The sequence below is a fragment of the Dendropsophus ebraccatus genome, chromosome 2, assembly GCF_027789765.1.
Source record: "Dendropsophus ebraccatus isolate aDenEbr1 chromosome 2, aDenEbr1.pat, whole genome shotgun sequence".
In the NCBI taxonomy this organism is placed as follows: Eukaryota; Metazoa; Chordata; class Amphibia; order Anura; family Hylidae; genus Dendropsophus; species Dendropsophus ebraccatus.
Genome location: NC_091455.1, coordinates 71,336,868 through 71,565,510, shown reverse-complemented (window position 1 = coordinate 71,565,510; position 228,643 = coordinate 71,336,868). Strand labels below are relative to the sequence as shown.

Genomic DNA, 228,643 nt, shown 5'->3' with positions numbered 1-228,643 from the left:
GCCAATTAATACAGAAAATTTATCAAGGGGTTCTCGCTCATAGCCAAACCTCTTACTGATCTGACTAAGAAGGGGGTGGACCTGGTAAACTGGTCCCCTGAAGCCATCATGGCATTTGACAAGCTGTGGCATTGTTTCTCAGAGGCTCCAGTGCTGGCTCAACCAGATTTTGAGCGTCCTTTTATTGTAAAGGTGGATGCATCTGGGGTAAGGGTAGGAGCGGTCTTATCTCAAGGGTCAGCCACTCTTGCCAACCTCCGTCCTGTGGCATTCTTTTCTAGGAAGTTTTTCAAAGCAGAGAATAACTATGATATCGGTAATAGAGAGTTACTAGCTATAAAAATGGCTTTTGATGAATGGAGACACTTCCTAAAGGAAGCAAAACATAAGGTAGTTGTACTTACTGATCATACGAATCTTGTATATATAGACAGCGCTAAACGTCTCACTCCACGTCACGCTAGATGGGCCTTGTTTTTTACTAGGTTCAATTTCGAAATCACCTACCGGCCTGGTTCTAAGAATGTCAAGGCTGATGGCCTGTCTCGCAGTTTTGACATTGAGACCACGCCCAGGGTACAACCCGATACTAACCTGTCCCCTGGTGTGGTAGTGGCCATTTTGCAGCCGGATCTGGTGACTTAAATCGCAGAGTCTCAGTCCCTGGCACCACGGAACATTCCAGAGTCGCTGCTGTTTGTGCCTCCTAACCTCCGTCTCAGAGTCTTGGAAGAGGTTCACAGCTCTGTTTTAGCTGGGCACCCAGGGGTGGCAGGAACAAAATAGTTGCTCTTGTGCCACTACTGGTGGCCTTCCTGGGCCTGTGACGTCAAATCCTTTGTTGAAGCTTGTGAGACATGTGCACGGTCAAAGGTCCCTCATAGGCCACCTGAGCGTCTCTTACATCCTCTGCCACTGCCTACGAGACCTTGGACACATATTTCTATGGATTTTATTACAGACTTGCCACTCTCTAAGGGAAAAACTGTGATATGGGTGGTTGTGGATAGATTTTCTAAGTTGTGCCATCTTATCCTTCTGTGTAAGCTCCCTAATGCCTGCACTCTAGCCACGCTGTTTATTAACCACATTCTGCTCTTGCATGGTGTCCATGAAAACATTGTCTCCGACAGAGGTGTTCAGTTTGTAGCTAAATTCTGGAGAGAATTCTGTGGCAGGTTGGGTATCTCTTTATCCTTCTCATCTGCCTTCCATCCACAGACGAATGGGCAGACTGAGAGGATCAATCAGTCACTAGAACAGTTTCTGAGGTGTTTCGTGGCTGATGCCCAGGACAAATTTAGGGACTTTATTTCACTAGCAGAGTTTGCTCTAAACAATTATGAGCAACGTTCAATTAAGATGTTGCTGTTCTTTTGTAATTTTGGTTTTAACCTTAGGTATTCATCTACTCACTCTGCCGAATCTGTGAACCCCTCAGCTGAAGCACAGTTTGGGCCCAAGCTTATCAGAGCTCGGTTAAAGCCCATCAGAGCTTGGTTAAAGCCCAAGAAATATACCAAAAACACGCTAATAAAAGACGCATACCTGGCCATCAATACGTACTAGGTGAAAAGGTCTGGCTCTCTACCAAAAACCTAAGGTTAAAGGTGCAGTCCGGTAAACTGGCACCCAAAAATATTGGTCCATATACGATTGTGGAGATCATTAACCCTGTTACTTTCAGATTAAAACTGCCTGCATCTCTCCGTATTCATAGTGTGTTTCATAAGGCTCTTTTAAAAAGGTATGTTTCTCCAGTGTCTCAGTCACCTCCCCCTGCTCCGCTCATCATCCAGGGTGAATTGGAGTATGAGGTGGAGAAGATTCTGAACTCTCGTTGGGTACAGGGCTCATTGCAGTATCTTGTCCACTGGAAGGGCTTCGGGCGAGAGGAACGTACGTGGGTTTCTGCCAAGGACATGCACGCTCCTCGCCTGGTACGGCGATATCATGTACTAAATCCTTCTAAGCCTGGTTCATTGGCTAAGGGTCCTAAGGCTCCTCATAAGAAGGGGAGTACTGTCAGGAATGTGCAGAAGCCTGGTGTGAACTAGGCCTGGTTTGTTGTGACACACCCGATTGCTTTTCATCCAGCAATGCAGGAGTTAACCAGAGCTCTGCAGGATTATTTTATTTCAGTGTTAATCATTTTATGACATTGCAAATCTGTCTTTTATATTTCATTAAAATGTGGCCAATTTGTTTTATGTTGTGGTTTGTGCTACAATTGGATATAATTCATTTACAAACTAATAACCTAAACCTGAAGAAGCAACGAAACAGGTGTTGGGACAGTGTGTGTGTGTGTGTGTGTGTGTGTGTGTGTGTGGTGACCTATACAAATGAGCGCTGAGCGGGATGAGGACTGGTCTGATGTTTATAAACAATTATAGTTTGGACTGCTTATTTGTGAGTGAAAAGGACTAGCTAAGAGAGTACCTTGATGAAGTCTGGTCTGATGGTTACATAAAATTGTGATCTAAACTGTTTACATATGTCAGGAATATGCAGTAGCCTAGTGTGAACTGGGCCTGGTTTGTTGTGACACACCCGATTGCTTTTCATCCAGCAATGCAGGAGTTAACCAGAGCTCTGCAGGATTTGAATGTTTTAGCTGAACTTGGTGCTGGGATCAGGGCTGGTCCAATCAGCTGCTGGACTTAAGTCTCTGATCCTGGATAAATAACAGCTAGCTGCTCACTTCTCTGCTGGCTATTTCGGTTCATACCTGGATCCCAGCTTCCCTGTGTTTTATTCCCTTTCTAATTCCCTCTGATTGCTCGACTTGTTTTTTGACCTTCCGCCTGACTTTTGCCTATCCAATTTGGTTGCTGTATTGCGTTGCTCGTTTGGTTCTGACTTGGCTTGCTCACTTATCTATATTGTGTTTGTCTGTCTGTCCTGTTTTGTGTTCCGCATATACAGCGTAGGGAACGCCTTCATGGTTGTCCGCGGCTGCCTAGGGTCGACTGAGGCAAGTAGGTAGGGACAGTGGGTGGGTTCAGACCTAGGGCCCACTGTCTTGTCTTGTCCATGCCTCCCTGTCCTGACAACATATTTACCAGTTAAGGGGACTAGTTAAGGGAAATACTTTGAACCCCATTCTCTATAGCACCTTTTTGTGAAGTAATAACACCCAGAATTTTGATATGCACACAATCTTTTACTTATTTGGTTGTCTTTTGAATACTTTTGTTTTTTATGTAAACATTTTTGTAATATTTTCGATCTCATTCTCTACAATGTGTGATTTCAGTATGCTGATCAGGAGCTGAATGGCGGGATGATGGCGTACTCCTGTATACACAGTATACTGAAGGTGGCAGTGTAACATGGCAGGGAGGTGGTTTGCAGCTGATTGGCCGGCTGCAAGGGATTATTGATAATCCCTTGCACCCGCACTTTTTCATGTAATGTACTATGTGTGGCCACCATTTTTAGGAACCTTTGTACTAACTTTCAAAAAATTAGTTTAGTTCTTGAATCAAATTTTTTGCAAACTTCATAACGAATCTTGGTTCGGGATGTTCTCCCACTCACCTCTGGTAATACTATAAATCTCCTGTGGCTCCTGTGCCATTGATAAAGCTTAGTGAACTCTGAGCATGCTCAAGTTCGTCTGAACCCGCGCATACAGCATTTGATTAGGGTGGCTGCTGAAGTGGAATGCAGCCCTAACACTGCCTGGAATACATGGATACAGCCATAGGCTTCTGTAAAGGCCCTACTACACAGAATGATAATCTGACAAATCAGACACATATATCCTTGTGCAACACAGACAGCGATCAGCCAGGAACATCTGTTCACATACTTTAAACATATAAAGAAAAAATCCACTGTCAGGCGCGCATCTCTCCATTTAATAGGGGATGTGCAGCCGATGGCTTAATAAAGGGGTTATCCGGGTTACAAAAACAATATTCTAAACAATATGCATGTCTAATATACATGTATAACCTATTTTGCACCCTTTCCCTGTTTTTTTTCTCATGCTTACTCGCTCAGGATGTCTTCTCTGTATCCTCTGATGATGAGCTGCTCCCTCTTCCCCCCTCCCTTTGTAGACAGAGGACATGTAATCTCCACTCTGGGGGCTGGGTTAGCTATCTATTGACTTGGAGACATCATCTGCAGCATATCCATGCACATGATCACTGCTAGTGAAAGTGCTGTGTTCATACACTTACATGTGTCCATGAGCCTAGGTTTCTGTAATATGAAAAGTATAGTTCTATCTCTGCTTGCTGTCAGTGAATGCAGGCATATGTACCTGTCCTTGTGTCACAGCTCTGTATATTGTAAGTGTTATGGATGTTCTTAGAGTCTTGATAGAACTAGAATGTTTTCATTCACAGTCAGCAAGCAGAGATCTAAACCTACTCTACACCTCCCCCCCCCCACGCCCTGTAAACAGATGCCCGTTATGCAGCACATAGCTACACCTTGCATGCGTCAGCTCTGCTACACCATTAACTAGTATGGAATACATATTGGGGGAATGTGATGCAAAATCTGTGAAAAAACTTGTCTTGTGTTTACTGTGCAATAGTAATGACAGCTGTGGGCAGGAAATCTAATGAGGCGAGTATGCAAATGGACCAATCAGGGAGATGCATGATGGCAGGGGCGTAGCTAGGATTTATGGGGCCTCATAGCAAAAAACTATATGGGGCCCCCCTCCTCTACACACAATCTATCTATCTATCTATCTATCTATCTTGAGGTATAATCAGCAGCACAGTTACAAGTGGCGGGTGCCAGTGCACAAATCCTCCAACCACAGGTTTCTCAGTAATATGCAACTTGGTTATGCTTGCTGTGCTGATTTATTTGGAATAAATACACTTCTTTTGCTACACCTCATTTGGAGTGCCGTGACAACTGCTTTGCATATCTATCTATCTATCTATCTAAATCCAAGACCCAATGTTGTCTTACATGCTGCAACACAAAAAAGGATTAAAAAGGAAGACAAGGAGATCTCTGCTTCACTGCTCATGCACTGATAAACCCTGACCTCTGGGACATTTTCCTACTTGATTGCAGCAGCTGAAAAACAGAGGTCAGGGGTTATCAGAGCAGTGAAGCAGAGATCTCCTTGTCCTCTGCATATTAACCCTTTTTTTGTGTTGCAGCATGTAAGCGAACACTGGGTCACTTACACACTGCAGAACATAAGGGGTTAAGCAGAAGCACACAGGAGACTCTTATCTTCCCTATGCATCCCTGGGTCCCATAGCAGCTGCCTACCCTGCCTCTATGGTAGCTACGCCACTGCATGATATAAAATGTAGTATCTTGGATATAGATCGTTTTTCTCAATAACTTGTAACTCAGGAATATCAGCAGCTGGAAAGACAGGAGGCAGCTCAAAATACTCAGGGGGACTTGGTGAGTAAAGCTATATTCACACATCTGTGGTTTTGTCCGCAATTACGTGTCCGCAATTGCGGACAGAACATAAAACCATTGTTATTCAATGGCCCCATTCACACATCCGTACGTGTATATGGGGCCGCGATCCGTGCTGCAAAAAAAAAGAACATGTTGTAATGCGGACGTTTTTTTGTGTGCACAGATCACTAGGGTAATGTTATGTGAATGTAGTGCTCTGTGAAGCATGGAGCACTACAGATGCACACTCATAGTGTGGGCCGTGGCCTGAAATTAAGACATAGCACATCTTTGGGAGCAAAAATTAATGTAAGACACTGTCCTATTTTTGGGAAAACATGGTCGGTGGACAACCCCTTTAAACAAAAGGGCTGCACAATTTAGTGATGTTTGTGCAGCCCCAGCAAAGCCTGTTCTTACACCATGGGTCAGCCCGTGTAATACAGCCTTAACTCTTTATAAAAAATTAATGAAAAGAGCCACTCAGATCTGCTATCAGTATTCCATGAATATTCTATAAATGTTCACAGGAGAACCATTAGCAGATGCAAACATAATAAAAAGAACATTGATTAGTGGAATATTAATGCATTTATGTCTGAGCTTTACATAAGACCTCTTAAATGGAGAAATGTAAAATGTAAAACTCCACAGCAGACATAAAAGATAAATGCAGTGGCATCTTGCCCAGATTATTTTATAGGGCTATCATCCACTTAGGGACTGTAGCACAATAATATCTTCATTGCAAAGAGAAAATTAAAGTACAAGTGCCATGAAAAACTTTTTCCCAGTAATTGAAGCACATTACAAAGTTATATAACTCTGTAATGTGCTTCAATCACCTGTCTGCCTCCCTTCCCTGTCTTTTCCCCCCTCCACCCCCCACCAGGAAGTGTCCTAACTCACACAGACCTAATTACTGTCTTCACCGTCACCAAGCTCTTCTCTTATCTCCTTCTCCTGTTACAGCAGCCCCCCCTCCCCTGCCTTGTCAGGTGACTCAGCTTGCTCAGCTCCCATTGGCTGAACAACTGCAAGCCATCACTTGGACTGGGGAGGGGGGCTGCTGTAACAGGACCTAGAGCAGCCCTCCTGCTGATGACTCATCCTCACAAGAAGGAGCTGCCTGGTGACGGTGACGGCAGTAATTAGGTCTGTGTAAGTTAGGACACTTCCTGGTGGGGGGTGGAGGGGGGAAAAGACAGGGAAGGGAGGCAGATAGGTGATTGAAGCACATTACAGAGTTATATAACTTTGTAATGTGCTTCAATTACTGGGAAAAAGGTTTTCATGGCACTTGTCCTTTAACATTCAGCCTTATCCACTGGATTATAATAGTTACTTCAGGCAAACTTTAGACTATGAGTAGAAACAACCACACAACCATTGGTTCATATTACTGCTGACATGTTTTATTTCTCATTCATAAAATCCATGAACATGCTTTTACAGTACATAAGACTACAATCATACTTCGTATGAGAACTCACATATATACAATCATGATGTGTCTCATTTAGAGAATTTTAGGAGGCATACATAATGTGATTAATTTATACCGATTATATCCATCTATTCCCTAACACTTTAGTGTGTACAAGCCCTGGCAAAATTTTTGGCATCACCTGCTAAGAAATATTCAAACATACGGGAATTACTGTAGATTTTCCATTTGATTCAATATCCATTTCCATTGATCAATATCCACAGTACTGTATGTTTTCTGTTGAATTTGTTGCAATTTTTTGTATATTTTCCTTATCAATTAACTGTAACCCATGACTACTGTTCCCTGGTCCTCAGCTCCTGGGCCTCCAGCCATGTTAAGTCATCTCAGCACTTGACCGCTAGATGTCATTGTCACTGCTAAAGCCAGAAGAACAGAGATTAGTGGGGGAAAGAATACACTTCAGCATTGGAGTGTTTGGGTATTGGTAAGATGAGTAAGTTTCTTTTTTTTTTTATTTTACACAACCAACAGGATTATAAAACTCATTCATATAGGAAATCATTCATATAGGAAATCCAGCACAGAGTGTAGCAAAAGATGTTTGTTGTTCCTAGTCAGCTCTGTGTACAACGAGATGCAACAAACAAAATAGGAAGGTTGTAAAAGGTAGACATACAAGTAGACCTGAGAAGTGGCAGGATTAAAAACTTAAATAAAAAACAAATGGATGGAAAGATCAGTCAATGTTTGTGACAGAACAATAAGACATCGGCTGAATGAAATGAGATTACCATAGAAAACCAAATGAAACCCAGCACTAATACTTATACAGAAGAAAACAAGTAATTTATGATATGAGGTTGCATGTTGGGTAAGGGACAAAGGGAATTGGCATCTTAACCTCAACAGTCAATGCTCGGGTATACATAGAGGTTTTGTCCTTTTCTCATCAATGACATTGCTAGTGAATTGTCCAGATCTGAATGCAACTGAAAATTATAGTAAAAATTTTAACAAATGGTCAAAGACAAGACTTCATCCACAAGAATTTATCTGTCAATTGAACTTTTAGAAAGTTGGAACCAGCTTGATGTAAAATATTGTTTATCTTTGTAAAGTCCAAACCTCAGGCCATTGGAAAACCCTAGAAGGGGCAACAAAATACTCATTATGATTTTTTTGACTGATTTAATATTTTTTCATTTAATTAGGAAATACATATGATGTAAAAAAAAATGTTTAATTTGGTTTAGAGATGCTTATGAAGTCAGGATGTTTGGCTATTAAACACTGTTTTTTTTTATCATAGCTGTGATTTGCTCTGAAGCAGAAAATATGATTATACATGCCATATGTGTGATGATTCCATCATTTTTGCCAGGGATTGTATTAGAGCATGTAGGGATCATAGAGGAGGTCTTATGCTCAGGATCCTTCTGTCAGCCAGTTAACAAAGAGAAGTTTAAAAGTCTGCTTACGATGGGTTTGGCCATCAATCCATGTATGAGGCTCTCCCAAATGACCACCTGCAGATGATGTCGATGGTAATAAGGGTCGGATGTGATAAAAAAATCACTGCCAGACCCCTATGTTTAGGGAAAGATAAGCCACAACCAGAGGTCTCTGGCTGTGGCTTACTCCTCCCCTCCCTATAAAGAATAGAGGAACTCTGGTTCGTTGAGCTGTCAATTATCAATGGAAAACATCACTAACTTGCTAATGTTTGGCATAGCAATGAGAAAAAAATTAATTAAGTGCTATTGTACATATATATATATATATAAAATACATATGTAGTACATTACAGATGACTATGTACATGCAGGCAGATCGGCACAGAAATACTGCTGAGGGCAAAGATACATAACAGTCCAACAGTAAAATAATACAAAACTAAAATACTTCCTTATCTATGAGATACAAAGAGAAATCAATTCTACTGAGCATTTTCCATGGCTTCAGAGAGGTGATTGTGATACAGTCAGTATGTCTTCCCTATCTTTTCAAAACAAGATAGTTTCTCTAGCTCTACATTAACTTAAGCTTCACTTGGATAATCTTTAGTATTTGAAAGCTAAAAGGAAAGTTCATTAAATTTGGGACATCAAAGGCTTTTCAGCTACATGACATAGATAACATGGATTTACTTAAAACAATCCGCAGAATATTGATTGCAACAATTCCTAAGGCTATATCCAACTACAGAGGGAGAGACAGGTGGACTTCATCCCACTAGCTGAAGTAGCAGACTAGTAATGCTTTCATATCTTTCATATCACTTCAGCTTACAAATAAATACATATACATCAATGTGATAATAACACAAACCAATGTTTAAACTTACAATAGATTTTATTATCTTGACACACTCATCTGGCACCATTCACAGATTGGATTTTGTTTAACCTTTGAAGATCTCAGCTAATGCAGCTATGTGATAGTAGTCCAATCTAATCCTTTCTACGAGCCTGCATTTTGTATTACTGCATATCTGTAGCTAAAGTACATATTTTGCATTGACTGTTTTGGAATACACAATAAATAAGAATAACTGATCATTTCCATCTAAAAATTGACATGTCCATTCTTCAGAGCGGAGAGAGGAGGCACGCGAGCCTGTTTACAATGGTGAATTTTACTATTGTCCATTAGGGCATGTGAAGTACAGGGAACCAGAAGTTTCCAAACAGTTATTCTTATTTATTGTGTTTTAGAATACACAATAAATAAGAATAACTGATCATTTCCATCTAAAAATTGACATGTCCATTCTTCAGAGCGGAGAGAGGAGGCACGCGAGCCTGTTTACAATGGTGAATTTTACTATTGTCCATTAGGGCATGTGAAGTACAGGGAACCAGAAGTTTCCAAACAGAAACGCTTGCTATAACACGTGGTTGCATGGTTCTTTCATTAGAAGTGGTTGTATGAGATTAGATAAGCATTACTGCTTTCTTTTAGAAACAACACAACTCCTTTCCTAGAGGCTGTGTCTGGTACAGCAGTCAACGTCAATATCTCCAAAGGTAAGCCTAACTTATGGTGTAACCATCAGAAACTTTTGACATATTACTGGGACATTCAAAAAACTGAAAGTGCAACAGCACCCTACAGGTGCAAGTGCTTACTGTATATACTCCCCCTGGTGTACACACAATTAAAAACCTGCTCTAAAGAGATTTAAAAATAAGGATCTTAGCAAACTATTTGATCAAACAGAGTGTACCATGTCACCATGGTAAAGTGTCCTGAGACATGGTCCTACTCTAGCATTCTCACACTAGCAATGGCCTCTCCTGGGCTACATAAGCATACAACTGGGCAGATAGGAGCCAAATATAGCACTTACAAGACATGAGTGGAGTGCAAGCCAACAGGAGCTACCCCCCCCCCCCCCACATACAACAGAAAAAAGGCAAACAATTGGCAGCACCTCTATGCCTCTGTTAACACTGCAGGTTGCACGCTGCATGTGACTTAAGTACAAACAAAAAAACAAAGTGCAACAGCAACCTACAGATGCAAGTGTTTACACCTATAGGTTGCTGTTGCACTTTCTGTTTTATTTGTCTGTACTTAAGCAACATGTAGCATGCAGCCTGCAGTGTAAACAGTTTGATCAAATAGTTTGCTAAGATCCTTTTTTAATATCTACAGAGCAGGTTTTTATTGTGTGTTAGCTGGGGGGAGTATATACGGTAAGCACTTGCACCTGTAGGTTGCTGTTGCACTTTCTGTTTTTTTTTTTTGGTCTGTACTTAAGCCACATGCAATGTGCAACCTGCAGTGTTAACAGAGGCATAGAGGTACTGCCAATGTTTTTCTTTTTTTTTTTTTTCCTTATATAACTGAGACATGTCAAAAGTTTTGATCAGTGGGGGAGACCTCCTGTGACCTCCACTTACTAAAAGAATCATTGGGTATCAATGCACCATCAGTCATCTCCATGCAGACAGAGAGACCCATAGGCTTATATTGCCTAGACCGAGATCACTGCAAGTTAGGAAGTAAAATGCACTGAAGTACATTTCCTCTGCCTTGTTTTTCTGATCAGTGGGAGACTAAACAGTGAGACCTGTGCTCCAAAAACATACCGATAGGTTAATGTGGAATTTAGATTGTGAGTCCAAATAGTGACAGGGACTAATATGGGAAATGACAAGCTCTGTACAGTGTTGTGGAATATGTTGGCACTGTATTAAGGACCTATTATTCCATGGGAGGATGTCTAATGATGGTGAGATATTTAGGATACATGTCAACCAAACACTTGTTCAGCCAATAGGAAACCATCTGCCTCCTCATGCACATTGCAATACTATACAACATACTGCCTCAAAGAACATCTAAACACTGCAATATAAAATATTAAGCCTGCTAAAAATTAACTACTGATTAGCAACTAATGTGTTTAAACAGAGATTTGTCTGACAGATCTTTGAAACCAAAGCCAGGCATGGATCACAGAAGAGGAGACATATTAGTCTTTCCTTCATGATCTGTTCTCTGTTTATATTCTACTCCTGGCTTTGGCTTAAAAAATCTGTAAAACAAATCTCTCTGTCTATACACACCATAGGGCGGGGTTCACATGTGCTTTGTGTTCATTGGTTTATGTTTTAGTATTCATTTTTTTTCTGTATAATATAGCATAGTAGCTATTGTGTTAAGCAAAAATTGTATATGTTGCAGTGCATTTTTATCTTTTTATAACGTAAAGCAAAAAGCAGAATCCATTTTAGCAATTGTTTACCATATTATTTTTTATATTTTTTAGTATGAAATGTATATACAGAGCAGAAGAAGTTTTCTATGGTAATTTGCTCCTGTTCTGGACAGTTCCTTACATGGACGGAGATGGCAGCGGAGAACACTATTGTAAAGAATCCATTACTCCTTGCAGGACATACAGCAGCTGATAAGTACTGGAAGGCTTACCATTTTTTATTAGAAATAATTCACAAATCCGTAGATAATAATAATAATAATAATAATAATAATAATATTAATTTGTATAGTGCAAACAGATTCAGCAGCGCTATACAAATAAATATAAGAGTACCCCTTTAAAGTCTGTGGACACCTTTGAAAATCATTTTTTTAATCTTGCTTTGTTCTTATTAGGCTAGGTCCACACAACATCTTTTCTTGGCCGTTTGACCGCCGTCATAATGGATGTCCATCATTTTGAGGTCAAATAACGTCCCTAAAGTCGAACGGCCAAGAAAAGACATTGTGTCTTATAGTGCAAAAAGAGTTTTATTCAAAATGTTACATTTTTTTATAGCTTGATGTATAAGCTCTGCTGTCTTTCTACACATTTAGACAGCTCATGTCATTCTTCCCTTTAGACTGTCTTGTATCTGTTTTCCTTCTTATCTACAGTCTTTGTGAGCTACCCTCCAAGGATCCTCTCCCACTGTCCACAGTCTGAGCTCTGGAAGAAATGAGCAATAATAGTGTCTATAGTCTTTAACAAAGAAAAGAGGTCGACATTTCTGTAACACTAGTCAATAATACCTAATTAACATCAATAATACCAAAACAACTATCGTGGTTTAACGTGTTTCAGTGGCCGCCATTGCAGTAACAGCAGTTACAACATTATTTTAGCTCGAAGTCAAAGATGGCACTTTTAGGTGTGTCTTTAGGTGAAGAGGTCCAGAGGTCACAAAGGATGGGAAAAGGACAGTGAAAAAGTACTATATGTGAACAGCTTAAGGTAACGGACTCTGTTTGCACAATGATTGCCGATAATGTCAATAATGGCACAATAACGTCAAATTAATGACATGAACAATAATTTGATGTTATTTTATACATTGTGTGAACCAATGGTAGTTGACTCCATAGACTTAAATGGAAACCATTAAAGAATTAAAACAACAGCTGTTATTTTAAATTTAAATGGCGGCCATTATTTTACAGTATGTGAACATAGCCTACAGGTGTCATTTCCACCTTAAATTTGGAAAAATTTGTCCGAGCCACATGAGGGTGCAAAATATATGTTATGGTGTATACAGAATCTGCTGATCAATAGAAAATGTAAAAGGGTATCTGAGTGAATGTGTTCCCTATCTAGGCGTCTGATTGCAGAGGGGTGCAAGCTTTGTGACTCCCAGGATCTCAAGGATGGGTATCTGACTGCTACTGCTAAATTTTACTGTGGGGTCAGCACACACACACACACACACACATACACACACACACACACACACAGCTGCTCGATTCATTCTCCATAGAGCGAGGAGATAGCTAAGCAGTGTACTCTCTTCAACAGCTCTACAGAGAATAAATGGAGCATGTACCAACCCCTCATTCCATTTAGCATGAAGAGTCAGATCCCCCCATTCTTTTATTGTCTTGCAGTAGGTCACAGAAATTCCCCTATGATCAGGCACTTATCTCTTATAGGGATAGTTTTTACTACGAGAATATCCCTTTAAAGCAACTCTGTACCGACAATCTGACCCCCCCCCCCCCCCAAAAAAAAAAAAAAAACGCTTGTACCTTCAGATAGCTGATTTTAATCCAAGATCTGTCCTGGGGTCCGTTTGGCAGGTGATGCAGTTTTTGTCCTAAAAAACAACTTTTAAACTGGCAGCCCCATGCCCAACAGCCGTGGCCTAGATTGTGTATGAATTAGGCTGGCACACCCTCTCTGTCCCTCCTCCCCGCCCTCCTCATCATTAGGAATGCTCCAGGCAGATTGTCTCCTATTCCTCACCTGTGTGAATACTGAACATGGGCTGGATTGTTAAGGCACCTGTGCAATGTTCAGACAAGAGAAAATGTTCCAGTGGCATTCCTAATGATAAAGAGGGTGGGGAGAAGGGACAGAGGGGTAGTGCAAAGTTAGGTTACAGATACTTTAAGCCCTGGCCATTGGGCACGGGCCTGCAAGTTTAAAAGTAGTTTTTTAGGACAATAACTGCATCCCCTGCCTAACGGACCCCTGGACAGATCTTGGATTAAAAGCAGCTATCTGAAGGTACAAGTTGTTTTCGGGGGTCAGATTGTGGGTACAGAGTCGCTTTAAATATAAAATGCATTTACTACCATGATCCAGCCTGTACAAAACCTCCAATAAAACTGTAATAGGAACTTGTCAAACCATGTAATGACACCATTTTGTTTTTCTATGTAAAAACCCAGTACACATAGGATAAAGTAGGGTCCAAAAGCGGATCACAGGCTCTTTATAACAGATCTCTCTTAAATCCTAACAGTCCCTGATGGCATCTCACGTTTTCTGTATGAAGAGTATAAGCCCTTTTGATACGGCCCATACATTTCTGAGATTACATGAGCAGACAATTATTGATATTCACAGACCGTTACTTAAAATCTGATGTCAATTTTCCACTAATAGAAGTCTCTTAACAGTGCTGAAATGTCTAATCTCTCTTTAGAGCCCTATTGTTCTGGAAATCAGCAGTGACATTGAGTTCACAGACCTCATCAATATGTTTTCTTATAGGTTTCCATGACATCTCAGAAGACCCTATTGATTTTCTCAGTAAGTCCTTTTAATATGTCAAATGTAAAATGATTTGAATGGAGAAAGAAAGAAAAAAAAAATCCATTTTGTGAATGGTGACGTTTTTTCCCCTATGATTTATAAGTGCTTCTCAGTATATTATGACAAAATGCAGAAAGATTCTATTGAACACTTGATTTATATATAAGTTACGCCTCTACATGCAAATTCATTTTCATAGAAACTTTCAATAATCGTGCGTTCCACAATCAAAATAAACAAGTCACGCAAGAATCGTCTCAACACCAAAGTCTAAAACATACATGCCAGTTGGCTACATGCCTGGATATTTCCATTTATAACATATCCCCTGGCAGAAACACTCACCGCCTATGGAAAAGGCATCCACTATTGTGAATGTTAAAAACATATGACTAAATGTGAATACTGACATAATGACAGATGGTTTACAAATGTTAAATATGCGCACAGAGGAAATGTTTAAAAAAAAATAGAAAACCATTATATAATATCTACATATAGATATAAAAATGTAACTGTACAGACTTAGTGGTTCCCATACAAAAGGACGTACAACAGTTACGGTCAAGAGTTCTTATGAGATGCTGAGTAAAGCATTCCTGTCACACTATAAAGAGCTTCTAAAGGCATCAAAGGGTTCATCGATGTCTGTCCAGCAGTCAGAAGGGCCAACATTACAGCTGTGCCAGCAATAATACTTGTAGGAGGAACCGTCAGCAAGGAGTGAGGATCTGACACTGTCCCAACTTTCTGGTAGTGTTTTATTTAAAAAAAAAAAATTGCATAAATTATATTCTACCAAGAGCAAAAATAATATGCTCATTCAAGGTCCACAGGTTTTCTCCATACGTTAGTGTTCACTTTTTAAGTACCCATGTCTTCATAGTCCATCATCTTAAGCGATGTCAGTCCTGGTACATAGCAGCTATACTGCACATAGTCCAATACATTCCATCAGTGCGTCTTGAAGATTAAGGGAAAACTGCACAATCCATCGTTCTCAGCTGTTTTTGGGTTTTAATATCCACTCAGCATGAGGGTTAACATGATAGACGTCCAGCATATATGTATCGGGGTCTAAGCAGTGTTCTCCTAGAGAAGAAGTGGTGGAATTAGTGACAAATGCAATAACAATGTACAACAAGAATGGGTCAAATACTATTTATAAAACGTTCGTCTTTAAAATTTTACTGGAGAGAGACTTAATGAGAGAATTAAAATGGAACACACCAAACGTAAGATGGAGCTTTGAAATCTCATTTGTTAAATGGAAGCAATTATTAGGTTAGAATCTGACCTGCTGATATCTCCCTATAGCGCACGGGAGCTGACGAGGAAAATATGTTTCTTACCTTAATCCTCAGCGCTGTTTTCATGTACTTTGTAGTATTATTTTCATGTTAATGAGGCGTTTTAGTGCACTGGGGGTGGGACAACCACCATGGCCCACACCTTGTAATGAATATTTATTAAAGGGGTAGTGCGGCGCTCAGCAATTATTCACAGAATAACACACATTACAAAGTTATACAACTTTGTAATATATGTTATGTCTGTGAATCGCCCTCTTCCCGTGTCCCCCCACCCCCGCACTTGTACCCGGAAGTGCAATGCGCTATACATACCTGATCCGTGTCGACCGACCCCGTCCGCCATCTTCTTCAAAGACGTCATCTTCGGGAGGCCGGCGGACCTGCTCCTGCCGGCCCCCCTCTGCCGCGTCATTACTGTGCTCAGCCGCGATGGGCTTGGAACAGTTATGCTCAGCCAATTGTGGCTGAGCAGCTGATGACGTGACACGTGCCATCAGCTGCTCAGCCACGATTGGCTGAGCACGGTTATGCTCAGCCAATCGCAGCTGAGCAGCTGATGACGCTGCAGAGGGGGGACGGCTGCAGCGAGTCGGCCGGCCTCCCGAAGATTGCAGCGACAGAAGACGGGGGTCGTCACGTGTCAGGTATGTATAGCGCACCACACTTCCAGGTACGTGCGGGGGTGGGGGGAAACGGGAAGGGGGCGATTCACAGACATAACATACATTACAAAGTTGTATAACTTTGTAATGTGTGTTATTCTGTGAATAATTGCTGAGCGCCGCACTACACCTTTAAGTAATGAGTGATCAGCGGCAAAGCACCAATTTTAATTAGAAGAGGCAGGCCGGGGCAGATCAGTGCACTGGGTGTGCAGTGTCCCAGAACACGCTGTCTGTTTCTTACTGTCAGTTTATTTTTGCTATTACAGCCATGCCTGTTCTGGAAACTATTTGCACTGCAACTGTGACTATGTAGTCCCTATTATTCTCAGGTTCCTGTATATTGTACATGTGTTTAACTCTGTGCAGTGGTATGCAAAGGCTGAGGATCACGTGACCAAGCCCTGTAACCATGGTTCCTCCAATGGCCGTCGAGCTTTGGCCAGGGGTTACCATGTGACTTCCCCTTGCTAAGTAGTTCCGTCCTCTACCTCAGAGAGGAAAGGAGAGTCTGCTCCCTGCTCCCAAGCAAGGAGGTTGTGTTCCTGTGTGTCCCTCTTCACCTTCAGAAGAGTGGACTTGGTGTTCTGCTGTACAGATCCTGGCTGCTCAACTGCTCAAGTGCCTGGAGTATCTCCTCCTCATCTGGGTGACGTTCCTGTTATTCCTCTTCTGAACAAGTCAAGATATTCACAGCAAGTATTCTAAACCACCCAGCATCTCTATTCTTCTTTCACTACTACTCCCATCATCTGGCACGTTTCACCTCAGCCTATGCAGCACCACCTTAGCTCTGTCTATGTAAGTCTTCTATATACCCGGTTGCATCCGGAAGAGACTGTTGCTACCAGTTACCTCAGTTACAATAAAAGTGTAACCACCGCTGTTACTGAACCCTGGCATTGGTGTCCGTTTACTGGTGCCCTGACTAGGTACAGCAAAGAATCGCATGCCCAGTAGCAATTCTACCGCAGTATCTGCAGACCGGTCCCCCAGCTGTGCCATCCTCAGGCCCTGTACTGTGACAATCCTATACCCTGCAGATGCCCCGGTTCCTGCCCGCTCACAACATCTGCACTGCGAAGTCAGGGCATCGCAATTTTGGCATCACAAACAGGATCTACACCACGCGGTGCCGACTATCCTGCTGTCCTCCAGGTACACTATAACCCCCCAGAGACTTTGCACTTGCAGCGCTGCGGCTTAAAACGAGCCTAAATAGTTTACGGAAAGTGGACTGTTTCTTCTGCCATCATGGGGTTTATGGAAGCACCCCTTCTTCCTGCTGATGTGTGGAATATCTATCCTTTCCTATTGTGGCCTACTGGGGCCGAATTTCCATGCCCTGGAAAAGGGGGGGGGGTTAACCACCTTGCTGTCAAAGTGCGGGAATCACCCGGCGCTATAGACTTTACAGTGACTGTTCCTGATTGGCTGCCCGGACCGGATGACATCACTGTTGCCGGGCAGACTGTGGGACCGGAACTTCAGCCCCTGCGCTCCGCCTCCTCCCAGGTCTTCAAGATCACGCCAGGGCTCAGCAAGATGGCGTCCTGCAGGGAGTGCGTACCTGCCTCTGCTGTACCAGTGCCACCGAAACCTCCCGCATCTTACACCAGCATCTCACCAGGACCTGGCCGTTCCCGCTCCTCTGATTCTGCCTCCTCCGCAGGAGGGTCCACATCACCGGAGGCCGCCGCGATCGTAAGTGGACCGACTCCATTGTTTTCTGTCCCCGGCCCTAATGGAAAGAACCCGGCCAAAGCCACCGTATCTCCGGGCTTGTGGCGGCCTCCCGGGCGTGAGTCGCCGCCCCTTCCACAACGGATGTTCGGGTTGAGCCAAAGATCCTGCTGCTGATAGAGGAGATTCAGCAGGCCCTCTCAGCCCTGCTGCTTGCCGTTAGAGCTGCAACCGCCATGCCCACCGCTGTTCCCGCAGCTTCCACTACAGCGGGGCAGACCACAGCAGCTAACACTGCCTCTTCTACAACCTTGGCTAAAGCTGCTGTTTCGACCACCACAGCCACCTACCATGTGGCGCCCATTATCTCCCCTGTCACCACAGTAACGCCGAGCATCGTGGTCACTACTGGCCCCAGCGACTCTTCTGCTCCGGGCCCTCCACGCTTCTATTACCCCTGGGAGAAGAAGAAGCAGAAGAAAGAGAAGGGGCCTAATGAGGTTCCTCCTGCCTCTTCCCAATAATTGCTTAAACTGTTTTTTGTTGTTTGACTGTTGATGTTTTAAGTTTCTTTACTATGCAACGTTTAAGGTTCATGCCTGGTCCTCCTGACCAAGTTTCCTGTACTAACCAGCCATGAGCTGATGGACACTTACCATTACAAACTGTACTCTAGTGCCTGTCCCAGAGCCTTTTACATGGACGATGGTTCTAATTGCCTAAAAGAGACTCTACCTAACAGAGACACTTAACCCATTCCTTCCTAAAGCACTTTTGTCCAATTATGTGGTATCAACAGGTTGTCATTGCACTTATGTCAGTATTGCACTTATCTCTAGTATCATATCTCAGTAGTATCAAGGTTATTCGTGTATGTTCCTCCTCTGAGTAAGCACAAGGTCACAGAGATAGCCTCAAAGTAGAGTGCCTCTTTTGAAAAAGGAAACAGTATCTATCTATATTTTTGTGTCAGAGTCAGATAGCTCCTCCTCTGAGTAAGAGAAGTCAGTTTATATACCTCTCAGAGAAAGTATAGTTTTGCAGGAGTGTATTTTCTTAACAAGTCTTGTATTTCTCATTACAGTATTATATCTACAGCTGGAAAGATTATTTGAGCCAGTTTTCTTCAGATGTCTTCAGAGTTATGTGAGCCAATCCTCCTCCAGACCTCGCAGTGTTTGTTGTCTTTTGTATTTCCCTTCCTTTTGTTTCCAGTGTCTGTTCACCTCTGTCTTGTCCCTACACACCGTAGTTGCTACACATAGTCCTACTTAACATTCACACTGGTTCATACATATTGCACCTTGGATACCTTTTCGTGTGTTTGGCCTATTGAGTAATTGTGTTGTATGATTGACTGGTATGAAAGGGAGCTCCCCATGTATGTTTGCTTTTGTTATTTTATTCTTTCTCTTCCAGGTGTCCAAGTCACTTCACACAGACACCCAAGGCAGTACACAGGTCTTCACAGTTCTCTTCTTCCAGTAGGGTAACACTTTATATTGAAAACCTACTGTCTAACTGGTCACCCGCCAGCAGTTAAGTTGTCCTGGCTTCCATGTCAGATGGTTCACGCACTAACTACCTGTAACCAGAGTACGTTAGGCACCCCTAGGTGAAGTCCTGCCACCAGGGTTTTCTCTCTTCTTAGTTTCACTTTGTCACCTGTGCCTTGAGCGTGGGAAACACACACTTCAGCATTCACAATCATCATTCAGTCCTGTTGTCTAATTGTCCAGTCTATTCATGTTTGCTACCCCTCGAGATTCGCCGAGGTCGGCTCAAAAATTGCTAGGGAGGTATGCAGTGTCCCAGAACACGCTGTCTGTATATTGTACATGTGTTTTACTCTGTGCAGTGGTATGCAAAGGCTGAGAATCACATGACCAAGCCCTGTAACCATGGTTCCTCCAATGGCCGTCGAGCTTTGGCCAGGGGTTACCATGTGACTTCCCCTTGCTAAGTAGTTCCGTCCTCTACCTCAGAGAGGAAAGCAGAGTCTGCTCCCTGCTCCCAAGCAAGGAGGTTGTGTTCCTGTGTGTCCCTCTTCACCTTCAGAAGAGTGGACTTGGTGCTCTGCTGTACAGATCCTGGCTGCTCAACTGCTCAAGTGCCTGGAGTATCTCCTCCTCATCTGGGTGACATTCCTGTTATTCCTCTTCTCAACAAGTCAAGATATTCACAGCAAGTATTCTAAACCACCCAGTATCTCTATTCTTCACTCACTACTACTCCCATCATCCGGCACGTTTCACCTCAGCCTATGCAGCACCACCTTAGCTCTGTCTATATAAGTCTGCTATATACCCGGTTGCATCCAGAAGAGACTGTTGCTACCAGTTACCTCAGTTACAATAAAAGTGTAACCACCGCTGTTACTGAACCCTGGCATTGGTGTCCGTTTACTGGTGCCCTGACTAGGTACAGCGAAGAATCGCATGCCCAGTAGCAAGTATACCGCAGTATCTGCAGACCGGTCCCTCAGCTGTGCCATCCTCAGGCCCTGTACTGTGACAATCCTATACCCTGCAGCTGCCCCGGTTCCTGCCCGCTCACAACATCTGCACTGCGAAGTGACCCACACGGGTCAGGGCATCGCAGGTGCACCAAACTTCTCATTAACATATGGCTTCAACTAGTTCACTTTAGACAATTATTTAGCAAGAAAGGAGGCGCATGCTTCTTAACAAATGTGTTGAATCTGTTACTGTGCGCCAGAGAGGTTCACTACAAGTTACACCAGTTTCTAGAATAAATTTATAGTAAATTTGTAGTGCCATGGGAGGCCACACCCCCTTGACAATAAGCCTCATTTTCTCAAAAGATGCGAGTGCAATATAAATGGGTAAAATGTCACAAATTTGCGTACAAAACCAAATTTGATTCATTCCAAAAATCTGGCAGACGCTGTTGTTTATTCTCCATATTGTACTGCTAGATCACTGCAGATCTTTATAATACAATAATAGCAATATTTTTCCTTTATTTATATAGCTTCAACCTATTCTGCAGTTCTGTACAGAGAATGTACTCACATCAGTCCCTGCCTCCAGTGGGGCTCACAATGTTTTGGAGAATGTGATAAAATCCATGCAAACATGGGGAGAAATACATGCAGCTGTTTTCCCAGGACCCCAACACTACAAAGCAACATGGCTAACCTCTGTGTCCCCCACAACATGGCTAACTTCTGTCCCCCCCACAACATGGCTAACTTCTGTGTCCCCCACAACATGGCTAACCCCTGTTTCCCCCACAACACGGCTTACCTCTGTGCCCCCACATAACTATAGATTCTGGTCTCCTCCATGTGATGCTGCCCTTATTGCTGCAGTTTCTACTGGGCTCAGATGCATAACCCCCACACTGGCAGGAACAGGAAACAGAAAGGGAACGTGATTGTCAGGAATGTGCAGTAACCTGGTGTGAACTGGGCTTGTTTTTACTTTTGTGTGACACACCCGCTTGCTTTTCAGCTTCCTGGCAGTGCATAAGTTATGCTGATCACTGCGGGACTTGATTTATGCAGCTGAGTAGGTCTTTAGACTGACTGGTTTCTCTGCCTATCTGGAATCTGGAAGATCAGAGCTCCGGTCCAATGAGTATTAGGACTGGGCTCTTGGTCAGCATAAAAGAAAGCTGAGACAGTCTCCCAGCGCGGGCTATTAGGTTTCATACCCTGGTTCCAGCTCCCCTTGTCTATTCCTGCGATCCCCGTCCTAACTTCCTCTGCTTGCTCGACTTTGTTACCTGACCTCTTGCTTGACTTTATGACTATCCGATTGTTACTTGATTCTGTACTGCGCTGCCAGTTTGGTTCTGACCTTGCTTGTTTGACTATCCGCTATTGTGTTTGTTTGTCTGTCTTGTTCTGTGTGCACGTATCTAGTACAGGGAATGTCTTTGTGGTTGTCCACGGCTGCCTTGGGCCATTTGAGGCAAATAGGTAGGGACAGTTGGTGGGTTCAGCATCAGGGTTCACTGTTGTGTCTTGTCCCTGCCTCCCCGTCCCTGACAGTGATATCACAGGAAGTAAAGAAAACACAGGCAGAGTGGTCTTGTTACTGAGCCTGAGAACACAATAAGTGCACTAAATAAGAAAATAGAAGTGTATGTAAAACATACAGCACCCACAAAAGTCAATGCAATACTAGTTAATTTAAAAAAAATCAGCGACAACCCCTTTAAGGTTCAGTTCACACCACTTTAGTATCACACCATTAACATAGATGCAGACATGCTCAGAAACTATAAATAACAAACATATGCCACAGTGTGGCCTGACTACAGTACATGTATCATAGAGAGCCATGTTTATGTATGTCATTGAGCTGGCAATCCTATAGTCTGATGTATGAAACCCCAAGTCAGTTAGCAGATGCAGATGTTAGCAGAAGAAATGCTGAGGTTGCAGTAAAGTTAAACAAAGGTTGTAAAATGAACTGGACAATTACAGAACCATTTATCATCTCTGATTTACAGGGACCCTGAGCTCTGGAAAATTGTAGCTCACTGCGCTTTGTTTGGTTACAATCCAAAAGTCCGGCTATTATAAAACCACAAAACAGGAAAAATGGCATCAGATCGAAAAATAACCAAAAAGTCCTGGACAAAGCTATAGATGATCTCAAAATAATTTCTAACATAGTAATGAGTTTGAAACTTGAGGGGACACTGTATAAATGTCCTCCGGTAGGAATATTTCAAACTCACAATGGCCTTTCCTTGGCAATTGCAATTTGAAACCACATTGAAGTTAATAATGTCAGATAGAACTCCTGTGAATCAGGGCATTAATCTGGGGACAAGCATGACAATGGCCGCTGTATTACTGAGGTACATGTGCTGATTTGCTGTGGAGTAGCACTTTTCTTTGGTACAGTGCAATGCTACATGTTCTAAAATCTATTTTTACTGCCAAAGTTTATCACCAACAACTTTTTCTAAATGTGTTATAAAGTTTTAAGGACTAACTTATACTGTATGTATTAGTTATCTTCTTATTTTAGTTTAAAAGGTACCATTTTGTGTGCGTGGCTGGATCCATGTTCAAAACTCTCACAGCTCTGCTGCGAGTATAGTACAGTCCAAATGCGAGTATAGTACAGACCTGCTGGAAACTTTATTGGCTGCATTGTAAGTGTATCACAATGCAGCCTATGGAGCATCCAGCAGGTCCATACTACACTTGCTTTAGGACAGTGCAGAACCAGAGTTCTGAACAGGGATGCTGCCAAACACACAAAGTGGTAGGTATCTTTTAAAGTCTAACGATAAAGTTAGATGAAAAATTATTATAGTGCAGCAGTATGCACAATAATCATTTTTCCAAGTTACTTCCATCTTCAATTTGGCTCGCACTCCCAGACAGTCATAACTATAACATAGGAAACTCAATCAACCCCGTGCCAATAGACAGTTGTGTATAAGTTTACATACAGGAAGAGCTGTATATCACTAAGTAAGACTACCCACATGACTATTTATTCAAGAATAAGCAGAGATTTTCATAAATATATGACGTCTTCTGGAATTTTTCCCACCAAACTTTATATATATCTGCTCAGCTACTTCTACTCTATCCCATGATGACTGCAGAAACAATTGCATTTTTTAATGCATCCAGTTGCCTTTAAATCATTACTAATATATCACTATTAGAGATGAGTAAACCTTGAGCACACTTTTGATTACTGGTGGCTGAAAAAGTTGGATGCAGCCCTAAGGCTGCCTTGAAAACATGGGTACAGCCATAGGCTCATAAAGCCCTAAAGCTCACATTGACTTCTTTTCTGTTTGCTTTCCTGCCTCCCATTGAAGTCAACAGGAGCAGGGTTTCGAATGTTATGATTGAGTGTTTTGTGCAGCAAAAACTACAGAATTTTTAGCCATGTGAGCAGAGTCTAGTATACTGTACAGTAACATGTAACATATTATGCTTACCTATGTTTCCTCCTATTTCATATAAGCTTTGGTTGAGTGATTTATCAGACGTCCCATGGCTGAAAGCAAAACAGAACATGTTAGGCCTTTGAATGGAAACATGTCTATGTAGTTTCTTTCATACGGAAAATGTAAAACCCGCCTATTGTTTGCAGTGTCTTAATCCCAGCTGTCATTGCTGGCATCTCTAAGTTGTATTCTCTGGAGTCTACTACTAATTAGATTCTGAAATGTAACCAGACATTCTGGTGCAGAATTGTTTGGTTTCTTTATTTTTACTATAATGAATATGGATTCAACAAAGATCCTCAGTTAATTAAATAACTAGAGAAAGCCAGATGTCACCAACAATATTTGTATCACATCGATGGGCAAATGGACAAGAAAATTGGTCTCTAGTAGAATGGTACCAAATGTAGAATGGTACCAAATGTACAGTAATAGCACCAGCTGCAATGCAAATGTCATTTGATCACTTAGTATGGTATACTAGATTAATGAGACCTCAGAGGGACTGCCATTAAATATGCTCAACCTTCCACATACAGTAGTACTGTAGTATATGAACAAGGTCTACTGTATTCTGGTAAGAAGTAACACTTAGCTCTGCCACTTGTTCCACTTTATCCAATGCAGTATGATGTAAAGCTTTACACTGTTTTATGTCTACAGTTTTTGTGTAGGCCAATGAGTCTATGTGGATGCAAGCTCCATCTTGTTTGCTTTACATCTTTAGGCCATATTCACACATGGCATAAACATCGGCTACATTGTCTCAGATGTACTGCAGTATCGGGCGGGTTAACATCACTTGATTTTAATTGAAATGTGGGCACATTAGGGTGTGCCCCCCCTCAAATTAGTCATAGAGCACAATGTAAAGTATGGCCAGGAGCCGTACTTACATTGTGTGTGCAGGCTATTTTGTACGCCCGCTGTTCACTGAATAGCACCGCACAAAATAGAAATGTAAATTCTGTGTGACCGCATAGAGCACTGTCCGTAGTGTATACAGAGTGTATACACTGCGGCCGGTGTTCTATACACTACAATGTAATCGCACTCTGTCAAAAAACAGTGGTCATTGTAGCAACTTGCAATAATGGCTGTTGTTTATTATAAAAATACACTATGTAAAAACAATGGCCACTATCGTGGAAACAACGACCGTTCCGTTATTTCTCACATTTTTACATAGTGTGAACCTAGCCTTAATATGCCTGTAAATCTTAATTTTCCAGATGTATGGAAGAAATGCCATTCAATCATTTAATTTTAAAATGTGTGGACCGTTCAAAACAGCCGCACTAAATCTAATCCACACATAGAGTCTTTAGATTACAGGATTGCAGGATTATATTCTTATAGGCATTTGAAGTGACTCTGTACCCACAGTCTGACCCCCCGAAACCACTTGTACCTTCGGATAGCTGCTTTTAATCCAAGATCTGTCCTGGGGTCTGTTCAGCAGGTGATGCGGTTATTGTCCTAAAAAAACAACTTTTAAACTTGCAGATCCGTGCCCAAAGGTGGGGCTTAGATGTGTATGCATTAGGCTGGCACAACCTCTCTGTCCCTCCTCCCCGCCCTCCTCATCATTAGAAATGCTCAAGGCAGATTGTCTCCTATTACTCAGTTGTGTGAATACTGAACATGGGCTGGATCGTTAAGGCACCTGTGCAATGTTCAGACAGGAGAAAATGTTCCAGTGGCATTCCTAATGATGAAGAGGGTGGGGAGAAGGGACAGAGGGGTGGCGTGAAGTTAGGGCACAGATACTCCCCTTGGGCACGGGGCTGCCAGTTAAAAAGTTGTTTTTTAGGACAATAACTGCATCCCCTGCCGAACGGACCCCAGGACAGATCTTGGATTAAAAGCAGCTATCCGAAGGTAAAAGTGGTTTGGGGGGGTCAGATTGTGGGTACAGAGTCACTTTAAAGTGTCCATGTGACTGTTCTGATTCTGATGAAAGAGTACCTGTCAGGAAAAATAACTTTTGACAAGTCTCAGACTTCCATTGACAGATGGAGATACAGCCGGGCAGTGCATGGCGGTCACTCCTTGGCTGTATCTCCTGATCATGGCGAGTGTCACTGCTGTGATCAATAATATTTCACATGTCTGAAGACGTGTGAGAAGTTATTTTTCTTGACAGGTACTCTTTAAATGGAAATCTGTTTGAAGTTAGCCAAAGCTTTTAATTAATTGCATTTCTGTAAGAAAATAGAGGTAGGACAACAGATCTTCCAGTCATATGGCATAAGAATTATGGAACTATTATGTTGCATAAGAAGAATATAAAGGGAAGGAAGCACAAGGACAGATCACCACAGCACCTGTTTTCACACTGAAATCGCGCCAGGATGTCTTTGGCTTTTGTCCGACTGTTCAGCTGGATTGCCATGGAAACCTTTGAGTGCAATGGAGCATAGACTCTTATCACTCCTTCAGGTACATCAGAGTGCTGAAATATAAAAGCAGAATAGAGCTGTAATAACCAGAACACAGGACAGCTGTTCTTTTTTTGGGCTTAGAGGTGATGATGGATGTAGTACAAATTAAATCCAGCAAAAAAATCTTGTAACCTTTAAAGCCTGTCATTCTTGGATCTTTAGTTTATGTTATGTAACAAATATTTGGTGGAACTTGAGTGGAAATCCTAACACAATAAAAATGAAGGACAGGTAAAGGTGGAAATATGCAAGAAATATAAGCAATTAATCACATGGTTCTTTAAATTGTCTTCACTAAATACAAACTTAGGCTGGGTTCACACTACGTATATTTCAGTCACTATTGTGGTCCTCATATTCCAACCAAAACCAGGAGTGGATTAAAAACACAAAAAAATATATATATTTGCCATTAAATGACGGCCATCCACTCAATTTCAACATTGTGTGAACAGAGCCTTTCTGTGTATTCAATCCACTCCTGGTTTTGGTTGCAATATGAGGACCACAATACTGACTGAAATATACGTAGTGTGAACCCAGCCTTAGAATGGAGGAATAATTAAGGGGTTATCCAGGGTTATAAAACATGGAGGAATGATTAAGGGGTTATCCAGGGTTATAAAACATGGCTGCTTTCTTTCAAAAACAGCCACCTGCCACTTTTAAAGTCAGTTTGGCTGTGGCATTGCAGCTCAGTTTTATTAAAGTGCATGGAGCCGAATGGTAATACCATGCATAACCTGAGAACGGGTGTGGTGCTGTTTTAGCAAGAAATTAGCTGCATTTTTTTTTTAATCCTGAATAACTCCTTTAGGCTATATTTACACATAGTATTTCTGTCAGTCTTTTGGTCAGTCTTTTTTTTTAACCAGAACCAGGAGTAGAGCTGATAGGTTTGAAAGATTTTAAAAGTGTCTTTGTTTTCAACCCGCTCCTGGTTTTGGTTCTAAAAAGAATGAGGTAAATACAATGTGGGAACATATTTTTAATGAAAAAAAAATTAGTCAGGAAGAAAACCCTTTCTACTAGGTCTTAAAACTTCAAATACCACAAAGACATTATCTCAAAATAAAGTATTCTAGTCTTTGTGAAAATAAAAATTCCAATATCCATTAATAAGATAGCAATGGATTATAGAGAAGTGTTTAATGGACTATAAATCTAAAACTAAACATTGTTATTATGGACTCTGAAACACAAACTAGAAGCAAATACAAGCCTACATGGTAAACTACCAAACTACCATATATTTAGAGAAACTACCAAGGCTTGTGAAACCAAGCAGTTACCTATCACAGCACCCTATATGCAGACCTACCACCCTCTGGCAATGTTCACACAGAGTATTCCAGTCAGTATTTTGGTCAGTAATTTGTAAACCAAACCAGGAGTGGGTTGGAAACACAGAAACTGCGCAAATCTTCCCATTATAAGTTTTCTCTGATGGTTCCACTCCTGAGTTTGGCTACAATTACTGACCAAAATACTGATGGAAATACTGTGTATGAACACAGTGTTTTACCTCATTACCCATAGTGTAGCAGTAGGGGTGGCAGAGGTTATAGCTGGGCCTCCTTTGCCACACTAAATTACGTCTTCCATATTCTACTGAATGCAATACCATTGTTCATGAATGTCCTAGATCTTTTACTGTCAACTCAGGTCACTTTTACATATTAGTATTAGGCTAATAGGCTATGTTTTCACAACGCCGAATGGTAATGATGGCTGCAAATAATGTTCACGATCATTCCTGATAGATGGCCGTCTTTTATCGCTAAAATGACTGCCATCCCAAAAGATCGCCACCATATTAATGTTGGATCCAAAATTGCAGACAGTATTTTACCGATTGATTTCTATGGCTCCATGCACATTACTGACTGATGTCTGCAAGCATTTGCAATTTGCAATAGGACAATTACATTGCTGCTGTCAGAATGGTGTCCCTATACCACTATGCGAAGGAGGAGATCAGCCATTGGAAATCCTTACCAGTTTGGGACTAGCTTCAGAGTTACAAAGGTTTTCTACTGCACCCTTACCCCTGTCTAGTCAGTCTAGAGCTCTGTAATCAATGTGCTTCTAGCTCCCCACAAATTACCCCCCCCCCCTTTAGTTGGTAAGGGGCACCTATTAAGGTAAGGAGCTCAACTCATCACATACATAGTGTGGCCCTCCCTGGCGTCTTCAGGCAGCCCTCGCACAGCCAGCAGGGAGAAGACCCATCTGAGCTACTGGGCTACTGTATGGGGGCTAACTACTTTGTTAAGGACAAAAAGGAGCTAAACTACTGTGTATGGGGGGGGCTAACTATTATGTGGAGTGCACAAATTGGGATAACTATTGTGCATTGAGCACAAAGGGGCTAGATTGCGTGTTTTATTCATCTGACATTTCCATGCATCTCATAGCTGATGTGGCTCATATGACATCTCAATACATTTCACAGCTCATTTTTCTCTTTGGAACTAATAATTACATGTATGAGACTTATTATTGTAAAATGGGAAAGTATCCAAATACCCCATTGCACGCACTAAGTATCAGATTAAATAAAAGTGCTTTAAGGAAACACCATCCAATCTAGATGTCTTGCCGCCAAATTAGTTCCAGTTCAATACATAATAACTGACTTCTTAAAAAACACTTCCTGCTAAATTGTCTATCTTATTTATTTTAGATAAATTCTTTTGCCTAGTCTGGCATTTACTCTTCAATAGATAGAATACGATCAAAGTCAGTACTGAACAGATTTCCCTGAAAAGTTAATAGAGTCCTTTTAAACCCAACCATACCACTAGCGGGCTGACACCCTACAGTCCATCTTTGTAACAACCATAGCATGCAATCTACTCTTTCAGTCTCCTATGGGCATTTTTACAAATTTCAAGAAAAATTTAAACTTTTGGATAATGCTGCCCGAACTACAAGTCATTGGGACGACCCACATTATCTTCTCTGTACTCCACCTGTCTTGATTAATAGATCCCTTCCTATACCCAAACAGAGAGGTCTATTAATCAAGGGTGATTGGGTAAAGAGGAGCTTCCAGTGAACACTTGGATGACTTGTGGTTCAGACAGCATGAAAGTGATGACAAGTGGCCTTTCCTTCATTCAGATGTTACAGAAACATGCTACTTTGTCTGCAACTAGATTTACACACAGTAAAAAAAAATAGGTGTAATTATCTTATATGGAAAAAAAATAAATAGGTACAAAAGACTTGAATTGATGTAGCCTTATTAACCAGATCCTGAAGCTATGAGTATGCGGTGAGGAAGAGGTTAATGTAAACTGTAGAGTATAAAATAACATCCAGAGTTCCCATAGTGATAAGTACTTAATTTGGTTACCCGTTTTCCAGCTGGATAATTCTTGCAGTCATGCAATCTGCTGCACTTTATCCAGCCACTCCTCAACCATTGGGGAGGTTGCTGACCTCTAACGTAGAGGTATGAGTAATTTGGGGCAATTATACCTACTATGGGTGAATTGTGGAGCAGGTGCTCAGAGGAGAATTAATTCAGCAACAGCGGTAGGTTAACAGAGAGCATTGATATAGGAGAGAACACCAGACCGCTGAGTCTTAAAGAGTCTTAATCTGTCACTGCTAAGTAGATGTTAGGTCTAAGAGATACCTGGTACCTTCCTGCATCTGTCTATGCTTCCATAATGTAGGAAAATGCTTTTAATATCTGGTACAAAGAATCAAATAGGCTCTAGATTCTAAAACATACCTCTCTCCTTTCAGGCCTTTCACGCTCCATAGTCTTTCGCCTTAATAATTTTCTTACGCTCTTATCGAAAATAAGCTGCTTCTTGTTATTGTTCTGTGCTGCCTCATTCATTTTCCGCACTTGGGAAATCAGAAAGGCTGGAACCTATATTAACAGGAAGCAAACATTAAGACATCTATAAAATAGATTTTGCTGTATTGTTTCTCATATTATCACTCTCCAGCCTTGTTGTGATCATTAAAAATAACATGTTGCAGACTTGTTTGTCTAACTTGGTAAAAAGATGTCCTGTGAGCGGCACCTGAAATATTTTACTTTTACAGCAGAAACTCAAGGACAGGCTTGGTTCTTTCAGGTTAAATGCTTTTCTTTATATTCAGTTGTTGCAAATAAAAAAAAATAAAAAAAAAAATAATAAGATGCAAAGAATAGGTATATATGATAAATACTATAGATATGCCATAAAGGGCTAACTTAAGAATACCTTTTAAGCAAAATAAATGCCATTTAGAGATCCACAGTGCCTATAACTGGCCAATAAACAATGCTGTTGAGCAATGAAATATTATGTATAGCATTTGGCTTTAATATGCTTTTGTTATAATACAAAAACCTCTTTAAATTCTTAACATGGAAATGTTTTTCTCACCGTCCATAAAATGTCCTGGTACCTAATTAAAAGTCGAACAATGTGTGCCGTAGATGCCGCAGCCTTCATCTCTTCCTGGTTGGCACTTTTGCCCTTGTGAATAAACAAGTTTGGTGCAAGGATCATAGATACGTTCCACAAACTCATTTTGTTTTTTTCTTCATTAGACACAATTTTTTTTAGGAAGTACAGTAAAGCCTAAAGTATAAAGGGACAAAAGAAAAATATTTTTTTCCTTTTTAATACAACACATATCAAAATATAAAACATATCTGCGATACTTTATACTTAAATATTTTGTGCTAACTCTTTCTAAGCTATGGAACAGTCATTTTATATGAAGTTTATATCACTCAAACCTATCCCAGACCAATTTACTAAAAATAAAACAGATTTTTTTCGGTTCCTTTAAGAAACTGTATCTTCTACACTTTTAATAACTAAAGTTACAGAAACATGCTTTATTATTTGTATTGTTATTTCATTTATTCTGTATTTATTTCTTGATTGTTGTATGTTTATTTTCTGTACATGAGTATTTGGGCAGCCATCTTACTTAGTTTGGTGCCTGGCAATAAGATATGCAGCAATATGATTTACAGCAGTTACATAGATATAACAAATTGATGGAAGTTCTAGCACTTATTAAAAAGTATATTGTAAACCTTGTGTATTTTTCCCTCTTTGTGCACATATAGTGGTCCCTGTGAGATGCCTTGTGAAGGTTTTGAAAGATGGCACAACCTTCCATATGAGCCTTATAGTAGTCTTGCTGTTCCTCTACAGTAAGTATACCCTTAGTATAAGGCTATATTCAAACAACGTAAATGTTCTATTAATCACGGCCGTTGTTGCAAATTTGCAGCAAAGGCCAAGAATAATAGAAAATTTATGTTGCAATGGAATCCCAGCCAGAGTTTATACACATAGTATACACTCTGGCCGGAATTCCTAGCAGCTGCACGAAAACTGACATGTCAGTGTTTTTGCATCCGCTATTCATTGAATTGGGCTACACAACTCTGATGGCTCACACAATGGAAAAGGTGGCTCTGGCCATACTTTCCATTGTGTGCTATGGTGAATTGGGATGCAGGCACACGCGGATGAGCCCGCATCCCAATTAAGCACAAATAAAGTTCATCCGCCCGGTACTGCAGGATGATCTTCACCGACACCGATTCTGACACCATTCTATGACATCACCGAGTCACAGCAGGCTGGTGTCATACAGCATGTGAACCCGGCCTAAAGCTGACTCACTAGTAATTTTGGAAAATTAGTGCTTAAAACCCTATCAGTATCACCACTGCTGAACTAGCACAGGACAAAGCAGTGATAGAGGCTTTGTCCACAAGCCTAGGGCCAAGCCAAGACCCCAGTAGACCCTTGAACCTGTCCTGACCTCTTGGTATGAGACAATTTTCAGTAAAGGAGTCTACAGTTTTTAAATGACAATTCAAGCTATATTCCCTCATCGTAAATTACCAATAACAAATCCTCCTAGTCAGAGGTCGGAGTCCAATATGACCATTTCTACCAATCCAATGGGCAAAGCCTGGGGAATAAAGCCCCTTGAAGGGGCTATATTTTTATTTTTAACTCCTGATGCTCACATGCTATATATATATCATAAGCAGAAGTGAAATCAACTGTAGGGCTACAAGAATCATATGCAGTTTGCATGAGCATAAGGACACAGGAGTATGTGCATTTCATACTCTTTTAGTTATACTTACCACAAGATTGTAAATAAGTAAACGTGAAGTTTTAAGTCAGGTCCCTAAGGGGGCTCTATTCCCCGGGCTTTGCCTGTGGGATTGGTACAAGTGCTCATTGTAAATTAATGCTAAAATGCAGCCATAATTTTGGGGTCAAAATACGGACATATTTTTAATATATTAATGTGCTCCATTGAAGTAAATGGGAAACTGGCAGCAGTGCACACCTCATATGACCGTCCAAATAATGATCATGCTCATTATTTATGACCTACAGTACTTTTTCAAAATACAGTTGTTTTTTGTTTTTTCTTTTCATCTGTTCACGTATTATTTTATTGTTACTCAATATTAAAGTCGTATTTAACTTTTATTTTATGGGATGTGAACCAAGCCTCAGGATGCGCTGTTGTACTCTACAGTATAACAGATTTTTTTGTCCTGTCACTATAATAGAATTATGTCGGAAAATTGAGTACGTAATCCATTGTATGGGTGCCTACATTGCTTCTACAACTGTACAAGCAGGGCCGGTGTCAGCACCCGGCTTACTCGGGCAAGTGCCGGGGCCCACAGCCGCTCAAGGGGCCCCCGACACTTGCCCGAGCAGTGAGCTGGGTGCTGACGCCGGCCCTGCACATTGATAATGACAGCTACAGGGTAAAGGACCTGCCTGTCTGCTGCCGAGCCATGGGAAAGGACCTGTGGTGACATCATAAGGGGGCGGGGCTGAGAACGGGAGAGGATGCTGGTGGATGAAGGACCTGTGATCATTGTCATGTGACATGAGCGGCCGGGGCTCATTTATACCTCCCCTCTGTATGCTGGGAGTTCTCCTCTTATATCTCCTATAATGTCCTCTGATCTCTCATAACAGGCTGGACATGCTGGGAGTTGTAGTCCTCCTAGATTAGGTGAGTATGATTTTATTTTTTTAAATTTTCTTGTGTTGAGGGAGAGCAGGGGGCATCTATTTTGGGGCATTACTATGGGACAGCAGGGGACATTACTATGGGGGCAGGGGGCATTTACTATGGGGCAGAGCAGGGGGCATTACTATGGGGGCAGAGCAGGAGACATTACTATGGGGGCAGTGGACATTACTATGGGGGCAGGCAGAGCAGGGGGCATTACTATGGGGCAGAGCAGGGGGCATTACTAGGGGGGCAGTGGACATTACTATGGGGACAGGCAGAGCAGGGGGCATTACTAGGGGGGCAGAGCAGGGGCATTACTATGGGAGCAGTGGACATTACTATGGGGGCAGAGCAGAAGACATTACTATGGGGCAGGGGACATTACTATGGGGGCAGACAGAGCAGGGGGCATTACTATAGGGGCATGGCAGGGGGCATTACTATGGGGACAGAGGGCCTTTTTTACTATATGGAGGGCACAGCATTGGGACATTATTACTATATGGGGGGCACAGTACAGGACCCACAAACCTCCTTACTTTACTGCACATGACACCAAGCAGCAGAATTACTACTGTATGGGAGCCTATTGGTGGGGAAAAGGGAAGGAAGTTGCTGAAAATGTGCGGAGCCTAAGATGTTTGTCTCACAGGTTCTGAAGAGATTAATTGTAGCTTGAAGAAATCATCATGTAGTCTAGGCCAGATGGAGAGGAAACGGAGAGCGATCGCCTCAGATCAAAGAAGACCTCACCTGTGAGTCACTGAATTACATTTTTTTTCTGTATTTTACTTTATTTGGTAGGTGTGCCCCGAGGTGTGCTATACAAAGGGGCCCCCTGAGTCTCTCGCAACCAAGGGCCCACAAAAACCTGGAGCCGGCCCTGTGTACAAGACTGGGTTTACATTACGAGACAGTATTTGAATTACGTGCATTATGTTGCAGGTACTGTATACCTCACTAGACGTCAATATGAGATGCCGACAAAAGGCCACGTTCACATGCTGTAAGACAGCGGCTGTTCTGTGACAAGGCTGTGTCACAGAACGGCTGCTGTCTGTGAAGTTCAACCAGGCCGGTACTACAGTACCGGCCTGATGAACTTCATTTCTTTTGAATGCGGGCACATTCTGGTGTTCCCGCATTACAATTAACCATTGCAGACAATGCAAAGTGTAGACACAGGGCCTATTTTAACAGGTTGCCAAGGCATACGTGCAATTTATTACACAAGTGTAATGTGAATCCGACCTAACAAGAAACATAAGCTTTAATTGTAATAGTTTCCCTACAAAGTTTCTTAACTTTATTGTGGTCAGTCACTAATAGGATACATATCATTTACTTTCCTCCTAGAGCTCCCTTTGCCATGACTCATTGAGTAACTGGAAGTATTCCCCAACCTGCTCCTATCACATTGTTATTATTATTATTATTATCATCATCGTCTAGCCGGGGCCTCGCCATCCCCCGGTCGAGAGGCATCAGGTATACCCTTGATGGTGACTGACAGCAGGCCTAGCCAGTTAACTGTCAGCACCTAGGTTCATGTCCACTAAATATCCCAGCCCCTGGACTCACTCCAATTTTTGGGTGGGCTCACTTGCTTCCTCACTCACCTTAAATGTTTCTCTGTGTGCTCAATGCCATGCAGTGTCTGGCCTAATTTTTGGGAGGCTCACTTGTTTCCTCACTCACTTTTAATGGTTCTCTGTGTGCTCAATGCCATGCTGTATCTGGCATAATTTTTGGGAGGCCCACTTGCTTCCTCACTCACTTTTAATGGTTCTCTGTGTGCTCACTGGCATGCTGTGTCTGGTATAATTTTTGGAAGGCTCACTGGCTACCGCTTCTACCTTGATCACTCTGTCCTCACCGCAATGTTGTGTCAGGCTAAATTTTGGGGTGTTTCATCATATGCTACCTCTGTTTTAATGGTTCCCTGTGTTCTCACTGCCATGCTGTGTCAGGCTGAGTTTTTGGGTGGTCCCTATGCCTACCTCTGTTTTAACCAGGCTGTTGCACAGAATTAGGCATAATGGTGTCATTAGGCAGCCTCAGAGGCATGCATACATGCTGCCACTGCTGTTTCCTGTCCATTTTAGTTGTGTTTCCATCAATTTCTGAGGTTGACAGGTTTTCACACGACCTTCCCTCTACCGAACTTGAGTCTCCTGCAAAAATGCTCGAGTCTCCCATTGACTTCAATGGGGTTCGTTACTTGAAACGAGCACTCGAGTATCGGGAAATACTCGTCTCGAGTAACGAGCACCCGAGCATTTTAGTAATTAATTATTATCAAACTAATAATTGTTGGAAGGATTTAGATTTTTCTGTTCATTTTTTATGTGAAGATGATTAAGCAATCTGATTAGACGCTAGCTTCCATGTACCAAAGATTTATTGTCATAAGCTGCCAAGGCCAATATCTGGATTTTCTTTCTGGATAAACAATGCAACATTAGCATGTGAAATGATTGCAGGGAACTAATGCCTTACTCCTGGAAGGAAATGCATAGAAATATTTTGTGATACTGTTTCTAATTTAATTTACCTTGGCAGTATCTCTGTTGGCATCTGGCAGGAGCATGATTAATAGATGAAGAGCTTGCAGCTGCAATTTGATCTTGGAGATTTCTAAAGAAATGAAAATAACTAAAATAAGAATTCTTATATGAAAGTCTGAAATTTGATTAGTTACTCAGAAAAGGCTTGCTGTGTTCTCGTGAGGATTTGTTTTATAAAACCGCTAAGAGTTGAAAGATTGCCCTGTCATAATCCTGTCTTTGACATCATTCCATGACATAAATTACGCATTATCTACAAAAAAAAGGATTGGCACAATGAGCGTATTTATTATATGATAGGCCTACAAAAGGATCTACAGTGCCACAGCTGCAACAATATCTGCAAACAATCACTCACATGGAAAAGCACTGAAACAAGTTCGCCCAGGTTGCATTCTTCAAAGTTAAAAACTACCTATTGTTCAGGGTCTGGTACATTATAAGGAGATTTTCATTTCAACAGGATCTAATTCAGTGGTGGCCAATGTGAAAGAATATGTTGGAACACAGTGTCGCAAAATTCGGGTGCATTTGGAATAGTAAATATGGGCCATTGTTTTAAATCCTCCAAGATAATAAGGACAGCATGACCTGTTGGTCGCTGTATTATGGAGGTACCACGGGCATAGCTAGGATTCATTGCGCCCCATACCAAAAAAAAACTGTATGGCCCCCCCCACCTCCCTTATACACATATATAAAATAATAATGAAAAAATTCAAATCTCTTGTGGCCAGAGGCAGAGGCAGGCCCACAAAAGTGACTGGCAGAGCAGAAGGTCAATGGCTGCTTGTTCTGTCAGTAAACTGTATTCAGCTATAAGGGCCCATTAGAAGCCATTATGGTTAAATACATAGGTGCAGGAGCAGACTACCTTCTGTTTAACCCCTTATTTACTGCAGTGCAGTGTGTGACACAAACCTCACTTAGGTGCGGCATCACAAAAAAGGGTTAAAAATAGAAGACAAGGAGATATCTGCTTCACTGCTCCTGCACTGATAATCCCTGACCTCTGCCGGAGCTCAGGAGAGCAGAGGTCAGGGGTTATCAGAGCAGTGAAGCCGAGCTCTCATTGTCTTCTGTTTTTACCCTTTTTTTGTGTTGCAGGATGTAAATAAACTTTGGGTCACTTACACACAGCAGTACATAAGGAGTTAAGCACAAGGACACAGGACAGCTCTTATCTTCCCTGTGTATCCTTGGTCCCCCCTCCTGCCCGGGCACCATAGCAGCTGCCTGGCCTGCCTCTATGGTAGCTACTACACTGGGAGTAACTGTCTCCCAAAAAGCATTGCTTCCAGGATAGAATACTGTCCCTGTTGTGCAAAGACACCATACAACAACACACAGAAAGTATAGTCCCTCACTAAATATTTGTGCCAAAGTACAAACACCAGGGGGGAGATTTATCAAACTGGTGTAAAGTAGAATTGACTCAGTTGTCCCTAGCAACCAATCAGATTCCACCTTTCATTTTTTAAAGAATCTGTGAGGAATGAAAAGTGGAATATGATTGGTTGCTAGGGGAAACTAAGATAATTCTACATTACACCAGTTTAATAAATTTCCCCCATGCTGTTGCTATGTGCATGGTCCTGTATACTGAAAAGGTCTAATAACAAAACTGTGACTAATAATAAAATATGCTTCCTGAGCTGAGGACTTTAAAAACATCCTTTTTTTATTGCTTTTATTACACTGCTCCTTATAGGTCTACAATTGAGCATTGTTTCCTGTGCCAATGCTAAGTGCTATTTATTAACACCAGAATGTGTTGTCTTCAACAATATGTAGTGTTGCTTTTCTAAATGTTCTCACAAAGGACATGTTTTTATGGAGATGTGCCACTTTTGATCAATTTGGAACAAAAGCTGTAATTACGAAATTATTGTCCTTTGGGAAATAAGAAAGGGACAAATCCTAGAAAAAAACTGAATTGAATATAAAAAAAACATTGGTACATAAACGGATCTATATATCTATATCTATATATATCTATACAAATCTATATATCTACCTGAATAGAAAAAACAGTCTAGCAAGGTTAATTCAGGTCTAACCCGCAGTTTAAGCCAGATGGAACATGAGTGGCAAGGAGGAATATCCATTTTGCCTCTTTAATAAGGAGCTGGCATCAGTGATCTGCACCAGGAGAATTAACCCTCACTATGCCCTGTACTTTGAAAGTTGTAGTGTTGCCACAAAAGGGGGACATTACAACTTTAAAAGTACAAGGCAGTTGGAGGGTTAATCCTCCTCCTTGAATTGGGGATTACCGACACAAGCGCCTTTAACAAACTTGATTGAAATGACAGTAACCATTTAACCACAAGGCATTTGTTTTTGGCATGCTCCCTCTTCTGATACCATGTAGTATTTTAATTTGCCTCTCTCGATGGTCATATGTTTCCACTATGTATCAGCAGAAACTAGCATTTCTATGGATTTTAGAGTAAAATCCTAAAACCTGAAAATCTTCGCTTTATGCCATGCTGGATCTCTCTCCTTCTTCATGTTTTCTGTATCAGTGTAGCTCTACTTCTTCTTTGCTTTGGGTCTATCACAGCGTTTCTCAACTTCAGTCCCACCAACAGGTCATGTTTTGAGGATTTCACAGGTGATAATTATAGTCAGTGCACCAGTAACTGCCACAGTTGTTCATTGTATGGGATAGCTGCAAAACATGACTTGTTGGTGGGTCTTGAGGACTGGAGTTGAGAAACACTGGTCTATCAGGTAGAGGTGAGCTGAACTTATTTCACAATAAGGGTGCGCTCACACGTATAGGATCCGCTGCGGACTCCCCTGCGGATCCCTGCACTGTACACTTATGGTCAGACAAACTGTCCGCAGCCCGCCCCGTTATCCCCCCGGCCGCCGGAGCGTATACTTCACCTGCTCTCTGCTCCGGCTTGCTTCGGGGCTGAGTGGGACGTGAAGACGCCGGGAGCCCGAAGCAAGCCGGAGCGGGGAGAAGGTGATGTATACACTCCGGCGGCCGGGGGTTAGCGGGGCGGGCTGTAAACATACTCACAGCCGGATGTCCATCCCGCTGCGAGTTTGTCTGCCCATAATGTACAGGGCACGGATCTGCAGTGGATCTCACTGCGGATCCGTTACATGTGAACGCACATTTAATAAGTTTAATTTTAGCTAAAAGTAAAAATCATGCAACATCGCTGTTCCTTACTTTCCACTAAAGCAGTGAAGGCAGGGAGGTACTCCATTGTAAACAGAGGTGTAGGCAGTTCTCTTATGAACATCTTTAAAAGACCGGCAGCGTCATTGTTTCGAACTTTTTTCCAGTCAAAAGAGTTATCATAAAATTTGAATTCCAATTCCTCCCGGAGACTCTGTAAGAACGAAAAATCTTCTAATTCAACAGAATCCATTTTTCAAATTAGAAAAAAGGGTCACTTTTATAGGAAGGAGGAGAAAGTAGTTATATATTCAATTGTATTGGAGAACATTTAATATTGATATAATGGGGGAGATTTATCAAACGTGGTATAAAGTGAAACTGGCTCAGTTGCCCCTAGCAACCAATCAGATTCCACCTTTAATTTTCCAAAGAGTCTGTGAGGAATAGAAGGTGGAATCTGATTGGTTGCTAGGGGCAACTTAGCCATTTTCACTTTAGACCATGTTTAATAAATCTCCCCCATTGTGTTTAAAAAGCAGATAGATAAGCTAAGCTGGGCTTGAGGAGCATGTCTAGTCTCCAATACCTAAACATAGAAAAAGCCTTTTAGCCAGCTCTCATTCATTAAGCCAGACTTTCCTTTTTATTTAATAATCCTTAAAGAGAATTTACCACTGGTACATCGCATATCCATGTAAATGTTTTAAAGATTAATAGATAAAGGGAATGTTATATTGTAGAGCACTCTAAAGGATCTTTTCTACATTCATTGATTTGTATTTTTAGGGAATATTAGGGAATGTTTTTCATTTTTCCAAATAAATAAAAAAAACAATCTGTTCCTATTTATATGGTATGATATAAGGCTATGTTCACACTACGTTAGAGACCGGCCGTTCCGGTCTCTGGCCGGATCATCTCGGCCGGTACTTAATGATCTTTCCGGCCGCAGAGCTCTGATGACCAGCGCGCGCCCGCATCAGAGCTTCCCATAACACACAGTGAAGCGAGCGTCCAGAGCCACTTGTTTCACTGTGTGAACTGACAGGGCTTTCTGCAGCCGGAATTCACTAAATTCCGGCCGCAGAAAACTGACATGCCAGTTTTTTCCGGCGCCGACATGGGACCCCAGCTGGAGCGCATACCATGTGTGTACGCTCCGTCCGGGATTCCATTCAAAATAAGGCTATGTTCCACCCCTGAAAACTACGAACGTAGTTCTGCGGCGAGAACTACGGCCGTAGTTTTACGTACTGTGAACATAGCCTTAATATGTATAAAATACATTTCACTTTGTGTTGAAATCAGAACAGTGACCTGAATCTCCATTGTTCTATAGAAAATAATGTAAAGCCACAGAGTCAATAAACAGCGGCCGTTGTTGCACTCTGCAACAGCGTCCGTTAGTTATTGAAAAAATACATAGTGTGAACATGGCCTTACAGAGTATAATTTATATTAACTTAGTAACCTTTATCAACATAAGGAACCTGATCTTTTACATACCCACTAAGGAAGACAACATGACCTGTCTAATATACAACAAGCAGTAAATATGTCACACAACAGATCTTTTATATCAAAGACCAATACCTTAACTCGAGAAGCCGAGCCTGGAACTCGCAGTATTCCTTCTGTCTCCAGACCTGTTTCTTCGAGTCGCTGTAATAACTAATAAAAAAACATTTATTTATCAGTCACAATAGTAATTAACATTAAACACAAGATTAAAGGATGTCAGTATGACATCTCTGGAATAAATACCATGGAACCTATAGATTATATTAATAAAAGGAAGCAAGGGAAAGACATTGATTATCTTGTTTCTGTGATGCCTGTCAAGCAGGATAATATATAAGGCAGTAGGCAAATAGTTCTTGTGGTTGATTTTGTGGAAGCTGGAAAAGAGAGCAAGCGCAAAGATCTGAGCTTTTATCACAAGGAAAATTATGATGGCTAGATAAATGGGTTCAGATCTCCAAAATGACAGGTCTGGTCAGAATGCCTACAGAGGTCTTAGAGTCCACACCACAAGTTATTTCATATATATGAAAATGTGTCAATAAACTGTTTCGTACTGACACATTTCCAAAAGGGAAAAACGAAATATTTCTACTAAGCGTAAAATTGTATTCTACACTACTGTGTTTACTGTACACTGTATACTTACTTTTTGAAAGATCAAGGGGACCTTTGTGCCAGGCACTTTCTTTTGATCATTTTCCAATAATGTTGTCAAAGGAACTCCAAAAAGGCCATTTTCTAGATAAAAAGCACAAAGTAAAATTAACTACCTGAAATGTTTCAGTTACTACAGTAAACCCATGAAATCATATTTTACCTCTTCCTTTAACACGTAGAACTCGATTCCTCTTTAATTCAATTCCCAAAGCATCATAAAAAGCTGTTAATTCGATTAGGGAGAGATACCGTATCTTCTTCATGTCTTCTAGAGATAAATCTTCAACTTCAGTAAGCCCAAATCTGCTTTTCCAAACAATGAATTTCTGAAAGATAATGGCAGGAACTTTCTGAGTGGTTGACTTTCAAGGGAAAATTGAGTATCCAGTAAATGGAAGCAGTTATTGTATGATTTCATGCATGGATACAATTGAACAGATACAGCTGAACCTTCAATTTCAATGGAATAGGGCCTGAAATAATAATGTCTCTGGGGCTATATTCATACATGTAAAAATAAAGGCAAATAACATCCTTTGTTGCAAAACAACGACCATTATTAACAATCATGATCATTAATAACAGTTGTTGTTTTTGCAACAAGGGATGTTATTTGCCCTTATTTTTACATTGTAGGAACATAGCCTCTTTGGAGGTAAACCTGGCTATTCCCATGTTTTGAGACTAGCAACTGAGGCTCCACCGACCCCTTTTTTGCATATTTATAGGAGGCAATGTATCAATGGAGGCTCTTGAGTGAGTACTTCATTTTTTTCACTGATCTCCCTGAGCTCAACGATTACTGTGTTTTGTTGGTCTACTTTTCATTGCCCCCATTAGCCAGAATCCAGCTCCACACTAACGAGGGGCAAATACCCTGAAACAGCTGTCTTTGGATGGATGCCTGGATTTGGTAAACCTTTGTCATTGCGCAATATTCACAACTGAGTTGGACTTTGACGCAAAAGGGGCCACCCTGGTATTTCCCTATTTATGTTCCAATACTCACAACTGAGTGGGACTTAAGGGGCTACGTATCAGGGTGGTTTGGTGATCCCCCCACTGTGAGGCACTCCTTGGCAACAGGTTTTCCTTCCTTGGAGGAATATCTGGCTATTCCCGTGTTTTGAGACTGAGGCTCCACGGACCCCTTTATTGAACATAGCCCTAGTCAGGGGAATTATATAAAGAAAAGCTCAGAGCATTCTTTGATTACTCAGTGTTTGCAGTGATTTATTTCGAGAGTTGTATTTTGGCACAGGTCATTTTTGCTTTAGGGTATGTTCACACAATATTATCAAAATTATCAAAATTCAGCCTTATTTCACCTCAAAAAAACATTGTGTGAACATACCCTTAGGCAAGGTGGATAGAAAGTTATATCACAGATGTGTTACATTGCATTCTGGAGCACAGCTTTGTTAATATTAACCCTTTCAAATCAGCAATACGTACATATACGTTCCTACTGCACATGCCCCGTGCAGCAGGAACGTGTATGTATGTTGCTGACTGTGATCCTGTCATTAACCCCTTAAACTCTGCAATCTATATTGATTACGGAGTTTAAGGTACTCAGGTTCCGATCGCTTGTCCTAACAGGCGGGGATATAGCATAGATCAGTATATGCAATCTATTGATTGCAAGTATATGCAATCTATTAAGTGCATGTTTTAAAGTGTTTAAAAAAAAGTTAAATAAAAAAGTTCTTAAAAGTATTAAAAAAAACCCTAAGAAAGCCCCCCAATAAAAGTTTAATATACCCCCATGCCCATTATAAAAATATTTAAAAATAAATAACTGAACATATATATCGTAGGGTGCGGAATTTTCCGATCTATTAAAATATTACATTATTGCTCCAGCATTGTGAGTGGCATAAATAAAAAAACAACAACAACAAAAACAGGATTGCCGATTTTTTTTTAATTATATATCAGAAAAAAAATTATAAAAAGCAATCATTTTTTTTTACACCAATATGATATTAAAAAAAACTAGAGATCATTGCGCAAAAAATTACACCCCAACCAGCCCTGTAGGTGGAAAAATAAAACCGCTATGTCTCTTAGAAGGCGGGGAGGAATTTGACCTGGACACCCCTGCATCAATGGGCTCGGTCTTGAAGGGGTTAACGTCACAATTCACCAATACAAGCAGTGACATCTCAACTCTGCACATACATATATTACGTTCAGCTGGTTATACGTACAATACCCAGCATTGGCCTTACATGTGGCAAACATTACTTAGGGCTAATTCTGCAGACACTTACAGGTAAGATACAGTCATCCTTTTTAATTCTTTGGTTTGTCTGTTTCTCTTTATCATCTGTAACAATGGTCTCTGAAAAAGACACTTCAAAAGACAGCTCTTCTGCTACCGAGGGGTTAATTTTTTCTAAAGTGCAGGTGTTAGCTGAAATGCAAAGGGACAATTTGGAAATTATGCAAAATTACCATCCAATTACATAGGCTTTCTTTGATGATAGAACTGACAGTCATGACAAAGTAACTAATATCTATATATAAATCTCCTACTAGGAAGCTTCAAAGTAGAGCGATTTAATGTAAGACTGACTGCAAAAGCAAACTTACAAGTGACAGGTTTCCATATGGGTTTTTTCATTGGGATCTGAACCCCATTTGTTGCAAGAGGAGATACTGGTATGGTCTCAAAGGTGGGCTGAAAAATGAATACATAAATAATAAAATTATTCCTAGTATTAAAACACTGTGAAACATTGTAGGATTTCTTGACTTACATAAAGAATACCCTATGGCTTTTCCTATGAATTTGTAGGAATTTCTTCCATGGCTACCATTCCCATCATTCTGCTCTACTATAGGGAAAGGTGACAGCGTAAGGCGAAGCCTGGATCCGCAGTCTAGAAAATCATCAGCATTGTTACAAATTTACATCTAGGCTAAGTTCACTCAACGAATAAACAACGGCCATTATTTGGTACTCAAAACAATGGCTGTTTTATAGAGTGCACAAAAATTGCACAACAGCTAGAAATATATGGCATGCTCATTATTTTAATGACCGTATTAAACATTGGCCGTTGTTCAATACATTGTGGTTGTTTGCATTGACTTCAACGCAAGCCATTTCACTATGAAAAGAACGGCCATTATTTTAATTGAAAACAACAGCCGTTCTTGTCATATTTTGGTTGAACATTAGCCTTATAATGAATATGAACATCAGGGGTAAGATTTAAGTTTTAAGAACATTTTCATATACATAAAAATTAATTAAATTAAAAATGTATTTTATATTCAGTATCCTTTTTGTATTACTTTCTCTCTTCCTTCATGAAAACTTTGCTTATTAAAACGTCAGATAAAAATGTGTTCCCCATGATGTGATGACCACACACAACTTGAACAATTGAGGAATCTGACCACTATACTGCTTAGTTAGAATTACATGACCAGGACAGATTTGCATATCATTTTCATTACACAATAAGGCAACATTATTATCAACATTATTATTAGAGATGAGTGAAGCAAATTAACAGTGATTTGTTTACAAATTTGCTAAATATGGTGGCCAAGGTGGTAGATGCACATGTTAGCTTACAGTATTGTCAATTGGCGGGAGCAAGGAATTATCCATAATCCCTTGAGCCTGTCCAATCACCTGCAAGCAACTTTGTGATGTCAGCAACCCCCCCCCCCCCCTCACCCTCTATATAAGGTGATTGGCTTCCTGGAGGCGGACAGTCGGCAATGTGTGTAGTGGAGAGCAGGATTGGGTGCTGGTTTTGTTCCTTATAGCAAGTCAGTGGACGCTGGCTGGGCATTATACCAAGTCACTGGGTGCTGGCTGGGCATTATACCAAGTCACTGGGAGCTGGTTCTGTGAATTATACCAAGTCACTGGGTGTGCATTATACCAAGTCACTGGGTGTGCATTATACTAAGTCACTGGGTGTGCATTATACTAAGTCACTGGGTGTGCATTATACCAAGTCACTGGGTGTGCATTATACCAAGTCACTGGGTGTGCATTATGCCAAGTCACTGGGTGTGCATTATACCAAGTCACTGGGTGTGCATTATACCAAGTCACTGGGTGTGCATTATACCAAGTCACTGGGTGTGCATTATACCAAGTCACTGGGTGTGCATTATGCCAAGTCACTGGGTGTGCATTATGCCAAGTCACTGGGTGCTGGCTGGGCATTATACCATTTCACTGGGAGCTGGTTCTGTGCATTATACCAAGTCACTGGGTGTGCATTATACCAAGTCACTGGGTGCTGGCTGGGCATTATACCAAATCACTGGGAGCTGGTTCTGTGCATTATACCAAGTCACGGGGTGTGCATTATACCAAGTCACGGGGTGCTGGCTGGGCATTATAACAATTCACTGCGTGCTTTCTGGGCATTATACTAAGTCATTGGGTGCTAGCTGGACATTATAATAAGGCACTCAGTGTGCATCATACCAAGTCACTGAGTGCTGGTGTGGCATTATACCAATTCTCTGGGTGTGCATTATAACAAGTCACTGGGTGCTGGTTGGGCATTATACCAAGTCCCTAAATTTTTAATATCTAAATTTCTATTTAACAAGTTTATTTTAAAACTTGCAACTTAAATATGATAAAACCGCAATAAAAACAGTGTACAGTTCTCTGATGGTATGGCTTTCTGCCCGTGAATAAGATACATCATAGTTTATACTTGTAGGATGTTGACCACACAAAGAAAATTACAGAACTCATGGTCATATTTCATTTTAAAATTTCCTTTTCTGTCTGTTCTTCCACTACTGAGAGGAAAGTTTCCTTCTTGAGTGTCATTCTTTGAACTTCCTTTGCTTTATCAAGGTTTCCTGTTGCATTCACCAATATTCTTTTGTTTTATTTACGGAATTCCTGGGTTTTAGCGCCCAAGTTAAAGCTGGGTAAATTCTGGGTATTGACATAGCAGTGCAGATAAATGTGACATACAGTAGGCCCAATATTCACACTTCCTCCAGTATGCAGACATTCACAGACCTAGGCGCCTACAGGCCAGCAGGATGCGGGGACATGAGTCAGGATCTTTATTCATCATTTACATACAAAATGTTCTACATGTCATACATTAAATAAAGCAATTAAAAGTTGTACGGAATAGTCGTCAGAATCTGCCTTTAGCCATATAAGATGTTATTATTTAAATTTTATTTTATCAGTATTATTTTACAAACTTATTATTATTGTTATTATTATTATTGTTATTATTATTATTATTATTATTATTATTATTATTATTATTATTACTACTACTACTACTACTACTACTAATAATAATAATAGTAATAATAATAATAATTAATTTCATTCTTTCAATTCTACACTCAGTGTCATAGAAGAAAGTGGAACCTTGCAAAATACCTTTGTATATCTACTTGCAAGTCAATCATATCAAAGAGAAGAATCTCAGATATTTGACCCTGTAACCAGGGGTATGTCTTTGACTTTTGCTGTACATGCCAGTATATGAAGTGGCCACTTCTCAGCTATTTACAGAAATGTAAACATTATAGCAATGTACTGCATCTTTCAAATGCCATAAAATATTGTAATATTATTAATGTATGGATATCTTTATATGAAACCCTTTCATCAAGTGTTTATTCTACATTTACCTACTATGTGTCCTGAGATGACTACAGAAAGTCAATGCAATGACGGTTGTTGGTACATTATTGTAGCTCAGGTGGTCTGATTGCCCTTTGGGTGCATCTTTATTTTAAAAGTCCATTGAGTTTAGTGGTAAAAACGGTGAAAGAACGGTGAAAAAAGAAAAACTGTAAAGAACAACTAAAGAAGAACAAAAAAAAAATCTGTTGTTTGCAAAATATGTCCAAGTAATTGTCATGATCATTATTTTGACGTTCGTGCAGACAACGTCTGTGATTTAATACACTGTGTGCATTGGGCGGCCGTCGTTCCATTGACTTCAATGCATTCCATTGAGGCCAATTAAAATGCGTCCATAACGGACATCTTTTTAATAAGAAAAAGAGGACGCCTTTTCTCTTTTTTCACTTAGTGTAAAGATAGCCTAGATCCCTTTTTGACAAACATGATGTAAAGCTACCTTTAGCACAATGATAGGCTAGATGATTAATCAATATGGCATCTCCGTATACTTACTGTAGATTCATTAATTCCAAAGATATCTCGCACATCCCTTACTGAATGTTTGTTCTTTTTCCTCATAGTCTGAGTGTAAGAATTATATCTTTTTTGGACAGCAGCCGCCTGGGTACGAGTAAGTGTGGATAGCAAAGCCTGCCCATCATGTTCCTGAGTACCAGAGATGAGGGTGGACAGGCCTGCCTCCTGTAGCCATTCTGCCTCCAGCTCCCCATCTAGAAAAACAAAAATGTAGAACAGACTTACTGTAGTTTGTGTGTAAATTCTCTGCTATCTATCATTATGTAAGTTATGACACTACAATTATGTAGCTATATGCCTATTGCTTCAGATGTGTATATGAATTCAAATGTCAAATGAGGTATTTATAAGTAGGAGACAAAAGACTGTCCAAGTTTGTACGACATGCTTCTGGAACGAATTCTGTATCTAGTGTTATTGCTCTAAAATCACTATAATTTCCTTGGGATATGTTCCCACTTCAGGAAAATATCGGGGAAGGCAGCCATGTCGTAATATAGATTAGCAGTCATCTATTTAACAAGATGGCTGCCTTTACTGGATATGTTCCCGAAGCTGTCTTTACCATGTAGGTGAAAAAAAAAACATAAAAATGAAAAGCAGAAAAAATAAAAAAAAATATGAAAAGTCTTATTTTAATAGGGGAGAAATTACACAATTTCTACACTAGGAACAAGTCAAATACCCGTCCGTTCTTAGAACTGATGGACTTCAGACAAGCAACCGGACCTTTATCGGTCAATATTTTATGACCTGCCCTATCTATGGGATATAAACCTTTAGGGTATGATCACACAATGTTTTTTGAGGTGAAAATGCGCCCATATTTTGAAAATTACGGCCATAAGCAATTATCATGACCGTTATTTACGGCAGTAATTATCAAAATACAGCTTGTAAAAAAGATAAATGAATGCCAATTTTTCAACAGAGTATGTACAGTATTTAGTAAAAATTAAGAAAAGTGAGAAAGATTTTAAAAAAGTAGTACCAAACAAAACTTTACAATTGAAAATGTTACTAGGGTCTAAGTGTATTGACACTATAAGATTTGTCACAATGTTGTAGATCTGTTGTAGAAAGTCCCCACCCTTACCATCCACAGGCTTTACATCCACCAGCAGACTGTCATCGGACCCATTTTCGCTGTTCTCTTTGATGTTCTTGAGTTCACACCAGAAATCTTCCATTGATGAGTTGTCCATGGAAGTTTCAGAAATGGATCGATTGAAAATAGGGGTGTGGGCAGATTCATCAGAAAGCATCCTGTTGATTCGCCGAGAATTGCTTTTTCTAGAAGACAAAATTAAAGACGAGGAATGTAGTAGTTCTGCTAGAATGACTTAATGATATCCATTCATTTCCTTTGAATCATGAGAAGGAAGAAAAGGACATCAACACTGCTCTTACATTGCATTTATATGCAGAGCTTGGGTTCTGGGTACATTTTATTTGTTAAAGCTGTACATGGCTGCCTTTGTTGTCTACATGACTTAAAGAAAACCTGTCTGTCCGTTTATGCTTCCTAACATAAAGCAGCGTCAGACATGTTGATTCCAGCAGTTTATCTCCTACATGTAAATATCCAGTGGTTTTTCAGAAACTCACAGCTCTCTAGTTCATCCTGAAATATTCATAAGGTGCAGGCTCCTATACCTGACTGCTGCAGACTGAGCCTTGAGCTAGAGAGCGTTGACTTGCGACGGGCAGGGAGCCGCCAAGGTGACTACCTCCCCGTCTCTGCCTATTACACGCCCGGGTTATTAAATCTTTTTTTCTGGGGTATACAGCTCCTGCTGCAGCCGTGGCTGGTACGTGCCGCAGACTGCTCAGGAGATGTATACAGCGGTTCTGGGAACCATATCAGCCAGGTTAACATATGTCTGGCCATCTGGAACCATCCTGGATGCAACAAGCTGAATCATTGCACCCAATGTTCCACCTGGTCGCTGAAATGAGAAACTCTGGACCAGTGGCATAGTTGCCCTCTGGTGAGGTACTGCTGGATAGAAAAATACTGTATAGAACATATTTGATCCCACAAAACTATGATGAATGTTCCAATGGACACATAAGAATCCGGTCTATACTTTCATAGGGAATTTATCTGAGGCGATATTATAGGACATTTGAAGGGATTGTCTTGGGAATCTCATTGTCTGGAAACAATTACTTGAGATCTCACTGATTTGTGTGTCTTTCATTAAGCTGTTTTCTGTGGAGGAATTGCAAGGCTAATGATCCATATCCCTATCCACAGTCCCCTTTTTATATAGCCTGTCCTTGTAGTACTCCTCCTGAAGTCTTATACCACTCATGCATCTTATACCGTGTACAGCTAGAAGATAACTCGGAATGGCAGAACATATAGAAAAAAAATATTATAAGAGAAGTTGTATGTTATACAAATGGAATAGTTTAGGATATATTAAGCCATAAAATAAATGTGACACGTGAAATCTGGTCGATTTATTGTAAAATCCATTCCATCACAGTATCATCCATATCCCTGTCCGGATAACCACATCTACATGAAGGAATGGCTCCGACTCTCATTTCCTTATCCACGTTCTTATTTCCTTGCATAATCAGACAGGAATGTAACCTCCAGAGCTTTTAAATACTAGGTAACGCTGTTCAGACATCTGCTTCCCATTAGCTTTATGTCGACATTAAGAAAACTGAAAACATTGGCTTGAACAGCCATAGAGGTATTTCGGCTACATGTAATTTAGGACAGGCATTATTTATAGGCATGGATGATAATTTGCCACATAACTAAACTTGAGCTAGTTTTATTGGGACTAAACTGAACAGCATCAAAGTACCAAAACTCACTATATTAACCCACAGTTTAAACCAATATCTAATAGGGAACAGGCTATGTTCCCATAATGGGATTTTATCAGGAAAAGGCGACCGGTCCATTAATAATGACAGCCGCAAATAATGATCAAAATCATGACCGTTTAAAAATAAATGCCAGCCTGTTCCCGTAGTATGAAAATAGACTGTATGCATATCCCGCCACATCACATTTACGTTGTGATGATAACTAGCAATACACAGGCCAGTATTTGGTCTGATATGATGACTGGACAGATAACTGAACCCTGTAGAACCAGTTACTGACCACTGTTAATGAACACAATGATTACTCATCTCTTTCTAGTCATGAAACACAGTAAATCAGTGTTAGGAACTAGAACTCATACATGCACAAAAATGCCAAAAAGAAGATAGTGTCAAATCCAAAGGGAAACCATGGTTTGACTGTTCATCACCCTACTCACATGATGAGGCTAGCTACAATATCAAATATAAAACATAAACAAAAGTAGTCCTGTTTTCTAATCTGGAATCAATAATTTTAAGTTTTTTTTTATTGAAATTATAATTTACAATCCTATAATTAACAATGGTGAACTGAACTGTATTTATTTGCTGATATTCATATGAAATAAATACAAAGAGATTTATCAAACATGGTGTAAAGTAAAACTGGCTCAGTTGCCCCTAGCAACCAATCAGATTCCACTTTTCTTTTCACACAGACTCCTTGGAAAATGAAAGGTGAAATCTGATTAGTTGGTAGGGGCAACTGAGCCAGTTTGATAAATCTCCCCCATAGATTTTGCTCATGAAATATTATGAAAAATTTCTACTAAGTGGCTGTGAGTTTAATGTCCAGCTTATAAATGAAATTCATCCACCAGTAAAATACAATTTTCTCAACAAACCCAACCCAACTTGGAGCAAATTTCATTGAAACCGTTTGACTTAAAGGGGAACTCCAGGTAGAGGTTAAAAAAATGAAACTTCTGCAGAAGCATACAGCATTACTTATCTATCTACTCCAGTTTTGAAACTACCAAAAAATCCATTTGTTTTGTGGGGTTTTGTTCTGTTTTGTGTTTCTGTACTTCCTGGTTTATCAGTTGTACACAGTACTACAGGTTCCAGAATGCAATGCTTTCCCTCAGCTGTTCATCACAGTCCCCCACCCTGCCTATTCCCCGCCCAAAGCTGTTGCAGAACATCTAGGCTGTGTTCACACATTGCAGTTTCATTGTGTTATTGAATTATTTGCAGAAATTTATGATTTCATTGTGGTCCCACCCACCCACACACACAGCACGCTGTATTCTCTACCTGTAACACCACACAGCACGCTGTATTCTCTACCTGTAACACCACACAGCACACTGTATTCTCTACCTGTAACACCACACAGCACGCTGTATTCTCTACCTGTAACACCACACAGCACGCTGTATTCTCTACCTGTAACACCACACAGCACGCTGTATTCTCTACCTGTAACACCACACAGCACGCTGTATTCTCTACCTGTAACACAACACAGCACACTGTATTCTCTACCTGTAACACCACACAGCACACTGTATTCTCTACCTGTAACACCACACAGCACGCTGTATTCTCTACCCGTAACACCACACAGCACGCTGGATTCTCTACCTGTAACACCACACAGCACACTGTATTCTCTACCTGTAACACCACACAGCACACTGTATTCTCTACCTGTAACACCACACAGCACACTGCATTCTCGACCTGTAACACTGAAAAAAGTAAAGAACTTTTTGATTTTTTTTTTCTTTTCATTTCCACGCACATATTATGATCAAGCATCTGTTATCTTTGAAGTTGAGCCCTACAATAAGGCTCTGATCCTCTCTGCCGTTTAGCATCATTTACTTGTGTAACCGCATCATTTTTGTGAATACACTGCAGTACTGCAATGACACTCCAACATGTAAAAACACAGCCCTAATTTCACTGCACACTTCTGCACAATTAGCTTCTGCACAATTAGCTTCTGGACGGTCAGAGATGGTGAATTATCAGGGGATTGGGGGATCCAGCCACGCCTCCTGTGAGATCCAGCCCTGCCCCCTGTCTGCATCATCAGCCTGATCTCAGCAAACACACACAATGTGAGACAGAGGCATGGAAGATTTGTCTCCTAAGGGGGGAGAGCAGTGGGAGCAGGAGACAATGTGGATTTGCACAGGGATCATTTTTTTCACTTCCTAGATTTCTATCAGCTACCAGTGTGGCAGAACTGCACAGATACGGTAATACATTGTATAGACACATATATTTAGATTTTGGTGTACTTTTAATAGAAAACAAGTTTTTCTTATCCGGAGTTCCCCTTTAATTCATTATAGTTAATAAAGTAAGTTTTCAATAGAGACTTCTCATTTTTCATTAAGTGTAACTGTTAGAGATGAGTGAACCGAAGCTTACTAACCAAAATTTGTTCCGAATATACTGTACCTGAATGGAACTATTTACAAAGTTCGGAACGAGTTTGTAAAGATGGCTTCCACACAATTTAATATGCATAAAAATAATTATAAGGCTGGGTTCACACTATGTATATTTGAGGCTGTATTTGGTCCTCATGTCAGGTCCTCATAGCAACCAAAACCAGGAGTGGATTGAAAACACAGAAAGGATCTGTTCACACAATGTTGAAATTGAGTGGATGGCCGCCATATAACAGTAAATAACGGCCATTATTTCAATACCACAGCCGTTGTTTTAAAATAACAGCAAATATTTGCCATTAAATGATGGCCATCCACTCAATTACAACATTATGTGAACAGAGCCTTTCTGTGTTTTCAATCCACTCCTGGTTTTGGTTGCTATACAGCCTCACAAATACAGCCTCAAATATACATAGTGTGAACCCAGCCTAAAAGAGTATTCTCATCTGTCTGCTCTCCCACAGAGTCCTCCTCCGGGTCTCTGGTGTCCCCTGCTGATTCTAGCCGCCTCCTGGACACTCAACCAATCACTGAGACACTGAGACATCGCCATGGCCAGTGATTGGCTGAGCGGGCTATCACACTTGTCTCGAAAGTAGCAACATTCTTAGCCAATCGCTGGTCACTGCTCTGTCCCGTCTAAGTCAGTGATAGGCTGAGCATGCTTTAAGCAGCTGTGGGGGACACAAGAGACCAGAGAAATAGAGCACCAGGGAGCGCGCATTGATGAGCGAACTCAAAACTTTACTTCAAAGTTTGTCGAACCTGCTGAACCAAACTTTTGGGAAGTTCACTCATCTCTAGTAATGATTTTATTTATCACTGATTTGTAAAAAAGGGAAATAATCACATTTTTTACAAAATATATTCCCACTATGTTCCCACTATATTTAAACAACAGATGTTATTTGGCACTCAAAACAAGGGCCGTTGTTTTAAATGAAAAATTGCATTTAAGTCTATGGACAAGGGCCAGAAATAAATGACATAAACATTATTTTAAGGGCCGTAGCCAAACAATGGCCGTTGTTCCATACATTGTGTGATACAATGGCTTTCTTTCTTTCTTTGTTACTGTTTACTCTTTTATGATTGTCTGTCACTATGGTTAAATTTTCATCTAATCCACTGAAAGGTGAAGTAAGAAAGACCAGAATTAGGAATGCTACAAATGTAATGAACTGTTCAGCTACACATCATCCCCAAGAGAAGGAGCAGTGGGTGGCCCAGAACATTAACCGCCTGCAGATCCTGACTCGAGTCATGACATTAGACCCTTTTTATGTATTTTGTTTCCCCTGTTGATGTTAAAGAGAAATTAGGAACATACAATAATGCAAGCCGCGCAATGTGCATTTCATTATTTTATAACCCTCTTATGGAAAAAATAGCTCAATACTTTCAGAGCATCAAAGCAAAATATCCTCAGACCAGTAACTTGATTTGCTGAATCATCAAATTTGTATTTTTAGAAAATGAAATTTCACTTTTATTTCTATATTTTTTTTTTTAAACAAAATCAATATTTTTGTCAATATTTGTACACATGGTTATACATACAAGTCAATGGTCTGAGTTTTGTTAGAATCTTGAACAATGTTTGAGAAAACACATCAACATTTTATAGGGTGTTGCCAATGAGATCGATGATATGAATGCGTAAATAAAATGGGCTTAATGGACAGGCAAATTCAGCATGTGTCTTCTTGCTCTTGAGCTCAGTTTTTTTACGAAAAACACTTCCCTCCAGAACTTTATTTAGTCCTTTAACATACTTAAAGGTTTCGATCATACCTTTCCCTTCTTTCCTCCAGACTATACAGATTCAAATCCTAAAGTCTTTCCTGATATGTTTTATGTCTGACACCCTCCACCATTTTTGTAGCCCGTCTTTTGACCCGTTCTATCTTATCAACATCCTTTTTTAGGTGAGGTCTCCAGAACTGGACACAGTATTCCAGATGTGGTCTCACTACAGCTCTATACAGCGGGATCACAATCTCCCTCTTCCTACTGGTTATATCTCTAGCTATTCACCCCAGCATACGATTTGCTTTCCCCACCGCCTGGTTGCACTGGTGACTCATTTTAAGGCTGTCAGATATCACTACCCCTAAATCCTTCTCTTCTGAAGTCTTTTCCAAACAGTACTGCTGATGTGATACTGGGATAGAGGATTCCTCCTATCAATGTGCATTATTTTACATTTGGAAACGTTGAACTTCAATTTCCAATGTTTGGACCACTTATCTAGCAAAGATAAATCATTTTCCATATTACTGACACCTCCAGGAATATCAACTCTATTGCTTATTGCTTATTTGTGAGCTTTAGCATAGAGATAATACACTATATAATGTACAGAAAACAAGTAATGTCATGGCTATGATTGTGAAGAGCTAGGGAATCAGGAAGGCATTTTCTGGAACTAATGAAGAAATGAATCATCAGTTTAATTTGTATACCTGCATATAATCCCTACCCGCAAAGCAAATATTAACATTCCCATATCACATAGGCATGAGAATCCCTGCAAATAATCATTAGATCACAGTTATTGTGTGTATTGCTGACATAGGAAATACTGTATACATTCTAATCACATCAAGCAACTAAAGGTAACATGTCATGTGGTTTGTACTGTCTGCTAGCCTGTTGTAGGACAGAAGTTGAATAAAAAAAAAAATATTTAAATAAAATATATATATATATATATATATATATATATACATAACACCGGCACAAAAAAGAAAAACCCACAATCACAGTGTTTATACTTACCATCCCTCCTGATTCAGTTTCTGTTCAAATTTCCCACCATTTTTGGACCCTCAGAGCTTTGGTCAGCATCTTAATTTCTCCTTTACTTTCTAGTTCTTCGGTTGGAAATGTTAGATGACTGACAGCTTGCTCAGCCAATCGAAGTTGAGCATGCTGTGAGTCATCTGACAACAAAGTAGAAGGAGGCTGGATGGGGGCGTCTTGTCTTTTAAGTCTACATGTAACAGTTGCACGTGCTTGAGAAGACGTCTGCCAGCCGCCTCCCTACCTCTGGGCCTATCACAGCCCTGTAAAAGTCTCCCTCCAGTTCGATCCCATGAGGTGCCAACATACCTCAGAGCCTACTCCACCAATAGGAAACAAGCCCTAGCTTATAAGTCAGAGGTGGAGAGGGCCATGTGTGCTTTGTCCAGCTAGTGTGGAGAGGAGAGCAGTTAGCTAGTGTACAATGGTTTGTTATTCCTACAAGTTCCTGAAAGCCAGACTATGGCCTGATAAAGCCTAAAAGGATTTACTACCATGGACGAAGGGATCACAGCTGTCCACGTTGGAGAGGATTGTTACACTCAAAGTCATACCAGTATGAACAAGGCCTTATTCAAAGCAGTTTGCCCTGCTGTTTCCTGCTCAGCTTCCTCGGTTAATATTGATAGGCTAGCTCTGCCCAGATGATCATACCTGGGGCTTGTGTTCCTGGACTTAACACTCTGCGTACTGGGCCAGCATGTAAGGATCAGTCATAGCCGTACAATATAGATGACTACTCAATGTTAATGCTGAAATATCTGTGGAGTTAGCCCTTGGGTCTGTCCAATATTTTTCAATGTATAAAGTGTTTTACCAGAATAGGCTAATTTTAAATTACTTTTAGTCTATGTTCACACAATGTATTGAAAACGGACATTGTTTGACACGTCTGTTGATAGCAGTGTCAAACAACGGCCACTGTCTTGCATGTTCACCCAGCTGATGCTGCAGTATCGGCCAGATAAATATTATTTTATTTCTATTTGGATTGTGGGCACCTTTGAGTGTGCCCATAATCCAATTAAGCATTACACACAATGTAAAGTATGGCAGCCGTACTTTTCAATGGCCCAATGGCAGTAGTGTACATTGTGAGGGAGATTTATCAAACATGGTGTAAAGTGAAACTGGCTCATTTGCCCCTAGCAACCAATCAGATTCCACCTTTCATTTTCCTAAGAGTCTGTGAGAAATGAAAAGTGGAATCTGATTGGTTGCTAGGGGCAATTGAGCCAGTTTTATTTTACACCATGTTTGATAAATCACCCCCTGTATGTCTACTCTATGCTCATTGTTCCACTGAAATCAATGCAAATGTATTGATTTAATTACCAACAGCCTTTTTTTTTTCAGAGAGAAGAAGGGCCATTGTTAACGAAATTAACACATTGTGTGAACATTGTCTTGTATTTTGTATTGTATTTGTGTTTGGTCTTGGTATAACCATTTTAGGTATGATGAGTAGTTGAGCCGAAGGAACTAGAAAAATACAATTACTAACACACAATTCATAGCCAGCTATACATGTCAACACTGCTATGCAGCTAAATCTATCGTGTATGCAGTATGTACTATATACGAACAAGATGGAACATTACTGCAATGATAAATTTATCAGCCTGGGTGGGCACTGTTGTGTTACATAAAACAGATTCCTAGTACATGATCTATTATAGACAATAGGAACCAGTTATACAAGTCTAGAAGCCAGTTTGATTTGATTTAGAGACTAGATTATAATGCATGGAAAAGAACCCAAAAAGTTAGGTCCCAAAAGCAAATGTATGTATATCCAACCTGGTGCTGAGGATTGTGTTAATTTACACCCAAAACATCGACACATTTCCTTCATCAGATAAAGCTTATAATGTATTCTGCTGTACAGTGTGGCAAGACATTTGTCTATTTACCTGATCTGAATTGTAATAAAAAAAAATTCTATGTAAATTGTGAGGATTGCAGACCCTATACACAGATGTCATTTGTTAATAATATCCCACAAACAAATGCCACAAATATCCCATAAAATGCAATATGTGTTCACAAGTGCAACAATTATATATACACAGTAACATCATCCCAATGAATGGGTTGACTCTTGGACAGGATCCACAAGTTATATTTTGACCTTATAAAGTTCAGATTTTCTACCCACTTTCTGCCAATACACCAGTGTTCACAGTAGCCAAAGATACTTGTTTATTGTAAACACATTACATTCTATGCATCTCCTTTACATTCACACTATAGACAAAGGCATGATGCTAATGACACTACTTAAGTAAAAGAGGAATGTTGTAATGTCTTACTAGACCAGCTTGTTACAAATCTGCAATGCTGCACACAAGGTCAAGTAGCGAAAGGGTTACATGTCCTTCTTTTAATAATTTTTTTGTTCCCAAGCTTTAGATGTCCAAAAAGCTGGCCTAGATTTCTCTCCTTGTTCTAAACTCATCAGAATTACAAGCTTTCATCAGTTTTCACTTACTGTTGCTTAACGCAAGTCTTGGAGATCTAACGCTACTTTGACATATTTCTGCTATTAAGAATTTCATTGCTGAGTGATAAGATAAAATTCTGATCTGAAAATGTACAAGGGTTTGTACAACCTACAAAAAGATCCCCACACACACACACACACACACACACACACACACTATATGGCTATGTTCACACAGCATAAAAGTACAGTGTGTAACACTGCCTATTCTTGTATGGGATCCCGGCCGGAGCATACACACATCGTATACGCTCTGACCGGGATCCCATGCGGCACTGCAAAGAACTGACTGTCAGTTTTCTGCGGTCGCAATTCAGTGAATTGCAGCCGCAGAAAGACCTGTCAGTTCACACAATGAAGCGAGCGGCTCCTGACGCTTGCTTCATTGTGTGCTATGAGAGTTCTGATGCGGGAGCTCGCTGATGTGCCCGCATCAGAACACTGCGGCCGGTAAGATCATCCGGCCGGTACTGCAGTACCGTCCGGGATGATCTTTGAAAAGACCGGCCGTTCCGTGACCCGGCCAGGTCACGGAATGGCCGGTCTCTTACTTAATGTGAACATACCCTATGTGTGTGTATCAGAGTATTCGTCCCATAACAATACCAAAACAGATTATCAAGCTTGGGGTCATCTTAGGGATTATATTATATTAATGGACAGTACAAGTTTTGCAAAGCAATTAGATCACAGACAAAAAAGACTGACTACAATATATGACTGCTAAAATTATCAAATCTTCTCAACTACTTTCGGTTTCTAGATGGATAGATAAAAAAAAAAAACAGCTGGTAAAATGACATAAGCCTATACGTCCTGTTAATTTTTACAGCTCAGTTTTTATTTTAATGGGAATTACCTAAAAAATACCATACCAACTGGGCTTCCTTTTTCTTGAGATTAATGGAAGTTTTACAACTTTTTATCACTGTTCATATTTAAAAAAAATTGTGGTTTGTGTTTTCTTTTTAGACTGTTGTTAGATTGTTTAGGTTATTGTGATTTTAAAGGGTTTAACCAGGCTTAAAGGACAAGTCCGGCTAAAAAATTTTTTGGCTTATTTAACACACATTACAAAGTTATATAACTTTGTAATGTGGTTAAATACCCGGTCTGGCCCCCTTCCCCCACTTTCCGACCCCCGACCCCCCACCCCGGAAGTTAAAGAATATATACATTACCTATTACGGTCGTCACGGTCCTCTTCTCTGGTGTCGAGTGACGTCAGAGCTGGGGGGCGGTCCGGGTCTTCTTCCTCTTCGGCGTCTTCATTGAGAGTGAATGGGAGAGAAAAGGCTGCTGGTGCACATGCGCACCAGCAGCCTTTTCATTGGCTGGAGCGTATCACATGGCTTCCAGCTTGCTCAGCCCTGATTGGCTGAGCTTGCTGGAAGCCATGTGATGCGCTCCAGCCAATGAAAAGGCTGCCGGTGCGCAAGCGCGCTGGCAGCCTTTTCTCTCTCATGGACCCGGAAGCAGGAGACATCGCTGGACAGCGGACGCAGGTGACGGTTAGGCGGACGGCGGGCGAATGGAGTGGCGATCGTCACCGGAGGGATGGTGAGTATGGTGTCTGTGTGTGTCTGTGTTTTTTTTTTTGGGGGGGGGTCCCGCCGGAGTTGTCCTTTAAGAAAAAGAGCACCTCTCCTGCCCTTTGTTTGGTTTTGCAGCTCAGCTCCACTGAAATGAATAAAGCTAAATTGCAATACTACACACAACCTGTGGGCAGTGGTGGTGCTGTTTTTGAAAGAAAGTAGCTCCCCCCCCCTTTTTCCCTTTTTTTTTTTTTCTTTTTTTCCAAACCTGGATAACTCTTTTAATTGTCATCATTTTACAGGTTTTAGTAAATGCTGCTAATGCAGGAAAGCGTGTCCAAAATAAAAGAAAAAAATGTGTTTGCCAAACATGGCCCCATATGCTGGGATGGTGCTGATCAGTAATTTTTTTTGCTTTATAATAATCGATCATTCCTGAGTGTAAAAATCAACTACATTTACTTGAGGGAACACAGAAGCAATTATGCAAGAAGTAACACATTTTGCTTAGTTACTTCATTAACCAACTAGGTACATAAAAACATGGGAATCCCGGTATAAATCTGACTCTTAGTTATCTACATAAATAACAAAGGCTCTGGCCAATGTGCTACAGAATTGTAATGAAACAAATATATACATTTTCCTGTAACACAGTGACAAGCAAGCATTGTTTTCTAAATGTCATGGGTGGGTAACGAAACTTTTCCAAGATTAACTGTTGATAACCTTTAAATGAAGAGCTAAACACTCCTCTTCCAAGCAATAACAATAACTGAATACAATTAAACAAAGCCTCTTTTACACAGGCTCTCACACAAAACCGACAAGGTGTATTCATTGTATATTTGTTATATTCATCCATAATAGTCTCTTTATTGGGATTTACTTACTATAGTCTTATATCTTAAGCCCCTATTACATGGACGACATAGAGGAGCAAAAGAGCGCTGTCAATGCCCGTTTGCTTCTGGCTCCCCGCTTGCTGTCGCTGCTATTACATGCGTCGGCAGCGAGCGAGTGAGTACAGGGGGCAGTGGGGAGCTGCAGGGGGGCTACTCAGGTGATCTGTAGATCGTCCGGGCAGCTCATAGAGGATAGCGGCGGTCTGCTGCCGCCACTCCTATTCCACGAAGCAACGGCAGCAGATTGCTGCTATCATTCAACATGTTGAAAGACAAACGACAGCAATGATCAGCCAACATCGTTCATGTTGGTTGATCGTTGCCTTCTATTACACGGAACGATTATCAGCCGTAATGGCCTATATCGTCCCGAATACGGCCGATAATCGATCCGTGTAATAGGGCCTTAATGTAAGCGAGCGCCAATCTCTTAGATCATTACTCGCTTACTGAACCCACTGATTCCCCGATTATCGCACCATGTAATAGGGCCCTAACAGATGGGAACACAAGAGATTTTTTATGATTACTTCTGCCTAATTGCTTTTCAGAATTACTATTTTATGGGGAATTCTAGTATTTATTACATTAGGAATGGTGAGGAGAGGTAACAGCTTAGATAAAGGTTTTCCTGGCCCATAGAAACAACTTTAAAGGGGAACTCCACATAAGGAAAACTGTTTTTCTATTAAAATTACATTAAAAGTTATATAGATGTGTCTATATAATGTATTACCATATCTGTGCGGTTCTGCCACACTGGTAGCTGATAGAAATCCAGGAAGTAAGGAAAACTGGCACCTGTGCTAATTCACATTGTCTCCTGCTCCCACTGTTCTCCCCCCTTAGGAGACAAATATTCCATGCTTCTGGCTCACATTGTGTGTGTTTGCTGGGCACAGGCTGATGATGCAGAGAGGGGGCAGAGCGTGATGTCCCAGGAGGCTTGGCTGGATCCCCCAATCCCCTGAATGATTTACCATCTCTGACCGGCCTCTTTAGCCTCTAGTCTAAATCTGAGCAGGCAAGGAGTGATAGAAGCAGCTGCTGCAACTTCACTGTGCAAAGTCTGCAGTGAAATTAGGTCTGTGTTCACACATGTTGGAGTTCCATTGCAGTACTACAGCGTCTTCACAAAATGATGCAGTAAAACAATTAAATGATGCTAAACAGCAGAGAGGATCAGAACTGGCACTGCCAATCCCACCCGGAGAAAAACCAAGGCATAAACAGTATATCCCATGTAAGATTATATCAGAAAATGTCCTTATTGTGGGCTCAACCTTAAAGATAAAAGATGCTTGATCATAATATGTGCATTTAGGTGAAAAGAAAAACAATTAAATTTAAAAATTTCTTTACTTTATTCCAATATCAGCATTACAGGTAGTGTTACAGGTAGAAAATACAGTGAGCTGTGTGGTATTACAGGTAGAAGATACAGTATGCTGTGTGGTGTTACAGGTAGAGAATACAGTGTGCTGTGTGGTGTTACAGAGAGAGAATACAGCATGCTGTGTGGTGTTACAGGTACAGAATACAGCGTGTTGTGTGGTGTTAAAGGTAGATAATACAGTGTGCTGTGTGGTGTTACAGGTAGAGAAAACAGTGGGCTGTGTGGTGTTACAGGTAGAGAATACAGTGTGCTATGTGGTGTTACAGGTAGACAATACAGTAAGCTGTGTGGTGTTACAGGTAGAGAATACAGTCTGCTGTGTGGTGTTACAGGCAGAGAATACAGCGTGCTGTGTGGTGTTACAGGTAGAGAATACAGCGTGCTGTGTGGTGTTACAGGTACACAATACAGTAAGCTGTGTGGTGTTACAGGTAGAGAAACCAGTGTGCTGTGTGGTGTTACAGGTACAGAATACAGAGTGCTGTGTGGTGTTACAGGTAGAGAATACAGTGTGCTATGTGGTGTTACAGGTAGAGAATACAGCGTGCTGTGTGGTGTTACAGGTAGAGAATACAGCGTGTTGAGTGGTGTTAAAGGTAGAGAATACAGTGTGCTGTGTGGTGTTACAGGTAGAGAATACAGCCTGCTGTGTGGTGTTACACGTAGAGAATACAGTGTGCTGTGTGGTGTTACAGGTAGAGAATACAGTAAGCTGTGTGGTGTTACAGGTAGAAAATTCAGCATGCTGTGTGGTGTTAAAGGTAGAGAATACAGTGTGCTGTGTGGTGTTACAGGTAAAGAATACAGTGTGCTGTGTGGTGTTACAGGTAGAGAATACAGCATGCTGTGTGGTTTTACAGGTAGAGAATACAGTGTACTGTGTGGTGTTACAGGTAGAGAATACAGCATGCTGTGTGGTTTTACAGGTAGAGAATACAGTGCTGTGTGGTGTTACAGGTAGAGCTGTGTGGTGTTACAGGTAGAGAATACAATGTGCTGTGTGGTGTTACAGGTAGAGAATACAGCATGCTGTGTGATGTTACAGGTAGAGAATACAGTGTACTGTGTGGTGTTACAGGTAGAGAATACAGCGTGCTGTGTGGTGTTACAGTTAGAGAATACAGCGTGCTGTGTGGTGTTACAGATAGAGAATACAGTGTGCTGTGTGGTGTTACAGGTAGAGAATACAATGTGCTGTGTTGTGTTACAGGTAGAGAATACAATGCTGTGTGGTGTTACAGGTAGAGAATACAGCATACTGCGTGGTGTTACAGTTAGAGAATACAGCACGCTGTGTTGTGTTACAGGTAGAGAATACAGCGTGCTGTGTGGTGTTACAGGTAGAGAATACAGCATACTGCGTGGTTTTACAGTTAGAGAATACAGCACGCTGTGTTGTGTTACAGGTAGAGAATACAGCATGCTGTGTGGTGTTACAGTTAGAGAATACTGTCTTCTGTGTGGTGTTACAGGTAGTAACAGTGTGCTGTGTGGGTGGGACCACAATGGAATGATAAAGTACTGCAAATAATTCAGCAACTAAATGAAACTGCAATATGTGAACACAGCCTAGATGTTCTGCAACAGCTTTGGGCGTGGAATGGGCAGGGTGGGGGACTGTGATGAACAGCTGAGGGAAAACATTGCATTCTGGAACCTGAAGTACTGTGTACAACTGATCAATCAGGAAGTACAGGCACACAATACAGAACAAAACCCCTTAAAAACAAATGGATTTTTGGTAGTTTCAAAACTGGGTTAGAGAGGTAAGTAATGCTATATGCTTCTGCAGCAGGTTTTTTTTTTGTAACCTCTACCTAGAGTACTCCTTTAATACTGCAAGACATTAATTGTAGTTAGCTTTAGTAAGGCTAGGTTCCCACTATGGCTGTGGTTTCAAAGACCTGTATACATTGGCAACCTGTCAAAATGGGGTTTATGGATTGCATATATTGATGTGCTTTTGCGACTCCAAACACGTATACAGTACATTCTGGAAATGACCCTAATGTAGTCACTAGATGACTACATTTGGGCCACTGAAGTCAATGGGGCCCATGCCGGCTCTTACACATATAATATTATATATATATATATATATATATATATATATATATATATATATATATATAGTTGGCATCCCATTTTGACAAGTTGCTGACACATACATTCCCCAGAAGGCACAATTGTGAATAAGCGTGTGTTCTGTGAATGAGCCTTGAACAAGTATTGTAAATATGTGAAAACAAAACCTTGCACTTTTTCTACAATTGTTACAAGGTCAGCATTTTACAGTTGCAACCTTTCATCTGGCCACTCTACTATGTGACTTTCTTCAATAACGGTAAAGATATATACATGTGGTAGTTGCAACCTGAGCTTTTATTTTTAGGTGCATCTCAGTCTCTGGGTCAGACTTTTAGCCACAAACATTATTATTTATATATATTTTTTTAGAAAGTTATACTTGGATAAAAAATTGCATAAAAGGTGCACATAAGGCCGGACAGCATTATCACAATGTTTCTACCTTCAGAAAATATATGTGTTTGGAGTATATTCTATGATTTTTTTTTAATTATTATTATTTAGATTCTATTTGTAAATCTCTAGTGTAAAAAATTACTTCATCTTATTTTGTCAAACAGTTCCCTATTTTATCAACACATGAGTCTATCAATTCAAACAATTCCAAGAATTATATACATGTGTATATTACACAGTGTACGTTCCTCACATTGCACACTAAATGGAAATACAGTACAAGCTTTATATCAAAGTTGCCTTCCGAGTTGACAGATCCTGATGAATTAGTCCTAAAAAATGTAGACAATCAAGAATCAGGAGATAAAGAATGTAAACACAGAGGTGAAACTAATCTCATGTGTTAAAAATAGGTATGTCAGACAACAGGTTTGCTGGGGAGTTTTTGTAAAATTGTGTCAAAAAGCAAAAAAAAAAATGGTTCAGAAAATGTCACAAGATAAAATTACTTAGATGTCTTGTCATTATCTGCTGTACTTATTTATATTAGTCCCCTCACAAGTACATGATGTACATGATAAAGAATCTTCTACATTTCTTGTGCAACTGCATGCTTTACGTGATAGACAGAGTGGGTGGACAAGGGGCTTAGAGGAATGGGTTTGGCTTGCACCAATGTTTTTGGAAAGTGCACCAAAATGGTGTACAGTATACCAATAAAAAGGGGGCATAGGGTAGAGAAGAACACCAAATGTATCATATAGCTTGAGCCAATGTGATGAATTTGGTGAACTTTCATCCAGCTTGGCCTCTTCTTTTCTTTTCCCTTAGTCTTCATAAATCTTCCCTTGTCCCTATTACACTACACTTTTTATTACAAGCTTGATATCTTGTAAATTATATCCTGTGCACAGGTTTCGTATTTCCATTGTACAAACACTATAAAACGTATATTCAAAATACACTGTTCTGAACATTACAATGGGCCTTTTTAGTCCGTACACAGACAACTATCCAAATTGGAAGCCCCATATATCACGTGTGAGTGAAATGCACTTCTGACCCATTAACTGCAAGGATGCCCAGATTTCCCACAACATAAGCACACCCATCTTCCACAATTTCCTGCTGCTAATGCCAGATTATATAATTCCAGCTGTTATGAAAAAGAAGTGAAGATTCCATCAAAGACCATCATTATCACCAACATAAAAATATTTCCAATACTGCTACTTTTATGGCTGTATTCAAAGTGTGTAAAAATGTTGAAACTGAAAACCTGCTGTGGTTTGTATGGCCATATTTTGGTATGATGGGAATACTTTTCCTGTTTTCATTTCAAAGGGGTTGTTCAGCAAAAAAAAAAAAAAAAAAAATCTTTCAAATCAACTGGTGCCAGAAAGTGCCAAAGGTAATTTGCTTCTATAGAAAGTACTTATCAGCTGCTTTATGTCCTGCAGGAAGTGGTGTATTCTTTCCAGCCTGACACAGTGCTCTGCTGCCACCTCTGTCCATGTCAGGAACTGTCCAGAGCAGTAGCAAATCCCTATAGAAAACCTCTCCTGTTCTCCAGACTGTGAAATAATACTACTTTCTGCAGGACATACAGCAACTGATAAGTACTGGAAGACTTGAGATGTTTTAATAGAAGAAAATAAAAAAATCTTTGGGACTGTCTGGCACCAGTTTATTTGAAAGATTTATTTTTTATTTTTTCTGCTGAACTACTCCTTTGAATAATGTTAGTGTAAAAATAACTAGAGATGATTAAACAGGGCCGAAGTTCAGGTTCGTACGAACCCAAACCATCAGCATTGGACTCCCGCTGCCTTCCCGTTCCGTGGGCTGTCTCCACCTTCCCCACGGAACGGGAAGTCAGCGGGAGTCAAATGCCGATGCTTGGAGTTCGTACGAGCCTGAACCTCGGCCCTGTTCCATCATCTCTACAAATAACCAGATATGTTCTAGCACTTTGTGTATGCAATAAAATACCTATAACAGTTCATTCACTTCAGCAGTAACCCTCCATCCAAGAGGAGATATTTTACTAACATGGTTTCTGGTTGTAGGCAAAGCTATGGCTAGGCATTTGTTCCTGAACAACACTACAACATGGTAAATTAACGTCACAGAATTTGTACTAATTAATTTTAAGGTAACATACATACCACTACATGGAACTAATATATCAGGGACAAATATTTATATATATATATATGGGAACACAGCATGTGGCACTATTTTGTCCTTGGGACACAGGGTGTGGCACTATTATGTCCAGCGAACATTATGTGTGGCACTATTTTGTTCTAGGGGCAGTGTGTGGCACCACTATGTCGTGGGGACACAGCATATAGCACTATAATGTCCTAGAGGCACAGTGTGTGGCACTATTATGTCCTGGGTATATACTGTGTAGCAGTTCTGAGAAAGTAGGAGTCCTGGGAAACTTTGCCCAGGACTGCATCCAGCTTTTCCAGGCACCCAGAGCAGAGCTCAAAAGCAGCAGCCTAAAAGCCGACAGCCGAGCGTAACAATGCAATACTACTCTAGATTCTTGTTACTACTGTTACTACTTGTTACTACTGTAGATTAGCTCATCTCTAAAAATGTATCCAGCACTTCCAGTACTTATCAGCTGCTGTATGTCCTGCAGGAAGTGTTGTATTCTTTTCAGTCTGGCACAGTGTTCTCTGCTGCCACCTCTGTATGTATCAGGAACTGTGCAGAGAAGTAGCAAATCCCCATAGTAAACCACATTTGCTTTGGACAGTTCCGGACTTGAACAGAACATGTAACAAATGATCAGAAAATATCATTCTTCTATGAAAAGAATTCTGTATAAACACTTTAGAGAAATCTGTTTCAGTTGTTTTGCTAAAAGTACGACTCAGTAAGAATTTCCCTCAAAGATTCCACTGGAATTACAAATATCCTGTGAAAGAGGAAGGCAGGTCAGGCCGACATACTATAAAGTATAACAACTTGAGGAAGTGATAAGCATGTCAATCAGATAGCTGCACAAGTGTAAGTATTTACACTTATCTCTAGACATTTTTTGTCTTTTATAAATATACAGTATATTTTAGTTAAAAAATAATGGCTCTACAGGTCTTATAGAAATATTTTGACCCCCAAAGAGTATCTTTTGCCAGGAAAATTTTTGCAGCAAACTTTTCAAGTCTCAGATTTCCAAACCTACGTGAATAACAGAGATAGAGAATTCTCAAGTTTTTAGTAAAATTAAGTCTAAGTAAATGCCGTCATTTTAGATGCACAATAAACATTAGAGAACTGTTTAAACAACAATTTCCTAATATAAAGGAGTTGCGTTGGGAAACTCTTACATGTAGCCCTACTGGCAATGACTGCTGGGTACATTCTGTAATTGCATACAGCACCTGCATATGCCACTTTAAGCAGTGACAAGTCCAGGATCAGTCAATTTTCTGGTGAATAGCTAGTCACTGCCACTAGTACTTGTAATTCCCAACCTTAACCAGCCATTAAGGACCCCTTAAAGACAAGGCCATTTTTAATTTTTGCATTTAAACTATTTGCCTTTTTAGAGACTTAACCTGTTTATTTTTCCATCTACAGAGCAATTTGGGGGCTTATTTTTTGTGGGACCAACTGTACTTTGTAATAACATTTATTTTGTTTTTATGGCGTTCACTGTACGGTAAAATTGACAAGCTGTCTTTATTAGTTTTCTTTAAGTCAGAAAGATTACAACGATACATAATAGTAAAAAAAAAAAATATTAAATTACCACCATGCTGTATAACTAATGTGATATTTTAATAGTTTAGACAATAAGAATTTTTATTATGGTAGGGATTCCCATACTAATTGCTCACACTGATCAATTTATTGCTATAATATTACATTGATTAACACAATCTGTGATCTGCTAGTATTTTGCATATGGCAGACTGTACAAGCAAATCAGGGATGGCAGCCATGGACGCCTAGTAACAACAGCTTTGCTCACTGCTATCATGTCATGGTGAGCCCATTTGTCCCCCTATACTACCAACAGTGCACATTTTTACTGTTTAAATGCCACAGTGAACTTTGACATCAGCATTTAAACAGTAAATAGCCAGCAAAAGAAATTGCCTGCTATTAGTGGTGGCTGCCTACTGCTAAATGCAGCTGGAGCTTCAGACTATGGTGCACAGAAACCAGATCCAAACATACTTGTACATCATGATGTCTTAAAGGGTTAAATATGTCATTTATTATCCCCAGGACAGGTAACTACTAACTGGTCATGGGGTTTGACTGCTGGGACCCCTATGATCTCCATAATGGGGACCTGACTCTCCTTGATGAATGGAGTGGCAGCACATCCATATAAATGCCACACCATTCATTCTCTTAGTGAGTTGCAGCTCAGCTATCTCAAGCAACTCATAGAGAATAAATTGAGTGACTGTTGCTCCCTTTAGCCTAAAGAATTAGATCTTAGATCTGGAGGGTAGTGGACAACTTCTATATGTGGAACAACTCCTATAAAGTTTTAAGTCCATGCATAGCCTGCAGGAACAGCTGGGAGAAACCTAATTACAAATAGTGAGAGGTAGAAGTATAGCGTCCAGGCAAAGCAAAAAAGGAAATAGCTGCTTTTATTTTCTAAACAGAGTGGAATTCCGAATGTGATCAGAAAATACAACAGAGCCGATCAGGGGCAAGTAAGTACCCCAAATCTGCCCCAAACCGGTAACGGAAAAGATTTAAGAGCTTGAGCTGCAAATACTTTTCCTCACTTTCTTCCTTGTCTATTTCAGATTATTATCAGTAATATGAACTTGAACTCTATTTTATGTAAATAACCCAGAACAACAAATTAATGTGAGTTTCTGTCTCCCCCCACTACTATTCACTTAACTAAGTAGTATAAATATGAAACAAAATAAAATAAAATTTTTACTTCTCTACTAAAATGGAACAATTTGTAATCTCCTCCTGAGTAGAATGCTTTTAAAAGAGAGATAGTCTTTGTTTATTTACTTGGCTTCCATGTGCAAACATTTGGGATCTTCCAGATCTGCACTTAAGTTATTTTCGGGAGAAGGGACTTCCTGGTTTCCAAGACAATAAACAGTGCAGGTAGTGACGTGTGTGTAGTGTCTTAATGAGAAATTAGATAAAGCTGGCATGTCCTAAAAGCCAAAGGAAATTCACAATGTACTTGTCGAAAGATTCTCTTCGGATAGTTTACTGTGTTAGGATTAGAGATGAGTGAACCTCGAGCATGCTCGAGTCGATCCGAACCCGAGTGTTCGGCATTTGATTAGCGGTGGCTGCTGAACTTGGATAAAACCCTAAGGATATGTGGAAAACATGGATATAGTCATTGGCTGTACCAATGTTTTCCAGACAACCTTAGAGCTTTATCCAAGTTCAGCAGCCACCGCTAATCAAATACCGAACGTTCGGGTTCGGAACGACTCGAACCCGAACCCGGTTCGCTCATCTCTAGTTAGGATGTACATGTTTACGATGAACATATCTACAGTCCTATAAAGAACAACTTAATGTTTAAAATAAAATCTATAACAATAAACAACAGCGTTCTACTAAAAAATAAACAATACCTGTACCTAAAAGAGTGGTGTATCTAACTGGTGGTGCAAGAAAAAATGTTGGTATATACTGTAGGCCCATGTGTATCTGTTTTAGGGGTTTAGTGATGCATAAGGGCTTTATTTGCATAAGCAAATTGAAGTATGCATGCCCTAAGCAGGTACAACTTACCTATCCTTAGACAAACATGTTGTTTACCTTTAGAAATGTGGAGGGTTCAGGTAAGGTGAATACCCACCCCAAATTAATTGACTTTTTTTTATAAATTACCAAAAATGGTAAAACAAACAATGGTAAAACAAACAAGTACAGTAATCGAAAACAGCCATATAAAACATTACTGTTGATCTAATTAGTTAATTTTTGTTTGCCTTTTATTCAATGCTAAAACATACTCTCCCCAATCAATGTGATAACAACCATTTAGTAATACTGCACAAAAAACTACACATTACATAGTAGACTCTATTCTCTATAGGCAAGCTAATGTTATAGAACAATGAAAGTCTATGAGGACACATCCAACTGAACATACCTTAACATGTTAAGTTGTTCTGAAATCTCAGCCAAAATCAGTTCATATTGAGTTTTTAGAGTCCTGGTGGTAAAATTATCCATATTAAAATCCAAGGGAACTTTTGCAGGGAGTGAAGGTTATGTGCGGCATTGCTTCAGCCCTTCAGAACAATGAGAACTAAGCTGCCTGTGAAACAATACTGAACCTGCTCCGTTACTATTTAAGGAGTTCCAGAGGATAACTCCGCTGTTTGTAGTATTTTCCTGTTTGTGACAAGGCTACAGCTGTAATCTCCTTCCTACATACTGGATTAAAGCCTAATTAGCCAGTAACAGCCCTCGTCTATTGTAGCAGTGTCAAAAGAATCAAAAACATTCATATAGGTTCAGTCCTTGAGGACACAAGAAAGGAACATGTCACTACCTTCATATGGAGCAAAGTGTCCTAGCCTGCACTTCTGTCTCGAAGTCACAGTCACTTAAGTGAAGGAGAATCTTTTCTCTCTACTATTCTGCACAGGGGCGATCCTGTTCTGGCTGCAAAGTAAGAGAGAGCAGCATCTATGTACTGTACTTTTTCTTTTTGCTTCAGGGGAGTTTACGTGGATGGCAGCCAACAAAAAAGACATTTACAAAATTACTTTACTCCAAAGTAAATCTGAGTATGTAATAAAACACCACAGCAATGAGAAACACCACACTATGTATTTCATTGGCTGTCAGAAACAAATGGCATGTGTGTTGCATACCAATTGTTAAAAGCATTATAATGTCTAAATTTTAGTAGTCTAAACATAATAAAACACAATAAAAGATAATACAATACCAGGAATACTAGTAAAAGGGTAAACATACCCTTACCCAATACCAATCCCATGCAGAAAATGACTGAACAAACCAAAAAAAGAAAAAGTGTTGTTTGGGATAAAACATACATACTGTATGTTTTATCCCAAACAACACTTTTTCTTTTTTTAGTTAAGAAAATTGCAACAAAACCCACAATACATGTGACAATATTAACTCCCTGTGGAATGACCTCTTCAAAGGTCACAGATATGCTCAGTAATGTTTTACATTCATCTCAAGGGGACAGACTTTGCCTATTGTCGACTTTGCCAATAAGTCTTGCTGTAAAGCATTGGCTCACTGTCTGTCTAGTTGCTATCTGAGAAGCAAGGGTGTAAGGGCCCTATTCCACCGGACGATTATCGTTGGCATAATCATTAACGATTAACGATCTCAAATGACTGCTATTGCGAAAGACCTGAAAACGTTCACTCATTTCCATGAAACGATAATCGCTACTTATGATCGTAATTGCGATCGTTTTTCTTTGCTATTTATTCGCTATTGCGTTCATATCTATTGCGAACGTTTTACAAACGAGCAACGATAAAAATAGGTCCAGGTCTTATAAAGCCATCAACGATTTCTCGTTCGGTCGTTAATCGTTAACTGCATTTCAACCGAACGATTATCGTTTAGATTCGAACAATTTAACAATAAACTGAATGATAATCGTCCAGTGGAATAGGGCCCTTACTCTGGATATTAGCTGGTGGTCATAATAATGTGGCTGGACTGTATAAACACTTTAGGGGAGATTTATCAAACATGGTGTAAAGTAAAACTGGCTCAGTTGCCCCTAGCAACTAATCAGATTCCACCTTTCATTTTCCAAAGAGTCTGTGAGAAATGAAAAGTGGACTCTGATTGGTTGCTAGGGGCAACTGAGCCAGCACTACTCTACACCATGTTTGATAAATCTCCCCCTTTGTCTAAATGAAACCTTCCTAAACATACTCCAGTTTTCAGAAAAAGAATGGATTTACCCAAGAGACCAATGTAAGTTATACGAATAGATAACAGTAACAACACTGGTGACATGAAAGACTTTTACTATAAGTATAAAGGCCATATTACACTGGCCGATGCTGAGGAGCACCGACCTGTCAGGTCAGCGCTCTCTTGCTCCTCGTTCCCTCCTCACTGGTGCCATTATACACACCGAAAGCGAGCGGGTAAGATCAGTGGGGCTGCGGAAAGCTGCTGAAGGGGCTCCATAGGAGATAGCGGCTGTCTGACGCTGTCGCTCCTGTTACAAAGAGCAACGGCCAGCAGACCGTCATTAGTGGCATGTCGACTGATCATTGCCTTCTAACATTACACCAAGCAATTAGCAGCCGTTATGGCCGATAATTTGCCAAATACGGACGATAATCTCTTGGTGTAATAGGTCTGTAAGTGAATAGTATGCTAAAATTTGAACACTGGGTAACACACAAACATCAATCTATACCACAAAGTTAGCCTTGTCCTAAATGAAATATTGAATAAACCTAGTATCAAACATTTCAATCTTTCTTTAAATGGTCCCTTAAAGTCTAATTATGAATAAACAACATTGGGCTTGTTTATAGCATCACACAGAAAATACAATAGCTATATTGTTGCAGAACACCATTATTGTGGTGTTTATTCAGTGATTTGTGTTTATTATACACAGGATGATAAGACTTTAATTACTAAAGAATCAGTTGGGTTTACGAGCAGTGCAGAGAACATGCCAGTGAAGCTACATTTATGAAAACAATGGCATTTACAGTCATTAAAATTACTGTAATTGTGAAATCTGCCATATCACAATAAACAGGTTAAAGAGAAAACACTATACCAAAGGCCATGCCTGGTGAAGGTCACAAAGCGCCAAAAGTAAAAAAAATCTCATGGAAAACAGTGTGTACAGGTATCTCATGGGATGAATCACCACATGAAGTGTTTCAGCTTTTTAGCATACAATCATTTTGGAAAACACACCTGCTGAGGGACCATAGGTAAACACTACATAAGAAATAAAGAAATGTGAACAGCCAGGCATGATGGGAAGTTTAGTTTTATGACAGCTGGAGTGCCAAAACTTCCCTTGGCCTAGTCAGTATACATATACAAAGTCGCTAGTAGTCAGCTCACCGGAAACACTCCTCCAGCCCATGTGTTCAGACGAGCCCAAGGTTCAGACCACAAGTAATGTGAAAATTGTGTCCAGCACCACAGAGCGACGCAAAGCTTTTTATCCAAAAGTGTAATTGAAAATCCATTAAATCATCAGTAAAAAAAGACAGCTGACACATTTCAGCGTAGCCATACGCCTTATTCACAACAATTACAGTATACATAATGCTATATAACAGAGTGGCTCTAGCTGATAAATATGGTGAATTCTCGAAATTAATGTCACCAGAACTTTTGACAATCTAGGTAAGTAAATGCTGCTGCTGGAAAAAGATGCTAAAGATTTTCTGATTTGTACAGTTTTGATGCTAAAAAAACACTGAAACTTTAATTTATTAACTGTTTTGGAAATGAGTGAAACCAATGTACAAAAAAGATTGGCACTTTTCTTTTTTGGCCTCACTCCTGCTTTTGGTAAAATACTGACCAAAATAAATTCCAAACACTGACCAAATACTGTGTGTGAACCCAGCCTTACTGGTTTCACAGCTTCAAATTCCACTGAAAACTCAGTGTACATGAATACCAGTGGGGTATGTGTCACACTTGACACTTAGGGTATAAACCCACACACCGTATATGCAGCATATATGCAACAAATACGCAGCAGATTTGTTGGTACAGATTTGATGCTGTGTTCAGTTATTTAGATCTAATCTGCTGCGATTTTGCTGCGATTTTGCTGCGAGTTTGCTGCGTATCGCAGCAGTAAATACGCTGCATATACGGTGTGTGGGTTTATACCCTTAAGAAGATTTCTGGTTGATGACACTGGTTGGACTCTTCTAGGAAACTGGCTTGCAATACTACATGGGATGTGCCTATTTAATAGATACAGTTTCATTTTCAGATTAATCCAGTGTTTAGCACACACGTTGCATTAGTATTGTTTTCCCATTAAAACTTCAGAATACATTCACTGTCATGGAAACCTGCTCAGTAGTTACCAGCAATTCAAGGGGATTTTATCAAAGTTTCCATCCTTGTAACACAATGTATTGATAAAATATAAAAAGGGAAGAAGCTATCAGTGATTTCCTTTTCTTACATATATAGAATAAATATATACAGTATAGACTAAACATTTCTCTAATTTTTAGAGACAATACAAATCTGTAAGAAGTAAGAGTAATGGTAATTACAATATAATAATACTATATAAAACAAACATTTTAAATAAGAAATAAAATAATTATTCTTGTGTATTATAAAAAGTAAAGCTGTGCAAAACATGAAATATACTCTACTGGGGAACTGTTTATTAGGGTATTACCCACAATGGTGTATACCTGCATGAAGGCGGGGTGTCAACAGAGGATTTAGGTGCAGGGGTAATGCCTACAAGGGGATTACCTGCATGGGGGACTGTCTACAGAAGGATTACTTACATGGTGGATATACGCTTTACTGTGTGTGTGTTAGGGGGGAGGGGTAACTACTATGGGGATATTAACTAGAGGGTTATGGGGACTTTCTTTGCTACATGAGTGATATTATCTACCAGGGCCTACCAGCACAAAGGGGCCTAACTACTATATGGGAGCACAGAAAGGGTCTAACTACTATATGGGAACACAGAGGGGCCTTAATACTATGTGGGTGCACAGAGGGGACCTAACTACTATATGTTCTGGGCAAGGAGCCTAAAATGTTTCTCTGGCAGATTCATGGCTCAGAGTGGATGGAAAAGAGAAAGAAAAGTGAGTGACTGCGATTAGGGAAAATGGCTATATGTCACTGTTTCAAGTACTAGACTATATTGACATCTGTTAAAGAAAAGGACAAGCATATAAATGTACACACAAACACGGATCCTAAATTGGAAAGCTTAGCTTATATATATGACCCGCCTAACAAAAGTTCATAATACTGATCATAATACCATGGATTAAATATAAAGTAACACTGTATTCTTGCTGCTTGATCCTGGACCCTTGGGAGTAGTGAATTCGGGTGGATCCAGCACTGTTTCACTATATAAATATGTTCGCCCAACAATTCCCATATAGTATTATTATTTCATGCTTGTAATATGCTGATCAACCTACGCCCTCTTTGTTTTGCGTAAAACCTAATGCTTAAAAATGAACTGCTCTCTTATTTAGTGTCTTTTTCATAAAGGAAACAAATATGTAATTTTGCATGAATTACCTACTTTTTTAGGATAGCCACAAAACCTATTTTGCTTAATGTAAAAGTAATATAAAGGATTTTTTAAGTTCAGTAGAAAATGTTGCTGAATTAAAGGAAAGGCACCATAGTGGAAATATTTACTGATTGCAGACTTTATCAACTCACAATGCCAGTCAGCTGCTTGTAAAGCCAGCAAGATAGTGTTGCATAAAAAAGTAATTGTTCCCTTTATAGAAGAATTTTTTTTACAGTAGGAGCCTTACGAAACACAAAAAGTCTTCTCTTAAGTTTAAAAAAAAAGCGAGTTCTTGTTGAGCAACGAATGAGCCTTTTTACAATAGGTGCTTGTATGACCAGACAGGCAAGATCAAGCCATTTGTCATGTTGAAGCAACAGGTAGATTTTCACAACCGGTCAGGTAAAATGCACGTTGAATTGTCCCCTCTCCTGGAGACTAACAGCTCATTCTAGACATATCATTTTTTCAGTTTCTCCCCCCCAGTTCTGAGCTGCTGCTTTCTGCTGAAGACACGGAAAACTGTGATGCCAGGAGGGGAAGATAAGGGTGTAATAAGAATAGAGCGGTCAGTTGTAAACATAATGCATTCATAAAATCTGTGAGAATTAGCATACTTATTTAGAAAAACAGAGTAGGTTTAGCTTTTAACTAGAGATGAGCAAATCACTCAGAAATTTGCTTGGCAAAGTTCATGAATATTCGTGCAAATTTGTGAATATTCATCAAACACGTACAAATAATTTTTTATTAAAACAGGCATATTATAGTAGCTACAATAGTGGGACTATTACAAAGTAGTGACTTTTTCAACAGCTGTTGCTGTGACAGTGTAAAAATTGGAAAATGTCAATTTTAAAAAAATGTCAATCATTCATTTTCCGTCATGGACAGTAGTAGACATTGGTGGATCAGTGGCATATCAATTTTCTCCAAGGACAGCCGTGGACAATTGTAAATGAGCACCCAGTGAGTTATTAAGATGGACAATGTGTTCACTGTGACTTCCTATAATGTACACCCAACAGTCAGCACCTTCCTATAATGCACACCCAGCACCCAGTGACCTGGTATACTGGACAATGGCTTCACTGCTCCCACAGAAAAACACCCTCAATCCACCCTCTTCACCTCTCCTCTATGTTCCTAAGTCTCTGTATTTCTCTCCCTGCTCTAATTGCCTGCTACAACCTACTCTCCACTATGCACAGCCAAATGGCCGCCTCCAGGAAGCCAATCCCCCTATATAGAGTGAGGTGCTGACATCACAGTGGGGTTTGCAGCTGATTGGATGGGTGCTAGGCATCATGGATAATCCCTTGCTCTGACCAAAAGACAGTTCTGTAAGCTAACATGTGTGGCCACCCTGCGGCTGTCATGTTTAGTGAATTCGCTTTGCTCATCTCTACTTTTAACCATTCTTAGCTGCATTTTAGTATTAAATTTGTCTTTATTGCAGATTTTAATTCCTCAACTGAAGTTAATAGGAAAAATCCACAACAAATCTGCTGAGTTTCTGACATCAAAACTAACATGCTGTGGATTTAAAATCTGTATTGCAGGTCGATTTCTGCTTAAATTTTTTAAATATTTGCTGAGATTTTTCACTATGTAGGACACTACACATATGATTTCCTATAAAGCTTAATCACTATATAAATAAAAAGTGTACTACTTTCTAATACACCTAATAGGAAACCATTTAAACCATGTATTCCTCTGGCATATGTCAGTATATATCAGTTTACTTTTCATAACTATAAACAACTCTTATTTAGGGACAACAAGCAAATATTGTAAAAATAAGATAATATGTCTTTATAAAACTCTCAATTTGTATAATTTTAGCTTCAATAACTTAAGATTTATCAATCTTTGCGAAAGAAAAACTGGTATAATTTTTCTATTACAACCAATCACTGCTCAGGTTTCATATCTTAATGAGCTCTAGTAAGATGAAACCTGAGCTGTGATTGGTTGTCTATAACTTTGGGCCATAGATCTATCTATTATCTCAGACCTCACTTATACTCCCTGGCTGTAGGCAGGCAAGTGCTCTAACATATTCTGCACTCTAACAAACATTATGGTGGATTCCTAGATACTTTATCAGTTAACATAGTATTGGCCATTTTCATTTTTAAGGCATCGTCTGACATACACCTTATATTAATGGATAAACCCGACAGCTGAAGCAGCCAACTTTACTATTAAGTGTATAGGGGCCTTCAGTGGGGGAAGTGAAAGTGAGCTCACCCATATTGATAACAACTTTTAAATGTATGTTTCTTCCTCTGTCAACACATCATAGCAGGCTAGTGGCAATATTTGATTGTGACAGCATCCAGCCATTACATGTGCAGATCCGGAAAAAATGCAATTTGCTCAGATTGGCATAAAAACAAAAAGGAAATCCTATTCACCTGTACCAATCCCTCACAGCTGCCATTCCAATGCCCCTAGTCCCTGCTGCTTACTGCTGTTTTATGGTTCTTGTGATACCACAGTGGAGACCAACATCTAAATAAGCAGTTCCTGTGGGGTTGACAAATTATAGGAAGCAGTGGTTAGCGGTGGGGACTAGGAGAACCAGAAAGGTGGGGGATCAGGAAAGGGGAGTGAATTCTATTTTATTTCTGGGGCCAGACAACATCTTTGAAAATCGATGGGTTATCCTCAAGGTCCAGCCCTGTTTAGAATTGCAAACAGTGGCACGGTATTGTATTGTATTGTAGTGCTGTTCACACTGAACAGAGACAAAGCACTAATACCTTTTATAGATAGTATGGGATTTATAGTATAGTGGCTTACAGGCAAGGTAACACAAAAGGGAAAATTAAAGCAGCACAGGATACTATATACTCCTGTCTGAAATTTCCACGACTAAGTTCAACTTGGGCCAATCCCATGTCATTGTGACGTTACTGCTGACTACTGACTAAACTGAACTGTCTACAACAGCAGTAAATCTCTTATCCAATAGTTTTACAGCACTCTTATATATACAAACGGTAATGGTTCTCCAAACCTTTGATGTGGTACAATGAGGATAGGTTGGTTTCACACAGAAGGCATTAACACTTCCTTATTCTCCCTTACGTAGAACTGATGCACCCACTGAAACTGTGACATAGTATAATATGCAATGTGTAGACTCCATAATTCTTCTATAAATCACTGAAAGAAAGCCCTGTTCAATGCTTCATGCTTTCAAACATTTAAATGATATAAAAGAAATGAATAAGACTGAGGAGATAGACTACTGTACCAATACGATATAAATCCCCTACAGATCACTAACAATACTGTATGTCCACCATCAATCCCAGACTGCCTCATATATCAGGACTTTATTTGTCTTATCCTCTTTTGTTTTTCCCTGGAATGACCAAGGAGTCTTACAGTCACTCATCCCTCCTCTTTCACTGAGATATAAGATGATCCAATGATTTTCCTAAAGAATCAGCACTAATACCTGACCAGTCATTTAACGTGTATGGCTGATTTAAGATTATCAATGTGCAGTTAGATGATACAATTTTCTCAGTTTTCCAATGTCAATGTCAATGTCAATTCAGTCAGAGGATTGCATGTATAAGGCAATTAACTTACTAGAGTAGCAGGGGTAGCTGGTTAAAAAATATGTTACCTAAGTGTGTCTATATCTATCTATCTATCTATCTGTCTGTCTGTCTGTCTCTCTATCTATCTATCTATCTATCTATCTATTGGCTGATGATGGGTGCTGGCGGTCACACCTGGAGCCTAGGTGTGAATAGGATACAGTGTTCAAAAATCAGCAGCACTCGCAGGTTCTCAAGGTGAATTCAGTGCTTTATTTTCCCATGTGCAACGTTTCTGTCTGCACACAGCTTGAAAACGGTGTGCATTTTTCAGACAGAAATGTTTCTATTGCACATGGGAAAATAAAGCACTGAATTTTCCTTGAGAACTTGCGAGTGCTGTGGATTTTTACCACTGTATCTATCTATCTATGTAGAAGATAATCCACGGCACTCCAATGCCAGGTTGAAACAGCCAAACTCTATTTTATTAAAACATGGAGCATAACATCAAACACAACGTTTCAGTGGCTTCACACCACCATTTTCAAGCTTGAAAATAGTGGTATGAAGCCCCCGAAACGTCACATTTGCACCATGTTTAAATAAAACACAGTTTGGCTGTTTGAACCTGACGTTGGAGTGCCTTGGATTATCTGCTACATATCCAAATTCGGCCACTGGTCCAGGCCAAAGCAGTGCTGCTTTATCTCTGTTATCTATCTATCTATCTATCTATCTATCTCCTATCTATCTATCTATCTATCTATCTACCTCCTATTTATCGATCTATCTATCTATCTATCTATCTATCTATCTATCTATCTATCAATGTATCGAAAAGAAAGTCGTGCAGCTCTCCTCTAATGAAAAATAATTCGGTGCCGAGTGGTCAGCACAATGGACCAATAGTGCCAAGTATATACAGTATATAAAATGAGAAAACTGCAGCACTCCAGATACGCTTAAAAGAATATGGTGTTTATTTCACCCAAAAACTTGCGACATTTTGCTCTCACACTTGAAAAAGTGTGAGAGCAAAATGTTGCAAGTTTTTAGGTGAAATAAACACCATATTCTTTTAAGCGTATCTGGAGTGCTGCAGTTTTCTCTCTCTCTCTCTATATATATATATATATATATATATATATATATATATACACTCACCGACCACTTTATTAGGTATACCCTGCTAGTAACGGGTTGGACCCCCTTTTGCCTTCAGAACTGCCTCAATTCTTCGTGGCATAGATACAACAAGATGCTGGAAGCATTCCTCAGAGATTTTGGTCCATATTGACATGATGGCATCACACAGTTGCCGCAGATTTGTCGGCTGCACATCCATGATGCGAATCTCCCGTTCCAACACATCCCAAAGATGCTCTATTGGATTGAGATCTGGTGACTGTGGAGGTCATTGGAGTACAGTGAACTCATTGTCATGTACAAGAAAATAGTCTGAGATGATTCTAGCTTTATGACATGGCGCATTATCCTGCTGAAAGTAGCCATCAGATGTTGGGTACATTGTGGTCATAAAGGGATGGACATGGTCAGCAACAAAACTCAGGTAGGCTGTGGCGTTGCAACGATGCTCAATTGGTACCAAGGGGCCCAAAGAGTGCCAAGAAAATATTCCCAACACCATGACACCACCACCACCAGCCTGAACCGTTGATACAAGGCAGGATGGATCCATGCTTTCATGTTGTTGAGGCCAAATTCTGACCCTACCATCCGAATGTCGCAGCAGAAATCGAGACTCATCAGACCAGGCAACGTTTTTCCAATCTTCTACTGTCCAATTTCGATGAGCTTGTGCAAATTGTAGCCTCAGTTTCCTGTTCTTAGCTGAAAGGAGTGGCACCCGGTGTGGTCTTCTGCTGCTGTAGCCCATCTGCCTCAAAGTTGGAGGTACTGTGCGTTCAGAGATGCTCTTCTGCCTACCTTGGTTGTAACGGTTGGCTATTTGAGTCACTGTTGCCTTTCTATCAGCTCGAACCAGTCTGCCCATTCTCCTCTGACCTCTGGCATCAATAAGGCATTTCCGCCCACAGAACTGCCGCTCACTGGATGTTTTTTTCTTTTTCGGACCATTCTCTGTAAACCCTAGAGATGGTTGTGCGTGAAAATCCCAGTAGATCAGCAGTTTCTGAAATACTCAGACCAGCCCTTCTGGCACCAACAACCATGCCACGTTCAAAGGCACCCAAATCACCTTTCTTCCCCATACTGATGCTCGGTTTGAACTGCAGGAGATTGTCTTGACCATGTCTACATGCCTAAAGCCTAAATGCACTGAGTTGCCGCCATGTGATTGGCTGATTAGAAATTAAGTGGTAACGTGCAGTTCGACAGGTGTACCTAATAAAGTGGCCGGTGAGTGTGTATATATATATATATATATATATATATATATATATATATATAATAACACAGTATACAGGCAGCACTATACCAGTTTGTGGAGTCCAAGTGCCAGCAGGGACGGCTCTGACCAGGAACCAGGAATTCCTTGATCTATCTATCTATCTATCTATCTATCTATCTATCTATCTATCTATCTATATCCTATTATCTATCTATCTATCTATCTATCTATCTATCTATCTATTTACAAATCAGAAGAAGTAACTGCAGCACTCCAAAATAAAGTTCAAATGGTGAAGTTTATTTCTCCCACAAAGTGCATTAGCAACGTTTCAGCTCAATCCATATAAGCTTTTCTCAAGCTATACCCACGGTCCTCAAGGGTATATACCACTGGCACCAACCACATAGGACATTCGGAGTGCTGTGTCCATTACTATCTATCTATCTATCTATCTATCTATCTATCTATCTATCTATCTATCTATCTATCAGTCTGTATATCATCTATTTATCTCTCTCTCTCTCTCACTGGCTCTTTTTTGCATTGATAACAATCTTTTCATATAGATCTGCTAAATAACTGCAAAAATTATCGGCTATTATATTAATAATTATTCATCCTTTAAAAATGGCACTGACAAAAACACAGTAGTAAATCAACTAACCTACAAAAAGGAACCATGATGCAAAATATATAAACAAAGTAGTAGAAAAGATTAAAAATGCTATATTTTAAAAATATTTCTGGTTATGCAGAGGAGCCTTTGATAATTATATCAAACATGGCAATAATATACCATATACTAAGATAATAATGCCTACAAAAAAAGTATAGCCTTCAAAAGCATAATGGCTTTAATGGATAGCCACTGCTATGGTCATTTCACCTCAGTACATGTCACCTAAATATGTTTATACTATCCAACTCTCCAGAGGGCTCTTATACCTTTTTGGTAACAAGCCACTTTCAAATACAACAGATGGTGCTGAGCCATACTGTGTATTAAAAGAGTAAAAGCCTATTAAAGGTTTGATGGATTAATATGGCTTGACTGTAATTTTAAAGGATACCTGTAATTTTAAAAGATTTAGATTAACCCATCTGAGTAGTGACAAGGTGATTTCTGGGTGCTTCATGCTGTTATTCTTGCCCTGGTCCCTTCAATGGTGCAATTACTCATTCTCTTTATTTGACTTGCTTGATATATATGGTCTTGCTTTCCCTTTGTTTTCTGGCCAATTGCAATATACTATTTAATACTTTCTAATATGCTATGATGTATTACTAGAAAAAGTTCCATGGAACTAGGGGGTGATTTACTATAGCTCCATACAGTACTTAGGCATAGTGGTTGCCTTGATGAATTGGAGTCTTGTGTTAAAATCTGACCCAGAACAACATCTGAAGAGAGTTTGTATGTTTTCACCATATGTTTGCCTAGATTCCTTTGGGTTTGAGTTTCCTCCCACATTTAAAAAACAAATTCTTTTTTTTTTGGCTATGAAAATTGGCAAAAGTTTATGTCTAATAGGGGAGTTAGAATGTGAGTCCCAATGGGAAAAGGGGTCAATGTGAATGATGACGATATATGTACAGAAATAAAAATTGATACAAAGAACCACACTGTTATTTGCATGTCATACTGATCCCAGAATTAAAGGAAAAGTCTGGTCAAAATGAAAATTGCGTGGCAGACAGGGAACTGCAGTAATATAATAAATAATCTATACATACCAGTCCCCGTGCCCTTACCGCGCTGCCTTACCGCCTCCAGACGCCACCAGCCTTCTGGATTTCCTGGTTCTGCAACATCACGATCCAACTCAGGAATGCCTGCTTGGCCAGTCAGTGACTGAGACAGGACATGGCTGCAGTAACTGACTGGCTGATCGGGGCCTTCCCAATCAGTGAGCTTGTGATGTGGCGCTGCAGGGCATGGGGAGCGGTTGGTATAAAATCTTCATTATGTTCTTGCACACCCTGCTTGCAGTGGATTATTCATTGTGGCCAGACTTCTCCTTTACTCTGAATTTATAGAATATCCAACTTCTTGTATTAGAGATAAAAAATTATAAAACTGCATTTATAAATATTTTTTAGATATTTGACATAGTAATATTTCCTTGATAAATTGAATCTGATGGGTAGAGATTGACTTTCTATTCCTACAGTAAACATTCAAATTTCCAGCGTCAATCTGAATTTGCTACAATCTGAATCATGAACGTAGAATCCAACAACATGATCATTACAGGTTCCATCACATACTAACTAGTATTAAACTAAAAATAGGAATACTAAAATAATAGAAATACTAAAATAGGAATATGGTCTTATAAGATAGCTATGCAGAAGCTAATTATATGCAATCCCTTGTTCTTTTTTATAGTAAAATACACTAGCTTGTAAATTCTTCTTCTCTGAGTTTCTGAGCACAGTGGCAGTGTCACTTCCTTACTAACCTCTCTATCTAGTTCCTGCTGTGATTGCTGGGTTGTGGTTAGTGTGTGAATGAATGAGAGACTGGCACATGACTCACCACCACATAGGGAGAGACAGAGGTAGTATCACACTAGGTTTACATCACATTTAGTGAGTACATGTAATGGGACTATTCGAGATGTTCAGCTAAATATTACTAAATACGTTGACCACACACTTTTCAACACTCCAGGCTATTATATCTGGGCGTATAACAAATTGACACACTTTAGCAAAAAGTCTGAGTAATAAATACAAATGTGGTGTAAGACTTATTTTCTAACTTTTTCTAACTTATTTTCTAACTATTTCCTGATTGTAGGTTATTCTATTAGCTGTACTCTTAAGGTCATCGCTCACTTGCCCCTCGTTCCACGATCACTGCCTGTGCAATTTCACACACAGACAGAGCGAGAGCAGCAGGAGAGGCTGATATTAGATTGTCTGGGTGGCCCATTGAAGTCAGTGGTGGTCTGCTGCCGCCTCTCCTATTACGGATCGATGAGCAGCAGACCTTCTCTGACATGATTGGGCTGTTTCAACATACTGAAAGACCACGATCAGCCAATCAGCCGATAATCATTTGGTGAAGCAGAACCTTTGCTCTTTTATAGGTCAGCTATCTAGTGTAAACTGTTGTTAACAGTATTAAGAGATATGCTTTAGAACAGCCACATAGACACACAGCCTGTAAATAGGAAGTTAATTGACTTCTCTGTGAGAGTTTTGTGGGCATGCTTTGTAACCTGTGCAGACAGGGGGTAAGCTGTGGCCATCAATTATTGTAAATGGTGGATCCTGAGTTATCTCATCTTTTATTCATCAATGACAGTTTTTCTTTAGGAATTCTGGAAATGCAGTTTTTGAGCCAAAACTAAGAGTAGATTAAAAAGGAACCGCAAATACAAAGAAAGGATTTATATTTCAGCTTTCTCCTGGATCCACTTCTGTCTTTGACTCAAAAACTGCAGGGGCAGATTCAAATAAAAAAATGCTGTGTGTGACACCAGCCTATTCCTGCCTCAGATGATAAGATGCTGCTGAGAAGTAATCTCTAAATGACAAATGTTAGCCTATTATCTGGCTTACTAGTCGGTGTGACAACTGCAAGATTTGAGGTTTTATTTTAGAATAAACATATCAACCTCAAATATTTAAAAATAACAATGAAAAATAGATGAAAATATCTTAGCGTAAAAACGTGATTTAACAATATTCATTTTCTAATGTTATCTTCAATGTAACATGGTTGTCTACTAGAGTTTAGCAAATACATATGTACAGTCTATATGGATTACGAGTGTGAAAGAATCCTGTGCTCAGAGATACTATAACTGGATAAACGTTGTACTAATAAATCCTGGGTGCTGGATTCTTTCAGATTAGCTTCTCCAGACTGCTCATGTATCATGGAGGTTTCACAATTTGATTTTTAACTTATGAGACTGTCACACATGAATCCCTTTAGGCTGGATTCACACATTTTTTGGAGCTCATTTTATTTTTTCAGGCAGTCACTTCAACACTTTGTCATCCAGAGTCCACACCAAATTAATACAAATAAGTAAAACCAGCTCCTTGTCGGCATAGATAACATTCAGCTAATGCACAATATTTCACGTAAACCCAAGCCCATTTTGTGTAGCTAAAAGAAGACCTTTGAAAACACCAGATGTAAAGAAATTGGTGCATGTTGCCAGGATGAGATCACTGAAGTTAAGGTGAATCATGAAACAAGGGCTTGTGATCTACATTTATTTTAAAAGCTTATGTATTGTATAAGGCAAATCTATACAATTATATTGACAAAGGAGCAAGAAGAAATCACTGAGATAGTACGCAGATCACAAAAAAAAGAGTTGAAGTGTATTTATAGCATCCACAGACAGGGCACTGAAAGGAGTCAGTCAGCAGGGAGTATTCCAGAAGAATAGTATAGCCACTATAATAAATCACAGTAAAACACAAAACATTGATCAACAACATTAAAGAATACCATCAGATCATGGAGGAAAAATCGGAGCCAGACCAAATACTGACATTGTGACAACCTAGGCTCCTTTCTATGTAACATTAGTATTAATATTTAATATTAATTAATTAATATTGGTATTTTAGATTTTTTTTTCAATTGCCTTTCTATTTTTGTGTCCCTTCTTTTTTCTTTCCATTCTTCCTCCCTTCCTTCCTTTGTCCCTTCCTTCCTTCCCTCCTTTACTCCTTTCCTCCCTTCCTCCCTTCCTTCCTTCCTTTGTCCCTTCCTTCCTTCCTCCCTCCCTCCCCTCCTTCCTTCTTTTCCCTTCCTTCCTTCCCTCCTTTCCTCCCTTCCTACCTTCCCTCCTTCCTCCCTCCCTCCCCTCCTTCCTTTCTTTGTCCCTTCCTTCCTTCCTTCCTTCCTTCCTCCCTCTCTCTTCCTTCCTTTCTTCCTCCCTCCCTCCCTCCCTCCCTTCCTGCCTTCTTTCCTTCCTTCCCCCTCCCTTGCTTTCTCCCTCCCTCTCTTGCTTCCTACCCCCTCCCTTGCTTTCTTCCTCCTTCTCTTCCTTCCTTCCTTCCTTCCTTCCTCCCTTCCTTTCTCCATTCCTCCCTTTCTTCCTTCCTTCCTTCCTTCCTTCCTCCCCTTCCCCTCCCTCCCTTCCCTGTCCATTACATCTGGGCTCTGACTTAAGCTTTTAGTTTAATGGATACATGTGAACCATGTCCTTGTCACTACATCACAGTGTTAAATCCTGTTGCCCACTTCTAGCTTGTTTTAGGATTAACTTGGGCAGGTTATTGGATTGTGACCGAGGCCTACAAAATATTGACAATCCCATTAATGCTGTTAAGTATATTCCCCCATGGTGCAGTAGATAGCAAGACACAATTTAGTTGATGTAGACAGAACAAACACAGTATAATGCACACATTACCCCAGGGATCCTAAATGCTTCCTCAATCAATAAACTCTAATTGGATGCACATAATTTAGTATTTTGTAGAGTAAACAGCCTTGCTGCAGCAGGTTAGAAAAGGAAGAGGAATTGGGAAACCAGAGCCAGAGATCAGCCTTAAGTTATTTATAAAGCAGAATACAGATGCTTCCTTATCACTCACTTCCTTGTTATTCTCCTTCCTTTGAATTAGTCTTTTGTGACATAGACAAACATTACCACGGCAAGCACAGTTATTTGTATAGTTATTGCAGTAAATGTTATTAACATGAAGCACAGGATCAGAATGTGCAGAACACACCATAAACTAGTCATTCTGCTCACCTAGTATGTTACCACAGATCAGGCTAGCTTCATGGTGTGTGTGTGTGTTTGTGTGTCTGTGAGTTGCGATGTGATCATGATTCATTGGTTTCTGTTTTATTGTGGGGTTTTATGTGTATACAATAGTGTATTCTGTGCTATTTTGTCCAGTAAAATTAACATGTATGTTGCAATGTTTTTTTTTTTTTTAATTAGGGAAGGTCGGTGGGAAACATGTTCTGTAGAATCCGTTTTTAGCATCTGCTTAACGTAAACATTTTTATTCTTTTCAACAATATAAAACATATAATTCAATGTAGTGGTGAGCAAATTTACAGTAATAATGAAGCGTAGCTTTAATCCGCTCATCAGCCTGTTGCCTTCTAACTCATTGCAGCTTCATGCCCATCCCTACCGGGTGCTGGGAAAAGCTGGATCCAGTCCTGGGAAACTTCTCCCAGCTTCACTTTGTTCTTAATGTAAATTCAGCCATCTCTAATTAAATGCAAAAAAAAAATGTATATGACAGCAAAAAAAATGATATTGCTAATTTCTATATCGATTTTTCCTATATCACACAAGTAGATTTTCAAAACTAACCATCCATATAGTCCAGACAATGATGTTCTGTCTGAACAGTATGACATGGTATCACATCCCCCCATTGTACCCATTTCCATGGGAATGTGGAAAGTGTTGTGGTGATGGGAGAATGGTTTATGGAGATAAGGTCAAGTTTAACTTTTTCCTTGCTTTTCACATTGTAGTCAGAAAGACTGTCGACTTTGGAGTTTAATTATTTCCACCTTTAGCAGTGGATGTTAACATCAGTGTGGGACAGTAAGCTAGTTGTCTGGCTGACAGGAAGACAATGCTGAACTTAGGACATGTACAATGCAAAATAGAATTAGAAGCAAAAAAAAGTAGAAAAAAAATATATAATATTTTACACCATTTTAGCCTGTATTTGCCCATACCATGGTCAATCACCTATACACGAACTATCCAGTAGCCTGAAGGATGAACTGTGATTTGAGAGAATGCTACGTAACATAATGCATTATGCCTACTGTAAACTTCAGTACTGTTTTAAAGGGTTTAGGCTAGGCTCCTTATTTTTAGTAAAGGCATCTATCAAATGACCGTATTGAATTTTGGATTTCAAAACCATAAATGCATTGTCCTATATTTTTAGATCACCCTAAAAAAGAGGAAGGTTCTTAAGAAGGTAAGATGTTAACTGGAAACATTCACAATTTGTGGATGCTTGCAGATGGCAGTCTGTATGGTGTCCACAATTTTATGGACTTCTACTGGCGTCTCCGTGCTGAAAATACAGACTGTATAATGTCAGATCCTATTCTTTTGTGGTATGGATTGCCACCCCAACACGGATCTCTGACCAATATAGTCAAGTGTATGGGCCATAGAAATCAATGGGACCTCCGGATCCAAGATTGCAGTCGGTATGCAGACCTGAAAATATGGTTTTGTGAAGGAGGCCATACAAAAGCATTTTAGATAATGGTGGCTATAGTTTACAGAAGGTCCTTTAATTTTCCAGAATGATTGAGCCTCTGTGTACAAGAGGCTATGGCATCCGAAGAGACAAGGTTTGCCAACTTTGGTTTATATGAAATCAAGTGGTCTCCACAGAACCTTTCTGCAATATAAGAGGCCTTCTATCAGGAAAGCATCTGATTGGCTCTGAGTTTTTTCTGCAACAGGACAACCCCAAACATACAGCTGATGTCATTAAAGGGAACCAATCAGCACCAATCATGATTGGGCTCCCAAAACAGCTGCACACAACTGGCAGCCGGCTGTCCAGCGGTGTCGGGGGATCTGGGCTCTGTGGGCTTCATGTGCGGTAAAATGCATTTTAAGGGTGCGTTCACACCTACAGGATCTGCAGCAGATCTGCAGCAGATTTGATGCTGTGTTCAGTTATTTAAATGAAATCTGCTGCAGAAAATCAGCTGCAGATCCTGTAGGTGTGAATGCACCATAATACAGCATGCGAGGCAGAGGGAGATACAGGAACTAGTCATCTGGGCTGTGACTACTCGCAACTCTCTGTCCTGTCAGCGTGCTCTGTGGGGTGATTGACAGGCAAGAAGGCCCGTTAGCGGCCACCAATCACCATGCAGAGCATGCTGACAGGACAGAGAGCCGTGACTAGTCACGGCCCAGATGACTAGTTCCCAGCTCTTCCCCTGCCTTCTTTAGCAAAAAGAAGAAAATGAGTTCTGAAAGTGATACTATGCCCCCCGCAGAGCCGCCATCATGGAGTCAGTCTAGGATTACATGAAGAGACAAAAGGACTTGAGCAGCAACATCCACAAAAGATCTGTGCTTAATTCTCCAAGATACCTGGAGCAACCTCCCTGCCAAGTCCCTTCAAAACCTGTGTGCATGTACTCTAGAAACACTGATGCTGTTGTAAGAGTGAAGGGTGGTCACACCAAATGCTGATTTATATTTCTCTTGTGTTCACTTTGCAAGTCATTCACACTTCTATTTAGAAATAGCAATCTTACTATATATATATATATACACACACACACATATTTGCAGTTGCAGCAACTTGCAGAGTTGTTATCGGCAGAGAAAAAGCGATCTCGTGTTACTCTTAGGAATGGGTCCTCTTAACTAAAGTACATTGAAGAGTGAAAAGTGCCTTACAGAGGGTATACATAGTTAACTGCACTTCTCATATCATATGAACACTTCACTTCTATTAAAACGTGACCTGAAACTTTGAGAAAAGTGTCTCGGCCTGAGAATCCATTGTCACAGCTTCTATGTGATGTTTTCACATGAAATGTGAGTGTAAGTGCAAACATCCCTTAAGTTCCGGAAGTATTTTTATGGTTGGAACAAAAAACAATATATAGGGGGAAAGTTATCAAACTAAAAAGTTGTATTTTTTGGCATAAAATTGCCAGAGGAGAATTAATTTATTTGCAAATGGCCGTTTTGCGAATAAATGTTCGCATCTGGCCATTTTACACCACCTTCGCCAGTGGGGCGGAGAAGGAGTGTGGGTGGGGTGGAACGGGGGGCATGGACTCAGGGTCCGCTTCATTTATCATTTTTCGCAACGTAAAATGATAAGCAAATCTCAGAGCTGGCGTACGTTCCCTTGTGCACACACTGGTGCACACGGGATTTATGTAGAGGCAATGCGCTCTACATAAATCTCCATAGTGTCGGATCTGCAGGGACATTTTTACGCCTGGTGCAAAAACTTAATAAATGTCCCCCATATCACCTATTTGACTATTGCACCAGACGAAGACTGTTTTATTTGCAAATGCTTCTATTCTGAAAGAAATATCCCCATACTACACAGCTTAAAGGACAACTCCGCATTTTTTCCTTCCTTAATTAACACACATTACAAAGTTGTATAACTGTCCATCAGCTGTTCGAAGTTGTTACGCTTCTTCCCTCTTTTTGTTAGCACCGGAGTTATCCTTTAAGGAGAACTGGCAGCACAGGCTTGTTGGAACTTTTGTGGTGTAAACATACCGTGTTTCCCCGAAAATAAGACCTATATTGCCTTATATAATTTTTTCCTCCCAAAGAGGCACTATGTCATATTTTCGGGGGATGTCTTATTTCTGTCCCCCTTGGCTCGCTCCCCCCAGAACCCCCACCCTGGCATACCCACTAACGTCCTATAGGACCAGGAGAGTGCGCCAGGATGTCAGGACTTGCGGCAGTGTGGCGGGATGTGGGGGCCATGGAACAGTGTGCCTGTCAAGGTACACAAGGAGATTAGGTGAGTGGGGGGGGTGGGGCTGTTTTGGGTGGGTGAGTGTAAGGGTGGTTAGCGGCCTTACTTTTGGGGGGGGGGGGGGGGGGGGTCTTATTTTAGGCTAGTTGGCAGGATAGTGTGTGTGGGGGGTTATTTTACGAGGACGTATTATTTTCAGGAAAACACAGTAGAGGATTATGCACGTGTTTCATATTATTTCCCATTCAGCTAGGTTCACCATCATTTAAGCTGCAGTGCCACCTTGTGTTAATAGAAACTGGCAAGAAACCATAAAGAGCATTGTGCTTCTTAAAATGACCATAACCTAACTGGCGAAACCATAAAGAGCATTGTGCTTCTTAAAATGACCATAACCTAAATTTACTCTGCAACTGTCTTCTTTTAAATCGGAACCGCTCAAGAAACCATACCATATAAGCCAATGGCTAAGGATGAGGTTTACAATGTAGTTTTAATGATATTAGCACATGTGCCCTAGAGGTCCCTGCTGAATAACATAACTGTAAATGCCAAAGTTTGACACATCTTAATAAATGACTACACATTACAGTAATTGGGGACAACTTACAAACTGCAGAGTATGTTTCTACAGCATGACATATGGTTGCACTTAAATGTTTTCCTTTGACTTCCTCTCTATGAAATACTAATTACATAAAAACATTCCCTGATAAACTCCATCGCGCTTTCCAGATTCATGATCAAATTGCTTGTCTTGTAATCATTCGTCTTGCTGGCAGCACAAGAGTTTAATCTGATCCATATTGAAAGCATGGGGCCAGCTCTTCCCCCTTTCTCTGAAGTGTAGCAGAAAGGCGTAGAGAGCTGGAAGACTGCCAGCTATGCTGTTATGGTTAAACCTGTGTCAGGGCTCTTGCTTTTGTTCCAGTTGACTATTTTATCTGGAAAAAGCCATGCAAACAAAAAAAGAAGATATCTAATAGTTGCATAGATTACATACTGTACATATTGGTTTTCAATGACTCACACATTCTTCAGCTCCTCATACTTATTATTGTGCTTCTATATCAATAGCCTCAGCTTAGTCCAAAGGATTAATAATATCAGTGGTGGCAACTGGCCACCTATAATAACAATAATACCGAAGGTTAAATCAGAACATGTGTGGTCTGTTTACATTTCATAAGGTTTCTGGTGAACATGAATGAAACCTATTGTGTTTTTCTTTCTATAAATAACATGAATACCTTTTTTGAGTAGAAAGAAGCCCATTAAAAAAGCTCTTGTTCCCTTTTGTTGCCTTCCTGTTGAGCTGTTACTATTATTACTACTTTTAGGTTAAAAAAAGTGCCAAAATATTTTGATTCAGTAACTGACAATGTAAACAAAGTTTAATAAGAAGGCAGCACTGCGTAAGTTCCGTATTAATCACGGACATTGATACAATGGCCGTGATTACTACGGAACCTATGTAGTGGGAACATGGCCTCATTGTGCATGCTTGTGTACAGCACATCTATGCACCCATTATGCATTGAAGTACACAGCATGTTCTTACAGTCATAGGCTATGTTCATACGTAGTATTTTGCTCAGTATTTTTTCAACCAAAACCAAAAGTGGGTTAAAAACACAGAAAGGCTATGTTCACGCATCGTAATATAGACGGCCGCTGATACTGATCATGATCAATTTTAGAGGCCGACTATATTACGAGAGGGACGCCTTTCCCAGATATCTTCCCAAAGTGGGAACATAGCTTTTCTCTGTTGGTTCCACTACTTGTATTGCCTAAAAATACAGACAAAAATACCAGCCTAAATACTTACCAAAATACTATGTGTGAACATAGCCTAAACCTCCATGTAGCTATTTTTCATCTATAATTAGTCATAGGGATGGTCCGAACCGAGTAATTAGTTATTAGGGATGGTCCGAAACTGCCGAGGTACGGGTTTGTACAAACCCGAACTCTCGGCAATGATTCCCGCTGTCTGGCAGCTCCGTGCAGCGGGTGGACTGCCTGGAAAACGGGGATACAGCCATAGCCATAGGCTGTATCCCAGTTTTCCAGGCCGTCCTCCTGCTGCATTCACCCGCTGCACGGAGCGGGCAGACAGCGGGAATCTGATGCCGAGCGTTCGGGTTCATACGAACCCGAACCTCGGCAGTTTCGGACCATCCCTAATTAGTTACATTGAAAAGCCTTAGTCAATGCAAACATTATATAAAAATCTCGTTCTCTGGGGTCCGTTTGTATCTGTTATTTATTATATTATCTCTAATTGTATGGATCAGTACAGAAGCAGTAACTAAATGCTACAACACAAAAGCATATTCAAGGTCATGCATTGGGTTTGTTGTGTTGGCGGTATTGCTGGAAAAAACATAACTGGAACTGCAGCCACAATGAGGGTCAATAGGTGAATCTGTCAGTAGAATACACAGATGGAAACATGCAAGTAATTTTAGCATAAAAAGAAGTCATTCTACTTGCCATGTAAACAGACAGGGACAAACCCACATACATAAAAATCCAAAACATATTTTAGATGTACAGATAAAAATAACACAACAATATATTACGATTCCTAACAATTTTCTATATTTCTGTTTGCTGTAAGCACCAGTACTCCTTTCCTTCTTTCCCGTTTAGTTTGGAAAAAAATCTACTCCTTTTTCCAAATGTACGGTGGGCACACATTTAATACATTTTTCTCTATATACATGTACACTGCTTTCAGAAAGTTTTAGATTCTTAACTTTTTTTTTCTTTTTGCCTTGTGCTATTTTTTTTTTAAATCAAACTTTGCCCTATCATTCTGGGCTCAAAATCCCATAAAGGAAGCAGAATTTTTAGTAATTTTTGCAGATATTGAAAAATAAAAACTCAAATTCTCTATGGAAATTAGTATTCACAGACACTTTATTATAGCATTCGAAATTTAGCTCTGGGGGCCTCCCATTTCTTTTGATAATCTTTGGGATCTTTCTACTTCTTGATTGGAGGTAGTGGTAAATGCAGTTGAGAACACATGATTTGGGAAGACACAGCCCTGTCTATAGGATCTCACAGCTAACAATGCATATCAGAACAACAACCAAGCTATGAAGTCGAAAAAATGGCTTGTGGAGCTCATAAATCTGGAGGAAGGAGGCACAGATGTGGTGAAACACGCCGGCATGCGATGCCCCATAGCTGCATAGTGTTTCTGCAATATCGGAGACACTGGCAGCAATTTGGTATCATGCAGGTGCAGATGATCGCGACCCCACTGGAATCCAGGTACATCACATACCCAATTTTTCCAGCTGTAACATCATGGCCCGGCTGATTTGCATTTATAACTAAACTTATATCTCTAATGTACGTGTAACCTGCTTAAACCTGCCTACTTAGTCCATTTACAACATATATTCTAGGACATAGAATTTGTACTTTAGATTCCATCCAAATTAGGGTATTTTCATTACATTGTGAATTGCTGGGATTATTTCAAGAAGGGCAGAGGCCTCTTTTCTTCATGTGTGCATTTTTGCGGGTAACTCCAACCTTCATTTAATCAAAGATAGCTGAGTCTGTTATGATAGCCTAGGCAGCTGGCCAATGATTCATTGAGTGAAAGTTTAAAGAATATACTGACATTTTCCATCATCTCTACATGTATCATGCAGATCAGGAGAGCAATGGGGGACCCCCCACTTCTGGTTTCTATGAAAACACAGACGACTACACGCTCAACTTCTGGAAAATTCCCAATAGGGATGCCATGTGTGCACCAGTACTGTGGAGAAACGATAACATACAAATGTAGTTTAAAAAGATCAGTAAAAATTTGTAGCAATACCGATTTGTATTGTTCTATAGAGTATTAACACATATATGTGGGAATCACACAACAGAAAAGAAAAGAAAAGTATGACTAATTTTAAGTGCTCCATTGAAGCCAATGGGAAATTGGACGGCAGTGCACACACCATATAGAATAACAGCCATAATTGATTACAACCGTTAAAATAGAGAACATGTGCATTATTTTCCCCTATTTGCAAAATACAGCATTTTTTTCCCATCTGCTCACACATTTTGACAGCTTGCTCAGCCAATCACTGACTCCAGCGCTGTCCAATCTCAGTCAGTGGTTGGCTCAACAGGATTTTGGTGGCTGCGGGGGACACCAGAAAAAGGACATTGGGACCAGCGCGGACAGGTAAGTATTGCCTGCAATTGTTTAGCTATTGAACTGAACTTTTGCAAAGACTTTCATCTCTAATAATGACCAAGCGTGGTTGTACCTGCATACTGAGCGGTCTGTCTAGGAAGAGCTGCATTTCTTTTGTATATCTGTCCCCTCTCTACACTTTGTGTGTATAGAACAGTCTACTTTTAAATTTCTTTAATTTGATCAAGGACACCAATATCTCATGGAACCAAATCTACATCACAACACAATTTACATAACAATGACCTGAAGAAGAGACAAAAACACCAGTCCTATTATTATGTTTCCTTTATATTTTATACCTAAACATTTCTCATCTTGTCATAATATTATAGCAGGAGGGGCTTTATATTGGCTACTGTTATTCAGGCATTCCTGCCTCAATATAGAATTATCTCTTGTGTTCTAATCCATGCAGACAGGACTATGACTATGACATAAAACTGACAAACATGGAAGGCAGATGATGCAATACTCGAGAATATGTTTATGTACATTTGTTGGGAATTTAACATAAAGAAGGTATCCAGCACCCAGATTCAGCACCCAACAAATTTCAATGATTTAGAATCAGTATCTATTATGTGTGTCTGTTGTATTGAAAGAAAAAAAATACTGCTGCATGCAGTGCTATTTATTCTGTCATTAACAGAATATTCTCTCATACTGAATCCTAATGGAGCCTCTAATGGAGATGTGAACATTGCCTTAGGTGTGCAACAGTGGAAATGGGAGAAGCAGCTCTGGATCACAAAAAAAGCACTCCACCATTTCAGATAGTATGCAGAATAAGAGAACAGGACTATTAGAAAAATATGTAACTTTATTAACCTAGATGTGAAGGAACGTTTTACAATCACAAACACATACAGAGCAACTAAGGTCATAACGTGACTACCCTCCTCAGATTACCTTTTGAAAAAAACCCTCTTCCCATATTCACACTTGACTCACCAGGACCAGAGTATATGATTAGATTTATCATAATACTTTACTGATAACACAATAAATAATCAAGGTTAAGAGTTTGAGTAAGTGCATACCTGGACATTGAACTATAATCACCAGATAAAAAAACAATTATGCTATGTTTATTAACTTCAGGCTGTATTCACACATTGTGGTAGCAGTTCTATTTTAAAAATTTTCTAAAATTATAAAAAGGCTGCTTTTTTAGATCCACATTCACATTTTATTAATCAGACCCTAAATTGCCTGCATGGGCTTTACAATGTGATTAATATTGCCAGACTTAAGGCCCTATTACAAAAAAACGATTATCGGCTGTATTCGGACGATAAACGCCTAGTGTAATAGAAGACAATGAACACCTGACATGATGTTATGATGATGTTATCTGTCGTTTGTCTTTCATATCAACGACCTGCTGCCGTCGCACCGGGGAGCAACAGCGGCGGCAGCAGACTACTGCTATCTTCTATGTGTTGCCTGGACGATCTAGCGATCTTATGAAAATATAATTCAGGAAACCTGTCAGGTTTTTCCGTGTGTTTAACAGCAGAGAAGCGGCAATGGGGCGGCAATTGGATTAATCTTTTAAGGAACCTCGGTGCTGTCAGTTTCGCTTTAAGACTGTATAGAGAGCATCTAGGTAGTTGTCCTATTTATTTAGTAATTAAAAAGATATGTCAAAAATAAAAATAAACCATAGTGCAATTATATCAAAGAACTGCTGATTGTCAAATCAGCAGTTCTGTGTTGGCAAAGATTTCAGAAGAGAAGGATTTAGGGGTAGTGATTTCTGACAGCCTTAGAATGAGTCACCAGTGCAGCCAGGTGGTGGGGAAAGCAAATCGCATGCTGAACTGTATAGCTAGAGGTATAACCAGTAAGAAGAGGGAGATTGTGATCCTGCTGTATACACCTCTAGGGAGACCACATCTACAATACTGTGTCTAGTTCTGGAGATCTCACCTAGAAAAGATATTGAAAAAATAGAACGGGTCCTAAGATGAGCTACAAAAATGGTGGAGGGTGTGAGGCATAAAACATATCCAGAAAGCCTTAAGGATTTGAATCAGTTTAGTCTGGAGGAAAGAAGAGAACTTTTTAATATGGTAAAGGAATAAATAAGGTTCAAGAGGGAAGTATGGGGACACATTCAGAGTTTAGTTGGGGGAAAGATCAGAAGCAATGTGAGAAAATATTACTTTACTGAAAGAGTAGTAGATGTTTGGAACAAACGTCCAGCAGATGTGGTTGGTAAATCTACAGTAACAGAATGTGAATATGCCAGGGATAAGCATATATCTATCCTAAGATAACAAGAAGTGAAATACTAAAAGGCCAGACTAGATGGACCCTGTGGTCTGTTTCCGCCAACAGTCTCCTGCTTCTAGGTTTTAGTATAATGATGGTTACAATGACCACTTCTACTTTAAAACACTTAAACCATAAAAAAAATTAATAATTTAGAGGAAACTGCATATAACAAAGAGAACAGATGTGGCTCTCGTTTTGATTTCCGAACAAAATGAAAAATTTATCACTATGTCCATACTTGCCCCTATGCATTATTATTATTTTTTGTAAAACATGGCAAGATTAATAATCCTAAATCCAATACCATACTGGCAGCAAATCAGTGGTATTGCTACAAAACTATTCCTTAACCTTTGTAGTTGAGGTTTTGGGGCACAGGAGCTTAAAGGAAAACAAAGAGACCTCACTGGCTCCCACTATGCTCCTTGTCGCTTCTTTTGGAAAATTTTTCAAAGTTTGTAGGCTGGGTCTGGGAAAATCCTGTTCTCACATTTAGAAGAACCTCACTACTATAATGCCAGTTTTAGGTCATCTGATCTGTAACATTTTAGACTCTGTATAAACTAAGTCCTGGAGTTACAGATAACGTGTGCCTTCACTTACAGTCCACCATATCAGGGAGTTGTGTAAAAAGAAAGAGTCTCTTATGAATGTACTTTTGCACATTCCTGTTAATTAGCTGTAGTAATTTATAGATCGGGGAAAGGAGTTGGCTTCTACCTCCTTCACTTTAAGTACAATATTCATTCTTCTTGTGGTTCACGTGGACACAAGGTGACGATTTCCATTTCACAGCCATGTTCTTATCAGTTGTCTCACCTTGTAAAGGCCGTGATTACAATCATAGGTACATATTGGGTATTTGTTAGTTATACACTTGCCTGATACAGAATCACTTTAGGTAAACCAACCGCTGTAGTTGTGTAAAAAGTAAAATAATATAACTATCGAAAGATAAACATACGCTTAACAAAGAAAATCTAGTCATAAGAGAGCGGACAATTACCGAAGACAACATTAAAGGACAGTCTAAGCAAACCCTGTGATTCATTCTGTGATGGAGCGTATTGATCTTGCATGTGTAAAAGCTCCTGTGGTAAATGCTGACTATTTTCAGACATCAACTTTGTGATTCATCAAGGTTCTATTCTAGACAACTGGTTTACTATAGATTTTTCCTGTCGCATTTGTCTTTCATGAGCACATGAGACTAAGTTTCCTATTTAATACAGGATCACAAGCAAGGTTCCTGAAATAGAGCAGGGCAGGGGAAGTCAAATATATGGCAGTCTGTATCTGTGGTACTAAAGCTCTGTGCCCCTGCAGGGTAATGGCAGGACATTTTATTTCCCAGCTGCTATATGCACTATTATTAGATCCTTCCTAGTTGTGAGTGCATTCAATAAAAGAACTGCAACAGGGGGAGAAGATGAATCTATACTTATTTAGCTTATCACAAGTAAAAAGCCTGAGGATTTTTGGTAATACCAAATAAATAGCATAAATAGGAGCAACACTGCATCTGTTAATAAAGCCAAGTTATACTTCCAGACATGTTTTTGTAATCCTCAATAACCCCTTTAAAGCCCTTTTGTTCTTGTGATCCCACTAGGCTGCTACTAGGAATTCCATGTGCCTTGAAGTCTTATAATGTTGTATCATTTGAAATGTGACTTTAATCGGTGAACAGGAAAAGCAATGAATAAGAACATTTTCCCTTATTGATGATCTGTACTTGTAGCTGGGAATTGCAGTGTTCCCCACAAGTGGCAACTGTACTATCCGAGAGAGACAGAAGTTGTAAAATTAGGAAATCTGCTCTAGCCTGAGCAAAACCTTCTTGGGACCTTGTTAAAGAGGCTAATCGGGATTAGGAAAAGATTGGTGCTTTCTCCCAGATACAGCACATCTCTTGTCCTCAGTCTTGGCGTAACATTGCTGCTCAGTTCTATTGAAGTGAAAAGAGCTAAATAGTAATACCATACACAAACTGGGAACAGGGGTGGCACTGTTTTTGCAAAAAACAGCTGTTTTTCTAATCCTGGATAACCCATTTAAAGACTCTACGCCTCCATCTAAAATAGGAAGTGTTTAATAATCTGTTTGCCAAGTAAAGACAACCATGTGTTTACAATTTCAAGTTATCTAAGTCTTCTGTTCTTTGATTGCACCTAACCATTCAGGACAGCACATTTAATATTAGCCAGGAGCCATTTATACCCCAGTGCCCCAGAGCACTACCACAATCATTAAATACAACACTGTCAGCACTGTGCCAGCTCACGGAGTGTGGAAGGTCCATAGAGAAAACATTAGAGGGCTACTACCCTCATTTCCAGACACCCCATTGGGCCACCACCACCATACATCACCTTTGAGTTGCTACATGTAAGGGTCCTTTTACACGGGCTGACATGAGGGCGTTCAAGAATGCATTCGAGCACCAATCAGCGTTACTGGTGATTGTCTGCAGTGCTTTCAAATGGCACAATAATTGGGAGGCCGGGACACACAAACAATCCTTAAATCATTCATGCAGCCATGGAAACTTACAGTGCAGATATGCAAATATCTGTGTTGTCAGTTTCCAGATCACACAAGCAGTGCATGCTTACCACCACAATGCTGATCGGCTGCACATTTCCTGTTTAGAAAGAAAGAAGATATGTGGCCCATAACAATTCATTAATGCTTCCTTGAAATGTGATCAGGTGAGGATTGGGCATTTTCCCGCTCCTCGGCTGATCACTGTCTCTTTTATGTGGGTTGATTATCGATCGAAAGAGCATTTCTAGAAAGGCTCCTGGCCAATTATACTGTAGTTCAGTAAAAAAGGCCATTAAGGTTTCCATTGATTAGACATTGATTCCTAGTGAAATGCAATCAATGGTGAAAGAAGGAGGGAGAGGATTGTGTAAGGGCTCTGTGATAGCCATGTTATCACTACAAAATGTTATTTTGTAGGGGAGGAGGGTGTGAACAAAAGTGCACATCTAGGTTCAGGATAAGGACATCATCCAAAGTACTCTGTGTATCCAAAAGTAAAAGATTTGTAACTGGAGTCCGGGGGGGTCAGACAAAAAGAGGTCAGTGGCTCCTACTACGCTTCTTGTCACTTCTTTTGGAAAATTTTGGAAAGTTTGTAGGCTGGGTCTGGGAAGATCTTGTTCTCAGATTAAGAAGAACCTCACTATTACAATTGCCAGTTTTAGGTCATCTGATCTGTAACATTTTAAGGCCCTATTCCATGGAACAATTATCGGCCATATTCCGCCCCCTTTTTCCAGGCAGGATTTGCTAAGAGGCGCATGCCTCTTAGTGAATCCGGCCAGCTAGGCGCATGAATCTGTGCCCGGCGTACCAAATCTACACCTGCTTCCAGAAGGTGTAGATTTGCGTCATGATTTACAGCTGCATGCAGGCGTAAATCATAATGAATGAGGCGCTGGAGGAGGCCACGCCTCCTCCCCGCCTTATCACACACCCCCAAGCTTCGTCAGCCGGCCTATCAGACGAGGGGGGCGTATGGGAGCTATACGCCAGGGAGAAGGGGCAAATCTGCACCTTCTCCCTGGCATACTTCTCTGGCGTACCTTTCAGAAATGCCCCCAAAATGTATTGATTGTGACAATGGTCTGACCAAATACCATTGCAATCATCACTAGTTGGTTCTAATGGCGATATTGATCAGATCTTATCACTGACTTATATAACCTTTTCCATTCTCACATAATGATCCGTGGCATCATGGCTAGGAGAAGTTTCACTGTTTCCATCTTAACAATATAGACTGAACATGCGGAGCTAAATCTGGTAATAATGCAGCCATCTAATCCACTGGGGCATGATTTATGTGATTACACCTTGCATACATATACTATGTATGGTGTTCTTTTACTTAGAGTGCTAAGGATTTAATTGTGGAAACACATCCATTAAGTGTGTATAAAAAATGTAAACTGAAGAGAAACCATTTGTCTTGAAGGACTAATAAACATCCTCTTGAAATAATGGAGTCTCTCCTCTGTAAATGTCGATGAGTCTTCAGATGGCAAGTGTTTAGACTTTCCATACTACTCAAAGAACTGGGTATAATTCTGGATATAAACATATCTAGACAGCTCTAGTTTCTTCTTTTTTGCAAGCCTAAGACTATTTAAATACTAAACACGTTCATGGAGGTTACATCAGTAGGACATAGCCAAAAAGCGTCCTTTTGTTCTTCGTCAGACCACTATACTTTGCATTGGTATGGTATAGTATAGTAGACAGCAGTATTCAGTTAAAGTCCTATTTTTATTTTTTTTTACATTTGGATCTTATAGGTGATTGTACGCCTCTGTATAGCATACGTCCAAGCATCAGTATAATGTATATGTCTTGGCATATATAGTAAATGAAAGCAATAGGTGTGTTAAATGGAAGCCTAAAGGATTTATATAGCAGAATATTTAAAATGTGAGATTGTCAAGATGATTCTGTCACAATAAAAACATATTCTAAACAGCCATTTAATACTTGAAGGGCTTGTGTTATAAAGAAAACTAGGTCTGTAGTAATGCCTTATGTTAAATGAAACATATTACCAATGTACAAGCTTTTCTTAAAATTTATCGTTTGAGACATATAGACTCACTAATCTTCCATGTGCTGCTTACTTTCATAACCTGTTGCCCTTGGTAACGGCCAGCCGGCATCCACTTTTCTGGGACACTCATGCTCAGTTCAATCATAGTCACATGATCTGTCTGATTAGTACTGGTGTTCACGTCACATGCCGTGGGAAAGTGTCTGCATTGTTATACGGCAACAGCAGGGTCACAGTTCAGAGAGAAAACCTTTTAAATCTTTTAAATACAGCACATCTGTACACATATCTATGTAGTACACATCTGATTTTACCTTCTCTGCTTTGTACCAGCACCATTTTAAAGCGAATGTACAATCAGGTACATCGCTTTTAGATTTTACATCAATAGACCACTGCTGGTGCGGGGATGCCGGTGCAGCAGTCCCTTTTTTGAACTGTGGCCCGCTTTCCGCACATGAAAGGTCACCGGCCTGGCCTGAAGCACTGAAGGCAGGCCTGACCACCCCCAGTGTGACTTTCTGTCCTCCCCTCTGTGATGTGGCTCCATTAGAATCAATGGAGCTGCATCACAGAGGGGGAGTTCATCAAGCTGGGGGTCGGCGGGCAGTGACCGGGAATAGACTAATGCCGTGAAAGGGAAGCGGGCTGCGGTTCAAAAAAAGGACTGATGTAAAAAAGGACTCATGTAAAAAAACTTGACGGTATTTCACTTTAAGGATTTTATCATTACTTTCCTCTATTCGAATGCCACGTTCTGTATGTGATACTAAATTTAAGCCAAAATGTCCTACTGTGCTATTTCTTATCCTCAGACTCTTAAAGCACAGCTGCCACTGACCTTTGGCTTCAAGTAGTTAAGAAATATGATGCGATATCACACAGAAGCTGTCTGCAGTGTTATTCCTGTCATACAAAACTCAAACCTGATGAAGTTCAATGGAAACTAATAGGATTCATGGGTATCTGTTTGAAAATGGCCTTGCCAAAGCTGTCATGGCTCTGTTATCAACTTTTTGTGCAATCAAAACGTCCTAAATGATTTTATTATTTAACGTTATAAACCTTGTAAACATGGCATAGATGATTATATGTAGAGAAACAATTATCCCAGGGATATATCAGCCAAATACAACTCACATGTCGTATACAAGTCATATATCGTATATACAGTACACTTAGGTTACAGTATGTCTACCCCTGGTCTTGGATAAGTGGCCTTGTTTTACTGAACGATGCATTAGCTAAAATATCCTTCTGTAAGCCGAATAATAGACCACATTAATCTTTAAAAGAACGTGAATGTCCAGTTTGGGCACATAAGACTACAGTATCTATTGGTAAGTGACCACTTGGAAGCTCAGAATTAGCGGATATATTCATCTAAACCTCTGCTTGCTTTGTGCTTAGGAGTCCAGTGGGAGGTCCTACTCAGTGGCTAACAGCTATATCTGTAAGCACAGTCATGGTGGAAAAACTAGGAATCACTAGTAATACTGCTCACTGGATTCCCAAACCCAAAAAGAGAGTTTTTATGACAAAATGACACGTTCCAGTAATACTTTTGCCACAAAATTATATATAATCTGCTCGGCTCTTCCATCTGTGTGCACACTGACCACAGATCAGAGTAATTTTTTTTAATGTGACAGGTCCTCTTTAAAACTAGCTTCTTACTTTCATGTTTTTTTTGGATCAGGATACATTAAGAGTTAGGCTATGTTCCCACAGCGTCTTTTTTAAGTAAGAAATGATCATTATAAACACCCGTCATTGTCAATGGACATTTTTAACTTAAAAAAGACAGGGTTTCCCACCCTGTCTTTTAGCCTTACCCTGCTAGTTGTCTTGAGCTCATTTACCTTTCTTTTTTATTGTTGGCATTAATGTCTGGTCCCATTTGTTGTATTATACTTATATTTAACACTTGTGCTATTTGGGTGAAAACTCAATAACAGCTATTACATAACCTAGCAGTGCTCAGTCACAGCTTGCAATATTTCTACTAAAATACTGACTCAATCATAAATCTAAGCGGCCATAAATTACATGGATTTAGTTGTTACATAAAGATGAATGGAGGCAAAACAATTATTAAATCTATTGCCACACTTATATTGTTGCATGGCACTGAATAACAGCACAAATCTGCTTAATGGTGCGTTCACACCTACAGGATCTGCAGCTGATTTTCTGCAGCAGATTTCAGTTAAATAACTGAACACAGCATCAGATTTGATGCTGTGTTCAGTTATTTAACTGAAATCTGCTGCAGAAAATCAGCTGCAGATCCTGTAGGTGTGAACGCACCCTAAAACAGTAATTTAACAACTCTTTCGAAATCAGGTAATGCATGCTGGTGCCCCTGAGTTATGAGATGTTCATTGTGTGACAATCCAACATTAGATTCTACAAATAATGGGTCTGGATGCTACAAACAGTGGGTCTGGATGCTGTTCTGCTTTACACTGATTTAACAACCCATATCCCAGGCACTCTCTAAGCATGTACAAGATTGTTGTCTCAACATTGCCCCTTTCTTGACTGCCATCATACCAGGGGTGGAGGTATCTGTCAGGAGTGGCCATTGCTTGGTGTCTTGCATCTGATTTGCAATGTCTGTGGGGTGAGATGGAGGTCGTCTAAACAAATTTGTGTTTTGTTGCCTCGTGTGTGCACATAATACATGAGATACAGTGGATCTGCTGTGAGAATAGAGTGGACATTAACCAAGTAGAATGCTGGTGGGCTGTGGGAGACAGCTCAGGCAGTGACTGAAGCCTCGGGAGAGAAACCCCTTAAGAAGTCTCACTTGGATATAAATAAAACCTGGGAAATCTAAGAGTCTGTTTATAAGGGAACCGGTAGCTATATACTGACAAGAGCATTGTTAATCCTCAACAAGGTTAGCTATAGTAATGGTTGCCCATAGTCAGTCCAGGGCCCTTAGAGAGATTTGAACTAGAAGAGAGTGTTCATGTACTGTATGACGAGAGTAGAAATTCATAGGTGTTCATAGGTGACCGCACCAGGGAATTACTAAGACATAATATCTGCAGATATCTACCTTCTGCTAGTAAGAAGTGCAAGTGGAACCAGATAAATACAATGTTATAATATATAGCTTTTATTGTATAGTGTATAGTTTATACAGAGTATAAATAAAAAGTTTTTGTAAAGTTAAACTATGTGTTGAATCAGAGACTTTGGCCATGTTAAGGCGACCAATCATAAGACTATGCTAAGTGTGAGAGAAAGTTGTGTACTATACCTGATCCTAAAACGTGGCGTACCACCTAGGGTGACGATAACAGCTGAGTATTTAGCCTCTTTCTGGGAAATCTATTGTTTCTGTTGGCACCAAGATGTGTATGTGGCATTCCAGGGGGATAACACTACCCCGTATGCATATAAGCCATCTAGTAAACTTATTCTACTCTGTCAAACATACGCTAAAGAGCACTGAGAAGCTCTGTCACATAGGAGATGTTCACACAATGCACTTTTTGAATTCTGTAAAAATCTGCAGCAAAATAAGGTATTCTGTCATATTGTCATATTTTTTTTTATTGCAGAAATCAGTAGTATAAGCGATTTTAAGAAACTCTGTAATAGGTTTCATCAGCCAAAAAGCCTCCTTCTGTACTCTAGAAGCAATTTCCCAGCCTCCCCCCCTGACTTCTTATCTGTGCATTATCAGGCAAACACGTCTTCATTACAGAGAAGCCAGTGAAGATGGGCTCTGCTCTCTCCATTCTATCCTTATGGAGGGGGGAGGGGCCGAGGGAGATGAGGGAGCAGGAAGAGGTGACATGAAGGTCAGCTTTTTGTAGACTCTCTGGGCACCTAAAACGCAGGATTCTAGGGTCAGAAAGGTCAGTGCTTATCTATGAACTTACTGAGAGAAAATTGCAGGGTGTTGTGCTTTGCAAGACTGCTCCGTGCTCATTCACTCATAACAGCCCCTCCCCTCTCCATAGCCACATAATGGAGACAGAAATACTGCTTCTTCTGCAGTGAGGGGGGAGGCTGGGAGATTGCTTTTTTCAGTCCAGAAGGAAACTCTTTTGGTTTATAAAACCTATTACAAAGTTTCTTAAAAATGCTTGAACTGTTGATATTTAATGTTTTAAAAAAAATGGCCCTGAAATGACAGTTACGCTTTAATTTCTCCACTGTGTGTGAATAGAGTTTTCTAAACATCTTTTACTTAAACTTTACTGTATTCCTAGAGATTTTTGTTGCACAGTTTGCAGTATGCAACATACAGTATAAACTGCAGTAAAGGTGAATGTGGGCCCATGAGAACATGCTGTTTGCTCTTTTTGCCCTGTAAAATGCCAACTGTTTTTCAATCAAGTTTATCTTACATTAAACTCGGGCAGTCGACTGGTGTAGAATGTCCTCACAGCTGCTACTGTCACCTAATGTTGTTTCAGAGGTATTCTGTATACTGTATAAAGTATACAATATACTGTGTACTGGGAAAAGCTTACACTTATAGGCTGCGTTCACACTACGTATATTTCAGTCAGTATTGTGGTCCTCATATTGCAACCAAAACCAGGAGTGGATTAAAAACACAGAAAGAATCTGTTCACACAATGTTGAAATTGAGTGGATGGCCACCATATAACAGTAAATAACTGCCATTATTTCAATACAACAGCCGTTGTTCTAAAATAACAGCAAATATTTGCCATTAAATGGCGGCCATCAACTCAATTTCAACATTGTGTGAACAGAGCCTTTCTGTGTTTTTAATCCACTCCAGGTTTTGGTTGCAATACTGACTGAAATATACTGACTGAAATATACGTAGTGTGAACCCAGCCATAGGCAGAAATGTTGTGTGCCTATTTGTAGAACCCACATGTAGTTTGTAACAAGTATAACTGATTACATTATAGTGAGTGGTAGGATTAAAATGCTAAAAAGTGCAGCAAATGACTGTGAAGTCTCTTATAGTAGAATATATCAGGCAAACACTTTTCTTCTCATTTTTGGATATTGGGTGGAGCAATGCAAATCATAGATTAAACAGTTTCAGGATTGCTAATGCAATGAAGAAATGGGGACCTTAGCTTTGTTGAGCAACCTGACATCCACACATGTAAGCTTAAAAGGGTTATCCAGCGAAAATCTTTTTCTTTTAAATCGGCTGGGTTTTAGAGAGTTATACAGATTTATAATTTACTTCTATTTAAAAATGTCAAGTCTCCCCATACTTATCAGTTGCTGTATGTCCTGCAGGAAATGTCGTTTACTTTTCAGTCTGACACAGTGCTCTCTGATGCCACCTCTGTCTGAGACAGTTCCTGTCTCGAACAGAAATGTCAGCAGAGAGCACTGTGTCAGACTGAATAGTAAACATCACTTCCTGCAGGACGTACAGCAGCTGATAAATATGAGAACATTTTTAAATAGAAGTAAATTACAAAGCTATATAACTTTCTGAAACCAGCTAATTTGAAAGAAAAAAAATTTCACTGGATAACCCCTTTAAGGTATAGTCAAATGAAGCAAACCAAAAATAAACTCTCCACTATAGAACGAATGCAGATATACTTTGACTTTCTCTGACTGTCTAAGAAGGGGAAGGAGTGCGTTAATTTTGTGTCTTAAGCTGGCCATACACATGACATTAACGTTGGTCTGGTACTTTTCTGATGACAGTTATTTCTTCCGAAATAAGCTGTCATCATGTCTGCATGTTTCACCATAATCATGTGTGTATGTTTCACTATAATCATGTGTGCATGTTTAACTATAATTATGCGTGCATGTTTCACCATAATCATGTGTGTATGTTTCACTATAATAATGTGTGTATGTTTTACCATAATCATGTGTGTATGTTTCACCATAATCATGTGTGTGTGTTTCACCATAATCATGTGTGTATGTTTCGCCATAATCTTGTGTGTATGTTTCACCATAATCATGTGTGTATGTTTCACTATAATCATGTGTGTGTGTTTCACCATAATCATGTGTGTATGTTTTACTATAATCATGTGTGTGTGTTTCACCATAATCATGTGTGTATGTTTCACTATAATCATGTGTGTGTGTTTCACCATAATCATGTGTGTATGTTTCACCATAATCATGTGTGTGTGTTTCACCATAATCATGTGTGTATGTTTCACTATAATCATGTGTGTGTGTTTCACCATAATCATGTGTGCATGTTTCACCATAATCATGTGTGTGTATGTTTTGCCATAATCATGTGTGCATGTTTCATCATAATCATGTGGGCATGTTTCATCATAATCATGTGTGTATGTTTCCGCATAATCATGTGTGTGTATTTCGCCATAATCATTTGGGCATGTTTCACCATAATCATGTGTGTAGGTTTCACCATAATCATGTGTGCATGTTTCACCATAATCATGCGTGCATGTTTCACCATAATCATGTGTGTATGTTTCACTATAATAATGTGTGTATGTTTTACCATAATCATGTGTGTATGTTTCACCATAATCATGTGTGTGTGTTTCACCATAATCATGTGTGTATGTTTCGCCATAATCTTGTGTGTATGTTTCACCATAATCATGTGTGTATGTTTCACTATAATCATGTGTGTGTGTTTCACCATAATCATGTGTGTATGTTTTACTATAATCATGTGTGTGTGTTTCACCATAATCATGTGTGTATGTTTCACTATAATCATGTGTGTGTGTTTCACCATAATCATGTGTGCATGTTTCACCATAATCATGTGTGTGTATGTTTTGCCATAATCATGTGTGCATGTTTCATCATAATCATGTGGGCATGTTTCATCATAATCATGTGTGTATGTTTCCGCATAATCATGTGTGTGTATTTCGCCATAATCATTTGGGCATGTTTCACCATAATCATGTGTGTAGGTTTCACCATAATCATGTGTGCATGTTTCACCATAATCATGTGTGTATGTTTCAACAAAATCATGTGTGTATGTTTCTCTATAATTATGTGTGCATGCTTCATCATAATCATGTGGGCATGTTTCATCATAATCATGTGTGCATGTTTCACCATAATCATGTGTGCATGTTTCACCATAATCATGTGTGCATGTTTCATCATAATCATGTGGGCATGTTTCATCATAATCATGTGTGCATGTTTCACCATAATCATGTGTGCATGTTTCTTTTAATGAGAAGAGGAGAGCAAAGCCTTGTGAATATTGAAAATCCAGCATTCTCAATCTCTCTTTGCCAACATCTGTGATTGGGAAAGTTGTGAGTCTGCCATTTATACCCACTGAAATCCAACAATTTAGCACTCTACAGAACCTGTTACTTTGTTCACACTACGTATATTTCAGTCAGTATATGTATATTTCAGTCAGTATATTTCAGTCAGTATTGCAACCAGAACCAGGAGTGGATTAAAAACACAGAAAGGATCTATTCACACAATGCTGAAATTGAGTGGATGGCCGTTTGCTGTTATTTTATAACAACGGCTGTTATATTGAAATAATGGCAGTTATTTACTGTTATATGGCGGCCATCCACTCAATTTCACCATTGTGTGAACAGATTTTTTCTGTGTTTTTAATTCACTCCTGGTTTTGGTTGCAATACTGACTGAAATATACTGACTCAAATATACGTAGTGTGAACCCAGCCTTTAAAGTAGTATTAGCTGATTGTCACAACGAGAACCATCAAGTAATGGGTTTTCCCAAGTTGACAAGTTAGACTTTTGTATAAAGAGGCTTTATTTATCTGTTTCTTTTTTAATTAAATCATTATGGCATGCCATTATGACCCCTGAGATACCTGCCAATTCTGCCACTCTGCTTTCCTGCTTTGAGGGAGGTTATACAGCTTAACCTCATGTGACATCCGCTGTAAGGCTTGCAGGATCAAGGATTGTGTAAGATAAGGTTGTAGATCAATAAATCAATAGGATAGCTCCAGACATGCACAGTAGCTTGGAAGCTGTCCTGTCTGTCTCCATTGTAAAATATACTAGCTTACTGAGTGGAAGTGAGCAGGATGGCTTAAGATACTTAAAGGAGACCTGTCACCCCCCCCCCATGCCGGGGTGACAGGCTCCTGACCCCCCGTTACAGCCCCCTATACTTACCTGATCCTGCCGGGTCCCGCTTCCTGAGCTGGTCGGGTCACGGAGATATGAGCGCCCGAAGCCTGGCGTGTGCACTGACAGGAGAGTCCGACGCTCATAGAGAATGAATGGGGAGTCCGATGCTCCGTCATTCTCTATGAGCGTCAGACTCTCCTGTGAGCGCGCGCCGGGCTTCGGGCGCTCATATCTTCGTGACCTGACCGGATCAGGAAGCGAGACCCGGTGGGATCAGGTTAGTATAGGGGGCTGTAACGGGGGGTCAGGAGCCTGTCACCCCGACACGGGGGGTGACAGGTCCTCTTTAAAGGGAATCTGTCACATGTAATTCTTGTTCCAAACTGCTGACACTGTTAGATGTTGTTAGATCAGGAAGACACATGGTACCTTTCATATATCAAGCTGTGCTTACGAACATACGAAAATACTTTTATTATACAGTAAGGGTGGTATTACACGGAACGATTATCGTTCGAAAAATCGTTAAATCGTTCGGATTTGAACGATAATCATTTTGTGTAATAGCAGGCAACGATTAAACGACCAACGAGAAATCGTTGATCGTTTAATAGGATCCGGACCTATTTTTATCGTTTGCTCGTTCGCTCATCGTTCACACATCGTTCCACATCGTTCGGTGGAATAAGAATTCACAGCTGAAACGTACGCAATAGCGACGACTAAACGACCGCAAGAACGATCATAAATAACGATCGTTTCGTGTACTTGGGCGAACGATTTCGGGTCGTTTGCCTTAGCGGTCGTTTAAGATCGTTTATCTTTAATCGTTAGTCGTCGGAAAATTGCTTGGTGTAATAGTACCCCAAGAAGAGTCAGTGAGGCTTTCCTGAGCTCCTGAAGTGCAGCAATCTGTAATGCCTCCTTACTCCCACCTCCCATACCTGACCCTGCTTATGACTCAGTTTCAGATGTCAATCAAGCAGTGAGGGGGAATAATGGCACATTCCAGCTTGTAGCTGTATGGGGTCACTGCCGTTATAAAAAACTTTTGATATGTGAGAGAGAGTCAAAAGATTTTATCAGTCTAGGTCTGAGTGTTCAGACCTGGTACTGATCAGGAGATAGAACGGGGAGAGGACCGTAGCTGCAGTGCGTCCTATTCCCGCTCTGAGTTAAAAAAAAAAAAGAGTCAGGCTCAAAAGGAGCCCATTATAAGTCTGACACATTCTTTTTTGTTCAGAGCAAAGAGTGAATGCGCTGCAGTGCGGTCCTCTCCCCGCTCTATCTCCTGAACACTCAGACCCGGACCGATCAAAACTTTTGACATTTCTCTTGATAGGTATACTTTAAGGAGTTTGGAAAGCCCTTCTGAAAAAAGTAATTTTTTATATAATGGAAAAACAGATGGGTATATGAAAGGTACCAAGGGGGAGATTTATCAAAGGTTGTAAAATTTAGACAAACTGCCCACAGCAACCAATCACAGCTCCTCTTTCTTTTCACCAGAGCTGGAAGCTGAGCTGTGATTGGCTGCTGTGGGCTGTTTTCACCAGTCTAAATTTTACACCCTTTGATAAATCTCCCCCCATGTGGCTTCTTGACCGAACAGCACCTAATAGTGGCAACAGTTTGAAACAAGAATTACAGCTGACAGATTCCTTCTAAGCTGAGTGTTTTTTTTAAGCTATGCATGAAAGACCTGGGCAGAAAAAGAGGGTCAGGAAAAGAGCTGTGTTCATGTATGGTCACCACAATTTTCACTGCTACTTACTATGTCTATTAAAAAGAAATAACAAATGGACTACTATCCAGACTACCTAAGAAATTATATGGAGATGACAGCATTCTTAAAAATAGGTTGCAATGGATATAAGTAATAACCTTTCAGTTAAATATATTCACAGGGTTGGACTTAGCCCTTTAAAGAGTTATTCTAGCCAAGCAAATTTATGGCATATGACATGCCATCTCTAAATCCACAAGCTATAGATGCCACAAAGTTAAGTAGCTGAAATGACAATACTCTTCTGTGATTGACCACTGTCTATTTTCTGATCACCTTCATTTAACCTTATTGTATTTCCCACTGAAGAAGCTCCCCATTATAAACATTGGAGAATTTAGTGTGAATGGCTACTGTAGGGCTTGCACAGGAGTAGTTGCACGGGGTCGTCTTTCTCAGGGCTGGCGCTCTTGACATGACACTATCAATAACTGCCAGGAGTAATGTCATGAACTGCCTCATCAGGTGTTTGGGCAATTTTGCATATCCTTTCTACCCAGAATCCCCAGTGGACAAGGAATGGCCTTTAAGTTTCCACACATATTTATGACGGACTTTCCTTAAGGAGAATTAGTATCTCTTTGACTCATCATGTTGAGTAATAAATCTGTATACAAAGGAATCAAAAGAGGGATTTCTGTATACTGAGGATCACATTACAGGATCATATGTAAATAACATATTTGACAGTGGAAAATCCATTTTAAAGGTCATACATGTGTTACACTTTTGACTGGAGATCCCCTTCAAGTTAACCAATCTCTCAACTTCCATCATACAGATGTTTCCACTAGGCAGTATTAGTGACGTATGTTTGCTCATTGATTTATTAGATTAGAATTATAGGTCCCTAATCTTTTCCAGCCATCCTTATTTAGCCTACCTTATCACATTCATATTTGGTTTCAAGGTCCAGAAAACAAAGCTTCATCTGGAGCCAGGGGATCAAAGCCTTCGTTTTTCTTCGGTGTAATTCTAAGAACATTTGATGAAATATAGTGTAATTCCCTTTGTATGTTTTACATTCCAGAAGGCCACATGCTGAGCTAATAAACCCTCTATGGAGCATGGATGCTGATCCCTAACAGCACATATGGCAAGTTCCAGCCATGACTTCAGGGCAGCTGTTGTGTGTTAAGATTAGAAATCGGAGACAGTTTTGTGGTCACTCCTCAATAGTCATCCTTTTTTTTACTCATGTCAAAGGTTTCTGAAATATGTTGCTCATCAAAGCATCACAATTGCCAGTTTTCTGAGTCACACTTTTTACATTTTTGCTAACAAGAGTCTATATATACTGTATATATGAGTGTATACATAAGTGTACACAGATGCACATACTGGCAAACATAAACAAGTCCCCCTAGTCAGACGAGAACAAAGTCGTGACTTCTATCCTGTATATAGAAGAGGGGGCTTTGTGTTCCTCAGACAGTCACTCACTTATGTTTCCTGTTTTAAACTATGGCAGTGGTCTGGCTGGATCTTGTTTTGGCAGGATATGCTTATACAATATAATACATGTTAATTTGGCATACATACAGAGATAGATAGATAGATAGATAGATAGATAGATAGATAGATAGATAGATAGGAGATAGATAGATAGATAGATAGATAGATAGATAGGAGATACATAGATAGATAGATAGATAGATAGATAGATAGATAGGAGATACATAGATAGATAGATAGATAGATAGATAGATAGATAGATAGGAGATACATAGATAGTAGATAGATAGATAAATAGATAGATAGATAGATAGATAGATAGATAGATAGATAGATAGATAGATAGCCAGTGGTCTGGCTGGATCTTGTTTTGGCAGGATATGCTTATACAATATAATACATGTTAATTTGGCATACATACAGAGATAGATAGATAGATAGATAGATAGATAGATAGATAGGAGATAGATAGATAGATAGATAGATAGATAGATAGATAGATAGGAGATACATAGATAGATAGATAGATAGATAGATAGATAGATAGGAGATACATAGATAGTAGATAGATAGATAGATAAATAGATAGATAGATAGATAGATAGATAGATAGATAGATAGATAGATAGGAGATAGATGATTCATAGATAGTAGATAGATAGACAGATAGATAGATAGATAGATAGATAGATAGATAGATAGATAGATAGGAGATAGATAGATAGATAGATAGATAGATAGATAGATAGATAGATAGGAGATACATAGATAGTAGATAGATAAATAGATAGATAGATAGATAGATAGATAGATAGGAGATAGATGATTCATAGATAGTAGATAGATAGACAGATAGATAGATAGATAGATAGATAGATAGATATTTGAATAAACACACATAAATATATTTATATTAGGCCACATATTTCTATACACATGTACTACATCTCATGTGGATTTCACACAAGCGTAATAACAAGTTCTAACATTCACTTTATTCTCCAATCCACAGCATAAAATCTGCAATAAAATCCTCAGCATAAAATCCGCTGCAAATGTTGCGCAGAGAAACTTGCTGATTATACAATTCCGTCTGTGGGTTTCCTTGCACTAAATCTGCATCATGCATGCTAGGTATGAACATACCCTAATATTATATAATATCAGTTTGCAAATGTCCACGTGTTCCCTAAACAAAATGATCACACCAGATTAAATACCGGCTTATTAAGTAACAACCCACAACCAGCGTAATAAGCATACTATACACTGTTAGGATCCAGCCATAACCGAGTCCATAAGTCCAATAAACCTAACAGTTCAGTTTCAATTACCTGAACCCATAGACACAATGATCATTGTAACCAGAGCTCATGTATCCTGAGAGCAATTATTTTTCTTTTATAAAACCTTTTTTATTACATGTATAATCCTCCAGTAACCCAATCATGTACAGTAGAGTAACACAGTGACAGCTCAGAGCACCCAGCAGAGAACTTTGTGTAGCGCAGAGATCAGTAAATCACTACAAGATGCCAACGTTATAAACTGGAGAGTGAGACAGAGATCACAATATCATATTTGTTAATGTAGGATTTGATTGAATCAGTTAGTAAGAGACCTATAGGCAGACATATATGAGGATTACCTGATAGTGAGAGGGGACCGGCTGGCTGGCATTGCCCCTGGCACTGTGCTTTCCTCAGACCTTGGTGTCCTGGATGTGGTATAAGAATGGTATCCTGTTAGGACCACACTGCCTGAGTCCTTTATCTCCATTGTAAGGGTAAATACATGTCCTCCCTGTACACCAGTGTGACTAGTCCCTGTCACAGACACATGGCAGCCCTCCCCCTGTGCCCGCTGCCTGCCTTTGTCATGAGAGAGCAGCAGACTGGGGTGAGAGCAGGACAGGAGGACTCTCCCTAGTGCCAGACTATTACTTACTGCTGTTCAAAAACACCGCCCCCACTCCTAGGAAGTGCTGTGTGTCTCTAGGAAACAGCCCGCAGCTCAGCTCTTTGTGTTCTCCATTATAGAGTGGTGTGGCCCTCACTATTATTGTACTGTCACCCACTGGTCAGGATAATGCACTACAGTACAAACACAAAGCACACAATACAATAGGAACAATACTTCTTATTTACAGCTCAAGAAGTTTCTTATTTACCTAAATAAATGACATTGATGTTAAAAAGAACGTCTGGCAGAAAATAAACATTTCACATGGCACAAAACGGTGCGGTACTGTGTTAGCTAGAGATATTGTAGGTATGTGATTTTAGATACTTTTGTACCAACAAAAACAAAAAAGATTTTGTTGACTAAACAAAAAAACAAAACAAAACAAAAAATATACATATATATATATATATATATATATATATATATATATTTTATAAAAAGCAAAAAATGATTTAAATACTGCTAGACTCAAAGTTAGAATGTCGAACATGTCATCAAAGCGGACAATCAAGTGGAGCAAACTGAACTTTTCAAAGTGTTGAAAGGCAGAGGAGTACAGTAGCTAGGATTCATGGGGCCCCGAAGTAAAAAGTTGTACGTGGAATCCTGTGTGGGGCTGATCCCCACCCCATATACTCACCTGGCCTGGCACAGTCCCTTTGCATTCATTTGTTCTCCCAGTTACCTGGTGCACAAGTGATGTAACGGACGCCAGGGGATTGCGCTGGGCCAGGTGAGAAAGTGTAGGGGGGCTCTTGTGGCTGGAGGTGCAATGCTGCCTCGGGCCACAATAGAATCTGGCCGAGCAGGAATCCAATGGCTTCTTGTCTGACCTCCCAGCGATCTCATCCTTTGTTTTGAATAAAGCCTCAGGTATGGCAAATGACCTGCAGCGCTATTCATTCTCTAGTGAGCCACCGGAGAGAGATGAGTACAGGTTTGTTTTATGTTGGAATACCCCTTTAGATCATGTTCACACACAGTTTTTTTTTGCTATAAACGCAGTCGTTATTGTAGGTTGCAACAACGGCTGCTGTTTATCAATAGTGTAAAATTACATTAGAGTGTCTTGAACAACGGCCGTAGTGTATACACTGTATACACTATGGCCGGTGTTCTCTGCCACAAAGTAACTGACTGGTCTATTTTTTGCAGCCGCTGTTCAGGGAACAGCGACTGTACAAAATTACCTGTGCTCACAGTATACAGTACAGCCGTACTTTACATTGTGGTCTATTGCTTATTGGAGTGCGGGCACACTCGAATGTGCCTGCATTCCGATTGAAATCAAATTATGTTCATCCAGCCGATACTGCAGTATCATCTGTGTAAACATGTGAGACAGTGGCCGTTGTTTGACAGCTGTGTCACAGAACGGCCGCTGTTCTTGGCATGTGTGAACATGGCCTTAAAGTGATATTGTCACCCCCTTTGCAAATAAGGAGTTCTTAGCAACATTCTTAAACTTATATTTTGGACATTTCATATCTCACTGTATAAAGGATTTCTTTGTGGTCTCTCCGCTCAGAAATGCATGTTATTGTTGGTGGACAAAGTGGCGGGGCTTAATGGCAGTGGAACCCCCATATCTCCGCCCACAATGGCTCCGTAGGCCCTGTCCCCTATGTCATTCATCGTCATTGCCTAGGCAGCAATTGGAATGGGCCGACCTAGATGACTAGGCCAAGCCCCCTCTGGGTCAGCCCATTCCCATGGCTACGGAGAGGGTGGGTATGGTGGCACCCTTTTGATGCTAAGAGCCCCTGTGCAGCAAAGGAAAAACATGGGTGAATATTTTCCATAACAATGACTCGGCTAGTAAAACAAAAAATTAATAATTAGTTGTGTAGTCCCATAATGTAATATCCAGCTATGGAATTGAGTTTGCAGACATACATGAGGGTCATTGGAAATTATCAAGTATTTGACCTTGCGAACCAAACCCTAACAAACTGCACTAAAACAGCTAAACATTTGTTTTGATGCACAACTTAACTGTCCACGCTCCCCAGGTGTCCTCCTCTGTGTCCCTGAGCCTCCAGCCCACTTAGCCAATTAGTGGCTGAGACTGGACAGCTCCACAGCCAGTGATTGGCTGAATGGGCTTTCACTCTTTGGACAAGAGTGACAGTCTGCTCAGCCAATCAATGACTGGGTGAGCGATCTGTCACTCCAGAGATGAAGGCGACAGCCCAATCAATGACTGGCTGAGATAGGACAGCGCCACAGCCAGTAATTGGCTGAGCAGGCTGTCACTCTTGTCTGGAGAGTGACAGTCAGCTTAGCCAATCGCTGTCTAGGGAGCTGTCCTGTCTCAGTGAGTAAGTGGCTAAGTGTGCTGGAGGCAGAGGGACTCGGAAGAGGACACCGGGGGATCGCGGACTGGTGGTTAAATATTTTTTTATTTTACAAATTTTAAAACAAATTCTGAGCATGCCTGCAATTGCGGACAGAACAACGGATGTTTGAATGTAGCCTAGAGCTGTAATGTCGATTATCATTTAGCAGAACATTTCCTGATATCATGGAGTCATGATGTGCTCACAGTAGTGCATGAAGCTGTTGGTAAACCTGACAAGGTATGTTTTCTGGATTCAGACTAAAGGGCCTATTACACGGGTCGTTTAGAGGAGCAAATGAGCGCTCTCAGCGCTTGTTTGCTCCTCATTTCCCGCTCGCTGCTGCCGCTATTCAACGCGGCTGCAGCGAGCGGGTGAGTGCGGGAGGGGGCGGCGGGGAGCTGCGGGGGGGCTGCCCGGGTGATTGCTGATCGTCCGGGCAGCCCATAGGATATAGCAGCATCTGCTGGCGACGCTCCTATTCAACGGAGCGACAGCAGCAGATCGTTGCTATATCAGTCGCTTGTTTTTCAACATGTAGAAAAACAAGCGACTGCAACAATCAGCCCACATGAACGATGTCGGCTGATCGTTGCACTCTATTCCACGGGACGATTATCGTCCGTAGCGGCCGATATCGGCCGAATACGGACAATAATCGTTCCGTGGAATAGGGCCTTCACACTTTATCACTGGGCCAGTTTTGGTAGAAAAATGGAGTGCTATTATGGGAAAATTTGTGGCTCAAATGGCATGAAAACACATTGGTTGTCGGATTCATGCTGTCACAATGCATCAATAGCAACACATTTGCTGACTAGGCAAACTAGGCACCAATAAGCTGCTGTATTGTGGCCGTATATGGACAAGAGGTCATTTATTTTTTTTCACCTTAAGGAGAACCATTGTTAATGTTCTGGAATAGGAAGGGTTTTAGCAGTCAGTGAACAGGACAGTTTTTATAATTTTATCTAATTTTGCTGGTTTATAACTTTGGGGATAACTCAATTCTCAGGCAATCTGTTCTGGATTAAATGTGAACTGTGAGCATGCTAAAATGGATATTCTTCTCTTTTGTTCCTAGCTCTATTTATAAAGAATGTTCCACTGTGCCTGTTAGTTCTGTGATTATTCATTTTTGATTGCTTTTGGACTTGGTAATGCAATGAAAAGAACAATAAAGTTGAATATTCATTTATTCAGCCAGAGGGCAGAGTCATCTGAGTTTCAGTTAGAAGAACAATGAAATATCAGGGGATATGGAGTCCTATGTGTAATTGATCCACCTCTCTCAGTTATCAACTGCAAAAGACCCCAGCTGTAAAATACATGTATATAGAATTTTTATTTTTTTTTAGGAATGTTGCCATATATGATCTAATACTTCATGTAGATTCCCTGCTTGTTGGACCATCTGTCATAAGAACTCTTTAAATCTAGAAATCTATACATTTTAAAATACATAAATAAGTCAAATGTTCTTACTTCTAGAATTGTGAGTTTAAAACTAGTGGATCCAGTGAAAATTTTATTTTTATTATTATTTTTACATTTTTATGTCTATACAAGTATTATTGTATACAGGGTGGGTTACAAAAAGTAGATCGCCCTCTGGCAAGGCAATAGAATGAAAAGATGAACAAACAAATGGGTTACGTTTATTAATGCATACAGAACTTACAACCAGGGCCGCCGATAGGGCAGTACAAGTGGTACTGCCGTATGGGGCCCAGACCCTAAGAGACATGGGGGGGGGCACGCTGGCCACCCCCCCGTCCGCTACGCTAGGGGGGCCCGCACGGCCCCCCTTGCCACTTGTTTTTGAGCATCCCGAGAAGCTGCGGCCACGCTCAGAATATAGGAGCAGGACCTGTCAGCGTCCTCCTCCTGTATTTTCTCCCATAGGCTGCCGGCACTTCATACCAGCAGCCTATGGGATGCCGGGACGTGACCTCTCCCTGCGGCTCGCAAGATGGAGCCCGAAGAGAAGGAAGAGCTGCTGCATGCAGCCACACAGCGCGGATTAGGTGAGTAGGATGTTTGTTTTTTTAGGGGCACCTCTGGGGGCATTATTAGTTCATGGGGGGCACCTCTGGGGGCATTATTAGTGTATGGGGGCACCTCTGGGGCATTATTAGTATATGGGGGCACCTCTGGGGGCATTATTAGCTCATGGGGGGCACCTCTGGGGGCATTATTAGTGTATGGGGGCACCTCTGGGGGCATTATTAGTATATGGGGGCACCTCTGGGGGCATTATTAGTGTATGGGGGCACCTCTGGGGGCATTATTAGTATATGGGGGCACCTCTGGGGGGCATTATTAGTGTATGGGGCACCTCTGGGGGCATTATTAGTGTATGGGGGCACCTCTGGGGGCATTATTAGTATATGGGGGCACCTCTGGGGGCATTATTAGTATATGGGGGCACCTCTGGGGGCATTATTAGTGTATGGGGGCACCTCTGGGGGCATTATTAGTGTATGGGGGCACCTCTGGGGGCATTATTAGTATATGGGGGCACCTCTGGGGGCATTATTAGTTCATGGGGGCACCTCTGGGGGCAATATTAGCTCATGAGGGCACCTCTGGGGGCATTATTAGTATATGGGGGCACCTCTGGGGGCATTATTAGTATATGGGGGCACCTCTGGGGGCATTATTAGCTCATGGGGGCACCTCTGGGGGCATTATTAGTATATGGGGGCACCTCTGGGGGCATTATTAGCTCATGGGGGCACCTCTGGGGGCATTATTAGTATATGGGGGCACATCTGGGGGCATTATTAGCTCATGGGGACACCTCTGGGGGCATTATTAGTTCATGGGGGCACCTCCGGGGGCATTAGTAGTATATGGGGGCACCTCTGGGGGCATTATTAGTATATGGGGGCACCTCTGGGGGCATTATTAGTATATGGAGGCACCTCTGGGGTTATTATTAGCTCATGGGGGCAACTCTGGGGGCATTATTAGTATATGGGGGCACCTCTGGAGGCATTATTAGTATATGGGGGCACCTCTGGGGGCATTATTAGCTCATGGGGGCACCTCGGGGCATTATTAGTATATGGGGGCACCTCTGGGGGCATTATTAGTTCATGGGGGCACCTCTGGGGGCAATATTAGCTCATGAGGGCACCTCTGGGGGCATTATTAGTATATGGGGGCACCTCTGGGGGCATTATTAGTATATGGGGGCACCTCTGGGGGCATTATTAGCTCATGGGGGCACCTCTGGGGGCATTATTAGTATATGGGAGCACCTATGGAGGCATTATTAGTATATGGGGGCACCTCTGGGGGCATTATTAGCTCATGGGGGCACCTCTGGGGGCATTATTAGTATATGGGGGCACCTCTGGGGGCATTATTAGCTCATGGGGGCACCTCTGGGGGCATTATTAGTATATGGGGGCACATCTGGGGGCATTATTAGCTCATGGGGACACCTCTGGGGGCATTATTAGTTCATGGGGGCACCTCCGGGGGCATTAGTAGTATATGGGGGCACCTCTGGGGGCATTATTAGTATATGGGGGCACCTCTGGGGGCATTATTAGTATATGGAGGCACCTCTGGGGTTATTATTAGCTCATGGGGGCAACTCTGGGGGCATTATTAGTATATGGGGGCACCTTTGGAGGCATTATTAGTATATGGGGGCACCTCTAGGGGCATTATTAGCTCATGGGGGCACCTCTGGGGCATTATTAGCTCATGGGGGCACCTCTGGGGGCATTATTAGCTCATGGGGGCACCTCTGGGGGCATTATTAGTATATGGGGGCACCTCTGGGGGCATTATTAGCTCATGGGGGCACCTCTGGGGGCATTATTAGTATATGGGGGCACCTCTGGGGGCATTATTAGCTCATGGGGGCACCTCTGGGGCATTATTAGTGTATGGGGCACCTCTGGGGGCATTATTAGTATATGGGGGCACCTCTGGGGGCATTATTAGTATATGGGGGCACCTCTGGGGGCATTATTAGTGTATGGGGCACCTCTGGGGGCATTATTAGTGTATGGGGGCACCTCTGGGGGCATTATTAGTTCATTGGGGCACCTCTGGGGCCATTATTAGTTCATGGGGGCACCTCTGGGGGCATTATTAGTATTTGGGGGCACCTCTGGGGGCATTATTAGCTCATGGGGGCACCTCTGGGGGCATTATTAGTGTATGGGGCACCTCTGGGGGCATTATTAGTGTATGGGGGCACCTCTGGGGGCATTATTAGTTCATGGGGGCACCTCCGGGGCATTAGTAGTTCATGGGGGCACCTCTGGGGGCATTAGTAGTTCATGGGGGCACCTCTTGCGGCATTATTAGTATATGGGGGCACCTCTGGGGGCATTATTAGCTCATGGAGGCACCTCTGGGGGCATTATTAGTATATGGGGGCACCTCTGGGGGCATTATTAGTGTATGGTGGCACCTCTGGGGGCATTATTAGTTCATGGTGGCACCTCTGGGGGCATTATTAGTATTTGCGTGCACCTCTGGGGGCATTATTAGCTCATGGGGGCACCTCTGGGGGCATTATTAGTGTATGGGGCACCTCTGGGGGCATTATTAGTGTATGGGGGCACCTCTGGGGGCATTATTAGTTCATGGGGGCACCTCTGGGGGCATTAGTAGTATATGGGGGCACCTCTGGGGGCATTATTAGTTCATGGGGGCACCTCTGGGGGCATTATTAGTATATGGGGGCACCTCTGTGGGCATTATTAGCTCATGGGGGCACCTCTGAGGGCATTATTAGTATATGGGGGCAACTTTTGTGGGCATTATTAGTGTATGGGGGCACCTCTGGGGGCATTATTAGTGTATGGGGGCACGTCTGGGGGCATTATTAGTTCATGGGGGCACCTCTGGGGGCATTATTAGTATTTGGGGCACCTCTGGGGGCATTATTAGCTCATGGGGGCACCTCTGGGGGCATTATGAGTGTATGGGGCACCTCTGGGGGCATTATTAGTGTATGGGGCACCTCTGGGGGCATTATTAGTTCATGGGGGCACCTCCGGGGGCATTAGTAGTATATGAAGGCACCTCTGGGGGCATTATTAGTTCATGATGGCACCTCTGGGGGCATTATTAGTATATGGGGGCACCTCTGGGGGCATTATTAGCTCATGGGGGCACCTCTGGGGGCATTATTAGTATATGGGGGCACCTCTGGGGGCATTATTAGTATATGGGGGCACCTCTGGGGGCAATATTAGCTCATGGGGGCACCTCTGGGGGCATTATTAGTATATGGGGGCACCTCTGAGGGCATTATTAGTTCATGGGGGCACCTCTGGGGGCATTATTAGCTCATGGGGGCACATCTGGGGGCATTATTAGTATATGGGGGCACATCTGGGGGCATTATTAGCTCATGGGGGCACCTCTGGGGTTATTATTAGTTCATGGGGGCACCTCCGGGGGCATTAGTAGTATATGGGGGCACCTCTGGGGGCATTATTAGTATATGGGGGCACCTCTGGGGGCATTATTAGTATATGGGGGCACCTCTGGGGTTATTATTAGCTCATGGGGGCAACTCTGGGGGCATTATTAGTATATGGGGGCACCTCTGGAGGCATTATTAGTATATGGGGGCACCTCTGGGGGCATTATTAGCTCATGGGGGCACCTCTGGGGCATTATTAGCTCATGGGGGCACCTCTGGGGGCATTATTAGCTCATGGGGGCACCTCTGGGGGCATTATTAGTATATGGGGGCACCTCTGGGGGCATTATTAGCTCATGGGGGCACCTCTGGGGGCATTATTAGTGTATGGGGCACCTCTGGAGGCATTATTAGTGTATGGGGGCACCTCTGGGGGCATTATTAGTTCATGGGGGCACCTCCGGGGGCATTATTAGTTCATGGGGGCACCTCTGGCGGCATTATTAGTATATGGGGGCACATCTGGGGGCATTATTAGCTCATGGGGGCACCTCTGGGGGCATTATTAGTGTATGGGGGCACCTCTGGGGGCATTATTAGTTCATGATGGCACCTCCGGGGGCATTATTAGTATATGGGGGCACCTCTGGGGGCATTAGTAGTTCATTGGGGCACCTCTGGGGGCATTATTAGTATATGGGGGCACCTCTGGGGGCATTATTAGCTCATGGGGGCACCTCTGGGGGCATTATTAGTTTATGGGGGCACCTCTGGAGGCATTATTAGCTCATGGGGGCACCTCTGGGGGCATTATTAGTATATGGGGGCACCTCTGGGGGCATTATTAGTTCATGGGGGCACCTCTGGGGGCATTATTAACTCATGGGGGCATCTCTGGGGGCATTATTAGTGTATGGGGGTACCTCTGGGGGCATTATTAGTTCATGGGGCCACCTCTGGGGGCATTATTAGTTCATGGAGGCACCTCTGGGGGCATTATTAGCTCATGGGGGTACCTCTGAGGGCATTATTAGTTTATGGGGGCCACCTCTAGGGGCATTATTAGCTCATGGGGGCACAACAGGGAATCCTACATAGAGGGGGCACAGCAGGGGATCCTACATACAGGGGGCATCTCACATTCCTACTCGCTTTACTGCACATAACGCAAAACAGCGCAGTTACTTTAGGAGCCTACAGGGGGGAGAAAGGAAAGGAAGCTGCTAGAAATGTGCGGAGCCTAAATTGTTTGGCTCGCAGGTTCTGAAAACATGAAACATATCTGAAAGGAATCATCATGGAGGACTGGGCCGAATGGAGAGGAAAAGGGAAAGTGACGCCTCAGATCAAAGAAGACGTCACCTGTGAGTCACTGTATGACACTTTTCTTATTTTGTAGAACATCATTTAGTAGGGGTGCCCCGAGGTGACAGCTACTACATTATCTGTACTCACAGGCCCGTATCTGCCATGAGGCGAGGTGAAGTGTTTGCCTCAGGCGGCAGATAACACAGCCCTTGAGGGGGGCGGCATCAGTTTCCTGTGTCATTATCATTACAACTAGTTACGGCTCAGTGCCCAGCCGTGTTTCCTGTCAGTTGCCTCATGAGAAGCGCTGAGGAGGCACTGGAAGCCTCGTATTCACAAGTATTCACATCACATAAGACATAGATATAGTGTCTCCTGCTGTTAACCCTTTCAATAATGCGGAGTTATTATACTCTGCATCACTTACACACTGTAGAAAAGAAAAAGTTAGCAGCGGGGACGCTATATTATGTCTTCTCTGCACTGCCGAACTCCGAGCTGACCTCAGCATAGTGCAAGAGCAGGAGAAGAGGCATAAAAGTAATGTTCTGCTCTGCTGTTAACTCTTTCTGTATAGCAGAATGTAAGTGATGCACAGTAATACTCTACATTCTGCAGTACTGAAAGAGTTAACAGAGCAGCCCGTTTTATGGCTCTTCTCTGGCTCCTGAGGTCAGAGGTCAGCAGTTGTAGATTGTTGTTTGTTTTGAAGCTCCCAGGGGGCCCATAGTGGCTCAAACAGTTAAAAAATCTGGTCACTGCACAGAGCACACTGTTATCTATAGTGGTGTCCCATACACACTGCGGTAATGCACTGTGCCTGTCCTGGATCTTCTCTCCCTGACTATTGCTCTGAGGGGGGGGGGGGGGGGGGGGGCGCGCTTTGTCAGTTTTCGCCTCAGGCGGCAGAAAAGCTAGAATCGGCCCTGTGTACTCAGAGATATCACTGTGTTATCTCTGGTGTTACATAGGACTGCAGGTGACATCTACATTATCTGTACTCAGAGATATCACTGTGTTATCTGTGCTGTTACATAGGACTGCAGGTGACATCTACATTATCTGTACTCAGAGATATCACTGTGTTATCTGTTGTGTTACATAGGACTGCAGGTGACTACTACATTATCTGTACTCAGAGATATCGCTGTGTTATCTGTGGTGTTACATAGGACTGCAGGTGACAGCTACTACATTATCTGTACTCAGAGATATCACTGTGTTAGCTGTGGTGTTACATAGGACTGCAGGTGACATCTACATTATCTGTACTCAGAGATATCACTGTGTTATCTGTGCTGTTACATAGGACTGCAGGTAACTACTACATTATCTGTACTCAGAGGGATATCACTGTGTTATCTGTGCTGTTACATAGGACTGCAGGTGACATCTACTACATGATCTATACTCAGAGATATCACTGTGTTATCTGTGCTGTTACATAGGACTGCAGGTGAAATCTACTACATTATCTGTACTCAGAGATACCACTGTGTTATGTGGTGTTACATAGGACTGCAGGTGATATCAGGTGATTTCTCCAGGTTGCAGAAGTTCAAACTTCATCGTGCCCTGCTGACAGGGGAGCCGCTGTGTGAGGAGAGGCACTGCAGCTCCTGGGACCTGGAGCTTCCCTGGTCAGAGTAAGTGTGTGTCTGTGTGTTTATATATACATGTGTGCTGGTGTCTGTGTGTTTATATATACATGTGTACTGGTGTCTGTATACATGTGTGCTGGTGTCTGTATGTGTGTATACATGTGTGCTGGTGTCTGTATGTGTGTATTCATGTGTGCTGGTGTCTGTATACATGTGTGCTGGTGTCTGTATTCATGTGTGCTGGTGTCTGTATACATGTGTGCTGGTGTCTGTATGTGTGTATACATGTGTGCTGGTGTCTGTATACATGTGTGCTGGTGTCTGTATACACGTGTGCTGGTGTCTATGTCTTTATACATGTGTGCTGGTGTCTGTATACATGTGTGCTGGTGTCTGTATGTCTGTATACATGTGTTCTGGTGTCTGTATACATGTGTGCTGGTGTCTGTATGTGTGTATACATGTGTGCTGGTGTCTGTATACATGTGTGCTGGTGTCTGTGTGTGAGATCAAGAGATCAGTTCTAGAGAACTGGCTCATATACCCCATTTTCCCCAGTGGCTTAAAATGTAACCTCTGTTATACAGTTATAAAATTGTAGAACCTAAATGTGAACAAGGTGCAATTCAAATAGACACTTACTTGTATAGCTGTCTCTTCTGCTCTGTATGCAGTGCATTATATTCACCCTTGCAACGTACAATTTATAGCATGTCTACAAGCCCAGCGGGGCTCATTATGATGGAGACTAAAACTTATACAAGAGTGGGGTAGGGGTTCCCCTGTATTCAGAATGCTGTTGAGTGCTAGGCAATGCCCTGTCTGGGATTATTGAATTTCGAGGGTCTATGCAGAGCAGGATAAAGACACCTCTGCTGCACAAACAAGATCTCCTAGAAAGCGTTCTCACCGCCATGTATTCGCTATCACTGTCTTGGGTGAGCTAAACTAGTCTGCCTGGGGGGGGGGGGGTGATTTGTATATGCTCACTAACATGGAACAGCCTCATTATATTAGCCTTATCAACATATTCTATGTTAGTGAGCATACCGGGGGGGGGGGGGGGGGGGATATTGGTGAACATATACAAATCAAACAGCCCCCCAGACCCTCAAAATTTAATAACCCCAGACAAGGCATTGCCTAGTACTCAACAGCATTCTGAATACAGGGGAACCCCTACCCCACTCTTCTATAAGTTTTAGTCTCCATCATAATGAGCCCCGCTGGGCTTGTAGACACGCTATAAATTGTACGTTGCAAGGGTGGATATAATGCACTGCATACAGAGCACAAGAGACAGCTATACAAGTAAGTGTCTGTATGGTGACATTTAAATTGCACCTTGTTCACATTTAGTTTCTACAATTTTATAACTGTATAACAGAGGTTACATTTTAAGCCACTGGGGAAAATGGGGTATATGAGCCAGTTCTCTAGAATTGATCTAAACCAAATTATACCTCCCAGCAAGGCGTGGGTCGAACACACATTTTTTTTTTAAATTAATGTGGGGGGCCCAGACACTTTGGTTGTATGGGGCCCCGAAATTCCTGATGGCGGCCCTGCTTACAACAGATACTAAAAGTGGTCCCCATTACTGATGAGCGAACATGTTTGTAAATGTTCATATGTTCGTATAAACATGATGCTAATTGTTCATGTTCACCGAACAATTTGTTTGATGAACGGAATTGTTATACCAATCATTTTCGAACATATTCGAACTTAAAAACGTACGCAACTGCATAATTTACGCCTTGCCCCTGATAATCTGTACGCATGTGTGTAGACCGAAACGTACGCTTCTACTGTATGTTCGTTATTTGTTTGTGAATATTCGACGAACACGAATTGATCATGGTAATCCGAACTGAACATTGGGATGTTCATTTATCACTAGTCCCCATTCATGTCTATACACCTTTGGGCATGTCACAGCATGTTGGATGATACTCTTCAACAGTGATGCTGCGGATAGTGTTTTTTTGTTTTCTTGAGTCCATCCAGAGTATGTAAATTGTTGGTGTACACTTTGTTTATTTAATGGGGATTTTAAGTGGACCAGTACCTTCAATTTTAGGAACTTAAATGACCTTATAAATGAAACCTAGCTTTATCCATCATGAAGTACATCGATGAGTCAAATAATTCTCCCGAAATTGTTTTCAGCATATACAGTACAGTGTTCTTTTGGTTCCTGTATTCGGTGAAGTTTGAGGTTCAGAGGTTTCAGCACTTGTCCACATGTCAGTCAGGATACACTGACGTGCCGACACGACTTGCTACAGTTGTGGCTCTGGCATACATACCGTGTTTCCCCGAAAATAAGACATCCTCCTAAAATAAGACACCCCCACAATCCTATCAACTAGCCTAAAATAAGGCACCCCCGAAAATAGGGCACCCTCCAAAAGTAAGGCCGCTAACTATTTAAACCGGGACAGTCCCCCACCCCTCCACTCCCCTTCAACTAACCCCTTCATGGACTTTGACAGCTGGTGCCGCAGGCACACTGTTCCATTGCCCCCACTTCCGCCCACACGTCCCGACATTCCACCGCACAGACGGACGTTCCACCACATGTACCGATGTCTCACCACACCACCGCAATTTATGATGTCCTGCCGCACGCTCCTGGTTTCCTGGTCCTACAGGACATTAGTGAGTACGCCGGGGGGGTTCCGAGGGAGAGAGCCGTAGGGGAAGAGTGGGGCAGAAATAAGACATCCATTGAAAATAAGACATAGTGCTTCTTTGGGAGGAAATTGTTAAATAAGCACTGTCTTATTTTTGGGGAAACACGGTAGAAAAGCAGAGTCAGAAGCAGTTCTCTTTATAGTGTTCATACTGGGTTACTGTAGCTTAGCTCCAATTCATTTGAATGCCCAATAACCCAGTTTGGCCACTGCACAGAGAAGGGAGCTATCTGCTTGATAGCTTTAGCCAACAGGTGACTGATCTGATATGGATGACCTGTCCTTTGCCATCGTCAGATGGGTTGGGGTTTAGAGAATCTACATCTCTGATACATGAGTGCGAGATGTATGTAGCCCATTGTATAGGAAAGTGCAGCAAGCTATACAGATTTAAAAAAAAAAAAAAAAGAATACCAGAACATACTAGACATGGAGTGTCCAATTGTCCGATCAGTTTGGAGTAGTTTTAGAAAAAAAAAACCAAGCTTGTGCCCTAAAATGTTTTAGCTTAAACTTAGCTTTCGAATTGTATCTATAAGGACTCCACAGAGATTCTACACCTCTCCACCTGCTAACCAAAACAAATGGAACTGTATTACTTGAAGCGAATGTTAAAGATAACATGTAGGTGTAGACTTGATGTTGACTAAATGCAAAACATTTATTCACATATAATCAAATCCCAGCAAAATATATAACTCATTCCATATAACAATGTTATCTATCAGGATTATGATTGTCATAGCTAAAGCTTAAACTGTGTATAAATTAAATTATTCCAATTATAAAATCTGATGGAAAACCTTGTCTGTCTATGCTTTTGTGTTGCTTTATTGTTAAGACAAACTCTTGAATATAATAAAGAGACTCTGTGATCGGGATCCTTTCTTATTACCTAGAGAAGAGAATTAGTCCTCTAGGAGAGGAAAATGCTATCATCTGTGCATTGTGCAAATATACTGTACATTGATTAAAATGGATTCTGGGGAAAAGTATGCTACTCACAGCAGATTTCCTGCTATTATTCTACATATCTTATTCACGTTAGCAAAAATCCATTTACAGTAAGTATGTTGCATTGTAAGTGGACATGTCACTCATGGTTATCTGGGGGTATAAGGGAGCAAGGGGGCATGTGCACCCTGGGCACAGTTAGTATTGAGGGGAAGGAGGTGTTAGCTGACCTGTCATTTTAAAGTGTACCTGTCATTATAACTTTCAAAATGTAAATCAATAGTAGATGTGAAATAAAGCTTGCAATATACATTCTTTTTTTGTTTGTTTGTTTTGTTATCATGCTGTAAAACAAAGCTATACGTATCAGAAATCCAGGTCCAGTCTCCAGAAGGCAAATTTTAGGTTGAAAAAAAGAGACTAAACACATGAAGTCCTGGCCAGTACAGAGAGTCAAGGCACAATGTGTCCATCAGTCACATGACTGCCTTGTCTCTGTGAGGTAAGCGCTGACCTGGGAAACACTGGACTTCCTGTTTTCTGACTCTTTGGGGGAAAAAAAAAAAGTCCCAGGAAGTGCCATGTTTTCCATGAAAAAAAATAATGAGTGTATATTGCAAATAGGGATGGTCCGAGCAGAGTTCGTACGGAGTTCGTACGAACCCGAACCATCCGCAATGATTACCGCTTTCTGCCCGCTCCGTGCAGCGGGCGGATCCAGCGGGAGGAACGCCTGGAAAACTGGGATACAGCCATAGCCATAGGCTGTATCCCAGTTTTCCAGGCGGTCCTCCCGCTGTATCCGCCCGCTGCACGGAGCGGGCAGACAGCGGGAATCTGATGCCGAGCGTTCGGGTTCAGGGGGACCATCCCTAATTGCAAACTTGCTTTTTTTCACATCTACTGTTAATTTAGGTTTTAAAAGTTATAACGACAGGTACACTTTAAGCTAGACTGCTGCAGTCCTTAAACTTAACCCTTTGAACACTGCTGGACAGGCTAGTTATCACTCACAAATCAGTCATCTTATTGTGAATAATGGCTGCAGCATTAGCTTGTCAGATCTTTGTCTGATCTTTCCCATTCCTGTTGTGACCTATGCCAATCACTTGGGCAGTGTCCTAGATCTATCTATCTATCTATCTATCTATCTATCTATCTATCTATCTATCTATCTATCTATGTCTCTCTTACTTACATGCATACATGTTTACCAGGTTTTTCCCTGACACAAAGTGAAGGCTTATTACCACAGTATGTCCTCACTTTCTGATTTTGTCCATGTAAATTGGTGCTCCAGGTAACAAATAAACCCTAGCCACACCTCTGATTAGGTCTTTACAATAAGCTGGTCACAGGGAAATTATTGGTATCACAATTTCCATTTGACTTTCTTAATAATCTAGCTGTACATGTACAGTAGATCCAGAATTATTTGAGCGGTAGCAGAATTTTCACAATTGACCCTTTATACACCAGTCCACCACAATCACATCAATCAATCTGAAACAAAGCCATATGTGAAGAAAGAATAGTATTTCCATTTTTATTTAAGGGGTGTCCGTACAGATTTGTATTATGGGGTCATAGTCACTCCATAATATGACACGCATTAGAATATCTTTATATCGTGCAATAATACATATATGGACCATAGACGTCTATAGGTATGGAAGTATAATTCCTTATAGTTAAGATGCATCTATTCTCACACAAGAAAGTAAATGTAGACTTACCAAAGAAGTATATAACCGGAGAAAGTTTTCATGACCGCATGTCCAGAATTCATGCTGACATCAAGTGAATTTCTTTTTTCTAAACCGCACTTGTGCTGCCAAAAGGGGTTTATCCAGATTTAAGCAAACAGCCAGCAGTTATACCACGATGGACAGTAATGCCTGGAAACTATTTTCCTGACTGGCGTAATTTTAATCCTTGTGGATATAGCTATTTCAGCTATTAGATTTGTGGCATATTTCCAACAATGTGATAATTTTCCTCCGTACATGACTTCATTATATTTCCCTCATATTTGGTATATAATCCTAATGCATGGGCAGACAATTTTTGTTTCCTTGGCTTGGCCACCAGTCTCTCATTTCAGTGGATGTCTGGGACAGGCTGGCTACTGAGCTACCTAGATATAATCAGCATTTTTACACCGTGGGTTATTCATTATCAGGAAATCTAGCTCTGGTTAATATGTACTTACTTTAACAGCTACAAAAACACACAGATCAGAATGATAGGAAGGATTCGGTGTGCCTGTAAATTGCATTGTGTGTTACGTAATGCAGAGCAGATATCCTCCAGGTTAGCATGGAGCTTGAGAAAGAGAAATCTGGTTTAACAACATACAGTATCTTTATGTGCAACCTGGCATGTCACACAGATATAGTAAATGTCTTCTCTAAATCCTCATCCCATTTCTTGGCACAGTGAACTATTTATTATGCAATCTTCTCTACACTCAAAAGGGCTACCACAACAAAAGAAAAAAATTCTTTTAAATGAACTTATGTCAGAAGGTGCCAGAGATTTGTAATGTGCTTAAAGGAGTAATGCAACTTCTATAAAAAAGAAATCTCAAGTCTTTCAGTACTTATCAGCTGCTTTATGTCCTGCAGAAAGTGGTGTATTCTTTCCAGTGCGCTCTGCTGCCACCTCTGTCTGCGTCTGGAACTGTCAGGAGCAGTGGCAAATCCTCATAAAAAGAACTCTCCTGCTCTCTGGACTGAAAAGAATATACCACTTCCTGCAGGACATACAGCAGCTGATAAATACTTGAAGACTTGAGATTTTTTAATAGAAGTTGCATTACCCCTATAGATGTAATGATATTTATTCAGGCTACTAAGAATGTTGGGACTAAGGGTCCATTTACAGACAGAGATTATCTGACAGATATCTGCCAGATTTTTGCAGCCAAACCCAGAAATGGATTTGAAAAAAAAGAGAAATCTCAGTCTTTCCTTTATGACCTCTTCCCTGTTTATAGTCCATTCCTGGCTTTGGTTGCAAACATCTGTCAGATATCTGTCAGATAATCTGTGTGTGTGTAAATGGACCCTTAACATTATAAATCAGATGAGAAGTCCCAGTGACACTGTGTATGATTCCGGCCGTAGTGCGAACCGCGAATGTACGCACGTAGTTTTGAGGTTGATGCGTTCGCTTGAAAGTATATGATATACGCCCGCACAATGCACACTACGTATGAGCTTACGGCCGGATCGTATGAGGCGCCGTGAAAAATGAACACGACCATTGTTTGAGGACGGAAATGTTGAAACTCATGGCTGTGGATTTCCATGCGGTCCCGTACGAAGTACTTATTTCAGCCAAATTGATCCAAAAGGTTCTGTGTGGTTTACGGGGCTGGGCGAAGATTTCCAAGTAAATGACCTGCCTCAGATCGCTTTTAAACAAGCTAGGGAAGCATAACTGTACTACGGGCGTATGTTCGCGGTTTGTACGCATCCGGCCGCATGTCGATTTTTCCCACGGCCGTAGTTTCAGCCGCACATGTACGGCGGCATATGAAATGCGGCCAGACCCATACGCAGTGTGAACATAGCCTCATGGTGCGTTTACACAGGCAGATTTATCTGACAGATTTTGGAAGCCAAAGACAGGAATGGATTTGAAAAGAAGCGAAATCTCAGTCTTTTCTTTATGACCTGTTCCCTGTTTATGGTCTGTTCCTGGCTTTGGCTTAAAAAATCTGACAGATAAATCTGCCTGTGTAAACGCACCATAAGTTGGCACTTGGAACAGAGCTCAGGGTCCACTAAAGTTAGGGGAGAGGGACCATGAAAGTCTTTATAAATATTCTCTTTGTGTCACATTGTAACTACTTACCTCCAGTGCTGGTTGTTATTCCGCTCCCTGCTGCCACTCTTTTCCTGCATCCACACAATTTTTTCTGGAATAGTGTTCTCTAGATATCGCTGACCTCAGCCAATGCAAGCCTTTTGAGGGTACAAACACACACAGCAGATACGCAGCAGATTTGATACTGTGTTCAGTTATTTAGATCTAATCTGCTGCGTATCTGCTGCGTATCTGCTGCATATTGCAGCAGTAAATACGCAGTGTATAAGCCGTGTGTGTTTGTACCCTAAATAAGAATCAGAATATGAACAATTAGGTCCAGCTGGTTCCTAGGGGTTGCCCACTAATTTACCTGTTTCCAATCTGACCTCAACCATGTCTACGTGTTTGCTACCAGTCTTGACTTGCCCCAGGGTTTCCCTGTACACACCTTTATGCAGTGGTTACAAGTAAAGAAAACACAATTCCTTAGACTCTTCCCATAAAGTAGCATCATATTATAAGCACAATGGTGACCCAGGGTTCCATTACTCCTCAGGTCACTATTACATCACGTTTCTATGCTTCCCACACTCTCGACCCACTGTTGCTATATTGTTGAAGGACCCACATGTTACTAAAGTTGACCTAGTGGCCCCAGTTACAAATTACCAGTATAAATTGCACACACTGATAAAGGATGGGTGTTTACACGGTCAACTCAGGGTTTTGTGTTCCAAGCAATACAGGTTGGTTACATAGAAAACAATGTTGACGGGGGTTCCACTGCCAATGGTTTTTACGGTCATCTTTAAAAAGAGCAGCCTTGAACATATTCTCTTGCAGGTCTCTCTGTCTTGGACACCATTTAGTGTTTTTTTGTAATATAAATAGATTTACAATTCTGTACTGTTTAGATTCTTTCTATACCTTTATGTCAGTCAGAGCTCCATATCTTATATAAAAAAACAAAAACAAATAAACTGCATGATAGCATGCTGATAGCTTATAAAGTTGCTGAAGTTGCTACTATGAGAGTTTAGGATCTTTGTTACTGCATTAGATCACACATTCACCTCAATAATAACTCAGTATACAGTATGCTCTAATGCTTCCTCTAGGGACAGCTGCAGGCAGACAGGTTCTTTTTATATTAAATATTTAACATTAATATTTAATATTTAACATTAAGAAGTTAGTCAGCATTGAACTTTTACATGATAGCATTACATGGAAACATTATAGTAAAGCTATGGGTTACGAGGGTTGCATTTTTATGTTAAAAGTTGGAAAAATGATTTTCTATATTCAGTAGTCATAAGCGAATACTATTTGATCAAATAGCTGTTCGATCGAATAGTATGCTATTCGAATGCGCTTGAACATTTGAACACCAAAGCAGTAAAAGTTCAATTTGGGTCAAGCACTAGAAGTAGGCAGGACTTTAAAAAAAAAAAAAAACTCTAACTATGATTGGCTGGCTAAACTATGTCACCTACTGAATATAAGAATAGTGATTTCAGATTTGTGTCAATTGCTGGTTAGAGCTAGAGAGGGACAGGCTGTTCACCAGGGAGAGAAAGCTTTTAGGTGAAGTTAGGTAGGAAGGGACCCCAAAAGCTTGTTAGGGCTAAAAGTATAAAAAACAGAGATTTAGAAGCTGTTGTGAGACATCTACTGTATACAGCTGTATAATGTGTGGGATAATAGCTGTTATCTTGCTACTACTGATTTGTGCAGTCTGCGTCCTGTAAGGGCTAATTCACACGTCCTTTGTTCATGAAACCAATGTTATCCTATGGCCCCGTTTACACGTCCGTACGTGTATACGGGGCCGCGATCCGTGCTGCAGAAAAAAAGGACATGTTGTAATGCAGATCGTTTTTTTGCGGCACGGATCTCTGGGGTAATAATGTGTGAACGTAGTGCTCCGTGAAGCACCGAGCACTACGGATACACATACGGTAGTACGGTCCGCAGCCACGGACTGCACTACGGGTGTGTGAATGTGGCCTAAAGGCGTTGACCAGGCCTTTAATTTTATTGTTGTAAAAACAATTATATATCCGGTATACGGCTGTATACTGTGAGTGTGGGATAATAGCTGTTATCTTGCTAGTACTGATTTGTGCAGTCTGCGTCCTGTAAAGATGTTGACCAGGCCTTTCATTTTATTGTTGTAAAAACAATTATATATCCGGTATACGGCTGTATACTGTGAGTGTGGGATAATACCGGTTATCTTGCTACTACTGATTTGTAGTTTTCGTTAATTTTCGTTACATATTTTACACTGCACCTGACCTGATACGTACGCATGTGCACACTGCTAGACAGAAACGTACGCTTCTACTTTACATTCATAATTTTTTTGTGAATCTTCGGTGTACACTTAGGAAAATTGGGATGTTTGCTCATCACTAGTGTTAGATTTACCCAGGCATGCTTCCCCTGGTGTCCCAGATGCTTCCTAAGGTGTCATTGTGCACTTGGTGACCTCCTAGTGGTCGAATATTCATTTTCAGGTCCCAAGTATTTTTCTCCCCTAGACTATAATGGGATTCGATATTTGTTCGAATATACGAATATCTGGACCTATTCGAATTGAATTTCGAATAATCGCAAATATTTCACTATTGGCTTGCAGTGTCCCAGAACATGCAGACTACTACTCCTATTATGGCCATTTCTCTTGCTGTGTCAATGCCTGTTCTGGTAAGTGTTTGCACTGCAACTGCTGCTGGTTTTCCCCTAGTATTCTCTGGTAATGTGCATTCTCATGTGTATTCTCATGTATTCCTGTGTATTATTGCATTGTACAGTGGTATGCAAGGCTGTTGATCACGTGACCTGTAACCATGGTTCCTCCAATGGCCGACTAGCTCTCGCCAGGAGCAACCATGTGACCTCCCACTTCCTCCTAACAAGTGAGTCTTCCCCCTGATTCCAAGCAAGGAGGATGTGTGTCGTCCCTCTCCTGCCTCAGAGGAGTTGGGCTTCTTCTCTGCAGCTCCCACTTCACCACTAGAAGTGTGGATCAGGTGCTCTGCTATATTCAAGTCTTCGGCTGTCTCTGCCTGCTCAAGTGACCGGATTCTTCTCTCTCATCTGGGTGTCATTCCGTTATCTCTCCTCATCGCTGCAAGGATTCACAGCAAGTATTACTCTCAAGCTAATCCACCCAGCAACGCTATTTCTCTCATACTCCTACTCCCATCATCCGGCACGTATTCTCACAGCCTATGCAGCACCACTCCTGCTTTATTTGTCAAAGCCTGCTATATACCCGGTTGCATCCGGAGAGACTGTTGCTACTAGTTACCTCATCTATAATAAAACCGCTGTTACTGAACCCTGGCATTGGTGTCCACTAACTGGTGCCCTGACTAAGTGCAGCGAAGAATCGCATGCCCATCATCACCCGCAGATTCCACAGACCGGCCCTACAGCTGGGCCGCCCTCAGGCCTATACCGTGACAAGTATAACCCCTGCAGCTGCCCCGGTCATTGCCCGCTCATAACACCAGCACTGCGGAAGTGGCCCCCAGGGGCCAGGGCATCGCAGGCTCATCTCTAATATTCACCTATAGACTATATTATAATACCTAATATGAAAAATTGGCTACATTTGAGCTGAAAGCAACTGGATCTTAACAGTGTTTAGGGACATAGTAAGGAGCTATGATCTTAGTAAAACCTGAGAAACACATTCACCCTAAACTATCTACACTACCTGCAAAAAGTTGGTTCAAGATATTAAATATTTGTTGTGTTGTTTTGGTCTCCACCACTTGTTCTGTGTCTTTTCATAATTTTCCTAATCTTCCTGTGATTTGTTTTTAATGTTCCTTTTCTTTCCACTTCTGCTCCTGTACATTATCCATGTCTCAGAACCTCTATTAATCCCTGGGATAGGGAATCGTAGATCCCAGTTTCATAATCCATCTACTCTACTGACAATTGGGTCTACCTAGCTTTGAGGCCCCAATGAGGGCACTATGTGTGAGGATAGAGAGATCTGCAGCCACATCTGGTTGGTCTCATGACACAGTTATGCCATTTGTTGCAGTCCACAGAAGTTTAAGGGACTTATTGTTGGCCATACGGAATTACCATCTATTCTTTACAGGTAAAGTGGTTGTCTATGATTTAATAGCTGTCAATATCATTATTAGGCCATGTTCGCAGAACGGCCCATGTCAGAGGAGATCATCCCGGCCAGTACTGCAGTATCGGCCAGATGATCTTCACTTCTGATTAATTGGGATGCAGGCACATCCGTAGTCGCCCACATCCCAATTCGCCGTAGCCGCGCGCTCTATTGTGTGCACTGACAGGTTCTCTATTCAATGATCTGCCGCAGCAAAAAACTTACATGTCAGTTTTTTTGCGCAATGTAAGTAAAGTATTATTCACGGCCGTTTTGCAAATCAGCAACAATAGCCGTGATTAATACTTTACTTACGTTGTGTGATCATGGCCTTAATGTTATTTTCATGAGCCAGAAGTGTAATACAAGAATCTTACTACTAGTTTTTATTAAAATAACAATAATAATAATAATAATAATAATAATAATAATAATAATAATAATCCATGCGTTTTACACTGCCTGATTGTAGCAAAATTAACACTGCAGCTTGGCTCGTGGATTTTTTCTCCTTGTACATTGGTATGATGACCTAGCCACTGGCCACTTATAATGGCTAACACGGCCCCTGTATTGAGTTATATCTGTTATTACAACTTACTTGTTCATCAATTTGAATCAATATGTTTTGAAGATTGCAGCCTACACTGTTTCATCCAAGAATAAATGAAACCACTTCTCTAGTAAGTATCAGTTTTGCCTTTTGTAAATCTGATCAGTGATATAAATATATATGAATACATGGACAGGCATGCTATGACATTACATAAAGAATGTGTCACATTTTTTTCTGCTGGTTGAAAAGTTAAACATAAACCCAGGTTATACTGCAAGTAGGAATTTCATTGTGAAAGAGAAAATATTCAATATTCTAGCAGCAACCATAGCAGCAACTGATAGCAGCCCAGAGCCACATGCTTTTGAGAGGGCCCTCGCCATGAGCCCTCTCCCCTTCATCCTGCATACTTGTCCTTGTTAAGGGGTCAAAGGGTATATACAGGGTTAGAAAAAAAACACAGCTACTTTCTTGCAAAAACAGGAACACCCCTGTCCTTAGGTTGTGTGTGGTATTCCAATTCAGTTCTATTCACTTCAGTAAAACTGACTGGCCAAACCACACCCACACTGAGGACAAGAGGGGTGCTGTTTCTGGAAGAATAAGGCCAAGTGTGGATAACCTCTTAAGGGGAGGACATTATTTAATAAACCTAAAGTTCTTCTAAATGGTTGCCCAGGCAGGAGTCTTTTTTGAGATTGGTTGGGTAGCTTTAAAAAAAATTAAGTGCACTTACCTTCCTGGCTCCTACGTCACCACCAGTATCTTACCAATCTGTCCCTCTGTGCCTGCAGGTTTTGGAGCTGTGACATTGCAGGCCCCTTCAGTAATCAGGGCAAGACACTACTGGAGCCGCTGATTGGCTGAGGGGGCCTGCAACGTCTCGGGCCAAGAACCCAGAATTGGTCGAACAGTGGGACAGATCAGTAAGATCCCGGTGAAAACACCAGGAGCAAGTGAGGTAAGTGTACATTATTTTTTTTTTTTAAAGCAACCCCTATGCCTGGACATATCTAAAAGAAAATTGCCTTAAATATGCAATTGGACAAGAGTATGTTGCTTAGTGGAAGGTTGCCATGGCTAGAGACATAACATTGTGTGTCAGGCTTTTATTGCAAATTGTTGGTGTAAAGTAAGCAAACTAATATTACGTATAAAATTAAACAACAGTGTCTAAAAATGTGCTAGATTTATCAATCAGCATGAGCCACTCTCATACAATTGGAGTCTCCTTGGACTGCCTAGTATTAGACGTACTGTATTAGTCAGCTTAAGTAAATCTGCCTCAGTGTGTACCCCTGTCAAGTCTGATAGAAATGCCTATTTATGTATCTCTATAATGTTCTCGCAGTCCGAGTTATTTATGGGTGTGACAGCTTTATTGACAAGAACACTCTACAAATGGAGGCCGGTACTGTGCTCCTCAGTTAATATAGTTAATGGAGAAATCAATACACATTTCCAAGCTAACTGCCAGATTGACAGAGGACTAGGAAGAACCCTACTGCTGTGAACGCACATGTCATTCCTTCTTGCTGGACCAATGTGTTTTTACATTGTGTAATTCAATTATTTCTAACACAGTGCCCTGAAATGGCTCGTTGACTTTTCTAAACTGTTTATAACCTAGTTGTAATACAGACTGCTTTACCTCATGGGTCATACTTTGTAGAACATGTACTGATGTATTTCGCCTAAGATAAAACATATTCTGTTCATTATTCTGTTAATATTGATCATTATAGAACATTTTGTGTACAATTCTGTTCAACCGAAATGGCCAATACGACAGCTCCTGTCACTCAGTTGAATGTCACTAGAATGGCAAGTTATGTGCTGCCTTGTCTCCTGCTTCTGTATCATTACAGAGGGTTGGTATCTGGGGGCCTCCCAACTTTTCACCAACAGATGATGGGGTTGGAGTCAAGATTGTGTGATGGATTTCTAATGGCCGACACTTTTTATTCTCTGAGGGTTAATCTCTCACCATCAGGATCAGCTTAAAGCCCTTTTACATGGATCAGACAGATATCGCCCTGTGTAGCAAAGACAACAATCAGCTGAAGAGAGGGCAATTGTTGCCTTGTCAGATGATCATTGTTTTACCACATGCCTAACGATCATTGTCCGCCATCTAGAAAATGCTATAGTACGATACACAGCCAAATCACAATTACATAGCATGGGGTGCTCAGTACCTATTTATATTAATTAGACTAGCAACCTGAACAACAAGTATATGTAGAAAAGTGGCCAGCACACCACAGAATCTAAGCAAAATGTATACAATCCTTATTAATAAGCAATAGCCATACTGTATATGATCAAAAATTACAAAGAAAAAAAAAGTAAATCCTAAGACATTAAAAAGAACCCTCATACACCGGTTGCTGAATATGATAGCAACCAACACACCGTCCTGTAAAAATTATATGGCATAACTTTCCCTGCCCAAAATCAGTAACTGAATGTGAACCTGAATTTTCCCTAGCAGCACAAACACACAAGTGCTGATCGATGGAAGGCACAGATATCACCAATATGTGGTAGGAGAAGGGAGTCACAGGATGGAGAGTAAGAACCCCACCAACAATCATCGTCCACCAGCTGTGCATCGCACAGTTTTTGAAAGTGTATGGGGATATTTTGTCCCAAAACACTGAACTAAACATTTAATATGGGCAATATACAGTTGCCTTTTATTGACTAAGACACAGCTTAATGCAGCAGCCTTAGTTTACTATGGCCAATGTATTTAGCTGCAAACTACGGCCATTGTATTACATGTTCCTGTGGCCAACACTGCCATATTGGCTACTAGTGATGAGCGAATAGTGAGATATTTTAATATTCGATACTCGTACGAATATCCAACGAATATTCGATCGAATATTTGATCCCATTAAAGTCTATGGGAACAAGTATTCGATTAGTGAAAAACATCTATTTGACCATTTGGAGGGTAAAACCGGAAGCTGGGGGATTTGAACGCTTATAGAATATTTGTCGAATATTCGCGGGATATGCGTACGAATATCGAATATTCGAATATCTCACTATTCGATCAAATATCTATTCGATCGAACAGCATTCGCTCATTACTATTGGCTACAGGAACATAATCATTTTCCCATTTGGATTGCAGGCACCTTTGGGTTTCTGCAATCCAATTAAGCATTGAACATAATGTAAATAACAACCATTGTCAATGATATGAATACATTGTACCTGCAGCATGTTTTCTAGACAGCTGAGATTTGCTTCCCAATACTTTCTCTCGTACAAAATTTATTTTGTTTAAAAAAAATCTCTCTGACCCATTTTCTTGTATAACTTGCGATTGCTATTTTTCTGTACCTGTTTGTATAAATGTTCTCATTCTAATAAGTAAATGAACTTTAGTAGAATCTCATAAATGGCTGATCAAACTAAAAACAACTTTAATTGGAAGCACCCCAAGAGACCCTTTAGTAAAGCTTTGCCTACTGAGATGAATAGAAAGATGAATAACATTTTGATTAAATAAATAAATTAATAAGCTCACATGCAGAATACTCTCCAATACAGGTATGTAAATAGGTTACTTACCAATGTAGAAGTTGGTAATACTGTGTTTTATTGTAATGTGCTAGAGTTCATGGTTTCCTTATTCTTTTTTAAGTAAATAATTTTATTTGTTAATGTAGCAGTGCATTGTAAAAAAAAAATAATAATGTGCATGGCCATTAACACCTAGTTACACCAAGCAGTTATAATACCTCACTGTAGGAGGTTAGTTTCAGCACGAGGACGTACTATAACTGACCTGCCTCCGATGTCGGCTGTTTACACAAACAGTGACCAGGAGCCGCAACTAAACTTTCAGCTGATAGCTGACAGTTTAACGTAACTGCCACTGAACCCCCAAAGAGGGTCCAGCATCAGCAATTGCCGGCATTGGTCGATTGGTAATGGTAATTGTTGTATAAAAAATACATAGGATTACAATTGAAATCTCTCCAAAGAAAATGCTAATTTGAACTTTTCACTCTTAATTTGCAGTTATTCCGGTGAAATGCCCAAAGGGTTAAAAAAAACCTGTATGAATGTAATTTGAATAGTTAGAAAGGGTAAAGATTTCAAAATGGGGTAAATTATGGGAGTTTCTAGTATACAGACCTCTAAATTATAATCCAAAACTGAACTGGTGCCCAAAGAATTGCTCAGTTTGAAATTTTCATGAAGAATTTGAAAATTGCTACTAAACATTTACGCCTTTGCTAGGTTCAGACTATGTAACTGTGCGGCTGTATTTCCGGCTGTAATTGTGCGGCGGTATTTTTGGTGGTTCATGCGTACGCTGGAAAGTATAGGATATACGGCTGCACAGTGCACACTATGTATGAATCTACGGCCCTATCATAAACAGACCCGTAAAAAATGAACAAGACCATTGTTTGCGGCTGGAAATGCGGCCATGGATTGACAGGCAGTCCGTACGGAGTACTTCAAAAATAGCCGGCAATGATGCCGAATGCCGATGCCTCTAATAGTTAATATATTAAATTAATAAAACACATTTTCTTTGTAATAAAGTCCCTTTCGTTGTTCAATAATTTAATTCTAACGAATCCATCATTTTGCAATTAAATATACTGTTAAAATAAATATATATATATAAATAAATGTATATTTATATATATATTTATTTTTTTACAGTATATTTAATTGCACAATGATGGATTCGTTAGAATTAAATTATTAAACAACGAAACTGATTTTATTTCAACGAAAATGTGTTTTATTAATTAAATATTAATTAGTACAGGAAGCTCCAGTAAGCCGTTAATTCATATTGCCGGCAAAAGAGCATTCTGTACTAATCATCACTTTACTTTAATGAAAACATCAAATGTTTCTTCTAATTATGTTATCACAATAGCATTATTAGAAGAAACATTTAGAATTATATGTGCGCTCAGCTGATTGGCTGATCGGCTGAGCGCACATATAAGGAGCCGGTCCGCAGTACAGTGACTTCATTGTGCTGCGGACCAGCGAAGAGGACATATCGGGGTGAGTATAGAGCTCTCCCCACCCCCTCCCCAGCACTGCACCCCTCCCAGCAAGGAAGGGGGGTCACTTAACCCCTTCCTTGCTGGGATGGGTGCAGTCTGACATCAGTCTAGCCCCCAAGGGGTTAAGGGGGATGCAATACATCCTCCCTTAACCCCTTGGGGGCCAGACTGTAAGCAGCGATCTGTAAAGATGCTGCATACTGTAAGGTGCACAACACCGCTCACAATGATGGGTGTTGTGCTCCTGTTTGTGTGTTTTTTGTGTGTTTCTCCCTTTTTGTTTTTCAGATATCGGTATCCTGGGGATTACGTCGGATTCCATGGACTACGTCGATGACCAGCGGTTGTTTGTTGTTTTTTTTTAATAAAATGGTCAATGAGGGATGTGGGGGTGTTTTTATTTGAATAAAAAATTGTTTTAACTTGTGTCTTGTCTTTATTTCTTTACTTTATAGACTTAGTAGTGGAAGCCGTCTAATAGAAGGAATCCATTACTAAGTTGGGGCCTAGTGTTAGCCGATATAAAATGGCTAACAATAACCCCCTATTATTACCCCAGTACCCAATGCCACCAGGGGTACTGGGAAGAGCTGGGTGCCAGTGGTCCCGGAGCGTCAAAATTGGCGCTCCTGGACCGGGCGGCAGCAGGCTGGTAAGATTTAGGCTGGGGAGGGCCTAAACCAATGGCTCTTCCCACCCTGGTGTTACCAGGCTGCTGTCGTTTGGTTTTTAACCCGGCTGGTTATAAAAATAGGGGGGACCCTATGCGGTTTTTTTAAATTATTTATTTATTTAAAAAAAAAAAACGCATAGGGTCCCCCCTATTTTTATAACCAGCCGGGTTAAAAACCAAGCGGCAGCAGCCTGGTAACACCAGGGTGGGAAGAGCCATTGGTTTAGGCCCTCCCCAGCCTAAATCTTACCAGCCTGCTGCCGCCCGGTCCAGGAGCGCCAATTTTGACGCTCCGGGACCACTGGCACCCGGCTCTTCCCAGTACCCCTGGTGGCATTGGGTACTGGGGTAATAATAGGGGGTTAGTGTTAGCCATTTTATACCGGCTAACACTAGGCCCCAACTTAGTAATGGATTCCGTCTATTAGACAGCTCCACTACTAAGTCTATGAAGTAAAGAAATAAAGACAAGACACAAGTTAAAATTTTTTTTTATTCAAATAAAAACACCCCCACACCACTCATTGACCATTTCATAAAAAAAAACAACAAACAACCGCTGGTCATCGACGTAGTCCACGGAATCCAACGTAATCCCCAGGATACCGATATCTGAAAAACAAAAAGGGAGAAACACACAAAAAACAGACAAACAGGAGCACAACACCCATCATTGTGAGCGGTGTTGTGCTCCTTACAGTATGCAGCATCTTTACAGATCGCTGCTTACAGTCTGGCCCCCAAGGGGTTAAGGGAGGATGTATTGCATCCCCCTTAACCCCTTGGGGGCCAGACTGATGTCAGACTGCACTCATTCCAGCAAGGAAGGGGTTAAGTGACCCCCCCTTCCTTGCTGGGAGGGGTGCAGTGCTGGGGAGGGGGTGGGGAGAGCTCTATACTCACCCCGATGTGTCCTCTTCGCTGGTCCGCAGCACAATGAAGTCACTGTACTGCGGACCGGCTCTTTATATGTGCGCTCAGTCGATCAGCCAATCAGCTGAGCGCACATATAATTCTAAATGTTTCTTCTAATAATGCTATTGTGATAACATAATTAGAAGAAACATTTGATGTTTTAATTAAAGTAAAGTGATGATTAGTACAGAAAGCTCTATTGCCGGCAATATGAATTAACGGCTTACTGGAGCTTCCTGTACTAATTAATATTTAATTAATAAAACACATTTTCGTTGAAATAAAATCAGTTTCGTTGTTCAATAATTTAATTCTAACGAATCCATCATTGTGCAATTAAATATACTGTCAAAAAATAAATATATATATAAATATACATTTATTTATATATATATTTATTTTAACAGTATATTTAATTGCAAAATGATGGATTCGTTAGAATTAAATTATTGAACAACGAAAGGGACTTTATTACAAAGAAAATGTGTTTTATTAATTCAATATATTAAACATGAGAGGCATCGGCATCGGCATACTGCAGAGGATCGCAAACCCCGGTAATAGCAATTCATGTAAACTGTTTCCCTGCTTTCCCAGATGCATTCCAGAGGTGTTTGCATCACTTTCTTAAGATTTTATTTATTATTTTTAGTTGAACCAGATTTCCAAGTAAATGACCGTATGTTTTCAGCCGCATGTCTATTTTTTCCCACGGCCGTAGTTTCATCCGCACATTTACAGCCGCATAAAAAATACAGCCGCACAGTTACATAGTGTGAACCTAGCCTTAATATCCTAAAAAAGCAAAAGCATGTTCACCAAATGCTGTTAATATAAAGTAGACATGTTCTAGATATTAATAAATAAATAATTTATGTAGTCTTACTGTTTTCCTTATTGGCAGAGACTTTTAAATGTAGAGTAATGCTATTTTTTTTCCCCACAACATTTTGGAGTTTTTCACAAAAAAAGATAAAGTAGAATATGTCAAGAAAAAAAAACAAGCTTGGAATCACAAGTATCGGTAAAAGCATTCCAAAGTTTTTGATGATTAAAGTGACACATGTCATATTTGAAAAAATAGGCTGTCATAAACGACCAAAACTGTCTGTGTCCCCTAAGGGTTAAGAAAAACGTAGATTTTTTTCTAAAATATACTTTAAATAATAAATATATAAACATATTTGGGATCCATGACTTGGAAATTACTTAATATACTTGACCTCTTAATAAAAGTGACAACTAACAAGAATGTAATTTGTTAATTAAAAAAGAGGGTAGTCGAACGTACAATAATTTTAAAAAAATATTTGTACCATCTCCTGTCCCTCAACTACGCTGAATCAGTTCAACGGTACATTAAAGCTTATGTTGCACACAGATATCATTAGTTGCCAAAACGTAAACCCAGTAGGTACTCATGTAATTTAACACCAATACTTTTAACCCCACCACCACCAGCAGCAAAAAAGAAGAAAACCATTTTAATGCCTCCTTCATATACCCCCCCTTAAACTGTCATTTAATTTAAGGATGGACCTGCAGCTCACTCTGAGATTACACACTACCATTACAAGTCTATAGAAAGGAGAGGGGTAAAGAGGGAGTGGGGGACCAGAAGAACTGCCCCTGGGTAGAGACCAGAAGCTGCAGAGAGAAAGAAATACGACTGCAAGTGAAATATTTCACATCAGTGCTTCATTCACAGTTTGGACTGCTCACTGCTGCTCTATATGCTTCCCATGCTGCTGTTCCTTCTTAGAGTGTGTATAGAAAAACAGATAGGTAATTACCATACAATGTAAAGTTATATAACTTTGCAATGTGTTAATTAAGGAGAAAACATAAAATGCCGGAGTTGTTCTTTAAAAATTGAAAAAACAAATGGGTGGGAAGATATCTGAAAGGTCAATACATATAAATCCCAAAAGACCTAAAAAAGGTCCTATAATTACCTTCAATTTACCAGGTATCCATTAATAGTGTTTTAAAATATTTAGTATAATAAGTATTTTAACCCCTTAGTGCTGCAGCTAGTTTGGGCCTTAATGACCAGGCTCATTTTTCAAAATCTGACCTGTCTCACGTTATGCGCTTTTAGCTCATGATGCTTTAACGTATGCTAGCTATTCTGAGATTGTTTTTTTTAACATATGTTAATGGTAAAATTTGGTCACTACTCTGCGCGTTTTTAGTGAAAAACATCAAAATATCATGAACATTTTTTAAAATTTGCATTTTATGAACTTTGAAATTCTCTGCTTCTAAAAAATTAGTTACTAAGTCACATTACCAATATGTCGTCTTTAGGGGCTTAGAAATTTATCAGCAAATTATCACATTTTCGGGAAAGTTTCCAAAACTGATTTTTTTAGGGAGTAGTTTTTTTTTTTTAAATGGATTTAGGCTCGTATCCTGTAAACCCCCATAAGTGATCCCATTTTGTAAACTAAACACCTTAAAGAATTAGTCTAGGGGTACAATGAGCATTTTGACCCTACAGGGGCTTGAGGAAAGTATTCACCATTAGACCGTAAAAAAATTGAAAATTAAAATTTTCCAATAATATATATGTTTAGATTAAAGTTCCTCATTTTCAAAAGGAACATGAGAGAAAAAGCACCACAAAATTTGTAACGCAGGTTCCCCTGAGTACAGTGGTACCTCATATGTGGGTTTAAACCACTGTATGGGCCCACAGCAGGGCTCAGAAGAGAAGGAGTGCCAAATAGCTATTTCAATGCAGATTTTGCTGAAGAAGTTTCTGAGCACCAGGTGCGTTTGCAGTGCCCCTGTAGTGTCAGCAGAGAGAACCCCCCCCCCATAAGTCACCCCATTTTGGAAAGTACACCCCTCAAAGAATTCATCTTGGGGTAGGATGAGCATTTTGACCCCACAGGTATTAGAGGAAAGCATTCAAACTTAGACAGTAAAAATGAAAAACTTGAATTTTTCCAATAATGTTCGTTTAGTTTGAAATTTCTCAATTTCACGAGACACAGGAGAAAAAAGTACCACAAAATTTGTAACGCAGGTTCTTCTGAATACAAAGGTATGCCATATGTGGGCATAAATCACTGTATGGGCACACAGTAGGGCTCAGAAGGGAAGGAATGCCAATCAGCATTTTCAGGGCAGATTTTGCTGAAGAATTTTTTGAGCACCAGGTACGTTTGCAGTGCCCCTATCGTGTCAGCAGAATAGAACTCCCCCATAAGTCCCCCCATTTTAGAAATTAAACCCCTCAAAGAATTCATCTTGGGGTGTGGTGACCATTTTGTCCCCACAGGTATTAGACGAAAGTATTCAAAGTTGGCCAGTAAAAATGAAAAACTAGAATTTTTCCAATAATAAGTTTGTTTAATTTGAAATTTCTCAATTTAACGAGGAACGAGAGAAAATACACCCCAAAATCTGTAACACAGGTTCTCTTGAGTACAATGGTACCCCATATGTGGGCATAAAGCACTGTATGGGCACACAGCAGGGCTCAGAAGGGAAGGAGCACCAATTTGCTTGAGTAGCAGCTAGTAACCGTTATTAGAATAGCGCAGTTACTAAAATAAAATAAAAAAAATGACATGACAGGTTAAAATTACAGGTTATGGGCAACCTGCGGTATTTACGGACAACATACTGTGGTTACGGACGATCTGTGATGGTTCCTGCAACCTGCTGTGGTTATGGCAACCTGGGGTGGTTCCAGGTAACCTGCTGTGGTTGCGGCAACCTGGGATGGTTACAGGCAACCTGCTCTGGTTACGGGTAATATGCGGTGCTTACAGACAATCTGGGGTGGTTATGGGCAACATGGGGTGGTTATGGGGAACATGCGGTGGTTACGGACAATCAGGGGTGGTTACAGACTATCTGGAATGGTTACAAATAAACTGAAGTGCTTATAGGTAATCTGGGGTGAATACATGTCATTTGGGGTGGTTACGGCAATCTGGAGTGGTTATGGGCAATCTGGAGAGGGTCACTGGCAATTTGGGATGGTTACGGGCAACGTGCGGTGGTTGGAGGCAACGTGCAGTGGTTACGTGCAACGTGCGGTGGTTACGTGCAATCTGGGCGGTTACGTGTGATCTGGCGTGATAACGGGCAACCTGGGGTGGTTACGTGCAATGTTCGGTACTTACAGACAATCTGGGGTGGTTACGGGCAACGTGGGGTGGTAACGGGCAACGTGGGGTGGTTACAGACAATCTGGGGTGGTTATGGACAATGTGGGAGGGTCACGGATAAACTGAAGTGCTTATAGGTAAACTGGGGTTGGTACATGTAATTTGGGGTGGTTATGGCAATCTGGCGTGGTTACGGGCAATCTAGAGGGGGTCACTGGCAATTTGGGGTGGTTACAGGCAACGTGCTGTGGTTAGAGGCAATGTGCGGTGGTTATGTGCAATCTGGGGGGGTTATGTGTAATCTGGAGTATTACGGGCAACCTGGGGTGGTTACAGTAAACCTACAGTGGTTACGGGCAGGCTGGGGGGGGTTATGGACAATCTGGGGTGGTTACAGACAATCTGGGATTGTTACAGATAAACTGAAGTGCTTATAGGTAATCTGGGGTAGGTACATGTAATTTGGGGTGGTTACGGACAATCTATAGGTGGGCACATGCAATTTGAGGTGGTTACGGGCAACGTGCGGTGGTTATGGTCAACGAGCGGTCATTATGGGCAATGTGCGGTGGTTGCGTGTAATCTGGCGTTGCCGTAAAAAGCTGATGGCAGCAGAATAAAGCCCATTAGTGACCATCGTAAAAAGCTATATTAGCAGTCATTAAGGGGTTAAAACACTATTAATAGATACCTGGTAAATTGAAGGTAATTATAGGACCTTTTTTAGGGTTCCTTTAAAAATTGAGCTTGCAGAGCAGAAATTTGATGAAATATGCTATATATAATGTTGCAGTGTCCCAGAACGGGTGTCCACCACATATTGCAGCATATGTAGGTCAGTACTAGTGTGTTTCTAGGCTCTGGGGCTGGAGTACGTAGTGTTCTACTCCCACCACCAGATGTCACTATATTGTATGTTTAGCCGAAGTAAGCTAAACGGAAAGGGTTAATTGTAAAACTGTATTGCTTTATATACTTTCCTATGAGTATTGCCATTGTATGATGTTTTGCTGTGCATTAATCCCTGAGCTAGGTTCTTCAGAGTGTCTTGTAGCCTATCCCAAGTAGCTGTCTTAGTCTTTCTGCTCAATTAGGGTCCCTTTGAAAGTATATATAGAAGGGTTGGAGCTAGTTGAGGTATGTTAGTCAAACATCTAGTTAAAAGTTTTGTGAGAGAGATACTACACACAAGTAAGGGCCTGCTGAGGAGATTCTTCCAAGGCCTGGCCTGGAGGCCAGGACCCATTTTTTTTACATACACCACACCTGCACCTGTTCTATTCAAAAAGATTTGTGTCGGTACATCCAGGGGTAGGCACATATCACTATTGGCCACTGTGACAAGTGCCTAAGCGGCACACAACATCTTGCCCAGCTAAACACCACCTGGCTCTCCTGGTTTACCGCAATGACAGTTATATACTTACCAGAAATAATGCTGTTCCTCATGGACACACACGATAACTTGTTCTGAAAAGCTGCCTGCAATTATGAATTATTACCTAAATAATGAAAGGTAAACTTATACTTTAAAATGTTAAAAATATATATCTGTATAGGATAAACTAACAGTGCAAGTGGAGAAAACTGCGTTGCATTACCTTTGACATAGGTATGCTGCAAAACCTCAAATATATGACAGAGTTGTTTGGCTTTGGCTGTAATGAGAGTAATGGAAGGCGATGCAGAATATGATATGCTTTACTACATTTGGTATGCATTGCCTCACACCCTCACAGCACTATGAACCTCATTTTCGGAGTAATGAAGTAGTGGGAGAGAACAGATGTTACTCCCTTATGTGCTTACTGATAGCATTACAATGTGCTGTCAGCCATGGGTTTTATGTCACTGAATTCTTAGAAGATGAATGTGATAGTTTAGGAAAGCAGTGATCTGTGCAATGTTGGTTTTAGTGAATATAAAGCTGCATTTAAAGAACAGGGTGAGGATGAAAATGGGACAATCAAGGCTAACTAGGAGGCAAGAGAAGAACAGGCTTTCGTCCGCTCTGAATAATGTTTTCAGACTTACTGTATATAAACCTTATAGCGACTCTGTACCCACAATCTAACCCCCCAAACTGCTTGTACCTCCGGATGGCTGCTTTTAATCCAAGATCTGTCCTGGGGTCCGTTCGGCAGGTGATGCAGTTATTATCCTAAAAAACAACTTTTAAACTTGCAGCCCTGTGTCAAATTGGCATGGCCTAGAGTGTGTGTGCCCAGCCTTGTACCGCCTCTCCATCTCCCCTCCCCTCCCTGCTCATCATTAGGAATGCCCCAGGCAGGAGTTTTCCTATTCCTCACCTGTGTGAACACTGCACATGTGTTGGATCGTTAAGGCACCTGTGCAATGTTCAGGCGAGTGATGGATAGCAAAAATGCTGCCCAGGGGCATTCCTAATGATGAGGAGGGCGGGGAGGAGGGATGGAGGGGCGGTGCAAGGCTGAGCGCACACACTCTAGGCCACGTCAATTTGACACAGGGCTGCTAGTTTAAAAGTTGTTTTTTTAGGACAATAACTGCATCACCTGCAGAACGGAACCCAGGGTTATGCAAATGAACCCCTTTCTTGTTGGGGCGGGCACAGAGTTCAGCACAGTATATTGGGCACAGTCTGCTCCTCAGGTGGTTAAGTGTGGATGTATAACATCCCCACTTAACCACCGTGGGGCCAGATTGTGCTCTGTATGGTGTGCAGCTTCTATCTATCTTCTTTGTTCTGCAACCAATCAGCCGATCAGCGACAGGTGGACACCGCTGCAGCTGCTGATTGGCTGAGTGGAAACTGCAGGAGTTTCTACTCAGCCAATCAGCTGTTTTAATGGTCTCCTGTCTTAACCGCTGATTGACTGATTTATTGTAGAATTAAAAAGATATAAGATGGTACACACAGAGGGGGTAAGTTTAAAACCCCACTACACCCCACACCCCACTCCCTCCATGGGGCTAACAAAACCTGCTTGGAGTTAAACTGTAACTATTTAGGCCCAAACATTTGGTCCTCATTGTTTTTAACAATGGAGCCTGGATTCGGGTTCAGGCGAACTCCACAAACCTGAATACCCACAGGTCCACTCATCACTACTCACAATAGAAAGAGTGCACAAAACACCGAAACTAAAAACCTCTGCCTGATAGACTCGAGGATGTTCTGGCACTCAGGCTCCAACATCAAGTCAAATAAAAATTACTGGAAGCCCCTAGAAAACTTCAGTGTGATGTTGCAGGCCACCAAGCCAATCATTAGCTGAGGAGGGACACCACTGCAGCCACTGATTGGGGGTGCGGCCTGCAACATTACAATAACAGGTCCAGGAAATGGTTACACAGTGCGCTGGAGATGGAGCAGGTGAGATACCTGTGGCACCAGGGAGGGAAGTGTGCTTTATTATTTTTAAACACCTCATCCCAGGCATATATCAAAAAAGGCCCTTGCCGACAGCACCCCTTTAAAACTAACATAAAGACATTCACTTTGCAAGCCATAGCTGTCAATTAAAAAGAAAGAGGGGCAGGAAATTTGGCAGGAAGAACGGTTCAGCCAGGGGGACTGCAGTGTTCTGACATGCCTTTGTAACACATTTTCAAGTAGATTCACCAAAGGTAAACTTTAAATGTCACCCTGGACTAATGTATGTAACTGACCAAAGTGCATATTGCAGCAGTTACAGTACAATAAGCATTATGGCACCTTTATGTACCACCTCCACTGGAGCTATGGTGGAAATGTGAAATTTTCATCCTGTCCCCAATTGTCTGCTCATTTTTCGGGCACTCTGCCCTCTCAATTAACAGCTCTTCCAGTCATTAACTTGTAAGTGCCAATTGACTGGGAATGCCATAGATGTCAATCAATAAGGGATAGAAGAGAGAGGTATTGCACCTGGGGACACTGCAGTGCCCCAGCAATGCCTCCATAACACTTAGAGATAATCATAAAAGATCATTTTTTTCCACCATAGCTTCAACAAAGGTGCTTCATAAAAGTACCATTGGACTCATTGCAACTGCCGCAATATGCACATACAGTATGGCCAGTTACATATGCTAATCCATGGTGTCAATTTCCCTTAAATGGTTACCTTTTTCGAATCAAACTGATTGTTTCCAAATTATTTTAGAGGATAACTAATGTAACAGTGGACTTTTTAACCCCTTCAAGACAGTGCCCTTTGATGCACAAAATTCTGGGTCAAATTAATGCAATGTTCTTCCCCGCCTTCTAAGAGCCATAGTGCTTTTATTTTTTCCACCTACAGGGCTGATTGGGGTTTTGCGCCATGATCTCTAGTTTTATTAAAATCATATTGGTGTAAAAATTTGGATCGCTTTTTATTAATTGTTTTCTGATATATCATTTTTTAAAAATCAGCAATCCTGGTGTGTTGTGTCCCCCCCCCCCCCCCCCCCCCGCTTAAGCCGTTCACAGTGCAGGAACAATAATGTTATATCTTAATAGATCGTAAAATTACGAACGCTATGATATAAAATATGTTTATTTATTTTATTTTTAAAATATTTTTATAATGGGCAAGGGGGTATATTAAACTTTGATTGAGTATAAGGGTTTTTTAAATACTTTTCAAAACTTTTTTACTACACTTTTTTTAACACTTTTTCACAGTAAAACATGCAATCATTAGATTGCAGTTACTGATCTATGCTATGCCATAGCATAGCATAGATCAGTGTTATTGGCGATCTATGCATAGAGTCTGCCTGAGAGCAGACTCTATGCATAGAACACAGAACCAACAGGACAGAGGTAAGAGGCTTAGCCCCGCCCATCGGTACATGCAGGGGTCCAATCACCCAGTGACAGATGCTTGTTCTTTCACTGAGTACCTTGCTATAGATCGCAGTGTTTAAGGGGTTAATGTGCATATGATCACAGCTGCCGCTCATTACCCTCAGCTCCCTGGACACTGATATGTACGAGGCCGTTCTCACTGCAGCGGTCCCGCACACATCAAACCCCTTCAGTGTCAGGAAAGTGCATATACTTTCCTGCTGCACTTAGTATGTGCAGCAGGAATGTATATATACGTATTGCTGACGTAAAGGGGTATAGAAGCCTAGCATAATTAAAGCAGTTATACTGGTAAAAAGCATGTAAAAGAATTGGTACTGATACAATTACCCGGAGAGCTTTCACCAGTTGTTTTAATAACACTTTCAGCCAGAATATGAGCTCATTATGTGATGGATAAGAGTAATAACACTTCCCTAATAATAATAATACTTTTATTTGTATAGCACTGACTGATTCTGCTGCACTTTAGATAGTTTGCCAATTTTGGTCACTGTCCCCATTAGGGCTCACAATCTAAATTGACTTCTCTGAATGATTTTGGTGTGGGAGGAAGGAGGAAACTCATGCAAACACGGAGAGAATATACAAACTCTCTCTAAAAAAAAAGACGGTAAATAAAATCGCTGTTAACTACAGTGACAAAAGGAGTGACGTACCACAACATGCCACGTAACCTCACATAACCATTTTACATTGTGATACCCTCTTATTCTCCTGATGATGTCCCCCTATCTGCACTGGTTGAGCCATAGCTTCCAATCAATAAGGAAGGGGGCTGGGAAAGCGAGCCAGAAGAGGCATTGTGGCTAGACCACGCCTCCCTAAAACTTCAGAACAGTAATAAAAGATCTTTTTTTCCAACCTAGCACCAATGGAGGGGCTACATATAGATGCTTCATGATTCTGTTAATTGCAACTACCACAATATGCATTTGTGGCTAGTTACGCCTTTTACGTTTCCTTTTAGGCTATGTTCACACAACGTGAGAGACCGTCCGTTTCCTGACCCCGGCCGGGTCATGGAACGGCCGGTCTCTGCACGGATCATCCCGGCCGGATGATCTTTTGGCCGTAGTGTTCTGAAGCGAGCGCGCGCCCGCATCAGAACTCCCCATAGGACACAATGCTGCAGTCAGGATCTGCAGCACATGTAAATAACTAGATGATCAAGTAATGAGTGGCCATTTTACTGGTAAAACCCCGGTATTACTGAAATACCTGCACTGGTTGGCTGTCTAGTAGTGATTCTCCAGAGTATAGTGTGCTACTACTTTTCCTGTACAGCATAGAATTTTGGTCTCAACATACAATATTTTCAACATACAATGGTCGTCCTGGAACCAATTAATATCATACGTTGAGGGGTCACTGAATAGCCACAAAGATAAAATGAAATGTAAGAAGGATAAAGATGAGGCACTCACCCCCTTCATAAGCAAATAATTACTTTATTGAAGAGTCTTTATAAGAACACAGGACGCGGTCGAGTGAGTAAACGGGCGACAGCCTGTTTCCCGTGACGACATTCGCGCTTCCTCTCATCTTTATCCTTCTTATGAAGTCATTCCTGCCAAGTGTCTGCTGCCATGGATGATTGAGCACCACCAAGCCCATAGGGTGGACTAGACGCAGTTCACACACCACATCCGCTGTTACCAGTAGTGCCAAGGTAAGAATTTTTACAGAGACTTTTTGATAAAATGAAATGTGAAAATCTTGGCTACATGTAATCATTACTTGAGAGTAGAGATGAGTGAACCTCAAGCACAGTCGGGTTAATCATAGAGGTTTTATCCATGTTTTCCAGGACTCCCTAGGGCTGCAACTTATTCAGCCACTGGTAATCAAATGGCAAGCGTTTGGGTTTGGACAAATATGAGTGCGCTTGAGGTTCGCTCATCTGTACTTGAGAGAGCTAAAAGCAAATATAATTGTTTGGGCAGATAAAAGGTATAGAGAATAAGCTGGTATCTAGATTTGCACCACCAAAGAATTCTGTAGACAGACAGATCTCCCTGTCTAATATATTCCTATGTAATATATTTACCAAGCTGAACACCATGCCCACACAACCCTACTACTTCTGATTCCAAAAGCATTGCTCTTTTGCCAAGGCCACCAGCCTTGCTGTCAATAGGATTGATTAATGAATTAGAGAGCAGGGACACCAAGCAAATCATGCTTGGCTTCAGCATCCCACGCTGCCACAACCAGGGCCAGTTAAAATCGGCTTCTGCCTATGGCCTGAACTACAAGAACTTCAGTAGGATTGGGAGCAGATATTTGATTTTGTTTTTCTGACCCTCTGCTTGGATTTCTGGTTTACTCATTGTTTGCTCATTTTGTTATGTTGTGACCTCCTGACTTTTGGACCCTTGGCCTGTACCCCAATTACCCGCTGCCTGCTGATTCAGATATGGCTATTTCACCATTGCATTGTATCAGGTTATCCTCTGCTTGTTGATTCAAAGTGACCATTGAAGTACTGACCCAAAATCTTTACCTTGCATACCCCTTCCTTTTAGTGCCATTTCTCTCTTTCACTTAGGAAGAGACCATCTTTGTGAATGGGGTGCTCAGGGGTCTAACTACCACTGTAGCAGCCATAGCGACTCAGGGGGGCCCTTGGCCAGCTCCTGCAATACACTGGGCCCCCTGAGCTGTCATCATTTGCAGCACCAGGTGGAAGAGCGGGCCTTCCGGGTTTTTCAAATGTCCCTTTAACTGCAAGCACTCCTGGGACCAGCTCTTGCAGTTAAACAGTTATGACTACACTTGACGGCTTAGTGGTTGGGGGGGGTGGGGGCTAATAAAAAGTTTTCCATCGGGCCCAGCCATTTCTAGTCATGCCTCCTGGGGGTGCCCTTATTGGGGCGGGTGCTCCAAGAAGTAGATCAGGGGTTTGTGATGAATTAGAGTTTTACTTTACTTTTACTTTACTTTACTTTTAATCAAAAGTTTTCCATGGGGCCCAGCCATTTCTAGTTGTGCCACCTGGGGGTGTCCTTATTGGGGCGGGTGCTCCAAGAAGCAGGTCAGGGGTTTAAGATGAATTAGAGTTTTACATTCTTTTCCATTCATTATAACCTGGTTACAGCGGTATGGAAAAAAGTTAGGTAGAATCCCACATGATTACAACTCCAGTTCCTTCCTTTCCTAATCCTCTAGATATGCTTTTGCCTTTGATCTGCACTGGGAAAATATGAAATATATCGTACCTTGGAGGAAGAACCTTTTCAGCATCAGTCTCAGCTATACTAAGTACAAACCGGTTTTTGAAGAAATTACAGGTTGTTCTGGTCAAACATTCACCTCAAATTTTGCTGGAAAGATGACCTCAACACTAACTCATTGGTAATCTGTACAAACGCTGCAGGATTGTTTCAGTGGCACTAGTTTCATTAATGCATATTGAACAAATTGGTTTCAACTTCTGGTTTTATTGGCTGAAAGAACACAGATTTATATGTCAAGTCCCTGAAGGTATGAAGGAAACTAGTAATGTTGTTGCTACAAACCAGAATCTGTTTTCAGTAAAAACAATGGAGCCTGTGAGATAGATGAATCATTCTCTCTGATTACTGTACACCAGCCTAGGGAGAAGCCAAAGTGCAGGAGACAGACGCTGCTGTATTTAATACCATCTCACCAGAGACAGAAATGTATACTCACTTGTAGTATGCATTTATAAGACAATGCCAATAAACATCTAGATATAGATACCATGTGCAACAAAAGAATAGTCCCCAGCTAGAAGAATACATCTCATAGAATAACATCTAATGGGTAAATATGAAACAATATAATAACAGTGCAACATTTCACCAGGCTGAATGAAATTAGCCTAAATGTGTCAAGGCCTCCTATAGGAATTACGGAAACTGAGCAGCAGAAGGAATATGGTAACAATGGAGTCACAAGGTTAAGCTGGATGTGTTTCTAAAGAGTTTACATTTTGTGGGAGGAAGGATGGAGTTTTTTTTTTCTTTTTTTCTCATGTGACCACAGAAGTGATTCATAGTGAGCTTTATATAACAGACTGATGACAAAGGACACCAGTTTCTGGACAGCACAGCGGAGCAGTCACTCCTGGAATTTAGTTAATGTGGTTTCTGGATATAATGGTTAAGACACACACTTAGGGAGTCATTTCTTTCTGTCACAACTGAGACAAAGCCACTTATTGATGAAAACAAACTTCATAACAAACTATCAGTGAAAAAGAGACTTAAAGGGGTATTCAGGGAAAAAATAACTTTCCCCCTATCTACAGGTCTCCGTATTGGACCCCGCCAGCTCTGTTATGAATAGAGCCCTGGGTCGGCACATGACTCCCCGTGATCTCCTACTTTACCCCTATCCTGTGGATAGGGGAAAAGAAAAGTATTATTGTCACTTAAAAAAACTTTTGAAGACATGTCAAAAGTTTTGATAACAAGTGATGAGATCCCCGCTGATCTCTGGATATAATCGAGAAAATCCTGGGGCTGTATGCTTCACTTCCTAGTACTCTGCTCAATCATACTTTGCTGCTCTTGCAAGTTGGGTTAAGTGTGAAACCAAATGAAGTGCATGCCTGTGTGTTTCACTTCACTATATTGCAGTGGATATCTTAAAGTGTACCTATCATGATAAAAAAAAAAACTTTTGACATTTCATAGAGACATAAGGCCAAGGAAAAGTGAAGTCCAACAGCAGCAATTTGTGTGCAGGGTTAGGAATGCACGCTGGAAAACCCACAAGTACTTGATAAAGGCTCATTACGAGCAGAAACATTATATGTATGCTTGATCGCTCAATAAAGACTTAAAGATTGCATTACTTGGATGCTGTTGAACGTTCCCTTACCTATTTCATAGAGACATGTCCATACGCTCTGTGTCCATGAAAAGAGTCGAGCTCCATAAATGTACATTAGGAGCCCGACTCATCACGTGTCACAGAGCCGAGAGGACCGTGCCTAGTGCAGTTCATTCTCCCATTCGGTATGGGTCTCAACTCAACTTTTGACATGCCTCTACACTTTAAGGTCACACTCACACAACGTATATATTCATTAAACGGCCGTTGTTGCAGATTGCAACAATAGCCGTTATTTAACTACAGCAGCCGACAACTTCAATTACTATGGAATCCTGGCCAGAGTGTATATACACTCCAGCAATGATTCTATGCGGCCACACAAAATTGACTGGGCAGACAAAGTAAAGTACGGCTTCGGCCACACTTTACATTGTCTGCAATGGCTAATTGGAATGCGGGCACACCAGAATGTGCCCGCATTCCAATTCCAAAGAAGTGATGTTCACTACACAGACAGCGGCCGTTCTATGACACAGCTGCTGTCACAGAACAGCTGCTGTCTTAAAAAGTGTGAACGCGACTTAAAACCTTTACTGTCTGTGTGACATGTCAAATGTTTTTTGTAGTGACCTTTCTGGTTGCAGATTACATCCCCTCCCCATAAAGAACCCAGATAATGACCGGTGTGCTGGAGGCTGGATGAAAAGGGTAGTGTTGTGTCATAAGTAGAGATGAGCGAACCTTGAGCATGATCAAGTCCATCCGAACCTGATTGTTTGGCATTCGATTAGCTTTGGCTGCTGAAGTTGGATAAAGCCCTAAGGCTATTTAGAAAACATGGATATAGTCATTGGCTGTATCCATGTGTTCTAGACAACCTTAGAGCTTTATCCAACTTCAGCAGCCACCGCTAATCAAATGCCGAACAATTGGGTTCGGATGGACTCGAGCATGCTAAAGGTTCTCTAGTCTAGTCATAAGTAGTTTAACTTAATCAGTGCTCTCTTGTGAGCCGAGCAAACAATTGCTAAATAGTTACTTTAGTGATGCAAAGTACAGGAACAAGGGCCTATTGGCGCAGAGATTCTGCCGGGAACCTCCGTCTGCGGACTCCGCACAGAATCCCTCCTGCTATGTCTTTGAATGGGAGGGCTCGCATGCTTCTGCTCACCACGCCTCTCCGCTCAAAGAATTGACATGTCAATTCTTTGAGTGGAGAGCAGAGGCGTGCGAGCCGTAGAGTAAACAGGCCCTTAGATGTCTGGACGCTAGGATTTCATTAACTAACTTTAATTCTTTATTGACAGTCTCTGACAAAAACAGTCTCTGACATTAACTAACTTTAATTCTTTATTGACAGTCTGACAAAAACTTTTAACAAAACATAGGATGTAGAGTTACAATCCTTGATGAAGAAAGTAAAAATGTGGTCAGTGTTCCCTTTGTTGTTCTTTAAGCAGTGTTACTGAATACAAGCGAATACTTTTAGTCTTGCTGACAGTAATGTATGTAGCTAAATGTTGCTAACAGAGATGTTGCTTTACAGTACAAGCTTATATAGACTCTGCTGTAGAGGATTCCCACAGATTTGGAGAACAGTGTCACAGTGCTAAAGAAAACATTACTTATGGTGCACTTACTCTAATTTAATACTTTAAAGAGTTAAGTGTTGCAAGAGAGTCCTTGAAAACCGTTACCTTTCCTGACTTACCAAGTGTCCCTGTCTGGACTAGGAACATGTCTCTGAAGTCGAATGGTCAGAGCAGTGGAGTAAAAGACCTTCTACAAACAACAGATACACTTTTTTGGGGAAACTGTCGGGGAAAATGAGAAGGGATCTTAGACATAGAAAATGCATTGTATATCACTTACATTGCAATATGGGACCGAATAAGATGACGGGAGAGGAAAAATATAAAGTGGATTTCTTGCAGCTCCTGACATGTATGTTTTAGGAAATGCATGTAATTCCCCAATGGAATGATAATTATAAAACATTTTGCCTACGATTAAATAGCCAAGTTACACTAACTGGTAACACCCAGTTGGCTATTTAGTCATACATTCTTGTAAGAATAACAGAGCAATGATGCAACATAGAGCTATAAGAACACAATGTATTTCAGGGGAACACAATGAGGTCAGGGGAGGACATTGATCCTTTTTAGTTGTTTATGCCATTTAATGTTCCTTTAATGCCTCCAAGGAATTTTATAGTTTTATGTTTGCCATTCTTGTATTTGAAGTCTTGCGTACTAGTTTCTCATTCCCTCTGTTTCCTGTTTGCATTTTCTGAAGGGATGTTGTTTGGCATTTAACTGGAGATGAAATACGGAAGTAACTCACAAAGGGTTGACAGAAAAGGTACTTTAAGCTGTGGAACACATGAACAAAAAAAAAAAACTGTGGTACTGCCTTGGCCTTTTGAGAAGTCAAGAAGAGACTTTCAACCATGGGATATAAAAAATAAGGCATCCTCCTTATTCCCTAAATCTCTGTGTACCTGGTACACCATGAATTATGAGTGTTCCGTTTATCATGACTTCTGAACATTTTTTTCTTTGCAATATAAATAAATTCAGTGTCAAGATTTGTATAGCAATTAAAAAAAAGGGGAAAAGTGATGGGTGGTCATTCCTTTCGCTGTTGTCACTTGCTTGTGACAGATTGAAACTTTAAGAGGATCAGTGCAAAAATTGCAGGTACAAATGGCACTGTACCGAAAAGTCGAGGTAGGTGCTGGGAGGGGGGGGGGGGGGGGAAGGGGGGGGGGGGGGGTGGTACCACCAAGCCCATCAGTATTAGTATAGTTCATCTTTGCCAGGTGACAGGAAGTGTATTGTAGGGAGACTTAAAAATAAAATAAAAATGGTTCAATACAAGTTTTTTTTAAATATCAAATATGTAAATAAATTGCCCATTAAAAAACACAATAAATAAATATTCAAACTATTAAAATATTACATTGTTTAGCCAAGTTAATGCTATAAAAATGAAACATTTAACCACCCTTAAAAATGCAAAATATAGTCGTTAAAGAGATATCAATATTCTCCTATTCCCCCATCAATCAGCATCTTCCAGTGCTTGCAGAGCTAGTACCAGCACTAGTGATAAGCGAATAGTGAGATATACGAATATTCAATATTCGTACGAATATCCCACGAATATTCGAATATTCGATCAAATATTCGATCCCATTAAAGTCTATGGGAACAAGTATTTGATTAGTGAAAAACATCTATTTGACCATTTGGAGGGTGAAACCGGAAGCTGGGGGATATGAACGCTTATCGAATATTTATTGAATATTCGCGGGATGTTCGTACGAATATCGAATATTTGAATATCTCACTATTCGATCGAATATCTATTCGATCAAACAGTATTCGCTCATCACTAACCAGCACATAAAGGCAGCACATTGTGGTTCCTATAGTTGAAGACAAAGGGGTCATTTGTTTTATCACCCTATACCCTATCTACCCATGTATTCAGCTCTGCACCTCATACAGACCTGACAGATTCCCTTTAAGTCCTTATCTCCCCTTTAACCACACTGTGCTTGTCACTGATTTAGATATGTTTTCTTTCAAACAGGTCAAAATATTTAGTCTGCTTCCTTAGCTCTGCAAAACAGAGGGCACAACCATACCACACCAACCCCAAGCTATACCCCTGCATCTTGTAATTCTGCGGACAAATAATAGGACTGTTCAGGAAATGTGACTTCTTCGTCTATCTCTCATCTTGTATGATTGCTGTCATGCAGTAGTAATTCACCTCTTTCATCTACTATACACTTTAGAGGCATAATCACAATTAGTCTATAATTGCTGCTTCAAACAAAGTGTAACACCTTCTTCTAAATGGAGCTCATTTTACTTATTCAAAAAGCAATCTAAACTATAATATGGGCTTTAAATATAAACTAAATCTAAAATTGATGAGGATTTGATTGAAGCGGACATTCTATGAATCATGTTCTATGCTTACCCATTATCAGGAGTAAAGATGTAGAAAAGAGGCGTTTGCCAATTAATGTATGGAGAGATTGTAGTTATTCTACGTATTGTCTGTGGTTTACATGGATTTAATGAATTGTAGCAAGTTACCACAGCACAAAAAATAAAACGTTTATTTTCCCAGCACAAAGATTGATTGGCTAAGTTTTGGCTATGTCATTAATGTCGAAACTTTAGGGGTCCGGAACGCCACAATCCCTTTGTCAGGGCCGGGGAACAAAGACACAGGAGAAGTGGGCCCTATGGCTAACACCCTCCATGCTGTGCCTACCTACTTGCCACAACAGCTTTAAATAACTGTGGACAACTGGGCGGAGTTCCCTACGCTGCAGTAAGTGCAAACACAAAACCAGACAAGACGAACAAATACAATTAAGAATAGTCAGTAGGCAAGGTTGGCAACAAACAGGCAGCATAAGGACAAAGTCAAAATCCACAAGCAAGGTCGAGGTCACGAAATCCAGAGGTTAGAATCACTAATCCAGATGCTAAGGAGATACAAGGACAAGGCACTAGGAACAATGACAGACAATAGACAAGGTAAATGGTGAAACAGGAGCCAGAGACAGTAAAAAAGAAACTTGAGGACAAGTCAAGGCACACTGAGGACTAAGCGAGGAACACTGAACCAAAAGACAAAAAAAGGCAAGAAACAAGCAAAGGGACCAGAAAACGAGGAATACAGACAATATGACAAAAGCTGGATCTAGCTGACAGACAAGCTGCACAAAACTATCAAGAGCCCAGACTGAAGGGAGAGACCAAGCTATAAGGGAACAGAAGTCCCGGACTCCAAGCTGATAGGTAGAGCAGGAGAAACACACAAGAAAATCACACAAAGCCAGAGGTGAAGAGACCTGTTAATCAGAACACAGCAGAGACAATTAGTGAATAGACCACAGCAAGGAAAGTGCAGGGAGAACTGAGAAAACATGGACCAGATCACAGAAGACATAAGCAAAGAACAGAACAAAGCCAGGCACAGACTTAATGCCAAAAGCGCAGTCTTTGCCGTAGAGGTTGGATCGTCCCTGAAGAGGGTGGCACTGATGCCTTTTTAGGCACAATCATGACACCATTTTTCTTGTTCTCAGGATTGTAGGGTAACCGTGAGCCTGGTGACAGAATATGAAGTGTTACAGCAAGGAGATTTGCATTTCTTGTAAGACATGGATGGTTTCTGCTCACATTATTTGTCCCACACAGGTGTTGACCACACTTGTTCTTTATAGAGGTGGACACAGAAGTGGCTAGTGTGGGCTTACCAGTGGGTTCAGTATGCTTTACTATATATGTTCACCCTAATTTTTTTTCTATTTAGTTTGGCTTTTGGTTGCAGTATTTTTTGTCTTAGAGGTCCTGCCATGCCTTTAGTTTATAATTTAGCCCATTCCTATATATTTTAGCTCTGAAAAGCTGATTTTTGACCAGAAGCAAGAACCTTAGATTTAGGCAGGTTGAAATATTTGGGTAAGGTATTTGGTGCCTGTAGAGATCTTAGTCCATCCAAACCCATACCTCCCAACTTTTTCGACGGCCAAAGAGGGACTTTTTATTTCAATGATGCAATCACACATACATGATCTGCTGTAGATTGATGCATTTAGTTACACTGATATCTGCAAATCTGCAGCAGATCCTGTATGTGTAACTGCATCCTTAGGTCCCATTCACACATCAGTATTCCTGTCTGTAATTGCGGACCTGAACTACAGACAGAATTAAAAATGTGTTTCAGTAACTTTCTTTATTTGCAAGGACCCCCTGATTCAAATAGGTGACACAGAGGCACAATGGCGTAATAGTTTTTTTTTGCGGTATGGATCATGTCCCAAAGAGCCATAATATCACATGATTCATCTGAATATAACAGTTTTTAGGATTCAACTTGTGTAGTGTACCAGTACGGGAGGTCCACTAAGTTTTATACCTCCAGGGTAATGTATCTGTCAGTTATTGTACTAAGAGGATGAAGGTGTTATTTATGTTTTCACTCACTTTGCTGTTATACTGTCTAGTTGTCTGAGCACAGCTGGATGCAATGGGTTAACTTGCTGTCATGTTTTACCAATCTCTGTTTAACCAATCACAGGTGCAGGTGCCTCACATGGTTCTCAGCCAACTACACTTTTTACTTCTCTTTTCTCCACACAGACCCACCGATAGTGGTTAGACCCGGTCAACCCTATATAGGGGTAGTTAGTTCCTGGTGGGAGGTATTTTGTTGGTTAGTGGTTGATTGAAACAAGACAAAGAAGGAGATTAAGAAAGAGATTTTCTTATGAAAAAGACTTACAGTATTTCAAGATGCGCTGCTAGACCCACAGGACGGGTAGCCACCCTCTAGGGTACACCTTGTCCATGCCAGGGATTCTTCTCCATTATTCTCAGGGCAGTTACCACAGCAAGGAACTGATCCCCAGTAAGACAAAGAGTGAGCCAGATGAAGTATCTTACTGACTCATGCATGGCTATCATGGGAGGTCTTGGAAAGTCTGCTACACCTAGATATAAAAGCCTGGGGCTCATATTACCCAACCTGACTCTAACCTCTCTAATCTGCTTGGGCAAAAGGTGGTCAGATACCTAGTTATCTAAATGTGAGTATGAGTATTTTTCATCTAGACTTTCGTCTACATTAATCCAGGCAGAGTAAAGTTCTACATTGGACAAGTCCCCTTAAGACGGTCCCTACACCGATCCAGCTTTACTTCCTTCACTACTTTTCTCTACTGTCACCTGCACCTTCCAAGCTTACTACTCTATTGTTTTGTATTGCACTGAAGTTCTTTAAGTAAAAGTCACCTTTGGTTAAGTGTCGCCACACCCGCACTTACAACTTGTGCCACCCTTTTTAAGTGGCAGTGCTTGTGTGCCCAGGCCACAGCACTTGCATCACATAATAGAATAATATGCAAGTTTGTGTCTATTATACAGTGAGAAACCAGAAACTTTCTAGAGCAACATGGAAAGTTTATTATTGCAAATCTAATTTCTAGGTCAAAAAGAGTGACATATAAGGGGCAAATAGGGACAAAGGGACTTGGGTCTTCAAAAGTAGGGGCTGTCCCTCCAAAAGAGGGACACTTGGAAGAGGGGAGCTACTAGTTCTCTGATCTTAATCACTCACATGGGGAGGGGTAACATCCTGTGGTTCCCAGGAATTGCTAAAATGATGACCCTTACATGGTCTAATACGTGGGGTGGGAAAACTTTTTAACTTCTTTCCCCAAAATTATTATTGCATCTCAGAGATTGTTCCTCTGAAAAATTACTTTGGTTTAATATTTTTTTAGTTTTAAACACAATACCAACTGTACCAATGTTATTAGTAACAAATAATAAACCCACTCCTCCAATACCAAACTAAATTGTCCAAATATGAAGCTATTTATTAAGCACTTTTTTTTTTTTACACATCTTGTATTTGTTTATACAGCACACTAAAATGTCAACATAACTTTGAATAATGTATGTGAAACATGCTTTACCTTTCACCTTTCTGTTCTAGCACATAGTGTATATCTAAGAATTAGTGGTGTCCTTGAATGGCACTCAGCACTAACAGAGCTGACCTTGCAGAAGTGATCTGTTGTCGTCCAGCAAATTAAAGGAAAAACATACAAAGGTAAACAACCTTGTTAAATAGCAAATTCTCAAAAGATACTCGGGAAAGGGTTAAAATGGCTTTTCTGTTTGTCTTGCATACTGTGATATTAATAATGTGCTTTCCTTTTTATACAGTTGACTTGTAATATTCTTAGTTTACAAGTAATAAATCACTCTGTACGTGCATTCAGCTGCACATCTGGGGTTACAGTTTACTTTATAGTTAAGTGCTTGTAAATGGTTTACAGGAAACATTTCACATGCAAACATTTTTCAGTAAAGTGAACAGAACAAATGTAGAATCTTGTGTCACACTAAAAAGTCCCTGAGTCCTTGGGTTCACTGTATCAGAGTGCCTATTGTGTACTAATGCCTGTGACATTTACTGTCTCCTGCTTTACCATTAGCTGGAAGTATTTCTTAGTGTCAGAAGTCTTTTTGCCGTGACCCGGGGCTGCTAGGTGGCAACTGGGTGCAGTGGGCGAGTTGGTGTTTTGAATGGACACTTGTCACGATGGCCAGGAGTGGTGAGGCCCACCCCAGGGTACACTAGCACTAGGCTTTGTAAAAGAGGAATGAGTACAGAGTCCAGCACTTAACCAGAATAACTTTTACTTAAGGAGTCTTCAGTGTGATACAATGTAGTACTTTTGAAGGAGAACAGTGTGCAAAAGATAATCACAGAAAATAATGTCCGTTCTCCTGATGGTCAACACACAAGGATTAGGTTCGGTGCTTGTAAGATAGATAGAGAAGTGTAGTTTGAGTAGAGTAGTTTAACCTCTTAAGGACCCATGACGTACCGGTACGCCATGGATCACTGTCACTTAAGGACCCTGTCACTTAAGGTCCTTTAAGAGGGCGCCGCGGACCGGCCGCATGCGATCGGGAGAGATGGCCTGCAGAAATACACTTAACCCCCCCCCCATGCCGACGATCGCCGCTATTGGCTTATCAGTTCAGATCAGCCAATAGCGGCAATCGGAATCGGAAAATGGCGGTCGGTGCTGTCCGAGGACAGCACCGACCGCCATTACTGTAAAAAATAATGGTGGTCACGGTGCCACCGGCCCGATCGCCGTGAACGGCGATCAAAGTCCCCAAAAGTTATAAATACCTGCTCCGGACCCCTCAGCTAGGTAGCTGAGGGGTCCAGAGCAGGTTTTTGTACATTACTCACCTGTCTTGGGGTCCTGATCGGCGTCTTCCGGGTTCGCGGCGTCGTCGTCTTCTGGTCGGGTCTTCGGCTCCTTCCGTGACGTCCCGTTCGGCTTTTTTCGGCTCCAGCGTCGTCTTTTTTCAGATCTTGTGCTCTGCTGCCCCCTAGTGGCTGATAAGTGTAATACACTTATCAGCAGCTATAGGGATGTTCAGTATGCAATAAAGGTTTTTTTTTTTCCAATTTTTTTTTTCTATTTTCCGCACCCTATCGCCGCTGAGTGTTGATCAGCATCGCACGAAAGTGCGCTGCTAATCAGCAACTCCTCCTTTTTGGCGTAGGGTGTTTTTTTTCTATATCCTACTGCCACGGTCTGCTGATAAGTGCCGCACATAAGTGCGGCATTTATCAGCAACACCATTTTTGGCGTAATTTTTTTTTTTTATATACTTACTGTAAAAAAACACGTAAAAACACTACATTACACCACACTTCACTACATTGAATAAAGTTTGACACTACACCACTACATACCCCATATACCAATCCCTATATAAAAGTGGCCCCCGGCGTGTTTTCGGTATCGGACGCATACGCTATTATTGCCTCCGACACCGAAACAGCCAGTGAGGATGAATGGGGGGATGCTTCTTTCCTCCATTCATCCTCATCCTCCAATGACGTATCTGGGGGTAGCGTAGCGTACGCTGGCACCCAGACACGTCTTTTCCGCCAGTACCGTCCCAATAAGAGATGACGGTATGGCGTGAAATTCTACAAACTCTGTGAGAGTACCTCAGGGTACACTTACAGATTTAGGATACGTGCACACTGCGGAATGGCGAAGGATAACCCTTTGTGCATTCCGCAGCTGGCACCCGCCAGCGGACTGCTGCAGGCGAGTGTCTCCACCCGTGTCATAGACTCCATGTTATGCACGGGTGGATTCCATCGTCCGTCCAAAGAATGAATTCGTTGGACGGAGAGCGGAAACTGCCCGTGCATAGAATGGAGTCTATGACACGGACGAAGACGCGCGCTCGCATCAGTCAGCCGGTGGGTGCCAGCTGCGGAATGCACAAAGGGTTATCCTTCGCCATTCTGCAGTGTGCACGTACCCTTAGAGTATATGAAGGAAGGGACACCCTAATCCAGCCCCCAGATGCCCCCCCCCCATCCTCGGAGTTAGTAGGATGATCGTTCGGGAACTGATCTTCCCACTGCTAGATAAAGGTTACCACCACCTGTACGGGGATAACTTTTAAACCAGCACCCCCCTTTTCTGGTCCCTTGCTGCCTGAGCTACTGTAGCTTGCGGCACGATCCGAAAATATCAGAAGTAGTAATCGAGCCCTAAGATTTAGCAGCCATGGAGCGGACCCATCGCTTCTGGATATGAAGGACCCCGTATTGCACCAGGGCAACATTTTCCAGTTGACGTCCCCCACACACACACAGGAGAAAGGGAGACCCCAGAAGAAGTGCAGAGTGTGGGGTAACAGGAGGATCAGGAAGGACGCCATTTTCCAGTGTGACGCCTGTCCTGATCACCCCGGCCTCTGCATACTGGATCGATTCAAGGCGTACCACGCGTCATCGGAGTTCCACATTATCTAAATTCTGTCCCTTATTCCTATTTCAGGGGTCACGTTGATCCAGGGATTATTCTGATCGCCATTATGGAGTCGGGAAAGAATTTTTCCCAGTGATGAGGCTACTGTCGTCTGCCTTACAAGGTTTTTTTTTTTTGCCTTCCTCTGGATCAACACCGGTTGAATTTGATGGACTCCTGTTATTTTCAACCTTATAAACTAATAATTGGCCTAATACCCCCAAATAAATTAGAATGGTCCCTTTTCCCCAGCTAAATAGGTATGACCGCCATTCCCATTAGAGGATACCATGATGCAATTATAAACCCTCTGTGCTGCCAGGGCAGTAGAAACCCCCCACAAGTGACCCAATTCTGGAAACTACACCCCATAAGGAATCTAACAAGGGGGGCAGCGGGTATATGGCCCCCTGGTGACGGCCACATTTGGGACGTGAAAATGAAAAAAATGGTATTTTTTATTTTCACGGCACATGTTCTACACATGTGCCCGTCACCAGTGGGGTCCATATGCTCACTGCACCCCTCGTTAGATTCCTTATGGGGTGTAGTTTCCAGAATGGGGTCACTTGTGGGGGGTTTCTACTGTCCCGGCAGCACAGGAGCTTTGTAATTGCGACATGGCCTCCATCCTCCATTCCAGCCTCTAAATGGCGCTCTGTCTCTTTGGTGGCTTGCCCTGTGCCCACATGGCACATTATGTCCACATGTGGGGTGTTTTCGTACTCAGGGGAAATTACCCTACACGTTTTGCATTTATTTTCTTTTTTAACCCCTTGTGGAAATGGAAAAAAATCAAGGCTAGACCAACATTTAGTGTAATTTTTTCCTCTAAATCATTGATCTTGTCATGATTTTTTCATTTTCACAAGGGGCTAAAAGATAAAAAAAAAAACCACAAAATGTGGACATAAAGCGCCATTCGGGTGCAGGGTAAGCCTCCAAAGGGAAGCGCCAGAAGCGCCATCTGGTTTTTTGAGGCTGGATTTGGCTGGAATGGATTTCGAGGGGCCATGTTGCATTTAAAAGGCCCCTGTGTTGCCAAGACAGTTGAAACTCCCCACAAGTGACCCCATTATGGAAACTACACCCCTCAAGGAATGTAACAAGGGGTGTAGTGAGCATATGGACCCCACTGGTGACGGGCAGAAATGTGGAACAATGTGGCGTGAAAATGAAATATTACATTTTTTACACTGTAATGTTGGTCTAGCCTTGAATTTATCATTTTCACAAGGGGTTAAAAGAGAAAAAAACACACAAAATGTGTAGAGCAATTTTCCCCAAGTCCGTAAATACCCCACATGTGGACATAAAGCGCCATGTGGGCGCAGGGCAAGCCTCCGAAGGGAAGGAGCGCCATTTGGATTTTGGAGGTTGGATTTGGCTAGAATGGATGATGAACGCTATGTCGCATTTACAGAGCCCTTGTGCTGCCAAGACAGTGGAAACCCCCCACAAGTGACCCCATTCTGGAAACTACACCCCTCATGGAATCTAACAAGGGGTGCAATGAGGATATTGACCCCTTGATGATGGGCACATTTGTGCCGTGAAAGTGAAAAAATGAAATTTTTCACTTTCACGTCACATTGTTCCACATTTGTGCCCGTCACCAGTGGGGTCCATATGCTTACTGCACCCCTTCTTAGATTCCTTGAGGAGTGTAGTTTCCAGAATGGGGTCACTTGTGGGGGGTTTCCAGTGTTTTGGCAGCACGAGGGCTCTGTAAATGCGACGTGGCCCTTCAAATCCATTCCAGTGAAATCCAGCTTCCAAGGGCCAATTGGCGCTCCTTCCCTTTGGAGGCTCGTCCTACGCCCGCTTGGCACTTTATGTCCACATGTGGGGTATTTCCGTACTCGGGAGAAACTTCGCTACATGTTTTTTTTTTTTTTTTTTTATCCCTTTGTGAAAATGAAAAATTGAAGGCTAGCACAACGTTTTAGTGTAAGAAATACTTTTGTCTTTTTTCACGCCACATTGTTCGGAAAATCTGTGAAGCACCTGTGGGGTCCAAATGCTCACCGCACCCCTTGTTTCATTCCTTGAGGGGTGTAGTATTCTAAATGGTGTCCCTTTAGGGGTGTTTTTTAGGTTTTGGCACCCCAGAGCCTCTGCCAACCTGAAGTGGTACAGTCAGAAATGACCAAATATAACGGAGTCATTGAAATTCACTAGGCACTCCTTTATATCTGAGGCTTGTGGTTGCGTCAAATAGCGCAATAGGGCCACATATGGGGTATTTCTATAAACTGCAGAAATGAGACATTAGCTATTATTTCAGGTATGGCAGGGAGATCTTTAGTTTTCCATTTGGAGGCAATTTTGGATCTGGTAACAGCAAGGATATGAACAAGGATTGTGGCATCAGGTGTGGAAATATCTTCCATACGCAAGTGTAGAAGTGCAACATCAGGCCCCCACGGAGGAGGGATTAGGAGTACTTTTTTTAGTAATAGAAAAATGGATTGCCACAGTGGCTGGAGAAGGCTACAGTGCCACCATATGTGCATCAAATTCCCCACGCCATCATCACATCTCCAACATTTACTAGGGCTAGATGGGTATATTTTAGACAATCTGTAAGGCGTCAAATACCATCTGTGGAGAAGTTTACGAGATGCTTCTAAATGAGTAGCACAGTGGGACACCATTGTTATGAGGCGAAATGCATGGGACCACTGCTGTTCTGTTGGATGTATACACAGGTCCTGTTCCCACTTATAGAGTGAAACAGGTGGGGGATCTAGGGTTTGCATAGTTGTATAGGCTTGGAAAATACATTTGATTTTCATTTTTGGGTCATAAAAAAAGGCCTCAAATTGTGTGTCAGGTGTAGTTTCCGCACGTGGTAGTGAAGTAGCAAAGTGGCGCAACTGGAGGTATTTGTAGAAGTCTTGCCGGGGTAATGAGTATTCCCTTGCTAAGGATTCAAATGTTTTGAATACTGAGCCCTCGTAGACTTGGTTAAGCTCCAAGAGTCCTGCTGCTATCCAGTTGTTAAAATGTGTGTCAGGGATTTTGCTCTGTATAAAACATAAAGGTATCTTTGTGTACCTAGTAGGGAGTAATGTTTCCTTTATTGATGGGAGAGACCAAACTTTCAGGGTGGCTTCTACTGTAGGAAGAGAACTAGGGATTGGTCCACCCAGTAATCTAGCCTGCCAGAGAAGATCCGTCATACGGTTTACTTTAGATATTTGTGACTCAATAGACACCCATTTTTTTGTTGTGTCCTGGTGCCACCAAGACTTTAGTTGTTCTAGTAGCGCTGCATGGTAGTACCGTTTAAGGTCAGGGCAGCTCATTCCCCCTCTATTTGTTGGGAGGTACATTGTGGCCTTGAGTACCCTTGCTCTTTGGTGCCTCTATATAAATTGCATCATGAGACGCTGAATTTGATTGATTTTATATGTAGGGATAGGAATAGGAAGGAATTTTAGGTAAAAGCATCATTTTGGCTGCCGACACTCGCCCTATCCAAGAGATAGATAGGGTGGAGTAGCGCTTAATATCCTCGTTAATGATGTGACACAAGGTCGACCAATTGGTGGATAATAATTTAGAGGTGGGAAATGTGAGTTTAATACCCAAATACGGGATATGGCCATTGGCCCACTGATATGGGAACTTAGCCTGCAGGAGGGATTTGGTGTCGGGCGGTATACCCATGTTTAGGATAAGGGACTTAGTAGTATTAACCTTATAGTATGAAAGAGAGCTAAATTCGGAAAGAATATTGGTGACACCCGTGAGGGACTCCTCCGGATTCGCTAGAGAGAGAATAACATCATCTGCAAATAAGCCTATACGGTGTTCTTCTGTGCCTATCGTTATCCCCTTAATATCTGGTGATAGTCGGATGCATTGTGCCAGGGCTTCCATGACTAGGGCAAATATCAGGGGGGATAGAGGACACCCCTGCCTCGTGCCATTAGTTATGTTAAATGCCCCAGATAGTACCCCCGAGGTGTACACCTTGGCTGAAGGAAATATATACAATGCCATTATGGCTTGCAGGATGTTTCCAGTAAGCCCAAAAGTGGAGAGAACCTCTCGTAAGTAACCCCAATGAACCCGGATCAAACGCCTTCTCTGCATCCAATGCTAGGAGCAGAGAAGGCGTTCGACGAGACTCTGCATAGGCCGCTATGTCTATGAAACGGCGTGTTTGTTGACCCTGCACGAAACCCACCTGATCATTTTGTATTATATTGGGTAGGATGCCTGCTAGACGTTGGGCTATTATTTTAGCGTATAATTTGAGGTCGTGTTGAGAAGTGAAATAGGCCTAAAATTGCTAGGTGTGTCAGGTGATTTGCCGGGTTTCGGTAGTGTTACAATTAATGCTTGTAGCATCTCAGGGGGGAATTCGCTTTTTTGAATGGCTTGGTTAAATGTTCTAACTAAGTACGGGGCCAGGGTATTTTGAAATAGTTTGTAAAATTCATTTGTATACCCGTCCGGGCCGGGTGATTTATTGAGTTTTAGAGATTTGATGGAAGACTGCACTTCTTCTAAGGTTACCGGGGTCGATACAGAAGCTACTAATTGTTCAGGTATTTTGGGGAGGTTCAGTTTTTGGAGGAAGGTTTTAATATTAGATGAGTGGGGTTGGGGTGTAGCAGCGTCATCTTTTAGATTATATAATGAATTATAGTATTCAGCAAATATATTGTCAGCAACGGCAAACACAACCAGACAGTGGGCCCTGATCTAATCCCACCCACTGTCCCTGCCTAATTGCCTCAGTCGACCCTAGGCGGTCGCGGACAACCACGAAGACGTTCCCTGTACTGAATACGTGGAACACAAAACACGACAGACGGACAAAACACAATAGAGAGTAGTCAACACAGCCAGATCAAACCACACGGGCAACGCAGTACAGAATCGGCAGGCAAAGAATAGTCACAGGTCAGGCGGAGGGTCAAGAACACGAGAAGACAAGCAGAAAGGGATATAGGAAAGGGAACGCTGGGACGGAGCAGGGGAGCTGGGACTAGACGAACTAATAGCCAGCGATACCCTGCTGGCAATACAAACATTTTATACTGGACCAGGAGCCCGGACCAAAGGCTGATTGGTCCGGCCTCCTGAGTCCAGTCTCACTGCAGCTGGTGCACTGCAGGCCGAGCGGCCGGGCGACCTGTCACTCAGCCTGAGTGCAAGACACTTCAGCTGCGAGCCGGCCGGCTGACGATCACGTGACACCACGGCGTCCCCGGTTGCTAGGGACGCCGTCGGGTCTCCGTGACGTCACTCGGCTCCGGCGGGCGGAGCAGCGGCGCGCTCCTGAGCCGTCAGCCGGAGCCGAGCTAGAGGAAGACGCCGCTGGATCCGGACAAGGTAAGTTCCTGACACTACCCCCCTTCTTATGAGGGGCCTCAGGACCCTTATCCATTGGCCCGGGCTTAGACGGATTTTGCGTATGGTATAGTCGGATCAGTCGAGGAGCGTGCACGTTCCTAAGTGCCACCCAAGTACGCTCCTCTGGTCCATAACCCCTCCAGTGGACCAAATACTGTAATGATCCCTGTACCCAACGTGAATCTAGAATTTTCTCCACCTCATACTCCAATTCACCCTGAACGACCACGGGGGCAGGAGGAGGTGATGGAAACACCGGCGGTACATATTTTTTTAACAGAGCTTTGTGAAATACAGAATGAATTCTAAGAGATGCAGGTAATTTAAGTCTGAAAGTAACTGGGTTAATGATTTCCACTATAGTATACGGCCCAATGTATTTGGGCGCCAGTTTTCCCGATTGTACCCTTAATTTAAGATTCCGAGTAGAAAGCCAGACCTTATCACCTACTGCATATAGGTGGCCAGATATGCGTCTTTTGTTAGCGAATTTTTGGTAGGACTCTTGGGCTTTAACCAAGCTCTGATGAGCTTGGGCCCAAACTGTGCACAGTTTAGAAAAGATTGTCTCAGCTGAGGGATTGACAGACTCTGCAGAGTGAACGGACGAATACCTGGGATTGAAACCATAATTACAAAAAAACGGTGACATATTAGTAGAACGTTGTTCATGATTGTTGATAGCAAATTCGGCTAGAGGAATGAAATCTCGCCATTTATCCTGCGTATCAGCTATGAAACATCTCAGGAATTGTTCCAAAGACTGGTTGGTTCTCTCAGTTTGTCCATTCGTCTGGGGATGGAAAGCCGACGAGAAGGACAAAGAGATTCCCAGCTTCCCACAGAACTCCCTCCAGAATTTGGCCACAAACTGGACACCTCTGTCGGAAACAATATTCTCTGGGACACCATGTAACCGTAGAATATGACCGATAAACAACGTGGCCAACAAACGAGCACTAGGGAGTTTACGCAGGGGAACAAGGTGACACATTTTGGAAAATCGGTCCACCACTACCCAAATGACAGTTTTACCCCTAGATACTGGTAAGTCGGTAATAAAGTCCATAGATATATGTGTCCAAGGTCTCGTAGGGACCGGCAAGGGATGCAACAATCCCTCCGGTGGCCTACGGGGAACCTTGGACCTAGCACAGACCTCACATGCTTCCACAAACGATTTGACATCTCGGGCCCAAGTTGGCCACCAGAAATGGCGCGAGAGCAAGTATTTAGTACCTGCTATCCCTGGATGACCTGCCAACACGGAACTATGGATCTCTTCCAGGACCCGGAGGCGAAGGTTCGGTGGCACAAATAGGAGGGAGTCAGGAGTGTTATGGGGGGCCAACTCCTGAGATTCAGCCACGAGAGTAACCAAGTCAGGTTGTAAGACAGACACCACAATCCCTGGTTTCAAGATCGTATCGACCTGTTTCTCAGGAATGTTCCCTGAATTAAAACTGCGAGAGAGGGCATCAGCCCTAATATTACGAGAGCCAGGTCGATATGTGATCTCAAAGTCAAACCTCGTAAAGAACAGGGCCCATCGGGCCTGACGTGGAGAGAGTCTTTTAGCAGTATCCAGATAAATGAGATTCTTATGATCTGTTAACACTGTGACTCTATGTTTGGCCCCTTCCAAGAAATGCCTCCACTCATCAAATGCCATTTTAATGGCCAATAATTCTCTATTCCCAATATCGTAGTTGCGTTCCGCTTGGGAGAACTTCCTCGAGAAGTACGCAACTGGCCGAAGTTGAGTAAGAGTGTCAGTTCCCTGAGATAGAACTGCTCCCACCCCCACCTCGGATGCGTCCACCTCAACAATAAAAGGGCGCTCGAAGTCGGGTTGGGCTAGTACTGGAGCTTCTGAAAAACATTGCCGAAGGGTGTCAAACGCCTGTATTGCCTCTGTGGACCAGTGTACCAGATCCGCCCCTTTCTTAGTAAGATCTGTGAGGGGTTTAGCTATAACTGAGAACCCCTTAATAAATTTCCGGTAATAATTAGAGAAACCTAAAAACCTTTGTAAGGCCTTTAGGTTATTAGGACGTTCCCATTTTATGATGGCCGCTACTTTAAGGGGGTCCATACCAAAAGAATTGGGGGTGATTCTATAACCCAAAAACGAGACCTCCTGGATACCGAATTGGCACTTTGACACCTTGGCGTAAAGATTATTTTGTCTCAGAAGCTCCATTACCGTGCGGACTTGTTTTACGTGGGAAGACCAATCTGAGGAGAAAATCAAAATGTCATCGAGATAGACAACTAGAAAACGTCCAAGGTGCTCACGGAAGATATCATTAACAAAGTGTTGGAAGACCGCCGGGGCATTGCATAACCCAAAGGGCATAACAAGATATTCGAAGTGGCCCTCTGGGGTATTGAATGCGGTCTTCCACTCGTCACCTTCCCTGATTCTGATTAAATTATAAGCCCCCCGTAAATCAACCTTGGAAAACCATTTAGCGCCCACAATTTGATTAAACAAGTCTGGAATCAATGGTAGGGGGTGTTGGTTTTTCACAGTGATTTTGTTCAGTTCCCGGTAGTCGATACAAGGCCGGAGACCCCCATCCTTTTTGCCTACAAAAAAGAAGCCAGCACCCATGGGAGAAGAAGAAGGACGTATGTGGCCTTTGCGTAAACTGTCCTTTATGTATTCTCGCATGGCTTCTCTTTCGGGGCAGGACAAATTGAATATTCGACCTCGGGGGTATCTGGAACCGGGAACTAAATCAATGGTGCAATCATACCGTCTATGAGGTGGCAACCCATCCACTGCTTGTTCATCAAAAACATCGGAATAATCTAACAAAAATTCGGGAATCTCTCCCTCCGCCGGGGAACACCCAGCAAGGGAAACTGTGATACAATGTGATGCACACCCAGGCCCCCACCGCACAAGTTCCCTTTTGGACCAATCAAAAACCGGGTTATGGGCCTCCAGCCAGGGTAACCCCAGGATAACATCAGACGACAGATTATGCATAACAAGAAAATCTAGGTTTTCCACATGGACAGACCCTACTTTAACTTCCATGGAAGGGGTCCTATACCGTACATCCCCCTGTGAAAAGGGAGCAGAGTCTGCTCCAGTGACACCAACTGGACGCTGGAGCAGCAAGGGACATACCTCTAAGCCTGAAAAAAACATGGGGTTAATGAAATTGGCTGAGGATCCAGAATCGATCTGGGCATACCCACTAATACATTTACCTCCCAACACCAAGGAAATGGGCAACAACAGTTTATTTTTGAAGGATACCTGAGCGCCTGAGAGACCCCCTCGATAATCTCTCAGGCGTTGAAGTTTTCCGACGAAGATCTTGGCTTGTTGGGACACTGCCGAACCTGGTGTCCTGTCTTTCCACAGTAGAAGCATAGTTTATTCTGCAGACGATGGGCTCTTCGGGCCTTGGCGTCGGCGGAGTCTACCTGCATCGGCTCCTCGAAAGGGGGTGAGACAGAAAGGGGAAGTTTGGGGAACGGAACAGGAGAGATAGGGGTTTTGTGATGGTCAGGAGTACCCTTCTCCCTTTGTCGATCCCTTAGTCTACGGTCCACTCTGATCGCTAGTGTCATGCTCTCTTCGAGCGAGTCGGGAGTGGGGTATGCTACTAGCATGTCCTTCAATCGGTCACTAAGACCCTCCCGAAACTGAAACCGGAGGGCTGGGTCGTTCCACGTGGAGAGACAGCTCCACTGCCTGAACTCAGAGCAGTACTCTTCCACTGGACGGCGACCCTGTCTTAACCCAGTTAACTGACGTTCGGCATTGGCTGCACAGTCTGGGTCATCATACAGCAACCCTAGTGAACCAAAGAACTGGTCGGTGGTCCTTAGGTTAGGGGAGTCAGGGGGTAGAGAAAAAGCCCATTCCTGCGGGGGTCCTTGGAGGAGGGACATGATGATACCCACTCTCTGGGTCTCATCTCCTGAGGAGCGTGGCCGTAACCTAAAAAACAATTTGCACCCCTCCCGAAAAGTACGGAATTTAGTACGGTCCCCCGAAAACTTATCAGGGAGCTGGACGGGTGGTTCGGGAGGTAATGGGGAGGTTACAGTGAGCTGTCGTGATGTCGTCTCCTGATCCTGGACTCTCATAGCAAGTTCTTGGACCATGGTATTAAGTTGCTGCATCTGATCCACGATATTAGACATGGCGGTCCTGTCGTCCATGGGGCAATGGGCAGTATAAGGCTGGCTATTCTGTCAGCAACGGCAAACACAACCAGACAGTGGGCCCTGATCTAATCCCACCCACTGTCCCTGCCTAATTGCCTCAGTCGACCCTAGGCGGTCGCGGACAACCACGAAGACGTTCCCTGTACTGAATACGTGGAACACAAAACACGACAGACGGACAAAACACAATAGAGAGTAGTCAACACAGCCAGATCAAACCACACGGGCAACGCAGTACAGAATCGGCAGGCAAAGAATAGTCACAGGTCAGGCGGAGGGTCAAGAACACGAGAAGACAAGCAGAAAGGGATATAGGAAAGGGAACGCTGGGACGGAGCAGGGGAGCTGGGACTAGACGAACTAATAGCCAGCGATACCCTGCTGGCAATACAAACATTTTATACTGGACCAGGAGCCCGGACCAAAGGCTGATTGGTCCGGCCTCCTGAGTCCAGTCTCACTGCAGCTGGTGCACTGCAGGCCGAGCGGCCGGGCGACCTGTCACTCAGCCTGAGTGCAAGACACTTCAGCTGCGAGCCGGCCGGCTGACGATCACGTGACACCACGGCGTCCCCGGTTGCTAGGGACGCCGTCGGGTCTCCGTGACGTCACTCGGCTCCGGCGGGCGGAGCAGCGGCGCGCTCCTGAGCCGTCAGCCGGAGCCGAGCTAGAGGAAGACGCCGCTGGATCCGGACAAGGTAAGTTCCTGACATATATCTGCAATACCCTCTGGGTCAAGAATTTTTTCTTGTCTCTTATTATACATAAACGGCAATCTGGCCTTTGCCGCCTGACCTTTAAGGGTTTTTGCCAATAATTTGCCGGATCTATTGCCGTGCCAATAAAGGTTAACGCACAAGCGTTTCATGGCCATTTCGTGGTCATATGTCTGCAATTCAGATAAGCGAGTTGTAAGTCTAGAGATTTCCTTAGCCCTGTCTGTGTTGAAGGTGAGTTTGTTCGCCCTATGCAAATCGGCAAGGGACGTCTGAATTTTAATGATTTCCTGTGTGCGCTGTTTTTTAAAATGGGAGGTCTGTTTAATTAAGTGGCCTCTTAAAGTGGCTTTAAAGGCACACCATAGAGTTGTATCTTGTACCGCTTTGTTATCGTTACAGGAAAAAAAGTGTGATATTTCCTTAGTGGTGTCAGGGGCATACTGGGGTAATCGAAGTACATAATTGTTTAGTCTCCATACTGTGTTGGGAGGGCGGACAAATTGTTCATGAATTTGTAACATGATCGGCGCATGGTCCGACCATGTAATAGTGCCAATTTTTGAATCTAAGATTTTGGGTAAAAATTATGCTTCTACTAAAAAGTAGTCTATACGTGTATATATTTTATGGGGGTTGGAGAAGAATGTAAAGTCTCTCTCACTAGGGTGAGAGACTCTCCAAGGATCTAATAGGTTATGGAGGTGGAGTGTTTTGGCTAGAGGAGTAGGTTCAGATACTATGTTTGTAGATGTGCTATCCATGGATGGCCAAAGTGATAAGTTAAAATCTCCCATAAAGATGAGGTGACCTTGTTTAAGGGACTGAACTCTATTGATAAGATGCCTGATGAACTTATGTTGCTTGGTATTAGGTGAGTACAGGGTCACCAGCGTGTACACAGCGTTGTTTAGAGAGCATACCATAATTATAAATCTACCCCCCTCATCCACTTCAGTGTGGTGCACAGATACTGCTACAGTGTCTCTAATTAGGATAGAGACACCCCCTCTCTTCCGCACCGCTGGCGCAGATATCACATAAGGGAAATTTCTATATTTTAGCCTATGGAGGTTTCCCTTGAGGAGGTGAGTCTCTTGTACACAGCAGACAACAATTGTCTGGGTAATCATTTCCTTAAGCAGGAGTGATCTCTTATATGGGGAATTAAGTCCCTTGGCATTGATGGACATAATTTTAATCACCATAGCTAATGTTTAAGTTTTTGGTTAGTGCCGTCCATGGGTCTGAAAGAGAGGTAATCCCCCATACCGCAGTACCTGTGCATACACCAATCGGCCATGAGATATAAGTTATTCGAGTCATATTATAGGACCAGACGTCCTGGGTGTAGTCCCTGGAAGAAAGCAAGTTAAACGTCAAACATATAAAAAATAAACAGGATAACATAATCAACAGAGATAGTGGAAGGAGTGGTTGCCCTTCCGAAGGAGGGTGAAAATGACTAATAGTCATGAAGTGCCAAAGCAGCTTATTCAAGAAAAAGAAATAATACCATGCCGCAACTATGCAGCTAAACAAAAGGTGTCCTTGGGGACCAATATACCACTCAGTTCATGGTTTCATCCCTTGGGAGATCCGGAGGGTGAGGCTTGACGGGGATCCAGGTCTCGATTCTGTCGACGTTTGCCGTATTTGACCATGCGCCATTCTGGAGAAAGTGAATGGGTAGATGCTTTAGTGCTTTGCTGATAGTCACGGTTTAAGTCTATGATTTGCCAGTCCAAGCATAGTTTATAGGCTTCTTTCGGTGAATTGGCAATCACTCTGTTACCATTGTGGTTGATGATTAGCTTTACGGGAAAACCCCATTTGTACTGGATATTGTGATCTCTGAGCGCTTTAGTACAGGTGGCAAACTCTCTTCTATAAGACATAGTAGCTGCGGACAAATGTGCAAAAATTTGAATATCCTTAAATCTTTCAGGGAGGTCTTTGCGAGACCTGGACGCTTGCATTATTCTTTCTTTTATATGAAAGAAATGCACTCTAAGTATTACATCTCTGGGTACTGTTTGGGGAAGGGACCTCGGTTTAGGGAGGTGATGTGCTCTGTCAATGTTCAGGTCTTGGCTGGAGGCGTCAGGGTAGAGTACTGTAAAGAAGTCCACTATGAACTCTTGCAACTGGTCTACTGTGACAGTCTCAGGCACTCCCCTAAGACGCAAGTTGCTGCGCCTTGACCGATCCTCCATGTCTGCCAGTTTAATCTTTAATGCTTCCACCTCTTCTTCTAAAGCTGAAGCTACATCTGCCACACCATTATGCGCAGAGGTTAATTCAGACATTTTCTGCTCAATATGCGAAGTGCGCTCTCCAATAGCTGTAATGTCTTTGTGCATAACAGTCATTGCCTGATCAAAATGGCGCTGCATAGACTGCTTTAAGTCTGTTATTAAAGATCTAATCAGGTTTTCAGTAACAGGCCGATCTGGTTGCCCTGAGGTGGAAAGTTTGCCAATAGCAGGGTGCACTATTGGTGAGAGCGCACCCACCTTCCAAGACATTGGCGTGGGTGGTAAGGAAGGGGTATCAAGGTCCAGGAGCTCGTCCATTATTGAGGCCGGGGACCCGGATATGGAAGCTCCGGTGGCGCATCGCTTACCCTGACTCTGCTGGGATGAGTTGTCCGGCGATATTGGCAATGTAAGCAGAGGGTCTGAGATGGTGTCACCGCTCATTCCCACCACAGGAGATGAGGCCGAAGTCTCAGAGAGAGAAGAGAGGGATGGGCTCCTTCCGCTTGCCTGTATATCTGCCTCAGGCCGTCCGGCGCCATCTTGGGCCTGCTCCGGTGCCGGAACAAAGTCAGTAATCTTCATTATGTTCTTCTTTTTTTGCCCTTGGTCATAGTAGGTCAAAGCGGAATGTCTGGGAGATAAGTTCCGAGTGAAATAAAGTTGTGGCAATGTCGTATTGTGCCGTTTTTCAGCCGCTGCCAGCAGGAGCTCGGTGCTCACACGTCCGATCCCATGCGCGGCTAGACACGCCCCCCCTAACAAGTATAGTTTTGTCACAGTAGCGTTGTTCATGTTAGTCAAAGCACCCGACATTGCAACTACACTTTTTAGAAGGATGAGTAGCCTTTAAACTGCCACAATTCTTGCACACAGGACTGCATCTTACGCCATACCCCTTTTATCAAATCCACACCCTTTTTCATATACTAAAACTTGTTTTCTTCTCCCTCCCCCCTTATCTTAGCTTTAGGGTTCTAATAGATAAAGCGATTTTTTGTTCTCTCCAATTAACGATAAACTATTACACTTTTGCAAACAGCCTAAAAAGCATTCATTATAACAGTTGCAGAAAAAATAGGAATACTCCAGCTCCAAAAATATTAAAAATTAATAAAAACATGTTTAAATAGTAAGAATCAAAACAGACATCTATGTCTACATCAATGTCTGGTTGTAAACATTGATGTCTGTCTTTATGCTTACTATTTTTACATGTTTTCAATAAATTTTTGATATATATATTTTTGAAGCTGGAGGATTCCCATTTTCTGCAACTATCTCCAAGCTGGAATCGGCTCGTCATATATCGGCCTGTCGTATAATCCACTGTGCTTTAATACTGGACTATGTGCACACTTATTTACTGTGAGCTGACATTTTGTTTTTTGTTTTTTTGTCTGTTTTGTTTTGTTTGGAACAATAGTCATTAGTTACACTCTTAATTACGATCCTAACTACGTTCGCAAACTCATGTATACGAACGATCGTAATATCGTATAAAGGATTTGTACATACACCAAAAGATTAGCGAATGATTAATGATGATTTTATGGTCAGCTCAAAAGATGAACAAATTTTTATTAGTCGTTGATCATATCATCTTAACTAGTCATCGCCCGCATATACATGGAAAGATTATCGCTTAAATTTGAATGATATAATGATTTTTCACACAATAATCTTTATGTGTAATAGAGCCCTTAGACATGGCAGCAAGGAGGGAAAGAAAGTTGTTCACAATCTATTAAAATGTGCTGCGGGGTTCAGCATTTAAATTACCAGGAAGGTCAGCTTACACAGGCTGTAAATAGGGAGAAAAACAAATAAAGGGTAGTACACAAAAGGAGGAAGGTGAAAAACGTCATGAAAAACATATTTAAATGAGCACCACAATCTTAACAAAAACGCTTTTTTCTTTACTTATAAAACATTTCTCCGCTGTCCTGCCTCATATACTGGTCACTCACTCCTAATTCACTGCACAATTTATCTTCAGAGACAAGGCAGCATAGTAGCTCCCTTAACAGAGGGAAAAAGAGACACACAGACATGGCTGTAAAAGGGGCTGTGCATTTCTATATAATTGTTATAAATGGTTAATTAAAAGTGTAGTAACTCAGCGAGCTAATGCTGCGTTTACACGAAACGATAATTGGCCCGATCGTACGATTAACGATATTGGAGTAACGATTTTTTTTTCCATAACGGTCAGCGTTTAGATGGTACGATATATCATACGGAAATTCGTTTTGCGATTGCTTAAGCATATCTCACACATTGGTTAAATCGGCGAACAACTGTTTACACGGAACTATCTGCGAATTTTTTGCAAACGACGAACGCCGATTTTAGAACATGATGTAAGATCAAAATGAACGATTTCTTGTTCGTCGTTTGATCGTTCTCAGCGTTAACACATACAACTCATAAAGATAGGATATGCTTAAATAAGGAGTATTTATTGTGGTAACACCTTCACCAATATTTACAAATATTTACAAATTAGTTTATAACAGTTTATGCACAATGTCGTGCCAATGTATCACAGTTCATACACAGTTGTGCCGTTCTTTCCCTGTGTCGCTGTAGTATCGTCCACGACCTATGTCGGTCTATTGGCTGTATGTCAATGTTACAAGTAGTACCAATCAAAACAGATCTACACCGTGATGGTTACAACAGACAAACTACTGCGTCTCTGTTCGGGTTATACGTCTAGTAGTCAGTCAGAAAGATCACGTTTCGTGTAGCATAACGCCTCGCCCAACGCGTTTCAGTCACTAATAGTCGTGACCTCATCAGGGGCGCTGAGGCTAATTGCGGAATGTGACAGTATGTATATAGTTAGATACAATACATGGTGCACAGATTATAAAAGGACTATGCGAAATATTTAGTATGTTTGCAAGGCACAGCAATGTCGCTACTCACTATACCGATGTCGGGAACTAATAAGAGGGATGGTCCTAGGTAGCAGTGGCTATAGTAGACCCTGTAATAAATAAATATGTGGCTATCAATACCGATCTATCGATACCACTCTAGGATGAGAAAAAATAAATGTACTCACAATGTCCCCTCTTGTATACGTTTAGTGTGAGTGCACAATGTTCCTGGGTATATCTCTAAAATAGAAAGATATATAGCAGTGAGAATGTTTGTAATGTAGGTCTCAGATGGGCGCTACATTCGTAGTGGAACTTACATTGCTGTCCTATGCATGTGGAGTAGTCCTCCCGTGGTCCTGCAGTGGCAGACAGACGGGAGCGCTCGCAGCCGTGTATTCCACTTATAGGCCGCGCGGTCACGGCGCGTCTGACGTCATCGGGCCGTTGGGAGCGCGCCAAGCATCTGACACTCCCCCGTGCACGCCCCCTGGGGAGTGGTCACTCTCCGTATGTCAACAGAGTAGTGCTGTGCCCGGCTGACAGCGCTCACATACGTCCGAGACCATAGCCAGTAACGGGAATAATGATATCCCGTACTGCTTGAAAATCGGCTTATTGGACAATAATACTGGTAGGATTGGGCAAAGGATAGTGCGTGTGGCCAATATTAAGTATGGTCATAAGGCTATCTGCAGTGATGCAAGGAGGAAAAATTCTATGCGTGATACTGTCCCCTCCACAAGTGGGATATAGATGTGTTTAGGTGATAATAGGTCTATATGATCGCAAGGGGAGGGGTAAGGAGGGAATGGGGCACGTAAGGACGGTATTCTAAAATGCCCTAGAGCCCCTATCATGTAGTCCCTATACCTAGGTGGGGTGGCCGCCCTAAAAAGGGCGGTCCCACACAGGAGCCTAACCTGGTGAACCCTAGAAATCCCTATTGTTCTGAATGGGACCAGTTCCACTACCTGTATAGGGTCCACTAGGCCCTGCCCTAACTACCTACGTTCAACTGGTGGTAAAAAGAAGGGGGGACACAGGGTAGGGGGGGGGGGGGGGGGCGGGGGGGGGGGGGGGGGGGGGGGGACGCGGGGGTTATAGGGGATCGTAGTGGGAGACGGGGGTCGGGGGATTAGAGATTAGAGAAAACAAGAAAAGTTCAGTAATTCATTTAACCCGTTAGGTGCTACCGACTGAAGTGTATATGTCCATCTTGTTTCTCGTTCGAATTCAATCTTTATCGTGCGAATTCGCACGATAATCGTTCTGTGTAAACGCAGCATAAGATAAATACATTCACCTTCAGTCCTCTGAAAATCCAGATACATGTGATCATAATGTCACAGTGATTTCACTGCACTGAGAACTCACTCCTTCAGATCTATAATTCTAATGTAAAATTAGAATTATAACCGGAACTGTTCACTGCTTTTGATATTTGTCTATTAACTGCACATTTAGCTCTTGTGTATTGAAGACAAAGTGACACCTAGTGGCTACTTACCAAACTGCTGATAGCATTCACATTATAGAGTAGATTTCTATTAAAGGTCATTGTTCAATAAAATAAATTAAAAAAAACATTGCAAAATTAAAAGGAATATTTAATTATAAAAGAGAGATTGTAACATTATGCATAGATTTATTGAATCATCATTCAGATGCACGGAATAGTCAAAGAAATACCTGCAACAAAAGAGTCTGTATATTGTAGTCTACAGTATGTGCCATGAAATTCTTAACAATGAGTAAAAGGAAATAAAACATTTATTCTGACCAAAATAGCCTAAAATTCCATATAATTTCACTGTTCACTTCCCCCACACATCTCGGTTGACAGATCTGCATGATAATGTGTGCAGTATTATGGGACGATGCTTGGCTTGAAAAGCGCAAGGCGTTAATAATCATTATTACAAGCTTTTTCTTCAGCCCCATGCCAAACTTACTGTGAAAATCAGCATACAGTAGTTTAGGAAGGGAGGGGGAAGCAGGGGCAGCTCCTCACCTGGGATTCTAACTGGCTTCCCACTGGCACAGCAGCACTGCTGACAAAGAGCTGACCCACTTCCCCTCTCTCCATCCAATGTGTGTGGGGCTGCTTAAAGAGGATGTTCAACTAAATGTAATTTTATTTTTTAAATGCAGGCATAATAGCTCTAGCTTCCCCAAGTCCCCCTGTCAATTTTTGCCATGATCCGCTAAGTTTTGGGGGCACTGTGGACTGTTGTCTATTCACCAATCTTTTCTTTACTTCCTGGTTTGCATCATTTGAGCAAGGGACCTGCTAAACTACATAGACCAGCATTCTCTGCGTGTCGGAGCCTGCCCCCTTCCACAACGGCTTCTTTTTGTAATATTTCCTACCCAGCGACCACTAGCCTATTTGAAGTAAGAACCACACAAACAACACCCAGCCATCATTTCCCTATATGATTCCTCAGCATATCCCCAGATGCTGCTGCCTCTGCTCTAACATGATAGAAGCAGCCAGCTCTTCGGTATTACAGTAGCTATGCTGAAGAGATAACTGCCATGGAGGTCCAGTGATGTCCCTGCATGTATATACAAGCTCTGCTGGATGGGTGAGATGATGGGGGGAGTAGTAGTCGCTGTTCTCTTCTTCCATAGAGCACAAATGGTCCATTTCTTCTCCCCAGAACACTGTACTGCTATTAGGCAGCAGAGTCAATGGGGGAGAGTTATCAAACATGGTATAAAGTGAAACTGGCTCAGTTGTTCCTGGCAACCAATCAGATTCCACTTTTAATTCCTCACAGCCTCTTTGGAAAATGAAAGGTGGAATCTGATTGGTTGCTAGGGGCAACTGAGCCAGTTTCACTTTACACCATGTTTGATAAATCCAATATCTTTAATTCTATTGGCTCTGAGGGGCCATGTGATAAAGGTACTGAAGAGCACCGTCAATGGCTAAAAAGGACCATGTGACACTGAGTGTAACAAACCAATAGGAATTCAGATATTAAAATTAGCCTTGAGGAAAGGGATCAGCTCCCGGTTTAGGGGAGGGTTTTTCCAATTTTGATGTGCAGGATTAAAAGTGTATTCCAGGCTATTCTCAGGATAGGATATAGGTGTCTAATCATAAAGGCCTGACTGGTGGGACCCCTTGCAAAACCAAGAATGGGATGTCCAGAGTCCCACTGCAACAGAAAGAGTCATGCATGCATTGTCTATGGAAGCATCAGAAATAGCCAAGCATTGTCCTAGGGTTCTCTATGGAGCTTACACAGACAATGAGTGGAGCATATGTGACTGCTACTCTATTCTAATATGAGACTCAGGACCCAGTTCTCGAATTTGCAGGATGTGGCAGCAGTTGGACCCCCAAGAAGATAGATATCCCCAATTCTATTCATAGGAGATAAGTAGTATAGACTGTAATGCCTAAAAAAAAAAATATTTCTTATCAATCTTCAATTCGTTACATCTCCAGAAACTAGAATCATATGTCTTGGTTGCAGATATTACTAGACATTTGTACTATAAAATCCTTGTTGACAAATGGGAAAATATAAAAGCTGGATAATAAAGAAGCAGAATAAATCAGTGTGAGCTGTAATTTAGTTTCATACTACTTAGCTTATCTATTGAGAGCCATGATTTCCATCGAAGCCAATGCATATTCTAGTGGAATTTATGATATCAGTTTTTTTTCTATTTAAAGTACTGAATCAAATTCAAGTTAAATAAGGAACTGAGACATGTTGAACAAAAAATTGCTGAGATTTTACTTTCTAGGCAATAGCAGATAAAACTTAATTCATAGTGTGGTTAGAATTGCATACCCTCAGGACACATAATGTTTATTGCATTGCAAAAATTGTATCATTACATTCCATAGAGTGAAATGCACTGCCAACACTAGAACAGAGTACTAACCGGGAAATGTGTAGGGTAATTTCATAGATTTTTATATCAATTACATCTAGCAATACTGTAAACACAGTTTGTAAGTAAAAGCAAAGAAAGATCAATAACTTACAAGACCAATATCATTTCTGAACTAGAATGCTACACAACAGGTATACAAGAGGCCATGTTATTTTTAACTGCGACTGTATACTTTCCTGCAATTACTTCTCAAAGAACAAGTACTTGAGACTGTGATCTTACCAGAGGTGTAACAAGAAGCTCTTGGGACTCCAGGGCAAATATGTAGCAGGCTCCTTTACCTCTTCTCCCATTTATAGTGGTTTATATGACAGAAAGGTTTCTAGGGCCCCTGAAGTCCCAGGGTCTTTGTATGGCTGCAGGCTCCACAGTCCTTTTTTAACAACATATCTGGATCTTACACATAATACAAATGCACAAATAGCTTTTTTTTTGCTCACGGTAATACTTTTAAAGGAAACATGCATATGTTTAATTCCAGTAAATTGTGTTTTTTAGAATTAGAAAAAAAAAAAATCACAAATCAAATGTTTAATGTGCTGTGAAACGAATTTAATGTGATCTGGAAGAACATACATGTGCAATATAATAAGGAAATGATATCCCGCGGTGATACTACCATAAAATACATAATCGACAATGTGAAATGAATAATATATTTAAAGCAACTCTGTACCCACAATCCCCCCCCCTCCCAAAACTGTTTGTACCTTTGGAATGCTGCTTTTAATCCAAGGTCTGTCCTGGGGTTTATTGGGCAGGTGATGCAGTTATTGTTCTAAAAAAACAACTTTTAAACTTGCAGCCCTGTGTCAAATTGCCGTTGCCTAGTGTCTGTGCCCTAGGATTGCAACACCTCTCCGTCCCACCTCCCCGCCCGCTTTATCATTAGGAATGCCCTGGCAGGATTTCTCCAATTCATCACTTGTCTGTAAAGTGCATATGTGCTGGATCTTTAGGGTACCTGTGCAGTGTTCAGACAGGTGATGAATAGGAAAAATCCTGCCTGGGGCATACCTAATGATGAAGAGGGCGGAGAGGATGGATGGAGGGGCGGTGCAGGCCTAGGGCATAGACAATCTAGACCGAATGGACCCTAGGACAGATCTTGGATGAAAAGCAGTTATCTGATGGTACAAGTGGTTTGGGGGGGGGGGTCAGATTGTGGGTACAGAGTCGGTTTAAGCTATCTAACATTAGCAGAGTTAGGCTGTGTTCCCACTCCGGGATTGTAGCGTGAAAAAACAGCGATCTATTGATAATGACAACTCCAAATAATGATTATTAACAGTATTTGTGGTTATCACTCTCAATGGATGGCCATCATTTCATGCGAAAATCCTAACTCCTGAGATACTCAAAGTAGTTTTCTTTCAAATGTGTGTGTCTAAGCAATTTATCTTTGTCACTTTTGGTGTTAAAATTATCAGGCAGTGCTGTAGGGTAATATGTTGGATCTCACTAGGTAATTGCTAACTAATCCCATTCTTGTCTTAGAGTTGACTTGTTGACACATTGTTGGATATTAAGGGTGCCTAAACACTATAGACAGAAGTTGGCCGGACCCGCCTTTGGAAGGTTTGGCTGGCTGGCTGTCTAAAGCATATAGCAGGCTCTTTTTAATTCATTTATTCTGTGATTTATTCCACAGCACTGACAGAGATTATAGCATCAGTCATTTTCTTTATTGTGGCTTCAAATTTGGGGGGATTTATCACGGCCTGCATGCCAATTTGCATAATTTTTTTTAATGTATGTTAATATGATTAGAATATTTGGATGTCACTGATCTCGAAAGCCCAAGTATGTCCATTTCCCATGTGTTCCCTTCTACTGCCAGCCATGTTACATCTATGCCTTATGAGATGGCAACAAGTAGAGCTAATGCTCCTTGACCTGCCAAATTAACGGTGGCATGCAGCTGGATATAATGAGCATATTACTGCTCTATTCCATGAATGTATCTAATGAAGCTAAAAACATAAAACTGATGCAAATATGTATTTAACATAAGAGAGACTCTCTAGATAAGGATGTGCAGTCTTTGAGCTACAACCAGTGTGTTATTGGAAAGAGTTAGGTAAGTGACACTGTCATCCCCTTTTTGCATTATGACTTTTCTACACAGGTGTAAAGGGTAAATTTTGACGTTTTCATATTTTATATCATACGTCATGGTGCTTGTTCTAGTAAAGAGGGATCTTTTATCATCTGCAGCTTGTGCTATCTGGGTGGGGCTTCAAGGCTGCAGCACCACTTAGCCCCACCCACATAACCACAGTAGGCCACACCCCCTTTGCATTATGACTTCTCTACACAGGTGTAAAGGGTACATTTTGAAGTTTTCATTTCTTATGAAGCCCCTTGGCGGGGCTTTCCGACTGAAGCGCCACTTAGCCCCGCCCACAATGGTGCAGTAGACTCCACCCCTTGTGGCATCATCTTTAGGCCGGCCTGGACAACTGTTGAAACAGGCCAGCCTAAAGGTCTAGGCCCCACCCCCTCTATGTGGGGATGTGGGCGGGGCTAAGATAGCACAGATAGCACAATCTGCAGATGATAAAAGATCACTCACTTTTTTCTAGAACAAGCACCATGATGTATGATATAAAATATCCCAAGGCATCTGGGTGCTGCAGGGATGACAAGACAGACACTGAAGCTGCAGCTTATGACCATGGATACAGCTCAGAATCAGACTATGGGCACAGCAGTAGTCCAGGACTGTGGATATAACAACAGGATAGAGACACAGAGTGAGGCCATGTGCACTCATGGTAAGAGACCGGCCGTTAACGTGAGCCATCCAGGTTATGGAACAGCTGGTCTCTGAAAAGATCCTCCCGGTTGGTACTGCAGTACCGGCCGGATTATCTTTCGGGCCGCAGATCTTTGCGCGCATGCATCAGAACTCCCCACAGCACACTATGGAGCGAGCGGCTCCATATGCACTGACATGGTTTTCAATGAATAGCGGCTGCAGAAAACTGATATGTCAGTTGTTTGCGGCACCGCTAGGGATCCCGGCCGGAGGGTATACTATGCGTATACACTCCGGCCGGGATCCTACAGGTAGCAATGGCACGTATATTTCCGTATAAATCACGTCCGTTGTATAACGGCTGTGGTTTTACAAAAATATATTGTTTGTGAACATAGCCTGAATGTGGGAACATGGGCACAGCAGCAGGACTGATACAAGCATGCAGCACAACGACTGGCATAAAGACATCACAGGATTGCAAGCAAACAAACTGGACTTATAAAAATATACACAGGACTGACTTAGAATTAGACTTGGAACACGGAGGCTTGAGGCAGAGTCCACAGAACACAGGTTATGGAGAGCACCAGAACAGAGGCTATACTGTGCTGATTATTGAAAGAAAATGATTATTTAAAGAAAATATATTTGGGATCATGGCAGTATCCTAATATCAAATATCAGAAGCCAGATCTTTCTTTACATGACATGACTTTGGGATTGCTATATAGCACAGATATAATCCTGATCTATCAAATAAAGGGCAAAATGACAATGTTGGTATAGTGGCAGCTGCTACATGTAAGAACTGTGTAAGACAAGATGCAGAAAACATCGTCTCATTAGTGGAAATTTTTCCAAAGAATATTAAAACATCTTTAATAATTACAGTTTAGAGCAGCAGGTAAAATAATAAGAGTAAAGAGCAAGAGAAGAATATATTTCTTTAAGCCTGGATGAGTATTGTAGAATTGCTTGTCATGATGTGGGAACCATTCATGTACTAGCTCTAGAAGGTGTACAGGATGATGGTTCAATTATAGTTAATAAGCTTTAAATTCTTCAGGCACATTGCAGCTGTTTTACTGCTGAATAAAAAAGATTTATCAGGCATAGAATGACATAGTGGGCCATTTTTTTACATTGAATAGCAAAATTTCCAGTGAATTTGTAAGAAATTACAAGCTATGACCATAAAGCCATATTCTGGAAGAGTTCGTAAAACAAATATATAGAAAGGGTTTGATAAGAAAAAAGAAGCCGGTGTCATTTACAGGCTGAATATTCTGCTTCAGAATCTGAATTTATTCAAATTATAACCTGCTTTACAGAGAATTAAGCTACATTATGCTAATAACACAGCCATTAGAAACCACTCCATAATATAACAGTCAAAACGCAGAGAAATTGCAGTTGGGTCAATGTTCCTCGATTCAGCTGCTTGTAAAAAGACATAATAATAACCATAGAGAGAACATAGAGTTAGATGATCCACATTAGCCTATTGAATGCGGCACATACAAGATTTTCAGCATAATAGTGTTAATCAAACCAAGAGCAAATCACAGAGAAACGTAAAGGCAATAATATCCTTTAGATTTTGCAGCAATGTATGACTGGCAAGTGATGAGTCAGTCACCTGAGACTATGAATATTCAATCATCTGTGTTAGGAGGCTGAGATCTGATTTGATCTCTAAATAAGATTACCTATGGGTGCGTTTACACAGAAAGATTTATCTGACAGATTTTGGAAGCCAAAGCCAGGAATGGATTTGAAAAGAGGATAGATCCCAGTCTTTCCTTTATAACCTGATCCCTGTTTATAGTCTGTTCCTGATTTTGGCTTCAAAGATCTGTCAGATAAATCTGTCTGTGTAAACGCACCATATGGCAATCATATTGGTTAACCATTACAGCTGTAGCAACATTAACGGTTCCCCTGAATGCTAGGTATACTATGTAATACATTCTCATAGAAGAACAATGTGTGGCACCTACCACTTGCTATCCAGTAGAATAGACAATTGTAGGTTTCTTAAAAGATACTCAGATCACTACAGTCATTGAGGGCTGAGTCCCTATACTCGTTTGCACAGACTAAGACCTGTCTCTGCATTGATAACCAGTATCTGCTAAGCATATATGTTTCAGACCCACAAATTAACTGACATGTCCATTATGTTAATAACTCTGGGGCAACCTTTGCTCATCACTAAACCTTAATTAACCGAAAAAATTTAACTACCAATAGTTCTATGTCCATACGCATCTAAACGATGCACACCACCTACAAATAAACAATGCTGGACAGTATTCTACATATATCAGAAAATACTTTATTTATTACATACAAAGAAATTTTTGTTGTTTAAAAATACATATTGTAAAAAGGGAGCAGAAAACCATGCAATACATACATCAGATGGTATACAGGGCAGAGCAAATGAATAAATAATATAACTACTATATACTAAACTATTGATGGTATATCAGTCGACCCACAGAGGCAAAGAAGTGCAAAGGATAAATAATGAATAGTAATAATCCAAACAATTAATAAATATGAAAAAGTAAAGTAAACCTATATGTATAAGGCTGCAAGTGCAGTCTAAAGTGCAACCAAGTGAAATACCACGTATAGTGTCTAATTCATAAGAGTATATAATCAAACCTCTGGGTATATAGCATATAGTCCTGCCCAGTACCACCACTCACCCAACGCTGCGTTTCGCTGTACAAGCTTTATCAAGGGTAATAAGAATCAGGTCACTCGTCTTTTTTATATATCCAAATACCAATCACATCACATCTATGCAGCTGGCCATCACCTCACTAATCATTCCGAAAACCAATCAAAAAACTTCCCCTGCAGAGTCTCCCACCCCTTACCAGGTGTATCATGCTCACCGTATTAATCAGCGCCATCCACCCCTTCCAAAACATCTCCGGACGAGACCGGAAACGCGTGCGGTCACATGACCGCCCCTAAGTCACATGACATGCACGTCTCACCGGAAGTGACGGAGAGAGTCCACATCATCCGGTGGTCGAATGCCTAAGTGTCATAATGACGTGTATGTGATCCCGGTCATGTGACCGAGGTCACATCACGTGTCCTCAGAGTCCGGACCCAGCGCGTGCGCAGTAAAACAAAAACGGGACTTAAACGTAGAGCACATATACAGCCATATAAATGTGAAAAAAAGAAGGCATAGAAAGGTGACCAGTGACAAAGAATAATGAAATAAGGAATAGATGAATTGATAAGTGATAAAAGAGTGATAGAGTGCAAGGTGCCACACGTGAAAAATGTGAAAAATTCAAAAACACAAAAACATATAAACATATAAACATGTGACTGCACGCGTTTCCGGTCTTGTCCGGAGATGTTTTGGAAGGGGTGGATGGCGCTGATTAATATGGTGAGCATGATACACCTGGTAAGGGGTGGGAGACTCTGCAGGGGAAGTTTTTTGATTGGTTTTTGGAATGATTAGTGAGGTGATGGCCAGCTGCATAGATGTGATGTGATTGGTATTTGGATATATAAAAAAGACGAGTGACCTGATTCTTATTACCCTTGATAAAGCTTGTACAGCGAAACGCAGCGTTGGGTGAGTGGTGGTACTGGGCAGGACTATATGCTATATACCCAGAGGTTTGATTATATACTCTTATGAGTATTTCACTTGGTTGCACTTTAGACTGCACTTGCAGCCTTATACATATAGGTTTACTTTACTTTTTCATATTTATTAATTGTTTGGATTATTACTATTCATTATTTATCCTTTGCACTTCTTTGCCTCTGTGGGTCGACTGATATACCATCAATAGTTTAGTATATAGTAGTTATATTATTTATTCATTTGCTCTGCCCTGTATACCATCTGATGTATGTATTGCATGGTTTTCTGCTCCCTTTTTAATATGTATTTTTAAACAACAAAAATTTCTTTGTATGTAATAAATAAAGTATTTTCTGATATATGTAGAATACTGTCCAGCATTGTTTATTTGTAGGTGGTGGTCATCACTAAACCTTGTATATGTTGCAGTGCAATGCTAGAATCAGGGATTTGATCAAATCACGGGAAACGATGAAAAGACCAAGATGTTCCATCATTTCCCTAAAGAAAGTCAGGGATTTGATCAAATCCCTGACCCCTTTCAGGGAAATGATGGAATAAATTCTATCATTTTCCCTGCAACATCGAATTTGCTTACTGTATTGCCTCTCTGCTTCCCCAGCCTGTTCATTTTGCTCCCTGTTCGCCTCCGCAGCCTCTCTGCTCCCTGTCGGCTCATTTCCCCTGCAACATGCCTCCTGCTCTCCCAGCTTGTCCGCTCTGCTCCTCGTCCGTCCCACCGCCATATGCCTGCTGGGAAGTGTATGGCTCTGCTCGCTGTCCAGCTTCGGTACCATCCGCCCCACCACCATATGCCTGCCGAGAGGTGTGCCACTCTGCTCTCGTCCGCCTCTGCCGCCTCTCTGCACCCCGTCCACTCATGTCCCCTGCAACATAGAAGTTGCTTACTGTATTGCCTCCTGCTTCCCCAGCCTGTCCGTCCGCCGCCATATGCCTGCTGGTCCTCCTCCTCGCCGTCCGCCCGCTTAATGCAGTGGTGTCTGCTGGGAGGTGACAGAACGCCGGCGCGCTATCATGGGCCCTCCTGCTCCTGCTGTTGTGCCTGCTGGGAGTTATGTTATTTTATCATTTCCCTGAAAGGGGTCAGGGATTTGATCAAATCCCTTACTTTCTTCAGGGAAATGATGGAACGGCTTAGTCTTTTACTCATTTCCCGGGATATGATCAAATCCCTGGATTCTATCATTTCACTGCAACATATACATAGGTTGCACAGTCTTCTTGATAAAAAAAAGCTACCATGTTAACATATGAAAGCATAAGCCGCAAATCTGCTTTTACATACACACTACACAGTAAACAGAGTTTTTCATTTTAAATCAGTGATGTGTAACTCCAATTGAAGTAAATAGAAGCTGACAAACTTTGGTCACTGTGTAGTGCACATTGAACAGTTGGTCGGCGCTGGTTCCAGTTGTGACGATCCTGTGGATAACTCATTAGTCACTTTTGTCCAGAAAACCCCTTTAGGGTACGTTCATACGTACCGACTCACAGCGGAACTCTCGCTGCGAGTTTTGCAGCGAGATCCGCTATGTGTCAAGGTCCTGGCAGCGGCAATGCAGCCACGCCCTTAACCCCTTCGGCTGCTGCTCGGCTCCCCCCCTGTCTGTATACATTACCTGTCTTTAATCCTGGCTGCACGGGGTCCCGGCGTCCTGCTCTCCCGCCCAGCCAATCAGTGGCTGCGGCTGGGCAACACACTGATTGGCTGGGCGGCAGAGCTGGACGCCGGGACCCCATGCAGCAAGAAGAGAGGTAAAGTATATACAGACAGCGGGGGAACAGAGCGGCAGCTGAAGGGGTTAAGGGAGCGGCTGCATTATATACTCGCAGCGGTCTTTCAGACAGCTGTGAGTATGTAGTCCCAGGGCCCGCCAGGACCTTGACTTGTAGCGGATCTCTCTGCTTAACTCGCAGCAAGATTTACGCTGCGAGTCGGTATGTGTGAACTTACCCTTAAAGTGATAGTACCACCCTACTTAGGGAAAATATGTTGCATTTGGTATTTGGTATAAGGTTGCTCACATTGTTCTCAGTGCAGTAACCCTCAATGAGCTGTAGGAAAGCCCTAGATGAGAAAAACCCTACATAAGACAGACCCTTGTTGCATGTCCCCCTCCGACATTCGTTTCTACCAAATAGTTGGTATCCTCAGGAAGCTTGGGAAAGTCCACCAGGGTAATGCAAATTCTCATACCAGGGTAATTCCTCTCTATGTCTAAAACTCAATCATGCTAAAACTGTGCTTCTTGTATTCCCTCCCTCTGCTAATGGATCCCCACTTGGTCGGTCTGTGGTTTAACAGTAACCCCTACACAGCAAGCCCACTGCCTTGGGGTTATGTTTGACTCTGATCTGTCCTTCATTCTCTACATTCAATACCTTTCACATTCCTGTCACCTGCATCTAAAAAGTGTCCCTTCTTTACTGTGAAATCTGCTAAGACCCTCATTGTCGCTTTGATTCATTCCTGTCCTAACTACTGCAATTCCTTAATACGGCCTTCCCTTCTGTAAACTCTCCCCCCTCCAGTCAATTCTTAATGCAGCAGCCAGGCTGATCTCCCTGTCCAAACGCTATACAGATGCCTCCTCCCTGTGCCCGTCACTATATTGGATCCCTATTAAGCACAGGATACAATACAAACTCCCCCTGCTCGCCCACAAAGCTCTCCACAATGTTGCACCTAGCTACATCTCCTTCCTCATTACTGCCTACCGGCCTAGCTGTGCTTTAGTCTCTGCTAATGACCTTTGCCTAACATTGTCCTTAATCCGCACCTCTCAGTCTCGTTTTCAGGACTTTACCTGAGCTACACCAGTTCTATGCAATACATTAACCAAGACTGCCAGACTTACCTCCAATACCCGAAGCTTTAAACGTGCCTGCTAAACCCATATTTTTCAAACAGACTTATCAGGTTCCCTTTGGTCAACACCGACGATCCCCGTGCCCCCCCCCCCAAGCCCTTCCAGTCAAGCACTTAGACCTGCAGAATGCACTTCTATCTGCACTGTCCTATTTATAAAAATGGCTGGATCATAGTAACAGCATAGCACTTTTGCCCTTCTGCCTTATGTCTCTAATCCTTTCCTGATAGTCTGTAAGCTCTCCTGAGCAGGGCCCTCACTCCTCATGTATGGATAATTATATGTACAATAAATCTCTGTAATGTCTGACTTTTGTCTATGTACGTACCCCCAGAATTGTAAAATGTTGCAGAACTGTTAGCACTAAAAAATAAAAAACTATTATTACTATTCCATAACACAGCTACTACAATTCACTTTTTGCTGATATCTGCTGTTTCTGTATTCTATGATGATACTTTCTATTGATGACAAATATAAAAGTGTTATTGCCACTTAACAATATGCACAACAATAAATCTAAATATATCCAAGACTGAGATTTGTAGATAATATAATAATTTGTTATGAAAAATCGGGTTTATATATTTAAATTCATTCTTTTTTTCCATTTCCATCCTTTTTTATAATCTTGGAGGAGGAGTTAGGATAGCAAGATGTATTTAAGATTAGCATAAACATGATGTCACAAAACCCTTGAGAAAGTACATCATTATGATCAAAATACTTTTTAATTGTTTATATAAAATACAAGTTTTTACCAGAGTTTACAAGGTGTTTGGATTGCTAGTCATATAGTATGGCCAGAGGGAGAGCAAGTGGAGTAGTAGGGATAAAGGTCTTTGCAGCTTCTCTCTATCTGTATCTCTCTACTGCCCTGCTTTGCTCTTTTTCTGTTCATAGGTAAAATTGGGTTAAGGTGATGTCACACTCACAAACTATCCTGGGTCTTTGACTAAATCTCATAGGCAAGGGTGCTCTTCTCTACACTGTACGTTAGACTACTTATAGCTTCCTCTTTTTCTCAGTAGAGAGGCTGACTCAGAGAAAGTTCCTCCCTTCCCTCTGGAAGGTCCCTAACTTAGGGCCCTTTTACACAGAAAGATTATCTGACAGATTATCTGCCAAAGATTTAAAGCCAAAACCAGGAACAGACTATAAACAGGGATCAGGTCATAAAGGAAAGCCTGAGATTTCTCCTCTTTTTAAATCCAGTCCTGGCTTTGGCTTCAAATCTTTGGCAGATAATCTGTCAGATAATCTTTCTGTGTAAAAGGGCCCTAAGTCCATGTGTATGTGCATGTTACCTAAGGAAATGTGAGGATCCCAGTGGGGCACTGCAATAGGGTACTGGATTGGCTTCTCTGTCCAGCACTGGTCGAGATTAAGCTACAAGATCTAAATAGTCATCGTAATTTCAAGCAACTTACCCCCAGTTCAATAGCCTCTGAGAACTGTAACATATTTGTAAATCAATAATGGTTACTAAAATGACTGGAATAACCATTAATGAAAGATACTAGGTACCTTACTTCTCTGCAATCTGATGCCCATTACCAGTTTTTCAGGGAAATCTCTCTCTAGTAACAGATAGACAAGAAAAACACAGTAGATGTGGACAGAGTTTAGTTACTGCTATGTGCAGAAGAAGGGAAAAGCCTGGGCTGTGCATCTGCAATCTGTGAGCCTGAGCCTGTCTCTACCCTCCAGATGATCCACACTGTTATTAAAAGTTAAATCAAGGTTTCCATTTTCCATCCCCAACTACTTTTAATATAATAATTATTTACCACTGTGAGCAGTACTGGTTGGACCAGGGGCTCCTTAGAACATTACCCTAGGGAGGCAGTCTGTTGATATAATGATCTGATGCAGGAACAACCACCCTTTCCCCCATTTCCTACAGATCTGCCCCTGAGTTTAAGCTACTGTAAGTGATAAAGAAGCTAGTATGTATTATCAATGCAGGGTATTACTCTACATTAAAGGGGAACTCCGGATAAGAAAAGCTTGTTTTCTATTAAAAGTACATTAAAAGTTATATAGATGTGTCTATACAATGTATTACTATATCTGTACGGTTCTGCCACACTGGTAGCCGATAGAAATCCAGGAAGTGAAAAAATATGGCCTCTGGGCGGATCCACATTGTCTCCTGCTCGCACTGCTATCCCCCCTTAGGAGACAAATCTTCCATGTCTCTGTCTCACATTGTGTGTGTTTGCTGAGCACAGGCTGATGATGCAGAGAGGGGGCAGGGCGTGATTCACCATCTCAGACTGGCCAGAAGCAGGTGTTTCAGCTTCTGCAAAAGTCTACAGAGAAATTAGGGCTATGTTCACAAGTGCTGGAGTGTCACTGCAGTACTACAGCATCTGCACAAAAATGATGCAGTAACACAATTAGATAATGCGAAACAGCAGAGAGGATAAGAGCCGGCACTGCCAATCCCACCTGCACAAAAAACAAGGCATAAACAGTATATCCCATGTAAGATAATATTGGATAAAGTCCTTTTTGTCTGAATCAACTTCAAAGATAAAAGATACTTGATCATAATATGTGTGTGGAGATGAAAAGAAAAAAAAAATAATTTAAAAAGTTCTTTGCTTTATTCGAATATCAGCATTACAGGTAAAGAATACAGCGTGCTGTGTGGGTGGGACCACAATGAAATGATAAAGTACTGCAAATAATTCAGTAACACAATGAAACTGCAATGTGTGAACACAGCCTAGATGTTCTGCAATAGCTTTGGGTGAGGAATGTGCAGGGTGGGGGGCTGTGATGGAACAGCTGAGGGAAAGCATTGCATTCTGGAACCTGTAGTACTGAGTACATCTGCTCAACCAGGAAGTACAGAAACATAAAACAGAACAAACCCCCCCCCCAAAAAAAAAAACAAATGGATTTTTGGTAGTTTCAAAACTGGGGTAGATAGGTAAGTATTGTTATATGCTTTTGCAGAAGTTTCATTTTTTTTTACCTATACCCGGAGTTCCCCTTTAAGATACAGTTTTTTTTTATTCAGCAAAATCAGTAAAAGTTTATTTTATCACTTTAATTCTTATCTAGCCAATTCATTTTACATTATTCATGTGAAGCAGATAAAACGGTACTGTGCTGTGCAATACCCAAACGCTTATAAATAATTCATGTTATTTAACATAAAGTAAAGCTAACAATACACTAGAGCAATGGGAACATGCTTTTGTTCTTTTCTTTGGGAGTGACTTTCTGATGCTCTACTTATTAATAGCCCTAGGGCTATGTGCACATATAATGCCTTGATACTGATTTTGAGCTTCAAAAAATGTTTTATAGGAAAAATTGGTCTCAAATTTTTAAAGGTTTCTTTCCGTTTTTTTGTCTTTGTTTTGTTTGCACTTTTTGAGTTTTTCTTCCTTCTTTTGCTACTGCAAATGCTGTTAAGCAGTTTTTAGACAAATTGTTTCTTTTTTTTTTATTTTAATCGACCCACAATCTGTGCCCAACCCCCCCCCCCCCCCCCCCAATCCAAACCGCTTGTACCGTCGGATGGCTGATTTTAATCCAAGATCTGTTCTGGGTCCATTCAACAGGTGATGCAGTTATTGTCCTAAAAAACATTTAAGCTTCCAGCCCTGTGTCAAATTGGGGTAGCCTAGAGGGTCTGTGTCCTAGACCAGTGATGCCCCTCGGTCCTTCCTCCCCGCCCTTGCACTCTTCATCATTCGGAATGCCCCAGGCAGGATTTCTCATCACTTGTCTGAACACTGCAAATATTCCTTAATTGTCCAGGACTTGTGCAATGTTCAGACAAGTGATGATCCTGCCCAATACTGCCCAAGGACGTAAATAATGATGAAGATGGCGGGGAGAAGGGATGGAGAGGCATCACAGGCCTAGGGCACAGTTAATGAAGTAATGATAGCGCACACCTGAAGTGGTGCTAGTTGAATATTGTATATCAATAAAGAATTTGTCAACAGCACACAGTCAATTGCTTTTTCAATGTTAAACTCGTGTGAAGTGGTAGGCTCTCTAATAATCACCCTTTGTGTAAAAGAACTACATTAAGTATGATTAATTCAACATTTATATCTTTTACTAGTGTAGAAAAAAATGAATTAAACAATTTTGCAACCTAATACTGAGGAAATAATAGAGGATTATTCAGAAACGCGTCTATTACAGTTGCAACTAGTGGTGAATACATTCCTGTGCTACTATACTATGCTAAACTCTCAGCATATATCCTAGCCTCAATCCCTGGCTTTTGGAGCATTTACCAACACTCCTAACATCTCATCTATGGGAGGCACGGCCAACAGAGGTGGAATTACCTGGCTGCAGTGAGCCTCCACTGCTCAAGCTTCGCTGTGCAAACTGCAGGAGGAAGCATCCATCAGTGTTCACACACGAGCGGGGAAGCCACAGCCTATCTCACGTACCCAAAGACCTCAGACTTATTTCCAACATCCCCAGTTTTAAGCGTGCCCTACAGACCCATCTCTTCAGGCGTGCTTATAACATTTCGTAATCTCGTCTTCCTTTGCTATCCCTTCTCCATCCTCTCTATAACGTCTTCGGTGCTAGTTACACTGTCCTTGTCATCTGAGCTTAGAAAATGGCTTGTGACTGGCTTGCCCAGCCGCCTATAGGCACTTAGAGAATCCATGTACAATGACTGGAACATTGACAAATAAAGCACTTGTTGCCTCTCGTGTTACTCCCAGTCATCCTAGCCTGTAAGCTCTTGAGAGCAGGTCTCTAATTTGTTGTTGTAATTTATTCATTGTATAATTTAATATATAACCTGTAATGTATTTATATATATTTAAATAAGCGGTGCGGAATCTGTTGGCGCTATACAAATAAATATTAATAATATTATATATCCTCTGCATCTACGGCCGTAGATGTTAAGAACAACACAGGACTGGTGAGAGGTGGACTTCCGTCAACATACTTTTTCTCCACTTAATGTATTACAAGCAGCACAAATAACGGAGAATTATTTAATGAATTTTTAATGAATTTTCAATAAACGATCAACTATCCAACATCCCATCTAATACACAGTAGATGCTGTCTACCCTGCTGCCAGCACAGTATTTAAACAACTGGTGGCTTGCAAGGGCCCTGCAAAGCCGCCAACGGACAATAATCATATCTATATATATTTGTTTATACAGTATTCACCACAAGACTTTCCATGTTAATATAATATATTTTTCATAATTTTCTTAATTTTCATGTTTTTAACAATTTATAACACTAAGTTTATTGCTATATACTCCTTGTCGATGTGCAATGTGCATATAATCTATTTTTAACTTTGTTTTATTCATTTTTTTACACTAGTAAAAGATATAAATGTTGAATTAATCATACTTAATGTAGTTCTTTTACACAAAGGGTGATTACTAGAGAGCCTACCACTTCACACAAGTTTATCCGGTACACAGGTGCTAAACAAGTAGTGCACTCGTAATAACCCTCAATCCCCCCTGCATTATTAGGTTGAGTTCTTACCACAACAAAACTTTTTTCAATGTTGTTTGACGATAATATACCACATGATATGGACGTTTTTGTCTAATGGACCTTTTTCAACATGGTATATATAGCAGTATGGTACTAAAGAAAAGGAGACCAAGCTTAGTGGACGGGAGGCATGGTGTATAGCATGGCATGGCCTGAGGCCTAGGGCACACACATTCTAGGCCACGCCAATTTAACACAGGGCTGCAAGTTTAAAAGTTGCTCTTTAGGACAATAACTGCATCACCTGCCGAATGGACCCCAGGACAGATCTTGGATTAAAAGCAGCTATTCAAAGGTACAAGCGGTTTGGGGGGCAGATTGTGGGTACAGAGTCGCTTTAACCCTTAGAGGATCGGGCCAATTTCAATTTTTGCGTTTTCGTTTTTTCCTCTTTGTGCTTAAAAGGCCATAGCATTTGCATTTTTTCACCTAGAAACCCACATGAGCCGTTATTTTTTGCGTCACTAATTGTACTTTGCAATGACAGGCTGAATTTTTTCATAAAGTACACTGCGAAACCAGAAAAAAATTCAATGTGTGGTGAAATTAGAAAAAAAAAAAGCATTTATTTTATTTGGAGGGTATTTTTATTTTTTACACCGTTCGCCCTGGGGTAAAACTGACTTGTTATATATTTTCCCCAAGTCGTTACGATTACAACGATATGTAACATGTATACCTTTTATATTAAGTGATGGCTTGAAAAAAATTCAAACCATTGTTAACAAAAATATGTTCCTTAAAATCGCTCTATTCCCAGGCTTATAGCGCTTTTATCCTTTGTTCTATGGGGCTGTGTGAGGTGTCATTTTTTGCGCCATAATATGTTCTTTCTATCGGTACGTTGACTGTGCATATGCAACTTTTTATTGCTTTTTATTACAATTTTTGGGGGATTTGATGCAACCAAAAATGTGCAATTTTGTACTGTGGAATTTTTTTGCGCTTGCGCCGTTTTTACCATGCGAGATCAGGAATGTGATTAATTAACTAACGATCGGACCGTGCCCGCTAATAGCCACGGCCCCAGGCTACATGCAGCACCCAGGACCGCGGCGGTTCAAAACACCTGTGGGCGGCCCTGGACGTACAGATACATCCTAAGGGTTAAATCACCAAAAATAATTTTTTGCCACTTAATTTTAAACCTATAATTATTATGGATGTAAATTAACTCCTTCCCGTCAGTAATCTGTATATATACGTTCCTACTGCACATGCCCCATGCAGTAGGAATGTATATATAGGTTCCTGCACTGACGGGGCTTCTGGATGTGAGCGGAACTGCTGCAGTGAGAGTGATCCCGCTCACATTAGTGTCCGGGGCCAGAGGTAATGAGAGTCAGCTGCGATCTCGCAGCTGACTCTCATTAATCCCTTAAATGCCGTGATCTACAGCGATCACATCGTTTAAGGTGCTCAGTGACAGACCAAGCATTTGTCATTGAGTGATTGGGATTGGGGTAAGCTCCTTACCTCCCTCCTGTTGGATGGGTGATCCATGTATAGGCAGGCTCTATACATAGATCGCCGATAGCGCTGATCTATGCTATGCTATGGCATAGCATAGATCAGTATATGCAATCTAATGATTGCATATTTTACAGTGAATAAAAGTGTAAAAAAAAAAAGTAATAAAAAATGTTTTTAAAAGTAGAACAAAAAGTAAAACAAAAATATAAACATATTACATATCGTAGTGTGCGGAATTATCAGATCTATTAAAATATAACATTATTGTTCCCGCACAGTGAACGGCGTAAGCGAAAAAAAAAATGTTGATTTTATTCAATTATATATATCACAAAAAAATTTATAAAAACAAAATCAAAATCAAAATCTTTCTGTTACACCAATATGATATTAATAAGAACTAGAGATCATGGCGCAAAAATTACACCCCAACTAGCCCTGTAGGTGGAAAAATAAAAGCGCTATGGCTCTGAAAAGGCGGGGAGAAACATTGCATTAATCTGACCCGGACTTTTGTGCATCAAAGGGCTCTGCCTTGAAGGGGTTAAACTGAATTGTAACTGACAGACCAATGCAATTCAATAGTTAAAAATGCAATTTTTTTCAGATGCACAAATTTGATTTTATTGGATGTTTTATGCCTTTACAAAGTGCCAATATACAATGGTTCATATTTACTAAGATTTTTTTCACAGTGCAAACTTAGACCAACAGTCTTCAAATGTGTCAGATTTATTTAAGTGTTTTAGGCTGATGATAAATCTGTATACTGTCTAGTATAAGCCTACGCTTTTAGTTGGCATAGTTCAAACCAAAATCATACACCAAAATATTTCTTTCACAGCCACAACCCCTTTATGGTATAGAAACCATGCCCTTTTTGCCGGACCCGGTGAAATATTATCAAAAAGTCATGTGCACCAGTGTGTTGTGCGAATAGTGGCAAAATGCTGCTGCATCTACAATAGTAAATATGTGCCTGTGTTAGCACAGAGAATATCAGAATATCAGGGAAAGGTGCGTACTGAAAATCATATTCTACCAGTTAGAAAAAAAGACAAAAAAAACAAACATTTGAAGCAGTATTAATTTACAAATAGTAATTAAATAATTGGTCGACAGCTTCATTAAATGGGGATACTCCCTAAAGCCTCTATTACACGGGGCGATATTGAGGAGCAAACGAGGTGGGGCTGCCCGGGTGATCACTAGATCGTCCGGGCAGCCCATAGAGGAAAGCGGTGGTCTGCTGTCGACGCTCCTATTCCACGGAACGATGGCAGCAGATTGCTGCTATCCTGGTCATTTGTCTTTCAACATGTTTACAGACAAACCACAGCAACAATCAGCCAGCATTGTTTATGTTAGCTGATCGTTGTCTTCTATTACACCAGACGATTATCGGCCGTAACAGCCAATATCGGCCAAATACGTCCGATAAACATTGAGTGTAACTGCATTTCTACTATGTACAGTATCTATCTATCTATCTATCTATCTATCTATCTATCTATCATCTGTGTTTGTCTGTCTGTCTGTATGTCTGGTAATGAAAACTCCCACAGGAATAATTGATTTCTATATGCAATGCACTTTTACTTATGCATTTGGTAGAAAATCAATACCTCTGTTTCATTGAGAGCAGATTGTATGCTGGATTTAGTCTTAATTTATCCACATACACAGCAGAACAGAAATAGCCTCACCTATTTTTACTCTCAGTAAATAGATCCGTTAATAAGTGTAGACTCAGCACCCAAACCTAATTAGAATCTGCTTCCAACTGTGAAGACGTATGCCTGGTGTCATTTGTATGACACACATGCAAGTCTTCTAAGGTCTAGTTTGAAGTTTTAAAAGAAAATGAAGAAAAACATTGTCTAGAAATCTACTTTCAATATATTTCTTTGGTGCACTGCGGTAAAAAGAACTGAAATCAGTGTATTGCATCTAATCCTAATATAGATATTTTCATTTGGAATTATGCTAAAAGCAGTAAATGTAATAGAGCACTTGCACCCCCATTATAGGTCGCTAGTGTTTATTTGTTTATATCCAATCAGTATTATTCTATGTAGATATTACTACCCTCTTCTAGGGTTTGAAACTCTTGAGCCATTCTGTTGAGTCATCTGATAGTTACTGAGACTTTTATAAAACTGCTGATCTTACCTGAAAATCGCCAACAAGCTTCTGATGACAGATTTCATCGATACTATTTGTGTTTTATGTCTTATACTATTTGTGTTTTATACTTTGGTGTATGTCTGTGAGAAGACTGTGAGTCTGATTTGGCACTTTGACTTCTTAATCCACTGTTCAGCCCTGCTCATTAATAAATATACAATGCAAGTATTAGGTATTCATATTTAATCAGTCTATTTCATGTGTTAATGAACCTAGCCATCCTAGGTATTTAACTTATAATAAGAAAAAAATGATGCTTTAATTATAGCAAAAAATCCATTATATTATTAATCACCAGCAGGTAACCTGTCGTTTCATTTTTTTTCTTTGGTGGGCAGGTCCTGACAGGATATTTTTTTTCTACTTAACTAGATTAAAAAGTGCATATATGTAAAGGCCAAGTATACAGGGCTCTGCTGGGCAAGAACACTGTGTCAGAACACTCAGTAAGAACAATAATCTTTATCTATTAGCAGCTGCCATGGCTGTGGTGGGGCCCCGTGCCCTGGCTCTGCGGATGCCGGAGTACATGTGCTGAGACTCGGCGCCGCCATCCTTTTGGCCCTTCGGAGTTCCTTACCTCTCCCCACTCCTGTCTCTGTTCTTTCTAGCAGGTGCACACATGCTCGTCTATTATGCTGGCTGTTGTAGAATTTAAGCGTCAGTGCACCCCTAATTGGCTGCACCCTGTAGCTATTTAATAAAAGATCACTCCTGGCTCCCTTGTTGAGTATTGTAGTCCCTGCCTGCTTGCGGGTAAATCCTGCCCGTGATTCCTGCCCGTGTTGGCTTCCCATGGTTCTGGCCTGTGTCTCCTGCTTTGTTCTTGCCTGCCTCGCTGCTGACCTGTCTACGCTGTTTCCTGCTGCACTTCGCCTGTCACTGCTAGCAAGCCATACACGCCATACACGCCGAAACGCGTCCTTTGTCTGTCTGTATTGCACCTGTAAATAAATCAGCTTGCAGAAGATTTGGCGAGTGCCGGGAATTTCCTTTAATGTGCTATACATTGGCCCAGGCACCACCACCTATCGGAGTGCCGACCATTATCTGCTACACATATCAGAAGTAGTGACCTGGAGGTTGCCTGCCACTGCAAACCCATCCTGCTTTGCAGAAGGCTCTTGTGAACACCAGCGGCCCCTTAGACTCCGCTCCCTGGTGTGGCTTACACGATTGCTAGTGGCGGTCTAGTGGATCCACAACTGCAGTTGTTAAACCAACATATCTATACTTTATATACTTACTCTAGTAAGGGTGCATGTATAAAGAAAAATAAACATTAGCAAATAGAGGTTGTGACACAAGAGATAAAAGTACTTGTTTTGTACAATAATGAAGCCATCTTTTATATTAGGCCCAGAGCACACTGAGAAAAAGTGGCGGAATTCTCCAGCCTCCATGTCATAGTGACACTCTATGGGAGGCGCGCGCGCCGCATCACTCAGGGTCTCTTCAGCGCCGAGAGATGCAGTGCAGAAGCCTCCCATAGACTGTCATTACGACACAGAGGCTGACGGTATTCCGCCACGGAATTCCGCCACTTTTTCTCCGTGTGCACGGGGCCTTAGATGTAATGCAAGCAATTACTAGTGTGTTATGGGGAAGTGTATTGCATATTTCTGTTGTGAACCAGGACTTTACACACACTGATCTCCATTTTTCATTATGTAAAAAATGTATTGTCCTGAATTGGTTTTAAATTATTTACATTCCTGAGATTGATATACACAAACTATATAGAGAATGTAATACATTATGCAATACAATGTAATACATTATGCAATACAATGCAATACAATTGACTACAACTAGACATAAAATCATATACTACGCTCAAATGTGACAATATACAGTATATGATTCTATGACCATTAAGTATAATGTGAAGCAAAGTTCAGATTCAGATTGTGTCGTGTAAAATCCAGAAAAATTTAAAGCAGCCCAAACGTGCATTTGACAATGAAATAGAATAAAATCAACACAAAGGGTGATATTAACTGTATATAAGATGAAACATAGAGGACAAAACAAACTAAAATACTGTTAGTTCAAAACTGTATATAGCATAACAATAGGCCTGCAAATATACCACATAGATACAATAAAGAATGCAGCCTACAATGATCAAAGAGGGAGGGCCACCCTGATATGCATAATTGAATTGCCATGATAAAAACACCTTATGCCCTTAATGTAATGCAAACATAACATGCAAATCATCTGTTGTGGTAAATCAGGTTGAGTCCGAATAAAAGGGATCATCCAGACGGTATATATTCCCATTTATATACATTAGTCTGCCGGATAACCTGTAGAAAAAGCTGGCACGCCACAAGCAGGAAAAATCACATACCAAGTGTCTGCTCATTATACCTGTGCACCCAGTGGCACACCATAAATCACCACCAATTGCCCAATATATAAAACAATAGAACAATTAATATGAAAGTAACAAAAACACATTTTTATACAATGATCTTATTTTAAACCTAAAAGCCCGGGAGACCACAAAACATGATCTCCCTGGTTATAACTCAGGCTCAGTTAATATAAACACATTCCCGCGTATTAACCGCATCACCTTAAGGGTGCTTTCACACGTACCGTATCGCTGTGTTTTTAATGCTGCGTTTTTATTGCTGCGTTTTTTACATGCGCGTTTTGATTTTCACATGATTTTCATGTGAAAATCAAAACTCGCATGTAAAAATCGCACCAAAAACGCAGCGATAAAAACGCAGCGATGCGGTACGTGTGAAGCTACCCTAAAAGGAAGCTGGTATCATACCCAATTATACAGAAATGCTGCACTATAAGTATCAGTAGATGAGATATCACAAAGTAGGTAGGTTATAAATATGATTGTAGATATATATAGAGTGTAAACACAAAAAAACAAACAAATGTAAAGTAACTATCTCAGGTGTCTCTCCCTTGGCCGTGGGAACCATGGCTGGAGAAAGCCAAACAGCATGATCACCATCTGAGGAAAAGCTAGATTAACCCCATATGGAACAAACATTCAACAAGGAGCATACATGAGCAGTAATAAGGTGTCCGGTAATGTGACTGGTTGTGAGGTGTGGTTGACGCATGTGCAGTGCTCTGCACCCCGCACTGTGGCCAGGATGTATGTGGATTTCCTTCTTTAGCATGCTGCACAGGCCTAGGTATGTTCTATTATCTAGCTAATATATATATATATGCAAAAAAGGGGTCCATGGAGCCTCAGTTACGAGTCTCAAAACACGGGAATAGCCAGACATCCCTCTCTCCAGAGAAGGAAGCCCATTGCCAAGGGGTGCCTCATAGTGGGGAGAGCACCAAACCACCCTGATACGTAGTCCCTCAGGTCCTCACTCTGTTACGAGCTTTGGGACCTAAATAGGGAAACACCAGGGTGGTCCCTGCAAGTCAAAGTCTAACTCTGTGGCGAGTATAACGACATAAGACAAGGGTTACCAAGGCAGGCATCCATCCACAGACTGCAGTTTCAGGGTATTTGCCTCTCATCAGTGTGGAGCAGGATTCTGGCTACTGGGGCAATGATAAATGGACCAACAAAACACAACAATCACTGAACTCAGGGAGAACAGTGAAAAATTCCAATGGAGTACTCATTTAGGAGTCTCCATTGATTGTCCCATACTAAATTTGAATATGCAAAAAAGGGGTTCGTATACTTGCCACAGAGTTAGACTTTGACTTGCAGGGGCCACCCTGGTGTTTCCCTATTTAGGTCCCAAAGCTCGCAACAGAGTGAGGACCTGAGGGACTACGTATCAGGGTGGTTTGGTGCTCTCCCCACTAGGAGGCACCCCTTGGCAATGGGCTTCCTTCTCTGGAGAGAGGGATATCTGGCTATTCCCGTGTTTTGAGACTCGTAACTGAGGCTCCACGGACCCCTTTTTTGCATATGCAAATTTAGTATGGGACAATCAATGGAGACTCTTAAATGAGTACTCCATTGGAATTTTTCACTGTTCTCCCTGAGTTCAGTGATTGTTGTGTTTTGTTGGTATATATATATATATATATATATATATATATATATATATATATTACACTTGACCTCTTGCATACACACTTAACAAAAACCAGCAAATGTTACAAATAAAAAAGGCAGAGCCCTATATACCCCGACAGTTATACACTCTGTGTGTGTGTGTGTGTGTGTGTGTGTGTGTGTCTGTAGGGGTCTGTCGTCAGACAGTGACATCATGTTTGTGAGGTAAAATCTGATCTGATCAGAACAATTTACTATTTATTTCTATGGGTGTGTTTTTCACTAATGGTGCAGATTTATCGGACAGATTTCTTCCCCGCTCTTCCCCCTCCCCCCCCTGTACATCTGGCGGGGCGGGACCTTTCTGGGCACCCAATGTATTTGCCTGCCAAATTTGGAGTAAAGTGGTTTAGGCATTCATAAGTCTATATAGGACGGACAGATAGACATTCATTTTTAATACAGATAATTTGTCCCAGTTGTCACTTATTATGGAATCAAAGGTCAGCTGTGTCGCTATTCTGCTCTAACATTCACTGCCAGTCTGTATATCAACCTTCCCTCAGGATCTGTCCTCAGAGAAAATGACTGAATGGCAGATTTTTTTTTTTCTGTCTCACAAGTCCATATGATGTCAAATAATATATTAACCTGTCAGCAGTATATGTTTCTATATGCAATATATATACAGTACATGTGTACCATTAAATTCAGGGCCAGGAGAACAGTCACTGCAATCATATATTATTGCCTCATTCATCTCCTACATGGGAAACAGACCTCATTTTATCATACAAATCGTGTAAATTGTGGTAGGAAAGTCTAATTCGGGAGTCTGCAAACAATCTGTTAGCAAAGGAGGCCTCTTCTAGATAGCTAGCCAGCATCTAAGGATGGCCTGAAAAAAACTCTTGCCTTAAAGGGGTTATCCAGCGCTACAAAAACATGGCCACTTTCCCCCTACTGTTGTCTCCAGTTTGGGTGGGGTTTTGAAACTCAGTTCTATTGAAGTAAATGGAGCTTAATTGCAAACTGCACCTGAACTGGAGACAACAGTAGGGAGAAAGTGGCCATGTTTTTGTAGCGCTGGATAACCCCTTTAACCAAAAGAACTGACTGTTCACTTGCTGCCTGGTATATATCACAATGCAGATGAATGCCAGGGTTGCCTAATAATCTGTGTTATTCCTTTCATACAGTATGCCAGTGTTTTTAATGTAATCCCATGCATGGGCATACATTTAAAATACAGTATACATGTTTGCTTCTTAGTTTTTATTACTGCTATAGGAAGAGTAGAAGTTTACTTTTTCCTGTGTCATTAAAGCAAATGTACCAGTTCAGGTAGTAATTTTTTTTTCGCTACCTGGTTGGCGCCGGTCAGCTCTATGCAGCGAAAGGACCGCCAATGATATCCCCCTCCCCTCGGTGACACACCTAGTTTAGAGTCTGCAGCTTTGATTGGTACCGTGTTTGCATGTATGACGTATCTTTTTTTGGTGCAAACACTGTATACTGTGCGAGATCGGGAAGGTGATAATTCCTTTTTTTTGTTTTATTATAGTAGTTGGAGTTAGTAGTTGTATAGCTGACACACAGTATAGTATGTTGGGGGTAGTAGTTGTATGGCTGACACATCATATAGTATGTTGGGGTAGTATGGCTGACACACCGTATAGTATGTTGGGGGTAGTAGCTGCATGGCTGACACACCGTATAGTATGTTGGGGGTAGTAGTTGTATGGCTGACACACCGTATAGTATGTTGGGGGTAGTAGTTGAATGGCTGACACACCGTATAGTATGTTGGGGGTAGTAGTTGTATGGCTGACACACCATATAGTATGTTGGGGTAGTATGGCTGACACACCGTATAGTATGTTGGGGGTAGTAGCTGTATGGCTGACACACAGTATAGTATGTTGGGGGTAGTAGTTGTATGGCTGACACACAGTATAGTATGTTGGGGGTAGTAGCTGTATGGCTGACACACAGTATAGTATTTTGGGGGTAGTAGGTGTATGGCTGACACACCGTATAGTATGTTGGGGGTAGTAGTTGTATGGCTGACACACCGTATGTTGGGGGTAGTAGTTGTATGGCTGACACACAGTATAGTATGTTGGGGGTAGTCATTGTATGGCTAGCACATAGCACTAGCATAGTCAATTAAAGATAGTAGTTGTATCGCTGACACATAGCCATACAACTACTATCCCCAATATACTGTACTAGTGCCATGTGTCAGCCATAAAACTACTATGCCCAATATACTATACTAGTGCCATGTGTCAGCCATACAACTACTATGCCCAACACAGTATACTAGTGCTATGTGTCAGCCATACAACTACTATGCCCAATATACTATACTAGTGCTATGTGTCAGCCATACAACTACTATACCCAATATACTGTAGTATACTAGTGCTGACACATTGCACTAGTACAGTATATTGGGGATAGTAGTTGTGGAGTTGTCCGTACCTCTCTGTGCAGTCCTGCTTCCGCAGCAGAACCCTCACCTCGTGGCTCAGCCAGAGGTCAGAGTTTATCAGTGCAGGAGCCGATAGGGTTAAAACCTGAAGACAGGACAAATGTGCTTCATCAGCTCCTGCACTGATAACCTTCGATCTCTGTACTGAAGCTGCCGGCAAGTTGTGAGACTCCAAGGTTATTCAGTGCAGAAAGACACCACAGGCTACCGGGCTGCCCCCACGGCTTGCAGAGAAGTGTAGCTGAGTAGGGATCAGCCAGTGAGTAGTGTGGGGTTAACCCCCGGCCATGCTGTCCCTTTGCAGGGGGCGCCATGGATGGGTAAGTAGATTACCCATCCATGGCGCTCCCCCCTGACAGGCTGGTGGCCGGAGCCCTGTGAGATCACACTGGTCGCACATAGCAAAGGCCGGCCTGCTTGGGGAGCCCTTTAACCAGTGCACGTGCACCTTTGGTTAAAGCGGCCCTGCCTGACATCTCTCTTGCAGCCCCAGCAGCATAGAATAATATAATTTTATCTCAGACAACCCCTTCATTTAGCAAAAAATGGTAAACTTATGGTGCGTTTACACAGACAGATTTATCTGACAGATTTTGGAAGCCAAAGCCAGGAATAGATTTGAGAAGAGAAGAAATCTCAGTCTTTCCTATATGACCTGATCCCTGTGTATAGTCTGTTCCTGGTTTTGGCTTCAAAAATCTGTCAGATAAATCTGTCTGTGTAAACGCACCGACAACAAAATAAAATTATGTTTAAGGAAGGAAATTTAATTAAAAGTATATCACATGTATAAAAGTTATGTTTTCAATGTTTCTAAGGGGTCATCCAGCCTTTACATAAGCATGGCCGCTTTCTTCCAGAGGCAACACGACAACACTCTTGTCTCTAGTTTGGGTGCAGGTTATGCAACTCAGTTTCATTGAAGTGAATAGAGCCTAATTGCAAACCACACCTGAACTAGAGAAAAGATAACCCCTTTATCTGCATGTAGGGTAAATCTCAGTGGGAGAATTTTAACATTTCATAATTCAGTTTTTTCTTTTTTCTTTTAACGTACAGTAGTAGCCACACACCTCCTAATTTCTGTTTACCATTTTGTTTGTGCTTAGATGTTTGACTTCGTATTCCTTGACATTTAACTTTGTAAGGAAGCAATATGAAAGCAAATTTGTGGAAAGAAATACAGTACACCTTTGTGTCTAAATCCTATTTTAACAACTTTCTTAAAGTCTCTGTCTTTATTCACCATTGAATGTCAGTGTCACAGCCAGAAGAGAAGACACAGTCACCACACAATATCCTGGATGCTGTACAATTATTAAATTATTTAATAGTTCCAGAAATTGACTGATTTATATTTTTGAACCATTATTTGCAGTGTTTTGGCAGATCCTACAACTTTGACAAAGTTATTAAAGTATCTGGGGAAAAGGGTGAGCGGTATATGATGTTACAAGTTTCTTACACATTGGACTTCCATCATTAGGCTGGGTTCACACTACGTATATTTCAGTCAGTATTGTGGTCCTCATATTGCAATCAAAACCAGGAGTGGATTGAAAACACAGAAAGGATCTGGATTGAGTGGATGGCCGCCATTTAATGGCAAATATTTGCTGTTATTTTAAAAACAACGGCTGTTATATTGAAATAATGGCAGTCCACTCAATTTCAACATTGTGTGAACAGATCCTTTCTGTGTTTTTAATCCACTCCTGGTTTTGGTTGCAATATGAGGACCACAATACTGACTGAAATATACGTAGTGTGAACCCAGCCTTAATCATCATCAATCAGCACAGATATGACGAAGATGTGTCCTCTTCATCAGATAAATTAAAGTGCATAGATCTATGCACTTTCATTTATCTGATAAAGAGGACACATGTCTTCAAAACGCATTAATTCTGTGTTGATTTTTGTTAATAAATTCCTTTAAATCTAACGTTTTGGGCAACCTTTCTTTGTGGACAGCGCTGACTAATGCTGCGTTTACACAGACAGATTTATCTGACAGATTTTGGAAGCCAAAGCCAGGAATGGATTTGAAAAGAGGATAGATCCCAGTCTTTCCTTTATGACCTGATCCCTGTTTATAGTCTGTTCATGGTTTGGGCTTCAAAGATCTGTCAGATAAATCTGTCTGTGTAAACGCACCATTAGAGTACCATATCATTTGTTTTTTCCTGCTTATCCATTTTATTGTTTCCACGGGCGCATTCTGTCTTTCTGGTACAGTCAGCAAGGCAGTCCTTAGTGAGTTGGTCCTCATCCAGTGGACATACACTAAACAGACTTTGGATTGAGATGTGTACCCCAGAGAGGGGTGATATGCACAAAGCCCAAATGGCTTTCGGGTGAACACCCTTTTACGAATTCCTTATTTCTGGTGTACTTAGGTATGACATGAGGCGCTGATGCCCGTTTTTCTTTCTTTTCTACCAACTCTTTGGGGGACATTTATCAAAATGCGTCCCCGGCATATGCCATTCAAAAGGGGCCCCTTTTCTGTGGCATAAAACAGCTGTATCCTCCACTCACCTGATGGGAAAGTAGGAGGAGGCATGACATAAATCATGCCACAAATCTACATCTGCTCCAGCGGATTTACTAAGAGTTGCCCGCCTCCTAGTAAATCTGCCCGGTAAACCTGGGTTGGGGCTTTACTTAAGATTAGCATACTCGTATACTTGATAAATTTCCCCCTTCCTGCCTAGACTCTAATGAAGTAAATAAGTGGGATTTGATTGACACAGAAAAAGACGCAGCAATGCACTACCCACAGATATATTTTAGGATTGGATCTCAGCAGTGAAACGATCAGTGCAATCGCCACTCTCCGCTGCTCCAATCTCCACGAGCCCCTGCCCCTTTGTCAACCCCTTGACAAAGGCAGACGCTGAAATGCGTGTCCAAACAACAGTGCTTGACGGTCCAGGGCATACTGGTATATCACTTTTTTCGAGTCGTAAACCATTAAACACATTCTAATGCCCCTTCAAGTACCCTTTGTGGCACCCTTTGTATCCCCATTTAGTTTAAGTGGCATCAATATAAGTGTCAATTTAATTTTGATTTCAATTGTTTATTTAATTTTATTTTAAATTTAGGGCCCTTTTACACAGAAAGATTATCTGACAGATTATCTGCCAAAGATTTGAAGCCAAGGCCAGGAATGGATTTGAAAAGAAGAGAAATCTCAGGCTTTCCTTTATGTCCTGATCTCTGTTTATAGTGTGTTCCTGGCTTTGGCTTCAAATCTTTGGCAGATAATCTGTCAGATAATCTTTCTGTGTAAAAGGGCCCTTAGGGCCCTATTCCACAGTAACGATAATCGGCCAGATCGGCCCCATTTGGCCCGATTCGGCCGATTATCGTTCGGTGAAATAGAGAGAATGATCAGCTGATGATCGTGTCATCGGCTGATCGTTCATTTGGGGCCAGTCCTAAAATCATCGTTCCCCCACCGCGCATCGCTACGGTTGAATAGCGGTGCGCGGCGGGTGACCAACGATTTTACAAGCAGCAGCATCATACATTACCTGCAGGTCTTCTTCTCCGCGCTGTCTTCATCCCCGAGTCCCGCGCGCTCTATCTTCAGAATGGCCGGTTAGCCGACGGAGCGCCCAGCCAATCACAGGCCGGGACCGCCGCTGCCTGTGATTGGCTGAGTGTGGCCTGTCAGCTGACCGGCTATTCTGAAGATAGAGAGCGCGGGACCCGGGGATTAAGACAGCGCGGAGAAGCAGACCTGCAGGTAATGTATGATGCTGCAAGGGCTGCAAGGGCTTGCTCAACGATCATCGGGCCGTGGAATAGGCCCAGTAAACGAGCGGCGATCTAGCAGATCGCCGCTCATTTACATCGTTGATCAGGCCCTCCTCGGTCCGTGGAATAGGACCCTTAGACATAAAGTGACCCATTACTAATGAAAATCTATTTTGAGAACACAGTAGGAGTGGAATGCGACCACTGAATATGTAAGGCGCACGCTCAGTTCACTAATAAAAATAAACTTGTATAACAGAGTAGAAGTGGAATGCGAGCACTGATTATGTAAGACACAGTTAAAGTGACACTGTCACCCCCTTTTGTGCATTCTGACATCTCTACACAGGGGTAATGGGTAAATTTAGCAGTTTTCACACCTTATTTTATATCATATGTCATGGTGCTTGTTTAAGTAAAAAGTAATCTTTTATGAACTGGAGATTGTGTTAAGTGGGCTGTAGCGCCACAAAGCCCCGCCCACAACGCCACGTTGGCACCCCCCCTTGGTGGCCATTGGTGGGACGGCCTAGAGGGGGTGAGGCCTAGACCTTTAGGCCAGCCTGTTCCAATGGTTGTTGATGGGCGGGGCCAATGATGACATTGTGGGCGGGGCTATGTGTCGCCAATGTCACGAGGCCCCGCCCACTTAACATAATCTGCAGTTCATAAAAGATGACTTTTTACTTGAACAAGCACCATAACGTATGATATAAAATAAGGTATGAAAACCGCTAAATTTACCCTTTACACCTGTGTAGAGATGTCATAATGCCCAAAGGGAGTGACAGTGTCACTTTAACTCTGTGTTATTAGTTAACAGTTGCTCAGTTAACTAATAAAAATAATTTTTTAGAACAGCCTAGTAGTGGAGTGCATGAAGCCCCAGACCAAGGAAGATTGACAGTCATTGTCATGAATGTTCTAGTTGGGACCTTGGTGCAGTCCTCGGTTTGTAAGATACGACTAAAACTAAAACTGCGCTTCTGCACTTTTGTGGGGGGTTTTTTACATTTAGGTCTGAACCTGGTCTGAACACTGTCTTATTCCAGCCCTTGCTGCTTGGTGATTAGCAGGGTTCCACCACCTGTTTAGTTCACTGGCAGGTTCAGAGTTAAGCTTTGTTGCTTTGGTTTCTCTGTGATCTTCCATCCAGTCAGTTGTCCTTGTTGTTAGCTGTGTATGCTCTGCAGTCAGGAGGCTGCTCTAATGGAATTCTGGAGCGGGTTCTGGTTCACTATAAGTGGTTCTCAGTATCCCAGTTCATTGCTGGTAATTCAATATAGCTTCCCTGTCCTGCATTCCAGCTGCATTTATCTGTGTGTTGCCTCTGATTTTCTGTCCCTATTGCTTTGTATTCTGACCATCCCTGTTTGCTGCCTGCCCCTGACCTTTTTGGCTGTTATTTGACTACGCTTTTGGATCTGATTTTGTACTTTTGTTCCCGACCGTTGTGATCTGGATTGCTGATTATTCTTATTGTGTTTGTTGGTCTTGTCTTTTGTTTCACGTATCCACGATCCCTGCTTCCATCCCGTAATGGCGCTGATCCCGGCTCGGCATTCTATTGCTTTTGGCTGCAGCAGTCTTAAGCAATAGAACACCGATCTCATGGATTCATGCAGTATAACTATACTGCATGGATCTCTATGAGAGATCAGAGTGCATATACTAGAAGTCCCCCAGGGGGGTTTCTAGTATATGTGTAAAGTAAAAGAAAAATGTATTTTTAATAACACAAAATCCCCTCCCCTAATAAAAGTCTGAATCACCCCCCTTTCCCCATTTTATAAATAAAAATAAATAAATAAACAAACATGTTTGCTATCGCCACGTGCGTAATCACCCGAACTATTAATTAATCACATTCCTGATCTCACACGGTAAACGGCGTCAGCGCAAAAAATCCCAAAGTGCAAAATTGCGCATTTTTGGCCGCATCAAATCCAGAATAATTGTAATTAAAAGCGATCAAAAAGTCATATACTGTATGCGCAATCAAGGTACAGATAGATAGATCACATCATGGCGCAAAAAATGACAGCTCACACAGACCCATACACCAAAGGATAAAAGCGCTATAAGCCTGGGAATGGAGCGATTTTAAGAAACATATATTTTCTTTAAAAGGTTTTAATTTTTTACAAGCCATCAAATCAAATAAAAGTTATACATGTTACATATCGTTGTAATCATAACAACTTAAGGAACATATATAACGAGTCAGTTTTACCCTAGGGCGAATGGAGTAAACCCCCCCCCCCCAAATAATAAAAAAAAAACATTTTTTTTTCAATTTCACCACACATATAATTTTTTTCTGGTTTCCCAGCACATTTTAGGCAAAAATTACATCTGCAATAGCAAAGTACAATTAGTTGCGCAAAAAATAAGGGCTCATTTGGGTCTCTAGGTGGAAAAATGCAGGCGCTATGGCCTTATATACACGAGGAGGGAAAAACAAAAACGCAAAAATGAAAACTGGCTGTGTCCCATAAGGGTTAATACACCCCTTTTTCCCCAGTGGTTAAAAATTTACTTTTTTTTTAAATCTCTTAAAATTGTATATGCATGAGTGTGAAATGTGCAAATTAAGATATAACTATGCAGAATATTATAATATAGTCTTAAATAACCACTACAGTATTACTCCATACCGCAGTGGACAATTACATAGGGTGCCTGTTTAATTAATAGTAGCAGACTATATTAAACATTGCCTTGTAGACAACCTCACCAAGGAGACACTGACCAATGTATTGTTAAGATCATTGCAATTTGAAAGACTTTGGGGCATTGGATAACCTCAAGACACTTCTGCTGCGTTGTCCCTTGGTTATATAATTTAAACTTACTGCAATGGCTAGGAATTAACTCGCTGCCTGCAGGTTGAGTGATTTTGTATACACTCACTAAATCCCCCTCCTTCTGTGGCTACATAGAATTCTCCATGCCCATATTGCTAGTAAGCTAAATTCAAACATATTTATAATTACAAACCATGCCTCAGAATGATAAGTTTTGTCAGACATATTTAATAAAAGTTATTTTTTTTACCACTGGGGAAAAGGGGTATATTAACTAGTTTCTAGTGTTCAAAAAAAGGAATCCACACAAGGGATCCAAAAGAATTCTTGCTAGACAATAAATAATATATCACAATAAATCTTTATTATTACACAGTTAAAAAATTACATTAAAAACAGAAGGCAAAAAAACAGTATCATACACCAAAAATTGGGGAGAGGGGACATACATCAGATTAACATATCCTTGTATAATAGTATATTGCACATATTCATGATAAATATATAAATAAATATATATGTATGTAAGTGTATACGTACAAGCAAATACCAGTATGTGACTAAATGAAACCAAGTGTATTGTTAATGTATAAAGCTCTAAATTATAAAGCAATACAAAAAATGTGGATGTAATCCAAAATATATTTCTAAATGTGCTATAAATAATAAAGTAACCGACCCAATAAAGAGGGTTCAACCTAAGTTAAATTGGTGTATACCAAATCCACAACAAATTGATGAATACAGAAAAGTATATACCTATATACATAAACACACATTTACCACTGGTAACTGCATATACATGTGATGTCCCCTCTACCTACTTACCCTACGCACGTTTCGCGTTCGCTTTATCAAGGAATGTAGAGCAGGAGGAGAAAAACCACTCTTAAATACCCACAAGAACCAATAGAAAGATACCCCCACAGGTGATAATGCTCACCATAACAAGATCTCACGTGGACTTCGCTAATGAGACAAAGCAAAAGCACGGGTGGTATGAGGGACTAGTCACATGATCGGAGTCAAGGTCACGTGATAACAGAGATGACGCAACGGAGCACATGACCGCAAGTGCACACACCCCATGAGGCGGTACAGCAGAAACATCGTCACATGACACAGTATAGTATGACGCGGACAGTCACATGACCGCATTACCGGCCATGTGACCTGTCACATAGCGCCTTAATAAGATCGCCCTTCTAGTACCCTTAGCATCTGCGCAAAAACCCTATAAATGCTGGTTATCTTCCATTTTCAGCACACAGAACAAGCCAAAGTGTACGCATGCGCGCTGTGGCCACATATATCAATAAATACTAAAAGCATTAAAAAAAATAATTAATTAAATTAAAAGATCCGCCAACAAAAAAGGTTTGAAATAGGATACAATGAAATATAAACATAGTGTGATAAATAAAGAAACCAAAATGTGAAAGTGATGGTGACATGCAAGTGAAAAAAATGTGCATTAAATGCCCGTGAATAGTGCATACTTACCACACATGCAATTACATATAGCTGAAATAAAAAAACATAACAAACCACATGATTATAAAATATACAAAAATTTGAAAAAATATATATATATATAAACATAAGGGAGTGAAGTGCACAAAATGAATACAATACAAATAAATATACAAATACATTTATATATATATATATATATATATATATATATATATATATATATATATATGAAAACCCTAAAGTGATCAGTGCAATATGATGTGTATTAATATTAGTGCAAAGTAAATTGCAACAATGCAGATGAATATACATATATATTTATATATATATATATATATATATATATATATATATATATATATATAAAAACATAAAGTGATATGTGCAAAATAAAATGGCGAAATGTATAACACAGTATACATAAAAAAAGATATACATGTATTCAATAATGGCCACAAATAAAATAATACTTGGAACCCCAAGGAATCAACTACATAGCATGTTACTGACAAAAAGAGGGGCCTTAGAAATTAAAAATAATGTCCAACACAGATAGGGTATGTCCATATCAAGATCATACGATGAGTCATTCGGTGTATCTTCCTAATGAGCATCCAAAAATAGAAAAGACTAGAGAAAAAAATAAAAATAAAAACAAATAAATTTTAATAACATAAATTAAAAACATAATGTGCATTAATATGAAAATATGCACAAAATTAGTTAAAATGGGATTATAAAAAAAGAAGTTTTCCTCAATATATATAATCACACAAGGTGCAGGATACCATATATTTCTTTCTAAATGAAGGTATAATTATATTACAAAAATGGAGTGAAGCTATTATATTCGTTCAAGCCATGAGGAACCATGGTTTTCAGAAGATATATCCACTTGGTTTCTTTTTGTGCCAGGATTCTCTTAATGTTTCCACCACGGATATTTAGTTGGACCAAATCAAAACCCTGAACTTTTAAACATGATTCATCTGAATTATGGGCTTGTTTGAAATGTCTCTGAAGGGTCTTTAGACCAGTTATGTCTGTCACATCCCTTGCTGCTCGAATATCTAACGCATGTTCTCTTACTCTTCTACGAAGTTGTCTAGTTGTCATACCCACATAAATCTTGTTGCAGGGGCAAGTTGCAAAATAGATAACCCCTTGTGTCTCACATGAGATATGGTGGTAGATCGAATACCTTCTAATGCCATCAGAGTTGTGAAATTCATTAGTCGTTAGCATATTGGGACAGGCTACACACTTACCACAACTTGATCAACAACTGTTGATTCCAACAGTTGTTGCCTTCTCACCAAGCTGCTTGCCTATTGTCTTATAGCCCATCCCAGCCTTGTGCAGGTCTAGAATTTTTTCCCTGGCATCTTCAGACAGATCTTTGGTCTTAGCCATGGTGGAAATGTTGGAGTGTGATTGGTGGAGTGTGTGGACAGATGTCTTTTTTACACAAATAACGAGGTGCAATCGAACAGGTACAATTAATACAGGTAATGAGTAATGGTAAGCCAACATGTTCGTAAATGTTTGCGTTCGCTGTTGACAATCAATTTGTTCGATGATCAGAATGGTTAAAACGATCATTTTTGGCCATATTCGAACTTGCAAACGAACGCAGCTGTGTAATTTATGCTTTGCACCTTATAATCTATACGCATGTGCATAGACAGAAATGTACGCTTCTACTGTACGTTCGTTATTTGTTTGTTCGGCGAACATGAACCAATCACGATTTTTTTTATGCTTATGTTCAGGATCCAAACCGAACATCGGGATGTTCGCTCATCACTAGTAATGAGTAGAGAGAAACAAGCACTAAAATACTCAAGTGCTCGCTATTTGTGTTGAGTATTTTTCATCGCGTAATGAACCCCAATAAAGTTAATGGGAGATTAGAACATTTTTTCAGGAGCCCTTACTAGGCAGAGGGGAGGAGGTCTGATCCACCTGAAAACCTCAGAAAGTAATGGAAACACTACAGAAATGGAACAGGATTTAAGACTCCCAGGCCGCTATATTAGCTGTACTAACTATATATTCTAACACTATTAGACTGAGTAGTCCATCTAATTCTGGTATACTGTACTGTTTTCTCTGTCACACTGGGATATCACATTTTTAGGTAGTTGCGGAATAATGCTAGTACTCCTACTGCATACTTAAATGAAACAAACTGTAGCACAGTATACACCTGTCTATAGTAGCTATATACTAGTACCAGTATACTGTACCACTATTGGTATCAATATACCGTATAATACTGGTATACTGTATGTAATATATTTTTTTTTCTTTTTTTTTTTTTCCTTTTTGTGTCGCACTGTGAGATTGAGGACGTTTTGCTGTTGTTTAGCTAGTCGTTTACCTAACCAACTAAGCCCTTCACTACCTCTGTCCCTGCTTCAACAGCTCTCCTTCTTAGCTAACAGATCGCAAGTAAATTGAAAATCAGGTAACCTGGGTTTATATACATCCAGGTCACCTAATGCAGCCGGCCAATTGCTGCTAGACCATCAGCTAACTTGACTGTGGTGTAGCAGGATGTGCCAGTGCCTTCCCAACAGGTTTATTGACTAATTTAAGTCACCAAACATGCGGGGAGGAGACTTGCTATTTTACACAGGTACCCTGCGGTAACTACCTTCGAGCTACTTTTTTTTTTGTATCAATTTTCTGGCCTCCGAAAAATGCCAGAAAAATAGCCAATGCGGCACATGGTGTTTTTTCAAGCACTTTTTTTTAATTGACGTTTTTCACTTCAATTGTGTAAAATCTTCTTTCATGTGTTTTTTTTAATGTGCACCAGGATGGCTGTACTTCCTTTTCCTCTGGCAGAAAAATAAAAAAAAAATTCAGGAAAAAAAAAGCCATACACACAGCAATAGCGTTTTTAAGATGACCAGAACATTCCCATTTAGGGAGAAAAATGCTAGTTTGCAAAAAGAACGCCCCACCCTCATCATGCTGCATTTTGGAAAAACTGCCACAGAGCCTTAAAATGGCAGGGAGGAAAAAAAAGTTTTTAGGGATTGTAAGTGTGAAGCTAGCAGAATCATGTAATGTACTTCCTCCAATTAGAATCAGTGCAAATTAGAGGGGGTGATTTAATTACCTGTAAAACCTGTTCTTTGGTATCTGTGGTAACTTGACCCAATGGCCCCTTTACATCAGGAAATATATAAGCCCAATGTATTAAACATTCAGTTCTCTTAGTATGGCAGATGAGCCCCCTTACCCTATACATCATATACAGGATTATCACAATAGCAACCTGACTCTATTACAGCTTGCAGGTCTGTTATGAGGATGGCTATGAAGAGGAAGCAATAGACAATCTTTTACTCTGCTGGGAAGCTAAGTTGATTTTATAAACTGAGACACCAGGTATTCTGGGTCTTTCTGACCGCAGTGACCTGGAAACTACTTTAGTGTAACAATTATTATTGATGGTAGAAATTTGAGCTCTAGTATTTAGTGAATTATGACACTTTACCTTTCAATCAAAAGTTTATCCTGTGGTTGAACAATAATATAGCACATTCCTAGAAACGCCATTTGGCCTATAATCGGCTCATGTAAAAGTGCCAAAAGTCAGCTGAGAAGCAGGAAAACGCCGGCTTGTCAGCTGATCGCATCTTTTGCGCGACAGTAAGATTCAATGTTATCGGCTCCACATCTCTCGATGTGAACATATGGGCAATAACAATAAATGTTTATGATAGCATGTAAAATTCAGTGAGCGTTCGTGCGGCCTTGACACACAATTAATCGTACCTTGTAAAAGCACTTTACAGCGCTAATTTCACTCATCCCACACAGTGCACAGCCCTTAGACCCTGTTCACATCAACCTTGCTCATAAGGATCTCTTGACATACATCTATAATGGAACACTATGATGTAGGGTATGGGTTGGGGTATGCCGCAGTTGAAAAAAAAATCTATACCAAATAGTATATGTTTGTTTGTTTTTTTTGTTTAAACTTTATTTCTGTATGGAATAGCAGCCTACAATAATGTATTTTATACAGCAAGAAAAAAATAGTCCACTGTTGTAAAATGTGTCTTGCCTCTGTCTGATGAATCGAGTGCTATGAATACATCTGGTATATAAATTGAGATGTATGTGCCAAACATAGCCTCTAAAAAGGATGTAAAGCCTAAGCTGTATCCACATAGATTTTCAAATATAGCAACCAATTACTTTGTGCAACACAATCGGTAGTGTTTCATGTTGAGATATATTGCATTATATGTTTCGGCCAGCAGATGGCACACATGAACTTAACACATTGCACAGTGCTGTAGATAGCCTGGAGGATCTACACCATGTAGTAACAGTGTTCCATGCCACCTGCATAGGAGGCCTTTTACTACAAATTGTGGAAATATTATACACAATATACAAATTACACACATATATATATATATATATATATATGCTTGGTTTTTTTTTCTATTGTGGTTATTTGTTGTTAATGGTTCTCTGACACGCCCTAGTCATAGAAACATAGAATATTGTTGGCATAAAAAGACCACTTGGTCAGGGCCGTATTTGCCACTAGGAAACCCTGGTCTGGTGCCCAGGGTAGCACCTTGCAGGGGGACAGCACCAGGGAGCAAGGGGGGGAAACCCCCTTTTTTTTATTTTTTTTTTAGTCTCCCACCTCCCCGTCAGACTTGCCAGTAAATCTGGTGTCATTTTTAGGGGGAGTGCGGGGGGATATCCAGGTGGTATGGTGGTATCAGGTCTGGAGTGGTGGGGTTATCCAGCCACAGTATGGCGGTATTGGTCAGGTCTGGTATGACAGTGTTATCTAGTCACAGTATGGCGGTATTGGTCAAGTCTGGTATGGCGGTGTTACCCAGTCACAGTATGGTGGTATTGGTCAGGTCTGGTGTGGCGGTGTTATCCAGTCACAGTATGGTGGTATTGGTCAGGTCAGGTGTAGCAGTGTTATCCAGTCACAGCACGGCGGTATTGGTCAGGTGTGGTGTGGCGGTGTTATCCAGTCACAGTATGGCGGTATTGGTCAGGTCTGTTGTGGCTGTGTTAAATGTGACTCCTGGAGCTATTACCTACCAATCTACCAATCCCGCGGTGAGTATTCCATCAAATAATATGCAGACTGCTCTAATCACTGATTTAACCCCTTAAGGACAGAGCCTGAAATGGCCTTAATGACAGAGACAAATTTTATGAATATGACGAGTGTCACTTTAGTCATTAATAACTTCGGGATGCTTTTACCTATCCGGCTGATTCTGAGATTGTTTTCTCGTGACATATTGTACTTTACATTTCTGGTAAATTGGAGTCGATACTCATAACAAATCTTTATGAAAAAAACCCAAATAATGTGAAAAAATGTGAAAAAATGCATTTTTCCAACTTTGAAACTTTTTTGCGTATACAGAAAGTGGTTATACCACATAAATTATATATTAAATAGCATTAGCAACATGTCTACTTTATGTTGGCGGCATTTATTAAACTATCTTTCATTTTTTTTAGACGATAGGAAGCTTAAAACATTAGCAGCAAATTTCCAAATTTTCAGTAAAATTTCAAAATCAGATATTTTTAGGGACCTGTTCAGGTTTAAAGTGTATTTGAGGGGCCTGTATGTTAGAAAGCCCCACAAAGCACCCCATTTCAGAAACTGCACCCCCCAAACTCTGCAAAAGCATATCCAGAAAGTGTTTTAACCCTTTAGGGGAGTCACAGAAATAAAAGCTAAGTGTGTAAGGAATTTGAAAATTTTAATTTTCTGTGCAGAGATTTTATTGTAATCCAATATTTTTCATAATTATAAACCTATTACCAGAGAAATGCACCCCAATAATTATTGCCCCGTTTCTGCAGTTTATAGAAATACCCCATATGTGGCCCTATTGCGCTATTTGACGCAACCACAAGCCTCAGATATAAGGGAGCGCCTAGTGAATTTCAACGCCTCCGTTATATTTGGTCATTTTTGACTGTACCACTTCAGGTTGGCAGAGGCTCTGGGGTGCCAAAACCTAAAAAACACCCCTAAAGTGACACCATTTAGAAAACTACACCCCTCAAGGAATGTAACAAGGGGTGCGGTGAGCATCTGGACCCCACAGGTGCTTCACAGATTTTCCGAACAATATGGCGTGAAAAAAGAAAAATTTATTTTTTACACTAAAACGTTGTTCTAGCCTTCAATTTTTCATTTTCTTAAAGGGATAAGAGGCAAAAAAAGACAAAAAATGTGTAGCGCAGTTTCTCCCGAGTACAGAAATACCCCACATGTGGCGATAGAGTGCCAAGGGGGCGCAGGACGAGCCTCCAAAGGGAAGGAGCGCCAATTGGCTTTTGGAAGCTGAATTTCACTGAAAAGGATTTCAAGGGCCATGTCGCATTTACAGAGCCCTCGTGCTGCCAAGACACTGGAAACCCCCCACAAGTGATTCCATTCTGGAAACTACACCCCTCAAGGAATCTAACAAGGGGTGCAGTGAGCATATGGACCCCACTGGTGACGGGCACAAATGTGGAACAATGTGAAGTGAAAGGGAAAAATTTCATTTTTTCACTTTCATGGCACAAATGTGCCCGTCATCAAGGGGTCCATATCCTCACTGCACGCCTTGTTAGATTCCTTGAGGGGTGTAGTTTCCAGAATGGGGTCACTTGTGGGGGGTTTCCAGTGTTTTGGCAGCACGAGGGCTCTGTAAATGCGACATGGCGTTCATCATCCATTCTAGCCAAATCCAACCTCCAAAATCCAAATGGCGCTCCTTCCCTTCGGAGGCTTGCCCTGCGCCCACATGGTGCTTTATGTCCACATGTGGGGTATTTACGGACTCGGGGGAAATTGCTCTACACATATTGTGTGTTTTTTTCTCTTTTAACCCCTTGTGAAAATGATAAATTCAAGGCTAAACCAACATTATAGTGTAAAAAATGTAATATTTCATTTTCACGCCACATTGTTCCACATTTGTGCCCGTCACCAGTGGGGTCCATATGCTCACTACACCCCTTGTTACATTCCTTGAGGGGTGTAGTTTCCATAATGGGGTCACTTGTGGGGGGTTTCAACTGTCTTGGCAACACAGGGGCCTTTTGAATGCAA

General features: G+C 41.2%; 1 protein-coding gene across 5 annotated transcripts; it reads right to left on the bottom strand.

Moving 5' to 3' along the window:
• Positions 1 to 13,870: 13,870 nt before the first annotated feature.
• Positions 13,871 to 131,910, bottom strand: ARHGAP28 (Rho GTPase activating protein 28). Of its 5 annotated transcripts, none has more exons than XM_069960096.1 (15): positions 131,551 to 131,910; positions 48,641 to 48,837; positions 47,521 to 47,738; positions 43,953 to 44,040; positions 43,631 to 43,773; positions 41,515 to 41,680; positions 41,344 to 41,435; positions 40,767 to 40,844; positions 39,222 to 39,384; positions 36,019 to 36,101; positions 30,827 to 31,024; positions 30,178 to 30,321; positions 26,316 to 26,443; positions 23,980 to 24,038; positions 13,871 to 15,470 (listed from the first exon to the last, which is right to left on the bottom strand). In XM_069960096.1, the coding sequence occupies exons 2-15, from the start codon at positions 48,807 to 48,809 to the stop codon at positions 15,379 to 15,381; spliced, it is 1,821 nt and encodes a 606-aa protein (XP_069816197.1). In that variant the 5' UTR covers positions 48,810 to 48,837; positions 131,551 to 131,910; the 3' UTR covers positions 13,871 to 15,378. The 5 variants fall into 5 exon arrangements, with proteins under 5 accessions (XP_069816197.1, XP_069816195.1, XP_069816199.1 ...); XM_069960094.1 differs by lacking the exon at positions 131,551 to 131,910 and adding an exon at positions 115,196 to 115,369; XM_069960098.1 differs by lacking the exon at positions 131,551 to 131,910 and adding an exon at positions 87,820 to 87,858.
• Positions 131,911 to 228,643: the final 96,733 nt, after the last annotated feature.

Coding starts and splice junctions, on each gene's coding strand:
- ARHGAP28 (XM_069960094.1), bottom strand. CDS start 115,326: ATGGAGATAAAGGACTCAGGCAGTGTGGTCCTAACAGGATACCATTCT. Junction 48,838..115,195: donor CGGTCCCCTCTCACTATCAG/GTAATCCTCATA, acceptor TTTGTCTTCTAG/AAAAAGCAATTCTCGGCGAA. Junction 47,739..48,640: donor GGATGTAAAGCCTGTGGATG/GTAAGGGTGGGG, acceptor TTGTTTTTCTAG/ATGGGGAGCTGGAGGCAGAA.